The 288358-nt window shown below is 43.5% G+C and overlaps 1 protein-coding gene and 1 long non-coding RNA gene across 4 annotated transcripts; one reads left to right on the top strand and one right to left on the bottom strand.

The window, feature by feature from the left end:
- Window positions 1-131592: 131592 nt before the first annotated feature.
- On the bottom strand, window positions 131593-264024 carry HECTD2 (HECT domain E3 ubiquitin protein ligase 2). Of its 3 annotated transcripts, none has more exons than XM_056530213.1 (21): window positions 263715-264024; window positions 229053-229182; window positions 207707-207845; window positions 182491-182593; window positions 180216-180305; window positions 179172-179236; window positions 178797-178842; window positions 178589-178698; window positions 176027-176175; window positions 174884-175007; window positions 167704-167800; window positions 162498-162605; window positions 156581-156713; window positions 155449-155537; window positions 154978-155136; window positions 153495-153569; window positions 151230-151317; window positions 151036-151142; window positions 149172-149287; window positions 146848-146991; window positions 131593-138295 (listed from the first exon to the last, which is right to left on the bottom strand). In XM_056530213.1, the coding sequence occupies exons 1-21, from the start codon at window positions 263832-263834 to the stop codon at window positions 138175-138177; spliced, it is 2313 nt and encodes a 770-aa protein (XP_056386188.1). In that variant the 5' UTR covers window positions 263835-264024; the 3' UTR covers window positions 131593-138174. The 3 variants fall into 3 exon arrangements, with proteins under 3 accessions (XP_056386188.1, XP_056386190.1, XP_056386189.1); XM_056530215.1 differs by lacking the exon at window positions 263715-264024 and adding an exon at window positions 232697-232758; XM_056530214.1 differs by lacking the exon at window positions 263715-264024 and adding an exon at window positions 231985-232080.
- LOC130282201 (uncharacterized) lies at window positions 170308-178705 on the top strand. The gene is made up of 3 exons (XR_008846275.1): window positions 170308-170490; window positions 176054-176193; window positions 178571-178705. It is a non-coding gene; the product is annotated as an uncharacterized LOC130282201 (long non-coding RNA).
- Window positions 264025-288358: the final 24334 nt, after the last annotated feature.

The raw sequence follows: 288358 nt of genomic DNA, 5'->3' as shown, positions 1-288358 counted from the left end.
GGCCAGTACATCAGGAGATGTGGAGGAGGCCGTAGGAGGGCAACAACCCAGCAGCAGGACTGCTACCTCCATTTTTTTGTGCAAAAATTACCTTCAGCAGGCCACAAATGTGCATGTGTCCACTCAAACGGTCAGAAACAGACTCCACGAGGGTGATATGAGGGCCCGATGTCCACATGTGGGGCTGTGCTTACAGCCATACACCGTGCAACACTGATTGACAATCAATTTCACATGCTGTTGTGCAAATAGAACAGACAACAGGTGGAAATTATAGACAATCAGCAAGACACCCCAATAAAGGAGTGGTTCTGCAGGGGGTGACCACAGACCACTTCTCAGTTCCTATGCTTCCTAGCTGATGTTTTGGTCACTTTTGAATGCTGGTGGTGCTTTCACTCTAGTGGTAGCATGAGACAGAGTCTACAACCCACAAAAGTGGCTCCAGATGGCACATCAATGCGAGCTGTGGCAAGAAGGTTTGCTGTGTCAGCGTAGTGTCCAGAGCATGGAGGCGCTAACAGGAGACAGGCCAGTACATCAGGAGACGTGGAGGAGGCCGTAGGAGGGCAATAACCCAGCAGCAGGACTACTACTTCTGCCTTTGTGAATGGAGGAGCAGGAGGAGCACTGCCAGAGCCCTTCAAAATGACCTCCAGCAGACCACAAATGTGGATGTGTCCACTGAAACGTTCAGAAACAGACTCCATAAGGGTGGTATGAGGCCCTGACTTCCACAGGTTGGGGTGGTGCCTACCTTGCCAGAGGTAGCCTGACTGCCATTAGGTACTGAGATGAGATTCTCTGACCTCTTTTGAGATCATATGCTGGTGCGGTTGGCCCTGGGTTCTTCCTAATGCAAGACAATGCTAGACCTCATGTGGCTGGAATGTGTCAGCAGTTCCTGCAAGAGGAAGGCATTGATGCTATGGACTGTCCCGCCGGTTCCCCAGACCTGAATCCGATTGAGCACATCTGGGACATCATGTCTCGCTCCATCCACCAATGCCACATTGCACCACAGACTGTCCAGGAGTTGGCGGATGCTTTAGTCCAGGTCTGGGAGGACATCCCTTATCAGGCAGAGTATAGGAAAATAAACCTTGTCAGAAGGCGCTGTTCAGAACATCAGAAGAATCAGGTGGAAGCCAGATCCAGATGGAAGTGCTAGGAAGCACTGTGTTTATTTAAATACCAAATAGACGCGTTTCGGAGGATCATACCTCCTTCCTCAGAATGGCAACGATGCCACCTGATTCTTCTGATGTTCTGAACAGCGCCTTCTGACAAGGTTTATTTTCCTATACTCTGCATGCACCTTATGGGAGGAGTTCCCTTCTACCCATTCCTACCTTGGGCCCAGCAGTTCATATTCAGAGGATCTTTCCATACCCCATAGGGGTTATATGCGCACATTCTACGTGGTCAGGTGAGCGGCCATTTATAGGAGCCCCCCTCTGCCCTGAGTCACTCAGGGACCACGGTATCTTGGGTAATACGCGAGGCGCTATCCTCTTTTTTTCTCTTTTTCTTTCCACTAGATCCCTTATCAGGAGCATGCCCAGGCATTGTAGGGAGGTCATACGGGCACGTGGATGCCACACACACTACTGAGCCTCATTTTGATTTGTTTTAAGGACTTTACATCAAAGTTGGATCAGCCTGTAGTGTGGTTTTCCATTTTGATTTTGAGTGTGACTCCATATCCAGACCTCCATGGGTTGATAAATTTGATTTCCATTGATAATTTGTGTGATTTTGTTGTCAGCACATTCAACTATGTAAAGATGAAAGTATTTCATGCAATTTTATTCACTCAGATCTAGGATGTGTTATTTTAGTGTTCCCTTTATTTTTTTGAGCAGTGTAAAGATATATATATATATATATATATATATATATATATATAGAAAAAATCCAAAGAGAACAGCACTCCTGTAGTTCCTTACAAAAATGATGAGGTGCACAGTCACGACAGATCCAGGTCACAGATCTCCATAGACAGCAAACGAAATAGGCGACAGCACTCTCATAAGATGCAATAAGCGGTCTTTATTCACATAAGCGTGATGGCGACGTTTCGGCTAGCTCACCTAGGCTCGATATGGCTAGGTGAGCTAGCCGAAACGTCACCATCACGCTTATGTGAATAAAGACCGCTTATTTGCATCTTATGAGAGTGCTGTCGCCTATTTCGTTTGCTATATATATATATATATATATATATATATACACATACATACAGAAATATAACTAAGTTATAAACAGAATGGCCACTTTTTAGAAACATCTAGTAGAACATTGGACCTTTCAGAATCGCAGCAAATCATCCATTCCACTAGGTGCTGAAATCCTTCTGAATGAATATTGGAATATTGGCCCATGCAGAAAGAATAGCTTCTTGTAGTTGCTACAAATTAGATGGAGAAACTAATGTGTTTTGGAACAGCCTGTTCTACCTCATCCTAGATGCGCTCTTTAGAATTAAAGTTTTATTTTACTGACGTCTTCTTAAAATGTTAGTGCACCAAAGTTCAAAGACACTGACGTGTTTCGGGCATGGTAACGCCCTTAATCCTGGCTCTTTTGTAAATCTAGTAAGGAAGCATGTGTACGTTTAACTCAAATGGCCGGTGTTTAGCATGTCCTATGAATGCTATGAATAAAACAAATACTGGTTTTAGCAACTAAATCAGGTCTGCAGCATGTTCATAAAGGGGTAGAATTTTCTATTCCTGACCATGCTGAAACCTGGAGCCAGGGGTTGGATGAGCACCCACCAGCCAGTGTGGCATTTACATGTTAAAGGAAATCTGTAATCAGTTTAACCTGCACTAACCTATCGCTACAGACAGGTAGTGCAGGTGACACTGATGACAATGATACTTACCTGGTCCTGTTCTGTGCTGTGGTTCTTTCGCAATTTACCTCTATATCTTCTGCTCCAGGCCCGACTCCTCCCATGCTCCAAGTTGGGTCTGGAGCAGAAGATATGGCAGAAGATTGCGGAAGAACCACAGAACAGGGCCAGGTAAGTATCATTGTCATCAGTGTCAGTGGCATCAGATGCCTGATGAAGCCGCGCATGTGCGGCGAAACGCGTTGTATTTTAATAAACCTTTTATACTCACTTGATGTGCCTGTTCCGAGTCAGCGCCACAAAAGACCCACCGCACCTTTGAAGTCCATTTGTCTCTATGTACTTGGTTGGGAGGCTGCAGACCGGGCTCTAACAATCCTTATACGCTGTTAATTGTTGTGTGTGAGTTCACACAACCACCCGGGGTAAGAGGCTTTAAAAATAATCTTTCTACCAATCTATACCCAGTTGGTTTTACGCTATGGAGCGCTCTCTTTTATATTTTAATTTACCTGCAGGTAGGGACAGGTTAGTGCAGGTGACACTGATGACAGATTTCCTTTAAGTCAGGCTTTAAAAACTAAAAGGGGTTTTCTCACCTTGTATTTTCTGCTCGCATTGCTGCTTTCCAGCTCTACTTCTTGGTTTAGGTGGGGGGCAGTCAAATAACACAATCTGTACACAGAGAGTGTTGGAGCATGTAGAGTCCAGCAAAGTTCGCCCCCTGGTGGCTGCCAATTAGTAGGGGGAGGGGGGCAAGGTTGTAGGGTAGGTGAACAGCGCACAGAGGGTAGTAACTAACTGATGAAGGGGCCGAACTGTGTTGGACTCTACCAGCCAAGGGGAACGTCCAGTGGGCTCTTCTTCTGAAAGTGTTTGTCTATAGAGTGAACTAAACTCATAACTTGCAGCTCCTGGGCTCCATTGGAAAAAAAAACATATAGAAGGGTGCTCCATGGGGGAGATTTATCAAAACCTGTGCAGAGGAAGAGTGGTGCAGTTGCCCATAGCAACCAATCAGATTGCTTCTTTCATTTTCCACAAGCCTCTTTAGAGGCCTGCGGAAAATGAAAGAAGCAATCTGATTGGTTGCTATGGGCAACTGCACCACTCTTCCTCTGCACAGGTTTTGATAAATCTCCCCCCATGTGGCTAAATGTACACAGGTATTTAGTAAAGTGTGTTTTATAGCGTTTGTGTATGTGTGCACACATGTTGGGAATTTTCTGTTGAAACATATATGTAGTGAATATGTATGTCTGCTTATATGTAGTAAATGCTTGAACATAGTGAATATAATGTATAGACTACTGTTATTTGTGTGCCAGGGATGATATTTATATCCAGTCCAACCCTGACCAAAATATTATAAACTTCATGTTCTATAGTAACGGCATTGTCCAACATAGCCATATGTAAATTTCTAAAGATCTTAATAATTTTACCTCATGCTCACTTCCTTTTATAATAGGTGACTAAGCTCACTGACATGGCGATCTTACTCATTTTATTCAAACCTGTGGGCATGATGACTTATCACTAAAGAATCCTGGTACACAGCGGCACGTTATATGAATGATACATTACATAATAGATAAGACCTAGTATGTTGTTGTGTTTCTAACACTTCATTGGTTACATAACAGAAAACCGTTTAAAACAATATATTACGAAATATATTGGGAAAAATAAATATTTAAGAAACATAATTTCCAATAATTGCTTAATAAGCCTCCATTACCTGGATAATTAATTTTTAGGGTGTATTCACACGTACAGTATCCTGCGCATATTTGATGTGTAGGATTTGAAGCTGCAGATCTTATATTGCAGAGCTCAATGTAAATTAAATGTCTGAATGCAGCTTCAAATCCTGTGCATCAAATATGCACAGGATACTGTACTTGTGAATAGACCCTAAAAGCAGAAACTGTCTGATGAATGTGGGACAGCAACCTAGGCATGCACAGACTATTACATTAGGGTGTGCACCCAAAAGCCATGCCCCTGCTGTTACACATCGCACATGCACAGCCAACAACATTATTTATGTTGTAGTGTTTCTCCATAGAGAATGAATAGAGTGCTGGTCCACTTCCTACATTTCAGCAAACATTTTACTTACATTCTGGTGATCGGTGGGGGTCCCAGCGATCAGACCTCCACTGATTCCCTAGTTATCCTCAATCCCATGGATATGGGACAATTTTAAATTGTTGAAAAACCTCTTTAAAAGTGACCTGTCATTTGTTTTATGTTGCCTAAACTACAGGTAGCATAAAACTGGTACAGGCATCACCAATCCTGGACACTATGAATAACTCTGATATACTGATATACCATATTTTTCGTCCTATAGGACGCACCGGCGTATAAGACGCACCCAATTTATAGGTGCAAAATCTAAAAAAATAAAGATTTTTAACCCAATAGTGGTCTTCAACCTGCGGACCTCCAGATGTTGCAAAACTACAACTCCCAGCATGCCCGGACAGCCGTTGGCTGTCCGGGCATGCTGGGAGTTGTAGTTTGGCAATGTCTGGAGGTCCGCAGATTTAAGACCACTGCATAGGAGGTAATACTCACGTGTCCCCGCCGCTCCGGACCCGTCACTGCTGCCCTGGATGTCGCTCCATCGCTGTTGCCGTGTCCCCGTCGCTCCGGAACGTCTCTGCTGCTGGCCGGGTATCCTTGCTCTCCATCGCCGCCATCACGTCGTTACGCACGCCGACCGACGCACGTACGCGACGATGTGATGACGAGGAAGGAGAGCGCCGGCCATACAGGGGATCCCTGAACGGAGAAAACACCAAGGAGGCAGGTAAGGTCCCTCCCGGTGTCCTGTAAGAACTAACCCGGCTATTCAGTCGGGCTGTTCGGGACCGCCACGGTGAAATCGCGGCGGTACCGAACAGCCCGACTGAACAGCCAAGTTAGTGTCACTTTCCCTTCAGACGCGGCGGTCAGCTTTGATCGCCGCGTCTGAAGGGTTAATACAGGGCATCACCGCGATCGGTGATGTCCTGTATTAGCCGCGGGTCCCGGCCGTTGATGGCCGCAGGGACCGCCGCGATAGGGGTGTATTCGCCGTATAAGACGCACCGACTTTTTCCCACCAGTTTTGGGGAAGAAAAAGTGCGTCTTATACGGCGAAAAATACGGTACTCAGAGTAATCATAGTTAGAAAATGCTGACGGGACCTGGGTAAATAATCCCCAGGACAGGTCCCTGGTGGCTGCTCCCTGCTCAGCTGGCTTGAGTGATGCGTCTCTACCTGTACACAGATATACTATACACTGTTGGGAGAAACTCATCACTCAAGCCGGTTAGCCAGGGAGCAGCTGCCAGGATCTACCCTGAAGACCAGTTACCCGGGTTCCGGTGGCATTTTTAACCCCTTAACGACCACGGACGTACATGTAAGTCCTGGCTTGGCGTGACTTTGCGTACCAAGACGTACATTTACATCCTGTGTATGACCACGAGCATCAGAACGGTGCTCGCTTCATGAAAGGTAGGTTCCGTCTGCTAGCAGCAGCCAGGGACCCACCGATAATGGCTGACATCTGCGATCACGCGGATGTCCGCCATTAACCCCTCAGATGCCTTGATCAATACAGATCCGATCATCCAGCAAGGCGGCCGGAGGTCCCCTCACCTGGCTCTGGCCATCTCCCGGGGTCTTCTTCTCTGGTCTGAGTTCGAGCAGACCAGAGCAGAAGATCACCAATAATACTGATCGGTTCTATGTCCTATGCATAGCACTGAACAGTATTAGTAATCAAAGGACTGCTATAGATAGTCCCCTATGGGGACATAAAAAGAGTTTAAAAAAAAGTTGAAAAATGTTAAAATAAAAAGTAAAAGTGAAAAATCCCCTTCCCCAATAAAAATTTTAATTGTCAGTTTTTCCCATTTTACCCACAAAAAGCGTAAAAAAATTTAATGTTAATGACCCAGTACGGTGAATGGTGTAAAAGTAAAAAAAAATGTCAAAATGCAGTTTTTTTTTGTCAGATTTTATTTTAAAAAAATTAATAAAAAATTATCAAAAAGTTTTATATATGCAAATGTGGTATCAATAAAAAGTACAGATGACGGTGCAAAAAATGAGCCCTCATACCACCCTATATACAGAAAAATGAAAAAGTTATAGGGCGATTTTAGATTACTGATTTTGTACAAAAAGTTTTCGATTTTTTTTAAGTGGTACAAAAATATAAAAGTATCTAGCCATGGGTATCATTTTAATTGTATTGACCCACAGAATAAAGAACTCATGTAATTTTTACAGTAAAGTGTACAGTGTGAAAACAAAACTCTCCAAAATGTGCAAAATTGTGGTTTTCATTGAAATTTCCTCCTTAAAAATTTTTTGGGGGGGGTTCGCCGTACATTTTATGATAAAATGAGAGGTTTCATTACAAAGTACAATTGGTCACGCAAAAAACAAGCCCTTATATGGGTCGATGGAAGATGGGTATGGGTAGATGGAAATATAAAAGAGTTATGGATTTTAGAAGGCAAGGAGGAAAAAACGAAAACGCAAAAATAAAATTGGCCTGATCCTTAAGGTTAAAATGGGCTTGGTCCTTAAGGGGTTAAACTATGATTACTCTGCAGTGCCCATGCATATCAGAGTAATTCATAATGGCTAGGGCCAACAATGCCTGTACCAGTTTTATGCATAAAACAGATGACAGGTTCCCTTTACAGGGGTACTACCGTGGAAAACTTTTTTTTAAATCAACTGGTGCCAGAAGGTTATACAGATTTGTAAATCACTTCTATTAAAAAATCTTAATCCTTCCAGTACTTTTTAGGGGCTGTATACTAAAGAGAAATCCAAAAAAGAAATGCATTTCCTGTGATGTCCTGACCACAGTGCTGTCTGCTGACCTCTGCTGTCCATTTTAGGAACTGGAGAAAATCCCCATAGCAAACATATGCTTCTCTGGACAGTTCCTAAAATGGACAGCAGAGGTCAGCAAAGAGCACTGTGGTCAGGACATCACAGGAAATGAATTTCTTTTTGGATTTCTCTTTAGTATACAGCCCCTAAAAAGTACTGGAAGGATTAAGATTTTTTAATAGAAGTGATTTACAAATTTGTTTAACTTTCTGGCACCAGTTGATTTAAATAAATAAAAAGTTTTCCACGGTAGTACCCCTTTAACAGCAATAATGTTGTTGGCCTGTAAACTGAGTTTAGGCAAACCTCCTTTACTGAGAACAACCATTATCATTACCACTACAGACCATAAAAGTGATCACAGTGCAGTTATATCCAGTGATGCCCCTACATACTGACTAAATAATACCGCCATACTTTAACCGCTATCATTACCACTACAGAACATATACAGTGGGGCAAAAAAGTATTTAGTCAGCCACCAATTGTGCAAGTTTTCCCAGTTAAAAAGATGAGAGAGGCCTGTAATTTTCATCATAGGTATACCTCAACTATGAGAGACATAATGAGAAAAAAATCCATAAAATCACATTGTCTGATTTTTAAAGAATTTATTTGCAAATTATGGTGGAAAATCAGTATTTGGTCACCTACAAACAAGCAAGATTTCTGGCTCTCACAGACCCGTAACAACTTCTTTAAGAGTCTCCTCTGTCCTCCACTCTTTATCTTTATTAATGGCACCTGTTTGTACTTGTTATCAGTATAAAAGACACCTGTCTACAACCTCAAACAGTCACACTCTAAACTCCACTATGTCCAAGACCAAAGAGCTGTCAAAGGACATCAGAAACAAAATTGTAGACCTGCACCAGGCTGGGAAGACTGAATCTGGAATAGGCAAGCAGCTTGTTGAGAAGAAATCAACTGTAGCAGCAATTATTAGAAAATGGAAGAACACTGATAATCTCCCTCGATCTGGGACTCCACGCAAGATCTCACCCCGTGGTGTCAAAATGATCACAAGAATGATGAGCAAAAATCCCAGAACCACACAGGGGGACCTAGTGAATGGCCTGCAGAGAGCTGTGGCCAAAGTACCTACCATCAGTAACACACTACGCCATCAGGGACTCAAATTATGCAGTGCCAGACGTGTCCCCCTGCTTAAGCCAGTACATGTCCAGGTCTGTATGAAGTTTGCTAGAGAGCATTTGGATGATTCAAAAGAGTATTGGGAGAATGTCATATGGTCAGATGAAACCAAAGTAGAACTTTTTGGTAAAAACTCAACTTGTCGTGTTTGGAGGAGAAAGAATGCTGATTTGCATCCAAAGAACACAATACCTACTGTGAAGCATGGGGGTGGAAACATCATGCTTTGGGCAGTTTTTTCTGCTAAGGGACCAGGACGACTGATCTGTGTAAAGGAAATAGTGAATGGGGCCATGTATTGTGATATTTTGAGTGAAAACCTACTTCCATTAGCAAGGGCATTGAAGATGAAACGTGGCTGGGTCTTTCAGCATGACAATGATCCCAAACACACCGCCTGGGCAACAAAGGAGTGGCTTTGTAAGAAGCATTTCAAGGTCCTGGAGTGGCCTAGCCAGTCTCCAGATCTCAACCCCATAGAAAACCTTTGTAGGGAGTTGAAAGTCTGTGTTGCCCAGCGACAGTCCCAAAACATCACTGCTCTAGAGGAGATCTGCATGGAGGAATGGGCCAAAATACCAGCAACAGTGTGTGAAAACCTTGTGAAAACTTACATTGCCAACTTGTCATTGCCAACAAAGGGTATATAACAAAGTATTGAGATGAACTTTTGTTATTGACTACTTATTTTCCACCATAATTTGCAAATAAATTCTTTAAAAATCAGACAATGTGATTTTATGGATTTTTTTTCCTCATTACGTCTCTCATAGTTGAGGTATACCTATGATGAAAATTACAGGCCTCATCTTTTTAAGTGGGAGAACTTGCACAATTGCTGGCTGACTAAATTCTTTTTTTGCCCCACTGTAAGTGATTATAGTGCAGTTACATTTAGTGACTAACATGTGACATCTGATTGGAGTAGTTCACTTTCCTTTTTCGTCTTCATCTAGCCCAGACCATCATGATGATAGATGCCTTGTCTCTGCACAAACTGCCAGGCAAACATTTTAGGCTATGCACTTTTCCAGCACCTATAGTCCCCCAAACAGTAATACTGCCCCCTCGGTATCCCACACAGTAGACTGGGAAAATAAGTGGTTTGGGGAAGAGTAGGTAGGTTCCCCCATTAGGAAGCTGCCCCTCCGGATATGGGATCACTATCTGATCGCAGGGTCTCTACTCCCCCCCATAATATGATAGTTATCATCATGTGACTGCAATTAATCCAACCTGCATAATCTAGTAAAATTCTAACTTATATAGATACTGTAAACTGTTTGATGGGTCAGTAAAAGCTAATAACATCATGCTTTATAATGTCAAAGGGCAATTTATTCAGAAAGATTGCTTGGAGACGTAGACAACACTTGTACGGGTGGCAGTAAAGAATAAATGTATAGCATGCAAAAGAGGTTAGTGACAGATTAACACATTTTTATTACATCTGTCATCTTTTAAGTTATGGCTCAAGGAAAACCAGAGTTATCTGTATGGTTCATCTTGGGTAAATTGCCCATAGTCCACAGCTAACACAGGACTCCAGAACAAACAACCTTATCAAATGGATGTCTGTTTGAGATGTAACCTACAAATTAGTGTCTGAGAATGTGGACATGTGAAAGATGGGCTGCCATTACGAGAATGTCTACCTGACTCATGTCACATTCCTCATTGGAAAATTACAATGAAAAGAGTACTCACTTTCCCATACTTGGCTTACTGAGATATCAAAATTATAAACCAAACTAAAAATTTTGAAACTCTGTTGAAAACTGCAACACAATAGAAGCACAATTTATCTCAATGACATTATGTCTTACAGTGTAATATGCTTGGGGAAATCATACATGTGTTTAACCCATTAAAGACCATGGGCATATGGGTAAGTCCTGACGCCCTGGTACTTAAGGACAAAGGGTGTACCTGTACACCCATGGGAATTTCGGTCCCCACCGCGCCAGGTGGGGACCGAACTCAGGTGCCTTCTGATCGAAATGCACAGGGGCATCCCGGGTCATACGGGTCTATGGTGACCTGGAAAATAAGGGGGATCGGGGTTGTCCAACACACCCACGATCCCCCTGAAGGAATAGGAGTGAGGTGGCAGGGGTGCCACCCCTCCTATCCCTGCTATTGGTCGTCAAGAAGCGACGACCAATCGCAGATCGGGGGCGGGGGGGTTAACTTTTGGTTCTGTCCACCCACAATAGGCTGGGCAGAACAGGGAAACTGCCTGCTGCTGGCGCCGAAGTCCACTTACCCATCGGTGGAGGCAGCAGGCGGCGATCGGCAGCGGCGATCAGCGGCAGAAGAGGACGGCGATGCGGCTCCCTGGATCCTACGGAAGACAGTGAGTTGCCTAGCAACATCTGGAGGGCTACAGTCTGAGACCACTATACAGTGGTCTCTAAACTGTAGCCCTCCAGATGTTTCAAAACTACAACTCCCAGCATGCACAGACAGCTGTTTGCTGTGCGGGCATGCTGGGATTTGCAGTTTTGCAACAGCTGGAGGGCTACAGTTTAGAGATCATTGTACAGGGGTCTCTAAACTGTAGCCCTCCAGAAAACTGCAAATCCCAGCATGCCCAAACAGCTGTCTCTGCATGCTGGGAGTTGTAGTTGCGTACATCCAGCTGTTGCATAACTACATCTCCCAGCATGCCCTTCGGTAATCAGTACATGCTGGGAGTTGTAGTTTTGCAACAGCTGGAGGCACGCTGGTTGGAAAATACTGAGTTAGGTAACAGAACCTAACTGAAGGTTTTCCAACCAGTGTGCCTCCAGCTGTTGCAAAACTACAACACCCAGCATGTACGGTCTGTCAGTACATGCTGGGAGTTGTAGTTTTGAAACAGCTGGAGGTTTGCCCCCCCCCCCATGTGAATTTACAGGGTACATTCACACGGGCAGGTTTACAGTGAGTTTCCTGCTTCAAGTATGAGCTGCGGCGCAAACTCCTAGTGGGAAAATCACTGTAAACCTCCGCCTGTGTGAATGTACCATAAAAACACTACACTACACTAACACAAAATAAAGGGTAAAACACTACACATACACCCCCTTACACTGTCCTGTCCCCCCCCAATAAAAATTAAAAACGTTTTGTACAGCAGTGTTTCCAAAATGGAGCCTCCAGTTGTTGCAAAACAACAACTCCCAGTATTTCCGGACAGCCACACACTGTCCAGGCATGCTGGGAGTTTAGCAACAGCTGGAGGCACCCTGTTTGGGAATCACTGGCGTAGAATACCCCTATGTTCACCCCTATGCAATCCCTAATTTGTCCTCAAATGCACATGGCGATCTCTCACTTCGGAACCCTGTCTTATTTCAAGGAAACAGTTTAGGGCCACATATGGGGTATTTCCGTACTCGGGAGAAATTGCACTACAAATTTTGTGGGGCTTTTTCTCCTTTTACCCCTTATGAAAAGGAAACATTGGGGGCTATACCAGCCTGTTAGTGTAAAAAAAATGAAAATTTTACTCTAACATGCTGGTGTTGCCCCATACTTTTTATTTTCACAAACGGTAAAAGGAAAAAAAGACCCCCAAAATTTGTAACGCAATTACTCCTGAGTACGGAAATACCCCATATCTGGGCGTAAAATGCTCTGAAGGCGCACACCAAGGCTCAGGAGTGAGAGCACACTATGTACATTTGAGGCCTAAATTGGTGATTTTCACAGGGGTGGCTGATTTTACAGCGGTTCTGACATAAACACAAAAAAAAAAATACCCACATGTGACCCCATTTTTTAAACTACACCCCTCACAGAATGTAACAAGGGGTATAGTGAGCCTTAACACCCAACTGGTGTTTGACAAATTTTCGTTAAAATTGGATGGGAAAATGAAAAAAAAAATGTTTTCACTAAAATGCTGGTGTTATCCTAAATATTTCATTTTCACAAGGGAAAATAGCCTTCCAAAATTTGTAACCCCATTTCTTCTGAGTAAGAACATAACCCATATCTGGATGTAAAGTGCTCTACGGGTGCACTACAATGCTCAGAAGAGAAGGAGCGCCATTGGGCTTTTGAAGAGAAAATGTGTCTGGAATTGAAGGCCACGTGTGTTTACAAAGCCCCCATAGAACAATGGAGCCCCCCACATGACCCCATTTTGGAAATCACACCCCTCACGTTAAGTATTAAGGGGTACAGTGAGCATTTACCTCCCACAGGTATCTGACAGAATTTTGGAAGAGTGGTCCATGAACATGAAAAATTTAATTTTTCATTTGCACAGCCCACTGTTCCAAAGATCTGTCAAACGTCAGTGGGGTGTAAATGCTCACTGCACCCCTTATTACATTCTGTGAGGGGTGAAGTTTCCAAAATGGGGTCACATGTGGGGGTCCACTGTGCTGGCACCACGGTGGGCTTTGTAAACGCACATGGCCACTGACTTCCATTCCAAACAAATTCTCTTTCCAAAAGCTCAATGGCGCTCCTTCTCTTCTGAGCATTGTAGTGCGTCAGCAGAGCACTTGATGTCCACACATGGGGTATTTCCATACTCAGAAGATATGGAGTTACAAATTTTGGGGGTAATTTTCTCCTATTACCCTGTGTAAAAATGTAAAATTTGGGGGAAAAACAGGCCTTTTTGTGAAAATGTTTTTTTGATTTATACATCCAACTTTAACAAAACATCGCCAAACACCTGTGAGGTGTTAAGGCTCACTGTACCCCTTGTTATGTGCCTTGAGGTGTGCAGTTTCCAAAATAGTATGCCATGTTTTTTTTTTTTTTTTGTTGTTCTGGCACCATAGGGGCTTCCTAAATGCGACATGCCCCCCAAAAACCATTTCAGCAAAATTTGCTTTCCAAAAGCCAAATGGCTTAATGTCCTAACAAGTGGTATTTCCATACGCAGAAGAGATGGGGTTACAAATTTTGGGGGGCATTTTCTCCCATTACCCCTTGTAAAAATAGTAAATTTGGGTAAAAAAATCTGCACTTTAGTGAAAAAAAATTTTTCTTCATTTACACATCCGACTTTAACGAAAAGTCATCAAACACGTTTGGAGTGTTAATGCTCACTGAACCCCTTGTTACATGCCTTGAGTGGTGTAGTTTCCAAAATGGTATGCCATGTGGGTTTTTTTCTGCTGTTCTGGCACCATGGGGGTTTCCTAAATGTGAATAATTAACAATAAACGGAGCAGTCCTACTAGGCTAGCTGAAAAAAGGTTATAGAAATCAGAAGAATTGAAATAATAGGAGAGAAAAAAAAAAAAGGTTTGTGTCAAATATTGAACATTTATTTAAAATTACAATGATATTCTTGATGACTTAATGGTGATGTCCTTGGCAGGGCCCTTGCTTTGGACAACACACAATATAATACAAATTATATATAAAATGTAAAATACATAAAAACACAATTGCTAATTAAAATTGCACTAATGAGGTGGCTGGGACACAGGGTCTGTGCTATAGTAAGCACTGTGGGACAGTCTGGAAATTGCAAATGTCCTATTTGTTATAGGTGATGAATGGTGTGAATTGTAGTCTCAGTGAGGGTATTTAGTGCAAATAGCACTGAAAGATTAAATCCACAGTGTTGTCTGTAGTTGCAGCGCTCGACAGCGCTGGAGACTCCCAGTGTTGAGCCCACTCTCCCTGTCTTCGCAGGGCTGTCTGTAGAATAGGCAGATGCGCGTGGTAGCGCTGAAGCTTCACCAAGTTTCACACAGTATCACAAAGTTACTCCTTCTATACCCTGACGGCACGGGGACAAGTTAAAGAAGGTGATAAAGGATAGGCACAATGTGCCTCTTACCAGCTCTTCAAATGCTCGGTGTACTGCGCGTATCTGCGTTGGAATTCCTCCAGGCTTTGCCTTCTATACCCCAGCGGCACGGGGAGGATAAGCAAGAAGGACAGAGGTCCAAGGCTGAATGCCGGTGCTAGCTGCAGCTAGTTAGTAATGCAAGTCTCGGACTCTGCTGGGGTAGCCGAGTGTCAGGCTCTGCTGGGGTAGCGGAGCGTCCCTGTTAAGTCCCAATCTCTGTGCAGCGAAACAGTCTATGACCAGACACCGTTTCAGGGAGCCACGTCGCCTTTTTCAATGGTTAGGGTTAGAAGACTCGGCCAAGACTATGGTTTTAATCTTTCAGCGCTATTTGCGCTAAATAACCTCACTGAGACTACAATTCACAACAATCATCACCTATGACAAATAGGACATTTGCCATTTCCAGACTGTCCCACAGTGTTTACTATAGCACAGACCCTGTGTCCCAGCCACCTCATTAGTGCAATTTTAGCTAGCAATTGTGTTTTTATGTATGTTACATTTTATATATTATGGTAGCCCTTGGGGGGGTGTATGGTAGTTGGGGTGTTGTTTCGGTAGATGAGGGGTTAAGGTTAACCCTATAGTTCGTGACACCAGGCTGAGGGCTAGTATGCTGAGGTAATTTTCCGGCCTATCGCCGCCCTTCCCAGTAACGATAGGTGCATGCATAAAATGACTGAAGGTCCACAAAGTAGTTGAACTTGAACTTGGATAACTTTACCTAAATGCTTGCGGCACATCCAATGCACAATAACAGTCTCATTCAAACAGTCTCTATATAGTTCAGTGACTGACAGTTGTTGCGGACCTTGAATTGTATTATAAGTCTCTGAATTTAGGGTAATTTTGAAGATCCGTCCGGATTTAGGGGATAGATAAGGTCCGGTGATCTTGCAGAGTGCTTAGGGATTGATACACTCACGGTTTAGAAGAGATCAGCCGTCGCCGCAAGGCTAGGGCCTAAATTCACTGATGACAGTAGCGCAGATCCTTCCCTGTCAACAGCCCACGAGGAAAGAGATGCTTACTGCTTGGCTGCACAGGAACAAGAGAGAGATTAATGGCTGCAGCTCCCATTTATGGGCAGGTGCTGAGCCGTTCTGGATTGGTCCAATCAACTGTCACTCACCGTTACAAGGAGCGATGAGACATCAACGTCACAAGGGCCTCCAAAGGTCCTCAAGCACAAAACCATAGAGTTCACCTGGTCACATGACCCGCAGGTCCTGTTACGCTATGCACAGGTAATTAACCATTTATATACACTTGTACGAGCCTATATATATACAAATTCTAAGAATTATTAGATAACTAATACCTAGATGAGAGGTGACTAGGGGCGGGCTAGTTAAGAAGAACCACCGACGTCCATAGGGGCTATGGGGACCTATATACAAAGGTACCGGATAGGATGCAGTACCGGCACACCACAATATAATTTGCATTATATTGTGTGTTGTCCAAAGCAAGGGCCCTGCCAAGGACATCACCATTAAGTCATCAAGCGTATCATTGTTATATATATATATATATATATATATATATATAAAACTCAACATGTGTGTGTGTGTGTGTGTGTGTGTGTGTGTATGTATGTATGTATGTGTGTATGTTCCACAAAAACTTCCAAATGGCTAAAGATATTAACATGAAACTTGGCACACATCTTACTTGTATGTCAACAACAAACATAGGATAGGTGATTTAACCCTTACTTACCCCCATTTGCCAGGGGCAGGGTTTATGTTTAAGTCCTATACAAGTCTATGGGAAATATATGTTACTGCATAACTTCCAAACGGCTTGAGATATTTCGATAATACTTGGTCACATGTTACTTATATGTCCACTTAAAATATAGGATAGTTAATTTAACCCTTAACTACCCCCATTTGTGAGGGTCAGGGTTTTTGTTTAAAGTCCCATGCAAATCAATGGGAAATGTATGTTCCCACATAACTTCCGTTCGGCTGGAGATATTTCAATACCTGGTACACATATTACAGGTCGGAATATGAGGAGGGGATGGGAGGTCGAGATAGGAGGTTAAGATAAGAGGTCAAGATAGGAGGATGGGAGGGTCGGGATAGGAGGTCGAGTTAAGAGGTCGGGATATGAGGACCGGATATGAGGTGGAGATAGGACAGGATAGGAGGTCAAGATAGGAGGTCGGGATAGGAGGTCGGGATAGGAGGTCGGGATAGGAGGTCGAGATAGGAGGTGGAGATAGGAGGACGGGATAGGAGAACGGGATAGGAGGACGGGATAGGAGATCGAGATAGGAGGACTGGATAGGAGGTTGAGATAGGAGGACGGGATAGGAGAACAGGATAGGAGGTCGGGATAGGACGTCGGGATAGGACGTCGGGATAGGACGTCGGGATAGGAGGTCGGGATAGGAGGACGGGATAGGAGGTCAAGATAAGAGGTCGGGATAGGAGGTCGGGATAGGAGGTCAGGATAGGAGGTCGAAATAGGAGGTCGAGATAGGAGGTTGAGATAGGAGGACGGGATAGGAGGACAGGAGGTCGGGATAGGACGTCGGGATAGGAGGTCAGGATAGGAGGACGGGATAGGAGGTTGGGATAAGAGGTCGGGATATGAGGACGAGATGTGAGGATGGGATATGAGGTTGGGATATGATGACGGGATAGGAGGTCAGGATATGAGGACAGGATATGGGGTTGGGATATGACAACAATATATGAGGATGGGATATGAATTCAAAAGATTCCTCCTTTGTTTATTTTCCTCCCCAACAAGGATTAGGAAGGAAAAACCGGGCAACGCCGGGTACTCCGCTAGTTTTAAATAAATGTCCAGTATTTGACACAAACCTTTTTTTTTCTCTCCTATTATTTCAATTCTTCTGATTTCTATAACCTTTTTTCCCCTAGCCTAGTAGGACTGCTCCGTTTATTGTTAATTATTAGTATCATCGGGTGTGTGCAACACAATATCCTTGGCCTGGGTCCTCGTTTAAGTATTTTATGAAGAGATCCCATCTCTGTATCATCCAATTGTTTCCTAAATGTGACATGCCCCCAAAAATAATTTCAGAAAAACTCACTCTCCAAAATCCCACTGTTGCTCCTTCCCTTCTGAGCCCTCTACTGCACCCGCCGAACACTTGACATACACATATGAGGTATTTCCTTACTCGAGAGAAATTGGGTTACAAATTTTTAGAGGATTTTTCTCCTTTTACCCCTTGTAAAATTTCAAAAACTGGATCTACAAGAACATGCGAGTGTAAAAATGAAAAATTGGAATTTTCTCCTTCACTTTGCTGCTATCCTGTGAAACACCTAAAGGGTTAATACACTTACTGAATGTCATTTTGAATACTTTGAGGGGTGCAGTTTTGGGGTCATTTGTAGGGTAATTCTAATATGAAGGCCCTTCAAATCCACTTCAAACCTGAACTGATCCCTGAAAAATTCCGATTTTGAAAAATTTGTGAAAAATTGGAAAATTGCTGCTGAACTTTGAAGCCCTCTGATGTCTTCCAAAAGTAAAAACATGCCAACTTTATGATGCCAACATAAAGTAGACATATTTTAGATGTGAAGCAATATATAATTTATTTGGGATGTCCATTTTCCTTATAAGCAGAGAGCTTCAAAGTAAAAAAAAAAAGTAACATTTTCAAGTTTTTTCATAAAATTTTTGAATTTTTCACCAAGAAATGATGCAAATATTGGTGAAAATTTACAACTAACATAAAGTAGAATATGTAACGGAAAAAAATTCTCGGAATCAGAATGAAAAGTAAAAGCATCCCAGAGTTATTAATGCTGAAAGTAACAGTGGTCAGATGTGCAAAAAATGCTCTGGTCCTACAGTGAAAATTGGCTTGGTCCTTAAAGGGGGTTATCCAGCATAAGGTGATTTTAGTACTTACCTGGCAGACAGTTATGGACATGCTTAGGAAGGATCTGCGCTTGTCTTGAGCTAAATGGCTATGCTGTGAGATTACCATAACACTGTGGCTAGCTTTTTGTGACAGTTCCAGACATGCACAGAGGTGGCAGCAGGGAGCACTGTAGTTAGACTGAAAAGAACTACACAACTGCTATATAAAATAGCAGCTGATAAGTACTGGAAGGCTAAAGAATTTTATATAGGAGTACAGTGATCTCCCGACCTACGATGGCCCCCGACATACGATAATTTCAACATACGATGGCCTCTCAGGGGCCATCGCATGTTGAAGGCAGCATCAACATATGATGCTTTTGTATGTCGGGGCTATTGCATAAACGGCTATCCGGCAGCGCAGACTGCTTCAGCTGCTGCCGGATAGCCGTTTAATGTCCCCTGTGTGGTCCAGTGAGTGTCACTCACCTGTCCCTGACGTTCCTGACCATCCTCTTCGGGCTCTGCTGCATGGCCGTCGCTCTCCTTCGTCGTCATCACGTTGCCGTGCACGCTGTCCTGTCATCCAATAGGAGCGCCGTGCGTAGTGACGTGATGGCATCGATAGAGAGCGACGATCCAGGGCAGTGGTGACGTTCCAGAGTGGTGGGAACAGCCCGGGGACATGATGGCGGTGATGGAGAGCGACGATCCAGGGCAGCGGTGACTGTCCGGAGCGGCGGGGACACCCCGGGGACACAATTGTGGCAATGGAGAGCGACGATCTAGGGCAGCAGTGACGGTCCGGAGCGGCGGGGACAAGTGAGTATAACTTTCTATATTATTATTGCATGGATCCCTCAACATATGATGGATTCATGTAACGATGGTTCATTTAGAACAAATTACAATAGTATGTTGAGAGATCACTGTAATTTACAAATCTGAAAAACTTTTTAAAATCTGATGAACTGATTTAAAAACATTATTTTTTCCCACCAGAGTAACCCTTTAGGAAAAACAATTCAATGAAACCCTTGAGGATGTGGCCATTTTTTTTTCTTCTTTAATTTTTTCCTTCTGACATGATAAGAGACATGGTTTTTGTTTTATTTTACTAAACTTTGTAAACTTAAAGGGGTACTCCACTGCCCCAGTGTTCAGAACATTTTGTTCCAAGTGCTAGGTACCTGCTGCGGGGGTCATGATGTGACAGCCACACCCCTCGTGACGTCACACCCTCCCATAGACTTGCATTAAGGGGGTATGGCATGACATTGGGGGGCATAGCCGTGAAGCGGGGGCAGTGCAGTACCCCTTTAAATTAAACTTTGTATAAAAAAAAAATGCTTTCAATTCCTCTATTCTGGGCCCTATAACTTTTTATTTTAATTTTAATTTTTAGTGTCTATGGAGCTGGGTTAAGGCTTGCTGTTTTGCACTGTGATCTGTACTTTTCATCAACATAATTTTTGATTACTTCATCAGTAATTTTGGGAGTGGGTATTTTTTCATTTACATTCTTTGCCGTGTGGGATCCACAATGTTATAATTGAATAGTTTGGTCGTTTTTGCACATCGTGATAACAAATATGTTTATATATATTATATATAATATGTTGGTTTTTTTTTCTAGAGTTTTGACACTTTTATTTGGAAAACATTGTAAATGGGAGGGATATTTAAAACTATTATTAAGGAAGAATTTTATTTATATATTTAAAAAAAAAATCACTCTTTGTTTTACACTTTTATTTTCCTCTAGGCAACTTTTATGAGCAGTCATTCGATTCGGCTTATACACATCAAGGCAATGCTATGGCATGCATTACAATGCACTACTAAACTGGTGATTAACAACTACCATCAGGCTGTAATAACAGATCTACCAGGGCAGGCACAAAGGCCTTTATAAGGCTTCTGGGTGTCATGGTAACTGATCATCATCCCGTTAACCCCTTATGGACCCAGGACGTAAATGTACGTCCTGGTGCGGTGGTACTTAACGCACCAGGATGTACATTTACGTCCTGTGCATAACCGCGGGCATCGGAGCGATACCCGTGTCATGCGCGGCTGATCCCGGCTGCTGATCGCAGGCAGGGACCCGCCGGCAATGGCCGACGCCCGCGATCTCGCGGGCGTCCGCCATTAATCCCTCAGGTGCCGGGATCAATACAGATCCCGGCATCTGCGGCAGTGCGCGATTTCAATGAATGATCGGATCGCCCGCAGCGCTGCTGCGGGGATCCGATCATTCAGAACGCCGCACGGAGGTCCCCTCACCTTCCTCCTTCCGGCTCCCGGCGTCTTCTGCTCTGGTCTGAGATCGAGCAGACCAGAACAGAAGATGACCGATAACACTGATCTGTTCTATGTCCTATACATAGAACAGATCAGTATTAGCAATCATGGTATTGCTATGAATAGTCCCCTATGGGGACTATTCAAGTGTAAAAAAAAATGTAAAAGTAAAAAAAAAGTGAAAAATCCCCTCTCCCAATAAAAAAGTAAAACGTCCGTTTTTTCCTATTTTACCCCCAAAAAGCGTAAAAAATAAATTTAATAGACATATTTGGTATCGCCGTGTGCGTAAATGTCCGAACTATTAAAATAAAATGTTAATGATCCCGTACGGTGAACGGCGTAAACGTAAAAAAAAAAAGTCCAAAATTGCTACTTTTTTAATACATTTTATTAAAAAAATTCTAAAAAATGTATTAAAAGTTTTTTATATGCAAATGTGGTATCAGAAAAAAGTACAGATCATGGCGCAAAAAATGAGCCCTCATACCGCCGCTTATACGGAAAAATAAAAAAGTTACAGGTCATCAAAATAAAGGGATTATAAACGTACTAATTTGGTTAAAAAGTTTGTGATTTTTTTAAGCGCAACAATAATAGAAAAGTACATTATCATGGGTATCATTTTAATCGTATTGACCCTCAGAATAAAGAACACATGTCATTTTTACCATAAATTGTACGGCGTGAAAATGAAACCTTCCAAAATTAGCAAAATTGCGTTTTTCTTTTTAATTTCCCCACAAAAATTGTGTTTTTTGGTTGCGCCATACATTTTATGATATAATGAGTTATGTCATTACAAAGGGCAACTGGTCGCACAAAAAACAAGCCCCCATACTAGTCTGTGGATGAAAATATAAAAGAGTTATGATTTTTAGAAGGCGAGGAGGAAAAAATGAAAACGTAAAAATTTTATTGTCCTTAAGGCCAAAATGGGCTGAGTCCTTAAGGGGTTAATGCATTGCAGGGTTGCTGATCGTAGGTCTGAATGCATTGTCACCATCCAGACAACCTACTAAATGCTGCAATTACTATTGATAATAGAATTTAGGGGGTTAAATAATATGCATGTCACGGCCCGCTCCGTGTCCCGGTATCCTGCACGGGGCCGTCTGCGCCTCTCCCCTCGCTCCTGTGTGCCCGTGCCCCGGCATTCTTCTCCCCGCCACTTACCTTCTTCCTCCGTCTCTCCAGCTGGGCAGCATCCTCGTCCCGCTCGCACGGGAGCCGCGTCCGTGGGCTTCTCTCGGCGCGTCTCCCGTGCTTCCTCCTGCAGTGCTGGTGCGCGCGCGTCTCTCCCCCAGGGCGCGCGCGCGCCACTCTGTGAGATTTAAAGAGACAGTACCCTTTCTATTTGTCACTTGTTGGTCCCACCTTATTTAAGCACCTCACTTCCCTTGTTCCCTGCCGGATCTTTGTGCTATTGCCCTAGAGAAAGCGTACCACTACTTTGACTACCTGTGCTACCTGACCTTTAGCTACGTCCCCCACTTCGTACCTTGCCGCCTGCCCTTGACCTTCTGTTACGTTCCTGACCACGCACCCAGTCTCCAGCCTCTGACCTTAGCCCTACCTTCAGCCCGACAGCTTGCCCGCTCCCAACCTCCCAGTTACCCCTCTCTGTGCCAAGTACCACCTCGGCCGCCCGCGTGGTCGAGTCGTACCAGCGGAAGCGACCTGGACGTCGCCTGCCGCAGCAAGTCCATCCTGCTTCGCGGCGGGCTCTGGTGAAGACCAGCGGCGTCTTAGATTCCGCTCCCTGGTGCGGCTCTCTACATCTGCCACGCGGTGCTCAGCGGATCCACCTCCAGTCTTCTCCGGTGAGTGTTACAGCAAGATCCGGCCATGGATCCCGCCAAGGTGCCTCTTCCCAGCATCGCGGATCTCTCTACTGTGGTGGCTCAGCAGTCCCAGCAGTTGGCACAGCAGGCTCAACAACTGAACCAATTATCCGCCATGATGGAGCAGCTCCTCACCATGCAGCAGCAGCAGCTTCAGCAGCCGCAGCCACGGCAACCCGTTCCCGAGCCTGCTCCTGGACCTGAGCCTCCAGCTTCTGCTCTCGGTCCCAAGTTGCGACTCTCCCTGCCCAACAAGTTTGAGGGTGACTCCAAGGCGTGCAGGGGTTTTGTGTCCCAATGCTCCATGCATATAGAATTAATGGCAGATCAGTTCCGTTCGGAACGGGCCAAGGTGGCCTTCGTCCTCAGTCTTCTTTCTGGAAGAGCCTTGGCCTGGGCCACCCCTCTTTGGGACAAAGGCGACCCTATTACATCGGACCTGCAAACCTTTCTTACCGAGTTCCGGAGCGCCTCCGAGGAACCTGCCCGAGCCTCTTCCGCCGAGTCTGCCCTCTTGAACCTTTGTCAGGGAGATTCGTCAGTCGGTGATTACGCCATCCAGTTTCGCACCCTAGCGTCTGAACTGGACTGGAATGAACCGGCACTGTGTGCCACCTTCAAGAAGGGCCTGTCTAGTAGGGTCAAGGATGCCCTGGCCACTCGTGACCCCCCCTCTTCTCTTCAGGATTTAATCCATTTGGCTACCCGCATCGATGTCCGTTTTGCGGAGAGGCAAGGGGAACTCCGCCAGGAGCGTCAGCAGCCAAGACCACGTCGCTTCCCTAGGCTGGCTCCGGTATTACAACACCCACCGGAGGCCCCCTCATCTTCTGTTGTTGACGAGCCCATGCAAGTGGACCGGGCCCGTCTTACCCCTCAGGAAAGAACCCGTCGCAGGGAGGAGAATCTTTGCCTTTACTGTGCCAGCCCAGAACACTTCTTGAATCGTTGCCCTCTCCGTCCTCCTCGCCAGGGAAACGCTCACACCTAGGAGACGTAGGAGAGGCGACCCTAGGTGAGAGGAACTCCTCTCCCCGCTTGAATATCCCAGTTCAGATCACTTCTTCGGGTAATACCTTTTCTGTTTCCGCTCTTGTGGACTCTGGTTCTGCCGGCAATTTTCTTTCCGCTCACCTAGTTTCTAAGTACCGCCTTCCTGTCTCTCGGCTCACTAAACCCTTGTACATATCTTCCATCAGTGGGGAGTGCCTTAATACCGCAGTGCTTGAGGTGACTGCTCCACTCGAGATGCAGATTGGGGTCTTTCATAAGGAAAGGATCGTCTTCTACGTTCTACCTCACTGCACTTCTGATGCTCTCCTGGGTCTTCCTTGGTTGCAGCTTCATGCCCCACTCTTGGACTGGCGCTCCGGAGAGGTTACTCGTTGGGGTCCGGATTGCCACAACCGTTGCCTGAAATCGGTTCAACCTAGATTCCCTCCTCCCACTTCTGTCTTACCAGGCCTTCCTGTCCACTATCGTGAATTTGCCGACGTTTTTTCTGAGCAGCAAGCGGAGTGTCTACCTCCTCACCGTCCCTATGACTGCCCTATCGACCTCCTGCCAGGCACCTCTCCTCCTCGGGGTAGGATTTATCCACTGTCCGCGCCCGAGACCAAGGCCATGTCGGATTATATCCGGGAGAACTTACAGAGGGGATTCATCCGAAAATCTTCCTCCCCTGCGGGAGCCGGCTTCTTCTTTGTGGAAAAGAAGGACGGTTCGCTACGCCCCTGTATTGATTATCGAGGGTTGAATAAGATCACTATTAAGAATCGGTATCCTCTTCCACTAATTTCCGAGCTCTTTGATCGCTTACGCGGAGCTAAGATCTTCTCGAAGTTGGATCTTCGAGGTGCCTATAACTTGATTAGGATCAGAAAGGGGGACGAATGGAAGACTGCATTCAATACCCGAGATGGACACTATGAATATCTTGTTATGCCTTTCGGCCTGTGTAACGCACCAGCAGTTTTTCAGGAATTCGTCAACGACATTTTCCGGGATCTCCTGTACTCCTGTGTTGTCGTCTATCTCGACGACATTCTCATCTTCTCCCCCAGTTTAGAGGTTCACCGGACCCAAGTACGCCAAGTTCTTTGTCGCCTGAGAAGCAACCATCTTTATGCCAAACTCGAAAAGTGCCTCTTTGAGAAGACCAGCCTCCCATTTCTTGGTTATGTCATCTCTAGCCAAGGGCTTCGCATGGACCCAAATAAATTGTCCGCTGTTCTGAACTGGCCTCAGCCTTCTGGATTAAAAGCTATTCAGCGCTTTTTGGGCTTTGCCAACTATTATCGGCAGTTCATCTCACATTACTCTACGCTAGTAGCACCCCTTGTGGCTTTGACTAAAAAGGGAGCGGACCCCAAGTCTTGGCCTCCCCCTGCCGTGGAAGCCTTCTCCCAACTCAAGTCTGCCTTTGCTTCTGCTCCGGTCTTGACACGCCCCGACCCAGACAAATCTTTTTCCCTGGAGGTGGACGCCTCCTCCGTGGGAGCTGGAGCAGTCTTAATGCAGCAATCCACCAAGGGCAAAATGTCCACCTGCGCTTTCTTTTCTAAGACCTTTTCTCCAGCAGAAAGAAATTATACCATCGGGGACAAGGAGCTCTTGGCTATTAAATTAGCTCTGGAGGAGTGGCGTCATTGGTTGGAGGGGACAGTCCTCCCTATTGCCATTTATACTGATCACAAGAATCTCCTTTACCTGCAAACCGCGCAACGGCTGAACCCCCGACAGGCCAGGTGGTCTCTGTTCTTCTCTCGTTTTAACTTCCAGATCCACTTCCGTCCAGCCCATAAGAATATCAGAGCTGATGCTCTCTCCAGGGCCTCTGATGTTACGGGACTAGACTCGCAGCCTCAGCACATCATTCCTCCTGACCGCCTCATTCCTTCAGCACCGGCTTCCCTTCTTCAGGTACCTCCTGGGAAGACCTTTGTACCTCCTCACCTGAGAACCAAGATCTTGAACTGGGGCCACTCCTCCTTCCTAGCAGGACATTCGGGGATCCAGAACTCCATCTCCCTCATTTCCCGTCACTACTGGTGGCCCAGCCTACCCCGCGATGTCTCCGATTTTGTTCGTGCTTGTGTCATCTGTGCCCGGAATAAAACTTCTCGCCAGAGACCGGCTGGCTTACTGCAACCACTTCCCATTCCGGAATCTCCTTGGGACCATATTGCCATGGATTTTATCAAGGACTTGCCACCGTCCTCCAATTGCACTGTAATCTGGGTTGTAGTGGACAGATTCTCTAAAATGGCCCACTTTATCCCGCTCCCCAGTCTACCATCCGCAACCCAACTAGCAAGTTTGTTTTTCCGTCACATCTTCCGGCTCCATGGTCTCCCTCTCCATATTGTGTCTGACAGGGGGGTGCAATTTGTCTCAAAGTTCTGGCGTGCTCTGTGTAATCGCCTCAAAGTCAAGCTGGATTTCTCCTCTGCGTACCACCCTCAAACCAATGGTCAAGCAGAAAGAGTGAACCAGACCCTTGGTACCTATCTTCGTCACTTCGTCTCTGCACGACAAGATGATTGGTCCTCTCTTCTACCCTGGGCCGAATTTTCTTATAATCACCATGACTCTGGTTCTTCTGGCAACTCCCCGTTCTTCATTGTCTATGGACACCATCCCCGCCCTCCTCTCCCACTGCCCATCTCCTCCGAGGTCCCTGCGGCTGATTCCCTGGTTCGAGATTTCCAGGCCATTTGGAAAGACACCCAACGTTCATTAACCCATGCTTCCTCCCGTATGAAACTCCAGGCTGACAAGAAGAGAAGACCTCCACCAATTTTCCATCCCGGTGACAAGGTGTGGCTTTCCGCCAAGCATGTTCGCCTTAAACAGCCCAGTTATAAACTAGGACCCCGTTTTCTAGGCCCATTCAAGGTTCTTCGTCAAATTAACCCGGTGGCCTACAAGCTGCTCCTGCCTCGTTCCCTTCGCATCCCTAACACCTTCCATGTCTCCCTCCTCAAACCATTGGTCTTGAATCGATTTTCCACCAAGTCTTGTATTCCATCTCCAATCTCTGGTGCCTCCGACATTTTTGAAGTGCAACAAATTCTTGCCTCCAAACTCTCCAGAGGTAGACGGTTCTTTTTGGTTGACTGGAAGGGATTTGGTCCTGAGGAGAGGTCGTGGGAACCCGAGGAGAATATCCTGGACAAGAACTTAATCCAGAAGTTCCTGCAACTCAAAAGGAAGAGGGGGCCAAAGGGGGGGGGTACTGTCACGGCCCGCTCCGTGTCCCGGTATCCTGCACGGGGCCGTCTGCGCCTCTCCCCTCGCTCCTGTGTGCCCGTGCCCCGGCATTCTTCTCCCCGCCACTTACCTTCTTCCTCCGTCTCTCCAGCTGGGCAGCATCCTCGTCCCGCTCGCACGGGAGCCGCGTCCGTGGGCTTCTCTCGGCGCGTCTCCCGTGCTTCCTCCTGCAGTGCTGGTGCGCGCGCGTCTCTCCCCCAGGGCGCGCGCGCGCCACTCTGTGAGATTTAAAGAGACAGTACCCTTTCTATTTGTCACTTGTTGGTCCCACCTTATTTAAGCACCTCACTTCCCTTGTTCCCTGCCGGATCTTTGTGCTATTGCCCTAGAGAAAGCGTACCACTACTTTGACTACCTGTGCTACCTGACCTTTAGCTACGTCCCCCACTTCGTACCTTGCCGCCTGCCCTTGACCTTCTGTTACGTTCCTGACCACGCACCCAGTCTCCAGCCTCTGACCTTAGCCCTACCTTCAGCCCGACAGCTTGCCCGCTCCCAACCTCCCAGTTACCCCTCTCTGTGCCAAGTACCACCTCGGCCGCCCGCGTGGTCGAGTCGTACCAGCGGAAGCGACCTGGACGTCGCCTGCCGCAGCAAGTCCATCCTGCTTCGCGGCGGGCTCTGGTGAAGACCAGCGGCGTCTTAGATTCCGCTCCCTGGTGCGGCTCTCTACATCTGCCACGCGGTGCTCAGCGGATCCACCTCCAGTCTTCTCCGGTGAGTGTTACAATGCATTAGCATGATAACAAATGTCAGTCATTGAAAGTGAGTATCAGCTGCTGAAAGCAGCTGGCACCGGTTATGTCCGATGCAAGCTTGGCTCCTAAGCTCACTTATACACCCCGAAAGATGTTGCCAAATGTTGGAGTTGTTCCACCACCAACATTTATCAACTATCCACAGGAGATATATCAAGAATGGGGGGTCCCAAGTCTTCTGTCTGAATAGAGCAGCAGTCACTTGTACTCTTTGGTGGTTCATAAACAATGAATGGGGCAGCAGTTCTAATGTAAGACCACTTATCCATTCAGATTGAGATGGAATTTTTCCCCTCTATGTGGTTCTCTGGCATGAAAACTTACCATAGCAATTGTGCAGCGAGGAGTAACAGGGGAACTGGGACCCATGTTCTAATGATCACATGGGGAGCACAGTGAAGCCCTCCCCCCAGCAATCTTACATTTGTTCTCTATTCTGTGGATAAGTAATAAATGTTAGTAATGATATTATTAGTGGAAAGCCTACTGTATACCACAGCCTAACAGTCATGTGAAACAGTCCTCGATTACATGTACAGAAATAAATATTTATATTATTTTACAATTGGTAAATAGTATTAGTGTTGAGCGGCATAGGCGATATTCGAATTTGCGATATTTAGCGAATATATGGACGAATATTCGTCATATATTTGCTAAATTCGCATATTCGTAATATTCACGTTTTATTTTCGCATATGCAAAAATTCGCACGCCAGTCTCACACAGTAGTATTAGAGCCTTCTTTACACCACACAAGCTGGAAGCAGAGAGGGATGATCACTGTGATGTGTACTGTGAAAAAAAATAAAATGAATATTCGTAATTACGAATATATAGTGCTATATTCGCGAAAAAAATTTGCATTGCGAATATTCGCGAGCAACACTAAATAGTATATACACCTTTATTTTGTCTAGGAAGGCAGATGTATGTTGTTCAGCCAGTTGTCACTGCTTGTTACAGAATGCTGCATTTGCCAGTGGGTCATGTATACAAGCGTAAAAAGAATATGATAATCATATAAACACTCTGTTAGCAATGATTTTCTCCTGGGGCATGTCAGAGAATTAGTCATGCTCTACTTCTTTATGAGGACTTTACAGCAGAAATAATACAAGAAAACACTAAATACTGCCTTCTCTATCCAACATTAAGAGCAAGCAGTAACATCCAGAATATTGAACTCTTAAAGGGGTACTCCACTGGAAAACATTTTTTTTTAAATCAACTGGTGCCAGAAAGTAAAGCAGATTTGTAAATTACTTATATATAAAAATCTTAATCCTTCCAGTTCTTATCAGCTGCTATAGCCTCCACAGGAAGTTCTTTTCTTTTTGAATTTCTTTTCTGCCTGTCCACAGTGCTTTCTGCTGATGTCTGTGTCCATTTTAGGAATGGCCCATAGTAGGAGAAAATCCCCATGGCAAGCCTATTCTGCTCCGGACAGTTCCTACAATGGACAGAGATGTCAGCAGAGAGCACTGTGGTCAGACATAAATGAAATTCAAAAAAGAAAAGAACTTCCTGTGGAGCATATTGCAGCTCATAACCGGAAGGATTAAGATTTTTAAATAGAAGTAATTTACAAATCTGTTTAACTTTCTGGTACATGGTGATTTAAATTTTTTTTTTCCTGGAGAGTACCCCTTTAAAGCGTACCTGTCATTTCAAAAGATCTTCAAAAGCCTGTCAGATTTTGTTAGGCTAGCCTTCAGAGTGGTAACAAAGTAATTTTAATGCTCTTATTGTTATTCTAAATCCCCTGAGAGTAACTTCTATGGTGAACAACTATTTTTCTTTTTTTTCCATTTTAGGTGGTGAGACAAGAGTTTAACTGTTTGCCAGTAGAACACACACATGCACTTCCTCCCTTAGTTGCCTAGCCAATCACAGAACACTACAACACTCAATTCTTACTGCTATGCCATGACATATTGCTGGTAAAAGTGCACTGGACAAACTAACTCTGTGCTGGGGCATGATTTACACAGATGGCATGAAGGAGTTGCTGATGCACTGAGTTTGCAAGGTGCTGTGAGAGAAGTTATGCAAGAAACAGCAACAACAATTAAGGAGTTACATTAAATGATGCTGATGAGATGCTAAAGGAAGCGGGAGGGGGAAATAATACTGCAGAACAGTGGACATACAGCAGTAGGTATGTGGTGGCTAAAAGAATGATAACTAGTCCCTGATATATTACGTGGCTATGTGGTGCAACCCATAGTTACTCAATAAACCCCACAATATCCTTTAAAAAAAGAAGCTGTTCCCTTACACAGAGCCCAGGAATTAAACTTCTGATAGCCAGGGTTTTGATGAACAACTGTAACTTAAAGGGGTATAACCAGAATTGCAGTCCCCGCCACTAGCCGGTTGGGGACCGGGATGCCTGCTGATATCATCCAGCAGGCATCCCGGCACATCGCCTAGGGGGGTCCTGAGACCCCCCCATGTCGGCGATCACAGAAAATCGCATGTCAATTCAGACATGCGATTTTCTGCTATTCCGGGCTGATCGGGTCTCTGGTGACCCGATCGCCCGGAAAATAGGGATAATCGGAGCTGTCAGTGACAGCCCCGATCATACTGAGGGATAGGAGCGAGATTGCAGTGCTGCGATCTCCTTCTATCCCCTGCCATTAGTCAGAAATGAATTCTGACCAATGGCAGCGCACGACAGGGGGTTGCCATGTAAACCCCCCGCTCTGCCCTCCCCTGGATGTCGGGCAGAACGGGGGGAGAAGATGGTGGCAGGTACCTAATCAGAAGATACCGTGGGGACCGCCGATCATCGTTGGAGACTGCGGAGATCAGCGGTGCAGGTAGGGAAGCGACCGTGGGGGTGGGGGGGGTTGGAAAGGAAGCGGGCAGTAAAGCGATCTTTACTGCTATCCTTCTAGTTGTTGCCAAACTGCAACTCCCAGCATGCCCAGACAGCCAAACGCTGTCTGGGCATGCTGGGAGATGTAGTTTTGCAACATCTGGAGGGTCACAGTTTGGAGACCACTATTACAGTGGTGCCCAAAATTTTGAATCAGAATGATCGGTAGAAGTATCTTAGAGTTATTAATGCTTAAAGTGACAGTGGTCAGAATTACAAAAAAGTGCTGCATCCTTAAGGTGAAAATGAGCTGTGTCCTTAAGGGATTAAAAGCATAAAAAATTACTGTCATCTCAGGGTTTTCCCAGGTTGCAGTGCGGCCTGAGACATCAGATTACTAGTCAGGTGTTCAGAGGGAGCCTTTCTTTAATTCAATGGGTGGAGCAACTGCTGGGTGGGAGGGAGATCATTCTGTTGTCATTCTACAGCTGGAGACACCCTGGTTAGAAAACACTGGTCTATTGCACTGAAGGCAGCACAGGTGTGTTTCATTGGGTGGGGTGGCTGATGTGTGGGAGGGAGGAAAATTAACTCACACTTACAAACAAGGAATTATTGGACATTTAGTTTAAGGGAGGGAACTCCAACAGGAAATAGCCAGCTCACCAAAACAAGCCACAGTGTTATTGTTGACTCTGAACATAGCCATTTAGCCCCAAGACAAGCACAGATCCTTTCTAAGCCTGTCCAATACTGTGTGGCAGGTATGTACTAAATTTACCTTATGGTGGATATCTCCTGATGCAATAAAACATATATACTTTGGCCATAGTTGGAAAAGTACAGGTTGAGGTAGTGCAGCTTTAGACTCAAGAGAGACTAAAAAGTCCCTGTTCCTATCAACTTTTGCAGACTACGTTTTTAACAAAAATTTGAATTTAGTGCTTTAGAACCAAACTTCAATTGTGAATTGTGACACAGTACACAGTATTCAGAGACGCATATCCAGGTAAAATTTTCCCAACTTAACAGGTGGGAACTGGTCTAACCATAGGTAAGACAAGATCCAGTGTAAAGAAACAATGAAGTCCTTGTACAACTGAACTTTGCAAATTCCCATGAAGATAATGCTGAAGAGCTGAACAATACTTGCAGTGGGACTTAGCCATAGGCTTCAACTTGGTAGTTAACAGGACTAGTGACAATGTGGCGTACTTTTTGGAGATATGCCTAACATTATCTATACCTAGGCCAAGGCTAGACTGTCTCAACAGAAAACAAGTTCCAATTTTTCTCCCAGGCTAGTCGGGACAACTCCTGCAGTAATTGGCTAGCTGTTTTTCTTGTGTCTAATTTCTTGTTTCTATTATACAAAATGCAATGCAATGTCATACACTTTTTGCAAGAAATTACCATTTGCACACTGGAGTGTATGCATGTTATGGCAGAAAAATCTACACAAGGTAAGTAGGAAAATCTACACAAGGTAGGTAGGATCGTGGATAGTGAATACTCTATTATGTATTAATATTCCTTTCATTCTCAATATTTATACAGTAATATTGAGACTGATAGAGATAACTGGGATCATTTTGTAGACTGCTAATGCAATGTATAACATCTGTTACAGCTCTACATTGCGTGCATATTGCCCTTTTAAAATGTAAATAGTCTACCTTCAGTTTGGAATTTCAGACTCAGTTGCCTGCCAATATAGTTCTCTTTATATATTCTTTACATGAACTCATATGAACTTGGCTAGCATCCCTGACACATACAATGATTATCTAGCTGGCAATTGCTTCAAGAGCTGTATAGAAAAGCACAGCTAATTAATAATGGAAAATAGTTCAAGGCTAGGTAGTTATTCAGAAGCTGAAGCTGCAAATGTTTACTTTATTTTTATTTTTTTACTATTTTCTTTGGTAACAAACCGATTAATCCATACATACAAAGAAAACAAATAAACTTAGAAATTAAAGTGCATCTGTTATTAACAAAAAATGTTTTATATAATGTACAATACATTGGTTAAAAATGTGTAGATTACATTTTGTCCCTGCAGCTATTGCCTGTGTCTCTCTGTGTGGAGGCCAAATACAGGAAGTGTGAATGGATAAGCTGGGCTCTGTGCACTGAGGACAAGCAGGGCTCTGTGCACCGAGGGCAAGCAGGGCTCTGTGCACTGAGGACAAGCAAGGCTCTGTGCACTGAGGACAAGCAGGGCTCTGTGCGGTGAGGACAAGCAGGGCTCTGGGCACTGAGGACAAGCAGGGCTCTGTATACTGAGGAGAAGCAAGGATCTGTGCACTGAGGACAAGCAGGGCTCTGTGCGGTGAGGACAAGCAGGGCTCTGTGCGGTGAGGACAAGCAGGGCTCTGTACACTGAGGAGAAGCAAGGATCTGTGCACTGAGGACAAGCAGAGCTCTGTGTGGTGAGGACAAGCAGGGCTCTGTACACTGAGGACAAGCAGGACTCTGTACACTGAGGACAAGCAGGGCTCTGTACACTGAGGACAAGCAGGGCTCTGTACACTGAGGACAAGCAGGGCTCTGTGAACTGAGGACAAGCAGGGCTCTGTGCACTGAGGACAAGCAGGGCTCTGTGCAGTGAGGACAAGCAGGGATCTGTGCAGTGAGGACAATCAGGGCTCTGTAGACTGAGGACAAGCAGGGCTCTGTGTGGGGAGGACAAGAAGGGCTCTGTGCAATGAGGAGAAGCAGGGCTCTGTGCAGTGAGGACAAGCAGGGCTCTGTGCACTGAGGACAAGCAGGGCTCTGTGCAGTGAGGCACTGTGACACACCCCGGTTTACACAGCAGGCTGATTGACAAGCCAGGAAGCTGCACAGAGCCCTTCTTGTCCTGCCCACACTTTCCGTATTTGGTCTTCTCACAGAGACACTCAGGAAATAGCTACAGGGACAGCCTTTTTTCACCAGAAAATATACATGTGTACCAAATTATGTAAAAAGTTTTTTCAAATGACAGGTACACTTTAAGTTATGTGTAATAATGTGAAATTATACAGGGAAAAGTATTGCACACATAAAATAGGCCGGTACAAAAAGACATGGAAAGCCAAGACAATTGCTTAAATCTGGCAGTAATTAAGAAATTATCCAGTCCCTTGTCAGTGCAAATTAATATCATATGCTTCAGTCCCAACTCATGGACTACAAAAAGGTCACCAAATCTCATGATGGGTAAAAGCAAAGAGCTGTTATAAGACCTTCCCAACTGAATCGTTGCACAACAATGGCATTGGTTACAGGTGCATTTCTAAGCTTCTGAATCTTCCAGTGAGCACTGTTGGAGCCATAATACGAGAGTAGAAAGACAATCATTTCACCATAAATTTTCCTTAACTATTTGCTCCTCGCAAAATTTGTGAAACTATTAATCAGAAGAGTTGTCCAAAAGCCAAGGACACTTGTGGAGAGCTTCAAAAAGACCTGGAATTTGCAGGTACTGTTGTCTCAAGGTAAACAGTAAGTAATCCACTATGCCGCTATGGCCTGTAAGGCTCACCACACAAGACTACATTGCTGAATAAAAAGCATTTGGAAAAGCCAGTGAAATACTGGGTGAATATAGTGTGGTCAGATGAGAGCGGAATGGAACTGTTTGGGTGCCATAATACACACCATGTTTCGTGGAGAATTTGCCCTGCACATCACCCTTAAAACACCACAGTTTGGAGGTTGGGACAATATGGTATGGGGCTGATTTTCAGCAAATGGCACTGGACCCTACAATATGTATGTTTTATGGCATTAGATGCATTTCCCTTCATTGAGATCTTGAGACAACATGTTGCCTGCTACATATTAGAGGGAAGAAATCACCTTTTTTCTACTTGTAGTACCTGTAGTTCTGCAGGTATACAGTGGTAAAGCGCCATGCAGTAAAATGAAGCCCTATTCTGGCTTTGTACAAAATGGCCATTTCCAAGAGACCTTGGACATATGCCTAAGCAGTCTATATAGGGAACATATCCTTAAGCAAAATTACCACCTTCTGCCATCGAGATGTCTCTAATAGCTATAATAAGAAATAATGTATAGTAAAAATTTTATAAAACTAGAAAACCCTTTATCATATTAAAGTGGGGTTTCTATGAAAACATTTAATGCTGTTTTGAGCTGTTTTGGTCAACCCTATAGAAATTAAATAGAGAGCCAGTGTGCATGCACCACCATTCCATTCCACTTGTCCTCATTCTCGTGATTCAATGTGGGGACCCCTCTTCTAATGTTTGTTGGGGGTCCCAGCCATGAGCCCCCCAACAACCATACATTTATGATCTATTCTGAGCATGAGATAACATTGTATCATGGTCTAATCCGTTTAAAAAAGAACTTGATACATTTAAAATCCAGTCCAAAGCTTTTATTTCTGTAAATCTCTGCCAACCTTGGCCTAAGGAGTCATGTGGGTGGGCCTATTCAATGATTGACAGCAATCTTTGTATGTGTGTATATGAAGAGATGTCAATACTAGTTAGCCCATAATGAGTAGAGATTTACATATAACATTTTCCCATAAAACGATATACATTAATCTGCTCAGCTCCTCCTGCTCTATAACATGCTGCCCACAGAATATGTGGCAGGTTCCTTTATGTCAGCTCTTCTCTTTATACAAAAGACTATTTTTAGCTTCAATGAATACATAAAAGCTGGCATGAAAATCTGGGCCTGCAAAGTAATTGAAGAGGATCAGTACTGCCCTTGAAGGATAAGCTTAGTTTCTTCTCTGTACATTCTTTCATTTCCTTTAGAATCTCTCTAGACTGGGCAAATTCAGTCTTTCTTGTGGTATTTGAAACACGATACGTGCAGTAAAATTAGAGTTACATAACTTTCTGAGGCTGAACGCCAATGACATGGTTGTTTGGGAGAACAGATATTTTATTTTATAAACATAGCACTGGGAAAATACAGCTGAATTAAAGGGAATTTCTGCTTTTTAAAAAAAAAATATGAAAGTTTCAAGTTAAAGATTTTTATTTATTATAGGAATTTTTTTTAACAATGTTTAAAATTATGCTTAAAACATGATATCAATTTTAATGTATTACCTGCTTAAGCAAAATACTTCCACAATAATGCCCCCAAAATGCAGACAGAAAAAGGGGCAGCCACTTAGGGACTGTCATAAAAAAAAATAGATGTGGCCTAACTTTAGAGTACGTAGACGTTGTAGTTGAAGCAGGGCCCAGGTGCCTAAAGGTGGCCATACATACTACATAAAAGTAGGTTAAACAACCATAGAACAAACGATCATCCGATAAACCATCATTTTGCAGACACAGCCATATACATTTTAGTCCATATTGGCTGTTAAAGTTGTTCAAACTGGCCATATGTGATCATTGACATTGGATAAAGGATGAAATATCTTCCTGGGAATATTTTGGGAACGTCCAAGAATATTTTTTCCTGATAATTTATATTGTGACCAACTTCTTTTCTTATGATAACAATCCTTTATGGTTTAAGTGTACCTGTTATATTCCACACAAAAAAAATTATATATGTTGCTCAATACCTAATCCTGATCGTGTACATATATATGTTATGTATCTAACACCTATATTTCTCTCACAAATACCTTCTACCTGTTGCTCATTTGGTTGGTCATTCTGTGCTTTGAGGGTTTGTCATTCTGTACTCGCTCTGCATGACTCATCTTCCTCGCTGAGTGCTGGGTCTCTTTATCCAATCACTGCAGGCTTCTCTGTAACCCCTTTCTCCCTGCCGCAGTCTAATAGGACAGGAGTGAGCACAGAGGAGTTGCTAGTACCTGCCTATGGACAAAGATGATGCTTCAGCCAGATAGGATTGTGTTCTGGATAGTATGGAACGTTTTTTTATTTTATTTTATTTTTTAATAAGCTATGATCTCTATAAAAAGGAAATAAAATTTTCTTATGAAGTATATTAGAAAGCTTAATGTTTTGCCAAGATGTACAACATATAAATTTTTTTTGAATCTGACAGTGCCCATTTAATTTTCACCTGACAAACAATTTTTGGGGTTAAAAGTGTCTTTGAAATTTTAGTTAAAAAACTGTTACCTAAGATGTTTAGGCATCTTTTGGCAGTCAGGAAAGGTTGGCACAGACAAATATTTTAATGTGTTGTCTATGGAGGTGGGTAAAGCACCACCAGACTCCTCTGGCTCCAGTTTATCCACAGGATAGGGGATAAGTAGCTGATCGCAGGGGGTCCAGCCGCTGGGACCCCCTGTGATCTCCGGAATGGGACCCCGGCTGTCAGTGAAGGAGTGTGTCGTCTACCAGTGGATATGGGATGTTATTTTTGGCTGGAGCTCTCCTTCAAGACTCTCTGCTTGTTCTAGACATGTTTATTATTTTAGTGCAGGGCACAAAATTAATCTGTCCTTAGAGTAGATACACCAAAAACCTCTCGGACATGGGCCAGAAATATGTCAAACATGCACCAGACACTATGTCACAACACAACACACCCCTTTTCAGACAGAAAACTATTTAGAGTGTCTCAAGAAGGCATTCTTTCTGGAACACAATATTCACAAATGTGTCTAAAATGCAATATGCTCCCTTGGACTACTTGCCAATTTTGCCACTGTTACAAATGGAGATTCAAATAGACTGTAATTGACTTCTACCATTTGATCAATACAACAGGCATAGTACTTGAAAGTGCAAAAGGTGAAACAAGCAATAATGAGAAAAAAGTTGACGTGTTGGATATATAAGCAATAGCTCCCCCTTCCTGAGTCAATACTTGGTAGAAACACCTTTTCCTGCAATTACAGCTGCAACACTTTTGGAGTATGTCACTTTGCACAACTAGAGCAACATGTGCAAAGCTGAAAATCAGATTGGATGGAGATCCTCCACGGCCAGCAATTTAGAAGTCTTGACATAGATTCTCAATTGGATTCAGATCTAGGCTTTGACTGGGCCATTTTAGGATCTTAAAGAGATTACCCAATATTAGGATTTCTTCCAAATACAGTGCCACACCTGTCCACAGGTTTCACACCGAGTGCTCCGGGTCCCGCTCCTCCCCCGGAGCGCTCGCGGCGTTCGGCTTCTGCTTGCAGTGCCCCGGTCAGACTCACTGACCGGGAGCGCTACTCACATCCCGTTCCGTTCATCTGCCCCGTCCTCCTGCTTAGTCCCGGCACGTGCGGTCCCGCTCTCTAGGGCGCGCATGCGACGGGTCTCTCAGATTTAAAGGGCCAGTGCACCAATAATTGGTGCCTGGTCCAATCAGTTCACAATCACTCCCTACACATATAAACTCACTTCCCCTTCCTGTCCTTGCCGGATCTTGTTGCCTTTGTGCCAGTGAAAGCGTTCCCATGTGCCTATTGCCTGTGTATCCAGACCTTGCTGTTGCCCATGACTACGAACCGCTGCCGTCTGCCCTGACCTTCTGCTACGTCCAAGCTTGCCTTTGCCTTGTCCTTGTGTCCCGCGCCTGTCTCAACTGTCAGTGAGGTTGAGTCGCTATCGGGTGGAACGACCTGGGGGTTACCTGCTGCAGCAAGTCCATCCCGCTTTGCGGCGAGCTCTGGTGAAAGCCAGTAACCCCTTAGATTCCGTTCCCCTGGTACGGCCCACGCCATCGCCTCACTGACACAGAGGATCCACTACCCCTGTCCACCCCGCATACCAGTCCGGATCCTGACAACAGGTTGTGTGTGGCATTACAGCTCAGTTTTGTTTTAGTGAATGGAGCCAAATTTTAATATCACACACAATCTGAAGATAGACATGGTACTGTTTTTGAAGAAAAAAAAATCTAAGTTGTTTTTTCTTTTTAATATTCCTGGAAAACCCCTTTAACATGCTTTGATCTAAACAAGTCCATTGTAGCTCTAGCTGTATGTTTAGGGTCATTGTCCTGTTAAAAGATGAACCTCTGTCCCAGTGTAAAGTATTTTCTAGACTTTCAAGGATAGCCTGTATTTGGCACTATTCATTTTTTTTTTATCAACCATGACCATTTCCTTGTACTTGCTGAAGAGAAGCATCCCCATAGTATGATGCTACCACCACCATGTCTCACTGTGGGGATGGTGTGCTATTGGGCACACCATCACCTTAGCTGTTGATCATTGCAGCCCCTTCAGAGTTACTGTAGACAGAGAGTAAAGGGGTTCCACAGCAGATTATATGGACCCCAGAAAAGAAGATTTTCTAAACTTCCTGCTAAAAGTGAGCCTGAGAATTGGAAAAACTTTGCAGAAACAGTAATACATGTGTATTACAACAGTAATGCATAGAGGGGAACAAAGTTTAGGAGTATTTTTTAACCTGATAACCCTTTTAACTTTGTAAAATTGTATTCTTTTTGTTCTACGTGAAATTGTATGATGCATTGCGTTAAAAAATGATTCCATTTACTTCCATCGTGTCCATATCTGTGTAATAATTTTATAAGAACAGATTATAAAATTTGAATGTACCCCTATATGTTTATTGAATGGAAAATAAAACAGTTTAATAAATACTCATGACAAACGGGTTTGAAGAAAAAAACTTTTGGACAAACAAGAGAAACCTATACAAATATTTAAGAGAAAAATTGATAAAATTCCAAATAACAGGCAAGGTCTTAAAACTCCTCAACTGACCCAACATCAGACATAGCAATGAGACACAATCTACTTTCATACTAAACCATCAGTAAGGTACCAACTAACTGTAAACTACTTAGACTGTCTTCTCTTGTGTTACGTGTTTACGACTTGGTCTAAACTCTTGATAATGATAGACATGATTTCTTCATAACTTGTAGGTTATATTAAAGGGTATATCAAGTATGAGACCAGTGAAGACATGATCAGAAAAGCAGCAGCCAGAATCGTCAGGTGAGTAACCCCTGATTCTCGGCCAATACAGTCCTGACAGTGCCTGCTTGCCACTTCCTCGCTTCCTGTTTTTGAGTCAACATGCAGAAAGGACTCACTTAGCCAAACACTTACCATAGCAGTGACCTACTCCTTAGTAAAATGCAATAAAATTAGCCAATTTGGCCCTTTATCACATTTAGCTACAAATTTGCGCTCTGTAAACATGGTATCTTGATATTGCAGCAAAACATCTATTTTGTAAACCCATTTCCATTTTCTCCTTGTTTTTTCCACTTCTTCTGACAGAACTTCTCCAAATGCTGATTTATCCAAATACATTTGAAGCCAACTGTTATACAACAAAGTCTTCTAGTCTTTAACAATCCTTGCCATAAACATGAAGTTATATTTAGTTCTATTAAAGCGGACTATGTCTACCAGATATTATGCAATTCGCATAGTTAGGTGATTGGGCAATACACTGCATAGATATTTCTTTCTTATATGCGGAGTGAGACAGGATACACAGCCACTTGCAGTTAAGCTTAGCAAAATCTTCTCGTAGTTACAGTCTTGTCTCTATAAAGTAACTTTTATTTCTCTGCCAGGGCTTGACCCATAATTATGTTTGCTGTAATAGTCCTGACTGAGCCAAGAGACATTGCCAGAATAAACTGCTGCTTCTGTTAAGAAAGAGCCTATATTTGTAAAACTACTCCTCTGTGGATTATTTTTAATACTTTGAGATTTTGGAAGCCTATTCTCGAGATTGCATTATGGATGACTGACCTCTCCACAATCCTCTATGTTATATTCATGATGTAATTTAAGTTCCATATACAGCAAACACACAATGCACAGGTCCCATTGGTTTGTTATAGCTTTCATTTTTATTAAATCTCCACACTGAACATTGGTCAGGAACAGTGATGTAGGAAAAACACAGAACACCGTAGCAAAGAATAAAGTTTTGCCCCCCATGATGTTGCGTGGTTTTACCAACAAGGGCCAATGGCCTGGTGTTTGTTTCCTTTTCTATAATTCTTGGGCCAATTCCTCATTTTCATTTGTGCCAACCAGAGAAAAATCCAGCAAAGACTTTCACCAACCAGTAGCAAAGAAGATCAGACTAACCAAGGGCCCAATGGCAGCATCCTCATGGTCTCCTTCTTTGGCATATGCACCTTTGTTAAGAATTGATTGATGGATTAGTTTGTAGTTATAATTTTTTTTAGTTTATCTGAAATAGATAAACTCACATTTGTAGTGACAATCCATACTTTAAATTACGATAAATTGGCACAAAGTTTTCCTGTGCCAAGACCCTTTACAATTATCTGTAATTCATAGGGAACCCTGGCAGTAGGGGTTTGTTCACCCCTGGACCCAGCAGTGTCTATTGTGCCATTCCGGGTCCGTTTGGCACAAAAAAATAGAGCCGAGTGGACTCCGAATGGGTCCGAGCACAACAGCAGTATGAACTTGGTGTTAAATTTCCATGCAGTGCTACTACATGGGAAATTAAGGATTACATAGTGACAAAATTAGTGTGTTGTCTGTGTAACTCAGGAGAGAGAAGATCCTCCAAAGTAAGACAGACTTTGTAGCCACTTTCCACTCTTGCCCAATGAATGATGATCATGAAAAGGGGACTCTCCTAACACATACAGATCTTTACCTCTGAAATCTCTAGAGAACGGGTATTGTAAACCAAGGACAATGGAGTTATCTTCCATTAGGTAATTACCCCATGTGACAATGTAGCTAATCCATATTTAATATGACTTTGTGTGTTTAGCTGAATAGAAGCTGGTCCCAGGCAATACTTAGCCAGTACATTGCTTTGTCTTGTATATACGTTATATGACAGCTCAATGGAAAAGATGTTTAATATACAAAGACTAAAAATCTCTATATTTAAAATGATAACTCCAAAGATAGAGCTTTTTCTAAATTATCCTTATTTTGAATTGGACGCGTAAACGTCTCAGTTGAGGCACAGCTCTCCTCTGTTTAAAATCTCCAGTACGAGACCCAATGTAATATAATTTAATGGCACTTGGTCTAATGCTGGAGATGGATTTCACACAGCTATGAGCTAAGGGGGATGTCAGGTAGCGTGGAAAACGGCGCCTCTGTACAGACATTAATGCACCAAATGTATAATAAGGATAATTTCTAAAAATTGCAGTGAGTACAAACATCATTTATCATAACATCACTGGAGAAACACTTTAACCTGTTAAGGACCAAGGGCGTAAACTTACGCCCCTAGTCCCGCTCCCGTGATATAACGCGGGGTTACACAGTAACCCTGCATCATATTGCGGCGGGCCCGGCGTCATAGTGAAGCCGGGACCCGCCTCTAATAGCGTGCAGCACTGATCGCGGTGCCGCGCGCTATTAACCCTTTAGCTGCACGCTCAAAGCTGGGCCGCGCAGCTAAAAACGAAAGTAAAAGTGCCCGGCTAGCTCAGGGAGCTGTTCGGGATCGCCGCGGTATAATTGCGGCATCCTGGACAGCTGTAGCACAGGAGGAAGGTCTTCTTACCTTCTCCTGTGCTGTCCGATCGCCGAATGGATGCTTCAAGCCTGAGATCCAGGTTTGAGCATTCAATCTCCGAAAACACTGATTGATCCATTTCTATGGAGATGGATCAATCAGTGTAAAAGATCAGTTAATGCAATGTTGTAGCCCCCTATAGGATCTATAATATTGCGTGTAAAAAAATCATTAACCCTTTCAATGATCCCTTATCCTAATAAAAGTTTGAAGTTTGAATCACCCGACATTTCCAAGAATAAAAAAAAAACAGTGTAAATAAAAATAAAAATAAACATATGTGGTATCGCCGCGTGCGGAAATGTCCGAATTATAAAAATATACTGCTTTTTAAACCGCACGTTCAATGACGTACGCGCAAAAAAATTACAAAGTCCAAAATAGCATATTTTTGGTCACTTTTTATATCATGAAAAGATGAATAAAAAGCGATCAAAAGGTATGATCAATGCAAAAATGGTACCGACAAAAACTTCAGATCACGGTGCAAAAAATTAGCCCTCATAGCCCCCTGAACATGGAAAAATAAAAAAGTTATAGGGCTCAGAAAATGACAATTTTAAACGTATACATTTTCCTGCATGTATTTATGATTTTTTTTCAGTAGTAATACAAAATCAAACCTATATAAGTAGGGTATCATTTTAACCGTATGGACCTATAAAATATAGAAAAGGTATCATTTGTAACGAAAAATGTACTACGTAGAAACGGAAGCCCCCAAAATTTACAAAATGGCATTTTTTTTCAATTTTGTCGCACAATGATTTTGTTTTCCGTTTCGCCGTAGATTTTTGGGTACAATGACTAATGTCATTACAAAGTAGAATTGGTGGTGCAAAAATACGCCATAATACAGATTTTTAGGTGCAAAATTTAAAGAATTATGATTTTTTAAAGGTAAGTAGGAAAAAACGAAAGTGCAAAAAACAAAAAACGCCTGGTCCTTAAGGGGTTAAACATAGTTTAGTGACAATGACAAATACTTCATTATTATCATATTTCATGTAGATTCATTTATGTAATGCACACATTTTTATCTGGGTGGTAACAGTATGCTGCCAAGATGACACTCCACATATATAGAATAGACAATAGGGAATTGGAGAAGGTCCAAAGATAAGCAGAAAGAATGGGATCTGCAGCAAATGGAGCACTGTGACACCTAAACTACAATATCTAAAGCAGTGGCATCCATGTGCATGCAGCTGTCTCTTTTACTACTGTTCAGGGGGTTGTACTTTTATCAGTCCTAAGTATATCATTTCAATGTCTTGAAAAACAGTATCCTGAATAGATCCTAAAGGTTAAGTTCCCATGTGCCGTATTTTGCTTCATATTTGCTGCTGCATATTTTCCTACCCATTGAAGTCAATGGGAAGCAAAATCTGCTGCATATTTTCCTACCCACTGACTTCAATGGGAAAGCAAAATGCGCAGCTGCAAAATACGGCATGTGGGAATTTACCCTTAGGGGACGTTCTCACATACACGATCCTGCGCAGATTTGATGCGCAGGATTTTTTACTGCAGATTTCAATATAAACTAAATGACTTAGCACAACTTCTAAACTGCAGTTACAAATCCTGTCCATCAAATCTGGACAGTCAAGTAAGTCTGTTAATTGCTAAATTCAAGCATGGACTGCATCGGTGGATCTCCGTGCGGCATGACGTAAGGCGCATTGCTCCTGCTCTCCGGGGGCTCCTCCTACCCCCCTTCCCTCTCCCTCCCTGGGTGAACGCTGGTCCCGATGGAGCTGCTGCCGCTGAGACCATCGGGGGACGTGCTTGGACTGGCGCCTCGAAATCTATTGTGGTCAAGGACCCTGTTGTTAAGGGGAGTATGCAGTGGTGAACAGGTGACTTATCTACCCAATGGGATCTATCTAAATTGTCTCCCTTATATACTGCAGCCAGGGTTTATAGTTCAGTCTGAGAGCTGAGGCACAGTGAAGTGAGGACCTGAGGAGTTTGTCTGATGTTCCTGAAGGAGACCTAAAGCCTAGTCCAGCAACCACGCATCTACCGCAAGTTAACCCCTGCACCGTGGGTGAAAGTCAAAGCCTGAAGGTAGGAACTAAAAGTATTGGTCCAGTCCAGTCCAGTCCAAGTAGTCAGTCAAGTCAGTCTGTTAATTGCTTAATTCAAGGGTGGGCTGTTTCAGTCTTTACAACTGCAACCACAAATCCTAGCTAGCTGATAAGCTTTCCTAAGTTCACCCTGCATCTCCTTAGTGCCAATCTGAGCTATATGGACTTTAACACCTTGTTTACCTCAGGAAAGCAAGCCAGTTAACCGTAACCTTGCGTTGGAGTGATTATTTGCCCCCTGCCTGGCACAGGTGAAGCTGGCCTACCTCGGGTGGTGTATAGGTCAACCATGCACTGGCGTCACAAAGAGGTTAATACACCCATTACCCTGTCCGACACAACACCAACTCTGTCCGTGTCAGGAACTGTCCAGAGCATGAGAGGTTTGCTATGTGGATTTGCTCCTACTCTGAAAAGTTCCTGACATGGGCAGAGTTGGCAGCAGAGAGCACTGTAGTCAGAATGGAAAGAACTAAACAACTTCCTCTGTAGTGTACAGCAGCTGATAATTACTGGAAGGATTAAGATTTTAATAGAAGCAATTTACAAATCTGTATAATTGACTGGCATCAGTTCATATAAAAACATTTGTTTTCCACCAGAATACTCCTTTTAGGGGTACATTCACACATGTGTATTTTCTGCTGAAGATTTTCTGCAGCTGATTTTGCTACATATTGACTTCAATGGGTAGCAAAATCAGCTGCATAAAGTCTGCAGCAACATCTGCAGCAAGATGTGAACACACCCTTCAACTCTTAAATATTGCAGATTTAGACTATATATTTCTTATAAACTTTTTTACACTGGAACCTCTCCGCTGCAGATTAAAACAGTGTATTCAATTCCATTGTTCTTCACATGCTTAGTCCATGTGATAGAATAATGCCAATACTGTGGTTTGTTATTCCTATTATGGGGTTAGCTTCTCCTCTGTAGCTCCTCGCCCCTCAAACATGCAGGCTCCATGATCTTCTTATGCGATTTGGGGATTAATCAGTGAATGTGTCATTCTAGCTGATCTCTCTGAGAGGAGATTTAGTGACTGTGTGATGTACAAGAAAGACATAGACTAGAGAAAGTACAATATCCATATAGAAGTCTTATCCAGATAAATCCCCCCACTTAATAGAATCTTATCCAACCAACATTATACATTTCTGTTATGATGTTGGGAATGGAGGGGTTAAGTGATAGGTGGCACGCGCATGATTTCACGTATAATCACATTAACCCCTTGGGGACGGAGCCCATTATGACCCTAAGGACGGGAGCATTTTTTGCAAATCTGACCTCTGTCACTTTAAGCATTAATAACTCTGAGATGCTTTTACTTATAAATTTGATTCCGAGAATGTTTTTTCATGACATTTTCTACTTTATGGTAGTGGTAAATTTTCCTCAATACTTGCATCATTTCTTGGTGAAAAATTCAAACATTTGATGAAAAATTAGAAAATTTTGCATTTTTCTAACTTTGAAGCTCTCTGCTTGTAAGGAATATGGATATTCAAAATAAATTATATATTGATTCACATATACAATATGTCTACTTTATATTTGCATCATAAAGTTGACATGTTTTTACTTTTGGAAGACATCAGAGGGCTTCAAAGTTCAGCAGCAATTTTCCAATTTTTCACAATTTTCACATTTCACAATTTTTTTTCACAATTTTTCACATTTTCAAAATTGGAATTTTTCTGGGACCAGTTCAGTTTTGAAGTGGATTTGAAGGGCCTTCAAATTAGAAATACCCCACAAATGACCCAATTATAAAACGGCACCCCTCAAAGTATCCAAAATTACATTCAGTAAGTTTCACAGGAATAGCAGCAAAGTGAAGGAGAAAATTCAAAATCTTCATTTTTTTACACTAACATGTTCTTGTAGACCCAGTTTTATGAATTTTTACAAGTGGTAAAAGGAGAAAAAGCCTCCAAAATTTGTAACTCAATTTCTATCCAGTAAGGAAATACCTCATATGTGTATGTAAAGAGTTCGGCGGGCGCAGTAGAGGGCTCAGAAGGGAAGGAGCAACAAGGGGATTTTGGAGAGTGAATTTTGCTGAAATGGTTTTTGGGGGGCATGTCACATTTAGGAAGCTCCTATGGTGCCAAAACAGCAGAAAACCCCACATGGCATACCATTTCGGAAACTACACCCCTTAAGGCACGTAACAAGGGGTCCAGTGAGCCTTAACACCCCGCAGGTGTTTGACGACTTTTCGTTAAAATCGGGTGTAAATGAAAAATGATTTTTTCACTAAAGTGAAGTTTTTTCCCCCAAATTTACCATTTTTACAAAGGGTAATGGGAGAAAATGCCCCCAAAAATTTGTAACCCCATCTCTTCTGAGTATGGAAATAACCCATGTTAGGACGTAAAATGCTCTGCGGGCGAACTACAATGCTCAGAAGGGAAGGAGCGCCATTGAGCTTTTGGAAAGAGAATTCGTTTAGAATGGTAGTCAGGGGCCCTGTGCATTTACAAAGCCCCCCCGTGGTGCCAGAACAGTGGACCCTCCCCACATGTGGCCTCATTTTGGAAACTACACCCCTCACAGAATTTAATAAGGGGTTAAGTGAGTATTTACACCCCATTGGCGTTTGACAGATCTTTGTAACAGTGGGCTGTACAAATGAAAGATTACATTTTTCATTTTCACAGACCAATGTTCAAAAAATCTGTCAGACACATTTGAAGCGTAAATGCTCACTGCACCCCTTAATACATTACATGAGGGGTGTAGTTTCCAAAATGGGGTCACATGTGGGGGGGTCCATTGTTCTGGCACTACCGGGGCTTTGTAAACACACATGGCCTTCAATTCCGGACAAATTTTCTCTTCAAAATCCCAATGGCGCTCCTTCTCTTCTGAGCATTGTAGTGCGCCCGCAGAGCACTTTACATCCACATATGGGGTATTTTCTTACACAAATTTTGGGGGGCTTTTTTCCTATTTTCCCTTGTGAAAATGAAAAATTTAGGGTAACACCAGCATCTTGGTGAAAAAAAAAATTTCCCATCAAAATTTAATGAAAATTTGTCAAACACCTGTGGGGTGTTAAGGCTCACTATACCCCTTGTTACATTCTGTGAGGGGTGTAGTTTCCAAAATGGGGTCACATGAGGGTATTTATTTTTTTGCGTTTATGTCAGAACCGCTGTAAAATCAGCCACCCCTGTGCAAATCACCAATTTAGGCCTCAAATGTACATGGTGCGCTCTCACTCCTGAGCCTTGTTGTGCACTCGCAGAGCATTTTGAGCCCACATATGCAGTATTTCCATACTCAGGAGAAATTGTGTTACAAATTTTGGGGGTCTTTTTTTCCTTTTACTGCTTGTGAAAATAAAAAGTATGGGGCAACACCAGCATGTTAGTGTAAAAAAATAAAAAAATTTACACTAACAGGCTAGTGTAGCCCCCAACTTTTCCTTTTCATAAGGGGTAAAAGGAGAAAAAGCTCCCCATAATTTGTAGTGCAATTTCTCCCGAGTACGGAAATAGCCCATATGTGGCCCTAAACGGTTTCCTTGAAATTCGACAGGGCTCCGAAAAGAGAGCGCGCCATGCGCATTTGAGGACTAAATTAGGGATTGCATAGGGGTGGACATAGGGGTATTCTACACTAGTGATTCCCAAACAGGGTGCCTCCAGCTGTTGCTAAACTCCCAGCATGCCTGGACAGTCAGTGACTGTCCAGAAATGCTGGGAGTTGTTGTTTTGCAACAGCTGGAGGCTCCTTTTGAAAACACTGCCGTACAATACGTTTTTCATTTTTATTGGGGGAGGGGACAATGTAACGGGGTGTATATGTAGTGTTTTACCCTTTATTATGTGTTAGTGTAGTGTAGTGTTTTTAGGGTACATTCGCACTGGCGTGTTACGGTCAGTTTCCCGCTAGAAGTTTGCGCTGCAGCGAAAAATTTGACGCAGCCCAAACTTAAAGCAGGAAACTTACTGTAAACCTGCCTGTGTGAATGTACCCTGTACGTTCACATGGGGGGGAAAACCTCCAGCTGTTTCAAAACTACAACTCCCAGCATGTACTGACAGACCGTGCATGCTGGGAGTTGTACTTTTGCAACAGCTGGAGGCACACTGGTTGGAAAACCTTCAGTTAGGTTCTGTTACCTAACTCAGTATTTTCCAACCAGTGTGCCTTCAGCTGTTGCAAAATTACAACTCCCAGCATGTACTGATTGCCGAAGGGCATACTGGGAGATGTAGTTATGCAACAGCTGGAGGTACGCAAATACAACTCCTAGCATGCGGAGACAGCTGTTTGCTGTTTGGGCATGCTGGGATTTGCAGTTTTGCAACATCTGGAGGGCTACAGTTTATAGACCACTGCACAGTGATCTCCAAACTGTGGCCCTCCAGATGTTGCAAAACTACAAATCCCAGCATCCCCAGACAGCAAATAGCTGTTTGGGCATGCTAGGAGTTGTAGTTTTGCAAGATCTGGAGGGATACTGTTTAGAGACCACTGTATAGTGGTCTCAAACTGTAGCCCTCCAGCTGTTGCTAGGCAATTTACCGGCTTCCGTAGGATCCAGGGAACCGTCCTCTTCTGCCGCACGACATCGCCGCCCGCCGATCACCGTCGCCCGCTACCTCCGGATGGGTAAATGGACTTCGGCACCCGGTCCTCTTCGGTTTCCCCTTTCTGCCCCGCCTATTGTGGGTGGGCAGGACGGGGAAAACGAAAGTTAACACCCCCCGCCCCCGATCTGCTATTGGTCATCGCTTCTGACGACCAATAGCAGGGATAGGAGGGGTGGCACCCCTGCCACCTCACTCCTATCCCTTCAGGGGGATCGTAGGTGTCTTAGACAACCGCGATCCCCCTTCTATTCCGGGTCACCATAGATCCCGTATGACCCGGAATCGGTGCAAATCGCAAGTGTGAATTCACTTGCGATTTGCGCCGATCGCTGACATGGGGGGGTCTGATGACCCCCCTGGGCATTTGCGCAGGGTGCCTGCTGATCGATATCAACAGTCACCCCGGTCCCCGCCCGGCGCGCGGCGGGGACCTAAATTCCCACAGGCGTATACCTACACCCTTAGTCCTCAACAGGTTAAGTATGTGGACTGGCTACTAAAGCAGCTTTATAGCTCATTTTGTTAAAGGGGTACTCCCCTGGAAAACATTTTGTTTTAAATCAACTGGTGCCAGAAAGTTAAACAAATTTGTAAATTACGTCTATTAAAAAATCCCAATCCTTCCAGTACTTTTTAGATGATGTATACTACAGAGGAAGTTCTGTTCTTTTTGAATTTCCTTTCTGTCTGACAACATGCCCTCTGCTTACACCTCTGTCCTTGTCAGGAACTGTCCAGAGCAAGAGAGGTTTGCTATGGGGATTTGCTCCTACTCTGGACAATTCCTAAAATGGACAGATGTGTCAGCAGAGAGCACTGTGGTCAGACAGAAAGGAAATGTAAAAAAAATAAAAAAAAAATAAAAGAACTTCCTCTGTAGCATACATCATCTAAAATGTACTGGAAGAATTGGGATTTTTTAATAGAAGTAATTTACAAATCTGTTCAACTTTCTGGCACCAGTTGATTTAAAAGAAAATGTTTTCCAGTGGAGTACCCCTTTAAACACAAGAAACAAACAAGCCCCCCCCCCCCCTCCCCAGCACAAATCCACACCTAGTATATGATACATGATTAGTTTTTCTGGTGTTGAAAAAAAGAATAAAGTAAAAAAAAGCACTATTATACTTGCAGTTCAGCTATAGTGAATTTCTTTCACCATTCTTTTGTCTTCCACATACAGCTAAGGTATCATTCACACTTTGGAGATCATTGCCCTGTTACTTCAAAAGGATAGTCATGTGCTTCAAAAATGTAGACACCACATAGTGCAGACCATCTAGTTCTTAAAAAGCAAATTTACTATTTAAAAAAAAAGGCTACTATGCAAAATGTATGGTAGGCTGAAAATCCATCACTCAAAATATGGTCTGGACAAGGGGATGGTTTCTCAAAGAGGTGGTCTTTAGGAGAGGTTTTTATTGTATTCAGAAGTAAAACAAGTTCAAAAGTGCTTCATATGCATGAAGAATTATGCTAGTTCTACATTTACTTGCTATATGGCTCTGCCATGAATAATCTTCTTTTTCTTTTTTATATGGTCCCCCCAGGACTAGCGTTTCAGTTCAGGTCTTGATGACGTTCGTCTCACAATCCTTTTGCGGCTCGAGGTGGAAGCAGGTGTCAGGGGGCTTTGCAATTTCTTGTATTTCCTCACCAGCCAGCCCCCTGATGACGTTTGAGGTCCATCTGTACGCCCTGACACACCGACGTCCCGTGATCTCGGCACTCTGCAGAATGCGGGAACGCAGGGAACGTTGGCACAACGGGACATACAGATGGACAGCAAACGTTATCAGGGGGCTGGCTTGTGAGGAAATACAAGAAATAGCCAAGCCCCCTGACACCTGCTGCCACCACGAGCCGCAAAGGATTGTGAGACGAACATCATCAAGACCTGAACTGAAACGCTAGACCTGGGGGGGACCATATAATGAAGAAAAAGTAGACGATTCACGGCAGAGCCGTAACTGTAGAACTAGCATAATTCTTCATAATGGGCAGGATAATTAAGCCTGGAATACCCCTTTAAACCGTTAAGGACCACGGATTTTTCCGTTTTTGCAATTTCATTTTCCCCTCATCATCTTCTAAAAATCATAATGCTTTAAATTTTGCACCTACAGACTCATATGAGGGCTTATTTTTTGCGCCACCAATTGTACTTTGTAGTGACATCAATCATTTCACCACAACATTTTTGTGAGAAAAAATAGGAAAAAAGCCATATTGTAACTTTTGGGGGCTTCCGATTCTACGCAGTACACAATAACAATAACACCATATATTTATTCTGTAGGTCCATACGGTTACAATGATACCCAATTTATATAGGTTTTTTTGATGTTTCTACGATATATTATTAAATTAGAACTACATGCACCAAAATTAATACGTTTAAAATTGGCCTCTTCTGACCCCTATAACTTTTTTATATTTCTGTAAACGGGAAGTATGAGGGCTTATTTTTTGCAGCATGATCTGAAGTTTTTATCGGTACCATAATTGTTTTGATCGGACTTGTTGATTTTTAGGCTATATTTAGGCTATATTTAGGCTAAAATATTCCGGTTTTGAATTTGGAATTTTTTTACGTGTACGCCATTAACCACGCGATTTAATTAACATTATATTTTTTATAGTTCGGACATTTACGCTTGCGTCAATACCACATATGTTTATTTTTATTTTTGTTTACATTTTTTTATTGGGAAAAGGGGGGGTGAATCAAATTTTTATTTAGGAAGGGGTTAAATCACATTTATTCACATAAAAAAAAAAAATATTTTGACACTTTTTTTTAGCCCCCTTAGGGGACTATTACTTGCAATCCTTTGATTGCATACACTATTCAATGCTATGCCATATCATAGCATTGATCAGTGTGATCTGCATTCAAATGCTCAAGCCTGGTTCTCAGGCTTGGAGCAATCAAACATCGATTGGACAGTGTGGAGTGGCGTAAGGTGCCTCCCACTGTCCCCTCAACTGTTCCGGACATCGCGATTTTCCCTGTGGTAGTCCCAAACAGCTCCGCTGAGCTAACCAGCAGTGATTTCTCACAGTTTAGATGCCGCAATCAACTTTGATCACTGCGTCTAAAGGGTTAAAGGGATTATCCAGGAAAAAACTTTTATATATATATATATATATATATATATATATATATATATATATATATCAACTGGCTCCAGAAAGTTAAACATATTTGTAAATTACTCCTATTAAAAAATCTTAAACCTTTCAGTACTTATAAGTTCAGTTGTTCTTTTCTTTCTAAGTGCTCTTTGATGACACCTGTCTCAGGAACTGTCCAGAGTAGAAGCAAATCCCCATAGCAAACCTCTTCTACTCTGTGCAGTTCCAGAGACAAGCAGAGATGTCAGCGGAGAGCACTTTTGCCAGACAGAAAAGAACAACTCAACTTCAGCAGCTGATAATTATTGGAAAGATTAACATTTTTTAATAGAAGTAATTTACAAATCTGATACGTAGCACGACAGCTTCTGAGAACGCTTCACATTACGGGAGCTGGCCATGGACATAAATATACGTCCGTGGTCATTAAGGGGTTAAAGGGGTACTCTGCTGGAAAACATTTATTTTTTATTTTTCAAATCAACTGGTCCAAGAAAGTTAAACAGATTTGTAAACTATCTGTATAAAAAAAATCTTAATACTTCCAGTACTTATCAGCTGCTGTATGCTCTACAGGTAGTTGAGTTCTATGTTGTTGTTCTTTTCAGTCTGATCACAGTGCTCTCTGTTAACAACTCTGTCCATCTCAGGAACGGTCCAGAGCAGGAGAGGTTTGCTATGGGTATCTGCTCCTGCTCTGGACAATTCCTGACATGGACAGATGTATCAGCAGAGAACACTGTGATCAGACTGAAAAGAAGAGCAACAAAGAACTCAACTTCCTCTGGAACATGCAGCAGCAGATAAGTACTGGAAGGATTAATATTTTTAATAGAAGTAATTTACAAATCTGTTTAATTTTCTTGAACCAGTTGATTTGAAAAAAATAGTTTTCCACCAGAGTAGACCTTTAAGTTTGCATATGAAGCACTTTTTAACTTGTTTTACTTTCGAATACAATAAGAAACCTCTCCTAAAGACCACCTCTTCGAGAAACCATCCACTTGCTCAGACCATATTTTAAGTGATGGATTTTTAGTCTACCATACATTTTGCATAGTAGCCTTTTTTTTTTTTTTTTTTTAAAGTCCCCCTCCTTCCCCCATGGAAGACCAATTTTTTTTATATATTTTAATAGAAGTCATTTACAAATCTGTTTAACTTTCTGGCACCAGTTTATTTGAAAAGTAAAATTGTTTTCCACTGGAGTGCCCTTTTAAGGCTTGAATGGTACCTTACCTGTATGTAGGAGTCAAAAAGCCGACACAGAAGTGAAAGAAATTTGTTATACCTGAATTGCAAGTATTATGTACAATAGTGCATTTGTGATCTGAACCTTATCATTTTCAGAGACTAAATCTCCTGTTCTCCTAAAAAAAAAATAAAAAAAATAAGAAAGAAAAAAAAATTTACAAAAAAACAGGCGATAGCAGAACCAAAACTTTCTTTTGGATTGGGGACATTTGGATATGGGACCGGACCTTCAGCCTGTGACACACTTCCATCTATGCAAGATGGCGGCGCTGACCCTGCATGGAGCTTCCTGAAGAGAAAGCAAAGAGCGAGACAGCACCAGCCCAGACCCCAGAAGATCTGAAAAGAAAAGACACTATGGTAAATATTTTATAATTTAAAATAATAATACCACCAGGCAGGCTACAGGAACATAGCCCAGAGCCCACATACCTGTCCCACTGTCCAACAGGACAGACAAAACTGCACTGTTGTGTGATGGGGGAAGGGTTTACTTTATAGGGGGCTTATTAACGTAATTGTTTTATTACTTGCTTTTTATATTTGGGTCAAAAAAATTCTGCCTGTCCTAAACAGTTCACAGGGGAGAAATCACCCCACTTGTACTGCTGGTTATGATGTAAGGTTAAAGGTTTATTCAGTAAATTTTATCCAAATAAAAGTCAGTTTAACCATTTTATTGTGGCAGGACTGGCTAACTATCTAATTTACATGGTATGAGAGGTTTTGGGAGTCTGGCAGTGGCTTATTTTCTATTGCCCAATGAAAAAGCAGCAACACCAATCTTGCATAAATCTGATTTAATAGCTGTCAGCCAAACAAAAGCACTTGTATGGGTCATCTTTCTAACATGCTACAGATTTTTAGAAGGACTTGTACGCAGAGCAGAGCTGGGAAAGGAGTATCTGGCTATGCAGCTTGGGAGAGGTTCCCTTGCACACCACATCTAGTATAATGATTTGGCACACACAAGTGCTAAGCAAGGTGTGGTCCGGTACGCACTCAGCAGATCTCAGCGTGTGCCAGTAAGGTTTCATTGTGTCTGTAAGAAAAGGTCCTATTTCGAGTATGCTAAGAGAAGATTTATGTTTAGAAAGGAAGTAGAAGTTACATTTAAGTTCATTTGCACCTTGTCGATTTCCGAATCTGTTATAATATTCATCACTCAAATGTGTGAACTGCAGCTTTATTTTTACAGTGCCTGTATTTAATGTTGACTTTACAAATATTATTCTTCAATATTATGTTTCTGCCATATTCTAATGAACTTTACACACAGTGTATTTTATGCATACAGTTGATGTGTTGTATTTCAGTATATCCATTGCACAGAGCAGACCAGCTTGTAATGCAGAGTTTATTGGTAAAAGCCTCGGCAGGATTGAATATGAAACCATTCCGAACTGCACAAATCATCACGGCCTAAGGGCAGAATTTACAGCTGTTCAAATGAGCTGCTCGGCTGGGTGACTATGATGCGCTGCCAGTATACACAGCGAGGAACAGCCTGGCTGTGTGCAGGACGAGGTACAGTTATCAAGGGAAAGGAGCATATCTTTCCAATGTGGGCATTTGCCAAACTAGAATCTGTATCTTAACAAGTTTGCACAAGGCTGACTTATAAAGAGGCTATTAAAAACTAACACTGGCTCACTCAGAAAACAGACTAAAGAATAGAATCTTTGATTTACATGGTGGCACACCCATATCCAGAAAAATAACAGACAGAAGTCCTTGTAATCTCTCATGTACTGCGTGTGATATGGTGCTACATGTAAAAGGTTAATCGATACCCACTGCTCACTCAACCTTTAAGTCAGTTTGATAATCGACTGAGTATTATACTCTCACATAGTTCATACAGATTCACTGCCAAAGCCTACCTGGTTATAGGCCTGTATCCTATATATAGATACTTAATCATGTCCAGACAATCACAGGTTAACTCTTCATTTTTGAAAACATTTTAAAAGAGTAAGACTGCACTGGTGTGTACTAAAAAAAAAACACCAACCACATGATTTTGCAGGTACTGCTTATGGTCCCCACCTTCTGTTATGACTTGAAGCGGACCTATCAGCAGGTTTCCAGGGTATAAAGTAAGGGTAGAGCTGAATATGGATTTTGAATACATACACACCCTGAGATATCAGGGTTTAAAAAGATATGAAATTAGGTTTGGAGCCCACTGGGTGTTCCCCTCATCTGCTTTATTACAGAGGAGAGGTGGAGATAACAGTACAGCCTAGTGGTTGTCAAACATTAGGTACGGCCAGTGGCGCAGTCCGATTTATATCTCAGATGCCTGTAGCAAAACAAAGAAAGATGTTCAGCCTTCCGGCTCGTAGGTGCGATGCTTGACTTTATTCACAAAATAGCTTCATAAAAACACAGGTAGGGACACAAAGTGACGTGTTTCGGCCCTTGTTCTAGGCCTTACTCATACTACTCATCTTGTAGTATGAGTAAGGCCTAGAACACAGCTCGAAACACGTCCCTTTGTGTCTCTACCTGTGTTTTTATGAAGCTATTTTGTGAATAAAGTCAAGCATCGCACCTACGAGCCGGAAGGCTGAACATCTTTCTTTGTTTTGCTGTTGGTTTCGGTGGGTCTGCCTCTGTGATGGCATCTGGTGTGAGCTGATTTACCTGCTTTGCTTTTCTTCAGATGCCTGTAGGCATAAAAAAAACTGAAGTTGCCCGGATTCTGCAGATCATGTAGCTGCCACCAATGGGAGATTGCGATAGCCAAGTGTGAGACAAAATGGTATACTATTCCAGCTGACTGTCAATCTAGCAGTGATAGAGATTACATCTTAACTGTCTTAATACAGTGAGTGAGAAGCAAAATGTTCTTATATCCAAGCACTAAACTATTCTTTTATGCCTACTCTTAGGCTCATGTGGGATATATTGGAACATTTAAACTACTGCCAGACATGGATCCCTCAGATTCCTTTCGCTGTCTTCTCTGGAACTCAGTTTAGATGTTTACTCAGTTACATGATTTACTAAATAACTATAAAATTTCCTGGGAAATAGCCAGCAAAAAAAAAAAAAAATATGTAAAAGTGTTATGTAACATAACTTTAAGTGCTCTTTTAGCTTGTCCAGTGATTCATAGCAACTGGTGCGGATAAAACGTAACTGAAATGTTTCATAACATCATGTACTATAAATAAAAATTGGCATTTCCAGAAAGTTGAGCCATTCTTTTCTAATATTTATCTTCCAAAAACTGTCAGTCCTACATGTCCTACTGACTCCATAAAATGATTGCAAGGTGTTCAACAGTTTTATACACATATTAAAAGGGAATCGATCATCAGTGTCACTCGCACTAACCCGTGGTCCCATTTTTTTGTTATCTTCCTTATTCCGGTAGCAGGCTTGGTGCATGGCCGAAGCATGCTGAGGTCACCACTGTGAGCAGGCTTGGAGAAGCAGCAGCGGTGACATCTGTGTGCTCCTACTGTTCACCCGGCCTGCCGCCAGAAGAAGAAAGATAACAGACGAACAGTACCACAGATTGGGGGTAGGTATGTTTCGTATTCATCAGTGTCACCCGCACTACAAGCCTGTACCAACTGGTTAGTGCAGGTGAAACTGATGACCGATCTCCTTTAAAGGAGTAGTATAATGGTGGATATTCTCTTTGTAATGAATACCGTATATACTCGAGTATAAGCCGACCCGAATATAAGCAGAGGCCCCTAATTTCCCCCCAAAAACTCAGGAAAAGTTATTGACTCGACTATAAGCCTAGGGTGGGAAATACATTATCCCCCCATGTCATCATCCCCCCTGTCATCATCCAGACCCCCGTCATTAACACCCCCATCATCATCACCCTGTCATCATCACCCTTGTCATCATCCCCCTCCCCTCATCATCACCGCCTGTCAATCCCTTCATCAGCCATCGGCTGTCCGGGAATGCTGGGAGTTATAGTTTTCAAACATCTGGAGGTGCGCAGGTTGAAGACCACTGCGGCCTTCGTCATCATCCAGACCCCCCTTTAGGTTTCTACTCACCTCCCCTCGGTGGGAAGGAAGGGTGAGCTGGTCCGGGGCCATCTATGCTGCAGGGACTGTCCGGTGGGGAGGGTTAGTCATTCCGGGCTGTCCATCTTCACCGGGAAGCACTCAGACGGATCCCTCCAAGGAACAGCCCAGGATAAAGGCAGCGCACAAGACTTCAAAGGTAAAATGGTTTATTTACCCGGCATGCAATGCGTTTCGCTGGATAACCAGCTTCATCAGGCATGGAGTGCTTCACCTATATTACCAGGAGCGGCTGCCGTTCTTCGCCCGTTGAAGGGTTATTCCACGCTTTTACCATAGTTGTACTTGGTCGTAGTACAACTATACTTGGTGAGCAATTCTACTTGCTTGTTCATCTCCTTTTCACATTACGTTATCACACTAGGAGCGCTCTCCTTGTTTGTATCTTCACCGGGAGGCCTTCTTCTCTGTTCCGGGCCGGCCCCGGACTAGTGACATTGCCTTGACGACGACGCACAGGGACGTTCATGCGCAGGGACGTCACAGATGTCTGCTGCGCACGGACGTCCCTGTGCGTAGTCGAGGCAACGTCACTAGTTTGGGGGCCAGCCCGGAGCGGAGAAGAGGGCCTCCCGGTGAAGATGGACAGCCCGCAACAACTAATCATCCCCACCGGATGGTCCCTGCAGCATACATGGCCCAGACCAGCTCACCCTTCCTTCCCACCGAGGGGAGGTGAGTAGAAAACTAAAGGGAGGGGGGGTCTGGATGATGATGAAGGCCGCAGTGGTCTTCAACCTGCGGACCTCCAGTTGTTTCAATACTACAACTCCCAGCATGCCTGGACAGACGATGGCTGTCCGGGCATGCTGAGAGTTGTAGTTTTGCAATATCTGGAGGTCCGCAGGTTGAAGACCACTGAGAAGGGATTGACAGGCGGAGAGTTCACTAGAGTATAAGCCGAGGGGGGCATTTTCAGCACGAAAAATCTTGCTGAAAAACTTGGCTTATACTCGAGTATATACGGTAAGTATATATTTGTATTTAAAATGCCTACTGTATCAATTCATAATTTAGATATCTGCTTGCTGTCATTGGAAATGACCTTCATTGTTTAACAATTGCGGACCGCAGAATGATTTTAAATGCCTGATCGGTTTACAAGTGGCTTTGAAAGAACATTCCTGGACATCCATTATAACAAGGATTGTCCAAAGCAGAGCACCTCTTTAACCACAATAGATAGGTGCTTGGACTCAGCACCTCATTGTTTCTAGCACTCACTTGTTGTATATGATCCACATTGTTACTATGCTTTTGTTTTAGACGTCATCATAAAGAAGCACAGCTTTGTTTTGGATTTATACAACTACTTGTGTTGTTTCTTATCACATAAAGTGATATAACATCATGTATAATTTTCTGTTTCTTCCTCACAAAAGGATAAAGCAGTTCCCTTTCTTCTCATCCAAGAGGAAACAAAATGTCATGAAAATGTATATATCCAATATTGAGTAACCATTACAATATCTCTGTTGCTATGCTACTAATATACTAAAGAGCATTAGAAGCCATTAGTCGTACTCAACTGAAAAGTAAAATGGACATTACTGTCAATAGACATCAATTATGCTCAATGTAGCTTCTGCCTTCCTGACCAATGACAGTTCTGTAGCTTAATATTTGACTACTTCAGGCCCTCTAACGCATCTTCATTGTTTGATGAGACAACTGGGAGTGAGAATATCTCCATTAAAGTGGTGTAGATGGAAGATAACTTTACGCTTCCATGCTTCACACAGCAAGGCTTGTCATGGGACAATAAGAGGAGAAATAAAACACATTTGAAGGAAGGAAATATGTCTTAAACTACTCTAGTGGAGGCCAAGGTCAATAAACGTTTGCCAAGCTACGCAACACTAAGGGCTACATCTGTATGAAAAGCTAACAAGCTATCTGCAGTACTGGGTAGTTTTCATTTTTAGTTTATTTAGTTAACTTATTTATTTAGTTATTAGTTAATGATTGTAGCATTTCCTTTCCTTCATTAATTCTGAGCGTAGTAACTAAGGTTGTGTCATACTGACTATTGAGGCAATACATTCTGATGAATGCTTCTGTCTAAGGCTATAGATGATATGGAACACTGGGTTTTTGCAGACTTCACATTATGGTTTGCCATTAAATCATATACCAGCAAATAGAAAAGGAGGCTAAAAGCCTTTTTTTTATTTTATCATTTATTTTTGGACTTTATTACTATATTGTATGCTACCATTGTTCTTGGTTTGTACTAGTTTTGAATGTTTGAAGTTGATTTGTGTGTTATTACTGTTTTGTGGCAATCCGTTCCTCAAAAATGTAATGGTCATTTAAAGGATTATGGAATTACCTCTCAGCACTCAATAATACAAGTATACAAGGAGGAATATAATCATCAAACATATCATCACAACACTTACTGACCAAATCCTGTATACGGGGAACAATATCACCAATAATACCAGTATACAAGAAGGAATATTATCACCATACATATTACCACCATAATGTTACTGACCAAATCCAGTATACTGAGATCAATATTATCAATAATACCATTATGCAAGGAGGAATATTATCTCCATACATATTACCGTAATACTGTTACTAACCGAATCCTGTATACCAAGACCAATATTATCAATATACAGGGTGGATTATTATCACTATACATGTCACCACTATTCTGTTACTGACCAAAGCTAGTGTACTGAGACCAATTACCAATACCAGTATTAAAAGAAAAATGGTCAGCACCTCCAAACAAAAGAAAAACATGCGGTGCACACTGCTAGTTTTGTGGGTTACCAGTAAGGGAAGAGGGTCAAACAATGCTGCCACACAAGGACCACCACTATATTTTTACTGAATAAAATCCACTATAAAGAAGACCAGTATTCTCTCCATACAGTGCCCATATAGTGATAGAGAAGAGCTGTACACAGGATCTGCATACCTTATAAGTGATTAAATTTCGTGAATCACACATGATGTCTCTGATCACAGTCGTCCTTTTTTCTTTTATGTCCGGCTCGGACTACCATGTTGACTTTTTCCAGCCAAAACTTATCTCTTTAGTATCTGCAGAACAGATGCAGAACCTCAATTCATAGGCCCCCAAACTGTAAAAATGCACCCCCACTTGGTGTTTCGCACAGTAAAAGTGGGTAGGTTAGTAGGTCCCCCATTAGGTAGGTATATCCCCCACAGTAGGCAGGTAGTTCCCCCCCACAGTTCTTAGTTAGCCAGATAGGTAGGTAGTCAGATGGGTAGCTAGCTAGGTAGATAGGTAGCTAACTAGGTAGCCAGGTAGTTAGTTAGTAAGCTAGAGAGTCAGGTAGATCATGTACGTAGCTAGGTAGGTATGTGGTCAGGTAGGTATCTAGCTAGGTAGATAGATAAATAGACAGGTAGACAGGTAAATAGGTAGCTAGCTAGGTACAGAATGTAGTCGGGAAGGTATGTAGCTAGGTAGGTTGGTAGCTAGCTAGCTAGGAAGGTAGCCAGGTAGGTAGATATTTGGTAGATAGCTAGCTAGGTATCCAGGTGGGTAGCTAACTAGGTTGGTAGATAGCTGGGCAGTTAGGTAGTTAGATAGAGAGATAGCACCTTCCCCCCACCCTAGTTTCCAGATATGTCCTCCTTTGTATCAGGTTGAAAATAAAACACATACTCACCTTTGTCACGATCCCGGCTGGCAGGAGGTGGATCCTCTGTGCCAGAGAGGGATTGGCGTGGACCGTGCTAGTGGACCGGTTCTAAGTTACTACTGGTATTCACCAGAGCCCGCCGCAAAGCGGGATGGTCTTGCAGCGGCGGTAGTAACCAGGTCGTATCCACTAGCAACGGCTCAACCTCTCTGACTGCTGAAGATAGGCGCGGTACAAGGGAGTAGACAAGAGCAAGGTCGGACGTAGCAGAAGGTCGGGGCAGGCAGCAAGGATCGTAGTCAGGGGCAACGGCAGGAGGTCTGGAACACAGGCTAGGAACACACAAGGAAACGCTTTCACTGGCACGATGGCAACAAGATCCGGCGAGGGAGTGCAGGGGAAGTGAGGTATACATAGGGAGTGCACAGGTGAACACACTAATTAGAACAACTGCGCCAATCAGTGGCGCAGTGGCCCTTTAAATCGCAGAGACCCGGCGCGCGCGCGCCCTAGGGAGCAGGGCCGCGCGCGCCGGGACAGGACCGACGGAGAGCGAGTCAGGTACGGGAGCCGGGGTGCGCATCGCGAGCGGGGGCCACCCGCATCGCGAATCGCATCCCGGCTGGAGGCGGTATCGCAGCACACCCGGTCAGTGGATCTGACCGGGGCGCTGCAGTAGCGAGGATGTTGCGAGCGCTCCGGGGAGGAGCGGGGACCCGGAGCGCTCGGCGTAACAGTACCCCCCCCCCTTGGGTCTCCCCCTCTTCTTGGAGCCTGAGAACCTGAGGACCAGACTTTTGTCTAGGATGTTGTCCTCAGGTTCCCAGGATCTCTCTTCAGGACCACAGCCCTCCCAATCAACCCAAAAAATTTTTTTTCCTCTGACCGTCTTGGAGGCCAGTATCTCCTTTACGGAGAAGATGTCAGAAGAACCGGAAACAGGAGTGGGAGAAACAAGTTTGGGAGAGAAACGGTTGATGATGAGTGGTTTAAGAAGAGAGACATGAAAGGCATTAGGAATACGAAGAGAAGGGGGAAGAAGAAGTTTGTAAGAGACAGAATTAATTTGGCACAAGATTTTGAAAGGACCAAGATAGCGTGGTCCCAGTTTGTAGCTGGGGACACGGAAGCGGACATGTTTAGCGGAGAGCCATACCTTGTCTCCGGGAGAAAAATGAGGGGAGCTCTTCTTTTCTTATCGGCAAACTTTTTCATGCGAGATGAAGCCTGTAAAAGAGAATTTTGGGTCTCTTTCCATATGGTGGAAAGATCACGAGTCACTTCATCCACAGCGGGCAAACCAGAGGGCAAGGGAGTAGGGAGGGGGGGAAGAGGGTGACGGCCGTACACCACGAAAAATGGGGATTTGGAAGAAGATTCAGAGACTCTGAAGTTGTACGAGAATTCGGCCCATGGTAGAAGATCTGCCCAGTCATCCTGGCGGGAGGAAACAAAATGCCGTAAATAGTCACCCAGGACCTGGTTAATTCTTTCTACTTGCCCATTGGATTGAGGATGATAAGCAGAAGAGAAGTTTAATTTAATCTTGAGTTGTTTACAGAGAGCCCTCCAGAATTTTGACACGAATTGGACGCCTCTATCCGAGACGATCTGCGTGGGCAAACCGTGAAGACGAAAAATGTGTACAAAAAATTGTTTTGCCAACTGAGGCGCTGAAGGAAGACCAGGAAGAGGAATAAAATGTGCCATCTTGGAAAATCGATCAACGACCACCCAAACAACAGTGTTGCCACGGGATGGGGGTAAGTCTGTAATAAAGTCCATACCAATCAGAGACCAAGGCTGTTCGTGGACAGGCAGAGGATGAAGGAGACCAGCAGGCTTCTGGCGAGGAGTCTTATCCCGGGCACAGACAGTACAGGCCCGCACAAAATCAACAACATCCGTCTCCAGAGTCGGCCACCAATAGAAACGAGAGATGAGTTGCAAGGACTTTTTGATGCCCGCATGGCCAGCGAGGTGGGAGGAGTGACCCCATTTGAGAATCCCGAGGCGTTGGCGTGGAGAAACGAAGGTCTTCCCTGGAGGAGTTTGCCTGATGGAGGCTGGAGAAGTGGAGATCAGACAGTCAGGAGGAATGATGTGTTGCGGAGAGAGCTCTACTTCCGAGGCATCCGAGGAACGAGAGAGAGCATCGGCCCTTACGTTCTTGTCGGCAGGGCGAAAATGAATTTCAAAGTTAAAACGGGCAAAGAACAGAGACCACCTGGCCTGGCGAGGATTCAGCCGTTGGGCAGACTGGAGATAGGAGAGATTCTTGTGATCGGTGTAAATGATAACTGGAAATTTTGATCCCTCCAGCAGATGCCTCCATTCCTCAAGTGCCAATTTAATGGCCAGTAGTTCTCGATCCCCGATGGAGTAGTTCCTCTCCGCCGGAGAGAAGGTCCTAGAAAAAAAACCACAAGTAACAGCATGCCCGGAAGAATTTTTTTTTTGTAGAAGGACCGCTCCAGCTCCCACTGAGGAGGCATCAACCTCCAATAGGAAGGGTTTAGATGGGTCAGGTCTGGAGAGCACGGGAGCAGAAGAAAAGGCAGACTTGAGCCGTTTAAATGCGTCTTCCGCTTGAGGAGACCAGGACTTAGGATTGGCATTCTTCTTGGTTAAAGCCACGATAGGAGCCACAATAGTGGAAAAATGTGGAATAAATTGTCTGTAATAATTGGCGAACCCCAAAAAACGTTGGATAGCACGGAGTCTGGAGGGGCGTGGCCAATCTAAGACGGCAGAGAGTTTATCTGGGTCCATTTGTAGTCCCTGGCCAGAGACCAAGTATCCTAGGAAAGGAAGAGACTGACATTCAAACAGACATTTCTCCATTTTGGCATAAAGTTGATTGTCTCGAAGTCTCTGAAGAACCATGCGGACATGCTGGCGGTGTTCTTCTAAGTTGGCAGAAAAAATCAGAATATCGTCCAGATACACAACAACACAGGAATATAAGAGATCACGAAAAATTTCATTAACAAAGTCTTGGAAGACGGCAGGAGCGTTGCACAGGCCAAAGGGCATGACCAGATACTCAAAGTGTCCATCTCTAGTGTTAAATGCAGTTTTCCATTCGTCCCCCTCCCTGATGCGGATGAGATTGTAAGCACCTCTTAAGTCCAGTTTGGTAAAGATGCGGGCACCTTGAAGGCGATCAAAGAGTTCTGAGATAAGAGGTAGGGGGTAGCGGTTCTTTATCGTGATATTATTAAGTCCGCGGTAATCAATGCAAGGACGTAGGGAGCCATCTTTTTTGGACACAAAGAAAAATCTAGCTCCGGCAGGAGAGGAGGATTTGCGGATAAACCCCTTTTTTAAATTTTCCTGGATGTATTCAGACATAGCAAGAGTCTCTGGGGCGGACAGAGGATAAATTCTGCCCCGGGGTGGAGTAGTGCCCGGGAGGAGGTCAATAGGACAGTCATAAGGCCTGTGAGGAGGTAAAGTCTCAGCTTGTTTCTTGCAAAATACGTCAACATAGTCCATATAAGCCTTAGGGAGACCGGTTACAGGGAGAACCACAGGGTCACGGCAGGAAGTACTGGGAACCGGTTTAAGACAGTCCTTGAAACAAGAAGTACCCCAGCTCTTGATCTCTCCTGTGGACCAATCAAGGGTTGGGGAATGGCGTTGAAGCCATGGTAGTCCAAGGAGAATTTCGGAAGTGCAATTGGAGAGGACCAAAAACTCAATTTTTTCGTGATGAGGTCCGATGCACATTAGGAGGGGCTCCGTGCGGTAACGTACGGTACAGTCCAATCTTTCATTGTTAACACAATTGATGTAGAGGGGTCTGGCGAGACTGGTCACCGGGATGTTGAACCTGTTGATGAGAGAGGCCAAAATAAAATTTCCTGCAGATCCGGAATCCAAGAAGGCCATAGTAGAGAAGGAGAAGGTAGAGGCAGATATCCGCACAGGCACAGTAAGGCGTGGAGAAGCAGAGTTGACATCAAGAACTGTCTCACCTTTGTGCGGAGTCAGCGTACGTCTTTCCAGGCGGGGAGGACGGATAGGACAATCCTTCAGGAAGTGTTCGGTACCGGCACAGTACAGGCAAAGATTCTCCATGCGGCGTCGTGTCCTCTCATGAGGTGTCAGGCGAGACCGGTCAACTTGCATAGCCTCCACGGCGGGAGGCACAGGAACGGATTGCAGAGGACCAGAGGAGAGAGGAGCCGGGGAGAAAAAACGCCTCGTGCGAACAAAGTCCATATCCTGGCGGAGTTCCTGACGCCTTTCGGAAAAACGCATGTCAATGCGAGTGGCTAGATGAATGAGTTCATGCAGGTTAGCAGGAATTTCTCGTGCGGCCAGAACATCTTTAATGTTGCTGGATAGGCCTTTTTTAAAGGTCGTGCAGAGGGCCTCATTATTCCAGGATAATTCGGAAGCAAGAGTACGGAATTGTATGGCGTACTCGCCAACGGAAGAATTACCCTGGACCAGGTTCAGCAGGGCAGTCTCAGCAGAAGAGTCTCCTCAAAGACACTTCGAATTTCCGAGAAGAAGGAGTGTACAGAGGCAGTGACGGGGTCATTGCGGTCCCAGAGCGGTGTGGCCCATGACAGAGCTTTCCCAGACAGAAGGCTGACTACGAAAGCCACCTTAGACCTTTCAGTAAGAAACTGGTCCGACATCATCTCCAAGTGCAGGGAACATTGTGAAAGAAAGCCACGGCAAAACTTAGAGTCCCCATCAAATTTCTAGTGTGCGGGGCCGCGCGCGCCGGGACAGGACCGACGGAGAGCGAGTCAGGTACGGGAGCCGGGGTGCGCATCGCGAGCGGGGGCCACCCGCATCGCGAATCGCATCCCGGCTGGAGGCGGTATCGCAGCGCACCCGGTCAGTGGATCTGACCGGGGCGCTGCAGTAGCGAGGATGTTGCGAGCGCTCCGGGGAGGAGCGGGGACCCGGAGCGCTCGGCGTAACAACCTTCTTCCCAACTCCGTGATCTCCCTTGCAGAACAGCCAGGCTGTGACCATCTTTCTCCACAGTGCAGTTGCCAATGAGTGACATCATTACAATTACGATAAAGCAGAGAATTCCTCCGTATGGATGATAGGATTACAACACGCGTCAAGAGAGCTTCCACACTAAAGTGTTAAGAAGCAACAGGTTTATTACCAGTATGCAATGGGTATCATGGCAACAGCTGCATTCTCCTAAATCAGCACTATACCTGTCCACAGATTGTACAATGGCTCAGCTCCATCAAAGTTAAATGGGCCTGAGCTGCTATTCCTCACTCAATCTATAGACAGGTGTGGTGCTGGTTCTGAAAGTAAGCAGGTATGTTTTTCTAAGCCATCAAATGATTCTATATCCCTCTTTTCCCTTCTTTCCTCCAGGCTATACAATACATTCCCAGTAATATTTCTTTGTATCTCACTGTTGTCAGTTTCAACATCTCACTTTTAAGAAAAACTGAAACAGTAATATAAATGTCGCTTTGTATAGCAGTGACCTAAGTCAGATAGTCCTTTTATAGGAAAGGATGGCCTGGATTGTGTTTCAGGCTTTCCGTGTGCATTGGTGCTTGACTTACATCTCAAGTCCTTGCACACATGGGGGTATTCATCAAGAGTGGTGTAGGTGAACGTCTTTTTACCCCATTAATTCATATGGTGGAAACTATGTTCCTGCACCAGATTTATTAAATGGTACAGGGCACATGATAAATCTGGTGCTGATCACATTTTTTACTTCAGTACTCCACTTTCTATCGTGAACCTATTGTGCGATTTTTTTTATCCAGTGCGACAAAATGTGCGACTTTTTAATAATGCTGTTTGCAGTCAGTTTTGGTGTCAGGGCTGGTGTAGATTTGCGCCAAAGTTAGCACAGTTGCGAAAAAAGATGTGACAAAATAAAAAGTCGCACATCATAAATTCCTGACCACTGCGTGAAATCATGACATGGTATGCTCCTTTGGAAAAACCTTCTAAAGCAAAAGTCGCAATGAAAAGTCTCAAATCAGCCTAAGACAAACTGTGCGACAAATGTACACCACAAAACCAGGGAAAAAACAATAATAAATTCCCCCCATAATGACTCCATTTCTAGCTAAAGGTCTATAACCCACAGAAGTTATTTTCCAACTATTATCCATCTGTGGAATAGCTTAGAGTTTATGTCAAGAGCCATGTAATTCCATTATATCCTTAGGAACAATGGCTTTTCAAGGAGGATGAATACTAATTTGGATTACCACTTTCACATTCACATTGGCTAAATCGCCTTACCCGTCTAATGAAAAATGTTAATAAGCAACCTACATAATGCAGTGAGATAAAGCTCACAGTGACCTTTATGTGTAAAAACTTTACATGTAATATCACTGATACAGTGATTTTTTTCGCTTTATCGTAAACTTTTATCAGCCTGCATGGTTTTCGTAGATTAACCCTTCAGAGGTGTGAAAATGTGGTTTAAGTCTTCTTACTGCTGTTATTGAATCCCTGAGAGACCATTCCATGGCACATAGTTATTTGGCTATTTGCCAATAGTACACACAAGGTTTCCTTTCCCTTACTTCTCTGGCCACTCACAGAACAGCACATACTCAACACTTCGCTATGCCATGCCATAGTGCTGGTGAATATGCACTGGACTGAACAGGCTGCACTGTGCAGGGGATGGTTTACACAGTAAACTTCCTTGAAGCTGTTTTATAGGTTCTTATGTGGTGACCCAGTACAGAATCAGGTGTTCTTCTGTACTCCTCCCCATCCTGTCTGGCAGATGCTGCTTCAATGTCCATCTTGGGCCCATTCTCCTTATAATTCTCTATAATCTATAGTATTATGCAATGTTATATAAGGGTTAATGTATTGGTATTTTCTGTTGTCAAGGACCTTGTTGTGAAGGGGAGTATGCAGTGGTGAACATGTGACTTATCTGCCCAATGGGATCTCTCTAAATTTCTCTCATATACAGTGAGGTCAGAGTTCAGTTCTCTCTCGAGATTGTTCTGAGGTACAGTTTGGTGAGGAGTTAAGTTTGTCTGTGAGGTGGATCTGAAAGGAGGCCTGAGGCCTAGTCCAGCAACCACCCATCAACTACAAGTTAACCCCACTACCCAGGTGAAAGTCAAAGTCAAGTTAGTCAAGTCAAAGTCTCTAAAGTATAGCATGGACTGCATACAAGTCAAGTCAATTATATACAGCACAATCAACTATAAGTCCCAGCAAGCCGATAAGCTTCCCTAAATTCACCCTGCATCTCCTTCACGCTAATCTGAGCTGTAATGGATTGTACCATCTTTCCAACCTCAGTAAAGCAAACCAGTTAACTGTAACCTTGCGTCGGAGTGATTATTTGCCACGTGCCTGGCACAGGTGAAGCTGGTCTACCTCAGGTGGTGTATAGGTCAACCAAGCCCTGGCGTCACAATAAGGTTACTTACACATTATCCCGTCTGACACCCCAACTTTTGGCCTCACAGGATACAGGTGTGTGCCTTATGCAAGAACCCCCCTGAACAGCCGCCCCCCTCCCCCCCCCCCCCCCCCCGTCTGAACTGTGCCCATACTGCAGAAAAACTGCATGTCCGTGCGACTAATATTGCGCCAAAATTTACAGGGCTTTTTCGGTGATGCAAAGAGGCGCTTGTGAAATAGAGGGGGAAGAGAAAAGTTTATTGTCTGTTACTGTAAAAGTACCAAGTCTGTGGTTATCACGCTCCATTATATGTGCAAGTAGTGTGTCGGTTCCCGTGATTCCCGTGCTCACCAGCGATTGCAGCTCCGCCCCACCAGTCTCCAGCGGCAACGCCTCTCCAGCACAGTAAGGAGGAACCAAAAAGGATAGCCCTGTGTTGCACAGGGGAAGACTCTTCTGACTGGACCATAGCAGGAAGTTCCATGGGTGCCACCATCTTAAAAGTTTCTGGCTGCTGCAGTCATCCCCTGTGCTGTCCCACAGCATCGCAACACCGGAAAGCATTGATGATCACCAGTTCAGTATTGCACAGAGTGTCCGGTATCCAGGTCTGCCACTATTATCCTTGTGCTGTCCGCAACTTCCATTATCAAGTATTTTGCTACCAGGTGTCTGCAGAAAAGAGGGGGAGTGCAAACTCTTCATCTTTCTTAAAGCGACAGAGCACCCTATTATCTTCAGATGTCTGAACCAAGTACAACCAAGTACAACCTGGTGTTCCAGCAACCCCACCAGTATTCATGGGGAATCCAGTACTCCCTATTTACAGTGGAGACCCCTTCACCCTGAGGGACTTCAAGGAAAAAATTCAGAGCTTGGTTGTCTTTTACTCTTTTCCTCCTAGTCAACAGGTGCAACAGTTAAAGGGACAGTTCCAGGGACCGGCACTAGAGGAAGTCCACACCTGGCCGGCATCCGAGAAGGCGACTGTTGATCAGATTTTTGAAGGATCGTACCAGGTATTTGAATCATATTCCCCATCCGAGGTACATCTCCGACTGTATGAAAGGCGACAAAAGCCAGGTAAAACCCTAAGAGCGTATTCTGTGGCCCTACAGAATGCCCTAGAGACTGTCCAGAAGTTAGATGGTATAACTCCCGAACAGGGCAATAAAGTGTTAATGGACAGATGTATTGATGGGGCTCATATCAAATGGGATAAAGCCCAACTGAGAATGTTAGCAGTACAAAATCCAGACATGTCCTTTCCTGCCTTCAAAAGGCTGGCCATACAAGTAATTGAGTCTGGACGGTCAGGACTTTACTGCCCCATGCAACTGTCCCAGCCCCAGTCCAAACAATCAGTCACCACAGCTTCAGACTTACAGAGTGTTAAACATGACAATGAACAATTGACTAAGGCTATGTAGGATCTCGCCACCCGGTCTACTCCACTCTCCCGTGAGCAATCCTTAACTAGAAAAACCCCTTCCGCTCCTGCCCCATGTAATCCCAGTTACGGTGCTCCTCCACCCGCTAGGTATTCTGGGAGTAACAGACCCTTTTGTACTGTAACAAGCCCGGCCACTGGAAAATGCAGTGCTGGGGTTTAAACGGAATTCACCCTGAGATAGGGGATGAGATGTCTCAGGGCCGGAGTACCCCTTTAAATGATGGAAACCTGAGCAGCTGGATACCCTTTCATCGACTTATGCTTTGGTGACCCCTCTAATAAAAAGATGTTCACTTTTGCACATTCCCTTTAACCCCTTAAGGACACATGACGTACTGGAACGTCATGTGTCCACTCCCGATCTATAACGCGGGGCCACGGCGTGGCCCCGCGTCATAGCGGGTCGGGCCCGGCCTCTAACAACGGCCGGGACCCGTGGCTAATAGCGCGCGGCATTGATCGCTGTGCCGCGCGCTATTAACCCTTTAGACGCGGCGTTCAAAGTTGAACGCCGCGTCTAAAGTGAAACCGAAAGCATGCCGGCTAGCTCAGTGGGCTGTTCGGGATAGCCGCGGTGAAATCGCGGCATCCCGAACAGCTGACAGGACAGCGGGAGGGCCCCTACCTGCCTCCTCGCTGTCCGATCGCCGAATGACTGCTCAGTGCCTGAGATCCAGGCATGAGCAGTCATGCGGCAGAATCATCGATCACTGGTTTCTTATGAGAAACCAGTGATCAATGTAAAAGATCAGTGTGTGCAGTGTTATAGGTCCCTATGGGACCTATAACACTGCAAAAAAAAAGTGCAAAAAAAAAGTGAATAAACATCATTTAACCCCTTCCCTATTAAAAGTTTGAATCACCCCCCTTTTCCCATAAAAGAAAAAACACAGTGTAAATAAAAATAAAAATAAACATAAATGGTATCGCCGCGTGCGGAAATGTCCGAATTATAAAAATATATCGTTAATTAAACCGCACGGTCAATGGCGTGCGCGCAAAAAAATTCCAAAGTCCAAAATAGTGCATTTTTGGTCACTTTTTATATCATGAAAAAATGAATAAAAAGCGATCAATAAGTCCTATCAATGCAAAAATGGTACCGTTAAAAACTTCAGATCACGGCGCAAAAAATGAGCCCTCATACCGCCCCATACACGGAAAAATAAAAAAGTTATAGGGGTCAGAAGATGACAATTTTAAACGTATTAATTTTCCTGCATGTAGTTATGATTTTTTCCAGAAGTCCGACAAAATCAAACCTATATAAGTAGGGTATCATTTTAATTGTATGGACCTACAGAATACATATCAGGTGTCATTTTTACCAAAAAATGTACTACGTAGAAACGGAAGCCCCCAAAAGTTACAAAACAGCGTTTTTTTTTAAATTTTGTCGCACAATGATTTTTTTTCCCGCTTCACCATAGATTTTTGGGCAAAATGACTGACGTCATTACAAAGTAGAATTGGTGGCGCAAAAAATAAGCCATCATATGGATTTTTAGGTGTAAATTTGAAAGAGTTATGATTTTTTAAAGGCAAGGAGCAAAAAACGAAAATGCAAAAACGGAAAAACCTCCGGTCCTTAAGGGGTTAAAGACATATAAGTCAGATATATTCTTATTGTGAAGATGATAAATGTCCAGAAGCTAGGACAATAAAATTAAGAAGAAACAGATGCTTTTAAGAGATGTATGGCCACATCTGCTCTAGATCTTCTATCTACGACGTGACAGATATTTCTGTTGTTGACCAAATTCTACTATATTTATACATTGTGGAAATAGATAACGAACTGTTCCATTAGCCTTTTTATTTTTATTTTTTTTAAGCAAGGGCTGTGTGCTGCTTCCTACATAAAGATAAGATGCCAATTTCACATTAGGAGTTAATAACATTATTTCTAGAATGAAGTTACATTTTGTGCTGTACTCGAATGTGTAAAATAGGGTCAGAGCAGAAATAGGGGCCCATAAGCTGTAATTGTATTCTGTCCAGCATAAATTGCAATTTTTTGGCAATGTTGCTGAAACATATCTACATTGTCTCTGTAGCATTTATACATATAATAGGACTTCATTCAGTGGTGGTCACGGAGCACCTGATTGTTTCATCAGATGATCATCATAGGAAGTATAGAAAAAGATAAACCATATATCTATCAATAACAGCAAATACATAACAACAAAATACATAAACCTCCATTAGAGAGAGGAACCTCTTCTCTGTGTGATCTGTCAGCTAAATTTAGCTAAGCTTGATCTGGTCTGCAGATGTCCCCTTTGTCCTTTGTCCCTCGTCAGGATTAAACGCGCTTTCTATGTGTAGCAGGCAGCTGACCTACTTTATATTCTTGGATATATTTTTGGTTATACAGTACTGTAGCTATAAAACAACTGTAAGCTTGGTTTCATGAGCTTGCAGTCAATAAATCAAACATGCAGAAATGAGATTTTACAAAAAAAAGGATGCTTTATTACAGCATTTATCTCTAACAATACAATGGTTCCTCTGAGCTATCATATGCATAATAGAAAAAACAACAACCGTGGATTGTGAGGAGAGCCCTATATACATTTGCTTCCAAGTGTCAACCATATTGGTATACTCACTCCACAGTAGGGGTTATTTCAACTAAAGTTACATTAGCCCACTTCCTAGTTTGCTCTTAAAGGGGTGCTCCACTGGAAAACTGTTTGTTTGGTTTTTTTTTTTTTTTTTAAATCAACTAATGACAGAAAGTTAAACAGATTTGTAAATTACTTCTATCAAAAATTTGTAATCCTTTTAGTACTTATAAGCTTCTGTATGCTCCACAGGAAGTTCTTTTCTTTTTGAATTTCCTTTCTGTCTGACCACAGTTCTCTCTGCTGACACTTCTGTCCTTATTAGGAACTGTCCAGAGCAGGATAGGTTTGCTATGGGGATTTGTTCCTGCTCTGGACAGTTCCTAAAATGGACAGAAGTGTCAGCAGAGAGCACTGTGGTCATACAGAAAGGAAATTCAAAAAGAAAAAAAAATTCCTGTGGAACACACAGAAGCTTATAAGTACTAGAAGGATTAAGATTTTTTAATAGAAGTAATTTATAAATCTGTTTAACTTTCTGGCACCAGTTGATTTAAAAAAAAAAAATTATAATAATTCCAGTGGAGTATCCCTTTAACCCCTTCCCGTAAAATAAGGTACATGTACGTGATGATTTGGAAGGACTTCCCGCATCATAAACGTACATGTACCTGATGGAGGAAAACTGTCACAGTGCCACCGGGCGCTGCGACAGTTTCGCGATCCCAGCAGAGACACACTGCCTGGCAACGTGTGTCACCATCCAGGGACCAATTGCGCTGGTCCTTGGTCCAGGATCGCTGCTATTGGTCAGTCTGTGTGACAGTTGACGAATAGCAAGCGTTTTCAGCCCCGGGAAGCCTGGTTCCTCCTGCTGGCTGTCTCCGACGCTTAAGTGTGAGGAGAGAAGCGATTAAAGAAGCAGCCTGTGCAGGAGAGCCAGAGAAATACATTAGATTGCCCCCAAAACTGTCAAAAAAGCCCCCATTAACCCCTTCAGAGTAACAGTGAGGGAAGAAGGAGCAGAGAGAGATAATCCTGTCAGCCTTTCACCGATCATCATCATCACTGATCATCCTGTCAGTATCTGTTAACCCCTTCACTGCCAGATCACCCTCATTGACCCTATACATTAACCCCTTCACTGCCAGTGGCAGTAACTGTCAGTGGTCATCCTGTCAGTTGTCATCCTGTCAGTCCATGATCATCCTGTCGGTCCGTGATCATCCTGTCAGTGATCATCCTGTCATCCTGTAACCCCTCTGCTGCCAGATCGCTGCCAGATCACACCCAGTGACCTATACATACACATGGAGTAGTCCAGTCCAGAAAAACGTATCCCCTATCCCCCTATCGGGTCCGACTGCTGGGGCCCCCTGCGATCTCCTGTACGGGGCCCCAGCTCGCTGGCCAGAGAGCGCGTGTTGACCACGGCACAAAGCGGCATCCAACATGCCCCCTCAGTACATCGCTATGGCAGAGCCGGAGATTGCCGAAGGCAGCGCTCCGGCTTTGCCATAGAGTTGTAATGAGGGGGCGTGTCAGACTCTACAGTGGGGTGACTAAAGTTTACACTCCAGCACCCCCCTCCAGGTAGGCGTTCACACAGTCAATCCAGTGGCTTCCAGCTTTTTCATATATAAAAACAGTTGCGGTACGTACAGAAACAGGATTTATTCCACTTATTAAAAAAAATTAAATGCCAATAGCAACACGTTTCTGGGGATGTGGCACAGTCCCCCTTCTTCAGGCTCAGGTACAAATGACAATACAGCATATAAATAGACTTACAAAATATTCTTACTCTGCCCATCTATCAAGCAACATCAAATTCATGGCTTCCGGGGATGCCAGCGCTGGAGTTTCAAAAGTTTCAGCCCTCCAGAATTAGTATAACATCTGGTTCACTGCTGGTGTTACGGATGCCGGCATTGCCGGATGCTTTCACTTCCAGTTCTTATATAAAGATTTCACCATCCTCCAGAAGTCTCAAAACAAGCATAGCAGCAGTAAGTGGGGAGGTTAAAGAAGCACACAAGGCCTCCTGTAGGTTTGCTGCAACGCATCATGTGTTCCAGACCACAACCTCAATGATCTTTCATATAGAAATAATTATTAATAGAACCAAAATAAATAATATAGATAATGCTCGACATATGGGCTGGAATCTAAACTAGATTATAATGATGATAATAATATTAAGAATAAATAAGATTAATTATAGAAATTATAAAAATGACTATATAAGTATAATGATATATAACATAATATAAACCAATACAACATATCATACTATATTATATTATACTACACCATATTACACCATATCACATAATACATTTAGTGTATGTATCAAAATAAAAAAAAATATTAATAAATTGAACAAAAAAAAAATTATAGACACTGATTAAGGCTATGGGGGATCAGGGTGTTTAGTTGGAAGATCCAATACATCTCCCTGTGGCACAACCAAGTATAATTACCCACAGACACTGAATCTAGTGGGAAAGCCCTCAATCCACTAGGGTCTCCATTGTGGTGTATAGAAAATTGTCTAAAGACAATATGGAGCTAATATTTATTCTTAATATTTGATCTGTATTCATTTAGTCTCTGTATCGGTTGGTTTATGGTTCGACCTATATACCTGAGACCACAAGGGCATTCTAATAAATATATAAGATATTTGGACTCGCAATTTAAATATTGGTTTATAGTGTATGGTAGGGTTTGTCCAAAAATCATGATCTGAGTGGTCTTATGGGCTATGTGCTTACAGCACTTACAGCGTATCAAACCGCACTTATAGATCCCTTTCATGTGGATGTGACTCATCGTTTTTACTTTGCTCTTCTTTAGCTCCCGTGGTACTGATGGAGCAACTATATTTTTCAAAGTCCGGGCTCTTCTAAAAATACATTTAGGCCTCTTCTCAATATTTTCCCCAAAATGGGGTCACTCCCTAAAATACTCCAGCTTTTCTCAAGTATCTTCCGGATGTCTGCATGGAAGGCATTATAGTTAGTGAGAAATGCTATACTATAAAGCCCCCGATCTTGAGCCTCACTACTATCTACATTAGGGGGAGGTGTGTTCCTAATGGACTACTCCTACTACCATCAAGAATCCCTCAAAATTTTGGCACATGACAAATACTATAGAAAGCTAGATAAAGATCCTACGGAAGTTTTCAATAAAAATTAAAGAACCTGATAGATGAGGCTTTTAATCAATACTGCCTCCTTAAAAGAGAGAGGCACTACATTTACAACCCCAGCGTATCTTACTTTTATATTTCACCTAAGATCCACAAGGATACCTCCCACCCCCCAGGTCGCACCATTATTGCCAGCATGGGCTCTATAACTGGAAATGTATCTGAATATATTGATCATCAACTCCAAAGATATGTTACACACTTACGTACTTTTCTCAAAGATACAGGGCACCTACTGAGTCTCCTTAGGGGAGTACAGTGGGAAGAAGGGTATCTATGGGCCACTTTGGATGTCACGGCATTGTATGGTAACATCCCTCATAATAGAGGTGTACAGGCCGCGGCATCCTTCTTGGCAGAAGACCCGTTAATGGCCGCTAAGCAACAACAATTTATTTTAGATGCCATACAATTCATGCTTGGACACAATTACTTTTCCTATGACCGGGGCTTCTATGCACAGGTATGCGGCACGGCTATTGGGACTAAATTTGCCCCGAGTTATACAAACCTGTACATAGGAGCCTTCGAGAGGGGTATATGTGATCCCCGTGTTATGTTTTACCGTAGTTTTATCGACATTTTTATTATTTGGAATGGCCCGGAAACCACTTTGTTGGAATTCATAAATAATCTAAACTTGAATGACTGGGGTTTGCATGTATATAGTAGTGAGGCTCAAGATCAGGGGCTTTATAGTATAGCATTCCTCACGAACTATAATGCCTTCCATGCAGACATAAGGAAGATTCTTGAGAAAAGCTGGAGTATTTTAGGGAGTGACCCTATTTTGGGGAAAATATTGACAAGAGGCCTAAATGTATTTTTAGAAGAGCCCAGACTCTAGAAGAGCTTCAGTACCACGGAAGTAAAAGAAGAGCAAAGTAAAAACAATGAGTCACATCTGCATGTAAGGGATCTATAAGTGCGGTTTGATATGTTGTAAGTGCTGTAAGCACATAGCCCATAAGACCACTCAGATCATGATTTTTGGAGAAAACCTACCATATACTATAAACCAATATTTTAATTGCGAGTCCAAATATCTTATATATTTATTAGAATGCCCTTGTGGTCTCAGGTATATAGGTCGAACCATAAACCAACTGAGACAGAGACTAAATAAACACAGATTAAATATTAAGAATAAATATGAGCTCCATATTGTCTTTAGACACTTTTCAATAAACCACAATGGAGACCCTAGTGGATTGAGGGTTTTCCCACTAGATTCAGTGTCTGTGGGTAATTATACTTGGCTGTGCCACAGGGAGATGTACTGGATCTTCCGACTAAACACCCTGATCCCCCATGGCCTTAATGAGTGTCTTGAATAGTTTTTTTTAGATTAATTTATTAATAATTCTTTATTAAATTATATATATATATCTATAATGATTATATATTATACATATACTAAATGTATTATGTGATATGGTGTAATATGGTGTAGTATAATTTAGTATGATATCCTGTATTGGTGCATAATATGTTATATATCGTTATACTTATATGGTCATTTTTATAATTTCTATAATTCATTTTATTTTTTCTTAATATCATTATCATCACTATTATCTAGTTAAGATTCTACCTCATATGGCGAGCATTTGCTTCACCGTATATTTTGTGGTGAAATAAGTGATGTCATTATCTCTTTATCCTTAAGGGAATTAAAACATTTTTGTAATTAATTATGTGACATTTTTAATTCTTCATAAGGGGACTATTATAAGCAATCATTCGATTGCTCGTACTGTTCAGTGCCATAGCATAACACTAATTGATACTATCAGTGCTGTACAGTTAACCTGTAAGAATATTTTCTCAAGATTGGTGTATTTTCTAGAGCTCATATCCTAGCCATTGGGTGATGGCATATTTTAAAGGAAATACCCCTTTAATTTTACCACTGAAATTGCTATGTGTACTAGAATAAGTGTGAAGAAGATTTACCTTTGTTAACAACATTTGTGCTTCCCTAAGACAAATACATGTGTCTGCCATGGACATCCATAAAGTTTAGTGCAGGTGTCTGAATCTTTTCCAATGTACTATCTGCAATCTCAGTAAAGCCTATATTTAGCTGCTCACGACTCCATGCTTCTTCTTTGTCCGGCAGACTGCCCCATTAGTACTAACCTATAAATATATGATCACTCACCTAAATCTGTAACAATAAGCCAGCCTACTGACGTTAATGGATTATTAGGAGAAAATACAGCCAAGATTTCCAAGGTCAAAGCCCCAATTAATCTGACTTTCCTTGACTAAAAGAGCAGATTATCCTGTCAATTTCTTCCTGAATTAATTGACTGCTAAGCTAGCACTCTTTCCACTTGTTTTGCCTCCAAGATTTTAAGAATTACTAGGGAGCCTTAAAAATGGAAACATTTTATTCTATTATTAATACAATAAAGAAATAATATAGGTGATAACAATAATACAGTTTAGAATCTGAATGTGCACAGTTTATATAGTTACAAAAAAGACAAGTCCATCAAATTTAACCTTTCTGAGATCAGTTGTAAAAATTATAATTCATCCATTGTTAAAGAGTACCTCTCATGATCTTGTTAAATGTTATAATCCTCCCAGTTCACTGCCCCCATCATGATAAACCACCCCCTGCCTTTATTATTATTATTATTATTATTATTTTTTTTAGTTTTCTACCTTGATATTGTGCTCTGTATTTTCTGCTCAGACTCATTCAGATTCACAGACTGGGAAGGGGAGTTCCCCAGCAGGCTGTGACATCATCTGAAGCCATACAGGAGAGAACTTCCTCCTTCACTCTGCTACACACAACCCAGAGCAGTTAAGTGTGTGCGATGAGCTATGATTGGATAAGGCTGCACACACTCCCCTCAGCATTTCCTTATTTTGGACTTCTGCTAGACCAGCAGGAGTCCAATGTCTGTACAAGAGATGGGGGAAATGTGCTCTGGACAAGTAGGCTGACACCTAGTGGCAGCTTTTTTAACCCCTTCATGCAGAATGCCGTATATATACGGCGGATGATGCAATACCGTCACGCATACCGCCGTATATATATATGGCGTTCAATAAATGCGCACTCTCACGGTGATGATCGGGTTAATTAGCTAAAGTCCCGGGGTGTCCGGCGGGAGACCACTCCCTCCCGACACCCCGACACCCCATTTGATTAACCTGATCAGCAATCGGGTGTGCAGAGGTGGCGGGTGTGTGACAGGTGCACGGCAGGATCGGCGGGTGCGTGGCAGGATCAATGGGAGCGGCGGTTGTCCGGAGGTCTGGCGGCATCCACGAGTAAGTGCCATCTCCCTTACAAGTTGCAAAACTACAACTCCCAGCATGTCCAGACAGTCTGGGCATGCTGGGAGTTTTAGTTTTGCAACATCTGGAGGACCACATTTTGGAGACCACTGTGTAGTGGTCTCTAAACTGTGGTCCTTCAGATGTTGCAAAACTACAACTCCGAGTATGCCCAGACAGCCATTTGCTGTCTGGGCATGCTGGGATTTGTAGTTTTGCAAGAGCTGGAGGGTCACAGTTTGGAAATCACTGTGCAGCCATCTCTAAACTTTGGCCCTCAAGATCTTGCAAAACTACCAGCATGCCTGGCAACAAGCGGCTGTCAGTACATGCCGGGATTTGTAGTTTTGTAACAGCTGGAGGCACACTGGTGGGTAAACACTGAGTTAGTCTGTTACCTAATTCAGTGTTTTCCCACCAGTGTGCCTCCAGCTGTAGCAAAACTACAACTCCCAGCATGCACAGTCTGTCAGTTCATGTTTAGAATTGTAGTCTTGCAACAGCTGGAGGTTTGCACCCGTGTACAGGGTACATTCACATGGGCGGGGGTTTACAGCTAGTTTTCCAATGCAAGTTTGAGCTGCGTCAAATTTTCCCCCTCAACTCAAACTCCTAGTGGGAAACTCACTGTAAACCCCTGCCCATATGAATGTACCCTAAAAACATTAACTACAATATACTATACTACCATAAAATAAAGTAAAACACTACATATACACCCTTACACAATCCCCCCCCCCTCAAATGAAAATGCGTTTCCAAAACAGCCTCCAGCTGTTGCAAAACAACAACTCCCGGCATTGCTGGACGGCCATTGACTGTCCAGGCATGCTGGGAGTTTTGCATCAGCTGGAGGCACCTTGTTTGGGAAACACTGGCGTAGGGTATTTTTGGCAGCGGAGGAAAGTGTAACGCTTGCATCCGTGTCCGCCCCTATGCACATCCCTAATTTAGGCCTCAAATGTGCATGGCACTCTCTCACTTTGGAGCCCTGTCGTATTTCACGGTAACAGTTTAGGGAAACATATGGGGTAATTCTGTACTCGGGAGAAATTGTGTTACAAATTTTGGGGAGCTTTTCCTCCTTTTACTCCTTATGAAAATGAATAATTGGGGTCTACACCAGCATGTTAGTGTAAAAAATTTTCATTTTTTACACTAACATACTGGTGTTGCCCCATACTTTTTATTTTCAAAAGAGGTAAAAGGAAAAAATTTGTAACACAATTTCTTTTGAGTATGGAAATACCCCATATGTGGATGTAAAGTGATCTGCAGGCGCACAACATGGCTCAGGAGTGAGAGCGCACCATGTACATTTGAGACCTGAATTGGTGATTTGCACAGGGGTGTTTGATCATGTCTGACATAAACACAGAAAAAAATTAAATTTTTTTCACTAAAATGCTGGTGTTACCCAAAAGTTTTCATATTTGCAACCCCATTTCTTAAATACCCCAAATGTGTATTAAAGTGCGGTGCGGGTGAACTATAGGGCTCAGAAGAGAATGAGCGCCATTGGGCTTTTGGAGAGAGAATTTAGTTGGAATTGTAGGCCATGTTCGTTTACAAAGCCCCCCGTGGTGCCAGAACAGTGGAACCCCCCATATGTGACCCCATTTTGGAAACTACACCCCTCATGAAATAAAATTTTTCATTTTCACGTCCAACTTTAATGAAAATTCATGGGGTGTTAAGGCTCACTGTACCCCTTGTTACGTGCCTTGAGGGGTGTAGTTTCCAAAATAGTATGCCATGTTTTATTTTTTTTTGCTGTTCTGGCACCATAGGGGCTTCCTAAATGCGACATCCTCCCCAAAAGCCATTTCAGCAAAATTTGCTTTTCAAAAGCAAAATATTGCTCAATCTCTTCTGAGCATTAGAGTGCATCCGCAGAGTGCTTTACGCCCACACATGGAGTATTTCCATATTCAAAAGAAATGGGGTTACAAATTTTGGGGGGCATTTTCTCCTAGAACCACTTGTAAAAATGGTAAATTTGGGGAAAAACCAGCATTTTAATGGATTTTTTTTTTCTGTTCTGGCACCATGGGGGCTTCCTAAATGCAACATTAAAAAAAAACTGACAAAACAAGTCGGGTTTAGAATAGTAAATGAGGGCCATTATGTATGTGAATCAATATATAATTTATTTGTTATGTCCATTTTCCTTACAAGCAGAGAGCTTCAAGTTAGAAAAATGCTAACTTTTTACCCCGAAACAGCTGTCTGCAGATGGGTCTTCTTCCCTTCTGGGGAGAATTCTGGCTTGGCATAAATCCCAATGAGTTTCTGAGACTTTGTAACTGGAGCCAGAGCTGATCTTAGGGCATGCTACCTGAGAAGGTGGTGTGATGAGCTGCTTTGCAAATTTTTCATGAAATTTTGGAATTTTTCACCAAGAAATGATGCAAGTATCGCCGAAAATTTACCACTAACATAAAGTAGAATATGTCACGAAAAAATTATCTCGGAATCAAGTTAATAAATTAAAGCATTCCAGAGTTTTTAATGCTTAAAGTGACAGGTCAGATTTGCAAAAAACGGCTGTGTCCTTAAGCGGTTAAACACAAATAAAACATAGAAAACGTTTTTGTTTTGTTTTTTAAACTAAGTACATTAGAAAGATTTTTCTTATTTACCATACGGAGTACAATAGCAAAAATGAGTTTTAATGACAGTGCCCATTTAAAGGGATATTGTAATTTTATGCAAATGTCAGGATCAGAGTTGACTGCCATATTATTTTTAACACACTTTTTAGTAAATTCATCCAGTAGGATTTTTGTAGGATTATATGTATTTTTGTTTCTTGCTAAATTTCAGTTATTATAAGCAAAGAGTCCTATTAGGGTCTATTCACAGTATTCACCGATTTGATGCATCCAGGGATTTCAAACTGTACTCAGTCATTCAGTTTACATTGAAATCTTCAGCAGAAAATCCTGCGCATGAAATCTGCACAGAATACTGTACATGTGAATACACCAATAAAGGGGTACTCCCATGGAAAACTTTTTTTTTTTTAAATCAACTGGTTCCAGAAATGTTAACAGATTTGTAAATTACTTCTATTAAAAAATCTTAATCCTTCCAGTACTTATTAGCTGCTGAATACTACAGAGAAAATTATTTTCTTTTTTGAACACAGAGCTCTCTGTTGACATCATGGCCACAGTGCTCTCTGCTGACATCTCTGTCCATTTTAAGAACTGTCCAGTGTAGGAGAAAATCGCCATAGCAAACATATGCTGTTCTGGACACTTCCTAAAATGGACAGAGATGTCAGCAGAGAGCACTGTGGTCATGATGTCAGTAGAGAGCACTGTGTTCCAAAAATAAAGCCATTTCCTCTGTAGTATTCAGCAGCTAATAAGTACTGGAAGGATAAAAAAAAATTTTTAATAGAAGTAATTTACAAATCTGTTTAACTTTCTGGCACCAGTTGATTTAAAAAAAAAGTTTTCCACTTTTTTTTGAGTTGAGTCAGATCCAAGCAGTTTAACCATAGATGCGGCAGTCAATAGCAACCACAGCATGTAAAAGATTTCAATTGATTGTCAGTGAAAATTTCTCGCAAGTCCTTAGCCTATATGTATATGTGTGTGTGTGTGTATATGTGTGTGTATATGTGTGTGTATATGTGTGTGTGTATATGTGTGTGTGTATATGTGTGTGTGTGTGTGTATATGTGTATGTGTGTATATGTGTGTGTGTGTGTATATGTGTGTGTGTGTGTGTGTGTATATGTGTGTGTGTGTGTATATGTGTGTGTGTGTGTGTGTATATGTGTGTGTGTGTGTATATGTGTGTGTGTGTGTATATGTGTGTGTGTGTGTGTGTGTATATGTGTGTGTGTGTATGAAGACCAACCCAAGGCCCAGCACTCCAGCTGACTGTGATTTATTTTCTCATGTGAGCATTACAACGTTTCAACTCCTCCTGGAGCCATTTTCATAGTGATACAGGGAGAAAAGAGGACTTTTATGCCCATATACTTGATTAAGTGCAAATCAATTCCACATTGTGACAATTATCAAAAAAACACATAAAATTACAGATATAGGTTATTATATTCATAAACAAATAGGGTGAATAGATACCAAAAAAGTGATATAGTGCATAAGTGTACAGCGCCAACCCCTCTATGCTGTCCGAGGTCATAAAATAACCACAAAAAACAAACCTAATTTTTTTTGTGGTTATTTCATGTCCTCGGACAGTACAGAGTGGTAGATGTCTCTTCCCTATTAGTCTTTCTAATTATTATATGCTCACATGTGTTTGCATTTTTGTAATTATATGTAATTGATGTAAAAGTATAATTCTCAAGCGATCTTTTAACTTTTATACAATTTTTGTACACTATATCACTTTTTTTGGTATCCATGCACTCTATTTATTTATGAATATAATAACCTATATCTGTAATTTTATGTGTATTTTTTGATAATTGTCACATTGTGGAATTGATTTGCACTTGATGAAGTATATGGGCATACAAGCCCTCTTTTCTCTCTGTATCACTATGAAATTGGCTCCAGGAGGAGTTGAAATGTTGTAATGCTCACATGAGAAAAGAAATCACAGTCAGTCGGAGTGCTGGGCCTTGGTTTGGTCTTTATCTATGGATGGACTTTGATTGGGTCTTATACAGCACTGGTACTTTTTGCATCATGAGTGGATAATATCACTACATCACTGCAATTGTAACAACCCAAGCAATAAAATAAACATGAAAATCATTGCACAATTGCATAATTTCATACCTTTCCCCTAAAAAAACTAAAGCAATTTAATAATTTGTGCATACCAATAACTCATCCTGCAAAAAACTAGCGGCTGTATGGCTACAGTGATAGAAAAATTAAAGGGGTATTCCAGGCAAAAACTTTTTTTTTATATATATATATCAACTGGCTCCAGAAAGTTAAACAGATTTGTAAATTACTTCTATTAAAAAAATCTTAATCCTTCCAATAGTTATTAGCTTCTGAAGTTGAGTTGCTGTTTTCTGTCTAACTGCTTTCTGATGACTCACGTCCCGGGAGCTGTCCAGCTCCTATGGGGATATTCTCCCATCATGCAAGGGATATTCTCCCATCATGCACAGCTCCCATGACGTGACATCATCATTGAGCAGTTAGACAGAAAACTTCAGAAGCTAATAACTATTGGAAGGATTAAGATTTTTTTAATAGAAGTAATTTACAAATCTGTTTAACTTTCCGGAGCCAGTTGATATATAAGTTTTTGCCTGGAATACCCCTTTAAAAACGTTATGACATAAGGAATGCAGTGATGCAAAAATGACATTTCTTCATCACAAAAAATGTAATGTGCAAAAATAATTAAATATCAAAGCCTTTACAGTGTTCCCTAAAGTTACAATATCAACTGGTTCCAGGGCGATTATTGTATGTTGAAACCATTGTATGTTGAGACCATAACTCAATGGAAACATGATAAAAAAAACATTTTTTTTAAAACATCCAAAAGTAGGACGTGAAGGTTAAAGTAAAATAAGTAACTAGATTAAAGAAAAATAAGTACTCAGATAGCTAATAAAGATAAAACAAGTCCTTACATATAACAGTAAGAAAGAGCTGCTGGAAGCTGTAATCACTGTCTATGTAGAGGACAGGAGCTTGTACAGGGAAACTGATCCCTTTTATTTGAATGGGAATCATCCAGTGTCCCAATTTTGATGCCAGATGGTTGGATACGCCAGACAGCACCACTGCAGTGCCCTGTCTGGTGCCAGAATCAATGTATGACGGATGCCAGATGCCATACAACTGATGACAACTGATGCACAATGTCATCAGTTGCGGCATCAGTTGAGATTGAGATTTAGGCTGAGTTCACCTATGCAGGACGCAGGACATATGTGAACCCAGCCTGATAATGGTCCAGAAAAGACCATTGTATGTTAAAAATATTGTATGTTGATGCCATAGTAGGTTGAGGGGCCACTGTACAAATTTAGTATTAAAAGAAAAGAAGAAAGTAATCCTTCAGGTATGCCTGATAGTGATAGTTGTAATGGGGGATAAATAATAATTTATAGATAAATGATAAATAATTAAAGGGGTATTCCAGGAATTTTGTTTATTTGACTATGTTACAGGGGCTGTAAAGTTAGTGTAGTTCGTAATATACTGTCTGTACCTGTGTGTGACGGTTTTCTCACGATTCTTCTGTGATTTTCACCCCAATATTTATTTTTAAAAGCATACAAAATGTTGTCTCTGATTTTTCCCAGCTTGCAGCCGAGACCTGACTCACTAGTCAGCTGATGACAGGAGCCTGTCTGCTTCAATGGGTGGAGGGATCGCTTGGTGGGAGAGAGATCAATCTGCAACTAATACAAAAGCTGTAGGCACCCTGATTGAAAACCACAGGTCTTTTGAATGGATGCTGCTCATTTATGTTTCAAAGGGTGGGGTGGCTGATGTGTGGGAGGGAGGAAAATGGAATTATGGGATTTGTAGTCAAAAAAAGAAAAGTTAAACAGGAAATACCAGTTCACAAAAAGCTAGCCACAGTGTGATGGTAATCTCATAACATAGCCATTTAGCCCCAAGACAAGTGCAGATCCTTCCTAAGCATGTCCATTACTGTCTGCCAGGTACGTACTAAAATCACCTTATGGTGGAGAACCCCTTTAAAATCTCTCATATAGGATAAAATTACTAAGAACTAATGGTTCTTTTTTTAAATGTATGCACTTTTTACTTATTTCTTTCTTTATGTAAACAAACCAAAAGACCAGAATGTAAAGTACAGCTAAAAAATGTTGTTCAGTTACACCACAGGGCACTTGTGGGTAAAGAAAAGACAAATCAATATTGTTCTTGGTTAAATATAACAGTAGAATGGTAAAAAAAAAAAAAAAAAAGTTTTATAAAAAAAATGACCACCTTATGAATATGTTAGTAAACCTTAAGTGAGCAAATTACGCAATATATGTCAGGAGCTACCGACACTGTCCGGATGTCCTTTGTGGGGAGAAAAGTATATATATATATATATATATATATATATATATATATATATATATATATTGGGAATAGATGAGTTCTACCGCTTAGTTGATCCTGGTGTTCCACCGTCTTGTAAAATAAAAATACTGTACATACATATGATGTACACATATGATATACATACACATATGACATATACATTTATTCACACTTACACTGTTAATTATTTTGGACCATTAATATTATATTTTAATAGTTCGGACAATTATGCATGCCCCAATACCAAATATGTTTTTTTATTTTTTTTTATTGACACTTTTTTTTTTTAAACAAAAGTGTAAAAAAACGATCAGTAGATTGCTATTACTATCTTGTGCTATAGCCCAGGCATAGCACTGATCAGTAATATTGGCAATCTACGTAGAAGGAGATCACCAAAGCTGGTCAGGAGGCAGGTGAGAGGACCTCTGGCAGCCATTTTGACTTATCAAACCTCCGCATGTATGCCACAGATGGTCCGATGAGTCTCTCAAGCCCCAATTAGTATTGATTATGGCATCTAAAGGATTAATGGTGGGCATCAGCGTGATCCCTAAAGTCCGCCATTACTGGGTTGTCCCCAGCTGCTGCTAGCAGCCAGACCCACCATGCATGAAGGAACCGCAGCTGCTGTGGTCACTTCATGTACAGGACGTGATGGGTCCTGGTCAGGTGTCAAGTCCTTGGAAAAAAGTGTCGGAACTTACCAAAGATTTTCACTCAAGGGCTGGTCCTGCAATGCCCCTGCTAGTGTGAACAGTGTTCCTGCTGTGGAAGAAGTGCGGGAACTCCACTCCCATGTGCTCCTGCAGGAATTGAGCCCTGTTCCTGGTGCGTTTAGTACCAGGGCATCAGGATGTACTTTTACATCCATTGTCGTTAAAAGGTTAATAATGACTGCTGGAACCTCAAAGTGTCCAAGTCGTATACAAAAACTTTGTCAAGACATGTCAAAAGTTTTGATCGTTCGGGTCTGAGATATCACGAGCAAAAGCATGGTTGCATATTTCTCTCCCCAGCTGGCTGCAATCTCCATTCAGCTGCACAGGATGAGCTCTTTTATAAGTCAATGGAGCTACTGGATAGGAATCAAAACCACCCTGGGAGTGCTGCATACAACCTGGGTTATTTAAAGGGGTACTCTGATGGAAAAAAAAATCAAAACAGGTGCCAGAATGTTATACATATTTGTAAATTACTTCTATTAAAAAATATTAATCCTTCCAGTACTTATTAGCTGCTGTATGCCACAGAGGAAATTGAGTTGTTCTTTTTTGTCTGACCACAGTGCTCTCTGCTGACACGTCTGCCCATGTCAGGAACTGTCCAGAGCAGGAGAGGTTTGTTATTAGAATTTGCTGCTGTTCTGGACAGAGGACTCTGTGAGAGCATTGTATATTATTATAATTATATATATATATATATATATATATATACACACTGACCAACAACAATGAAGCAATGGCCAGTTTGTTAAAACACCTGTGCACTTTGAGTGTCGAGCCTTGGGTACTTCCTGTATGTCTGTTTGGGGGTCTGTGCGGTAGCTATTCTCAGGTGTTCTCATTTGTTGGGGTTTGTGTATGTGATTGTCTGTGTATCTGTTTGTTTGTTAGTACCATCCCATGGATTTATTTATGTATACGCCCGATGTACAAGTGATGGGTGTCTTTCTTTCTTTGTTCACTCAGCCGCTTCAAGTACTGGCCTCTTCTAACCCGAATTATCATAGTGGTTTCGCTTATCTTCTCCTAAGCTAATGGCCTTCTGCCATATTTATGGTTTGGCCTCGGTTGATGGACATGTTATTTTCCTCTCCAAGTTGGGTATCCTGGTGGACACTCCTTTATCTTTCTGGACTTTGCTGTCCCAACAAAATTATAGTTGCAGTTTTTCTAACCACCTCCCTTGACAATTGGACTGCGATCAAGTCAATGTCCAGGTACCCACATGTGGTACCTTCCACGATTGCCCATGTATAACACTGTGGTATTGTTCATTTTCCTGTTTCAGTTGACCATCTTTTGGTTTTATGATTGTACTTTATTGGTGAAATATGCAATAACCGGAACCGGAAAGTCTCATAAACAGAAACAAGCAAATCCAAAATGTAGTATCCTTACCCGAGAGGGGGATAAATACTTCCCATATTTGCCCCCTCCCGCCCCCCTACCCCCTTACAGGTAGTAATGCTATCTTTACCTTACCTTTAGTCCTGCCAATGTTCATTATATTCTGTCTGCGGATTCTTAGAGAGCATGATGGATGTGATTTAACCTCCATAAGAAACAAAATCCTATTAAAGTGACCCATGCAAGACGATTAACTATGAAAGCTGGTAGGAAGTTGAGATTACATAAAAACATATGTGATCTGTATTGTAACGTATTTGACACTAAATTTCACTTAATTCAATGGGAAAATATGCACAACAAGTAAAAGAGAAAGTGGAGAGATATATAGGATTTTTAACTGTTAAGTTACTGTCAGGTGAGCTCATTGACCTTAGTAGACGCTGGTCCAAGGATAGGAGTTTAACCTACTTTTAGACTAGTGATAGAAGTGCAGAGTCATGTCTCTGTGCGTAGACATTGTAAGCCGCTGTCTTTAGTTATAACGGATAATGGGATCCTGGGCAAAAAGCAAGCCCTCATGTTCACTATTCGCATATACCTTGTCTTGTATTCCTAAAGCTGATTACCGTATATTTATATAAAGACACATTTAGACATGAATGTTTATAATTGAAAATTGCATAACAATGCCAAATGATATTCTCATCCACACTTTGTTCAGTTTTTTATTTTTTAAATATAACCTCATCCAACCTAACAATTTAATATAAAACTATATTAGGAAAAGAAAGCCTCAGCACCTCAAGAACATTTCATTTTCAAAGACTCTAATATGTCTGCGGTACCAAAAGTTAGTATGGTAGACTGGCTTTAAACATAGAGGGGGGGGGGTGTAATTTATCAAGGGATTTATACAGGATTTTTGGTGTATATTTGTCACAAATCCGTACAACTTTTAGTGGTACGCCGGGCTGCACGATTTCTCACAATACAGCTGTTTTACACAAGATGTTTTTTACTTAGCTGTAGGAAGGGATTTACTAACTGCGACTTTTCGCACAAAAAGTTGCAAATGGCCTAAAAAGTCTCAAATCTACACCAAAAGTAAGTCCTGCCTGCATCTAACACCCGCCACCCACATCTATCACTGGCTGCCCGCATATACCACCCGCCACCTGCTGTTGTAAGACTGCAACTCCAAGCATGCCTATACAGTGAGGACATGGTGAGAGTTGTAGTCTTGCAGTTGCTAGCTGGCGAATGTTAAATGCAGCTGGGTGGCGGGTGGTATATGGGGGAAGGTGCGTGGTGGTGGCATAATGCGGCAGGTGGGTGTATGCAGGGAGCAGCGGATGATAGATGCAGGCGGGTGGGTGGTGGGGAGTGGAGCCGGCCCGGAACCATGAATATAATACTACAGCATTGTCATTTCATATTCCCCACCCGGAGCTGTGATCTGCCGAGGGGTCTTGGCCAATCACAGCTTCAGGAGGGAAAAATGAAACTGCAATGCCGTAGTTTCATATTAATGGTAGCCGGCCGGGGAGTGGAGCACTTGTCACCTGCGCCGCAAGACTACAACTCCCAGCATGCCCTTACAGCAAGGACATGCTTGAAGTTGTAGTTGTGTGGTGCGGGCAGGTGACAAGTGCTCTTCTCCCCGGCTGGATCACAGGAATATGAAACCACAGCATTGTAATTTCAGATTCCCCGCCTGGAGCTGTGAATGCCTGAGGGCTCTCGGCCAATCACAGCTTCAGGAGGGAAATCTGAAACTACAATGCTGTGGTTTCATATTCCTGTGATCCAGCCGGGGAGAAGAGCACTTGTCACCTGCCCGCACCACACAACTACAACTCCCAGCATGTCCTTGCTGTAAGGGCATGCTGGGAGTTGTAGTCATGCGGCGCAGGCATGTGGGAAATAAGCAGGCTTCCCTGGCTGTTGGTAAACTACAACTCCCATGATGGGAGTTGTAGTTTAGCAACTGCTGGAGGCACCACAAATGTATTAACATATTTTTAGTGTTCTTTTCTTCTCAATTCAGATCTGTGTATGCAGAGGACTTCTTGTGGATTATGTTGATGACCAACGTTGTTTTTTTGTTAATATTAATAAAATGGTTAACAAGGGCTTGTGGTGGAGTGTTTTTTTTTGTTTTTTTTAAACCTGTGTTTTTTTTTTTTAGTTTTCTTAACAGGATTAGTAGTGGAAGCTGTCCAATAGACCAAATCCATTACTAAGCTGGGTGCTCCTGGGCCTAGGCGGTAACAAGCTGGCATTATTTAGGCTGGGGAGGGCCAGTAACAATGGTCCTCGCCCACTCTGGTAACGTCAGGCTGTTGCTGCTTGATTGGTATTGTGCTGAGAATGAAATTACAGGGAACCCTATGTGTTTTATTTTTTAATTATTAAATTTTTTTATGCAAAAAAATGTGTGTGGTTCCTCCTATTTTCATTCTCAGCACGATACCAACCAAGCAGCAACAGCCTGATGTTACCAGGGTGGGCGAGGACCATTGTTACTGGCCCTCCCCAGCCTAAATAATGCCAGCCTGTTACCACCTAGGCCCAGGAGCGCAATTTTTGATGCTCCGGACCTGTTGGTACAGGCTCTTCCCAGCACCCCTGTGGCGGTGGGTACCGGGGTAATTACTAGGGGTTAGCGCTAGCTGTTTTTGTGGCTAACACTAAGCCTGGCTTAGTAATAGATCCGTCTATTAGACAGCTTCCATTGCTAATCCTGTTAAGAAAACTAAAGTAAAAAAAAACTCCCCCACAAGCCCTCGTTAACAATTTTATTAATATAAAAAGAAAATGCTGGTCACTGTAGTCCAGAGTAGTCCTTTACATACACGGAACTGAAATGAAAAAAAAAATGGCTTAGTACATTTAGGGGAAAAAGTGGTAAAAAAAAATGAAATAAATACATATATATTGTACATTTTTGTCACAAATGCGGCTTTAGAGCAGAAAAGTCACAGGGGAGAAGAGGTGGTGTTACAAGTGTTAAGTGTTCTGAAGAAATTTCTTGGTTTTTGCTTATGTATGCTAAATTTATCACCCGCACTGTGATAGTATGATAAATGTGTCACACGTAAGGAACACTTACACCATGGAAAACTGTGTATGTAAGCACAGCTTTATAAATTCCCCCCATAGAGTTTAGGATATAGATTAACCAGAATTCTTCACAGCAGGCACAGATAAGTGGCAAATTCCACCTTGAGTCAATTCCAATTTGGCTCCACTACAAATGTCTTCAATAATCTTTATTAATCTATTAGCAACTAAAATATATTTTTGCACATTGTTTTAAAAACGGAATAATTGTGTCTGGTTTTCTGTTAAGGGTTGATGACTAGTGTTTTCTTTATCTTTACCTGATAGGGTGCACGTGTTTGCTGGGTGGCATCTTGATGCGTTGGCATTGTATCCAGGCACTTATCTAATACATCTTAGAGCAAATATTCACATTACCAGAAATAGTCAAAACTAAACTGCATGCTCTAACATGAGTAAGAAATTAACTCATTGCTTTATAAAACAAGATATTGGCTTTTTTTTTTGTAAAATGCATACATTCTACCATAAATCAATTGTTAAAGGAAAGTTCTTTAGTATTTTTGGCATATCCAAGAGGATATACCATAATTACTTCAAAAGTGTGTGTCCTGCCTATGGAAACCAGTTATCACTGTCTAATAATGCAAGGCCATTCCATTCTCAATACAATTTAAAGGTGTACTCAGCTACTCAGTGTTTGGAACAAACTGTTCCGAATGCTGGAGCCTGCAGCTTGTGATGTCATAGCCCTGCCCCCTCATTGTGTTACACCCCGCCCCCTCAATGCAATTCTATGGGAGGTGGCTTGACAGCCGTCACGACTTGCATTGAGGTGGCGGGTGTGACGTCATTAGGGGGCGGGGCTATGACGTCATGAGCTCCCGGCACCAGCTCCAGCGTTCGGAACAGTTTTTTCCAAGTGCTGGGCAGTGGAGTACTCCTTTAACCCCTTAACGATGAAGGACATAAATGTACGTCCTGGTGAGGTGGTGCTTAACGCACCAGGATGTACATTTATGTCCTAGGCATAACCGCGGGCATCGGAGCGATGCCCGGATCATGCGTGGCAGGTCCCGGCTGTTGATCGCAGCCAGGGACCCGCCGGTAATGGCGGACATCCGCAATCCTGTGGATGTCCGCCATTAACCCCTCAGATGCCGTGATCAATACAGATCATGGCATCTGCAGCATCGCGGTCACTTAAATGGATGATCGGATCGCCCGCAGCGCTGCCGCGGCAATCCGATGATCCAGCACGGCAGCCGGAGGTCCCCTGCCTCTGCTGCCTTCCGGGTGTCTTCTGCTCTGATCTGCCTTCCCGCAGACCAGAGCAGAAGATGACCGATAATGCTGATCAGTGCTTTGTCCTATACATTGCACTGAACAGCATTAGCTAGCAATCGAATGATTGCTATAAATAGTTCCCTATGGGGACTATTAAAGTGTAAAAATAAAAGTTAAAAAAAGTAAAAAAAAATTAAGTAAAAAAAATGTGAAAAGCCCCCTCCCCCAATAAAAATGTAAATTGTCCCATTTTCCCTATTTCACAACCAAAAAGTGTTAAAAAGAAATATTTTACATACATATTTGTTATCGCCGCGTGGGGAAATATCTGAACTATTAAAATAAAATGTTAATGATACGGCGTGAACGTAAAAAAAAAATGTCCAAAATAGCTGCTTTTTTTTTTTATAACATTTTATTCCAAAAAATTTTTATAAAAAATGTATTTAAAGTTTTATATAAGCAAATATGGTATCAATAAAAAGTACAGATCACGGAGCAAAAAATGAGCCCTCATATCGCTGCTTATATGGAAAAATGAAAAAGTTATAGGTCTTCAAAATAGGGGGGTCTTAAACATACTAATTTGGTTAAAAAGTTTGTGATTTTTTTTTAAGCGCAACAGTAATAGAAAAGTATGTTAACATGGGTATAATTTTAATCGTATTAATCCAAAGAATAAATAACACGTCATTTTTACCGTAAATTGTACGGCATGAAAACGAAACCTTAAAAAATTAGCAAAATTGTGGTTTTCTTTTTAATTTCCCCACACAAATAGTATTTTTTGGTTGTGCCATACATTTTATGGTAAAGTGAGTGATGGCATTACAACGGACAACTGGTTGCACAAAAAACAAGCCCTCATAGTAGTCTGTGGATGAAAATATAAAAGAGTTATGATTTTTTGAAGGCGAGGAGGAAAAAACGAAAACTTAAAAATAATATTTTCTGCGTCCTTAAGGCCCAAATGGGCTGTGTCCTTAAGGGGTTAAAGAGGACCTGTGGCAAACTTAAAACATTAGATTCCATTCCATGGTGTATGCCTAACATACACCCTCTATAGAACAAAAAGTCCCAGCACTCACCAAGTTGCAAGCCAATTTGCATTTATTGTACACAGGGAAACAGGACGCGTTTCAGCAAAGCCTTCCTCTGCAGACAGCAGAGGAAGGCTTTACTGAAACGCGTCCTGTTTCCCTGTGTACAATAAATGCAAATTGGCTTGCAACTTGGTGAGTGCTGGGACTTTTTGTTCTACATGCTTGTATTTTCCACGTGCACCACCCACCACAGAAGTGCCGACTCTTTTTCCTATACTAACATACACCCTCTGACTGTATAATCCCACTCATCAGTTCTACTATTTAAATTAGGTTCACGCTCATTTGATTAATTCCCAGGGCAAAGCCTGTATAACAGTGTTTAATGTTGTGTCCCCTCAAAATAATTCAACACTGGGATCTGTGACACACCGTCCGGTACCGCAGCAGCCACCACTGCTCATGGATTTAAAGTGGCTGTGGTGCTGGCTTCCTGATATGTCTAGTGCAGCGCAGAAGACATCACATTCCTAGCCCCTGAGCCTGCCATACCACCAGGGACACAGGAAAGAAATGCAAAGCAGGGGATCAGGGAGGAGTGAATGAATTATGTTGCACAGGGGGTGATGAAGGGAGGGAGAAAATAAAATGGCACAGGATTAAGGTAGAAAACAAAGCACTGGGGGATAAAGGTGAAAGTAAAATGGCACAGTGGGGATAAAGGGAGAAATAAAATGACATAAGGATGATAAAGGGAGAAATAAAATGCAAAGGGGATAGAGGGGGAAATAAAATGCAAAGGGGATAAAGGGGGAAATAAAATGCAAAGTGGAATGAGGGGTGCGGTGTAGAAGCACAGGGAGTGATGAAATGGCATATGGAGGTAGCAACTATATTTGAAATGCTGATACTGGTATCCTGTCATACATAGTATGATGCACAAGTGACACTTGTAGTTGGCAGTACAGCAACGAAAATGTCACCAAACTTTGCACGTCTAAAAAGGGTGTCACCAACATGAAAAGCTCTGATCTAAACCTTGGCAACAAAAGTAAGCACAGCCCATAATGAAAATGTCCCAATTAGGTCCAATTAGCCATTTTCCCTCTACATTGTCCCTCGTTATGTGACTCGTTAATGTTACAAGGTCTCAGGAAGGAATGGGGAGCAGATGTCTTAAATTTGGTGTTATCACTCTCCCACTCTCTAATACTGGCCACTGGAAGTTTAACATGGCACCTCATGGCAAAGAACTTTCTGAGGATCTGAAAAAAGAATTTTTGCTCTACATAAAGATGGTGTAATGTCCCTTTATCTGTATTTTGCACTTTTCTGCTTTGGGTCCTGTTCAGACATTATGTTTATGTCTGAACAGTTTCTGTGTTTCTTCTCCCTGGTTTGGGAAGAGTTAACCTTCCAGCCCTTCAGCAATAGAAGTGTATATAAGGCCTCTGTTAGGGGCAGCACTCCGGCCATTCATTCTGGCCGTGAGCACTCCCCCCTCCTTAACATCCCTGGCTCTGGTACTCGCAGTGCGGAATGCACCCGCACGCGTGTCCTGGGCATTACTATGGGCAAAGCTCCGGCCGTGCTGTCCGGCCGTGAGCGCACCCCTTCTGTTTGACTTGATGGCTCCGGGACTCACTATTCGGGGCGCTCCCGCATGCGAGCCCCAGGCATCTCCTCACCTTCCTCTGTCCCTGGCCCCTCTTCTGTTCCACTTCGCCAGTACGCACATCCCCTTTCCTTAGGGCGCGCGCGCGCCAACGTTGCTAGATTTAAAGGGCCAGTACGCCCATAATTGGTTCCTTGAAGGGCGGACCCTATATTAGTTGGGCACCTTCCTAGTATGGTGTCGGATCTTCGTGCCTTGTGCCTTAGGGAAAGCGTTACCATTGTGTGTGCCCTATAGTGTTCCTGACCGTTCATTTTTGAACTTACCTTGCTCCTTTGTCGCCTGCCTCCTGACCTTGTGCCTAGGACCAGACTATGCTTCTTTGCCGCTTGCCGCCTGACCATTTGCCTGTGACCTGACTTAGTTACTTTTCTGCCTGTCTCCTGACCCGTGCTTTGTCCGACTTTGCCTTCATATGTGCCAAGCTTCATCTGGGCAACCTGTGTGGACGGATCGTGCAAGGGATAGCGACCTGGGTGCTGCCTAACGCAGCAAGTCAATCCCGCTTTGGGGTGGGCTCTGGTGAAAACCAGCTGCACCTTAGACTCCGCTCCCTGATACGGTTCAGTCATAGTTCAAACAGTCCACTACTACTCAGCCGTTATGGTAAGATCTTTACAGCCTCTTTAAGTGCTGCTCTGGGCTAGTCATTACACCTGTTACTCTAACCATGTTTGCATTATATATACTATGTCTGTCTGAGCACATGTATCCTGAGTTTTAACCATGGTTATCTGTCCTGTCTAATATCTAGATTTTAGCTTGCCTTGTTTTAGTACCTTTGTCTGGTTTTAGTATTCTTGTATTGCTCTGCTTTGTGTTGCCTAGTCCGTGTTCACACTGTGCATTATCAGTCCTGTTTTGACCCTTTTTGATCCAGGATCTCCTAGGACAGAATCCTGTTCTGAGCCTTGTGCTAATCTGTCTATTTAGGAGTGAGTTAGCCTTGTGTATGTACCCGTGTTTGCTTGTATTTAGGATTTTTGTTTCCTGCTAGGCTAGTATTCTGTTCACACTGTGGAGTGTGCCCACTATCTAGAAGCCTATTTTGGCTTTAGTATTGATGTCCCTCCATGATTGGAGTGGGATGTCCATGTATTCCTTGTTCTGAATTCCTGACCCGTTTAGTGTTCTGATATTCAGTTAACCTGTTCTTCACCTGCATCCACCAGCTTCATAATGTCATCATGTAGTAGTAGAAGAGGACTCCAGTGGCAACCTGTGAAGCTCTGGTGAACTTCATGTCCAAGAGGCTTAAGGCAGTGCTGGAAAATAATGGGGTCCACACAAAATATTGACATTTTGGGCCCAATTTGGACTTAAAGGGGTACTCCTCCCCATAGACAACTTATCCCCTATCCAAAGGAGAGGGGATTAGATGTCAGATCGCCACGGTCCCGCTGCTGGGGACCCCAGGGATCGCTGCTACAGCACCCCACTATCATTACTGCACAGAGCGAGATCGCTCTGCACAAAATGACGGGCAATACAGGGGCCGGAGCATAGTTACGTCACGGCTCCGCCCCTCGTGACGTCACGGCCCGCCCCTGTCAATACAAGTCTATGGGAGGGGGCGTGGTGGTCGTCACGCCCCCTGCCATAGTCTTGCATTAAGGGGTGATGTCATGAGGGGCGGAGCCATGATGTCACGCTGCTCCGGTCCCTGTATCGTCTGTCATTACACACAGAGCGAACTCGCTCTGTGCAGTAATGATGGCGGGGTCCCCAGCAGCGGGACGGCGGCGATATGACATCTTATCCCCTATCCTTTGGATAGGGGATAAGATGCCAGGGGCGGAGTACCCCTTTAAGGGTGTACTCACTTTTGATTCCAAGGTTTAAACATTAAAGGATGTGTGTTGAGTTATTTTGAGGGGACACAACATTAAACACTATTATACACTCTGTGAACTCACTACTTTACATTGTAGCAGAGTATTATTTCTTCAGTGTTGTCACATGAAAATATTGTACATTGTAACAAAGTATACAGTATTACTCTCTTTGTGGCCCAACAGCCCAGTGGCACCTCAGTAAACTATAGCTGATTTATTGCATGCTGTACTTTTCCTATGTTTTGTCCGAGACATGAAATAAGAGCTTCTCTATTTGCTAAATACAGCACCTGAAATCCTCATGGAATTTCACACTGACTTTCAATGCCAAGTGTGAAACAAGAGGAGGAAGTCTTTATAACAAAAGCCTTACTGTAATGAACAGCGGACGGAGCAAACATCAGCAGGCAAGGAGTTACTGAACTGTGACACCCTACTTCTATGAGTAACATTATATCATTGTCTTACCTGAGAAGAGTCCTGTGAATGTAACTTCATGACTATTAAAGGGGTATTCCAGGCAAAAACTTTTTTATATATATCAACTGGCTCCGGAAAGTTAAACAGATTTGTAAATTACTTCTAATTACTTCCAATAGTTATTAGCTTCTGAAGTTTTCTGTCTAACTGCTCAATGATGATGTCACGTCACGGGAGCTGTGCATGATGGGAGAATATCCCTTGCATGATGGGAGAATATCCCCATAGGAGCTAGACAGCTCCCGGGACGTGAGTCATCAGAAAGCAGTTAGACAGAAAACAGCAACTCAACTTCAGAAGCTAATAACTATTGGAAGGATTAAGATTTATTAATAGAAGTAATTTACAAATCTGTTTAACTTTCCGGAGCCAGTTGATATATAAAAAAAAGTTTTTGCCTGGAATACCCCTTTAACTATTACTAATGTGCAACTAGTATGGTAGACATTGGACAGGAGTAAACAAATTTCCAAAATTGTCTGTAAAAGTTACAGTCTTTACACTTCCCCTGCCTATAACACATTTTTTCTTTATCTGTTCCCAGTAATACATTGAACCCTAATGAAATGTTTTACTTCTACAGTATAACCCCTGGCAAAATTATGTAGTCACTATTCTTAGAAAGTGTTCTCTCAGTTTTTACTTAGTATAGCAAAAATACCAGAGGGAGTGCAGGTGTTATGGCAGGAGAGAATATGTTAGGATGGCTAGGACGTGTAGTCCTGCATTGGTCACGTTTGCTGTCACGCTAGTCACACTGGCATGAGGGCTTCTCTAGGGTTTCCCCACACTCTGTGGGCTGGCACAATGATAAGAGGACTGCACTGCAAATATTGATGTAAGTAGTTCCCCGAAGAACACCCTCTAAGATATCTGACCTAAGGATGTTTGGGGTGCAGAAGGGAGGCCAGACACTTGAGTATTGGGCAGTAGGCACAATTTTCACCTAAATGGGTCCTGTCATTATAACAAAAAGCTTTTGTTTGTTTGCTGAGTTCAATGAGTGTTCAGGTCCAACCAATAACTAGATAGATCTGAAAGAAGTGTGCACTCTTACGTCTCTGTGTCACATGACTGAGATGGTCCAATATAGCAAGTCTACAGGACCACAGGTAAACTTTAAGGCCAAAAAATTATTCCACACGAAGGATGCACAGCCTTTTCAATAGCTTAAGCAGAAGGCTATTGCCAGAGCTAGTGAAATGTTACTATCTTGTGTCTCTCTTTCCTGAGGTGAAGAATAACTGGTTGGCTACCCGTTGGTCTCAATAAGTCTTAATTTACTTCCCTAGCTGCAGTGCCCACTGTGAGACGCAGGTTTCTTAAAATTTTGTAGCTTAGCAACCACTTGATTGTAGGCCCCACCTGATGCCCTTGAAGGTTCTAGGGCATTGCTATAGGGCACACGTACAGTTTAAGCTAACTAAGCTTAACAATTACAGAAACACTAGTGGAACCTGGACATTCATTAGAATTGGTGCATTTTGTTCTTGATCTGCCTAAATTGGTTATCACTTTTACAGGATAACGATTTTAAGGAACAATGGATAGTAGGTTCTAGTTTGCCCCACTTATGCAATTTGTTACATGACCAGGATATGTCTACACAAATGAGTGCACCATTTGGAAACACTACACTGATAACATACTTAGCTTATATGCTGTATGCACCAGTAGACACATAGTGTTATCTCTACTGATTCTTAATCATCAGCACATTGCATCATTGTTACCTCATGAAGGACCTCATGATGAAGCGCTGTTAAGTAACAACACCAGCCATAAAGCACAAAAAGCAAGAATAAGGACTGTGAGTATAAATGGTATTAGAAATGAAAGCAATATTATGCATACCTATGAATAAGAAAGAATGCATACGTAGTTAAAGAGGAAAATTGTCAAAAAACATTAAGTTCATATCGGTCATTCAGACCAAGATTGCCAAGCACTCCAGTCTGAGCAATCCAAGCAGCTTTCCTTTTTTGTAGAGTGGTTATTCTATCAGAGATACTGGTATCAATACGATCAATTTTTAGGGAAGGCACAGTAGAGTGGGTTACTATTGTGTTTTGGGGAGCTCCTAGAGTCATAGAGCACTTTAACAATGCCCACAATGGTGTTGTTATAGTTCCTCAGAATGGCAAGAGCCCAGGTAAGTTCAGGTCATGTCCTCTTTATCTAGTGACTGTTAGTCATACGAGGTAGATGAATGTAAGTGGGACGTGGGGACATGGGCACTTGTCAAGCAGGGGTATACCCTGGGTACTTCTGCTTCATTTTACATATTAAATGTTTCTAACATGGCAATGAAGAGGACTATTGGAATAAAAAAAGGTATGCTTTTGTGCACCTTAGAAGAGCAGCAGGCCAGTGTATGGTGGTAGCAAGATGCATCATCAGTACTCCCATGAATGGATGGTGTGCTGTCACCGGAAGACGACATGTGCTCCTCACTGAGAGAGTCGGGGTCCCAGAGATCGCCACCAACTGCTACTTATCCCCTATATTGTGGATAGGAGAAAACTTAAAGGACAACTGCAGTGGCATTACACTTATCCCCTATCCACAGGATAGGGGATAAGTGTTTGATCGCGGGGGGTCTGACCGCTGGGACCCCCCCCCGATCTCCCTAACGGGGCGCCGCCATAAGCGCTCATGGTGACGTAGCATCGACTTAGAGGTAGATGGTGACGCCCCATCTCCTCCCCGTCCCCATACAGTTCTATGGGGGATGCGGGGAGGCAGCATTCATGTATGGAGGAGGCGTGCTGGCCGTAACATCATGCTGCAGCTGGCACGCCCCCTGCATGGGAGAGCCGCGGCCCCGTACAGGAGATCGCCGGGGGCCCCAGCGTTTGGACCCCCCGTGATCAAACACTTATCCCCTATCTTGAGGATAGGGGATAAGTGTTTGTAACGCTGCAGATGTCCTTTAATTTTGGCTGGAGTTCTCCTTTAAGCAATTTGTGTAACTCCAATTGACGTTAATGGAAGTTGCACAAATGGCGTAGCTTTGCAAACAACTCTGTTTGAGTTACTCCGTTTAAAGTCAATGGGAGTTACGCAAATTGCTTAACTTTCCCATTGGCTTTCCTGACCTCCTCTGGCCATAGCAAACAAGCAGGAGATGGCCAAAAAAAAGCATGATGACGAGTTGCGACAACCTCTGGGCTGGGCTTACACATTGCGGCCACAGGGCAGTGGTGTGTTGCAAGTACATGTGATGCATGTAAAACCATGTACACTGCTCAAAAAAAAATAAAGGGAACACTAAGATAACACATCCTAGATCTGAATGAACTAATCGTATGAAATACTTTCGTCTTTACATAGTTGAATGTGCTGACAACAAAATCACACAAAAATTATCAATGGGAATCAAACTTATCAACCCATGGAGGTCTGATCCAACTTTGATGTAATGTCCTTAAAACAAGTCAAAATGAGTCTCAGTAGTGTGTTGCCTCCACATGCCCATATGACTTCCCTAAAATGCCTGGGCATTCTGCTCATGAGGTGGCGGATGGTCTCCTGAGGGATGTCCTCCCAGACCTGGACTAAAGCATCTGCCAACTCCTGGACAGTCTGTGGTGCAATGTGGCATGTGTGGATGGAGCGAGACATGATGTCCTAGATGTGCCCAATCAGATTCAGGTCCGGGGAATGGGCGGCCAGTCCATAACATCAATGCCTTCCTCTTGCAGGAACTGCTGACACACTCCAGCCACATGAGGCCTAGCATTGTCTTTCGTTAGGAGGAACCCAGGGACAACTGCACCAGCATATGGTCTCACAAGGGGTCTGAGGATCTCATCTTGGTACCTAATGCTGTCAGGCTACCTCTGGCAAGCACATGAAGGGCTGTGTGGCCCCCCAAAGAAATGCCCCCCCCCCCACACACCATTACTGTCCCACCACCAAATCAGTCATGCTGTAGGATGGTGCAGGCAGCAGAACGTTCTCCACGGCATCTACGGACTTGGTCACATCTGTCACATGTGCTCAGTGAGAACCGGCTTTCATTACACCCTCAAGGAGTCTGTTTCTGACCATTTGAGTGGACACATGCACATTTGTGGCCTGCTGGAGGTCATTTTGCATGGCTCTGGCAGTGCTCCTCCTGCTCCTCCTTGGACAAAGGGGGAGGTAGAGGTCCAGCTGCTGGGTTGTTGCCCTTCTACAGCCTCCTCCACGTCTCCTGATGTACTGGCCTGTCTCCTGGTAGCGCCTCCATGCTCTGGACACTACACTGACAGACACAGCAAACCTTCTTGCCACAGCTCGCATTGATGTGCTATCCTGGATGAGCTGCACTACCTGAGTCACTTGTGTGGGTTGTAGACTCCATCTCATGCTACGACTAGAGTGAAAGCATCACCAGCATTCAAAAGTGACCAAAACATCAGCCAGGAAGCATAGGAACCAAGAAGTGATCTGTGGTCACCACCTGCAGAACCAATCCTTTATTGGGGGGTGTCTTGCTAATTGCCTATAATTCCCACCTGTTGTCTGTTCCATTTGCACAACAGCATGGGAAATTGATTATCAATCAGTGTTGCCTCCTGAGTGGACAGTGTGATTTCACAGAAGTGTGATTGACTTGGAGTTCCTTTGTGTTGTTTAAGTGTTCCTTTTATTTTTTTGAGCAGTGTACTTCACCTGTATTTTCTGATAAACCACATGAATTTACAGTAAACTGTGTATGGTTTTTCCACACAGCAAACCACTATCCCCTTGGCTAATACAATGTAAACTCAGCGGCATGGGTAATTATACAACCCCTACGGTATGGGGACTTAATACAACCCCCTCTGAACTCATTATCAGCCTTTCCATGATTTTGTTTTCTTCCTGATCTGTTTGTAAAGGATTTCGGGGTACTAGGACTCGTCTCCTTACCCATCCCAAGTTTGTCTATGCAGAAAACCACTAAAATATACTCCTTATGGACAAATTAAGGATTGTGAGTTTATACTAATGTAAAGGATCCCTAAAGACTATTTAACATATTTATATAGGAAAACAATATACCGTATATATAGAATGCACGCACATTCTAAAAAAAAATTTGATTTTATAAGTAACATTTTTCATTAACTTTGTTTTTCTGAATATTACATAAATGTTGTTTGTAGACTTATTATATGCCGACTGTAAACCTCGTATATTATCTGCTGCTCTGCGATAGACGATCTCTCCTCCAGGATATTTCTGTCTATATCCTCAGATAACCTCAGCAGAAAATGTATATATACAGTAACTAGTCTTAAAATACCCTCATCACATATAAACCTTGACTATTATGTTACTTTCATATTTCATATCCCCCCCCCATGTTTGGAAGGTAAGCTTGATGCCGATAACAAGTTTTCTATAAATAAAAATGTATACCAATTCATGTATCCATGGTATGATCATTCAGTCAACATACCATGTATACATTACAGGCTCAAGGCAAGACAGATTGTAATTTTATAGAAAGTAAAGAACAGGTGCAAATAACAAGCATATATGATATAAACCACATGACATATGTATTGAAGATTATGTAGCCAGACAGGTTACGCAACTGCTTTTTGCAAATGTCATTCCTTGTTCTAGTAGATTCTCTTTGCTATTTTTACTTAGGACGTGAAAACATTATCTTTTCTGAATCGAGGGGATGTTCTGCATGGTTTTTGTCTTAAATCAGGGATAATGGACGTCCTTTTACATCACGGAGAGAAGCGATCATTTATCACCATTTCAGAGAAAAGCTTGTCATAACTGTATATCAAATAAATAGCAGTAAAGCTTAGAAGTTACAAGTGGTTGTTATAGGATGATTACCGTATTTTTCGCCGTATAAGACGCACTTTTTCTTCCCCAAAACTGGGGGGGAAAGTCGGTGCGTCTTATACCGCGAATACACCCCTATCGCGGCGGTCTCTGCAGCCATCAACGTCCGGGACCCGCGGCTAATACATGACATCACCGATCGCGGTGATGCCCTGTATTAACCCTTCAGACGCGGCAATCAAAGCTGACCGCCGCGTCTGGAGGGAAAGTGACACTAACCCGGCTGTTCAGTCGGGCTGTTCGGGACCACCGCGATTTCACCGCGGCGGTCCCGAACAGCCCGACTGAATAGCCGGGTTAGTGCTTACAGGACACCGGGACGGACCTTACCTGCCTCCTCGGTGTCATCTCCATTCAGGGATCCCCTGTATGGCCGGTGCTCTCCTTCCTCGTCATCACGTCATCGCGTACATGCGTCGGCGTGCGTAACGACGTGATGGCAGCAACGGAGAGCGAGGATACCCGGCCGGCAGCAGAGACGTTCCGGAGCGACGGGGACACGACGAAGGCGATGGAGCGACATCCAGGGCAGCGGTGATGGGTCCGGAGCGGCGGGGATACGTGAGTATTACCTACTATGCCGGCCACGTGAGTATTACCTACAGCCGTTGGCTGTCCGGGCATGCTGGGTGTTGTAGTTTTGCAACATCGGGAACTCTGCAGGTTGAAGACCACTATTGGGTTCAAAATCTTTATTTTTTTTGGATTTTGCACCTATAAATTGGGTGCGTCTTATACGCCGGTGCGTCCTATAGGGCGAAATATACGGTAAGTTATAGCAAAGGCAATTCCTGTATATCCTAATACAAGTTAATGTACTGTATTTAGGATTAGTATTCTATAGAAGGCTTAAAACTTACTGGCATGGGTTAAGTTAGCCATAAATGCTTATAATTATTTGTAATGATTTGTATTCTGGTAAATATCTTCTTTTGTATTCCTTTAAATACTGTAGCTTCTTGTTCATGCCCATTTTTCAACAAGCGTCTATTTATAAAAAAAAATAAAAAATAAAATCAGATCACCTAAACAGATCTATATGGTTAACACATAGTTTTGAGTAAAGGTAAACATATTGCCCATATTGGAGTCCTACAGGCAAAAGGCTGACCCCTCTTTAAAGGAAACCTAGTTTCATGCTATCCGAACCATATCCGAACCTGGACAGACTCCCTTTGGTACTGCCTTATTATTACCATGATGTATAATTCATCTTAAAGGGGTACTCTGGCGCTAAGACATCTTATCCCCTATCCACCGCTGGGGACCCCCGTGATTTTGCATGCAGCACCCCGTTACAATCAGTCCCTGTAGCATGTTTGCTCCGGGTCTGATTGCTGGCGATCACGGGGCCGGAGCATTGTAATGTCACGGCTTTGCCCCCTTAATGCAAGCTTATGGGAGGGTGTCACGCCCCCTCTCATAGGTTTGCATTGAGGGGGCGGAGCGTGACGTCACACGGGGCCAGGGCCGTGACGTCACAATGCTCTGGCCCAGTGATCGCCAGTAATCAGACCCGGAGCAAACATGCTGCGGGGACTGATTGTAACGGGGTGCTGCATGCAAGATCACGGGGGTCCCCAGCGGCGGGACCCCCGCGATCAGGCATCTTATCCCCTATCCTTTGGATAGGGGATAAGATGTCTTAGCGCCGGAGTACCTCTTTAAATGCTGCAGTGATGTTGTCACGGAGGAGAAGAAGAGGACTCCAGTGGATACCTGTGAAGCTCTGGGAACTCTATGCCCAAGAGGCTTGAGTGTATATTCACACGGCAGAATTCCCCACAGATTCCGCATCAAATTAAAGCCAAATAGACTTCAATGAGATTCCGCACACCCATTCACACTTTAAAATTTGAGCATACGGATTCCGCACAAGCCAGAAACTGCCCAAATGAATGCGGAGGGAGAATCTCCATGCAGACATTCTGGGGAGTGCATAATTTAGCATAGGGGTTCACAGTAGAAAAAGTAAGGTATCAGCTCACCACTTGTAGTATCACGTGTTCCCGATGTAATCACACAACACACCTCTCCAGCGGGAGCTTCGGACGTATCTCAGGGGCCGAGTCCCCAGGTGAGACAATTGGAGCAAAAGGAAGAGGTAGCCGGCTCCCAGACTGGGTAAAAATTGTAGCTTTATTGTATCACATCTTAAAATCCAGTGCACAGAAGATGAATAAAAACATCAGAGAAGAGCAAGACACAAACGCACCGACGCGTTTCGACTTAACTGTAAGTCTTAGTCATGGCGACCATGTGTCTTGCTCTTCTCTCATGTTTTTATTCATCTTCTGTGCACTGGATTTTAAGATGTGATACAATAAAGCTACAATTTTTACCCAGTCTGGGAGCCGGCAACCTCTTCCTTTTGCACCAATAATTTAGCATAATCTACCGGCACTAGGACCCCACAGGAATTTCATAGACGGCTATGCATTCCGAGCAGTCTCTGTGTTCATTCTTTGTGTGGACACGGAAAATGTAATTGCCACACAAACTATTGACACTGGGCCCAATTTAGACATTTCCATTAAGGGGTGTACTCACTTTTGTTCCAAAGGTTTAGACATTAATGACTGTGTGCTGAGTTATTCTGAGGGGACACAACATTAAACACTGTTATACAGACCGTGCACTCATTACTTTACATTGTAGAGTGTCATTTCAAAAGTGTTGCCACATGAAAAGATAGAATAAAATATTTACAAACCTGTGAGGGGTGTCCTTATGTATAAAAGATACTATAAGGGCAGACTAGGCAGACAAGGTGGTATTGTTCTATCCACAATTTCCTATGTTTCTAACCCATCTGGAACATCGGAATTGCAGATGAAGTCATAATATTACATCCACCTTCGCCATATTTATTAAAACAGAGTTTCTCACAAATCTTCATATTCATCCCAGTTTTTATTCTGTCACTTAAAGGGTACCTCTCATCAAAAAGAACTTTTGATATATTATAGATTAATGTATGCAGAATAACTTTACAATTGCATGTTATTAAAAAATATGCTTCTTTCTATTTAATTTTCCACTTTGAAGAAATGGCCACTAGGGGTCTCCCTACCAGTCCTGGCAGCAAGCATTTCAGACTCATGCTGGAGTCCTAAACACTACGAGCTGCCAGTCTGCTTTGTTCACAAAGGAGAACACTCAGAGCTGCCAGCCTGCTTTGTTCACAGCCTGTTTGGCTGTGAACAAAGCAGGCTGGCAGCTCTGAGTGTTTAGGACTCCAGCATGAGTCAGAAATGCTTGCTGACAGGACTGATCGGAAAAATACAATAGAAAGAAGCAAATTTTTCATTAACATGCTATTGGAAAGTTATTCAACATTCATTAAAATATATCAAAAGTTTAAAGTTTATTTGATGAGAGGTACCCTTTAAGTTCGCTACTATATTTTAAGAATGTGAAATGTCAGGAAAATCCTACAGAAAATGATTTATTTAATCTTTCATTTTTTTTTTTTCACATTCCCAGGGCTTAGAAGTTTAGATACACATGGCTTGTATCTGGTTAAAATTTCCTTTAAATTATCGGACTTCGGTCAGATATGGAAAACCTATTTAAGTCTGAGCTTCTAACCCCTATACATTTTTAGTTTTCCATCTATGGTGCTGTGTTAGGGCTGATTTTTTTTTTACTTATAAAATGGAAAGGTGGTGGTCATTAACATTTTTATTAAGATAGGAGTTCATTTATATTCTTTAAAAAAAATGTAAATATTTTTTTAAATTTTCTTTTTACACTTTTTTTTAGCAATCAACCCCAAAGTTCCACCAGAAAGGGGTGGGGAGAAGCGGAGGGGGCAATTACGGTATTTTTCGCCCTATAGGACGCACCGGCGTATAAGATGCACCCTATTTTTAGGTGCAAAATCTAAAAAATTTAAGATTTTGAACCCAATAGTGGTCTTCAACCTGCGGACCTCCAGATGTTGCAAAACTACAACTCCCAGCATGCCCGGACAGCCGTTGGCTGTCCGGGCATGCCGGGAGTTGTAGTTTTGCAACATCTGGAGGTCCGCAGATTGAAGACCACTGCATAGGAGGTAATACTCACGTGTCCCCGCCGCTCCGGACCCGTCACCGCTGCCCTGGATGTCGCTCCATCGCTATCGCCGTGTCCCCGTCGCTCTGCTGCCAGGCCGGCGGGTATCCTCGCTCTCCGTCGCCGTCATCACGTCGTTACGCACGCCAACGCATGTACGCGACGACGTGATGACGAGGAAGGAGAGCGCCGGCCATACAGGGGATCCCTGAACGGAGAAGACACCGAGGAGGCAGGTAAGGTCCGTCCCGGTGTCCTGTAAGCACTAACCCGGCTATTCAGTCGGGCTGTTCGGGACCGCCGCGGTGAAATTGCGGTGGTCCCGAACAGCCCGACTGAACGGCCGGGTCAGTGTCACTTTCCCTTCAGACGCGGCGGTCAGCTTTGATCGCCGCGTCTGAAGGGTTAATACAGGGCATCACCGCGATCGGTGATGTCCTGTATTAGCTGCGGGTCCCGGCCGTTGATGGCCGCAGGGACCACCGCGATAGGTGTGTATTTGCCGTATAAGACGCACCGACTTTTCCCCCCCAGTTTTGGGGAAGAAAAAGTGCGTCTTATACGGCGATAAATACGGTGTATATATATATATATATAGTCACAAAAAATCCTATTTGGCTTTCAGGGCCACAAACACCCTTTTTCAAAGCCCCCACTGGTAAAACATATCTTTTAATAACGCCAGTAAAAATAATTTCAAACTGGAAGTGAGAAAATAGAACAATGGCACACATGAATATTAAAATCACTGCAACGCACACCTATGTTGCCTATGTACACAGACACAGGAAAGAGCTAAGTATTAAGTGAGTATAAATTAATCCCCACCTATGTGTATGTATCAGAAAGTAGGTAGACAGGTCCTTATAATAAACTGTATATTAGCAACACGTAGATGACTAACAGCTCCTACTAATACTCAAGCATGGTAGCTGCAGTCTACCTAAACCTAAGAGGTGTGTGTGGGCATATTTTAAAACATCAAAACAAATGCCCAGCCTACATGTCTCACTCCATCAGAAGCATCATCAGAGCTCTAAAGCAAATGGTGGTGAGGCGTATAAGCAATCACTAAATTGTTTATACAGATCAGTGCAGTACATACTGCGTTTCTCCGAAAAGAAGACCGGGTCTTATTAATTTTAGTCACAAAAAACACACTAGGGCTTATTTTCAGGGTAGGGCTTATTTATTTACGGTATGTACCTTGAACAACATGGGGGGCTGCTACAACCCCCCCCCCATCCTCCCACAGCCCCCCATCCTCCACACTCCAGCAGCCCCCCATCATCCTTACTCCCACAGCCCCCCATCCTCCACACTCCTGCAGCCCCCCCATCATCCACATTCCTACAGGCTTATATTGCAGCCCACCCTGATAATCCTGCTAGGGCTTACTTTTGGGGTAGGGTTTATTTTCGGGGAAACAGGGTATGTATTGCATTGATCCAATAGATCTGTGCACTAGTACAGGCCTCAGGCTGCTGTGACAACGGAATCTGCTCCTCTTTATTGAATCAAATCACTTTCCACCAATGAAGTTTAGGACAGCTGTTATGATGTGTATATGTTTACTAGCCGGCATCAGAGATCATTTTGTGCTGGCTATTAGTGGTGGCACTTGGCTGATGAAAGCAGCCAGGGCTTGTTGGGTTTGGAGGGGACTTTAGTCCTGGGTTCTCTTCATACACTCTTAATGGCCCCATAACGTAAAAAAAAAAAAGTCATAGGTCCTTAAGAAGTTGTGGGCAACTGCCCACTTATTCTCTGAACATGTTTTGATAAATCTCCCCCACTGATCTCTAGAAGATATAATGTGTCTCTTGAATGTTGCCTGCATGGTCCCATGGTGTATTATCATGTGAACATGAAGCCTTCAGGTGTTGGAAAGTGCTCCCAATGATAAACCAGACTTGTCGAAGGTCACAGTTTATGTTTTCATTTATTTCCTGCCACCCCATGTCAAGAAGAGAGGCACACACGACTTAAAAGTAAGTTCTAAAGTATACATCAAATTATAGTTAAGGTGGCAGAATATCTTTTTAAAACACACGCCAACTTTTGAGCCCATGACTTGCCCTGAGACTATCGCAATCTGGGGAGGTCTTTGCTGAAAGTTTCATGCAAGGTTTTGTAGCTTGCAGCAAAGTCTCCAGATCGTAAACAACTTGGGCCAATTTTCAGGCTCAGAAGTTACAGTGTATTTTAAACAGATACCCTGCTGTCTGAACCATCATTGGATGTATGCTTTAAAATCCAGACATAGATACACCTCCAATAACCTTACAAGATGTCAGTCAGCCTTTCAGAAGCTTTATGGTAGGATGACAAGTGCCGTATTTGCTGCTGCCTATTTTCCTATTCATTGAAATCAATGGGTAACAAAATACACAACTGAATTTGCTACCTATTGACTTCAATGGGCAGAAAAATAGGCAGCAGTAAATGTCTGACCCCTGGAACTTTGATACAGAACATTTTTTAAATCAAATGCTTTATTTATAAATATTTGTTGAAAATATAATGTGTAGTTTGTTGGCATGGAATCCATGGAGGAGAGACATATGAGTTTTAACCCCTTAAGGACCGACCCATTTTTTACCTCTATGACCAGGCTCTTTTTTTTTTTTTTTTTTTTACATGTATCTCTTTAAATGGTAATAACTTTAGAACGCTTTTTCTGAACAGAGAGATTCTGAGATTGTTCATATTGTACTTTATATAACTGGTGCATTTTTGTTGACACATGAAGCATTTTTTGCGAAAAACTTATGAAATATTATGAAAATTTTATGGTGTACACTGTGCGGTAAAAGTGATGTTATATTTATTCTGTGGGTCAGTATGATTATGGTGATACCCATTTTATGTAGCTTTCTATGTTCTTTTTCCTTTTCTGAGCAAACTTCTTTTTCTGCCATTCATTTTCCAACAGCCGTAACTTTTTTATTTTTGTCCGACGCCATTGAAAAAGGGCTTATTTTTTGCGGGATGAGCTGTACTTTTTATTTAGCCAAATTTTGCGCTTTTTTAATGTTTTTTTTTTTACGGCGTTCACTGTGCGGGATAATTTACATTATAGTTTTATAGTACACGTCATTACGGATGTGGCAATGCCTATTATGTATATGATTTGTGTTTTTGATCTTTTTTTGGTGATAATACAGGGCTTCTATTGGGAAAGGGGCATTTTAATTTTTTTATTTTTTTACACTTCATACTTTTATTGAAGAACTTTTTATTTAATTTTTTACACTTTTTACAGGTTATACTATGCTGAAATACATTTGTACTGCAGCACAGTATAACCAAATGAGCTGCAGACACTACAGCCTGTGCAATCCAGCCTCAGGCTGGATCTCACAGGCTTCCGTAGCAGGCATACAGGAGATCATGATCTGACCTCCTGCTGCCATAGCAACCTACAGCGACCCGCGATTGTATCGTGGCGCCGCCGTTGGAGAACAGGGGGAGAGCGCTCCCCCTGTCAACCCCATAGATGCCGTGATCAGGATTGATCACGTCATCTATGGGCTTAATGCTGCCGGGACTGGCACGATCACGGCTCCGGCAGCTGCGGTGGGACTCCGGCTGTGATTGACAGCCGGGTCCCGTCGCCGATCTCCTGCGTTGCCCGCAGCAGTGCCAGAGATCGCTATGACGTATGCATACGTCCAATTGCGCGAACGTGTTGGATGATTGGACGTATGCATACATCTTATAGCGGGAAGGGGTTAATGACTCCAGCATAAGTTTATAAAAACATATGTAACAATAGTAGCAGAGCAAAAAAGATATCCTAGACTCACAGTATCAGTCAACCGGCTCCTCTTTGGGACCTCCGACAGATGGGTAGACAAGGCTGGCGTGGGGTGCTCAGAGGCGACTGACTGCGGTTTTGTGCACCACGCTGTGCAAAACTGCCGGCAGTTGCCTCTGAGGGCTCCACGCCAGCCTTGTCTACCGGTCTGTCAGAGGTCCCGAAGAGGAGCGGGTTGACCGATACTGCTGCGGTGAGTGCAGGATATCTTTTTTGCTCTGCTACTATTGTAACTTATGGATGCTGTCTATTACTGTCCTAGCACCACCGCTGGTCGTTTGCCCCGAGTACCCGCAGTGCCTATCCAAGGTCCATAGGTTTGTACTGCTATTATATACAGGTTGCAGTGCCGCTCTGATATCTACTGTGTGGTCTATAAAAACATATGAGTTGTAAATGGTGGGAAAGCTAAAGAGGAATTGTATATATGTACATAGGAGTTTGTCATGGCTGCAAGTCAAGTGTCCAATATGGATGCATATAGGATCAATAGTGGAATGCAGTTTTTTTTTTGTTTATGTATAAATCATATATACCATGTACATTTAAGATAACAATGCATTATTGAGTTACAGGTTAGAATTATGTTTTTGTTTGGATGCCCAACTATTTGTAAGGAAATAATGGCTGGGGGAGGTTAATCGAAAACTGTGTAGAGGAAAAGTTGATTAATTACTTATAGCAACCAATAAAATAGCTTCTTTCATTTTTGACAAGGCCTTTGAAAGATGAAAGAAGAGATCTGATTGGTTGTTATGGGCAACTGGTCAACTTTTCCTCTACACAGGTTGTGATAAATCTACCCCAGCTGTCCTTACAATGTTTTATACATTGAAAAGGATAAAAGTTCTTTGGAACCTTGTGCTACCAGCCTTATGAGGGATGCCCTGGAGGATGGATGGCTTGCCCCGCAAATAAGATCACACAAACCAAGGGCCCTGAGTTTCAATATGCGCAGAGAAGAACTTTACTTTCCTAAACTATCGGGGAAGGGTAAAATGAATCAATACGGAAATACGAGAAGAATTTCACTAACCACACCTAAACCACATACCATTATCTGCACTTGCCAGGCACACAACCCTTGGGTCTGGTTATACAGTATACATGGTGAGGATGGCGCACATGAATGAATTTCTATTACAGTATCACGTTTACAGACAGACATCTAAGAAACTGCTTGTCAACCCTCATTGTCCCAAGTTCTGATTTTACCAATAATTTTTTCATTAACTGTATGACTCTGTGCCAAAATGAAATACCTTTGTTTAATGAAATTTTACATAAACCATTGTGACAGGTCTGATCTGATCCACAATGACAGCTGAGAAGATATAGCAGGTTTTCACAAGTCACACCTTTCATATTTGACATACCATGTTCATATAGGCTATAGTCAAGCATCCTGGCCAAATGCCAATGCTGGGTTTATGGGTGATAACCTTCTTTAATATCAATGGAGGTATCAATATAAATGTAACCATGAAATGGAGGTATCAATATAAATGTAACCATGAAATGGAGGTATCAATATAAATGTAACCATGAAATGGAGGTATCAATATAAATGTAACCATGAAATGGAGGTATCAATATAAATGTAACCATTTGACCAGAGGAAAATCTAACTTTTCATATACAGTGGTCCCTCAACATATGATGGTAATCCGTTCCAAATGAACCATCGTTTGTTGAAACCATCGAATGTTGAGGGATCCGTCAATGTAAGGTATAGGACAGTGGTCTACAACCTGCGGACCTCCAGATGTTGCAAAACTACAACACCCAGCATGCCCGGACAGCCAACGGCTGGGAGTTGTAGTTTTGCAACATCTGGAAGTCCGCAGGTTGAAGACCACTGGTAGAGGAAGTTGTACTCACCTGTCCCCTCCGCTCTGGACCGTCACCACTGCCCTGGATGTCTCCTTCCATCGCTGTCGCCGTGTCCCCGATGCTCCGGCAAGGCCTCTGCTTCCCCAGCATCTTCGCTCTCCGTCGCCGCCATCACGTTGTTACACACGCCGCTCCTATTGGATGACAGGATGGCGTGCGCAGTGACGACGATGGAGAGCGCCGACGATGCAGGGGATCCCGAAGAGGATGCGCCGGAGCCCCAAGGACAGGTACGTGATCGTCAGCGGACCACATGGGGCACCGTAAACTGCTATCCGGTGGCAGCTGAAGCAGTCTGCGTTGCCGGATAGCCGTTTATGCGATGGCCCCGACATACAAAAGCATCGTATGTTGATGCTGCCTTCAATATGCGATGGCCTTTGAGAGGCCATCGTATGTTGAAATGATCGTATGTCAGGGCCATCGTAGGTCGGGGGGTTACTTTATTAAAGGAAAGGTAATAGGCCATTTTTATCAATGTATTGTATTTGTGTTTTCTGATTTTTTTTTTTGCTAATTTTATATCAGCTGTGCCACATATAAACCATTTTCACCAGAAATTAGAGCCATTGCACCAATGCAAAGTGAGTATGGCTTCCCGGCAGGATTTAGACGTATTTATCGAAAATGCACCTGTGGTCAGCTCAAAAACAATGATATCTTACTGTCGATAAATAGCGTAGGGTGCCCTGGTCACACACCCTATTACAGTCCTTCTGTTCCCTAGATTTGTAGTTTAATAGTTTGTCTGACATTCTGGGAAATAAAAGGACATGAATTTAATTTTAATAATGGGAGTAAATATCAGGTGTTGGGTGAGATTATGCAGTCAGGGGGATATATGCCCCTCAATGTACAATATTTACACTCCTGACTGTATAATCCCACCCATCACCTGATGTACACACCCATTATTAAAATTAAGTTCACGCCCATCTGACTATATGTTCAATTGTCAAATTATAAACCCATATCTCAAGAATGGGAGAGTATATCAAGAAAATGTAAAAATGTGTGGAATTGGGGCACCCTAAGCTACAGTATTTACTAGTGGTAAAATGTAATTGTTTTGGAGTTGGTCACAGTTCCCCTTTAAAGTGGTATACCCTGATTTTTTATATTTGACTATGCTGTAAAGTTAAATAATACAAAAGGTGACGTCATGGTAACAACAATTTGTGTTAAAGAAAATGACAGTGATGTATCGGAAAAAATGTCACAAGCTTGCCTCAATATATTGTTTAAATTGAAAAGGAAGTGAACAGTCCTCAAAAGCTATAAATACCTGACTGTTTTTTACCACAAGGGTAATGAGATTATGGAAATACAAATAGTGTCGCTTAAAATAATATATAGGTTTATTACATATAAACAATAAGGTACAGTAGACAATAAGGTATATATTCGAGTTTTAACCACAGGGCTTTGTGGTCAAAGTTTGATTAAAATATTAAAAATAGATAAAAATAGATATTATCCCCTATGCATGATCAAAAGGTTATAAATAAACATGTATTAGTAGATAGAACACAATGGTAATTATCTGGGGAAGTATTCCCTACAAGAAGGGATTGTTGACTTAACATGAAACAGCACTGTAAATGAAAAATATATCAAACAATTGGCTCTGTCAATGTCCCGTGCTAGTATTAGTTATGGAGCGCTAATAGATATCATGAAGCGCTAAGTATAGAATCTCAGAAGCGCTGTGTTTGTGAGTCCATACAGCGCTGTCTAATATGCACGTATGCAGTGCTTAGACTACGTGTCCTGCAAAAGAAAAAATTCTAAATCCTAGTCCGTGTCCTGTAAAAGAAAATTCAAGTCTGTAGCGCTGGCTGCGCTGTGCCGCTGTCCTGTGGAAGAAATCGAGCTCCTTTGTATCGCTGTGCTGTAGATAATAGAATTGTCACTGCGTAGCATAAACAGTCTCCTGCAGTGATTTCTATGGATAGAAGGGTTGGTACGCAGTACCGCTTACCCCTCCGATGATGGTGGTGCACGGTGTCCGCTCCAGCCCTGGGACCGGTCACTAAGGGCGAGTGGACATCCAGAAGGTGCACGGCTGGGATCCTTGGCGTCCACGTGGGGCTGAGTGTGCCCTCGGGAAGTGATGTGTTTAAGTAGTCCAGATGAGTTGGGAAATCCTAGGTTGGGCTGGGGTTTGAGGTAGAAGGTGGTGTACATTTTTGGGGGTACACAAAGAAAGCAAACCCCTGCATGACCTAGGACTTCACAACTCATCTGGACTACTCTAATAAATCACTTCCCAATCAGAATAGGGCAACTTTAAACTAACATTTCTTGGTCACTCTTCATTGGGGGACACCAATACTGATGAGTATATGCTCTTGCCAATAGGAGGGGCTGACACTAGGAAAAAAGTCGTCTCCTTCCGACAGGATATACCCGCCAACTGAAAGTGAGGTAATCAGTTTTAGCTACTGTCAGTAGGAGGCAAGACACAGGTCTGGGAGCTCCCCTGAACTGGTCTATTATTTTATTATTTTCCAGTTAACCCCCTAAGGTCCAAGCCCATTTTGACCTTAAAGAAGATATCCCATGCAGAAAAGAAAAAAAAATACCTAGCCATTCCATAGTATATTCACCTACCACCTCTCTGACATGTTTGTGATTTTTTTTCCGCCCCCCATTCACCAGCTATTCAGCTCATAAATTCCAGTTACTTCCTGGTTATGGTGGCTATGCCTGTGATCTCAAAGACTACATTTCCCTGCATGCACTGCTCACATTTCCTGCTCTCAGCTGTCTGAGCAGAGAGCTTGTTAACACCCCTAACTTATGTTAGTCACTCCTACAGCTCTGCTAGCTCACTCCCACATAACACTGAGCTCCAATCATAGCCCTATACAGCAGGGTGGCCACATAACACTGAGCTCCAATCATAGCCCTATACAGCAGGGTGGTCACATAACACTGAGCTCCAATCATAGCCCTATACAGCAGGGTGGCCACATAACACTGAGCTCCAATCATAGCCCTATACAGCAGGGTGGTCACATAACACTGAGCTCCAATCATAGCTCTAAACAGAAGGGTGGTCACATAACACTGAGCTCCAATCATAGCTCTAAACAGAAGGGTGGTCACATAACACTGAGCTCCAATCATAGCCCTATGCAGCAGGGTGGTCACATAACACTGAGCTCCAATCATAGCTCTATACAGAAGGGTGGTCACATAACACTGAGCTCCAATCATAGCTCTAAACAGAAGGGTGGTCACATAACACTGAGCTCCAATCATAGCCCTATACAGAAGGGTGGTCACATAACACTGAGCTCCAATCATAGCTCTATACAGAAGGGTGGTCACATAACACTGAGCTCCAATCATAGCCCTATACAGAAGGGTGGTCACATAACACTGAGCTCCAATCATAGCTCTATACAGAAGGGTGGTCACATAACACTGAGCTCCAATCATAGCTCTATACAGAAGGGTGGTCACATAACACTGAGCTCCAATCATAGCCCTATACAGCAGGGTGACCACATAACACTGAGCTCCAATCATAGCCCTATACAGCAGGGTGGCCACATAACACTGAGCTCCAATCATAGCCCTATACAGCAGGGTGGTCACATAACACTGAGCTCCAATCATAGCCCTATACAGCAGGGTGGCCACATAACACTGAGCTCCAATCATAGCCCTATACAGCAGGGTGGCCACATAACACTGAGCTCCAATCATAGCCCTATACAGCAGGGTGGTCACATAACACTGAGCTCCAATCATAGCTCTATACAGAAGGGTGGTCACATAACACTGAGCTCCAATCATAGCCCTATACAGCAGGGTGGTCACATAACACTGAGCTCCAATCATAGCCCTATACAGAAGGGTGGTCACATAACACTGAGCTCCAATCATAGCTCTATACAGAAGGGTGGTCACATAACACTGAGCTCCAATCATAGCCCTATACAGAAGGGTGGTCACATGACACTGAGCTCCAATCATAGCTCTATACAGAAGGGTGGTCACATAACACTGAGCTCCAATCATAGCTCTATACAGAAGGGTGGTCACATAACACTGAGCTCCAATCATAGCCCTATACAGCAGGGTGACCACATAACACTGAGCTCCAATCATAGCCCTATACAGCAGGGTGGCCACATAACACTGAGCTCCAATCATAGCCCTATACAGCAGGGTGGTCACATAACACTGAGCTCCAATCATAGCCCTATACAGCAGGGTGGCCACATAACACTGAGCTCCAATCATAGCCCTATACAGCAGGGTGGCCACATAACACTGAGCTCCAATCATATCCCTATACAGCAGGGTGGTCACATAACACTGAGCTCCAATCATAGCCCTATACAGCAGGGTGGTCACATAACACTGAGCTCCAATCATAGCTCTATACAGAAGGGTGGTCACATAACACTGAGCTCCAATCATAGCCCTATACAGCAGGGTGGCCACGAGGAAACAAAATGTAATCTCAGTGCTCAGAGAGAGGGACCCTGGAGTTGAAGCTGCAGTTTTACACTGTAAAATCACTCCCTCCCCCTCCTGCTTTACAGTGGCACAATCACCTCCCCCCCTTCTCTGCCCTGCACTCCTCTCTCCCCAGTGCTCAGTGTGACAGCTCTACTTTCCCTCCCCTCCATTCTCAGTGTGACAGGTCTACGCTGGCAGCTCCCTCCCCTCCCCCCTCTCCTCCGTTCTCAGTGTATAAACATTAGCAAGGAGAGGGGAGGGAATCAGCCTGTTTGCTGACTCTGCTATGATGTGAATCAGCCGGCATATAGGCAGTGCTGCTCAGCCAATCACTGCAGAACAGAGGGAGGACAGTGTGAATATTCATCAGATGGGAGGGGCTAAGGCCGAGCACAGGGAGCTCTCTGCAGCACAGGGGTTTTCTGGGTAATTGTCACGTCACGGCCCCCGGGATACTGCTGATAACAGCCTGAATAGGGGGTCGAAAGTCATGAAAACCTGGAACAGCTGAATTTCCTGTCAGACAGAAGAATGCAGAAAAAGTTTGTTTCTAAGCAGCACTGGTAATGGAAGTGAATTACATACCTATATAACTTTACCTTCTGCACTAAAAGCTGAACTATTTTTTACTGTGAGACTTGTCCTTTAAGGACTAGAGCATTTTGTGCACATCTGACCACTGTCACTTTAAGCATTAACAACTCTGGGATGCTTTTACTTATTAATTTGATTCCAATATAGATTTTTCATGACATATTCTATTTTATTATATTGGTACATTTCCGTCGATACTTGCATAATTTCTTGGTGAAAAATTCCCAAATTTCATGAAAAAGTTGAAAATTTAGCATTTTTCTAACTTTGAAACTCTCTGCTTGTGAGGAAAATAGACAAACCAAATAAATTATATATTGATTCACATATACAATATGTCTACTTTATGTTTGCATCATAAAGTTGACATGTTTTTACTTTTGGAAGACATCAGAGGGCTTCAAAGTTCAGCAGCATTTTTCCAATTTTTCACAACATTTTCAAAATCAGAATTTTTCAGGGACCAGTTCAGTTTTGAAATGGATTTGAGGGGTCTTCATATTAGAAATACCCCATAAATGACCCCATTATAAAAACTGCTCCCCTCCAAGTATACAAAATGATATTCCGAATTTTTATTAACCCTTTAGTTGTTTCACTGAAATAGCAGCAAAGTGAAGGAGAAAATTCAAAATCTCAATGTTTTACACTAACATGTTCTTGTAGACCCAGTTTTTGAATTTTTACAAGAGGCAAAAGGAGAAAATGCCCCCCAAAATGTGTAACCCAATTTCTCTAGAGTAAGGAAATACCTCATATGTGAACGTAAAGTGCTCTGTGGGTGCACTAGAGGGCTCAGAAGCGAAGGAGCGACAATGGGATTTTGGAGAGTGAATTTTGCTGAAATGGTTTTTGGGGGCATGTCGCATTTAGGAAGCCCCTATGGTTCCATAATAGCAAAAAACAAACAAACATGGCATACTATTTTGGAAACTACACCACTCAAGGCACATAAGAAGGGGTACAGTGAGCCTTAACACCCCACAGGTGTTTGACGACTTTTTGTTAAAGTTGGAGGTGTAAATACATTTTTTTTTCTTTCAGATGCAGTTTTTTTCCCCAAATAATTTTTTTTTACAAGAGGAAATAGGATAAAATTTGTAACCCCATGGAAATACCCCAGGAATGGAGGTCAAGTGCACTGTGGGCGCACTACAATGCTTAGAAGAGAAGGAGCCACATTTGGCTTTTTGAAAGTAAATTTTGCTGAACTGGTTTTTGGGGGGCATGTTGCATTTAGGAAGCCCCTGTGGTGCCATAACAGCAAAAAAAAAATAAATAAAAAAAATAAAAATAAAAACACATGGCATACTATTTTGGAAACAACACCCCTCAATGCACGTAACAAGGGGCACAGTAAACCTTAACACCCCACAGGTATTTGATGACTTTTTGTTAAAGTTGGAATGCTCAGAAGAGAAGGAGCTTTTGGAGAGAGAATTTGTTTGGAATGGAAGGCCATGTGCGTCTACAAAGCCCCCCCGTGGTGCCAGAACAGTGGACCCCCCACATGACCCCATTTTGGAAACTACACCCCTCACAGAATATAATAAGGCGTGCAGTCAGCATTTACACCCCACCGGCATTTGACAGACTTTTGGAATAGTGGGCTGTGCAAGTGAAAAATTTAATTTCTCATTTTCATGGACCACTGTTCCAAAAAACTGTCAGACACCAGTGGGGTGTAAATGCTCACTGCACCCCTTGTTACATTCTGTGAGGGGTGTAGTTTCCAAAATGGGGTCACGTGTGTGTATGTGTGTGTGTGTAGGGGGGGTTCCACCGTTCTGGCGGCATGGGGGCTTTGAACATGCACATGGCCTTCAATTCCAGCCAAATTCTATTTCCAATGGCGCTCCTTCTCTTCTGAACCCTGTAGTTCACCAGCAGAGCTCTTTACATGCACATATGGGGTATTTCCTTACTCAGGAGAAATGTGGATACAAATTTTGGGGGTCTTTTTTCCTATTACCCCTTGTGAAAATGAAAAATTTGGGATAACACCATCATTTTAGTGAAAATAATTTTTTTCATTTTCACGTCCAAATTTAACAAAAATTCTTCAAACACCTGTGGGTAGTTTAGGCTCACTATACCACTTATTACGTTCCTTAAGGGGTGTAGTTTCCAAAAAGGGGTCACATGTTTTTTTGTTTTTATGTCAGAACAGCTGATATAATTTACATGACGCTCTCACTCCTGAGCCCTGTTGTGCGCCCACAGAGTATTTTACATCCACATATGGGGTATTTCCGTACTCAGGAGAAATTGCGTTACAAATTTTGGGTCTTTTTTTCCTTTTGCCTCTGGTGAAAATGAAAGATATGGGGCAACACCAGCAAGTTAGTGTAAAACATTTAATTTTTTTACAATAACATGCTAGAGTAGACCCCAACTTTACCTTTTCATAAAGGGTAAAAGGAGAAAAAGCCCCCCAAAATGTGTTAGGCAATTGCTCCCGAGTACGGAAATACTCCATTTGTGGCCCTAAACTGTTGCCTTGAAATACGACAGGTCTACGAAGTGAGAGCGCACCATGCGTATTTGAGGCCTAAATTAGGGATTTTCATAGGGGTGGACATAGGGGTATTCTACACCAGTGATTCCCAAACAGGGTGCCTCCAGCTGTTGCAAAACTCACAGCATGCCTGGACAGTCAATGGCTGTCCGGCAATATTAGGAGTTGTTGTTTTGCAACAGCTAGAGGCTCCGTTCTGGAAACACTGCCGTACCAGATGTTTTTCATTTTTGTTGGGCAGGGAGGGGACAGTGTAGGGGGGTGTATATGTTGTGTTTTACTCTTTATTTTGTGTAGGTGTAGTGTAGTGTTTTTAGGGTACAATCATACGGGCGGGGGTTCACAGCGAGTTTCCCGCTGGGAGTTTGAGTTGCAGCAGAAAATTTGCTGCATCTCAAACTTGCAGTGAGAAACTCGCTGTAACACCCCGCCCGTGTGAATGTACCCTGTACTCCTCCAGCTGTAATCCTCCAGCTGTTGCAAAAATACAACTCTCAGCATGCAGTGACAGAAGAAGGGCATGCTGGGACTTGTAGTTATGCAACAGCTGGAGGCATACTACTACAACTTCCAGCACGCCCTTTGGCTGTCAGTGCATGCTGGGGGTTGTAGTCATGTAACAGCTGGAGGCATACTGGTTGCAAAACACTGAGTATGTTACTCAACTCAGTGTTTCATAACCAGTATGCCTCCAGATGTTGCAAAACTACAACTCCCAGCATTCCCAGACAGCCGAAGGGCATGCTGGGAGTTGTAGATTCGCAACAACTGGAGGAGAACAGTTTGGAGACCACTGTGTAGTGGTGTCCTAATTGTAGCCCTCCAGATGTTGCAAAACTTCAACTCCAAGCATGCCCAGGCATAATGGGAGTTGTAGTTCGACAACATCTAAAGGGCCAGACGTTACAGAACTACAACTCCCAGAATGCCTGGACTGTCTGGGCATGCTGAGAGTTGTAGTTTTGAAACATCTGGAAGAGTATAGATTGTGCAGTGGTCTCCAAACTGTGGCCCTCCAGATTTTGCAAAACTACAACTCTTAGCATACCCGAACAGTCCAAGGCTGTCTGGGCATGCTGGGAGTTGTAGTTTTGAAACTCCTAGAAGCAGCAGTGAAGATCACTTTACAGCAATCTTCACTGCTGCTTCTGATGCAGACGCCACCGCTGCCTCCTCCACTTGCATATTGCCGGGCCCAGCTGTCTGCGCCGGTCCCCCCCGCAGCTCTCGGCGTCATCTTTCCCCGCTCTGCCCGGTCTTCTAGGGGCAGACAGAAGTACCCCCCCATCAGCTGAAACACTGTGATTGGTCCACAGGGACCAATCACAGTGATCGCTGACAGGACCATTCACAGATGGTCCTGAGGTGGCTTGCAGAAGTTGTCTCCCACTGGTAACCGCGGGACTTCTGCCTGTTAACCTGTGCAATGCCGTGCATCGCCGGGTTAACTGAATGTCTCATATAAACGTCAGGATGCACTAACTACCTGCATAACCTGACGTTTATATAAGTCATTCTGCGGGAAGGGGTTAAGCATGTCTTTGTATCTTTGCCCAGCACCAGTGTCCAGGATTCGGATCCCTCTGGGCACACACATTGGCTCCTCCATACCTCGATATGTTGTCACAAAGTTCTTAGGTGCTACGTCCACCCAATACTTTGTCCCATTGCTGTAGGGTGGCATTTCCCTGCTCCTACAGTGCCTGGCACACTTTGACAATCCCCCTTCCACAGGGGGTACAGGGATTAGGGAGCTTGCCATGATCAGTGCCTGAGTTTCATCTCAACCTCCCCTTGTTTTCCCCTCTGCTAGGGGGAATATTTTGCTGTGAGCTTTCTACCGCCAATATGGAGCCATCTCTCTCTTCCCACTATATAGGTGGGGTATCTGACTGGGCCCTTAGTGCTGGTTGAGGTCTAGGGCATGTATAGCGATCCTGCCCAGACTTCTCCGTGATCCAATTTGTGGAGCGGTCTGTCTGTACCGTACTTCTTCTTGTCTCAACGTGGAAGTTTGTCACATGGAGCATTTTACGGACATTGGGTTTACTTACCCTTCAGGTGTAAGTCATCCAGGAGTGTCAGAAACCTCCACTTCCCATGTTGGCTTCTCCGGTGTTCCGGGATGCTCCTTTTCAGGGTCTTCCGCTCCTTTCTTGGACGTTTATTCTTTGTGTACATCTTCCAGGTGACTCAGGAACTTCTAGTTCCCATGTCTGTTGCTCCGGTGTTCCGGAATGCCCCTTTTCAGGGCTTCCGCTCCTTTTTTGGCAGTTATTACCTTCCGTCTCCTCCTTTGGTTCCATGTACTCCCAAAATGGAGGCCGTTTCGGTCATCTGGAGTACACCACTCAAGCTAATTTGGTCTCCCGGGTGCTCACAGCGGGCCCCTGGGACAGGGGTTTTCGGTCTGCAGATGTTCAGGTTACTGATCTTATGCACCAAGCCTTGTTTCCATCTTTATTTTTTCCAATGGTTTTCTGGTCTCCACCTTCTGTGCTCACCTTCTGCTCAGACGTGCACTGCACTCCCTGCCATTTTTCCACCATGTTCTCCTGAGTCGGTTGACTCTGTATGGGGTTCTCTTGTTCTCTTCCATTTTTGTTTTCCTGCCGGGCTAGCCCTCTGTCTGTTTCTGTGTTCCTTGGAGTTGATTTCCTATCGGGATGGTTTCCAGCCCATCTTCCTAGTCGACCTTTACTTGGCTCTCTATATGGACCGTAGGTTTAGAGTCTCTGCAATGGACGGTCCCTTTCTTTGGTGTCCAAGTCCATCTTCATGGACGGGGGATCTTCCGGGAGCTCAATTTCTGGGCCTCTGATGTCTCTCAACTGGGGTCTCGTCCGCAGGACTTACGGACGAGTGGGTTCGGTCTCGGGACTGATTCCCTTTCTCTGGTGGTTGTAATTCTCACCTTAGGGGACTGCTTTTGTACATCCCATCAGTATTGGTGTCCCCCAATGAAGAGCGACCGAGAAAACACCTACCCATTTCTTTATTTTTTGTCCGGATACTCTTTTCCGGTTATTGTTTTTTTTTTATTTTTTTTTTTATCCAGGATTCTTTTCTGACTTATTTCTTTTTTGGCTTCTCCTACTGCTTTGTGACAAAACTGATTACCTCACTTCCAGTGGGCGGGTATATCCTGCCAGGGTGGAGCTGACTTTTTTTCCCCTTGCGTCAGCGCCTCCTAGTGGCAAGAGCATATACCCATCAGTATTGGTGTCCCCCAATGAAGGCTATGAGAAAGATTTTACGGTGAGTAATAAAAATCTCCTTTTTTTTTAAAGTTGCCTTATTTATAAAAGCAGTAAGCAGTACAATAATAGAAAAGTATGTAAACATGGGTATTGGTTTAATCGTATTGACCCATAGAATTGACCATATAAGTACTGTGTAAAAACTAAAAACCCTGAAGGGTTGTTTTTATACAAATTGCCCACAAAATAATATTTCTCTGTCTGTAAAATTAGTGTCATGGGTCCTATATGGATGGGTCTGTGGTTTTTAGGTTAACCACTACAGGACCCATGACGTAACGTTACGTCATGACACCCTGGGTCTTAAGGACTCATGACATACATGTACATGTCATGGGCAATTCCGGTCCCCGCCGCACGCCGGGATTGGACCGGAATGCCTGCTGAAATCATTCAGCAGGCATCCCGTGCAAATGTCCAGGGGGGTCATCAGACCCCCTCCTCCCCATGTCGGCGATTGTGGCAAATCGCAGGTAAATTCACACCTGCGATTTGCACAATTCTGGGTCATACGGGTCTATGGTGACCCGGAAAATAAGGGGGATCTGGGTTGTCCAAGACACCCCTGGTCCCCCTGAAGGGATGGGAGTGAGGTGGTAGGGGTGCCACCCCTTCTATCCCTGCTATTGGTTGTGTAGAGGCGACGACCAATAGCAGATTGGGGGCGGGGGTTAACTTTTGGTTTCCCCGTTTTGCCCACCCACTGTAGGCGGGGCAGAGCGGCGAAACCAACGGGGACCGGCGCCGAAGTCCACTTACCCATCCGTGGCAGCGGAGTGACGATCGGTGACGGAGATCAGCGGCAGAAGAAGACGGCGATGCAGCTCCCTGGATTCTATAGAAGCCAGTGAGTTGCCTAGCAACATCTGGAGGGCTACAGTTTGAGACCACTATACAGTGGTCTCTAAACTGTAGCCCTCCAGATGTTGCAAAACTACAACTCCCAGCATACCCAGACAGCTGTTTGGGCATGCTGGGATTAGCAGTTTTGCAACAGCTGGAGGGCTACAGTTTGAGACCACTGTATAGTGTTTTGCAACAGCTGGAGGCACACTGGTTGGAAAATACTGAGTTAGGTAACAGAACCTAACTGAAGGTTTTCCAACCAGTGTGCCTCCAGCTGTTGCAAAAGTACAACTCCCAGCATGCACGGCCTCTCAGTACATGCTGAGAGTTGTAGTTTTGAAACAGCTGGAGGTTTGCCCCCCGCCCCCATGTGAATGTAAAGGGTAAATTCACACTGGCGGATTCACAGCAAGTTTCTTGAAGTTTGAGTTGCGGCAAATAAACTCACCGTAACCCGCCAGTGTGAATGTACCCTAAAAACACGACACTACACTAACACATAATAAAGGGTAAAACACTACATAAACACCCCCTTACACTGTCCCCCCAATGAAAAACGCATTGAACAGCAGTGTTTCCAAAACGAAGCCTCCAGCTGTTGCAAAACAACAACTCCCAGCATTTCTGGACAGCCACTGACTGTCCAGGCATGCTGGGAGTTTAGCAACAGCTGGATGCACCCGGTTTGGGATTCATTGGCGTAGAATCACCCCTATGCAATCCCTAATTTAGTCCTCAAATGTGCATGGCGCTCTCTCACTTCGGAGACCTGTCGTATTTCAAGGAAACAGTTTAGGGCCACATATGGGGTATCTCCGTACTCAGGAGAAATTGCACTACAAATTTTGGGGGGCTTTTTCTCCTTTTACCCGTTAAAAAAAGGAAAAGTTGGGGGCTACACCAGCCTGTTAGTGTAAATTTTATTTTATTTTTTTAAACAGACATGCTGGTGTTGCCCCATACTTTTTATTTTCACAAGCGGTAAATGGAAAAAAAGACCCCCAAAATTTGTAACACAATTTCTCCTGAGTACAGAAATACCCCATATGTAGGCGTAAAATGCTCTGTGGGCGCACAACAAGGCTCAGGAGTGAGAGCGCACTATGTACATTTGAGGCCTAAATTGGTGATTTGCACAGGGGTGGCTGATTTTACAGCGGTTCTGACATAAATGCAAAAAAATAAATACCCACATGTGACCGCATTTTGGAAACTACACCCCTCATGGAATGTAACAAGGGGTATAGTGAGCCTTAACACCCCACAGGTGTTTGACAAATTTTCGATAAAGTTGGATGGGAAAATGAAAAAAAGGTTTAAGCTGCCAATCTTCAAACATTTAACTAGTGGTAGAAAATAATAGCGGTACAGTAACAAAAGACCCTGCTATGCTAATGCGTACATATTTCATCAACAAGTGACAACATGCCCAGATTGGTGGAGCTGTAAACAATGACTTAACACAGATTCCCAAAAGGATTTAACTTTTTCATATATTTAGACTATTTTTAAATCATTAAAACCATTTACATAAAACATAGGTCAAATAGTATAAGAGTCAATCAATGGCTAGACTGGCTCACCAACGTTTCAGAGGATACTACAGGGAAATATTTCCCTTGCAATATATTGTGTAATGGAAAAAATGTACATTTTTTTTTGTCTCCACAGAAATGGTATTAATACAACAGTAATGACCTGCTTTATAATATGCCACAATGTACATAAAGGGGTATTCCCGTGTCCCAGCGTTCTGAACATTTGATGTCATGGCCACGCCCCCTCCATTCATGTATGGGAGGGGCGTCTCAGCCGCCACACCCCCTCCCACATGCATGAATGGAGGGGGGGTGTTGTGATGTCACGAGGGGCATGGCTGTGACGTTACGACCACTGCCGCCAGATCCAGGCATTTGTTTAGAGTGCTGCAGGAGATCGTGGGGGCCCCCGCAATCAAACATCTTATTATATATAATTTTATTTATTTATTTTTTAACAACTGTTTTGAGCTGTCAGGGTTTTCAGAGCTCAAATCTACCACATTTTACGTAGGAACAGTAGTAAATTTGTTGGGATTTTTCTAAACTGTCAGGAACATGCCCCTTTTGTCCTTACCATGCTTCTTTTTCAGTAAAATATAGAGTTGGTCGGGTTTTTGGAATTTTTTGGATGCAAAATTTGGCGCACGAGACACAATTTGGCTGCAAAACCAGAGGGAGAAAAGAAAAAAAAAAAAGTCAAAAACACAGTAGTAAATGACCCCTAATGTTTACCCTATGGAAACAACAAATTAATTGTAAATTCTTTGTTATATGGTTTATATTATCCACACAAAATCTTGGTTTGACTGTAAATATGGCACATTTTACATGAATGATTTGGCTACAAATCATTAAAACAACTGGCTTACTAGGGTTCCAAAATAACAAAACACATCATATTCACGCACTTTATGCGGAGTCCAGCTGCAGTCCTCACTGGTGCCTGTTTACTTTTCTTGATATGCTGATGAAGGTCTAGATTGTCAAATGGGAGGCCACCACTGCTCAGATCTCAACAGGGAGAGCACTAAGGTTTTTGCCTTGTTGACAGCTGAGCAGTGATGACCGCCCCATTGACAGTTAATAGACTTACTGTATTGACCTGTCAAATCTGCTCAGTTATCAACAGGATGTTGACATTGAATGCTTTCTATGTTGACATTCCACATCCTCATTGGCATATCAATAACTTACGTCATCAGTTGCTGAGGAATAGGGCAATAAAGAGGGAATTGGTTAGGAAAAAATAATGTAGTGGACCTAGATGTCATCTGAAGACCCCCTAGAATGCTGCACCCACCTGTGAGCACTGCAGGAAGCGCTGGAGGCTCCAAGTCTTATGCCTCCTGACCACAGGGACAGAGTATTGTGATGTCATGACTCCGCCCCATGTGACATCACGCCCCACCCCCTCAATGCAAGTCTATGGAAGGGGGCGTTAAAGTTGGATGTGTAAATAAAAAAAATTTCCCACTAAAATGCTGGTTTTCCCCCAAATTTTACATTCTAAGGGTACATTCCCACACAGCGTATTTGCTGCTGCGTATTCTATTTTCTCTGTTGAAGTCAATGGGTAGGAAAATACGCAGCACCAAATACGCAGCAAAATACGCCACGTGGGAATGCACCCTTACAAGGGGTAATAGGAGAAAATACCCCCCAAAATTTGTAACCCATCTCTTCTGAGTATGGAAATACCCCAATTGTGGACATCAAGTGCACTGCGGGCGCACTAAAATGCTCAGAAGAGAAGGAGTCACATTTGGCTTTTGGATAGAAAATTTTGCTGAAATGGTTTTTGGGGGGCATGTCGCATTTAGGAAGCCATTTATTTACACTAAAATGCTGGGGTTACCCCAAATTTTTCATTTTCACAAGTCATAATAGGAGAAAATGTAACCATACATTTGTAAATACATTTCTTTGGAGTGAGGACATACCTCATATCTTCAAGTAAACTGCTCTGCAGGTGCACATAAGGTCTCGGAAGAGCGGGAGGGCAGTCAGGGGCCTTGAGCAATTACTGAGCTTCTGTGGAGCCAGAACAGTGGAACAAACCCTCATGGGGTACACTAATTTAGTAAAGTGGGGTACAATGGGTTGTAAAATGACAAAATAGGTTATGTTCCCAGAATAATGACCCAGAGCATAGCCAAAACTAAAAAATATGCCCACCCCAAACCCTATGCTCTGAATCATCATTCTGGGAATGTGATCTGTGTGGCCGTCCCTAACCTGTTGCCTCAAATGCGTGCACCGCTCAGGTGGAGAGAGAGCGCTGCGCATTTGAGGCAACATAAAAAGTCCCTGATAATAGTGACTCGGTGACCTAATTTTTTTATAAAAGAGTTTTTGGGGCATTTTAGTGGTTTATGGGGTTAAAATTTGGAATGTACTCTGGACTTGGTACATTGGGGTCAAATTATGGGAAATTAAAATGAAAAGGGAAAATTTAGTACTCCATGGAAGTGAGATACTCCCTGAAGCAGTTTTTAATGCAGAGGCCCAGATGATCGGGGCAAGTGTCACATTAAGTGGTGGTATCCTTCCGTATCCCCCTCTTGTGACACACTCTGCATTTTTTCTGGGATTGTCCCTTCTTTCCAGTGTGGGGGACCTCACCTGGAAAGTATTGGCCCGGGACGATCTTGGCACCTATATTTCCAGTTCCTTGGGAACTCCGGCCTACACTTTCCTGGTCACCAAACATCAGGGCCCTTAGGACTTCTTCTTGGAACTGGAGGAATATCCCTGTGTTGCCAGCGTACTGGGATAGTACAAAAGAGTTGTACATGGCAACCTGTACCAAGTAGACCGCAACTTTTTTTTGTACCATACCCATGTTTTCCACATGGCGATGTATGGCTTGAGGACTTGATCAGAGAAATCAAGCCCCCCCCCATATACGGATTGTAGTCCAGGGAAGTGTGTAGTGTATGTGCTTTGTGCATACTATATATAACGGTGAGAAACCCTCATAAAGCCCGGGTCACACTGCAAAATCTGCGGTGGACCCTTGAGGACCTATTAGGGGGTCAGAAATACTTATTTTTTTACGACACTCCTACCTTTCCCTAACCAAAAAAAACTCACCCTGACTACAGGTGGCAGGATGCCACTTCTTCTGCCCTGAGGGGCACAGATCTTGACAGAGCGGGGGGTCCCTGGCTTCTTCTCTCAGCTCTGCCTGCTGACTGAGCTCGGTGGACAAGCAGAGCTGAGAGAAGGGGACATTAATCCCTCCTCTGCCAGCTGCTATTGGTCGGACCAATAGCAGTGCTCCTGGGGGGAGGGGGTGTTGAGGGGATCGCCGGTGTGAATTCAGGGGTCTCAGGACCCCCCCACAGCGTTGTCACGGGATGCCTGCTGAATAATTTCAGCAGGCATCCTGGTACAGCTACGCCCTTGGTCCTTAAGTACCAGGGCATCAGGGCGTACCCATATGTCCGTGGTGCTTAAGGGGTTAAATAGATAAAGGGCCTTCTTTAAACTTTGGAGAGGATGACTGGTATCTTCTTTAAAAAAAAAAAAGAAAAAAAAACACAACTAACAAAACATCCTGAACAATATGTTCCCCTATGGTTATAACCTTGTTGCACACATTCCCAGTTCTGAAAGCCTTCAGAAATATTTTCATATTTACTTGTAAATGTCATTTAATTTTAATATTCGTTGAATTCTTCCTTTAACATCACTTTTAAATTACAATGTAAGGTATTCTCTGGTTTGGGCAAGTGCAGTCTGACAAGCTGAATCAGGAACGGGGGTCTTGTTGCTAGGCGCCCCCGATAGACTGGAGACAGTAATCATTAAAGCATAGGTTTACCATTGATGAACAAAGTGAGTCAATGCTTACATAATAGGAATCTCGATACACCACAAACCTGTCATATAATAATAATATTTTGGATGCTACCTAAATCGATTTGGGAAGCAGGTGGGAAATGAAATGCGTTGTCCATGCAGACTGTTTTGGTCTGTATCATGCTTGTTGTATTTACAAGATGAAACATGCTGAAAATAATATTTAAATTTGTACTTTCTACATAGAAAATGGCGGCACATAGATAGGATATGCCATCACTTTGTGAGTTACGATGAGTTATGGTGGCCTGACCGCGATCCTGAATAAAAGTAGATTTCCACTTTGGTCTGTGCAATTTCCCTGCACAGAAGCACTGACATTCAGGTGAATGGGGCCTTATTGTATTACCCTGCATAGTGTGTGGACAAGCATGCTGCTGTTTCAGTAAGGAACAGAGTGGTCCTTCATTCAGAAGAGTGGTCTTGGGACATCACTAATATGGTTGGGGCCCAAGTACCAATACCTCTGAACAATGGAAAACTCATCTCATTGTTTAGTTCAGTGTTTCTCAAGCGCAGTCCTCAAGTCCCCCCAACAGGTCATGTTTTTTGGATTTCCTTAGTCTTTCACGGGTGATATAATTATGGTCAGTGAATCAGGCATCACCAGTTACCGTATTTTTTGCCATATAAGACGCACTTTTTCTTCCTCAGAACAGTGGGGGAAAAGTTGGTGCGTCTTATAAGGTGAATACACACCTATGGCAACGGTCCCTGCGGCCATCAACGACCGGGACCCGCGGCTAATACAGGACATCACCGATCGCGGTGATGCCCTGTATTAACCCTTCAGACACGGCGATCAAAGCTGACCGCCGCGTCTGAAGCAAAAATAACACTAACCCGGCTGTTCAGTCGGGCTGTTCGGGACCGCCGCGGTGAAATGGCGGCGTCCCGAACAGCTTACAGGACTCCGGGAGGGACCTTACCTGCCTCCGTGTCTGCTCCGTGCCGGGATCCCCTGCATGGCCGGCGCTCTCCGTCGTCATCACGTCGTCGCGCACGCCGTCCCGTCATCCAATAGGAGCGGCGTGCGTAGCGACATCATGGCGGCGACGGAGAGCGAGGATACCGGGCAGCAGAGACATTCCGGAACGACAGGGACGTGGAGACAGCGATGGAGGGCGACATCCAGGGCAGCGGTGACGAGCAGTGACGGGTCCGGAGCGGCGGGGACACGTGAGTACTACCTCCTATACTAGTGGTCTTCAACCTGCGGACCTCCAGATGTTGCAAAACTACAACTCCCAGCATGCCCGGACAGCCAACGGCTGTCCGGGCATGCTGGGAGTTGTAGTTTTGCAACATCTGAAGGTCCGCAGGTTGAAGATCACTGTCCTATACTTTACATTGTATTTGGTTCAGAATCTTTATTTTCTAGATTTTTATCCTATAAAATTAGGTGCGTCTTATATGCCGGAGCGCCTTATATGATGAAAAATACGGTATATCACCTGTGAAAGACTAAGGAAATCCTGAAAACTTGACCTGTTGGGGGGACTTGAGGACCGCGCTTGAGAAACACTGGTTTAGTTCTTAAAGGAATCCTGCCACCAAACTGATCATTGTTTATTTTTATCCTCTACTGGGGGATTTAAAAGGTATTAAAAAAAACTGATATAAAAATAAATGACACAACAGGCAAGTACAAAGTGCAGACAGATTTATTACTTTTGTACAAAGTATAAAATGTGTCCCTAACATTTCTATTGTACTTATAATTTATGCAAACAGCAGGCTTTTCTGAGGTATTACTTTTACAGTAAACACAACATCTCTTCAATAAATAAAAGTATCCTAAGGCAATGATTACGTCTCTAAACAATGTCAACAATAAAGCTTTTCTTCTCAGGATTACAGTCAACAACAGTTGTCTGCCTTGTCGTGAACATTAGCTTCAAATATACATAAATAGTTCTGTCGCTCCAAATGAGTCAATCGGTGAGCAAATTAAAAAAGCAAACATGAAATTATAGTATAAAAAAGTTTTTATTTCCTACATCACTTTCACTACAGTTACCAGCTGGTGCCTTCATTATATCTTAACATTTGGCGTCCTAAATGGGGGGGCTGGGTTATAATAGCCAAGTACAGTGTCAGTCACTACTGAGACCCCTAGAGATCAGCTGTTGAATCTGCTAGAAGATCTTGGAGTCCTCCAAATTAAGTGGCACTCTCCTAATATCTCAGAATGCTCAATAGGGGTGTTTAAAAATGAAGTGTTAAAGTTTGAAAACCCATTTAAAATAAATGTATGACCAAAATAAAGTAAAGTCAAATGCCACTAAAGGCCTATGAAATCAGATATGACTGCAGTTAACACCAATACCAACTCACAGGGGGTCTAGTGAGCTGGATAGAGTAGAGTTGCTTTATCTGTCCCCATTCGTACAATTATAACATGGAGGAAATAAGGCAGCCACTGGTACATGCTCAATGTTTAACCCTTCGTGGAATACCAGCATTGCAGTGATAATATGCAGTGTGGGTTTCTCTAAAGGCTCATGCCTGTACAACCTCCAAGTTCGATCCTGTACAAATAGGTCAAGAGATAAAAATGGTGACATGATTTATCAGATTCTGTATGTAAAGAGATATACTTTTCTAGGTGCATAAGCTTTTGGGAAGAATATTAATGTATATACAGCAACAAGCCAGGGCCATATGCTTTCAGTACAGCCTCCATGCACAGGGCTCTGTGGTGTGCATTAGCTGTCTCCACAGTTGTAGTTTGGGAAGCCTAATTGGGAACTTAAAGGGTTACTCCGGTGGAAAACAAATTTTTTTTAATCAACTGGTGCCAGAAAGTTAAACAGATTTGTAAATTACTTCTATTTAAAAAATCTTAATCCTTCCAGTACTTATCAGCTGATGTACATTACAGAGGAAGTTCTTTTCTTTTTGAATTTCTTTTCTGTCTGACCACAGTGCTCTCTGCTGACACCTCTGTCTGTATCAGGAACTGTCCACAGTAGGAAAAAAATCCCCAAAGCAAACTTAACCTGCTCTGAACAGTTCCTGACACGGTCAGCAGAGAGCAATGTGGTCAGACAGAAAAGACCTTCCTCTGAAAATAAGCCCTACCCCGAAAGTAAGCCCTAGCAGGATTATCAGGGTGGGCTGCAATATAAGCCCTACCATGAAAATAAGACCTAGACCAGGGGTAATCAACTGGCGGACCGCGGTCCTGCCCCCGGCTGCTAAGCAACAGAAGGAGGTCCCGCCACCGCCAAGAGCTGCAGCTTCCGTACGGTATGAAGGTGGGGAAGTGCTGGTCTCCGCTGGGGATGAAATGTGTAAGGTACTGTAGTTTATTATGGCAGAGGGGTGGGAGGCACTGTAGGAGTGGGGAGGACATTGGGGGAAGGGGAGGATGGGGGGCTGTAGCAGTGTGGAAGATTGGGGGGGGCGGCATCCTCCACACTGCTACAGCCCCCCATCAATAAATAAGCCCTACCCTGAAAATAAGCCCTAGTGTGTTTTTTTGGGACTAAAATTAATATAAGACCCGGTCTTATTTTCGGAGAAACACGGTATACATAATATACAGAAAAGACATTTTAAAAGAAAATAACTTCCTTTGGAGCATACAGCAGCTGATAAGTACCGGAAGGATTAAGATTTTCAAATAGAAGCAATTTACAAATCTGTTTAACTTTCTGGCACCAGTTCATTTAAAAAAAAGTGTTCGCCACCGGGGTACCCCTTTAAAGGATTTAAAATCAACTGAAAGTTATAAAGATTTATAAATTACTTCTATTTAAAAATCTTAAGCCTTTAAGTACTTATCAGCTGCTGTATGCTCCAGAGGAAGTTATGTAGTTCTTTCCAGTCTGGCCACAGTGCTCCCTGCTGCCACTTCTGTCAGTGTCAGCAACTGTCCAGAGCAAGAGCAAACATTTCCTGCTCCAGACAGTTCCTGACATGGGACATTTTCTGGTACCAGCTGATTTGAAAACAATTTGGTTTTCACTGGAGTACCCAGGAGTAATGGGAAACAATATATATAAGCCAATCTCTAAATATGTATTTTAATACTAATCTAGATGTCCTGTAGGACTATGCAGAAAAGCAATAAGGCTGTAATGTTTGGTTCATTTTGGTGGCTTACTGATGCAGTAGACTGGAAACATGACGGTTTACATGAATTTACATCAGACGGGACAAAACACAGAGCTGAAGAGATGACGTAAATCTCTGATAATCTATTTAAATCAGATTCAGAGGAGAATTTGGCAGCATTGTCCGTCTGTGACCCCTGGGGAGGAGGGGTGGTAAAACAGCCTGAATTAAACAGTATGGAGAGGCATTAAACAGTGACATTTAAGAGTAACAGGGTAGGGTTAATCCGTTACTTGGCACAAAGTACTTTGGGAAAGTGATAAGGTTTTATGGGTCTATAATAAACACATCATATAGGACTCATCTCTTAATAAACTAAACTGTAAACACTGGGAAGCACTCTCTGCTATGGCGTTCCCTTATTATTGCAGATATATCCTGTGGAAGCTGCCCAGGATACAGCATTGCTATGAGAGCACAAGTGATGCCAGGGGTTATGAATCTCTTATTCATGTCAGCCAGGCTCAATTCTGGGCAGTTTCCCATGAATGCTGCTATGGTGTATGTCACAAGATGGCAAAACAGCCAAGAGTAAGCACCGACTCTGGTAAAAAATGAGAAAAAAGTGTTCTATGGGAAAAAACATACAATACATTGATCATACTGCAAAGAGCATGGCAGAATGGTCATATATACCTGGTACTGCAACCATGGAAATAAGAAATCCAGCCTAAATTTGTATGTGAGGCTCATAGTCTTATTTAAAAAGAAAAAAAAAAAAGAAGTTGTATAATGAAATGTGAATAGTTTTAAAGGGGTATTACGGCTTTATACATCTTATCCCCTATCTATCTAAGGGTATGTTCACACTACGGAATTCGAGTGGAATTCCGCGGTGTGAACTTAACATTAGTGTGAATGGGTCTCTGCGAGCGGAGATTCCGTTCACACACCATAGTGTGAACATACCTAAAGGATAAGATGTATGATTGAAGGGGTCCCACCGCCAGGCCCTGCCTCCAAGACGGAGTCGTGACATCACGGCCACACCCCCTAGTGATGTCACACCACGCTCCCTCCTTTCATGTCTATGGGAGGGGGCGTGACGGACGTCACGCCCCCTCCCATAGACATGAATGGAGGGGGCGTCGCCGTGACGGCACATCCAGGCATGGACTATAAGTTCACTGGTGTCTACATGGTAAAGTCCATCCTTGAACACAATTTTTTTTCTTTAAACTCAATGGGGGACATGTATCAAAGATTTTACCCCTGTTTTGTGTGTATTTTTTTGTGCAAAATTTTGCGCAAGCCCTTTTTTTTTGCGCATTATTTTGCGCACATTTTGGTAGATCATGTCCTCCAGATGTGGCCTAATCAGGGTACCTTGGAGTGACATCTATAGTACGCATGGATTTATTTACTGCGTACTTTTCCTTTACACCAACGATTTTGCCGCAAGAGCTGTTTTTTTTGCGCAAATATAAGCCATTTTGGACTTAACATAGCAAGATGCTCTAAATCATCGATTCTATTTTCCAAAGAGTGGATTGAGGAGATTACTATATTTACCCGCTATTTATGAAGCGCATTGCGCTTGATTGATAAATTTAGCGCTTCTGCACATAATTTTGAATTCGGGAAAAGGGGTAAAATGCTTCTACCATACACAAATAATGATACATGTCCCCCAATAGGACTAAAGTTCTGGGGGTAATTCATTTCTTATATCTTTTCTTATATACAAATAACCAAATAGGTAGAAAAAACATGAAATTATAGGTTTGTATTGTACACAACAATGCATAAAAAATGAAAGAAAAAGTTGCACCGGAGTTTAAAAAGACAGAAAAAAATTAAAAATAAATAAACATAGATTGGGCAGAAGCATAGGCTTCCTGGTAACATTTGCTAAAATAGGCACAATACACAGTATTACAAGTGGAGATAATATATATCAAACAGACAGCAAGACAACACTGTGTTCTTGCTTTTGTCAAATACAAACCTACATGAATCGATGCCATAAACACACAAACGCCATTTGATGACCAGGAATGTAATGTATTTCCTAGTCGCTAAAATGTTGTCTTCATCATTACTGTAAATCGTCTTTATCCAGCATGACTTTCCATGCAGCACAATAGTAATTCTAACTGAATAGTTAAATATTTTACTGAAGTCTCCCTACAACTCCAGATGTCTTCAGTGATCAGTATTACCCAGTAGAAATAAAAAAACAAAATAAAAAATCTTCAATATAGATAGTTTTCCTTTTCCACACATAATATATACAAACAAAAACAAAAAACACAATGGCCATCTCATCTAGATAACCTCCATTTTACTATTACTGACACTGCATTTTACTATGCGTATTACCTGTCTCCCTTTTCTTTATTGTAGTCTTGCTGTTGTTGGACAACATACTAACATAATCTAAATTATTTAAAAAAAAAGAATAATGCGCTAACACAGGACTGTAGAACTTCCAGTTTCTTACTTTTCAAAAAATAAAAAAATAAAATAACCTTGACACTCGCGACTAGATAACCTACTGCAATTCTGATGCAGCGGTAGGATGAGATTGACACAATCAGTAATATTCCTAAACATAATTGTATTATCAGACTTAATCCTATAGCGATTGGGAAAGTCCAGTGCTCTAGTGTTGCACTTGTATCTAAGGGATTCTCTGATTTCTGCGAGCCTGGTATGGCAGAACATAATCCATAAATGTAGAATAAGATAAAAGTGTTCAGCCATGCAAAGTACTAAAATACTTACGTAATTGGTTGGACTTTTCAGGTTAGCAATTCGCGTAAACATTATACAGTAATACGAAACTAAAGGGTTTCCTAAAACTGGCATGTAGTTTTTGTCTTGAAGCATTTGCAACAATGCTATACATAAACCATATGGAAATCCTGATATCCCTTAAAGGGGTACTCCGCCCTTCGACATCTTATCCCCTAGCCAAAGGATAAGAGGTCTGATCGTCGGGGTCCCTCTTCTGGGGACACCTGCGATCTCTCTGCTGCACCCGGTGTTCGTTTAGAGAATTGTGTGCAGCGCCGGAGGCTCGTGACGTCTCGGTCGCGCCTCACGCCCCCTCAATGCAAGTCTATGGGAGGGGGCGTGACAGGAGTCACGCCCCCTCCCATAGACTTGCATCGAGGGGGCATGGCCATGATGTCACACAAGGGCGTGACTGTGAAGTCAAGAGCCTCCGCCCCGTATCGCTAGTCATCCAGCACAGAGCAAACTTCGGATGTGTGGGTCGCCGCAGCGGCGATCAGACATCTTATCCCCTATACATTGGACAGGGGATAACATGTCTAGGGGCGGAGTACCCCTTTAAACTCGTAGTATTCTTCACATAACCATTATTTTCTTGGGGAAAAAAAAGTTACACATTTAATAAAATATTAAAATTTTTGTTGGCAAGCTCTGTTTTTTGCCCTAAATAAATCTTGCCTCACTAGATGGGTACTTATGATTTACCTGCCAAAAAAGTCCCATCCAAATGGCATTCAATGAAGGCAACAAAGTTCATAAATACCTATACATAAACTTGCAGGTGCAGCATTAAAAAAGTCAGAAACCCCAAATAACCCTTTATGTGAAAACCTTGACATTTCCCCAATCATTGATGGTTCTACAAAAGTGGAGGTTGAGTTAATCTAAATGACGAATGAGATCCCTAAATATACATAACAGATCGTAATAAAGCTGACAACATCTGCTGTACGCCTTCATTTCCTACAAGTAGAAAATTGTAAAATTGTATCTACACAACTCATTTACATCTCCTTATAAACATGTCTCTACAATAATAAAGCATTGTAAATAACTGGCAGAATTATTAAGCCGTTTTGCTGTCCTGCATGAAGTTTTGTTACTAAGTAACTAGAAATTGCTACTCAATCTAAACTAATTCCTAAGTCTGTTGTTAAAAAATGAAAACTGGCTGATTAACAACAGGATTCATTCTTGCATCTCGTCCACAGCTTTCTCAATGGGGCGCTCTCTCTCCCTCTTGTAGGTCTGACGTTGGCACCAGCTGTGTGAAGTACAATGGCGGAGAAGTCAGCACTGCGCCTTCCTACCAACACCGGTGGTCTCAATGGACAAAGGATAGAAAGCAAGACCAGAAAGACTTCTATGTTCATTGTAGACCAAAGCCTTCAGAGTTAGAAATTGCAATGGTCAGCTTTTGCTTTAGCTCCTTCTTTGTTTTGTAGGGAGGTAAGCACAGTTGGTTGAAGCAGGTGTGTGCTGTTGGTAACCTGGAACAAACACATTTATTTTAAGATTCTTTTTGTCCAAGAAACTGATTTATAGCAAAAAGTCAAAGGGGTTTAGAAATGTCAAGGCTTAGTATGTGCCTCCCCCTGCATTAAAACAATAAAAGGAGATTTTTTACACTTACCGTCAAATCTTTTTCTCAGAAGCTCCATTGGGGGACACAGGAACCGTGGGTATATCTTGCTGCCACTAGGAGGCTGACACTAGGCATACAAAAAAAGAAGTCAGCCCCTCCCAGCAGGGTATACCCCACCTCCTGCCTTAGATACACTCAGTTTTAGTCCCAAAGCAATAGGAGGAAGCGAAAAAAATACAAAGACTAGAGGGCGCCCAGTCAAAATAACGAAACAACCAACCGACAGGCGACCAACTCTCAGATCACAACTAACAAACACAGGGTGGGAGCTGTGTCCCCCGATGGAGCTTCTGAGAAAAAGATTTTACGGTAAGTGTAAAAAAATCTCCTTTTCTCATTCAGGAGCATTGGGGGACACAGGAACCGTGGGACATACCAAAGCAGTCCCCGGGGGTGGGAAACCATGTAACCCAGAATCAAGCAGACGGCAGAGCCACCGCCGCCTGCAAAACCTTACGCCCGAAAGAGGCGTTGGCGTATGCAGAAGTGTGCACTTGGTAAAACTTGGTGAATGTGTGCACCGAAGACCAAGTAGCCGCCTAACACACCTGTAGGGCCGAAACCCTGTTAAAGACTGCCCAAGAGGCCCCCACAGAGCGAGTGGAGTGAGCTGTAACCCAGAAGGGAGGATCCTTCCCCTTGGATCGGTAAGCTTCAGAAATGGCGGACCGGATCCATCTGGAGATGGTGGCCTTAGAAGCCGGCAAACCCTTGCGTCGGCCCTCCGGAAGGACAAACAGCGACTCCGACCGTCGGAAAGAAAAGGTGTCCTTGAGGTAAACTCGTAAAGCCCGTACCACATCCAGGTTGTGAAGAGAACGCTCTTTAGGATGAGATGGAGCAGGGGAAGGAAGAACGATATCCTCATTCAGATGAAAGGACGAAACCACCTTCGGTTGAAATGAAGGAAACGGCTGAAGTACTGCCTTGTCCTGATCAAGAATCAGGAAGGGAGGTTGACAAGAAAGAGCTGCCAACTCCGACAACCGACGGATCGAGGTCACAACAACCAAAAAGGCGACCTTCCAGGAATGGAAACTGAGAGAAATATCTCAGATAGTGTTACGCCGAGCGCTCCGGGTCCCCGCTCCTCCCCGGAGCGCTCGCTTCACTCTCCCCGCGGCAGCGCTCCGGTCACGTCCTCTGACCCGGGGCGCTGCGATTCCGCTGCCAGCCGGGATGCGATCCGCGATGCGGGTAGCGCCCGCTCGCGATGCGCACCCCGGCTCCCCTACCTGACTCGCTCTCCGTCTGTTCTGTCCCGGCGCGCGCGGCCCCGCTCCCTAGGGCGCGCGCGCGCCGGGTCTCTGCGATTTAAAGGGCCACTGCGCCGCTGATTGGCGCAGTGGTCCCAATTAGTATGTTCACCTGTGCACTTCCCTATATCACCTCACTTCCCCTGCACTCCCTTGCCGGATCTTGTTGCCTTAGTGCCAGTGAAAGCGTTCCTTGTGTGTTCCTTGCCTGTGTTTCCAGACCTTCTGCCGTTGCCCCTGACTACGATCCTTGCTGCCTGCCCCGACCTTCTGCTACGTCCGACCTTGCTTCTGTCTACTCCCTTGTACCGCGCCTATCTTCAGCAGCCAGAGAGGTGAGCCGTTGCTAGTGGATACGACCTGGTCACTACCGCCGCAGCAAGACCATCCCGCTTTGCGGCGGGCTCTGGTGAAAACCAGTAGTGGCTTAGAACCGGTCCACTAGCACGGTCCACGCCAATCCCTCTCTGGCACAGAGGATCCACTACCTGCCAGCCGGCATCGTGACAGATAGGCTCGAACGGAACGGATTGCAAGGCACTCAGGACCAAATTTAAGTCCCAAGGGGGAGTAGGAGACCTATAGGGAGGAATCTCATGAGCTACTCCTTGGAGGAAGGTGCGAACCGATGAATCAGAAGCCAGAGGCCGGTGAAAAAGAATAGACAGCGCCGACACTTGACCCTTGAGGGAACCAAGAGCCAGGCGCGTCTCAAGACCCGACTGCAGAAACGCCAGAAGGTTCGGTAGAGAAAACTGAACTGGGGAAAGAGAGCGGGCCTCACACCACCGAAAATAAGCCCGCCAGGTCCTATGGTAGACCCTAGCCGAGGATGGCTTACGCGCCTTGAGCATAGTGCGAATAACCCTAGATGAGAAACCGCGAGCCTTCTATATCGCAGTTTCAACCACCACGCCATCAAACGCAGCGGCTGTGAATTGGGGTGGCAAAGAGGACCCTGAGACAGAAGATCGAGGCGATCTGGCAGGCGGAAGGGAACGTCCGCCACGAGCCGAACCATGTCGGCGTACCAAGATCGGCAGGGCCAATCCGGGGCCACTAGGATGGCCGGTACGCCTTCTGCCTTGAGTTTCCTGAGCACTCGGGGAAGGAGGGGAATTGGCGGAAACAGGTACGGGAGAGTGAACCGAGACCAGGGAATGACTAGGGCGTCCGCGGCCAGCGCCAGAGGATCTCTGGACTTTGCTACAAAGTTTGGAACCTGGCTGTTTAGGCGGGACACAAAGAGGTCCACGTCCGGAGTCCCCCAGCGGTGGCAGATGGACTTGAACACCTCCGGGTGAAAGGGACCACTCCCCGGTATCGGGGGAGGAGCGACTTAGAAAGTCCGCCTCCCAATTCTCCACCCCCTGAATGTGGATCGCTGATATGGAGGGAACCTTGTGTTCTGCCCAATTCAAAATCTTGGACACCTCGGTCATGGCAGCACTGCTGCGAGTGCCCCCTCGGCGGTTGAGATACCCCACAGCCGTGGCGTTGTCTGACTGAATGCGAACCGGGCGACCCCGAAGAAGAGACTCCCAGTGTCGGAGACAAAGGAATATCGCCCGGATCTCCAGGACATTGATAGGAAGCCTGGCTTCCCGAGGCGACCACCGGCCCTGGACCATCCGGTCCAGGAGGACACCCCCCCCAACCGAGGAGGCTCGCATCCGTCGTAAGAACCAGCCAATTCAATGGTAGAAACGAGCGGCCGCTCTGAAGGAGGGGAGAGCGGAGCCACCAAAGAAGAGACTGGCGAGCTTCGGTGGGCAGACTGATTTGATGATCCAAGGACAGGGGGGATCCGTCCCACAGAGACAGAATAGCCCACTGAAGCGGACGGCAACGGAACTGTGCAAACGGAACTGCCGTTATGGCCGCCACCATTCTGCCCAGCACTGCCATGCATGCATGAATTGAGACTGGATGCGGGCGTCTCAAATGACGAACTTCTAACAGCAGAGCACTCCGCTTGTCCGGAGGGAGGAAGATGTGCGCGCTCGCGGTATCGAACCTGAGTTCCAGAAAGACCAGAGACCGGGAGGGAGAAAGGTTGGATTTCTCCTCGTTGATCAGCCACCCGAAGCTGGTTAGGGTCAGCAGGGTGATGTGGAGACTCTCCTCGTTGTGGACCCGGGACGGGGCCTTGTTAAGCAGGTCAGCCAGGTAAGGGAGGACAGACACCCCCGGGACCTGAGAATGGCCATGACAGCCGCCAGGACCTTGGTAAAAACCGGGGGGGCAGTGGCCAGGCCGAAGGGCAGAGCCACAAATTGAAAGTGACCCTGCGGAACGGCAAAGCGTAGAAAACGTTGATGAGGAGGAAAAATCGGGATGTGAAGATACGCATCCCGAATGTCCACTGAAGACAGGAATTCACCCTGATCCATGGATGCTACGATCGACCGTAGTGACTCCATACGGAAGTGGCAAAGGCGAAGATGCCGGTTGAGGAGTTTCAGGTCCAAAATCGGACGGACTGAATCCTCCTTTTTGGGCACCACGAAGAGGTTGGAATAGAAACCCCTGAAACGGTCTTGAGGTGGAACGGGCACAATAACACCCTGCTGCAGCAGAGTGAAAATAGCAGAATGAAAACCTGCGGCCAGAGCAGGTGAACGAGGAGGCCGTGATCGAAAAAAATGATCCCGGGGAAAAGAAGTGAACTCGATTCGGTAACCATCGGAGATGACGTCCTGAACCCAAGAGTCCTGGACTTGTGCCAACCAGACGTCCCGAAAAAGAAGTAAGCGACCACCCACCCGAGACGGAGTCCCAGGTGGGGGCGCCCCTTCAGGTCGAGGCAGGTTTACGGGTTCCTGATTTAGCGGGAAATCGGTTGGAGCGATTATCCTGCTTCCAGGAGGAGCGAAGTTTGAAGGACGGGCCCTGCCTACCCTGCGAAGGGCTCGATTTTTCCTGGCGCCCCTGACCCAAGGGGCAAAAGGACCGAAAGGAGGTCGACTTACGAAAAAACCCACGAGCCGCAGTGCGGCGAGCCTTGTTCTGGGGAAGCAAAGAACTTTTACCATCTGTAGCCTCAGAGATGATGTCGTCTAGCCGCTTTCCAAAAAGGAGACCGGCTTTCCAAAAAGGAGACCAGATTTTTTGGAAGCCGAATCGGCGTTCCAAGCTTTGAGCCACATGGAGCGACGAATGGCGACCAGGTTGCCAGATGTGACAGCCGCACAGCAAGCAGACTCCAACGAAACCTGGCATAAATATTCGCCTGCGTCTGACACCTGACGAGCAATTTCAGCCAGAGCGTCCGTGGGGGCCACAGACAACAGACCTTGATGGAGCTGAGAAGCCCACACCACTAAGGCCTTCGCCACCCAAGTTGAAGAAAATGCCGGAAGCAGGGAGGATCAAATTGCTTCAAAGGCGTATTTGGCCAAATTCTCAACCCGCTTGTCCGCGGGATCCTTAAAGGAAGCGGCATCCACCAACGGTAGAGTGGTGGATTTGGACAAACGGGAGACTGGGGGGTCCACAGATGGTGGAACAGTCCATTTAGAAATAAGGTCCTGAGGGAATGGACACAGAGTCTTTAACCTTTTAGGGCCTTGGAAGCGCTTCTCCGGAAGCTTCCAGGCGGTCTCCAGAATCACATCCAACTCCTTATGAGGATGGAAAGACTTAGGAGAACGAGGAGTGCGGGCAAAGGGCACCTCAGGAGCAGGGTCCGAGGGTCCAGGGTCCTGTAGATGGAAAGTGTCCCTGACTGCAGACACCAGGCCATCCACCACACAGAGGACAGCTCTTCAGAATTCGAATGAGGTTCTGAGTCCGCCAATTCGCCCGGAGATCGGGAACGGTTAGTGGAGGCTCCTGATCTGGGTGACCGGGATCTAGAATGGCGGTTTGGGGAACGACCCCTAGGAGAGCGGTCGCGTGACCGGGAATGCCGCCTAGGAGCGGGCGATCTGGAGCGCGAGCGGCGCCTGCTATCAGGAGATGAGTTTGGAAAAGCAACCCATGGACGTCCATGGGAACGTCGACGGTCCGAAGACGCCGAACGAGCTTCCCGAGGGGGACGAAGGGAAGACTGCCTTAAGGCTGTAGCCACCTCCTTGGAAGCCTGCGTCAGGTCTGAAATAGTCTGGGAGAGGGAAGACACCCAAACCGGGGTCGGTTCAGGGGCCACAGACCCTGAAGGAGCATCTAGGGCAGGAGTAGAAGGGCGTGAGGAAGAGCAGGCAGGACAAGTGGGTACAGCCGAACCCCCCGAAAATTTAGCCTTACACCTGGTACAAGCATAGTACGTGATTAAAGCAGGGGCCGCCTGTCTGAGGGAAGGTTCAAAGCTGGGGGTAGACATTGCCAAGCGCAGCCAATTAGTAACAGAAGAATGGAATTATCTCACCCAGGTTCCTGGATGACGTCCCTACACCTTCTGAACACAGGACAGCTGGCTGGAACAGGGATGTAAGACCCACAGGACCAGCGTGCAGCAGCGTTTGAAGAACGGTGCTGGAACAGGAAGATACTGGGCTTCCTGAGTCACGTGACTTGAGGGGAGGAGTACAGTTCGCGCGCTAGCATGGGAGAGGCTGAGGCAGCCTGGGGAGCCCGCGCTGCCACCTGATAGGCCGTACCAGCCTTTCCAGTGCCGGCGCCGAACTGATTGGGCGCTCAGAGAGCGCGAAGTGGGCGGAGCTACACTGGGTCGGGACCAGGCCAAAGCCGCTGCCTAAAGTGGTGGCCTGGTTCCCGGTTGAAAACCGCCCTGATAACTGTAAGCCGGCAGCCATCTCCCTTAGCGGAGACGGCTGTCAGGGATAATGTGCGATACCGCCCGCTGGGCGGAGCTACACGCGGCCAGGACCAGGCTAGCAGTGAAGAAGCGCCTGGCTCCCAGCTGAATACCACCCAGACAGGGAAGTTCACAGCAGTCTCCCCCCCGTTGGGACGGCTGCCTAAACAGACTGCAAAGGCTACCCATGGCGGAACGGCCCTCGGCCGGGACCAGAGCGCGCCGCCCTAAACTAGGAGCCGGCAGCCGACTCCAGTGCAGGGACGGCTGCCGGATAATTAAACAGACTGCAGCAGAGGTTGTCCGGAGGGCTGGCAGCTGCCCCACTATGTGTGGGGGCTGCAGCCCACAGTAAAGGTTGCAGCCAGTGTCCCCAAATTCCAGGTCCCCCTTCCAAACTGATTAAAGTCACCCCCTTGTAACCCTTGAGGGAGTCCTAGTAAGGGGGGGAGGGGGGGAAAGGGTGTAGGGAACTCACCTGAATATGGCGGTATACTTACCTCCAAGAAGTTCTGTCCGCTCTTCACCTGACAAAGCCTGCTGCATCATGCCAGGCTTCAGTAAGCGGGGCGAGCAGAGGCAATAGGTGACCCGGACCCAAGGTACAGACCTGGTGCTGGCCGGTGGCGAGGAAGGGTTAACGGACCATACTCCATGGAACCGTGCCCTTCAGTCGCATGCGGGGAAACAGGCAGCGCCATGTTCCTATCGCCCCTACCTAGAAAAATAAAAAAGACGAAAAATTCTAAACACTATCACTAGAAAATAATAAAAGACCAGACCTGGAGCAATCCAGGCCTGTGTTGCCTATTATGACACTAAGCTAAAAATGAGTGTCTCTAAGGCAGGAGGTGGGGTATACCCTGCCGGGAGGGGCCGACTTCTTTTTTTTGTATGCCTAGTGTCAGCCTCCTAGTGGCAGCAAGATATACCCACGGTTCCTGTGTCCCCCAATGGAGCTGAATGAGAAAAGACTACATCCCTCGCTCCTCTTGTGCTGCAGCTGTCAGGTCTTCCGAGCTGTGCTCCTGTGATGTTCTTATGCCTTTTCTTGACGCACCGGATAAGGCAGTATTTACAGCTTGTGCTTGGATCAATTATACTTTTGAAGGTAGGGTCACAAGTAGCGCATCCGCAGCGAATTTGACTATGCAGATGCGCTATTGACCATCCCTAGAGTGTGCCTCCTGCTGTGCCCATGCATTCTGCTTTGTCTGCTCGTAGCCGCAATCTGCGAGCAGACACACAGAAATCTGCTAGTCGCCGTGCGCATGCGCAGTGTACTCACAGACATCCTGGTCGTTCCCCCTGCTCCCTGAGTTAGGCAGAGAGCGGCCGCAATGTCTGCGTCAAATACGCTGCAGATGCGCTACATGTGACCATACCCTGAAGCATCAACATTTTTTCATGCAGATCTGTCACAGATATGCAAAAAAAAAACGCATGTGTTACCTGTGGATTTTGTTGCAAATTCATTGTGGATCTCATTCCTATACACAGAATGTGGTGAAATCTATCACAAATAATAGTAAAATTTGCAGCATGTGGATTTATCCAAAAGGGAAATATGTATATGGCAGTGGCAACTACATGAAAGTATTTATAATTTTTTTTTTTACTCGCTGTCTCAGCCAGTAAATGAGGGGCACTCTGATGTATTGGGCCCAGCACTAGTGGAGCATGGCAGACAAAAGAACATCAATACCGGAGGCTATGGAGAAGCCTTAGCATATATATATATATAAACGGGATGAGTATTTAACTCAGGGAGAGTTCACCACTCCTGGTGTGACTGACTGCGGAGTGCTTAGTGGCCCTTGAATGCTCCGTCACACCAGGAGTGGTGAACTCTCCCTGAGTTAAATACTCATCCCGTTTAGTTGGTCTAAGGCCCCTTATCTCAGCCAAGCCAGATTACCCTGCTCTGTACTGACGAGGGGCAAGTACCCCGAAACAGCTGTCTGCAGATGGGTGCTCTTTCCTTCTGGAGAGAGAGAGTTCTGGCTTGGCATTAATCCCGATTAGCTTTTTATATTCCGTAACTGGAGCTAAGCTGATACCAGGGAACATCGCCTGAAAAGGTGATGTAATGAGCTGATTTGCATATTCATATATATATATATATATATATATTATTATTTTTTTTTTTATTATGGCAGCCTAAAAAAAAAACAAAAAAACCTTTCCCTTTAAGAAATGTTCTGACGAGGCCTGGATGACTTTACAGTACTACAGAACAGTACTGTAAAGGGATTGTTTGTGAAAAATAAAGAAATAAAGAAAATAACTAATAATTGTACAAAAAACAAATGGGATTTGGATGACAAAATGGTGTTACTATGAAAGAAAACACTGATGCAGATGAGTAGGTTCCATTCTTACCAATTAGTTGAGGTTTCATTCTTTGATATCTTGAAATTCAAATCCCCCATCCCGCCAACCGGCACTCTATCACTTCCTGTAGCAAAATGCAGAAACTTCTTTTGAAAGTCAAGAGGGAAACTGAGAACAACATCCCACAAATACCTGCAAAATAAATTATTATAAAATGAATTCAGTTTTACCTTAGTGTTAAGTTACATATTAGTAGTTATGATTCCCAAGGTATATTAGAAATGTATAAACTCCGCACAGCACTTAAATAACAGAAAGCTGTTAGTCCTCTAGGATGATGTCAGTCTTCTCTCTATTAATTTAAGACTGCTCCATCACTCAGCCTGTTGAGTACAAGTACAGTCAGTAACCATGGATCCAGTTTTTACGGAGTGATCTACACTAATTTTCTTATTTCAGATATTTATTATCAGCACAACCACTTTTGACAAATGGAATATGATTAGGAAGTGTGAATGAGAAGAGCCTACAAGTGGATAAACTGTCCCCTCCTCCAAAATGACAAAATCCATGAGTTTTTTTTGTCATGCACTGTCACTGTCAAAAACCTGCTCTTATTGATTTCTATGGGATGTGGGGAACCATGCAAAAAAATAAGTGACATCTCACCTCTTCTCTGCTCAGTTTATGCTCTGAAGCTCCCATTGAAGTCAACGGGGGCTTCAGGGGTAGCACCCCCAAGGCTGCCTAAAGTCCTGAAGTTTAGAGAAGGCATCAGTGTAGGGTTTTGCTCATGTGAACCCACCCTTCCAACAAAATGTGTTACTGAAGCTTGGACTCTTACCACTAAAACTAACAAGTGAAGCTGACTCCCTTTATTTTTTATAGTGAGTATTTACCAAACAGGAGTAGATATTTTGGCAAAATCAATGCTTTGCTCTACAACCTAATCCAAATACAGGGTGTGTAGATCTTGCACATGATACATATACGGCCTTATGATAAGGTAGAAAAAACAAAGTACTATCAGCAGCTAAATTATAAGGTCTAACATTTTTACAGGCCTCTTTATAAATAAATAAGGTAGATCAGTTCTCCAGCCACTTTGGATATCATTGAATGTAGGGCTGGGCGGTATACCGGTTCATATCGGATACCGACATTTTTGTGCTGCACGATATGAATTTTAACCCATACCGCAATACCAGTTTGGTCCCTCCTCCTCGGGAATGAATGAATCAGCCCAGCATTGTGCTGTCCTCACATCGGGGAACCAATCATATGTGACCCGCGAGCGCTGTTCTGCTTCCCCAATTAATTATTAGCCCAGCGCTGTCCCCATCAGGGTACTACTCACATGTCACCCACATGCGCTGCCCTCCTCATCCTGTTTATTGCAGCCGCCGGTGCTGAAACTCTATACCAGTGGTCTCCAACCTGCGTACCTCCAGATGTTGCAAAACTATAACTCCCAGCATGCCCGGACAGCCAACGGCTGTCCGGGCATGCCGGGAGTTGTAGTTTTGCAACATCTGGAGGTACGCAGGTTGGAGACCACTGCTCTATACTGTGCGGTATCCCTATGCCCGGGCTGCAAAAAATAAACAAAATAAACTTTAACTCACCTCCCGTTGGTACCAGCCTAACTTGTTTCCTGGGGCCGGCTTCTTACGTGACAGTGGGCTCAGCCTATCACCGGCCGAGGCGGAACATCGCTGCGGCCGGTGATAGGCTGACCGCTCTCCGACGTTCCCGTCCCCAGCGTAAGGCCAATGTAGGTGCGTTAAAGTTTCTTTTGTTTACCTTTTGCAGCCCGGGCATAGGGATACCGTACAGTATAGAGAGAGTGCCAGCGCCGGCGGCCGCAACAATCAGGACGACGAGGGCAGCGCTTGCGGGTGATATGTGAGTATTTACCCCGATGGGGATGTGGGCTGATAATTAATATTGGGGAGGGGTAGGAAATACCGTTATATACCGTGGAACCGCCAAAAGTTTAAAAAATACTGTGATACACACATTTGGTCATACCGCCCAGCCCTAATTGAATGTCACTGAAGAAGTCATGTCTTGTTTTTCAGAGAAATGTTTCACAATGAGCAAGAAATGAGAATAAGTAGAGAATTCCGCAGATTTCAGCTCTCATTTGCCCATCGAAAATTAAATTAGTAACAAGATCGGTTGCTCCATTTTCGGGGCTCACAATCTATATTCTAAATGGACTTTTCAGTATAGTATGGTGTGTGGGAGGTAACTGGATTGCGTGACGGACACCCAGAAAACACGGGGAGAACACCTTGATGACCCACCCAGCAAACACTATTGGTGCATTCATTTATACCACTAATTGTTAACAAATTTCCTCCTCTTACCTGATAGTAAGATCAGTCTTTTGGTAGCCGTCGTAATGTGTGTTTTTCTGGAGGGCGTGCATGTCTAATTCAGGACTACCACAGACAAGAATCTCTACTTCTTCTGGGCGAAGTAACTTGAACAACGGTAAGAAAAAAAGCCCTTGTCAACTGAAATAAGATCTAAGTTTCTACATAAATCCACAGATATGCATTCAAATCAGCAATGAATGTAGCCTAGAAATTGATTTATGGTACAGTTGTGATTCTTTTTACTACAGTAATAGTCTGTAACAGATTACTTGTCTAATACATACATTTGTTTAGAAGAGACCATGAGGGACATTTATCAAAACTGGTGCAACACAAAGAAGGAGTTACTCCTAGTAAACAAACTCCACCTTTCATTTTTCAGAGGTCCTACAGAAAATGAATGCTGCAACTTGATAGGTTGTCATGGGCAACTCCTCCACTTTTCCTTTCTACAAGTTTTTTAAATCTCCCCAAAGGATATTCAGGAACAACCCCTTATGTTTTTTTTTTTGCATATGTGGTACTCTTGACTAGGGATCGACCGATATTGATTTTTTAGAGCCAATACCGATAATATGTGAACTTTGAGGCCGATAGCCGATAACTTATACCGATATTACGGTATAAATTATCGGCTATTTCCCCTCCCCCAACCCCTCCGGCCCCGCAGAAGCCACTGCAGATCAATGATTTAAAGCGGGCACTTTAAATCTATGAACTGAAGCGGCTTTTGTGGGGCCAGAGACCGCCGCCGCCGCCACCCACTTCTCTAATTGCAGATACCGATAATGTAAAAAACCGTGAATATCGTCCGAAGATATCGGCCAAACTGATAATCGGTCGGTCCCTACTTTTGACTATATTCAGTTATGCACAGAGAATGAAATGGGTTGTGTCTCATGAAGACAATCGCTCCCCTAATGTCACCCAGGTGATCATTTGATTGGTGCTCATAAAACCCCCTTTATACAGCTAAACTATCATCCCAACATACATCTGCAGCAGTTTAAAGGGGTACTCTGCCCCTAGACATCTTATTCCCTATCCAAAGGATAGGGGATAAGATGTCTGATACCGGGGGGTCCCGCCGCTGGGGACCCCCATGATCTCCCTGCTGCACCCAGTGTTCATTTAGAGCGTTGTTGCAGTGCCAGAGGCTCATGGTGTCACGACCATGCCCCCTCAATGCAAGTCTATGGGTGGGGGCATGATGGCCGTCACGCCCCCTCCCATAGACTTGCATTGAGGGGGCATGGCCGTGACATCACGAGGGGACGTGACCGTGAAGTCACGAGTCTCCGCCCCGCATCACCAGTCATCTGGCACGGAGTGAAATTCTCTCTGTGCGCTGGATGTCTGGGGTGCTGCAGCCGAGATCGCGGGGGTCCGGACGCTCCTTTGTATAGGGTATAAGATGTCATGGGGCAGATTACCCCTTTCATGGATTCACATAAATATCCAATAAATGTAAAAAAGTGCCAGGCCTGGATCACCAGAGTTGTCACCGCTCTCTGCTCTGGCTCATAGAAAGGGAACAAGACCCCTTGCAATCTACATACCGTATGTCCTCATAGGTGTGGTATTGGGTAATTGAACTATTGCATTATACACGGCTGTGGATCCTGTGTCCAGTTATTCTAAGTCTGGTTTCATGCACAATAATTTGATCAGTATTTCTAGCCAGAACCAGGAGTGGAAAAAACACAGAGAAAATTATAAAGGCAAAAGATTTACACCTTTTTTGGACCCACTCCTGGTTTTGGCTAAAAATACTAACCAAAATATCTATCTGTTAACACAGTTTCAATATTGTATTTGGAGAAAATAATACCATAAAGAACATTAGTCTTACCATCAGTGCATTAGATGAGCAGACACTGTGAAACCCATAGTAGAACGCTGAGAACTGCTTGTAAATAGATTTATTAAGAAGGAAGTCTACATACAGTTGGACATATTCTGAAAGGAGAAACACATCCGTTATTATAAATATGAATGTTCTAAAGGATCCTTACAGATCAGAGTCTTATATTTTACATAAGTTACCTTTCCTGTTCTGATTGGTGACTGGGATTTTATCACCACCAGGTTTTAGATTATATGATTTAATGACACCAAATTCCTCTTGAAACACCTGAAAATTCGAAATCATATATAAGTTACATAGTTTATCAAGTTCAGCCTACAACCCACTCTGTTGATTTAAAGGAAGGCAAACAATCCTCATGAGAATACACAGTGCACCTAAATTTATGTATTATTCTATATGTTAAACATTCACACCTTTCATCTGGTGTAGGATGTCATTGTGGCACTTGTGGTCGCCTGCAGGCATCCCCCATTGTATGCATTTAGATGCTGGGGATCGCCCTTAGCAATGGACCACAAGCTCAGGATCTGTTCCCCCAGTATAAATGTACAGCTGCATTTGGGGTTGAGACCACTTTTTTTCTTTTTCTTGTTTAAATCCTATATTTAGAGGTATATAAACTCCACATTTAATGCGCCTTGATCACTTTCTAGGCAGCATTAAAGCGCACCTGTGATGGAAATTATACCCCCCAAACTAATACCATGATAGTATAGATGATGATATGTGTAATGCAGCTGTACTTTTGGCTGCTGTTTATCACTCTTTATCAGCAGGAAAATAGTTTTATCGTGCGGTCAGCAACAGTCGGATAGGCGTGGCTGGGGATCGCAATGCCCCACCTCCGCCATGCCTATCCCCTGTAAGTGTGCACTGGGACCACTGTATGATTGACACACAGGTCCCCACCCCCGATGTCCATGATGTGTGGGCCGGCGGGACTCCACTGAGCCTATACATATAATGTGCACCTTTATGATATATGATATACAGTGCCCGTACTCCTTTCTTCTCATGGTGCTGGAGACGCGCTGCTTCTGCTTTCACTAGAGGTAAAGAGCTCGCTCCCTGCCTCTAGCACTGCACAGGCGCACTGAGCTGGTGGCAGACAACGGGAGCGAGCTCACTGCCTGTAGTGAAAGCAGAAGCAGCGCGTCTCCGGCACCATGAGAAGAAAGAAGAGGAGTACGGGCACTGTATTTCATATAACATAAAGGTGCACGTTATATGTATAGGCTCAGTGGAGTCCCGCCGGCCCGCACATCGGGGGATGGGGACCTGTGTGTCACTCAAACAGTGGTCCTGTGCTCACTTACAGGGGATAGGCGTGGCAGAGGTGGGGCATTGCGATCCCCAGCCACGCCTATCCGACTGTTGCTGACCGCTCAATAAAACTATTTTCCTGCTGATAAAGAGTGATAAACAGCAGCCAAAAGTACAGCTGCATTACACATATCATCATCTATACTATCATGGTATTAGTCTGGGGGGTATAATTTCTTTAATTTAATGTCAGTTGCGCTTTAAGGTCCACTTGTGAGGCCGGCAACACATTAGCCAACTTGGGTGGGGCTTATAGTCTGCTTCCCTCCTCCCATTGTATGTGTGCCCAGCCACACTGGAGGTAACTGGGAGGAGGCTGGGCTGTGAGTTGGACCTAATGCTGCCATAATTGCCCACTGGCCTCTGGTTTTGCCCATACGGCACAGGTAGGTTTAGTGGTAGGTCCCGTGCCACTTGAGAAACCTTGGCATTGGTGTGTGGGCTCAGGTATGTCCTTCATATAAGGATACACTGGCTAATGTCTCAATTTTAACATCAGTTTGATGGTTAGCCAATGTCATTGTGTACATCTACCACAGTAGTGCACCTATATTTATGTATTACTCTATATGTTACACATCCACACCTTTCATCTGGTGTAGGATACCATTGTGGCACTTGTAGTCTCCTGCAGGCATCCTCCATTGTATGCATTTTGTGCTGGCGATTGCTCTTATCAACAGACCACAAGCGCAGGATCTGCTCCCCCAGTATAAATGCACTACCGCATTTGGGGTTGAGCACCTCCTGCTTTTTGAGACCAGGTTTTTTTCTTCTTGTTGTTTTAACAATCCTCGTGAGGAAGAATGGCAATTTCTCCATACTAGGGCAAAAATTATGCTTTGCATTCCTAAATCCAAACATGGCAACCAGAATATATCCCTCTATTCCCATACGCTTTTTGTGTAAACAAGTCCTGACTGTTTATTTTCTTGAATTACTTATTGCTTGTAAAACATAAAATAATAATACTACAGCCAAAAGGCTCAATAGAAGCGGGTGACATTATACATATGTTACTCGTTCTTTTGTGAACTGATTAACTGCATTATACTGTATGAAGAATACAGTCAGATATAGGAATTTTCAAATGAAACCGGAACATCCTTGACACAGACCTGGAATGTTGAATAGAAATCCTCTTCCACATTGCCTTCATATGTTAGTAGTTCATTCAATCCATGTGCTAGTTCCTAAACACAGTAATTAAAAATTCAATGTTGATGTAACTGATATTTCACAAGTTAGTTATAAATGAACATGATGACCATAAAAATTAGAAATCATAGAAGCCATAATGTGCATTAATAGGCCTCCAGGAGTAACATGGACATCTACGTTGCACTACATTCTTATGTATGGATAGATGAGGCTTACCATGGTGATTTACAACCAATTGCCGGTCGATCTTTATGACATACTGTATTACCTTTACATATCCCTACCCACCCCTTAAATCACACTTTAAATCCACAACCCTGAAATCCAAGATACTCTCTTCGTTCTCTCAGTGTCACCAAAAAAGCTTAAAGGGGTACTCCGCCCCTAGACATCTTATCCCCTATCCAAAGGATAGGGGAAAAGATGTCTGATTGCGGGGGTCCCGCAACTGGGACCCCCGCCAACTCTGTGCAGCACCCTGCATTCTTTTAGAATGCTGGGTGCGGGCTGCGGGGGTTGTGACATCATGGCCACACCCCTCGTGATGTCACGCCACACCCCCTGAATGCAAGTCTATGGGAGGGGGCGTGTTGACACCCCCTCCCATAGACTTGCATTGAGGGGGCGTGATGTGACATCAGAGGGGCGTTGGCGTGACATCACAACCCCCGCCCCAAGCGTTCGGAACAAAATGTTCCAATGCCGGGGCAGCGGAGTACCCCTTTAAAGGGACTGTGTCTTCAAAAATTCAACTATTGTTAACATTAAACTTTGTTAAACATAATTTGGGTGATGTTTATTTCTAATTTTTCCATCTATTTAATAAAATACATTTTTGTTTTCATTCTGGGCACTTGGCCTAATAATAAGCTGAGACTTCCTGTTCTGTACAGATCATTTCCCAATATTGTCCTCCTTATCACAAACAGGATTACAGTGAAAGATGACACCAATAGATAAGATGTGATCCAGCCATCCACAATGGGTGATGGCCATCACAGCTCACCTCTCCTCCTCCTCCTCCTTGCACAATAACCTCTACACAGGTTACAATGCATACCTCGAAAACTCTCTCATACAAGTTAATAGGTTCCCTACTGTTTCTAAGTCCATTTGGCTTTCTGTAAAGAATCTCTCAAAATGCTGTTAAAAACATCTCAGGCAATATGGCAGCCTTATAATAAGTTCTTCACCCTTCAGAGCCACATATTTGTTATCTGAAGAGGACACTTGCATGTGACCACATTGTTTCCTCCATATAAAATCATTAGGCAAAGGATTAGCTAAAGCAGCCCTTCAGTGCAAGGTCCCTACACACAGAAGCACAGATCTTTGCTTCCTGGACTCTGAGTTTGAAAAGGTTTTGAGTATGGCTTTGCAATATTAATAAGGAGTACATAAAACATTTAATAGCATACAAGAAATCCAAATTGTACTTACTGGCATGATCTGATACAGGTCATCCAGCGTGATGGAGGCAATGCCAACAGGTATGTTCTGGTCACAAGGTACTATCGGAGGACTTAATAGCTTCTTGTAGCAGCAAGGTGGAAAGCGGATATCTAGAGTGATGCTGTTATAGACCGCCAGCCCCATCAACTTTATATGTTAAGTATAAACACAAGTTATATAGATCTTAACACTGTTTTATGTATGTATAAGATGAAAACCCCTTTGAAAAGATCATCCCCAGTACCCTGTTAGAAAATATAGTTATCATAATGTAAGAGGTTCTTAAGCAGCCATAACAGCAAATCAACAGAACTGCATCCAAAATTTTATTTAAATATGACTTTTCTTTGTCTGGTATCGAAAACAAAAATCTTTATATGTCCTATGGAAAATGCATTAGTTTGCCCATACTGGGTATAGATAGACCATATACCGTAATTTTTTCCAACGCAAGGATACAGTTCCAACCAGACGAAATTCTGAATAGTTGTCACACTTAAAAGTGCTAAACCAGTGAAAGTTCGAGTCTTTATGATATGTAAACATACCTGGAAAAATACATATTCATGATAAATACATAGAGACAATACATCGGTCTGAAAACACTAAATATAACAAGATCAAAAATAAAAAATTAATACCTCAAAAGTAGCAAACTAGCTTTTCTAGAATTCACTAAGCAATGACTGTTGAAGAAGGGATGCAATGTTTTGTGTGAGATGTATTCCCATAAAAGTGCCCATACTGTATTACAGAGCCTGTACACCATTGCTCTTTGAAACAACAGCTGATGAGGAATTGACCCAAAAACAACTATTTTTAAGGCTAATACAACACGAGAATGGGCTCCTAAAACCCAATTACTCAATGTCTATAATCCCAGATTTATTAAACTCTGGGAATAAAAAATTCTTATGTTAAGTGGCAAATAAAGGTAAGAACAGACTGGGCTATGAAAAAAAATGAAAAAAATGAAAAACTGTACTTTCTTATCCCTCCCTGTGAGATTTGCCTCTTGAGCCAGACATCCTTTTAGACCAATGTATTCATGGGATTGAGCAGCTGCTGGAATTTGATGTACGGACGGTTGATATTAAAAAGTAACCAGGGGAGTGAAAGGTAAGGGATCAAAATTTGTGGGTCTCCTGGTACTTCCTTTCCACTTTAGGTAAGTGGTATTGGTGTATTTGGTGGAGGGCACTCTCCATATTTCTTTACTGCATCTGTAGCGTTTTCTAACACTGGTTCTTCTGTTTGTCTTCGGACCACTACGGTTGTACTTATGTGTCAAAAGATAGATACAAGTATATCTTACTATATGATCCTGGATAAACAAGTCCACTACTCACTCTTTAGTACTTAAAGGGGTACTCTGCTGCTCATCGTTTGGAACAAACTGTTCCAAACGCTGGAGCCGGGAGCTCGTGACGATATAGCCCCAACCCCTCATGACATCACACCCCACCCCCTCAATGCAAGTCTATGGGAGGGGGCTCCCGGCGCTGGCTCCAGTGTTCGGAACAGTTTGATCCAAAGGCTAAGCAGCGGAGTACCCCTCTTAAGGTTTTGTGTAGTACTCGAGCAGGCTTACCATAGTCAGGATGAAAAATTTGTCTGATGAGTAGAAGAAACCACTCTTTTGTCAGACCACCCAAGTCAAGGCCAGCTTCACCAACAAAAGTAACCTTTAACTTTTTCTTCAGGTCTGCCCGCTTTCGTGAAAGCTGTAGAAATAGAAGATTTAATGGAGTTTACACGTTCATAGGAAGTTTAATGAAAACAAAGGGTATTTCATCAGGATAAAATGACTGCCAAAATGTAGCTAGAGTAAGAGAGATAAAAATGTCCTGCTCAATGAAACTCTGACTTTGACCCAAAGGTGCATGTCTGTCTAATAAGATAAACCGTACATGTTGATATTGAGAGCTGGCACACTATCAATCAGAGTTTGTTTAAACTATCTCCTGCTAGTAATTCAATATTACTTCAGGGACTACCAAACTTTCAAAAGACTACAAGAGTATGGCTCAAATAATGTTACAACTGCAGGCTTTTTGCCCTTAACCAAGCAGATCAGCAATCTAGTGCTCAACTGAGACTAGAAAGACATTTAACACACATTGAAAGGAATCTGCCAGCTCTGTGTCATGCTCAGAGCTCAAGTGTCAAGAGGGCGTTGCCGAATCTCAGCATGCACATCTCCTCCCTTCTCCATCCCTACCTGCTTTGACTGACTGAGGTACAGGGCTGAGTACTGGAAGCCAAGACCTGTAGACTAATAATGCAGAGCGGGGAAGGAGGACAGAGAAAGCGTGCATGCTGAGGCTCAGCAACGTCTCCTTGACACTTGAGCATGACACAAAGCTGACAGATTCCCTTTAAAAGAGTATTTGGATCCATTGGACAGGCCATAATTGTCTGAAATGTTAGAGGCCCATCTCTAGTACTTAGTTTTTGTTCTATCCTGCATATACTATAATAAAAGAGAAGTCCATATAGCAGAACTAGCTCTCCTCTGCTTCTTCTCCTAACTGGCTCCTAACGTAACACAGTGTTACACATACCTATGAATGGAATTCACTTTAATTTATTTTAAAATTATTTATTTCGTCAGCACTTTTTGTAAGGCTTAATTTTATCCGCTCTAAATGCCCTTTAATGGAGTTTCTGAAAATGTTTTAACCACAGTACATTATATAAGTGCTCAAATGAACTTTATTATGGCTTCCGTGAGGTTTCTGAGATACCGTTGTCAATCACTAGCGCCAGAAGTGTAGTTCTGCAAAAATAGATTCCATCACATCACTGCTGCCTCCCCACATTCCCCTATTTTGGGACATGGCGTAGCTGTGTTTCATCAAAGCAGCAGGCCTGGCTTAGGTCTATGTCAACATCCAAGCAAGCCCACTACATTGCAGCCTCACTCTCGTGCACAGTATGAGTTCTGGAAATCCTGTCCCCCTGATGTGACATCACAGAGGAACGGGCACAACAGGCTGCTTGGGATGGGTTTCAACCCCTGAAATTTTTTTTTGTCGGGCTCTTGGTTCAGATAATCCCTTTAAATCTGTAGACATTGAAGGGGTTTTCCCATGACCGCTGATGACCCGTCAAAGGATAGGCAAAAAGTCAGGATAAACAGAGAGGTGTCCAGCTCCCAAATAAAAAAAGGTTAACAGTCCAAACTTATTATCCATTTTAAAAACACTCAAAGAAAAACACCCAGTGTGAGTAAATACCCCTTACGCCGATGCGTTTCGGACCATTAGGTCCTTAATCATGGCAAAGGAGGAAAATAAGTAAAGACCTTTACTTTGCCAGAAACCTCCTACAAACCACCTGGAAGTTGGAGTCTGTCCTCCTGGAAGGGATTGCAGCAGCTAGGTAAGTTAACCCATTCTTGTCAAAAAACATAATATCATCTTTTACCGCATGTTACTGCATAGAAAACTGTGTGGCATGAACAAATTCAAGACAAATACCAGAAAAAATAGTAATAATGATAATACACTATGGAAAGATAGCGTAGTTGAGCAAAAATAAACCAACACAATAATATTCAAAGATATATTCCAAAAAAGTTCTTGGCAACAATAAAACAAATCAACGATCAGTAAAAATAATACAAATCATTACGGAAATTCAAGCCTTGTGGGTAACGTGAGTCCAGTCTTAAAGGGGTACTCCGGTGAAAACCTTTTTTCTTTTAAATCAACTGGTGGCAGAAAGTTAAACATATTTGTAAATTACTTCTATTAATAGATCTTAATCCTTCCTGTACTTATTAGTTGCTGAATACTACAGAGGAAATTCTTTTCTTTTTGGAATGCTCTCTGATGACATCACAACCACAGTTCTCTCTGCTGACGTTATTATAATAATAATAACAACGCTTTATTTATTGTTGTCCTTAGTGGGATTTGAACCCCAGCACTGCAAGACAGCAGTGCTAACCACTGAGCCACCATGCTGCCCTTAGCATACACCTGCTATGCATGGTTGCTAAAATGGACAGAGATGTCAGCAGAGAGCACTGTGTTCGTGATGTCATCAGAGAGCATTCCAAAAAGAAAGGAATTTCCTCTGTAGCATTCAGCAGCTAATAAGTACTGTAAGGATTAAGATTTTTTAATAGAAGTAATTTACAAATATGTTTAACTTTCTGCCACCAGTTGATTTAAAAGAAAAAAGGTTTTCACTGGAGTACCCCTTTAATATCCAGAATGCCTCCCTTTTGAATACCGCATGAGGCTAATCACCTCCTCTTTGGGGACAAGGGACATGTTCTATTATTGTGACCTGGATATATTGTGGGTTCCCTGCATGCACCTACAGTATATGTCTGCTCAAACCTGAGAGTGCACGAGAACCACCATTTTCCCCTTCCTGCACATGGAAATGTGCATAGAAACGCTTTTTCAATTTTCTGAAAGTGCAGCCTATGTATTGCACATTACACCTTGTACACACTGCTGAATAAACCACGTGTGTGGTCTCAAAGTTTATAAAAGATTTTATACTGTAAATCTTGCCATTTGCAGGTGTTTCAAGTTACTTACCATTACATGTTACATTTGAGGAACAGAAGGTGATGCTGGATTTGATTGATCTACAATGTTCAGGCCAACCAATATTGATGGAAAATAAAATCAAGGACACTAAAAACATATTCCTCACGTCTAACCCTGGCTTTTATCCGGTTAACTCTCGTACTAGCTCAATGGACATCTTCCAAAGCAGGGTAGAGAAAGATCTGAAAAACCCGGAATCAAAACCTGTTACAGTTAGTACGAACAATCTATCCAAAAAAGAAAGATCTGCCTTGAAAGAGCTGGAAAACAATAAGGGGATCATAATACGGGAGGCCGACAAAGGGGGGGCTGTAGTTGTTCTCGATAGGTCATTGTACAGGAAACTGGTTATTGAAAAGCTTGGTGATCTATCAGTGTATAGAAGTATTACTGGTGATCCAGTTGACATAAAAAGGAAAATTGATGTATTGCTTGTGGAAGACTTCAGTCTGGGTATTATTTCTAAGCAGCAGCAGGAATTTTTTTCCAGTGTGCCCAGTTTTCAATGCACTGCCCAAAATACATTAAAGTGTTTTTCCACCTCCGCTACGACCTATCGTAGCAGGCATAGGGGCAGTGCTGGAAAGACTGGGCTCATGGATTGATGCCCTACTTCAACCTCTGGCTGTTCGAACAATAGGCTATATTAAAGATACGAAATCCCTGCTGAGTCCTATGAGGGATATGGAATGGAGAGATGATTATGCTTGGATATCTTGCGACGTGGTATCATTGCACTCTTGTATTCCGCACGTAGAAGCGCTTATAGCAGTGGACTACCACATCAGGAAATATAGCAGATATGATGAATCTCTATGCCAATATATTCTGGAAGTATTATTTTTTTTTACTAAAACACAATTCTTTTTGTTTTGATAATTATTTTTACATCCAGGTCTCAGGTTGCCCAATGTGCGTGAAGTCCTCGCCTACACTGGCTAATTTGTTCATAGCATACTGGGAGGAGGGTCATATGTATTCTGCCATTAAACTGTTTGCATCTAATATAGGATATATGGATGACCTCCTCCTAGTTTGGTCTGGTGGCTGAGTGGGGAATACATACATTTTTTTTAGATGTTACATTGCATGGAGACAAAAAAAGAAGGTTGTATTCATACAAAATTATACAGAAAGCCAACATCAGTCAATAGCATACTGTCTGCCACCAGTTGCCATCCGAAACATGTCATATGCAATCTCCCGGTAGGAGAACTTGTCAGAGCCAAGAGGGCCTCGTCTGATGACGCTGCGTATGAGAATCATGCCATGACATAAAAAAAGAGGTTAAGGCAAAGAGGTTACATTGTGAATACCCTAAACAGAGCAAAAGGCATTGTAGATTGTAAAAATTGTGATCTCTACCTCGGCTCAGATGCAGATAGGGCACGAAAAATTATTGAAAAAAATTGCAACATACAAGGGTCAAACCATCCTGTGACCTTCTCTACTCCTTATAGTACACATTTCACCCAGAAAAAGGATATTATACAAAAACACTTACCTGTATTATAGGATAATGATGACATCTGCAAGATTCTGGGTAATGCTGTTAGAATTGTGGCTAAAAAAGGTAAATCCCTACAAGGGAGATTGTCCAATAGCAATTTCAAAAATGATAATCGCAATGCATGCTGGCTGAGAACAGTGGGTAACTAGATGTTTACGACCGAGATACAACCTCTGCAAGTACATGATACACAATAAGAAGTTTTTCTCACCTGCAAATGGCAAGATTTACAGTATAAAATATTTTATAAACTGTGAGACCACACACTTGGTTTATTCAGCAGTCAGTGTGTACAAGGTGTAATGTGCAATACATAGGGGGACCCACAATATATCCAGGTCACAGGAATAGAACGTGTCCCTCGTCCCCAAAGAGGAGGTGATTGGCCTCATGCGGTATTCAAAAGGGAAGCATTCTGGATATTAAGACTGGACTCACGTTACCCACAAGGCTTGAATTCCTGTAAGCATTTGTCTTATTTTTACTGATCTTTGATTGTTTTCTTGTTGCCAAGAACTTTTTTGGAACATAGCTTTGAATATTATTGTGTTGGTTTACTTTTGCTGAACGATGCTATCTTTCCATATTGTATTATCTTTATATGGAGTATATAGGGTCTGTACTTATTTTCCTCCTTTGCCATGATTAAGGACCTAATGGTCCGAAACGCGTCGGTGTAAGGTTTTTTTTATTCACACTGGGTGTTTTTCTTTGAGCGTTTTTAAAATGGATTATTAAAGTTTGGACTTTTAACCTTTTTTCATTTGGGAGCTGGACCCCTCTCTGTTTATCCTAGCTTATCATATACCGAGGAGACGGCTCTGCTTCATCCTTGCTTCCAACTCAAACAACGGGCGCTCAGAGACTGAACTGCTACAAGCGATGAGCTGGTTAAACCTTCTCTTTCTTTGACTTTATAGGAAAAAAAGTGTCTGGTGGCAGGCTAACCACTGGAAGCCACACCAATAATTGTTTCCTAATTTGAATGAAGTGGCAGTCGAGTATTGCTACTTAAAAGTCTATGGAACTGCCAAAAAATAGCCAAATAGAGGACAGTCAAAAAAAGACACTAGTACTTGACACCCTCATTCTCTTAATGGGTGGGATGGGGGGGAGGGGGCTAATTCAATATTTATCAGCTGAAACATTGTCAGTATGGGGAAAAACCAGCAGAAATCAGAGACATTGGCAGGTTCTGCTGACTTAAATGGGCTGTCTGTGTAATGAGTGGACACGCCAGCAGTGTGATGCTCTTTGTTACTGCTCTCCCCTTGGTGCCCCCTTTATTAACTCAGTTCTTGGAATCTATATGACAGAGGGGCAGATCATGAGAATACTAGTAGTGAAGCCTCTGGTTCCAGTGAGCAACATCACTACACTAGAGCCTTTCACAAATTTCAGGTAGATCACTTGAACCACTTTATTACCTCGTCCAGTGAATCGCTGACCAGTTGCAGCCTCCTGACTTTGATATTAAGAAACAACATGTTCATATCAGGTTTCTGCCTCCGAGAAACTTTATCCACAAGACTTTGCTGAAAGAGTTCAAGAACAATTTAGAATGAACACAGATTTCAGATAAAAAAAAAAAAAAATATTTAGTTTGTAATGTTTGAATTGAATCAATGTTTGAACAAGTTATCTAAACCATCTTTGACCCAACCAGGGCTTACATTGACATTACTGATGAAACTCTGTTTTAAATAGAGTCAACCTACATATGTACAGGTGAAATTTTTAATGTGTGCACTGGAATTGATCGCCAGCCTTGTGCAAGCCTCCACATCTTACATCATATTTGTCTTGTGAGGCCCAAGACAGGTTCAGGGGATGGAATTTTTCAGTTACAACAAACTAAAGTTTTTTTTTTCTTCTGTAATTTCCTCTCTATATAGTTTGGGCTCAAGTCAAGGGTGCCTAAGACAAAACAAAAACGTCTAAAAAAAACAAACAGCATTGCATTATTAACAAAGAGGAGGAGAAGACATAAATTCTGTTCACAGCGTTTCCTCCGCCAGGCTTCTGAATTTGGTACTGGCAGATTTGCAGCAATGCCCTTATTTGAATGAATAGGGAGGGCGCTGCTCTGCCAAGATTTTGCTAGTTTCGACTCTTTGTTCAGCATGGACTAAAACTAGATGCATTTAGGATGTATTCACACATTTACGTTTTGAACTGCAGTTATTGAATAAAAAGCCAGAAATAGATCATAGATGGAGGACATACATAAAGGAAGCAAATCCATTCCGGACTTTGGTTCAATCATTGTAATTAAAAAACAGAACCTTTGAACGTCTGAATATCCCTTAATCCCTTAGTATCACGATAAAAACAAGCAATCCCCAGGTAGCAGAGCGGGATCAATGGAAGCGCTGAGACCAGATAAGAAGTTAAAAGGATTTATTTCCCATAATGCAACACGTTTCACGGTCACCCGCTTCCTCAGGCATGCCTGAGGAAGCGGGTGACCGTGAAACGCGTTGCATTATGGGAAATAAATCCTTTTAACTTCTTATCTGGTCTCAGCGCTTCCATTGATCCCGCTCTGCTACCTGGAGATTGCTTGTTTTTATCGTGATTCTATTTCAGCGGGACGAAGCGGCAGAGACCCTTTGATGATACGCCCGGTTCCATTGCTGTACTTGGTTGGAGTACAACTTCATGTGGTAAGCGCAATTCACACTTAGCGTTACCAACTCACCTTTGGTGTTACACTACGGAGCGCATCCGTTTGTGCTCTTTTATTTCAGTTAATCCCTTAGTGACTTGCACGACTATTGGTGCACTTTTTCATGTAAAATCAGCATCTCACACTCTGGTCTAAATCTTTTTGTGAAAAGTGGGTGCCTGTGCAAAAGTTATACAACTTTTGTGCAGTTTACATCAGGCTGAGGCATAATATTTTTATGGGGCTGATAGGGTATACATTTTTCTTCAATGGCGTCACAGGGTATGTTCTGGTGACATTATACATTAATCTGACCCTATACTTGTTAATAGAGAACTTTGAACTATGGCTATATATTATTATGATGCAATTCTTCATGGCCTGTTGCATGTACAAGTATCGGGTGAAGAGCCAAGAATAAACAGCGATATCTCTAATGATCTTAGCACATGTAAACTATCACATGGTCCTAGGGTTTTAATAACTTTAGATTAATTTAGTCATGGAGTTGATAAAGTCATGACAGCTCTGTAATATAAAGTCTTTGATTATCTTCAGAGGTCAGAGACTGTAGCTACACAATCACATATATGATCTTATAGTAATCCCTATGGATGTATGCCATGAATAGCTACAGACAAAGCAGGCCCACAGAGAACCAAATCCTGCACATATACTGCAAAGAGAAGGCATTTTTAAGGGTATGTCCAGCCAAAAACTCTGTTGAGTTAGAAAATAAGCAGCAGAAGGGGCACGTGTACCATGTCAGTTTAAAGGGGTATTCTGGATTTATACATCTTATCCCCTATCCAAAGGACAGGGGATAAGATGTATGATCGCAGGGGTCCCGCCGCTCGGTGCATCCTCTGAGGCGCTGCCTCCAAGACGTGACATCACAGGCACGCAACGCCCCTCCATTCATGTCTATGGGAGGGGGCATGATGGCCGTCACACCCCCTCCCACAGACATGAATGAAGGGGGCGTGGCCATGACGTTATGGCTCGGTCTCGGAGGCAGCGCCCGGCACAGAATGCACCAAGATCGTGGGGGTCCCAGCAACGGGACCCCTGCGATTATAAATCTTATCCCCTGTCCTTTGGATAGGGGATAATATGTATAAAGCCGGAATACCCCTTTAAATGTGGAATTCACATTGTAAAGTCCGAATGTCACATTGTAAAGTCTGCTTATTCAGAAACATGGCAACCACTCTGTTCTGGTGAGAAATAAAAACAGATGTTTAAGGATCATGACTATCAGGAATCCATTATAATACATGAATGACTAAAATCAGGGGTCAAGTCCTGGAAAAAAAAGTGTGGGAACTCACCCAAGATTTCTAATACAACCCCCCCAACCCCCGTCGCGACGTCACATTCTGCCCCCTCAATACAAGTCTATGGGAGAAGGCGTGGCAGCCGTCACGCCCCCTCCCATAGACTTGCATTAAGGGGACGGGCTGTGACATCACAAGGAACGATGCCATGAAGTCACGATACTCCGGCCCATGTATCGCCAGTCATTACGCACAGAGCGAGTTTGCTCTGTATAGTGATGACCGCGGGGTGCCACAGACACGATTGCGGGGGTCCCCAGCGGCCGGACCCCCGCTATCAGACATCTTATCCCATATCCTTTGGATAGAGAATAAGATGCCTAGGGGAGGAGTACCCCTTTAAGTACCAGGGCACCAAGATGTATATTTACATCCAATGGGGGGAGATTTATTAAAACCTGTGCAGAGGATACGTTGACCAGTTGCCCATAGGAACCGATCAGATCGCTTCTATTTTTTTTAAAAGGCCTCTGAAAATTAAAGCAGCGATCTGATTGGTTGCTATGGGCAACTGCTACACTTTTGCTCTGCACAGATCTTTATATATCTCCCCCAATGTTCTTAAGGGGTTATCATTCTGATAACACACTGTAACAAAAACCTCCTTATGTCCCTAACATCATGATAGCACACTGTAAGAAACCTCCTCATATAATCTCCTTACTACTGGGGTGACACACTGTAACAAACCTCCTCCTCATATAATCTCCTTACTACTGGGGTGACACACTGTAACAAACCTCCTCATCATGTAATCTCCTTTCTACTGGGGTGACACACTGTAACAAACCTCCTCATCATGTAATCTCTTTACTACTGGGGTGACACACTGTAACAAACCTCCTCCTCATGTAATCTCCTTACTACTGGGGTGACACACTGTAACAAACCTCCTCCTCATGGAATCTCCTTACTACTGGGGTGACACACTGTAACAAACCTCCTCCTCATGTAATCTCCTTACTACTGGTGTGACACACTGTAACAAACCTACTCCTCATATAATCTCCTTACTACTGGGGTGACTCACTGTAACAAACCTCCTCCTCATGTAATCTCATTACTACTGGGGTGACACACTGTAACAAACCTCCTCCTCATATAATCTCCTTACTACTGGGGTGACACACTGTAACAAACCTCCTCCTCATATAATCTCACTACTGGGGTGACACACTAACAAACCTCCTCCTCATGTATTCTCCTCACTACTGGGGTGACACACTGTAACAAACCTCCTCCTCATGTATTCTCCTTACTACTGGGGTGACACACTGTAACAAATCTCCTTCCTTGTAATTACCTTACTGGGGTGACATGTGACCTCTCTTACAGCTCAGCCCCGCCTCCTCCACAGCATCACACAGGTCCTTCAGCCATGATCTCTCATTTCCTCCACAGCTAAGCTCCGCCCCAACATGTGATGGTGACATCATCACAGGTCCTACATCTCCAGCATCTAGCAGTCCGGGCCAGGGGAGGAGACGGAGGGAGGGTAAGAACAGAGGTCGGTCCTGCAGGACTAATGTAACAGGGACGGCGTTCCTCCTGTGGAAAAAGCAAAGGGACACCGTTCCTGTGCGTTCCTGCAGGACTCGAGCCCTGACTAAAATACAATCTCTCAATAATCCAGTGAAATGGGAAAAAAATAATAATAATAAAAAAATAAAATAAGAAATCATCAAACACAAAGGCAGAGGATAATCAGATAATGGATCAGAGATTAACTAGGCCTAAAAAAAAAAAAAAAAATTGTTTATGTCCATTTAACACGATATCCAGATTTCACAATAGTGTGCAAGAGAGTGCCAGAGAGGTCAGTGCTCCTCCTGCTTCTTTAGCAATATCTGACACCCTGTAGTGTACCTCCTGTCTGATTTATATTGCAGCAGCACTAACTTCATCACAGTCATACTCTACTTTTTACCATAAGTTACTCCCCCCCGCCCCCCCCCCCCCCTTTTACCTGCTACAATCTCTGTCCAGTTGTAGGACAACAACTCTATTATAAGTCTATGGAGCCTGTCTCCTGCAACCGGACAAAGATCGTACCGAGGCGGCAAGTAAGGTGCCCATCTCCAGGCTCATTCTAATGGCCCCAGCCAATCAAAACCAATGTACCAGAGACGTGTCAAAAGTTTTGTTAAATGACAGGGACACTTCAAAGATGGCAACACAGGGTCTGTTTATAGGGTGCAATACAATGACCTTGTGAACATTTCAGTAGATGGCCCTATCAGGTGATTCCAACAAACAAACGTACATGATATACAGATTTTCATTATGTTGGAAGTAGAAAAGAAGAGATGGGGATCTGGAATCAAGAATGTGCCTATTAGACACCCCACTGTATATGTCCATAACAAGAATGGCTTGGCAGAAATACAGCAGACTAAAGTTTTACCATCAGAATCCCCCCGTATTCATTACATGGAGGCGAAGAAGGAAAATTTGACCCTTACAGAGGCGCTGCTAGTTCCAGAGTAATGTAGATGCCAACCAGAGGTATTGGTAAAAAACACCAGAGTGGTTTATTAGAGCATAAGAGGACAATGAAGTACACAGATTACGCGTTTCGGGAGAGCCACCCCCTTCCTCAGATCAGTATTCATTACATTACGTTCATACCCGTGCAATGCTGATCATCTGTTGCTCCGAGTCCCTCTGAATGATGACTTTTTTTGCTGCAATGGATATGACAAATGGAAACTGACAGAAGGAAAACCTAAAAAGAAGGAATAAATGTGATCACTGTTGAAACCTTGAAAAACCAAGAACAAACAAGAATTCATTTTAGTGCAATATTAGTTTTGAATTACACATATTCCACATAAGATTTTGTATTTCTGTATGGTGTGCGGCAAAATTTCCCATGTCAGTTAGTATTGCTAGGATGATTCCAATGGCTGGCATCAGTGTGTAGCAGTGAAGAAAAATAGCGGGAAAATACTATTGACATTTTTCATACCCTTTCCCTTTTTTCACATTTTGTTGCAGCATTGTGCTAAAATAAAATTACCTATTTTATCCCCCATTATTCTGCACTTGATACCCCATATTGGTATACTACATAATTTATAAAATAATTAATAATTCATTATAAATTATTAAACTAATATGTCACATCCACAAGTATTCAAACCCTTTGATATAATACTTGAAAGTTAGTCCTGAAGTCCTCCCATCTCCGAGATGTTTCTACACCTTGAGTGGAGTCACCTGTGGTAAATTCAGGTGATTGGACAGGATTTGGAAAGACATAGGGGGAGATTTATCAAAACCTGTGCAGAGGAAAACTTGCCCAGTTGCCCATAGCAACCAATCAGATCGCTTCTTTCATTTTTAACAAGGCCTCTGCAAAATGAAAGAAGCGATCTGATTGGTTGCTATGGGCAACTGGGCAACTTTTCCTTTGCACAGGTTTTGATAAATCTCCCCCTATGTCTTTCCAAATCCTGTCCAGAGGAAAACTTGCCCAGTTGCCCATAGCAACCAATCAGATCACTTCTTTCATTTTTAACAAGGCCTCTGCAAAATGAAAGAAGCAATCTGATTGGTTGCTATGGGCAACTGGGCAACTTTTCCTTTGCACAGGTTTTGATAAATCTCCCCCAAGTTACCGTATTTTTTGCCCTATAGGACGCACCGGCGTATAAGACGCACCCAATTTATAGGTGCCAAATCTAAAAAAATAAAGATTCTGAACCCAACAGTGGTCTTCAACCTGCGGACCTCCAGATGTTGCAAAACTACAACTCCCAGCATGCCCGGACAGCCGTTGGCTGTCCGGGCATGCTGGGAGTTGTAGTTTTTCAACATCTGGAGGTCCGCAGGTTGAAGACCACTGGTATAGGAGGTAATACTCACGTGTCCACGCCGCTCCGGACCGTCACTGCTGCCCTGGATGTCGCTCCATCGCTGTCGCCACGTCCCTGACGCTCCGGACTTCTTCTTCCCCGGGATCCACGCTCTCCGTCGCCGTCATCATGCCGCTCCGATTGGATGACAGCGTGCGCGACGACGTGATGATGTTGAAGGAGAGCGCAGGGGATCCCGGCACGGAGAAGACACCGAGGAGGCAGGTAAGGTCCCTCCCGGTGTCCTGTAAGCTGTTCGGGACGCCGCGATTTCACCGCGGCGGTCCCGAACAGCCCGACTGAGCAGCCGGGTTAGTGTTATTTTCGCTTCAGACGCGGCGGTCAGCTTTGATCGCCGCGTCTGAAGGGTTAATACAGGGCATCACCGCGATCAGTGATGTCCTGTATTAGCGGCGGGTCCCGGCCATCGATGGCCACAGGTATTCACCGTATAAGACGCACCAACTTTCCCCCCCCCCAGTTTTGGGGAAGAAAAAGTGCGTCTTATACGGCAAAAAATACGGTATGTTTTATAACAAGCACATAGTATAATGAGGTTTAGTTAACCCCGGTGGGGTTAAATTGTTGTGTGGTTTTGGTACCTCTATATGTGTTTTTGAGGCTGGTTTTTAGTAGGTTAAACCTTGTGGTTTAATACCCAAGAAGACTGGAGGCTGTAATCGCTGCCAAAGGCGCTTCCACTAAGAACAGTGGTCCCTCAACATACCATGGTAATTGGTTCTAGGCGGACCATCGCTTGTTGAAACCATCACATGTTTAGGGATTCGTACCACTGATCATACTCACGTCCCCATCGTTCCGGTCCGTCAGTTTGCCGCTCTTCTGCTGCCGTATCACTAGGTCGCCACTGCCCTGCGCCATCTCTCTCCGTCGCAGTCATCACGTCACTGCTCACGCCGCCCCTATTGGACAACTGGGCGGCAAGAGCGTCAACGTGGTGATGACGGCGGCAGAAAGAGACACCGCAGGGTAGCGACAGCAGTGGAGTGGCGAAATGACGGGCCGGAGCGGCAGGGTCATGCAAGTATCATTCAGCGGGGCACATTAAATGGCTATCCGGCAGGAGCTGAAGCAGTCAGTGCTGCAGGATAGCAGTTTTTGCAATGTCCCCGACACACAGAAGCATCATATGCTAATGCTGCATTTTGAGAGGCCATTGTATGTTGAAACGACCGTATGTCGGGGAACCACTGTACTGAATAAAGGGTATGAATACGTATGTCAATGCAATATTTTAGTTTTTTTTTCTCTTTAATACATTTTCAAAGATTTGCAACATTCTGTTTTTACTTTGTCATAATGGGGTATTGAGAGCGTTTTTTTAATTTTATTTTATCCCAAGGCCACAACATACCAAAAAGTGAAAAGTGAAAGTGTTCTGAATACTTTCTGAATGCATTGTATAACCGAAAGCTTGTTTAGGTGATGATGTGGGGGCACCAGAAAGACCGTGCCAAAGCTCTATAAACTGCGGAGCTTTCAACAGAGAATATAGGGGCACAGAACTACCAGCAAACTTGCAAAAGCTTTCATAAAGGTAAACTACAAACATTAATCAAGTAGTCTCCTCTTAAAGGGGTACTCCGCCCCAAGACATCTTATCCCCTATCCAAAGGATAGGGGATAAGATGTCTGATCGTGGGGGTCCCGCTGCTGGGACCCCCTGCGATCTTTGCTGCGGCACCGCAGTCATCCGGTGCATGGAGCGGACTTTGCCCCGTGCCTGATGACTAGGAATGTGGGGCTGACGTTACTGCCATGCTCCCCTCATGATGTCACTCCCTCTCAATGAAAGTGTATGGGAGGGGGCATGATGGCCGTCACGCACCCTCCCATAGACTTGCATTGAGGGGGTCTGGCCGTGACATCACAAGCCTCTGGTGCTGGAGATGCATTCTAAACGAACGCCGGGTGCTGCAGGGAAATCGTTCCGTGCACTAGATGTCTGGGGTGCCGCAGCGAGGGACCCCTGCGATCAGACATCTTATCCCCTATGCTTTGGATAGGGGATAAGATGTCTAGGGGCGGAGTACCCCTTTAAAGGAACATACAACCTTAGGATATATGTAATGGGAACACTCCTAGAAAAGGTAATGCACTAAGTTATGGATAGAGCAGGGCTTTGGTGGGGCAAGTCTCATAACTACATAAAATACAGAAGTCAAATTGGTAAAACATAGCCTATCAGTGTTTTCCGGGGTGATCCTTCACAATAAGTCTACTTGGCTGAACTGTATATATTTTTTGTTAATTTTTCAATACAGTCTTTGTGTAAGTATACACTTTTTTGATTATGCAGATGAGCGGCCAAAATCACAAACTCCAAGATATGCTAATTCCATAAACGGAGAATAACAAACATTTTTTTATTTGCTAACTAGAGCCTAGGAAATTGTGACTGTGATACATGATACATTTATTTCTTCTCTTAATTATCTGCTTTATTTTCTTGAAGACAACACAACATGTAGCAGTAAAGACACAGTTAGATGTTAGGGGACATGCATATCCCCTTTTTGTGTACATCGGGGTATCGCTAGAATGCCATAAAGAAGCCATACAACCTGCCCGTGGTGTGGCCATAGACTTTACTAGACCAAACAATCTGTTATGAGGATTCCCCCTTACATATAACTACGTCTTTACTGCCACATGTTGTGTTGTCTTTAAGGAAATAACAGATGATCAAGAGATGGCAAAACTGTAATAAGTGATATAATGAACAATTTTCTTCATTCTGGTCAGCACATTATGAACAACTGTTGTTCTCCGTATAAGGAATTAGCATATTTCAGAGTTTGTGACTTGGCAGCTCATCTGTATGATCAAATGTCAGCATGATGGGCAGAATAGACTGAGCCATTATTGCCAGTTACATCACAGAATACTTGTCCTGATTTGCGTAAAAAGGGACATAAAATAGTTAATAGAAAAAACCCTACAGAAAAACATCAAATTGAGAAAGTTTAGAAAAATACGCCAAACCCTAATAATAAGTACTATGAGCTTGGTTAGTAGAAAAAGCTTCTTTTTTATTTTTTTTACCAACTACTACGTTATTAGTAGCTTTTTTACTCAAAGTAGTCACGATCAGTAACATGTGAGCTGAATGCATATTAGTCTATAAATGAGTTTAAAGAAGTTCTATCAGCTGCAAATCACGTCCCAAACTGTTGACACTGTTAGGACGAGGAGACACATAGTACCTTTTTTTGTTTTCTATATATCTGGCTGTGCTCCTGTTCCATAGAAAAATGCATTTATTCTCTGCTGTCAAATGTGACAAAGGTATTCCCAAGCACCGGTAGTGCTGAGGGCTGGAACGCCTTTCAGTCTTCCCCTCCCATCCATGTCCCTGCTTGATTGACTGTCAGCTGGAAGCCGAGCCCTGTTTGCAAATCTTGTTCCAAATTATGCTCATGTGCAAGATTCAGAAAGAAGCCCCCCTTGCAGCTGACTGTCAGCCAATTGACTTTTAAATATTAATGTTACCCTTTCATAATTCTCCCCTTTAATAATGCCGATATATAAAATGATGACTGGTGACATTTATTTGCACAATATGTTAACTGTTGTGCTAGTTTCGGCAGTCCCCACTGTATCCTCAAGGGCTGTAAAACAACAAATAAATCTCAGAATGTATGCATAGAAAGTAATATGTCAATGTATACAACTAGAGATGAGCGAACTTACAGTAAATTCGATTCGTCACGAACTTCTCGGCTCGGCAGTTGATGACTTATCCTGCGTAAATTAGTTCAGCTTTCAGGTGCTCCGGTGGGCTGGAAAAGGTGGATACATTCCTAGGAAAGAGTCTCCTAGGACTGTATCCACCTTTTCCAGCCCACGGGAGCACCTGAAAGCTGAACTAATTTATGCAGGAAAAGCCATCAACTGCCGAGCCGAGAAGTTCGTGACGAATCGAATTTACTGTAAGTTCGCTCATCTCTATATACAACCTATGTGCAATACACCTTCCCTAGGCCCACATGGAAAAAGAAACACATTATATGTTTTAATGGCGATGGCTACTTTAGAAGAATATGCAACCAGCTCAACTTACCTATCTAGCAAACACACCAAATATATTTCAGATTAATTGGAGGATCGATATAGATAGATAGATAGACTATATATATATATATATATATATATATATATATATATATATATATATATATATATATATATATGTATTATATATATATATATATATATATATAAATATCTCAAAAATCAAGTACCAGTACACTACTTAACCCCCAATTGTAAAAATTCTATTTGATCTCCCAAATTACATAAATACTTAAGAAAAAAACTGGAGTAATTTACAAAGGATTTAATTTCATATAATAATCTTTATTTAGACACATAGGTTAAATATAGGAAGGATTCCACCCGGTGGTAAAGAAGACACTAGGTGTCACTCAGGTAGCCATTGAATGTCTATACAAGAAATTCCTACCAACACAGTATATTGCTAAGTGTACGTTAAAGCTTAGTCCCAATGTAAAACCGCATCATGTATTAGATCATCGGTATGAAACATAAGACACTATACATTACCGCAAAGTAACAAGACAGGCACCAGAGTGACACCACCCCTGGTGGTGTCGCTCCGGTGCCAGTCTTGTTACTTTGCAGTAATGTATAGTGTTTTATGTTTCATACCGATGATCTAGTGCATGATGCGGTTTTACATTGTGACTAAGCTTTAAAGGGGTACGCCGCCCCTAGACATCTTATCCCCTATCCAGGGGATAAGATGTCAGATCGCGGGGGTCCCACCGCTGGGGAGACCCCCGGGATCTCGGCTGCAGCACCCACCTGTTGCGGCTTTCGGCAGCACTGGAGGCTCTCATCCTAACGGCTCCCGACCCCTCAATGCAAGTCTATGGGAGGGGGCATGACGGCTGTCACGCCCCCTCCCATAGACTTGCATTGAGGGGCGGGGCATGACATCACACGGGGCGGAGTCGTGACTTCACGATCTCACGTCACCGTGGTAGGGAGCCGTTAGGATGAGAGCCTCCAGTGCTGCCGAAAGGGGATACACTTAGCAATATACTGTGTTGGTAGGAATTTCTTGTATAGACATTCAATGGCTACCTGAGTGACACCTAGTGTCTTCTTCCCATGGGAGGAATCCTTCCTATTTTTAACCTATGTGTCTAAATAAAGATTATTATATGAAATAATATCCTTTGTAAATGACTCCAGTTTTTTTCTTAACTATTTAGTAAACAAAAAAAAATATGCTAACATATACCAGCACAACAGAGACCTAAAGTACATGCTGTTGGAGTATGTTGTGGGGAAAAGGGGCCTAGAGATACATCAGATGTATGCATTGGGAGCTTTTAGTAAACTCTATAAGTTATTAGACGCATATGGGAGTATACTATAAAGTGGTCAGTTTTATAGAAAACCCCGTTCCCACTACTTAATATCAAGCTATTGGGGGGTGACCAACTAGGGGCTGATCTGTCTTTTTCATTACACATATTACTCTATGTGCTTCACTTATATTTGAACTAAAGAGCTTTCTTCTGTATATACAATAGTAACTATCTTCAAGTTCAACCTACCCAGATCGCATTTTATGCTGCGTATACTAACAGTACATCATTTGTCCCACTCTGCCATCATGTGGCCAGTGTTGTGCAGTACAGATTTATAACAAAATTGTAGAACTCGTCTTGGATTACAGCTAAGTCCTAGGCTTGTGCCATACACATTCTTTTCCAAAAATACTGAAAAAGAACTACTTGCCAGGAAACAAACAACAAACCTTTGTGTGTCTGCCACCATTTACATCTAACTAGAATCAAGAATCAGAAGGGCCAGTAGACATTCTAGGCAATAGCCCAAAAATTAGCATTAGCATTCATACCCCCCCCCCCTTATGTCAAGAAATCATTAATACTGACCTGTGGGTGCTTCCATAGAATTGCCAGGTTTGATAGTCTTCCATGAGATCAATATGATCCAATGTGGAATTATAGAAATCAGTGTAAGGAATTAATGGCGGGTTACAAAGCATATTCGCAGCATCTGCAGGGGGATTCAGTAAAGCATTAAGAAAAATGAATGACCGGATGAGCAAACAAAACGAGTGGATAAAAAACAGTATTATATAACAGTAAGTGTATACTTAAGGGTCTTATGCACACGTACAGTATCCTGCGCATATTTGATGCTGCACATTTGAAACTTCAGTTCAGTCATTTAGTCTGCAGCTTCAAAGTCTGTGCATCAAATACCGTTTGTGTGAATACACCCTAATACATGGCTTCCGTCTTCATCTTATCTATTTCTGGTACTGTCCATAAACTGGCATCTAGTCCTATAACATGACAATATTCACTTTACCAAACTTTACACCCATCACTTTAGCATATTTTCATGTGCGGTCTAAAAAGATACCTTAAGAATATATTCGCAGGTAGCAGCCTGACAACTTATAACTCGTAATGGCAATGAGTCTTAGAACTGAGACCCAATGCGATCTAAACTTTTGTCTGGATGACATGTCAAAAGTTTTTTTTTAAATGACAGTAATGCTATAACATAAAACTCTACTTTAAAAGGGGTACTCCGCCCCTAGACATCTTATCCCCTATCCAAAGGATAAGGGATAAGATGTCTGATCGCAGGGGTCCCACCGCTGCAGCACCCCAGAAATCCGGTGCACGGAGCAAACTTCGACTGGCTATGCAGGCCGGAGGCTCGTGACGCCGCAGTCACGCCCCGCTCGTGACGTTGCAGCCATGCCCCCTCAATGCAAGTCCCATAGACTTGCATTGAGGGGACGTGGCTGTGATGTGACGTAATGAGCCTCCGGTGCTCTGGCGAGGCACCCGACACTCTAAACGAACGCCGGGTGCAGCAGTGAGATCACGGGGGTCCCCAGCGGCGGGACCCCCACGATCAGACATCTTATCCCCTATCTAGGGGACGAGTACCCCTATAACAATAGGTCATTTTCTGATGGAACATTCCCTTTAAGGTCTATAGGTATTTATTCTTATTTTATAAAAAATAAAAATACATTTTGTTGTTTGTAAACTTACTAAGTAATGCTATCACTTTGGTTGCAGATGGAATCCACCATGTACATTTGGCAATAGGTGGAAACTCTTCAGGCTTTGAAGGAAAGAGGCGCAAGGAGATAAACTGCAGCAGTCGGTCCACTAGTTGCTTGAATCGCTTCTGTGACATCCTGATCAATAAAAAACAAGTAAAAGTTAGATTTTTATTTAACTAGCAGCGTAAAAAGTGAATGTTGCAGTATGCATATAACATATACAGTGGTCCCTCAAGTTACAATATTAATTGGTTCCAGGATGACCATTGTATGATGAGACCATAACTCTATGGAAACCTGGTAATTGGTTCTGAAGCCACCAAAATGTCATCCAAAAATAGGAAAAAGTGAGGATGAAAGAAAAATATGTAAATAACTAATATAGATAAAGCAAATCCTTACATATAAAAGTAAGAAAGATCTGCTGGGAGCTGTATATCACTGTCTGTCAGTGTTTCCCAACTAGGGTGTCTCCAGCTGTTGCAAAACTATAACTCCCAGCATGCCCGGACAGCCTTCGGCTGTCCGGCCATGCTGGGAGTTGTAGTTTTGCAACAGCTGGAGGCGCCCTGGTTGGGAAATGCGTGTCTATGTAGAAGACAGGAGCTTCTTCAGGGTTTTGTACAGAATACACAATGTCCTAAAAAGTAACATGGAGCCGCCCTCACCTGGTGTCCAAAGGGGCAGCTAACCCTGGTACAGGTAAAGAGTAGTACAGAACATGTAGTACCTCCCTGTACTGTAGGGGGCGCCACCAGCCAGTCAGTGCATGCACTTCAGTAATACAGGGGTTTTACCAGTAAAATGTCCATTCTGATTGGGCAGTTCTTACGGCCATTGACACATTTCACAGATGTGGACTGTCTGTAGCATTGTATGTTGAGTCTGGTTTCAAGTTACAATGGTCCAGAAAAGACCATTATATGTTGAAACTATTGTATGTTGAGGCCATTGTAAGTTGAGGGATCACTGTATTATACAACAGCATGTGACATCACAAATAAATTTACCTAGAGCCAGGCTGTGTTTCCGTAGTTTTTTGGAATTCTGCCACTGCAGTTTTTGAGCCAAAGAAGTGGATCCATGAGGAAGCAGAAGTAGAAGTCCTTCCTTTATATTTCCCATTCCATTTGAATACACTTCTGGCTTTGGCTCAAACACTGCAAAGGCAATATTCCAAAAAAACACCAAGTGGAAACACAGCCCGAACGAATGTAAAAATAGTCACCATAATTGCTGCATGGAAAAGGAAGCAACGCATGATGCCCGCTGAAAACAATGACTCGTGACAGTCAGCTCACACCTCTGCAGGGTAAACACAGCCTGGCAAAGCATGTACTTCGAATAATGTCACCAGCAGTGAGAGAAAAGCGTGTCAGCAGGAGAAAGATATACAACCACAGGGGTGGACCGAAGCGCTGATGGTGGCAAGGTAAGTATGCAGTTTTTTTTATTTTACAACAGGCTGTAGTGTATTTTTTAATACAGTGATCCCTCAACTTACAATGGCTTCAACATACAATAGTTTCAACATACAATGGTCTTTTCTGGACCATTGTAAGTTGAAACCATACTCAACATACAATGCTACGGACAGTCCAGATCTGTGAAACATGTCAATGAACTGACCAATCAGAATGGGCATTCACTGGTAAAACTCCTGTATTACTGAAGCGTATGCACTGCCTGGTGCCTGGTAGCGCCCCCTACAGTACAGGGAGGTATTACATGTTCTGTACTCTTTACCTGTACCAGGGTTAGCTGCTCTTTTGGACACCAGGTGAGGGCGACTCCATGTTACTTTTTTAGGACACTGGGTGTACTGTACAGGACCCCGAAGAAGCTCCTGTCCTCTACATAGACCAGTGCTTCCCAAGCAGGGCACCCCCAGCTGTCGCAAAACTACAACTTTTATGAATCTTCAGAGAAAAAACCCACCCTCACATAGGGGAGTGAATTTATATGTATTTAATGTAAATTTATATATTTATATGTAAAGAGTAGGGTGAAAACCATTGGTACACATCATGAGATAAATCCAGCACAAATGCAGAAATAAGCATTTTCTACAGTCAGCAAATACAGATTATTTATTGTATAATTCATGATCTATTCTGGTTATATGAAGAATACCCAGGTGCACAGCTTCAGGGCTCTGTCTTTTAGCAAGCTGAGCACATTAGTGTCTGATATTTTTGGAAATTAATAGATAAGGTTCCTGCAAGCAGCGATCTGGAAAACCATGATAATGCAGAAAGTATATTAGAAAATTACAAAGAATAACCTTTATTTCCTAAGATTATAATGTTCTTTTAATAAAGATAATAACTAGAATTAAATCAAACAAACTCATTTACTCATCCGTCATGGAAGAAACTAAAATCTGCATAGAAACGTCACAGCCTTTATTACGGAAGGGAAAAGCTGAAAGGTAGAAAATGCCAATTTCATGGTGAATAACTGACTGGTCTTCTTACTCTACTCCTTTTAGTAATTTATTAGAGATAATGCTTCCTATGTTTTCTTGCAGATAATTAGAAGAACTTACTTTTTGAACCAGTGAATTAATAAACTGTGGTCGGCATCGGACAGAGTAGCCATTTGTCGTAGCAGATGAGCGTAGATGACATAAGTGGAGGTACTGCCGAATTGTGGATTCTGAAGGATGGAACATACAGTCACGAATCAGGAGATTTTGGTTTCAAGATGACAAACAATCGTACGACATTAAAACTAAAGTGCTTGGGGGGTATTACCTGTGTCAGGATAAAGTAGGCTCTGAGGTCATCTTTAGTTCTGGGCCTGAGAAAACAAAACATTTCAGCTAAAACATTATACCAGATATTAGACAGACTACATATGCCTTCATGCTAAAAATGGCGGCCCCAAATACATTAGTCATACCAAATAATTGGCCAGTTATAGGGGATTGTCTTGTGACAAAAACCTCTTGTGCAATCAAAGCCTGTCCCCGTGATTAGACAATGTTTGGACGCTCCATAGACAATGAGATGGAGAAACACCTTTAAAACTGGACCTTTGCTTTAAACAGCAGTACAAATAAATTCTTCAGCATAAAATAGGTATAGTTTAACAACAGTGTATATACTATTTATAAGAACAGATCTTACCCTTTCCATTCCCTTAAGAGACTGTTGATTATTCCTTTCAGTACTGTTTTCTGGATATCTTGAGTCTGAAAATTATACAGCACCAATGATGGCTTAATGTAGGGAATAATGCCTCCTACACAACAAAGTTATTATTGCTCCTTTATAACCCCTCCCCCATCAATATTAGCTCCCGCCCCCCAATTACTGGTTTGGTAGATGCCCTTGGGCCACCTGCATGGGGCTCCTCACTAATAGTGGCTATAGATAACATTGTGCACCAATGGGACTTTGGTTAAAGGGAACCTGTTATGAGATTTTACCATATACAACGCGCAGCAACACGTTACATATAGTAAAATCTTCTTCCATACTATCCCTGGCGGAGGTTACTGCCGCAGGGATGGTGCAGATATCAAGTTAGAAAGTCTACCACGCCGTCCCCGTAAGTAGTCCTCTGGGCGGAAAGCTATACTCATCTAGTCCTGTCTTCTCTGGCTGTAATCACTTAGTAATCTCTGAGCAGACTGAGCTGAGCGATGACATGGGCCGGGCTGTCAATCACGATGAGGGGGCGTGATTACAACCGTAGCAGACGGGACTAGGTAAGTATAGCTCCCTACCCAGGGGACTACTTACAGGGCCGGTAGGGAAGATTTTCTAACATCATATCCTCACCATCCCTGTGGGCATAAATGTGATATATATGGTAAAATCTCATGACAGGTTCGTTTAAGACTACATATAGGAATTCAGCCGCAAAACCAGGACAATTTCTCCCAAATGACAGAAGGGTGTGGATGCAGTCCCCAGACTTCTAAAGTACAGGTAAAATATTTTGTATCTCCATGTAAGAGATAACTTCAAACACAGCATGACTGTTATATAGTCAGGCTAAAAGGATGTCCAGTGAAGTATTCCTATATCAAGATCAGAGATCACTGGAGTAGGCTCCCACTTTTCCTAGCGTTTCACCGCTACCCACTATACAGATCCATATGTTAGATTATTACAGTGTTGCTTATCTACCTTGACCATATAGGGGGTTGGGAAATTGATACTTACAGTAGTTATTAAGGCATCATAGACAGCATTCAGAAACTTTGTATTGATTCTAGAATCTTCAAGAGTGTTAAGAGAGGTGCTTGCATCTCTCTGCAGATAAAACATAATATTGAGACATAAAAAACATATTCTATTGCAAAATCTTGCATTTTGGTGCAACTAGTTTTTCCTAGACTTGGTCTGTATTTGCATTGTGGCGTCTGTCTGTGAATACCAGTGGCAGCTTACAGACCCTATAGATTTAGAATGGGGTCCTTTATGTTGTCCTTCACTTTAACAGAAAGAACACAGATAAATGTAGCAATATTCTTCCTGTCAAATCTGATTAACTTGGCAATGCCTTCTCTGACCTGCATGTAAGAACTGTCTTAGACATAGTGGCCCATATTAACTATGACTGTCTAATTCTCAGACCAGTGCCTCCAGCTGTTTGGCTATCTGGGCATGTTGGGCGTTGTAGTTTTGCAACAGCTGGAGGCACCATAGTTGGGAAACACAGTCTTAGATAGTGTAAACTTAAATTACAGATTTGGAAGGAAAACTCCAGCCAAATAAAATGACCTTTTGATAGCTACACATATTAAAGTTATATAACTTTGTAATGCACAAGTGCAATATATGCTAAGCACATCCCTTCCTTCTCTTAGCTTTTCCTCTAGGCATGAAGTCAAGTAGTTCATGATGACTGTCATCTCGACAGATAACTATGCATTGTCATCCCACTCCCTTTTCCTCAGCTCTCTTCAGTGTGCAGTGTGTGATTGTCCCTGATTGTATGAGGCGTACACACCTCACTCATCTATATTCACTGCTTCCCTAACCATGTGACCTGCTCAGCTCTCCAAAGGCAGCCTCTTCCTCACATAGGAAACAAGCACAGGGGCTGATGGTGTGAGTAGTTTTCTGCAGCTCTCAGCTCCCTGCACAAACCAAGAAGTATCTGGATTTTAAAAGGCTGTTTATGGGGGCTAAGTGGTCAAATTTTGAAACAAATCAGCTTGGAAACCTATTTACCACTTTTGGGTAAATATCTCCTTTAGGGCTCAGTTCCCATATTGTAAAATCACAAGAAAACACTACAGTGAAATAGGAATAAAAAAGGGCAGTTTGTTCAATAATTTGCTCTACGAACATCTATGGAAAAGCATGCGACAGTGCACATGCAAATTGTATATTAAAATGTTACTGTAATCTCCATGAAGTAGGATTGCTGCGCTGTTTTTTTTTTTTTTTCTTTCCATAAATTGGTTTGTAGAACCAACCTATGAAACCCAAACCATTGAAACAGGTCTATAATATTTAGGTATATGATCAATTAAGCTTCTACTGGATGGAACCTAAAGGACTGTTTATCCTGGTCCTCCAGGTTCATGAACAGAACAGCAATAAGTCTATAAAGACTTATAACAAGACATGGTAGTGAAAAAGGAGGAGCATGGATATTGTAGCAAGTCTTATGACAGACATAGGGGCTTTGTAATGGCAGCTATTAGTGATTGACACTCAATGAAATCAGAAGCACGTATAGGAGACTAGCTGAACTGAGTATTAAAGGACTACACATGAGGACAATTTAGAGACTTATATTTCCAGGTATTTTACTTTAAAAGAATGCTCTTTAAAGGAATACTGTCACATGTTTGCTCCCGCCTAACCATAGGTACTGATAGTGCGGGAGACGCGGATTCCTATGATCCCTACCTTGGCTGGATCCGCCCATCCGTTCGCCCGTAATCTTAGTTTTATTGAAAATCTGTCTGTAACTGGCACGGGCGGGGTTTCTGTAGCTTAACTGGCACGGACATCAGCGCCACCCGTCCGCAGTGCCGCACACTTATGAATATTCATCCCCCCTCCCTCCAGCTCTCCCTCTCTTCGCCGCTCCTAACTGGAGGGATGAATATTCATAAGCGGGCGGCACTGTGGCCGGCCGGCGCTGATGTCAGTGCCAGTTAAGCTACAGAAACCCCGCCTGTGCCAGTTACAGCCAGATTTCCAGGTATAATAAAACTAAGATTACGGGCGAACGGCCGGGCGGATCCGGCCAAGGTAGGGATCATAGGAATCAGCGTCTCCCACACTATCCATCAGTACCTGTGGTTAATGCGGGAGCAAACATGTGACAGTTTTCCTTTAAATTACTTAAAGCAAAGTATTTTCTGTGTTCCTGTATTCTTTATCACACTGGAGACCCTTTACATCCCAGTCTAGAATAATCTGTATAAACTCTTACTCACCATGCTCATAAAGGCTTGTACAGAAGGTTATAGATTACCTTGAATGCAGCATTTAACTCCACGAATGAATCAAAGGTGGTTAAATAGAAATCATGCACAGCTTTCCATTCTCCTGTGGATTTTGCTTTATCCAAGTCTGTCCTGTAAAAACACAATAGTCACAAGAATAAGTGTGGGGGTTATTATAAATTACTTATAACAACTATTTAATTCTCTATTGTTCAGACAAAAAATAAAACAGCTCCTTCAGTTATTAGACAAAAGGGATCAAGATTCCTAGAGGAATATTTCATACAATGCACTGGTAATTCAAGAGAGGTATTAAAAGAAATTCCCTAAAAACACCAAAACTGTACCTACAGAGCACAGCTGTAGATATGCCAGAGACAATGTTGTTTGATAATATTAAAATGATATATTATTTTTTTTATTTTTGTTTAGGTGAAACATACGGTACTTCTTTCTCCACATATCAGGTTCCTTTTCTCCACTCTCTCAACAATTTTTTTTCTCTCTCCCCAGTGTTTCATTTACATCCCAGTATATACATGGTTAATATCCATTAGTCTGCATTTTCCTTTGTATTCAGCAGGTGGGTTTGCTCTAATCGGGATCGGTCACTATTGCATTTAAAGGGGTACTCCGCTGCTCAGCATTTGGAACAAACTGTTCCGAATGCTGGAGCCGGGCGCTGGGAGTTTGTGACATCATAACCCTGCCCCCCTGATGACATCACATCCCGCCCCCTCAATGCAGGTCTATCGGAGGGGACGTGGTGGCCCTCCCGTAGACTTGAATTGAGGGGGCGGGGCATGACATTATGGGGGTGGGGTGGGCAGGTGGTCTATGATGTCACGAGCTCCCGGCGCCAGCTCCAGCATTTGGAACAATTTGTCCCAAATGCTGATTCATTGTAGGTCCATTTGAATTTAGACTATGACTAAGAGCACATAGGTACTGGAAACCCATCAGTCTGTGTGGTGACATGTTAATTTTGTTTAATGTTTTTTAATATCTTCTAAATAAAGAAACTAGTTTGTTTTTTTAGATGAACTTGCCAAGGATCTTTTTTGTTGTTCCTTTGAGGTAATAATTAATCTCTCCAGGTCCTTTATCAGACATACAACCCATATTATAAATGAATGAGGAAATGTGAAGGTTTTCTTTAGGTGTTATCCTTATATGTTTAATCAGAACAGAACAAGAAGAAAAATCTTATTATCCCTTTATATCACCTTCATCCAATCCGCCACATTCCACGATTCTTCTTTTTAGCCCACTGTAACCTTGTTTTCATCTGTGTCTTTATCAATGTTATGTTTCATTGTATTTTTCATATGTAAATCCCATTTTATTGAGCTGATTTCTTAGGTTCTAAAAGGCACATTTGCCTTATGTTTTCTATCCCTAGATTTAATTTTCTTTTTAGGACTCTCCTGTTTGGCCACATACTGTGTTGAGTGTGAGTTTGATGCAGAACCTGAATGGGGATATTTCAGATAAATTAAACAGTCGATGGCAGCCACGGAGACCTTTAGTAGCGCCTGGCTGCCGTGACAACCAATTGTTAGCAACTAGCAAATTGTTGGCATAAGGGGAGTTAAATGGTAAGACCGAGCTCTGATGCGGTCCACGGATGATGGGTTTCAGCTTTGGTTAGCAGCTAGCACCTGCCAGTTATGCAGCAGACTCCGCTACTGAGCCACTTCATAGTCCCCCCCCCCCCACCTGACACATTTTGTACATGTATGTTATATGTTCAGAAGGGGTTAGAATAAATATTTTATATTTTATATTTGTGATATGTATATATGTTATAAAGTAGTAAAGCTGACCATCATATAAGTGTGTGGTTTCTGGCAAAAGAGTTTGCTTCTAAGCATGTCAACAATTTGTCCCCAGCACGGTCCCAGCATGTTCTATTTGTTTCTGAACTGGCACAAGGCAAACTAAATGTCTTAATTTCTTTAGAAAGATAAAAGCAGCCACACAATTACTGTTATTTTCACCAGCCTTTTCTCCAACATTCACATTCTTTCACAGCCACTGACCTCTCATTTCACCTAATTCTATTTTTAACTTGTTTGTTCATTGTCCTTTTTGATTTGTTAATAGCTTAGCTATTAGGACATTGCCTGATACTTTGAACTAATTGTAAAGGCAGATGGGAACCTCCCGATGCTGATCCTATTGGCCAAGGCATGCAGACACCCTTAGACCACCGACCACAGGTTAACATGATCAAATATTCCAGTTGTCTGTTAGGCATAAATATTGAGCAATATACAATATGAATACATCAATATTTACTTTTTTTTATTTGTTTAGGGTTTTATTTATTTTAAAACTGCAAAAGGGAGTTGAATGTATGAAGCTATGGATTCTGCACTATAGGAATGGGTATTCAAAATCCTATCCACGTGTTCCAGACAGAGGACTTCGCCAAGGAAATCAAAAGAATGCTTAAAGGGGTACTACTGTGGAAAACTTTTTTTTTTTTCTAAATCAACTGGTGCCAGAAAGTTTAACAGATTTGTAAATCACTTCTATTAAAAAATCTTAATCCTTCCAGTACTTTTTAGGGGCTGTATACTAAAGAGAAATCCAAAAAGAAATTCATTTCCTGTGATGTCCTGACCACAGTGCTCTCTGCTGACCTCTGCTGTCCATTTTAGGAACTGTCCAGAGAAGCATATGTTTGCTATTGGGATTTTCTCCAGTTCCTAAAATGGACAGCAGAGGTCAGCAGAGAGCACTGTGGTCAGGACATCACAGGAAATGCATTTCTTTTTTTGGATTTCTCTAGTATACAGACCCTAAAAAGTACTGGAAGGATTAAGATTTTTTAATAGAAGTGATTTACAAATCTGTTTAACTTTCTGGCACCAGTTGATTTAAAAAAATAAATAAATAAAAAAAATTAAGTTTTCCACGGTAGTACCCCTTTAATATGATCATAGCTAGAGCGTAATCACTGTTGTGGAATGCCATAGATTTTAACATCAGATTTCATCCTTTGCAACACATTAGGTAAAATCCACGGAAAACCTGCAAGTAAGGCTAGGTTCACACTGAGGAATTTCTGGACAGAATTTCTGCTGGAGATCAAGCCGGCGGCACTAGGACCGCGCGGACTACCTTTCAGTCCCCATAGATGTCAATGAATTTCTGAGCAGACATCCCAAAATATCCGCCCAGAAATGCATTGCAGTCTATGGAGGAAGCAATGCAGTCTGCTCGGTCCTAGCGCTGCCGGCTCGATCTCCGGCAGAAATTCTGCCCAGAAATTCTGCAGTGTGAACCCAGCCTAAATGTGCCCCGCAAACAGATGAGGATGTGTTGAAGAGGTGTCTGACTGCAGGTTCCACCACCCCTTCTTATAGACAACACATGAATGTTCAGCAATGTATGAGGAGGTCAGGAGAGATAACTATTGGCCGAAAATCAGGCACTGCTCCTCACTTACAGTGAAACATGGTGGTGGCGGCATCATGCTGTGAGGTTTTTCAGCGGCTGAGACAGGAAGACTGGTCAGGGTTGAAGGAAAGCTGAATTAAGCAATACTCCTGAGTGGCCTAGCCAAAACTTTCATATGCTCATTATGGGTTTTTAAGAGCAGAATGGTGGGGGAAAACTAGAATTTTGCTAATTTTAGTACAAGGCCGCAACATCACATGCAACAAACTGTGTCTGTAGATGATTGAAATCCCCATAACTGTATCAAGTAATAAGCTGTTACCATGGGGAATGAGCATAACTACACAGTCATTTCTTTTCTGTTAAGGTCAATTGACATTTCAGAAAACTGGCCCACAGAGTGTGAAATTATATCATCCAGGAGCAACAATTCTGAAAGATAGTAGGGCTTAACAGAGTTATGTACATTTCTTTACTTAATAATAATGTACCATATGCGATTTTGTGGACATACAGTATAGATATTGGCAAGTAGTAAAAGGTTCCTGCATAAAACAGCTTAGAATATCCTGTTATGTAATCCTGTTAATAGACCTTTAAAAGGGTACTGAACATGAATTATCGGGAAGCTGTCGGCTGGGACTAAGGACTATAATTTGCTCCAATATAAAGAAGCCGGTTGGATGTAGACTGGTTGCTTTAAATGCAGACGTAGAACCACTTACTATAACTTGAAATAAATGGCCTGAAGATTAAACATTATGTAACAATATACAGTATGTGACCAAATGGTTTGTATGATCTAGCAGAAGTTACAGCTGCTTGTCTGCTTATATGTGACTTTCTTTAAAGGGGTACTCCACCCCTAGACATCTTATCAGATCTCCCTGCTGCATTCAACGTTCGTTTAGGGCGTAGGGCGCAGCGTCGGAGGCTTGTAATGTCACGGCCAAGCCCCCCTCAATGCAAGTCTATGGGAGGGGGCGTGACATCCGTCACGCCCCCTCCCATAGACTTGCATTGAGGGGGCGTGGCAGTGACATCACGAGTAGGGCGTGACCGTGATGTCACAGGCCTCCGCCCCGCATCGGCAGTCATCAGGCATGGAGCAAACTTCGCTCTGTGCATCGGATGTCTGGGGTGCCGCAGCCAAGATCGTGGGGTTCACCAGCAGTGGGACCCCCGCAATCAGACATCTTATCTCCAATACTTTGGATAGGGGATAAGATGTCTCGAGGTGGAGTAGCCCTTTAAAAGCAGGAAAGTGTAGACAGAAGTTATGGTGTTCTAATTCTTTGTAGGGGATGTGGCTGCTAGGATAGGGATACCAGTAATGATATACCAGCCACTGTGCAAACACAAAATATTACTGATAACAATACATTTTATTAATAGTTCGTAACAAAACACTAGGTTCCAATACCAGTAAACCACTTCCAAACCTGTAGCCATCCAAAAGAGGAGCACATCTCCTCAAGATCGATCTGAGAGTCTGGAAAAGCCAAAAGAAAGCCCAATTCATCTGCTTCTCAATCTGCAGCCATCTATACGAGCCCGAGAACAGGCCTGTACAGGGTAGACGTCAGCAAGACAGGAAATCTAGGCAGATTGAGTGTCTCCATTCTTAAATCTCTATGTATAATTAAGACCCTCAGTCCTGCACCATATGCATGGAGGACTGTGAGATCAGACAGCAAGCCAATGTATTCTGCCCACATAGTCCATCTGCCTTGCATTGCACACTGGACCCGGACAAATCCATGCTGTGCCCTGTGCCACTTTCATTGCTTTCAAATAAAAAGAAGGTGTAAGACTACTCTTAGCAATGAAGGAATACAAAAATACAGGTATTATCACTGTCACCCATACTCCATATGTTAATGGGCGTGAAAATACAGTGTGATCTGCTATTATTTTGCTATATTAGTTTATACCACATTAGGTATCAGAAGCCTTAAAGGGGTACTCCGGTGGAAAACTTTTCTTTTTTTTTAAATGAACTGGTGCCAGAAAGTTAAACAGATTTGTAAATTACTTCTATTAAAAAATCTTAATCCTTTCAGTACTTATTAGTCGCTGATTGCTACAGAGAAAAATCTTTATATTTATTTTTTTGTCTTGTCCACAGTGCTCCCTGCTGACACCTGATGCCCGTATCAGGAACTGTCCAGAGCAGGAGAAAATCTCCATAGCAAACTTATGCTGCCCTGGACAGTTCCTGACACAGACAGAGGTGTCAGCAGAGAGTATTGTGGACAAGACAAAAAAGAAATTAAAAAAGAAAATAATTTTCTCTGTAGCATACAGCGGCTAAAAAGAAATGGAAGGGTAAAGATTTTTTAATAGAAGTAATTTACAAATCTGTTTAACTTTCTGGCATCAGTTAATTAAAGAGTACCCCTTTAATCTTTCCAGTATTTATCAGCTGCTGTATGTTCCACAGGAAGTGCTTTTCTTTTTGAATTTCTTTCCTGTTTGACCACAGTGCTCTCTGCTGACACCTCTGTCCATTTCAGGAACTGTCCAGAGCAGGATAGGTTTGCTATGGGGATTTGCTTCTACTCTGAACAGTTCCTAAAATGGACAGAGGTGTCAGCAGAGAGCACTGTGGTCATACAGAAAGGGAATTCAAAAAGAAAATAACTTCCTGTGGAACATACAGCAGCTGATAAGTACTGGAAGGATTAAACTTTTTAAATAAAAGTCATTTACAAATCTGTTTAACTTTCTGGCACCAGTTGATAAAAAAAAAAGTTTTCCACTGGAATACCCCTTTAAAACAATATGTAGTAATCATAAAACAATATGAATATAAAAATAAATAATTCTACTTTTCTGCCACTCTGGATGTCAACTAGATAATCCAATCCCTGCTGAGACCTTGTATAAGGGAAATTGATGGCAGAGTAGTCCATACTAACCTTCCGGTACTGGGTTATAGTGTGGGTGACCCTGATCTTTTGCCTATGTTGCACTATGTTCGGTAGTGTACCTCTTGGTTAGAAATACCTCTACAACACACTTTGCCCAGTTAACAGACTGGATGGTTGTTTTGATGAATTGCCTGCCATCTAGGACATTCTGACCAAGCTGTTAGGTGGCGTTGGGAGCAATGGTTAAGTGAGGGCATGCAGACACAGCATACCGGCTCGGGATGGCCCACACAGACACTAACGTAGTAGAGAAGATTGTTTGATTGACTGACTGACAAAAACAAACAGCTCCCAGAGTTTCCTTGTCCAACATCCAGACACAGGAGACACAATGACTACACATCCTTGTCTCTTCACTGACCATTAGCAGGAACTTAGGTGGGGGAGATTTCTCAAAACTTGTCCAGAGGAAAAGTTGACCAGTTGCCCATAGATCAACCAATCAGCCCATAAAGCAACCAGATTGCTTCTTTCATTTTTCAGAGGCCTTTTCAAAAATGAAAGAAGCGATCTGATTGGTTGCTATGAATAAGTCAGCAATTTCCTGCGGACAGGTTTTGATAAATCTCCCCCACTTAACCCATTACATGTGCTCCATTTATAGTCAGCCATCATCGTCTTTGTTTGCAGTGTACAACGGTAGGATTCGAGTATGAAGGCCTTGTGGGGAGCGCTGCCTTTGTTATGGAGTGACATACTGCCTCTACTGCTGGGGTGATGCATTGGGGAATCATCATATACAACAGTCTGTCACCCATAACAGTGAGAAAAGCCACATGCGTTGCGGTTCATGGCTTCCAGCTGGCATTCCTCCTCCACACACACACACACAGCAAGGGTTTCCCAGGAATGTCTCCACCAGATTGCAACACATCCATGGCCTGCCTGGTAACCAGATTTATTGTCAATCAAACATTAAAGAGGTACTTTGCTGCTCAGCATTTGGACGAACTGTTCTGGACCCTGGAGCTGGGAACTTGTGACGTCATAGCCCCGCCCCCTCAAGACGTCCCACCCTGCCCTCTCAATGCAAGTCTATGGGAGGGGGCGTGACGGCCGTCACGCCCCCTCCCATAGACTTGCATTGAGGGGGTGGGGCATGACATCATGAGGGGGCGGGTTACCCAATAAACGTTTTTTTTTACTTTAACATACGAATCACATATTTCACCATTACATTCACATATATAGGGGGAGATTTATCATTGCTTTTAGAGCATTTTTTTTTGTCTATGTTTAGGCGCAGTTCAGGAGCAAGCAGCATATTTTGAGACTTTTACGCGCCTTTTGATATAGACAGTTTCACTCTTTTTGCCTACCCGTAGAACTTTTTCTATTTGACCATGCAGTAGTCACGTATTTATCATTTGTGACTTTTGTCAAAAGTCACTATTTTGTGCGCAAATAGTACTTTTATAGGCGCAAAGCTACACCACCTACCAGTAGGCGTGAGAATCACTTCTACCTTCCACAATTCATCCTTTAACCTCTTTTGGACGACAGCGTCCCACCCCCCTTCTATAACACATGCTCTGGAGCTGAGCGCGGGTCATAGTTGGGCAATCCTGGCAGCTATCTGCCACCAGGACCCATCTCTAATGCCAGACATCACCAATCACGGTGATGCCTGGCTTTAACCCCTTAGACACCACAATCAAATTTGATTGTAGCGTCTAAAATGCAAGTAAAAATGTCCCGGCAGCTCTGTGAAAGTAAATAAAAACACCTAACCTGTCAAATTCAGGACCCGGGAAAGTGTCTACTTCCCTCCCTCACAAGTGTCTAGAAAAAATGTATGTGGTAGAGCTCTTCCCACCGCAGCAGAGCTGCGCAAAAATCATAATCCTGCTGCACCTTCTTGATAAATAAGATGCACGCTAGTCAAACCCACCACCCAAATAAACATGGGAAAATAGACATTCTTTGATAAATCTGGGCCATAAAGTTTTATTCAATATCAATAACTCCCTCTTGGTGAATCACTAACCGATAACCCAGAAATATCGGGATTCATCTGGGAACTATAGCCTAAACTTAATAGATAGCAATATATATATATATATATATATATATATATATATATATATATATATATATGCTATCAGCTACAATACAACAGCGCTGGATATGCTGATCACAAATGACATAAAAGTTTACAATGCACTTAACTATAGCTCTTTGCATATATTTTCCTTTGTAACTAATCATATAACTATCCCTTGCATCCATTTTTCCAAGGATCCTTGATATCTTGTTCTTTAAATGGGCAGATCAGAGGGGGCCCTGACTCATAACATTTCTCCATTACCCAAAGCAGAGATAACAATTCTGTACTCATCAACATGATCAGTACTATAAGGGAAATGAGGGTTGCTCTAATAGTAGTATGTCTGCCCCCTGGTAGATTAGAAAGGCAACATTTTTTTTAATGAATACAACAATAAAAGACTAAAATGGAGCACAAGCTAATCTGCATTTTTCTCTGTAGTAAAGTTATCCTGTTCTATTTCCTGACAAGGGAATGTACATACACTTTACTATCTCTAGGTGGCACCAGAGTAGTGTTTTTACATCTAAATAAAATGGGGACATTCTGGAGGGTTCATTTGAGAATATTTTGCCTTATATCCCCTAAAATGTTGGGTAAAGCTATATGTCTATAGTTTATTAAAAACTTTAATTCCATATCTGACCCTTTTTCTAGGTAGATACTTTTGAAATCCCTTCAACAACAACAGAGATTTGTCAACTGCAAGATTTTTTTCTGTGGTATACGGGCTCACCAGAAGCGGAATAAAATTGTGTCACCCCATACTTAACAACCCCCCGCCCCCATAAAAAAAAAAAAAAGTTTTTGGCCAGTTGTGACAGATGAAAAATTCCAGTATAATAATCAAATATACCAACTGCCACAGAATGGGAAGCACTAAAGAAGTTTTCACCATTTAAAACTACAGCTCCCAGAATTACTTAAAGGGGTACTCCACTGGATAATATTTTCTTTTAAATAGTCTGGTGGCAGAAAGTTTAACAGATTTGTAAATTACTTCTATTTGAAAATCTTAATCCTTCCAGTACTTATCAGCTGCTGTATGCTCCACAGGAAGTTATTTTCTTTTTGAATTTCCTTTCTATTCTGACCAAAGTGCTCTCTGATGACATGACACCTGTGTTCATGTCAGGAACTGTCTGGAGCAGGATAGATTTGCTATGGGGATTTGCTCCTACTATGGACAGCTCCCAAAATGGACAGAGGTGTCAGCAGAGAGCACTGTGGTCAAGCAGAAAATAAATTAAAAAAGAAAAGAACTTCCTGTGGAGCATATAGCAGCTGATAAGTGGTGGGAGGATTAAGATTTTTAAATAGAAGTAATATACAAATCTGTAACTTTCTGGCAACAGTTGATTAAAAAATAAATGTTTTCCAACGGAGTACCCCTTTAAGCAGTGGTAAGGTTATGCTGGGTGTTGTAGTTTCACTCATCATAACTGCAGAACTTTCAAGTGACTACAGCTCTGATAGGATATACTGAGGAGAATACACAATAAGGGGTGCTGAGCGGTATGGTGCCACCCGGAGCGGCCTGCACCCCCCGCACCCCGGTCGCTGCACCACTGCTTATATAAGGGCAGCATCTCAGACACCAGTCCTGTCTCCATTTTAGCTAAAATTACAATATTTAAAATGAACCAGACTTTAGCTTTGTAAAGCAATAGTGCGTGGTGCAGATTGTGTTTAAAAGGGTACTCCAGCGCCAAACATCTTATCCCCTTATCAATAGGGGATAAGATGTTAGATCGCTAGGATCCCACCTCTGGGGACAGTCGTGATGAGTGTCATGTTTTTTTTCCCGTACTCTTCTTTTCTGCTCTGTGGCTGATGATGGGCAGTGCAGGGGACGGAGTATCGTGACGTCATGGCTCCGCCCCCTTGTACGTTACGCCCCGCGACCTCAATGCAAGTCTATGGGAGGGGGCGTGGCGGCCGTCACGCCCCCTCCCATTGACTTGCATTGAGGGGGCGGGGCATGGCATCACAAGGGGCCAAGCCATGATGCCACAATACTCCGTCCCCTGCACCGCTCGTCATCAGACACAGAGCTATCCTCGCTCTGTGCAGCTGAAAAACGGGGGTGCTGCAGGAGAGATCATGGAGGTCCCCAGAGGCGGGATTCCTGGAATCGAACATCTTATCCCCTATCCTTTTGATAGGGGGATGAGATGTTTAGCGCCGGAGTACCCCTTTAAGCCTTTTGTCAGTGGCAGACATCAGGATTATTTCCCAACATATATGTCTAACATATGCCAGTGTAAGTATGCAGTTGCATACATCATCCAGAGGGTCTGGTGGTAGTTGTAGTAGCCAGCGGAGAACAGGCAGTGGTGGACTGGGGGAGGTTGTACAAGCCAGCGGACAACAGGGGTGGTGGACTGATCACAGATGTAGCCAGCGGACAGCAGACATTGGTGGACTAATGATAGTTGTAATCAGTACAATAAAAAAATTATTAAAAAAAAAGAGTAAGTGGGCACGGCAGTCAATCACAAAGTTCAAGTGTGCACTGTATTGCCACTACTGGGCCAGATATGGTCAGCTCAAACAGCAGCGGTGCTCCATGTTAATGTAGTATGTAGCATCAATCAATTTCAACAAGAAGAGTACGGTAAAGAAACATGGCACTCACCACAACTGTAATCTTGCATTGGATGTTCGTTTGCCGCAATAAACATCCAACGCAAGATTACAGTCGTGGTGGGTGCCATGATTCTTTTCCATGCTCTTCTTCTTGAAATACTTGTAATCAGGCCTTGTGTTTCTGCTCCATTTGCTTATGTAGAGCCGTAGTTCCTAGACTCGGACCTTGCTAGAGCTGGGCGGTATGACCAAAAATGTGTATCACTGTATTTTTGTAAGTTATGGGGGTTCCATGGTATTTAACATTTTCCACCATCCCCATCATGTGACCTGTGGGCGCTGCTTCTCTAAACCCGCCCCCCCTCCTCCCCTTTTATGAGCCCAGCGCTGCGCTTTCCCCCATATCGGGGAACTAATCATATGTCACCTGCAAGCGCTGCTCTCTCGGTCCTCCTGTGAGTTGCGGGCTGCCGGCGCTGGAAATCTGTGCTGTACTACATATTCTTTGTGCCTGGGCTGCAAAAATAAACAAAATAAACTTTCTCATCTTCTTACGTTCCCCCGGTAATGGCCTCATGCTGGGGATGGGAAGGTCACAGAGCAGTCAACCTATCACCAGCCGCAGCGATATCCCGCCTCGGTCGGTGATAGGCTGAGCGCACTGTCATGTAAGGAGCAGGCCAGCTTCTTACATGACAGTGCACTCAGCCTATCACCGACCGAGGCGGGATATCGATGTGGTCGGTGATAGGCTGGCGGCTCTGTGACATTTCCATCCCCAGCGTGAGGCCGTTACCGGAGGAACGTAGGAAGGTGAGAAAGTTTTTTTTGTTTATTTTTGCAGCCCAGGCACAAGGAATATGTAGTACAGCACAGATTTCCAGCGCTGGCGGCCCGCAACTCACAGGAGGACAGAGAGAGCAGCGCTTGCAGGTGACTTATGATAAGTTCCCTGATGTGGGGGACAGCGCAGCGCTGGGCTGATAATTCATTGGCCGGGGGGGGGGGGGGGGGGCGCAGAACAGCCCCCGGGGGTCACATATGATTAGTTCCCGTGCTGCGGTTGATAATTCATTCATGGGAGGGGGAGCGGCCCAACCGGTATTGTGGTATGGGAAAAATTCATATTGTGCAGGAAAAAAAATAAATCGGTATTCGGTATGAACCGCTATACCGCCCAGCATTAACCTTGGCTACGCCTATGCCTTACTTTCTGTTTGCAGAGACCGCACTATGCCATATTTTCTGCTTCTGGAATGAATGGCAGACAGACACACCATCACCTGACTGTGCCCCTCCTCTGGAATTTTTTTTTCTTTTTTTCTAAAGCCTAAAAATGCAGCAGTGTCGTCTTTACCTGCTCATGAGCTGATCATACCAGCAGGCCTAGGTCTGGTACAATTGACAGATGTTCTAGACCTACCTCAGATCATCTCTGACAGTACCCGCTTCCCACGTCATCTGCTTCACATGTCCTGTCCAAAACTAGATCATAATGATCAAACGCCTCCTCCTTGTCGCCACCACCCCTCTCAGTATTGGACAGGACTTGGAAAGCAGGTGACGAGGAGATGACGTGATCATGGGCTCCTTGAACGAGGAGATGAGGTGTGTAATAATGGTCTCCTTGAACGAGGAGATGAGGTGTGTGATCATGGGCTCCTTGAACGAGGAGATGAGGTGTGTGATCATGGATAACATTTGCTTGCTGATGCTGCTGTTACTACTAACATCAGGCACCAGGCTGCTTCTACCTGTACTGGGCCTGTGCAAATGGGTGGTGCTCACAGTGCTGGCACTGCCACCAACATGCTTACTGGAAGAGGACATGGCAGGGGAAGCCTTTCCTCTACCCCATCTTCGCCCAATCATTCCTTTACAAGACTTAATTTTTTTTGTCACTCACCAACCTGTCAAGTGGTGTGTCAACCACCAGTGAACTTTTACTCTCACCGCTAGAAATGAAGTTTTTTTTTGTTTAACCCAGTTAGCAATGCTCTATATTTGGTTAAACCCAGAAAATACAGGTAATACACAGGTCAGTCCACTGCACAATGCTTTGCTCCGATTGCTTTGTGTTGTAGTGTTATAGCTTTATGTGGGCTTCTTGTGCAGTCGTACTGCTGGCATTTGTAGTGCAGCAGAATCACTGCACACAATAATGCAGGCATGCCTACTACACAACGCTTTTTTATAAATTGCTTTGTAGCAGTATGAAAGCAAAGCTTTCTATGGACTTGTACAGTCCCACTGTTGGGATTTGTAGTGCAGCAACTGGACACTATTGCACAATTCTTTGCTAAAATTGATTTGTATTTTAGTGTTAAAACATTATGGGATCAGTAGTTCGACAGAGTTGTTCTGTGCATTGCTCAGCTTTCTCCCCCAAGATGGTGTCCACAAGGCAGCAAATGGGGTTTTATCAGTCTCTTAAAACCAACCATTTGCTGTCTCCTGATTGGCCTGTATTGAGCTGTATACAACATAATGCAAGCAATGATTGGCTAGCCTGTGGTCATGTGATCTTGTTGCAAGCTGCAAAGTATTCTGAGTTACCTTAAAGTCATCTCAGTGCTCATACTTCCTCACCCTATGCTGAATTGGCATCAAAACGCTATGTGTTCCTCATTTGTTCTCCTACAATAGCGCCATTACCATGCGAGCTCGTCAAAGTTCTAATGTTCGCCAAACCTCATTTTAGGCAATCTTCTGAGTGAGACTGGATATTACGTCTTTGCTCGCTCATCTCTAGTTAAAACCATCTTGGCCTCTTTTCTGTTAATCTCTAAGCATTATGGTAGATGTGCTGGCTATCATTAAAGCAAATACCACCGAGAATTTAATATTCCCTTCAGGCACGGCTCTATTCTTATAATATATATCAACACAGTGAAAAATATACATTAGTTGTTCTATCACAGTCGAGTCGTGTGTGTCCTGCAAACTGACCGTAATTATCTGAAATCTGTGTCTGCGAAAGAAAATGGCTTTTCTAAGAGTAAAGAAATAGAAAAAAAATCAGCCCTATGGGTAAATGCTTGTGTCGTGACTTTCTACTTTCGATCATAAAATGTGATGAGACCTTTGAGCCACCACACCGCAGATCTGTCATTTTCCCCTAGTGAGACTTTTTATTTTTTATTTTAACACTAACTGTGAAAAAAAGACATTAAGGTTTATTTTTAACTATCCTCTACAGTCATAAAAAGCTACTACCAAGAGTGTTTCACAATAGGCTCTTTACTATATAAGCATTTTTTTTTTTTTAGCATATTCCTATACCTTATACCAAATTCTAAACTAGTATACTAGCATGACAACACCTGATCTGTATGTAAGGGGGTATAATGTTTTTTTTTTCTTTTTCATATTTTAAGATGATCGAATAAATTTGGGACTTTTAGCATTTATTTTCTATTGGGAGCTGGATGTTATTTACACTATTTTTTGGTATATGTTGTAGTCCCCCTTAATAAAGGAAACTTGTCATCAGGTTCATGCTGCCTGAGGACCTGGTGGCTTCTCCCTGTCGCAGAGGTGACATACATCACACTGCTGCTCAGTCTATCGCTGGCCGATAATAATAATGGCTTAAGATTTTTCTCCACGAGATATCTCCTTTAATACATAGAGCTCTCTCTATACAAACATGGATAGATTGGAGGGAGAGGATGAAGTAATAGGGATCAGCATGATGACCCCTAGTTCAGGCAGCAGTGGCTGAGCGTGTTTCACTGTGCTGGCAGTATGGTGTCCCAAATTTTTCTGTCTTTTACAGAAGGGCAAAAATGAAAATAAATGATGTGGCGCTCACAAACAAAACAACACGAGGTTAAGGCTACATTCATATCTCGTTTTGTACATATGGGTGCCGGATGCGGCTGGGGGAGGGGAAAACCGGGCGCTTCCGTACCGCAGCAGGATCAGCCCGTAACTCCATTTACTTTAATGAGCTGACCGGAGTCAAACGGTGACTCTGGTCAACTCAGTTTTGACCCGTATGCAGTTTCCTGACCGGACCTCAAACCGTAGTATACTACGGTTTTAGGTCCGGTCCAAAAGCGGATACGGGTCAAAACTGAGCCGACCGAAGTCACCGTTTGACTCCGGTCAGCTCATTAAAGTAAATGGAGTTACGGGCTGATCCGGCTGGGGTATGGGAGCACCCGGTTTTCCCCTCCCCCAGCCGGATCCAGCGCCCGTATGTACAAAACGAGATGTGATACAGCCCAACTGTGGCCCTCTCACCCAGCAAGGAGGGAAAAGGAAATAAACATATATTAAATAGTCACAGTCCTCAGTGTTTCACCTACAAGAGGTGTATGATGGAAATTGATACCAACCAAATAGTGGTGAAAGATATATTTATTATTCACCTATTTTACACAAAATAATATCACATCAAAATGACACATAAAAACGGTCCGCAGGGCCCTTGCGGTATTAAAAATGGCTAATCTATAAAATATAGAATATTAAGAAAAAACCCAGTATAGCATCAATGGTGTTGCATGAATTAGGATAAATGCGAAAAGTGGTGTCCACCTGTGACAAAAATAAAAATTAAAAAATGTCCACCTGTAAAAAATGGGAATGTCCACCTTGCAATAGAGGATGAAAAAGTCCACCTAAGTGAAAAGGATATATCCACCTATGGAGTGAATTCCACCTGGATAGGCAACAAGGTAAACAGTCCTGTATAGATCACAAGATACAGTGCCGAACACACAAGCGAGCAATCTCCACAATAGCTGCTAGACGTTGCAATGTCTGCAATTCCACTTGCCAATAGATGACACAGTACACAAGTCTGTGAAAGAAAACGATCTGTCCGGCACTATGTGCCACTCACCGCTCCACGACGGGACTGCGGTCCATCTCCGGAGCTCTAGCCGGCGGCAGATGGTAGCCACGAGCATCCGAGCACCTGCCGGCGTCTGTGTTGTTTCTCGCGGCTGCACGCTAGCGAGTAGAGATGAGCGAACTTACAGTAAATTCGATTCGTCACGAACTTCTCGGCTCGGCGGTTGCTGACTTTTCCTGCATAAATTAGTTCAACTTTCCGGTGCTCCGGTGGGCTGGAAAAGGTGGATACAGTCCTAGGAAAGAGTCTCCTAGGACTGTATCCACCTTTTCCAGCCCACCGGAGCACCGGAAAGCTGAACTAATTTATGCAGGAAAAGTCATCAACTGCCGAGCCGAGAAGTTCGTGACTAGAGATGAGCGAACTTACAGTAAATTCGATTTGTCACGAACTTCTCGGCTCGGCAGTTGATGACTTTTCCTGCATAAATTAGTTCAGCTTTCAGGTGCTCCGGTGGGCTGGAAAAGGTGGATACAGTCCTAGGAGACTCTTTCCTAGGACTGTATCCACCTTTTCCAGCCCACCGGAGCACCTGAAGGCTGAACTAATTTACGCAGGATAAGGATCAACTGCCGAGCCGAGAAGTTCGTGACGAATCGAATTTACTGTAAGTTTGCTCATCTCTACTAGCGAGCTTCCGGTCTCGGCGGTCAGCTGATTGCAGGTCAGCTATCCCGGGACTTGTCGTTTCATCAGATGGTCGCGCTCGTGGATGGCAGTAGTAGCTTTCAGATGTATTTTGATTGTGGGGAGTGCTTGTGTCGACCCAGATGGCACTGGTGGTAAGGTTCACACCACAGTAGCTGCAGCAGTCCTTCACCAAACTCGTTTCGTGGTATGTAAGATTAAAGGGGTATTACAGGAAAAAACTGTCTACGTAATCTCTGATGACACGAGTCTCGGGAAACGCCCAGTTTAGAAGCAAATTCCCATAGCAAACCTCTTCTAAACTGGGCGGTTCCCGAGACACGTGTCATCAGAAAAGAACAACCTAAACTTCAGAAGCTCATAAGTAATGAAAGGATTAAGATTTTTTAATAGAAGTAATTTACAAATCTGTTTAACTTTCTGGAGCCAGTTGATATATAAAAAAAAGTTTTTTTCCTGGATAACCCCTTTAAATCTGAACCCCTTCCTCAGTGGTGTATCTTTTACAGAAGGGCACCAACAATTTTGTGCACGTCTGTAAGGTCCCATATCACCTGTGACCAACTGGCCAAACATTAAACTATGCCGAAACCTGCACCTAGAAGGTTCTATCCAGAAAGCTACTGGGGCACCAAAGTGATTTGGGTTTAATAAGCCTGAAGTTGACATATGATCCTCTCCAGCATAAAATTCCTTATATAGTCAACCTGCATGCAACCACTTGCTGCGACTTGCACTCTGTTCTGCCACAACCACAAATGTGGTTATTGACCATTGCGTTCTGCCCCCAGAGGTACAAATTGTACCTGGCTGCTCAGTACATGGCAGAATTACAAAACAACGTCAAAAAGAATTACACGCCATTTTTCGTACTTCCAGAATCATCCTTCATTTTTGAACACTAGTGTAGACATATCAAATAGTACTTTATGATTGTAAGTAAATGTCCCATTGTCTGTTAGCTCTTGGCCACTTTAGTATGAACGTTACAGAGAGCTATTCCCATTTACTATAATAGCACTGGATGTGCATGCTGCCAACAAAATTACGAAAGCTTTAACTTTGAAAAAGTCCCATTACATTACACCAAGGTTGAGATTCAGTTTAACCTTTTTGCTGCAATTACTTTTAAAGCCATTTCTGTTCACATTAACAATGAAGCAGCAGCTCAAATACGCTTGAACTACTGCTTACCAACAAACACCACATCTGGTAGCTGGCCCTACGTGGTCATATGTAGCTTAAGTATTGTTACCTGCCGGGAGATGATGGACTTCAACACTTTCAATCCAAAATAATGAATGTATCTTCAATAAATGCACTGAAGCGTTAGAAGAGAATACGGCACTCACTCACCAAGTACGGTTAAAATCTTCTTTATTTCGGAGCTTTACACAAACGGTGACAGACTTCAATGTAAGCGGGGAGCACAAGAGACGCCGCTCTCAATGCAGGGGGCGTACACCAGACGACTCGTTTCGCGCCACTGGCGGACGCTTCTTCCGGTCAGCAGGCTGACCGGAAGAAGCGTCCGCCAGTGACGCGAAACTAGTTGTTTGGTGTACGCCCCCTGCATTGAACGCCGTCTCTCGTGCTCCCCGCTTACATTGAAGTCTGTCACCGTTTGTGTAAAGCTCCGAAATAAAGAAGATTTTAACCGTACTTGGCGAGTGAGTGCCGCATTCTCTTCTAACGCTTCAGTGCATTTATTGAAGATACATTTGGATACTACTGTCTTTTTCATTGAACGCTAGCACCCACACCTTCAGCGGACTTGTTCGCCCTTCGCATGAGATACAATGTTTCACAGCACACAGAGTGGGAGATTGATACAATTAAGTAACTGATCCGATATTTTGTACTGCAGTGCCTACTTCACACTAGTTTATAGACTGCCAAAATAATGAATAGAGAAGAGTTTTTTTTCTTCAGAGTTTATTCTCTTACATCAATAAGAGCCTTCATTAACCCCTTAAGGACGCAGCCAATTTTATTTTTCCCCTAGCCTTCTAAGGGCCATAACTCCATATTTCCATCCACACCCATTGTGTTTTTTGCCCAATTGTACTTTTTAATGACTCATTTTGCCATATACTGTATTGCAAAAACAAACAAATATTTGTGTGGGGAAAAAAAAAAGAAATTCTGCCAACTTTGGAGGGTTTCGTTTCCACGCTGTAAACTTTACGGTAAAAATGACATGTTTTCATTATTCTGTGGGTCAATATGATTAAAATGATACTCATGTTTAGATACTGTTCTATTAGTGTAAAAAAAAACACACTATTTTTTATTTTACAAAATAAGTATAGTATTTAAAGTTGCCCTGTTTTGACCTCCTATAACTTTCTAATTTTTTCGCATACAGGGCTGTTTAAAGGCTCATATTTTGCGCCATAATCTGTATTTTTTGGGTACCATCATGTTTTATTCATTTATTTATTTATTTTTGGAATGTGATGTGACAGAAAAGCAGCATTGTTTGACTTTTTTCTTTTTTTACGTTCGCACTTAACATTATATGATATCGGTTTGTGGAAGCGCAAGAGCTGCGCGAAACAGTGCTTCCCTGAGACCTCTGCTCCTTACATCCTGCCCGCCGAAGTGATGAATTAGCACAGTTTACTTCAATATAGTTGCCTGGATGGTGAGTGCTGGATACTGTCAATTTCTCATTCTTTGCTTTACACTTAACATTACATTTTGATAGTTTGGGCATTAACGCACATGGCGATATCAAATATTTGTATTAATTCCTTGTGCTCGCTTCATGTACAGGACATAAATGTAATTCCTGGTGCATCAAGTACCAGAGTACTAGGACGTACATTTACGCCATATGTCCTTAAGGGGTGTAAAGGCTTTGTCAGGGATCTTAGACTGGTGACTAGAATTTGGCGAATGTACAGTATGGTTCGACAAACCCAAATCTAATGAATTAGCTGCCGATTCATTTAGTCTTATAAAAGTTGTTCCATTTCCAGAAAATCTGGACTGCTTTATTTCAAAAATCTTCAGATAATAGAAACATTTAAAAAAAAACTGTACGACTATGACTTTTAAAAGACTGATTTATTCGACAGTCGAATCAATAGATTAGGGTTCAGTGAATCTTCCTGTATATTGGCTTAACTCTACTGATAACCTTTGCTTAGGATAGACGATTATTTGAACACCATCAATGTAGTTTCCTGTAAAGACCTGGTTACGTAATAATACGAACATATTTATATATAGAGTCATAATAAAAACATGAGATTTTACTCATTAGCATCAAAGCTTTGATATTACCAAGGATAGAATTATGATACCATTACTGCCAATCAAACAACAATTTAATAATAACTGTACTGTGTGCGCCAAATTCCACTGACAGGGTAAATACAGAGCTAGGGGTTTGATCACATTGCCGTTGGGCTGTGGTAAATGGAACTCCATCAGCTTGTCTATTGGAATGATGTGAGTTGAGAAAAAAAAAAAAGAGCATGTCCTATTTTTTTCTCCACTTCACTCCGACAAAATACCGAATCCCCGATGGACTATACTCAAGTCAAAGGGATCCATCCGGACCTGGTGTATTGTAGTAATTGTAGTACAGTTGTGCTCCAACCCATTTGGGTCCGCTTGGAGCAAAAAAATAAAAAAGGCGGATGGGCTGAGAAGGCCTGAGCACAACGGCAATGTGAACTTAGCCTTATTTATGCTTCTGAAATGTAAGTGGAAATTGTTGCGTTATGCATCATCTGCATGTATCCAACTTCAGCAGAAAGAAAAGCTATAATCCAGAGAGTGACTGACTCTAAAGACAATCACATGGTTGGATAAAGCCTGTATTTTCAGGATGTAAACCTTAATGAAAGGCTAGGGACAGAGCCTTATACCTAATTTCCTGCTTAACAGATTGCCGTCATGCTGCCATTTCATATCACGCTTCAGCCATATTCCGATATGGAGCTTGGCATACAGAGCAAAGGCTAATAAGATTGGACATGTTTTTATGACACAACACTGTCACACTTGCTGAGTGACGCATTGGACATGACAAAGAGCTTAATTTGAGCCATTTTATTAACCACTTTAGGACTGGGTAAATTTTTTGTTTTAGTGTTTTAGTTCTATCCTTCTCTCCTTTTAATAGCAATAATTTATTTTTTCATCTACAGACCCCTATGAGGGCTTGTTTTTTGCGGAACCAATGGTACTATTGTGGTGATATCCTTCATTTTTCTATAAAGTATGCTGTGAAACGAAAAAAAATAATAATTGTGAGGTGAAAATGAAAAAATAAAAATGTGTGTGCAGTGTGTGTGTGTGTGTTTGGTTATTTTTTAACATCCATCATGCTCTCAAACTGACAAAGGACAGCATACTTGTCCTGTGTCATCGACGTCAAGTGGTTAAAAGCACAGGAAGCATAATAGAGACCTTCTGAATACTAATGTGCATGCCCTATTTCAGTTTTTCTTTTTAATAAACTAACAAGAATTGTAACATTCTGTTGTCATTTTGTTATCATGGGGCATGGAGTCCAGAATGATGGGGGGAAACTGGATTATTTTAGCACTAGTCCACAATTTCCATTGTGTGTGTGTGTATTGGGGGGCAGTTGGTTACGGGGGCTGGGGTTTTATTAACGCCCTTCATGCCCTCAAATCGACAAAGGACAAATATATTTGTCCTGTGTCATCCAGTGGTTAAAAGCACAGGAAGCATAAAAGAGACCTTATAAATCAGGGGTTTCAAACTCCCGGCCTGCTAAACAAAATTTTGCAGCCGCACCAGGGATCTGGAATTTGTATCACCCGATGCCCAGGACATGCAGTTCCGGGCACCAGGCAGGTGATTTCTTCAGGCATTTAGCCCTGCTTTGGGCAAGCAGGGCTAAATGCGGGAAGACTTCACACACTTCGCCAAACACTGCTACATGGGACCCGGTGCACATATGACGGGGCAACAAGTCTTGCCCTGTTACTAAACTGCTACTTACACCTGCCTGCGGGGACTTCCTGGTGGAGGTGCGCGTGGTGAGTGACATCGCAAGTGTCGCACAGGGACGCCGACGTCCTGGGCAGCGCGTGCAATGACATCACTTATAGCGCGCACCTCGGCCAGGAAGTCCCCGCAGGCAGATGTAAGTAGCGCTGTCCAGGTGGGGAATCTGTGCTACGGCTACCTAATGTGGGGAATCTGACCTAAGGCTACCTAATGTGGGGAAACTGTGCTACCTAATGTGTGAGAACTGTGCTACGGCTACCTAATGTGGGGAATCTATGCTAAGGCTACCTAATGTGGGGAAACTGTGCTAAGGCTACCTAATGTGGGGAATCTATGCTAAGAAGAGGATGCGCCGCCAAGTCCCTTCCGGTCCCAGGCTCCACTTGGGGCAGTTCTTGTCCTAGATGGCCACACAAACAGGCTGCGCATTGTTTGCACATGCGCAGGTGAGTTACTCACAGACGATCAGCTGTGAGTGCACGCGATCACTTATGGGATTGCCATGCAGCCGCAAATGCAGCGTTTACAAACACTGGGACGGAGCGTGGACCCACTGCGATCGCTACATCCACGGTGAGCTTTCATATATCAGACACCAGCATCACTGCTATGGAGTCCCCCCTACTGTAATACCCCAATTGGACAGGACCTATCACTTTGTAATAAGGAGATAGATTGTATATTTATATGTTTGACCGTTGTCAGATCACATGGTCACAGCTCCAGCCTATGAAATGTAGAGGGCTGGCTTAATGATGATTACTGCATTGTTTACACTTGTGTTTCCGCCTATCACGTATCTTTGTTACCTTTTTAAGATTGAAGTTTGTATCCTTGTACATGCTTGAAAAAGGCTTGTTAGCCGAAACGTCGCACTTTATGCTCTGATACAATAAAGACCTTTCAGCCTGCATTCTGCTGGACCTCGAGACTGGTGCTGTTTCCTTGAGGGGAGAGTTGTACATGTTGTGGTTTCCGTTATGAACAGAAGCTACGAAGCTTTGCCAGATCCATCAAACAATTTCCAAAGCAGTGCAATGGAACTAACCGACTTAGGCTACATTCACATCCCGATTTTGCCATACTGTTTTGCCTCAAAAACCTGCCTTAAAAACTGCCCAAACTGTATGCAAACGTGTGCTATGAATTTAAACTGCACACAGCTTTGAACCATATGTCCTGTCATTTTAGATGTCCAGTTGCATCAGTTTTTGATAAGAAAAATTAATTAAAAAAATAAAATTGTATATGTTTTTTGGGTTAACACTTTCTTGCAATAGTTCTGTTTTCTTAAAATTCAAGAAAAAAAAATGTATCCCAAAAACCCTATGCCACCCATCCGTTTTTTATTGACTTCATTTAAATAAAATTAAAAAAATAATTAAAAAAGGTACACGGTTTGTATATGGTGTTTAAACAGGACACAAACCTGTAGTAGATTGGAAAAAAAAAAAAACGCACAAAGCCGTATATGACCAAAAACGGGAGGTCAATGTATATGGTTTTCTATACGGTTGTAAATGTTTTTCCTATACAAAACCGTATACCGGAACCATATAGCAAAATTGTGATGTGAATGCAGCCGTATTATGGGTTCTACTATCACATATGTCGGTAAAAATAGCCATGATAGAATAGCCAGAAAACTCTGAGGGACCCCATGATAAAGTTAATAGGGTCCGTTGTGTGCCTTTGGTATTTCCGTTTTGACAGAGATAGTGTTGTGGCCTCCATTACAGGCATAATACCTTCTAGCCAATGTGGAGGCTGCAGCTTTAGAATGTCTCAGAACGGCATAGCTTGACTACTGCCAAGCAGCTTTCTTCTCTCATTCCTCAGCACAGTGCCAATTCACTCTGAGCGGTACAGCACAGTCGTGTGGTTGCTACAGATACGCTGCCTAACAAACAGTATATTCAATGGGGCTGTCAGGCACTATGTCACTAGCAACAAGTATGTCTCATATCACTCCTCAACTCAATGTAAAACTGCCGTATAACTGGGGGAAGGTAAAGGGGCCTAGGGGGCTTGAAACCATGCTTTTATCTTACTGCCATATTAACTGTATTAAGCATAAATGTACATGGAGACACTGCATGCCATTGCCACATTGCTATACTTAAGAACCTAGACAGTTCATATTAACAATTGTGTGAGAATAGAGTGCTGACGTATCCATTTATGGAAAAGCACAGGTCCCATTACTTTAAAGTGTACCTGTCGTCAACAAAAACATTTTTATATAATGTAGATAATACCATCATATGTATATTTGTAATATACATTGGTTAAAAAATGTGTATATTTTTGTCCCTGCAGCTATTACCTGTGTGTCTCTATGAGGAGTCCAAATACAGGAAGTGAGGGTGGACAAGCAGGGCTCCGTGCACCGAGGACAAGCAGGGCTCCGTGCACCGAGGACAAGCAGGGCTCCGTGCACCGAGGACAAGCAGGGCTCCGTGCACCGAGGACAAGCAGGGCTCCGTGCACCGAGGACAAGCAGGGCTCCGTGCACCGAGGACAAGCAGGGCTCCGTGCACCGAGGACAAGCAGGGCTCCGTGCACCGAGGACAAGCAGGGCTCCGTGCACCGAGGACAAGCAGGGCTCCGTGCACCGAGGACAAGCAGGGCTCCGTGCACCGAGGACAAGCAGGGCTCCGTGCACCGAGGACAAGCAGGGCTCCGTGCACCGAGGACAAGCAGGGCTCCGTGCACCGAGGACAAGCAGGGCTCCGTGCACCGAGGACAAGCAGGGCTCCGTGCACCGAGGACAAGCAGGGCTCCGTGCACCGAGGACAAGCAGCGCTCCGTGCACAGAGGACAAGCAGGGCTCCGTGCACCGAGGACAAGCAGGGCTCCGTGCACCGAGGACAAGCAGGGCTCCGTGCACCGAGGACAAGCAGGGCTCCGTGCACCGAGGACAAGCAGGGCTCCGTGCACCGAGGACAAGCAGGGCTCCGTGCACCGAGGACAAGCAGGGCTCTGCGCACCGAGGACAAGCAGGGCTCTGTGCACCGAGGACAAGCAGGGCTCTGCACTGAGGACAAGAAGGGCTCTGTACACTGAGGACAAGCAGGGCTCTGCACTGAGGACAAGAAGGGCTCTGTACACTGAGGACAAGCAGGGCTCTGTGCACCGAGGACAAGCAGGGCTCTGCACTGAGGACAAGAAGGGCTCTGTACACTGAGGACAAGCAGGGCTCTGTACACTGAGGACAAGCAGGGCTCTGTACACTGAGGACAAGCAGGGCTCTGTACACTGAGGACAAGCAGGGCTCTGCACTGAGGATCTATGACACGCTCTGGACTCAAATCAGGATGATTGACAAGCCAGGAGTCTGCACAGAGCCCGGCTTGTCCTGTCCTCACTTCCTGTATTTGGATACTCACAGAGACACACATGTAATAGCTACAGGGACAGCATTTTTTCACCCAAAAATATACACAGTTTTTAATCAATGTATAATACAAATATACATGTAATGGTATTATCTACATTACATAAAAAGTTTTTGTTGACGACTGGTACACTTTAAATAGCTGAAACTCAGTCAGCTGGTGACCAAACTGTTTGGGTCATTTAAAAATTTTTATTTTTGTGTATACGTGTTTTGTCTTAGACTGTAGCACACCACATTTTTGAGTCTGAGCACACATAATAATGTTGGATAGTGTTTCCTAGCCTGGTTAGGCATTCTCTAAAACACAACAAAACTATTTGCCAACATAAAAATGATCTTTTTTCAAACACTTTGAACTCACTGGAAATCCTTTAGAGTCTTGTTCCGCACTGGAATGGGAGGTTCGGGCAAGATAGGCGCTTTCATCTCTGCAGGTAGTGTATCAATGGAGATACGCTGCTTTTGTCGAACATCAAGGCATATTGGTGGAAGGTCCCTTACTGAAAAAAAGGAGAATGTTCCATTAGACACCTAGAGAGTAGAGGTTGTTGTATATATTCATCTTGTATTTTTGAAAATACAGACAAGCATCTATGTATAAACCAGAGCTGGACAATGCCAATGCACAAACAATCTGCTGTTGCCGCCTTAGGCTAAGGCCACATTGACACTTTTTGTGGCCCTCCTGATTGATTTTAATCATCGAGTTACTTCTGCAGTACAAAGAAATACATCGAGTATGCAATCCTGTAAACTGCAGCTGTCACCTAATAGTTAAAACAATCAACAGTGCTATAAAAAAAGTCTTTGAGGTACAGTTTAGCCCTAGTTTTACTTTTTGCATGCTTTCCATAGATGTCTTTGGTAGTTCTAGTCTGCTTACACTGTTAGGGTTTGTTCTTGCTACGGAACCATAGATTGCAATCAGGAATTCCGCTTAGAGATTACATCTGGCGGACCTGCGCCGTCACCACTGACAGCAATGCAGTCCGCGTGTAATTCCACTGAAAGGATAAACATGTTCATTCTTTCAGAGGAATTCTCAGCAACTGAAATTCTGCAGTGTGACTGGGTCTGTGGAAGGCCCATTAACACCAACGTTAAAGGAATAATGTAGTGGAAAATAACTTATCCCGAAGAATAGGGGATAAGTTATAGATTGCTGGGGGTCCGACAGCTGGGACCCCCCGCGATCTCCTGTACGCGGCAACAGCAGTCCGCAAGAAGGGATCGTTCCGTTCCCGCATGGCGCGGCGGCTTACACGCCCCCTCTATGTAGTTCTATGGGTTACATGGGCGGCATGTCGCAGTCAGCAAGTGACTACGATCAGGTCATTTTCTCAGTGCATCAGATTTTTGACATGGACTAAAAATGGGGGGCTACCACTATTTTCAGTCCGTGTCAAAAATTGGATGTCCTGAGAAAATGACCCGATCGTAGTCACTAGCGGACTACGATCAGGTCTGCAGCCCCATAGAAGTTAATGGGTCCGTACCTGTCCGTGCACAGATACGATTTCAGCCTATTTGAGCTTCCGAAATCGTATCTGTGCAGCGGAGGTTTAAATCGTGATGTGAACCCAGCCTTAGGCATAATTTTAGTTTTACTAATGGCTATTTATGTATTTTAATTTTTTTTATTTTTATTTGTCCTTCCCAAAGATCAGGAAAGATCTTCTGTGTTCATTAAGCCCAGGACTGTGGGGGAGATTTATCAAAATCTGTCCAGAGGAAAAGTTGCTGGGTTGCCCATAATTTTTTAGAGGACTTTAAAAAAATTAAAGAAGTGTTCTGATGGGCAACTCAGCAACTTTTTCTCTAGAAAGGTTTTGTTGAATCTCCTCCACTGTGTGAAATACTGTCCTTGAAAAAAGTACATACGTTGTGTCTGAACGGTTATCTGGCTTATTCCTCCCTGCCATCATAGCAACATCGCCTTTTGCCCAATACTGCCATCCGGCATACATTTTAATTTATATTTTCCAAAAATTAGCAGTAAAACAATATGGAATTCATTGCATACAAAGAGATGAATTTATTATTAAATGTGCTTTTATAAACAGCCCAGCCTGAACCCCATACCGTTTCCATTATGAACTCAACCACAAATCGATTTTTCGTGAAAATGTGGCTTTAATTAAAGACAATGCAACACTTTATTTCTTAAATTGGATTGAAATTAACCAGCACAGTTCTATCTGGATAGATTTAAATGTGCAAAAACTGAAAAGGATGACACCGTGGCATCACATAAAAAGGATCCTAGAACTGCCGACAGGGCACGTCATTTCTGTTTTTTATATAGTGGCCCTATGATCCACAGCAAAGTACAAAGAACTATTTTTCTAACTATGGCTATTGTGTGCAACAAACCTCTACATACGTCCAGCACTCCCTCCAGTGTCCTGTTCCAGTCCCCTGCAGCGATCACCTTCCAGTAGCTGCAGCGTGACTGCCATCTACAGAAGCAGCCAGGCCCAATGTTTCATAATGCAACTCATCGAATCACTGGCCGAGACGGGACACCTCCGTGGCCAGCGATTCATTAAGCTGCAGTATTACACACTGGACTCTGATGCTTCCGCAGAGGAGAGTCACATTGCAGCTCAGAAAGAGGGTCATTGCGGGGCACCAGAGAAGGACACAGGAGGCACCGCGGGTGCGCTGGAGATACCTAGATATTTTTTTATTTGTTTATAGCCAACACAAGGTCATAGTCAGAAAGAGTTCTCTGCCGAAGTTCTTCTATAATCACCTATCAAGTTGCCTGCCTATCTCCTGCTCTGTGTGACATTCCATGTGGAGAGATGCAGTGTGCATGCTAAGCAACAGTTGTCAACACTTAAAAAGTTTTGTATAGGTCCCTTTTTTTATTTCCATTCTGGTTGGATGATATGGTTTGTAAGGCAACCATATAATGTCTGGAACATTTCAGGCAATGGTACTCCAGTCAACCCAAGACCCAGGCTTGAGACTCTCCAAGCATTGTGTGGCTGGAAATTTTGGTAACTGTACTACCCAGAGTGAATTTGGTTTAACATCAGGTCAAAGAATTGAATTGAAGGAACACTTTAATGCTTTATTTACATGAACAGTATTTAAAGGGGTATTCCAGGAATTTTTTTTATTTGACTATGCTACAGAGGCTGTAAAGTTAGTGTAGTTCATAATATAGTGTCTGTACCTGTGTGTGACGGTTTTCTCACAATTCTTTTGTGATTTTCACCCCAATATTTATTTTTAACAGCATACAAAATGACTGTTGTCTCAGATTTTTTCCCAGCTTGCAATGCAGCCGAGACCTGACTCACTAGTCAGCTGATGACAGGAAGCCTGTCTGCTTCAATGGGTGGAGGGATCGCTTGGTGGGAGAGAGATCAATCTGCAACAAACGCAACAGCTGTAGGTGCCCTGATTGAAAACCACAGGTCTTTTGAATGGATGCAGCTCATTTATGTTTCAATGGGTGGAGTGGATGATGTGTGGGAGGGAGGAAAATGGGATTTGTAGGTAAAGAAGAAAACTTAAACAGGAAATATCAGTTCACAAAAAGCTAGGCACACAGTGTTATGGTAATCTCACAACATAGCCATTTAGCACCAAGACAAGCACAGATCCTTCCTAAGCATGTCCATTACTGTCTGGCAGGTATGTACTAAAATCACCTTATGGTGGATAACCCCTTTCAAGGGGCACTCCGCTGCTCAGCGTTTGGAGCAAACTGTTCCGAATGCTGGAGCCGGCGCCGGGAGCTCATGAAATCATAGCCCCACATTGTGGGGGCGGGGTGTGTTTATTCCAAACGCTGAGCAGCTGAGTACCCCTTTAAGTTTTTTCCTCTTCCCTTTTTAAAAATCATAACACTTTACATTTTCCACCTACAGACCCATTAGAGGGCTTGTAGTTTGCATCAACAATTGTATTTTGTAATGACATCAATCATTTCATTACAAAATCCACAGTGAAACAAATAAAAATAAAAAATTGGGGGAAATCATTTGGGAAAAATATTTGTGCAAAATTAAAGAAAAAAAAACGAAACAACATTTTGCAACTTTTGGGGGCTTTTGTTTTTACGCAGTGCACTCTTCGGTAAAATGGCACATTATATTTATTTTGTAGGTCCGTACGAATAATATTATACCCAATTGATATAGGTCTTGTTATATTTTACTACTTTTAATTTTTTTTTACTTTTTGTACAAAAATAAGTATGCTTAAAAATTGTCCTCTTCTGACCCCTATAACTTTAATTTTCTGTATACGGGGCTATATGAGGGGTCATCTCTATGCGCGGTGATCTGTAGTTTTTTTTTACGTGTACGCCATTGACAGTTCGGTGTAATTAACATTGTATTTTAATAGTTCGAACAATAACGCATGCGGCGACACCACATTTGTTTATATTTATTTTTGTTTACAATATTTTATTTAAAGAATAGTAAAAGGGGAGTGATTCACATTACCATTTTTTCCTCTTTTGTTTCAATGCTGTGCCATCAAATAGCATTGATCAGTGTTATCGGCTCTCCATTGCTCCAGTCTGCCATGGATGACTGGCACCTTGGAGTGCAGATCAGATGGCAGTGAGCCAGGTAAGGGATCTCCCGCCACCCTCTCAGCTAGCTAGCCGGGATGAGTTTTAGACACCGCAATCAACTTTGGTCACGGCATCTAAACGGTTCAAGGAAAACTGTCAGCCTGTTTACCCACACTAAACCCAATACACTGGGGAACAGGAGTCCATCGAGGGGTGACTTAATTTAACCCCTTAACGACGCATAACGTATATTTACGACCGATATGTGAAGCCACCAGGACCCGTGGCTAATACCGGACATCGCCGATCGGGCTGATGTTTGGTATTAACCCCTTAGATGCCGCAATCAAATTTGACCACAGCGTCTAAAACTGGAGAAAACTGCTGCCGGTTAGCTCAATGGGCTGTCCAGGACCACCACAGTGAAATCACGGCATCCCGAACAGCTGATAGGACAGCAGGAGGCTTCTTACTGGAGCTGGAGCAGTAGAGCTGCTGATTAATACACTGATTAATGCTCTGCTATGGCATAGCATTGAACAGTGTATGCAATCAAAGGATTGCATGTAATAGTCCCCTATGGGGAGTAAAAAAATAAAAAATAAATAAATAAAAGTTAAAAAATTTGATTTAACCCCTTCAGTAATAAGTTTGAATCACCCCCCTTTTCCCATTTAAAAAAAAAAAAACTAAAAATAAAATGTAAATAAAAATAAATATGTGTTATCTCCATGTGCGTAAATGTCCGAGCTATAAAAATATAATGTTAATTAAACTGCACGATCAATGGCGTACACGTAAAAAAAAATTCCAAAATTGTGTATTTTTGAATACCCTAAAAATTTTTTGTAAAAAGGGATCAAAAAGTACCATCAAAACAGAAATGGTACAGATAAAAATTTCAGATCACAGCGCAAAAAATGAGCCCTCATACATCCCTGCATATGGAAAAATAATAAAGTTATTGGGCTCAGGAGACAATTTTACACACACTAATTTTGGTAAATGTAGTTATTTTTTTAAGTAGCAAAATAAAATAAAACCTATATAAATTAAGTATCCTTGTAACCGTATGGACCTACAAAATAAAGATATGGTATAATTTTCATCATAAAGTACACTGCATAGAATCGGAACACCCCCAAAAGTCACAAAAACACTTTTTTTTTCCAATTTTGCCCCACAAATATATTTTTTTCTGGTTTTGCTGTAAATTTTGTGGTGAAATGATTGATGTCATTATAAAGTACAATTGGTGGCACAAAAAATAATCCCTCATATGGGTCTGTAGGTGCAAAATTGAAAGAGTTATGATTTTTAGAAGGTGATAAGGAAAAAACGAAAATGCAAAAACGGAAAAACCCTGCATCCTTAAGGGGTTAAATATGTCCAGTAGGTCCTGAGATATGTCCCCCAGAAGATACTCTGCTGAATTCAGTGAATCGGTGAAGAGGGCGGGGCTTCACAGCGGCGAGGGCTTCGTGACTCCACTTCACTAGGATATGGAGTCACAGACAATGAATATGTAAATTGAGCCAGCGAAGCCCCGCCCCCTGTGGGCCATTCACTGAATTTGGCAGAGAAACATAGAATGTGTCGGCAGATGAGAACCATTTGGCCCATCTAGTCTGCCCAATAATCTGAATACTATGAATAGTTCCGGGCCCTATCTTATATGAAGGATAGCCTTATGCTTATCCCATGCATGTTTAACCCCTTAAGGACCGGGGTTTTTTCCGTTTTTGCATTTTCGTTTTTTGCTCCTTGCCTTTAAAAAATCATAACTCTTTCAATTATGCACCTAAAAATCCATATGATGGCTTATTTTTTGCACCACCAATTCTACTTTGTAATGACGTCAGTCATTTTGCCCAAAAATCTACGGTGAAACGGGAAAAAAAATCATTGTGCGACAAAATTGAAAAAAAAAAACGCTGTTTTGTAACTTTTGGGGGCTTCCGTTTCTACGTAGTACATTTTTCGGTAAAAATGACACCTGATATTTATTCTGTAGGTCCATACGATTAAAATGATACCCTACTTATATAGGTTTGATTTTGTCTGACTTCTGGAAAAAATCATAACTACATGCAGGAAAATTAATACGTTTAAAATTGTCATCTTCTGACCCCTATAACTTTTTTATTTTTCCGTGTATGGGGCGGTATGAGGGCTAATTTTTTGCGCCGTGATCTGAAGTTTTTAACGGTACCATTTTTGCATTGATAGGACTTATTGATCGCTTTTTATTCATTTTTAAATGATATAAAAAGTGACCAAAAATGCACTATTTTGGACTTTGGAATTTTTTTGCGCGCACGCCATTGACCGAGCGGTTTAATTAATGATATATTTTTATAATTCTGACATTTCCGCACGCGGTGATACCATATGTGTTTATTTTTATTTACACTGTGTTTTTTTTTATTGGAAAAGGGGGGTGATTCAAACTTTTAATAGGGGAGGAGTTAAATTATCTTTATTCACTTTTTTTTTCCACTTTTTTTTTGCAGTGCTATAGGTCCTATAGGGACCTATAACACTGCACACACTGATCTCCTATGTTGATCACTGGTTTCTCATAAGAAACCAGTGATCAACAATTCTGCCGCATGACTGCTCAGGCCTGGATCTCAGGCACTGAGCAGTCATTCGGCGATCGGACAGCGAGGAGGCAGGTAGGGGCCCTCCCGCTGTCCTGTCAGCTGTTCGGGATGCCGCGATTAGCCGCGGCTATCCCAAACAGCCCGACTGAGCTAGCCGGGAACTTTCACTTTCACTTTTAGCTGCGCGGCTCAGCTCTGAGCGCACGGCTAAAGGGATCGGCGCTGCACGCTATTAGAGGCAAGTCCCGGCTTCACTATGACGCCGGGCCCGCCGTGATATGACGCGGGGTTACTGTGTAACCCCGCGTTATATCAGAAGAGCAGGACCAAGGACGTACCGATACGTCCTTGGTCCTTAAGGGGTTAAACTCCTTCACTGTATTTGCAGCGACCACTTCTGCAGGAAGGGTATTCCATGCATTCACTACTCTCTCAGTAAAATAATACTTCCGGATATTAGTTTTAAATTAGAGGGCAAAAATTTTAAAGTATGTCCTCTTGTGGTAGTTTTTCTTCTTTTAAATATGCTCTCCTCCTTTAGGGTATGTTCACACTGAGGGTTTGGAGAGGAATTTTCGCAAGTAATTCTGCTCGCTTATTCCTCTCCAAATCATTCAGCAGTGAAAAACCCCATAGCATGTAATGAAAACTCTGCTCCTCAGTTCACACTGAGGAATTTCCGCTAGCTGAGTTCCGTCACTGAATTACGTTCCGCATGAAGAATGAACATGTTCTTTCTTCATGCAGAATTTGCATGGTAACTCCATAGAAGTCAATGTAAAAAAAAAATTCAGGCCACCACACTTTCACGCGGAAATTGCACTGTATTCTCGCGCAAAAAAAATAATGACAATGTCATCTATGCTGCGCTGAACTCCACACTGATTTCTGTGCGGAATCCGCGTGGGAAAAAACTCTCATTTCTGAGCGGATTTGTTCAGCGCAAATTCCGCTCAGATATTTGTCAGTGTGAACGTACCCTTACCGTGTTGATTCCCTTTATGTACGGTATTTAAAAGTCTCTATCATATCCCCTCTTTCTCTTCTTTCTTCCAAGCTATACATGTTAAGGTCGTTTCCTGGTAAGTTTTATCCTGCAATCCATGTACTAGTTTAGTAGCTCTTCTTTGAACTCTCTCTAGAGTATCTATATCCTTTTGGAGATACGGCCTCCAGTACTGCGCACAATACTCCAAGTGAGGCCTTACCAGTGTTCTGTACAGCGGCATGAGCACTTCTCTCTTTCTACTGCTTATACCTCTCCCTATACACCCAAGCATTCTGCCAGCATTTCCTGCTGATCTATTACATTGTCTTTCTACCTTTAAGTCTTCTGAAATAATTACTCCTAAATCCCTTTCCTCGGATACTGAGGTCAGGACTGTGTCAAATATTCTATATTCTGCCCAAGGGTTTTTACGCCCCAGGTGCACTTATCCACATAAAATTTCAGTTGCCAGAGTTCTGACCATTCTTGTAGTTTTCCTAAATCCTTTTACATTTGGCAGAGGATATTCTGGGGGACATATCTCAGGACCTACTGGACATATTTAAGTAAGCAACCCCTTGTTGGACTTCTGTTCACCAAAACTATAACCCACTATATTGGGTTTAGTGTGGGTGAACAGGATGACAGTTTTCCTTTAATACTTGACATCAGCCCAATCGTCCAGCATTAGCCGTGGGTCCTGGTTGCGGATAGCAACCCGGACCTGCGAGGTATGACGCGTGCTCAGCTCCTGACGCGTGCTCAGCTCCTGAGCACGCTTCATATAACGGGAGCAGGAAACGGATGTAAATGTATGTTCATTGTCCTTAAAGGGGTACTCCGATGGAAAACATTTTTTTTTTAAATAAACTGGTGCCAGAAAGTTAAACAGATTTGTAAATTAAAAATCTTTATCCTTCCAGTACTTTTTAGCTAGTAAGTTCTTTACTTCTTGGATTTCTTTTTTTTTTTCTTCTGTCCATGGTGCTCTCTGCTGACACCTCTGTCTGTATCAGGAACTGTCCAGAGTAGCATATGTTTGCTATGGGGATTTGCTCCTGTTCTGGACAGAGAGCACCATGTCCAGACAGAGGTGTCAGCAGAGAGCACCGTGGACAGAAAAAAAAAAAAAAAAAGAAATCCAAAAAGAAAAGATCTTACTAGCTAAAAAGTACTGGAAGGATAAAGATTTTTTAATAGAAGTAATTTACAAATCTGTTTAACTTTCTGGCACCAGTTGATTTAAAAATAAATAAATAATAATAATAATATGTTTTCCACTGGAGTATCCCTTTAAAGCGCAACTGTCATGAAATCTTGGTGCAATAACCTGCACACAGCCTTTGTACTGTGTGCAGGTGGTGTGTATAGCAATGTTTTTACCTGATATTTGCAGGCTTTCATGACGCCAAAAAATACTTTTAATCAAAGCCACTGACTGTCGGATAAGTGTGACGCAAGGTACGCGATGCCCCGCCGCCACCTCGCCTGCCTAGTATTTCAGCGCTGGGACCACTGTGTGATTGACACACAGGTCCCAGCGCATGTGTCCTTCAGCTATTCTTATGTGCGCGCCGCTGTGTGTCATCCAGCAAGCGCTCGCTCCCCCGCCACCGTCTTCCTCCTTAATGCACCTGCTCAGTGCTAGGTGCAGAGAGCGCGCTTCCTCTCTGCACCTAGTATCGAGAACTAACCTGATTGGCGCAGTGAGGAGGAAGACTGTGGCGGGAGCGCTCGCTAGGGGAGCAAGCGCTTGCTGGATGACACACAGGGGCATGCACGTTAAATTAGCTGAAGGGCACATGCACTGGGACCTGTGTGTCAATAACACAGCTGTCCCAGTGCTGACACGGGGTAGGCATTGGCGTGGCATCGCGTACCTCAGACATTCGGTGGCATTGATTAAAAGCATTTTTTGGCGTCATGAAAGCCTGCAAATATCAGGTAAAAACATTGCTATACACACCACCTGCACACAGTACATAGGCTGTGTGCAGGTTATTGCACCAAGATTTCATGACAGTTGCGCTTTAAGGGGTTAAAGCTGCTGATTTTATGCTGCAGAAATTAAAGGGGTACTCCGGTGGAAAACTTTTTTTTTTTTTTTTTAATCAACTGGTGCCAGAAAGTTAAACAGATTTGTAAATTACTTCTGTTAAAAAATCTTAATCCTTCCAGTACTTATTCGCTGCTGAATACTACAGAGGAAATTATTTTCTTTTTGGAACACAGTGCTCTCTGCTGACATCTCTGTCCATTTTAGGAACTGTCCAGAACAGCATATGTTTGCTATGGGGATTTTCTCCTACCCTGGACAGTTCTTAAAATGGACAGAGATGTCAGCAGAGCTGTGCTCGTGATGTCAGCAGAGTGTGTTCAAAAAAGAAAAAAATTTCCTCTGTAGTATTCAGCAGCTAAGTAGTACTGGAAGGATTAAGATTTTTTTAACAGAAGTATTTTACAAATCTGTTTAAATGGGCACTCTCATTAAAACAAATTTTTGCTATTCACTCTTTATGGTAAATAAAAAATATTTCTAATATACTTTGTTTAAAAAAAATGAAGTTTTCTATGTTTTATTTGTGCTTAACCCCTTCAGGACCAAGCCCATTTTGGCCTTAAGGACCGGAGCGTTTTTTGCACATCTGACCACTGTCACTTTAAACATTAATAACTCTGGGATGCTTTTAGTTATCATTCTGATTCCGAGAATGTTTTTCGTGACATATTCTACTTTAACATAGTGGTAAATTTTTGTCGATACTTGCATGCTTTCTTGGTGAAAAATCCGTAAATTTGATGAAAAATTTGAAATTTTTGCATTTTTCTAACTTTGAAGCTTTCTGCTTGTAAGGAAAATGGATATTACGAATAAAAAAATTTTGGGTTCACATATACAATATGTCTACTTTACGTTTGCATCATAAAATTGATGAGTTTTTACTTTTGGAAGACACCAGAGGGCTTCAACGGTCAGCAGCAATTTTCCGATTTTTCACAAAATTTTCAAACTCGATATTTTTCAGGGACCAGTTCAGGTTTGAAGTGGATTTGAAGGGTCTTCATATTAGAAATACCCCACAAATGACGCCATTATAAAAACTACACCCCCGAAAGTATTCAAAATGACATTCAGTAAGTGTATTAACCCTTAAGGTGTTTCACAGGAATAGCAGCAAAGTGAAGGAGAAAATTCACAATCTTCATTTTTTACACTCACATGTTCTTGTAGACCCAATTTTTGAATTTTTACAAGGGGTAAAAGGAGAAAATGTATACATCTATTTGTAGCCCAATTTTTCTCGAGTAAGCATATACCTCATATGTCTATGTCAAGTGTTCGGCGGGCGCAGTAGAGGGCTCAGAAGCAAAGGAGCGACAAGGGGATTTTGGAGAGTACGTTTTTCTGAAATGGTTTTTGGGGGGCATGTTGCATTTAGGAAGCCCTTATGGTGCCAGAACAGCAAAAAAAAAAAAAAAACACATGGCATACCATTTTGGAAACTAGACCCCTCGGGGAATGTAACATGTGATAAAGTGAGCCTTTATACCCCACAGGTGTTTCACGACTTTTGCAAATGTAAAAAAAAAAAAAAAAAAGTTACCTAAAATGCTTGTTTTCCCAAAAATTTTACATTTTTAAAAAGGGTAATAGAAGAGAACACCCCTTAAAATTTGAAGCCCAATTTCTCCCGATTCAGAAAACACCCCATATGGGGGTGAAAATTGCTCTGATGGCGCACTACAGGTCTCAGAAGAGAAGGAGTCACATTTGGCTTTTTGAAAGCAAATTTTGCTCTGGGGGCATGCCGCATTTAGGAAGCCCCTATGGTGCCAGAACAGCAAAAAAAAAAACCACATGGCATACTATTTTGGAAACTAGACCCCTCGGGGAACGTAACAAGGGGTTAAGTGAACCTTTATACCCCACAGGTGTTTCACGACTTTTGCATATGTAAAAATAAAAAATTTTTTTTTACCTAAAATGCTTGTTTTCCCAAAAATTTTACATTTTTAAAAAGGGTAAAAGCAGAAAATACCCCCCAAAATTTGTAACACAATTTCTCCCGAGTACGGCGATACCCCATATGTGACCCTTAACTGTTGCCTTGAAATACGACAGGCTCCAAAGTGAGAGCGCCATGCGCATTTGAGGCCTAAATTAGGGACTTGCATAGGGGAATTCTACGCCAGTGATTCCCAAACAGGGTGCCTCCAGCTGTTGCAAAACTCCCAGCATGCCTGGACAGTCAACGGCTGTCCGACAATACTGGGAGTTGTTGTTTTGCAACAGCTGGAGGCTCCGTTTTGGAAACAGTGGCGTACCAGACGCTTTCATTTTTATTGGGGAGGGGGGCTGTGTAGGGGTATGTGTATATGTAGTGTTTTTTACTTTTTATTTTATTTTTTGTTAGTGTAGTGTAGTGTTTTTAGGGTACAGTCGCACGGGTGGGGGTTCACAGTAGTTTCTCATTGGCAGTTTGAGCTGCGGCAGAAAATTTGCCGCAGCTCAAACTTGCAGCCAGATACTTGCTGTAAACCTCCGCCCATGTGAGTGTACCCTGTACATTCACATTGGGGGGGTAACATCCAGCTGTTGCAAAACTACAACTCCCAGCATGCGCTGACAGACTGTACATGCTGAGAGTTTTAGCTTTGCAACAGCTGTAGGCACACTGGTTATGTATCACTGAGTTTGTGACCTAACTCAGTGTTTCACAACCAGTGTGCCTCCAGCTGTTGCAAAACTACAACTCCCAGCATGTACGGTGCATGGTGTACATTGACTGCTGAGAGTTGGAGTTTGCAAAAGCTGGAGGCACACTGGTTATGTATCACTGAGTTTGTGACCTAACTCAGTGTTTCACAACCAGTGTGCCTTCAGCTGTTGCAAAACTACAACTCTCAGCAGTCACCGACAGCCAACGGGCATGCTGGGAGTTGTCGTTATGCAACCAGCAGATGCACCACTACAACTCCCAGCATGCACTTTAGCTGTTTGTGCAAGCTGGGAGTTGTAGTTATACAACAGCTGAAGGTACAGTTTTCCATAGAAAAAATGTGCCTCCAGCTGTTGCAAAACCATAAGTTCCAGCATGCCCATAAGGGAATGCTGGGAGTTGTGGTGGTCTGCCTCCTGCTGTTGCATAACTACAGCTCCCAGCATGCCCTTTTTGCATGCTGGGAGCTGTTGCTAAGCAACAGCAGGAGGCTGTCACTCACCTCCTGCTGCTGCCGGCACACAGGTCAGTCCCTCGTCGTCGCCGCCGCTGCTCCTGGGGCCCCGATCCCAACATTGATGCCGGGGATCGGTGTCCCCAGCACCCGGGGTGCACGTCCCTGAACGATTTCAGCAGGCATCCGGCTCCGGTCCCCAACCGGCTAGCGGTGGGGACCGGAATTCCCATGGGCGTATGGATACGCCCTCGGTCCTTAAGGACTCGGAATGCAGGGCGTATCCACACGCCCTATGTCCTGAAGAGGTTAAAAAAGCTCAAGAGCACATTTTCCCCATATCATACACAGACTTTGGACCAAAGCCCAAACACAGGAAGTGCAGCCTTGAGTGCTGAGGGGGGGTCCAACCAACAGCATATGGCAGTTGAGTGTGAGAGAAGCTATGATTGGATGAAGCTGGCCTCACCCCCCTCAGCACTCCAGGCTGCACTTTTTGTGTTTGGACTTCGGTCCAAAGTCTGTTTATAAGATGGGGGGAAATTAGCTCTTGAGCTTTTTTAAACACAAATAAAACATAGAAAACTTTTTTTTTTAAACAAAGTATATAAGAAATATTTTTTATTTATCATAAGGAGTGCAATAGCTAAAATTAGTTACCCTTTAACTTTCTGGCACCAGTTGATTTACAAAAAGTTTTCCATCGGAGTAACCCTTTAATGTAAACTAAATGACTGAACACAGCTTCAAATTGTGCTCATCAAATATGTGCAGGATACTGTAAATGTGAGTACGCCCTAAATCGTTTTTAAACTATTTTCTCTACACACTAATATCTGGCAAATGCCCACAGCCAACTCATCAGTTTATTAGCGTGCTTTTCGATTTGGGAGGAAACCAGAGCACCCACATGTACTAACAGTATGCAGATGTTGCTTGGTCAGATTCCCACCCAGGACTCCAATTCTGCAAGCCAGCAGGGCTAACCAATGAGCTAGTGTACATTTTTCATTACTTTTCCGCCCTGTTAGGCATTCATTCAAACTTTTTCATTTAAAAAAAATGCTAAACAGTGTATGAACCTTGACTTAAAGAAGAGACGAGTTTTAATACACACATTTATACCCATTTGTTTTCATTCAATGCCCTGTGGCTGTTGCCGGAACAGATGGCTCCAGGTTTGTTTGGTTTTTACGCACTAAGCTGTGATGCGGAGTGGGAGATCATGATGGTGTATGTAGACTATTCGGATTTTGTGAATGAGAGCAGTATTCCAGATGGGAGGCAGTCAGCCCCTGAGTATAGAACATGAATCACACAATCCCACACACTAGCAGTCATCAGCGCCATTGATTCTACAGAAAGCTTCCCCTCTGTTTTCACAGCTAGAAATTGGAAAAACATCACAGTGACTTGGATTAAGCGAAAAGTTAAAAAAAGACTTTGGAGTAAACACAGGTTTTTTTTTTGTATCTTAAACCACTTGTCCCTTTTGTAATGAGGCTAATGCAGGGGAGATAATGGCAAATATACACATGGCAAAGCCACACTTAGAATACATACGTACATATGTTTATTAAAAGTCTTGTCCTTTCTACTTGATATTTTAGGACTACCTAAATTTCCACACCATTGGGTAGATGCCCCCAGTAGGCAGATAATTCCCCCTCATTAGGTAAAATCCCCCAGTTGGTAGTTAATCCCCCCATTAGGTAGATGTCCCAGTAGCAATAGCCCCCCCCCCCCCCCCCAATTAGGTAGATGTCCTAGCAGGTGGATAATTCTTTCCTCTTTAGTTAAATGCTCCCAAGTAGGTAGAACCCCCCACATTAGGTAGATGCCCCAGTAGGAAGCTAATCCCCCCCCCCCCTTACGTAGATGTCTTCAGTAGATATAGGTAGGTAATTTCTCTCCCCTCCTCAGGATGCCCATAATAGGAGTTAGACAGCTAACCACCAAAATAACGCTCCCCTTTCCTCCGCTCTTGTGCTAAGGCCTGACCCTCTTCCCCCACCCCTCTGTGCTTCATCACCTGGAGTGGTGCATGACCTTCTCCTGCGGACTTCACCCAATTAAATGGTATTCTCATCACATGCAGACCACGATTGTACAGTACAGAAGCAGGGAGTTTACAATACTGAGTGGCAATGCCTACTTTGTAAGCATTACTTCTTGCTTTACATTCTTAGGAGCACAACATTTTGGCCCCAAGATAATTGTCCCCCCCCCCTCCACACTACGCCACTGCTTCTGCCTCCCATGTCTACAAACAGATCAGCCCCTCTTTACATAAGGGCTGCTGTGGTTACAGTCTGTTTACACTGGAAAGTTATGAGTATTATTCATCTGTATACAAATGACAGCAATACAGTCAGAATTTATCATCATTTTTCTTTGTGCAGCGTGCCGGATTGGCAAATGGAAAGGTCAGCTGACGGAAAGAGTACTCATCCATACTAATGGGCGCATGTGTCAGCGCCTCCTGTAGTTCACAAAATGATGCATAAATGCCTTGTAATAAATCTGTCAATGCGTCTTTAGAGCCATCTCAGTGGTGCAGGCTGGCAGAGATGGCATGGAGCTTATTAGCTTATGTTGCACACTTTATTCTGCCACCTCAATGACTCTTTTTGCTACATCTCAGGAGAATATGTTGTCTAGCACTGAATGTCTAATGACCAACATTAGAGATGAGCGAACTTACAGTAAATTCGATTCGTCACAAACTTCTCGGCTCGGCAGTTGCTGACTTTTCCTGCATAAATTAGTTCAGCTTTCAGGTGCTCCGGTGGGCTGGAGACTCTTTCCTAGGACTGTATCCACCTTTTCCAGGCCGCCGGAGCACCGGAAAGCTGAACTAATTTATGCAGGAAAAGTCAGCAACCGCCGAGCCGAGAAGTTCGTGACGAATCGAATTTACTGTAAGTTCGCTCATCTCTAACCAACATACTGAATAAACAAGTCTACAGACCAGTGACGGGACATCTTAGGAAACACAAGACAATGGTATATTTATGTGTAATTGTGTGTACAGTGGTCCCTCAAGTTACAATATTAATTGGTCCCAGGACGACCATTGTATGTTTAAACTATTGTATGTTGAGACCAGAACTCTATGGAAACGTGGTAATTGGTTCTAATGCCCCAAAATGTCATCCAAAAATAGGAAAAAGTGATCTTTAAAGGGGTACTCCGGTGAAAAACTTTTTTTTAAAAGCAACTGGTGCCAGAAAGTTAAACAGATTTGTAAATTACTTCTATTAAAAAATCTTAATCCTTCCTGTACTTATTAGCTGCTGAATACTACAGTGGAAATTCTTTTCCGTTTGGAACACAGAGCTGTCTGCTGACATCATGAGCACAGTGCTCTCTGCTGACATCTCTGTCCATTTTAGGAACTGTCCAGAGTAAAAGGAAATCCCCACAGCAAACATATGCTGCTCTGGACAGTTCCTAAAATGGACAGAGATGTCAGCAGAGAGCACTGTGCTCATGATGTCAGCAGACCGCTCTGTGTTTCAAAAAGAAAAGAATTTCTGCTGTAGTATTCAGCAGCCTTATAAGTACAGGAAGGATTAAGATTTTTTTAATAGAAGTAATTTACAAATCTGTTTAACTTTCTGGCACCAGTTGATTTAAAAAAAAAAAAAAAAAAAAAAAAAATAGTTTTTCACCGGAGTACCGCTTTAACATAAAAAATAAGTAGATAACTAATATAGATAAAGCAAATCCTTACACATAAAGGTAAGAAAGATCTGCTGGGAGCTGTAATCACTGTCTATGTCAGTGTTTTCCAAGCAGGGAGCCTCCAGCTGTTGCAAAACTACAACTCCCAGCATGCCCGGACAGCCTTTGGCTGTCAAGGGCATGCTGGGAGTTGTAGTTTTGCAACAGCTGGGGGCACCCTGCTTGGGAAACACTGGTCTATGTAGAGGACAGGAGCTTCTTCGGGGTCCTGTACAGTACATGCACTGTCCTAAAAAAGTAACATGGAGTCGCCCTTACCTGGTGTCCAAAGGAGCAGGTAACCCTGGCACAGGTAAAGTGTACAGAACATGTAGTACCACCCTGCACTGTAGGGGGCGCTACCAGACACCAGTCAGTGCATACGCTTCAGGAATACAGGGTGTTTTACCAGTAAATTGCCCATTCTGATTGGTCGGTTCTTCCGGCCATTGACAAGTTTCACAGATCTGGACTGTCTGCACATTGTATGTTGAGTCTGGTTTCAAGTTACAATGGTCCAGAAAAGACCATTGTAGGTTGAAACTATTGTATGTTGAGGCCATTGTAAGTTGAGGGATCACTGCATGTTATGTTGAGTGTATAGATATACAAGTATGTGTGCAATATTAAAATCAGAATGATGGGGGCACATCCAGACACAGTGCAGCATGGCTGCCTAAACTCTTTGCTTCTGCATGTCTACATTTTCTACAGCCTGCCCACCCTACCTTTGCACTTTTGCTGGGGCCAACCCAGAAGTACTCTCGGGGGTGCGCTGACTGTGTGCCACTACACAACCACATATTACTCTTCTGAATTTACATGCCATCCTTGATAATCCTGGTAAAGTGGCAGGATAGAAAATATAGTCTCAACACTTAGAAAGGGATGACCGGCACCACTCAGCGGGATATACCGGAGGGTTATACAATACATGCAGGCAGACCTCCCCTTAAAAGGGTACTCCGCTGCTCTGCGTTTGGAACAAACTGTTCCAAACGCTAGAGACGGGAGCTTGTGACGTCATGGCCCCACCCCCTAGTGATGTCATACCCCGCCCCCTCGATGCAAGTCTATGGGAGGGGTGTGGCCGTTGCCACGCCCCCTCCCATAGACTTGCATTGAGGGGGCGGAGCGTGACATCATGATGGGGCGGGGCTATGGAGTCACGAGCTCCCGGCGTCGGTTCCAGCGTTCGGAACAGTTTGTTCCAAATGCTGAGCAGCAGAGTACCCCTTTAATGTACACTGTGCTGCTGGGTCCACAGTAAGAATAACTTACCGTATTTATCGTCCTATAGGACGCACCGACGTATAAGACGCACCCAATTTATAGGTGCAAAATCTAAAAAATAAAGATTTCAAACCCAATAGTGGTCTTCAACCTACGGACCTCCAGATGTTGCAAACCTACAACTCCCAGCATGCCCGGACAGCCGTTGGCTGTCCGGGCATGCTGGGAGTTGTAGTTTTGCAACATTTGGAGGTCTGCAGATTGAAGACCACTGCATAGGAGGTAATACTCACGTGTCCCCGCCGCTCCGGACCCGTCACCGCTGCCCTGGATGTCGCTCCATCGCTGTCGCCGTCGCTCCGGAACGTCTCTGCTGCCGGCCGGGTATCCTCACTCTCCGTCGCCGCCATCACGTCGTTACGCACGCCGACGCACGTACGCGACGATGTGATGACGAGGAAGGAGAGCGCCGAGGAGGCAGGTAAGGTCCCTCCCGGTGTCCTGTAAGCACTAACCTGGCTATTCAGTCGGGCTGTTCGGGACCGCCGCAGTGAAATCGCGGCGGTCCCGAACAGCCCGACTGAACAGCCGGGTTAGTGTCACTTTCCCTTCAGATGCGGCGGTCAGCTTTGATCGCCGTGTCTGTAGGGTTAATACAGGGCATCACCGCGATTGGTGATGTCCTGTATTAGCCGTGGGTCCTGGCCGTTGATGGCCTAAGGGACCACAGCGATAGGGGTGTATTCGCCGTATAAGATACACCAATATAAGTTAGTATTCTTTTGGTACCATATCCCAGTCTTTCTCCACAGTCTGAACCCTAATATATCTCATACATATTCAAGACTTGCAGGGTTTTAAACCGGAAAAAAAAAAAAAAACATACAAAATTTCATCTTAATGCGTCAAAACTGTGTGTGTGAAATTCACACTAGAGAATGGGAAGCCAACGTCTAGCACAGCGTGTCCTTACAGGATTCATAGCAAGAGGAGACTTCTAAAGCTGGTGGGATTCAACGGCGCTGACCAATAGCAGACACATCAGGTAGGTAGGAAGGTAGCTTTATTAAAACAATGCAACGCGTTTCACCGCAGGTGCGGCTTCATCATGAAGCCGCACCTGCGGTGAAACGCGTTTCATTGTTTTAATAAAGCTACCTTCCTACCTACCTGACGTGTCTGCTTCTGGTCAGCGCCGTTGAATGCCACCATCTTTAGAAGTCTCCTCTTGCTATTGTCTTGCTTGGATGGGAAGGCTGCAGACTGGATCTACCTCTCACTCACTCTGACCACTGTTGAGTGTGAGCTTACACAACCGCACTTGGTATTTTCCATTACACTTGTGGACCCTAAACCTGCGGTATTACGCTATGGAGCGCTCTTTTTCTTTCTTACAGGATTCAGTCATTTTAATGGGATGAACAGTCTAAAAGTGACTACATTTAGCATATTTGTGATGTATAGTGTTTTTTTTTTTTTTTTTTTTGCAGGAATAAAAAGTGCTGCATACAACGCTTTTAAATTCCATAAAAAAAAATAAAAAATGCATAGGCAATAGCAGTCACTTACCCAAGGTGTATGTTCACATTAAATGACATGTCAGATGGTTTCTACTTATCACAGCACCAAAAAGGGGTCAAATGTACCTTCACTGCTTACCCTTGAAAACTTCTGCTTGTGACCCTAACAATTTACAAACACACGTGCGCAATATATATTAATATACACACACACACACATATATGCAGATGAGCTACATGTGCCCACAGGCCAGGGTCCATTACTGTAAGTACCCAACATTTTTATCTCCTATCACTGCTTACCCTCTTTTCTTTGATTGGCGGCGCTGTGGGGGATGGAAATCATGGACATTTGATTTGAAGTGACAGTCCACACCCTGAGGGCACTTGCTGCTAATATGCATTTTTAATATAAAATATATAATATTATAATATTATAATATTATATATAATATATATATATATATATATATATATATATATTTTATATATATATATAAATATATATATATATATATATATATTTATTATAGTTCAGCTCACAAACAGAATTTTGCTAATCTAAAACAATACCTATAAATAGGTCATTACCCAGGGCTGTGGTTACCTACCCTATGTAAAACCAACTGACTGAATGTTAAGACTTTAAAGGGTTACTATGGTGGGGGAAAAAAAAATTCTAATCAACTGGTACTGGAAAGTCAAAGACATTTGTAAATTACTTCTATTTAAAAATCTTAATCTTCCAGTACTTCTCAGCATCTGTATGCTCTAGAGGAAATTGTATAGTTCTTTCCAGTCTGACCACCGTGCTCTCTGCTGACACCTCTGTCCGTGTCAGGAACTGTCCAGAGCAGGAGTGGTTTTCTATGGGGATTTGCTCCAACTCTGGACAGTTCCTGACACGGACAAAGGTGTCAGCAGAGAGCACGGTGGTAAGACAGAAAAGAACTATGCAACTTACTCTAGGGCAGTGTTTCTCAAGCAGGGTCCTCAAGTCCCCCCCAATAGGTCATGTTTTCTGGATTTCCTCAGTCTTTCTCAGGTGATATAATTATAGTCAGGCATCATCACAGTTAAATCATCAGCGAAAAACAAAGGAAATCCTGAAAACATGACCAGTAGGGGGGTCTTGAGGACCGGGCTTGACAAAACAATGCTCTAGAGCAGTGGTCTTCAACCTGCGGACCTCCAGATGTTGCAAAACAACAACTCCCAGCATGCCCGGACAGCCAACGGCTTGTAGTTTTGCAACATCTGGAGGTCTGCAGGTTGAAGACCACTGCTCTAGAGCATACAGCAGCTGATAAGTACTGGTAGAGTTAAGATTATTAAATAGAAGTAATTTACAAATCTGTTTAACTTTCTGGCACCAGTTGATTTATTTATTTTATTTTATTTTATTTTTTTTTACAATGTAATCCCCAACATGTTTGTTTAAATGGTTCTAACTAGAGATGAGCGAATTTACAGTAAATCCGATTTGTCACAAACTTCTCGGCTCAGCAGTTGATGACTTATCCTGCATAAATTAGTTCAGCTTTCAGGTGCTCCCGTGGGCTGGAAAAGGTGGATACAGTCCTAGGAGACTCTTAGAGGACTATATCCACCTTTCCCAGCCCACCAGAGCACCTGAAAGCTGAACTAATTTATGCAGGATAAGGCATCAACTGCCGAGCCGAGAAGTTCGTGATGAATTGAATTTACTGTAAATTCGCTCATCTCTAGTTCTAACTGTAGAGATTCACTATCACAATGGGCTTAACCAAGAGGGAAAAAAATCAACTTAATGCCAGAAAAAAAAACGCAGTTTGTATATTGACTTTATCACAGCTTTATTCATGCAGCACAGTTCTCCCCACCATGGTGTATGCTGTTGTTTTTACGGGAACAGCTGCGCACATTTTACTTTTATTTACCATTTTTGTTGTTGGGTATAACAAGCTGCGTAGGTGAGCATCTGTTCCCAGCGGCTTCTTTCTTTTGGTTGATAGTTGAAATGAAACTGCTGAAGGTTGAGAACTGGCCCTTCGCTGCTCGTTCCATCCCCTGTAATTAAAGGAAGCAATTACTACAGAATTCTCAGCAAACGTCCCCCCATGAATTGTACTGTGCTGCTACTAGAACAAATGGGAACACAGAGTATCATAACAAGGAAATTGACAATTTTACACAGTCATTTGGAATCATTTTATGCAATATTCAGGGGGGTAATACTGTACGAATGTGCACAAAAGGCACTGTAATGCTGGGAATACACTAGCATTGCCGTGGGCACCTCGGCTGCATTCACACCACGTTTTGTACATACGGGTGCCGGATTCGGCGGGGGGGGGAGGGGCAAACCGGGCGCTCCTGTACCCCAGCCGGATCAGCTCGTGACTCCATTTACTTTAATGATCTGACCGGAGTCAAATTGTGACTCCGGTCGGCTCAGTTTTGACCCGTATGTGGTTTCCTGACCGGACCTAAAAACCGTAGTATACTACGGTTTTTAGGTCCGTCAGGAAACCGCATACGGGTCAAAACTGAGCCGACCGGAGTCACCGTTTGACTCCGGTCAGATCATTAAAGTAAATGGAGTCACGGGCTGATCCGGCCGGGGTACGGGAGCGCCCGGTTTGCCCCTCCCCCCGCTGGATCCGGCACTCGTATGTACAAAACGTGGTGTGAATGCAGCCTTACAGAGGGGTTCCTGAAACTTTAGCTGCTACAATAGTGATCAGGTTTGGTTGATGTCAGTCGTGGCTGGGAAAGAACAAGATGTAAGAATTTTTTTTATTAAAGTTTACCTGTCATCTGAAAAAAACTTTTTACATAATGGGGGGTATTTATCATTGCATATACACGTCTTTTATTGCGTACTATTGTCGCATTTCCACTGAGACATTGCGATTTGCGACTTTTCATTGCGCCTTTGTCATTACGTCGTTTTCAGGTTCTGACTGCAAATCAACTTTTGACAGCTTCTTTTTTGGAGTGGTCGGGAATTTACTATTAGCGTTTTTTATACTTTGTCGCAAAAACGGTTACTAATACCGCAATTTTGTCGCAATTCAAAGTCATTTTTAAACTGACATAAAGTGCCATACCATCAGTTTTGGCTAGTAAACCCCAATAAAAGCCACAGTTACGATATAGCGTGCGACAAATGATAAATTTGGCGCAAGTCCGTCGAAAGCCTCGCAAAAAATAAAAATATATAGGGTAAAAAACCACATAGAACAACCAGTTTTGATAAGTACCCCCCAATGTGTTATAATAATGACATTATAGGGGAGATTTATCAAAACCTGTCCAGAGAAAATGTTGCTGAGTTGCCCATAGCAACCAATCACATTTTTAACAAGGCCTCTGAAAAATGAAAGAAGTGATCTGATTGGTTGCTATGGACAACTCAGCAACTTTTCCTCTGGACAGGTTTTGATAAATCTCCCCCATATGTGTATATTTGTAATATCATTGGTTTAAAAATGTGTATATTTTTGGGTGAAAAAATAATGCTGTCTTATTTCTTCAGCTATTGTCTGCGTTTTACTGTGTGGAGGCAAAATACAGGAAGGGTGGGCAGGACAAGCAGGCCTCTGAACTGTCAATCATCCTGCTTGTCCCGTCCACACTTCCTGTATTTTGTCTCTGCACAAAGACACATAGGTGATAGATGCGGTAATAAGACAGCATTTTTCCACCCAAAAATATACATTTTTAAACAATGTATATTAGAAATATACATTTGTTTTATCTACATTAAATAAAAATTTTTTTGCAATTCACAGGTAAACTTTAATTAAATATGTATCAAACAACTGAAGGAACTTTTGTAGATAAGTGAATCATCTGTCCATATTATAGGTTTAGATGTCCGTTAAAATTAGGGATCGGCCGATTATCGGTTTGGCCGATAATCACAATTTTGGACATTATCGATATCGGCAATTACCTTGCAGATATGCCGATTATGCCCGCTGCCCGCCCCCAGCCCAGAGACTACCGTCGCCACCGCTGCCCCACTGCCTCCCCATCCTCTGGCCACATACCGCCGCCGCTGCCCCATTGCCTCCCCATCCTCTGGCCACATACCGCTACCGCTGCCCCATTGCCTCCCCCCATCCTCTGCCCACATACCGCCACCGCCCCATCGCCTCCCCCCATCCCCAGTTTTATAATTACCTGTTCCCGGGGTCCGCGATACTTCTGGCTCCTGCGCTGTTGCTGTGCGCTGCGTAATGATGAGTGACGTCCCCAATGCGACGTCACCGTCAGTGCGCACAGTGACAGCGAAGGACGCCGATGGAGCCAGAAGTATTGCGGACCCCAGGAACAGGTAATTATAACACCGGGGATGGGGGCAGGCGATGGGGAAGCGGCGGTATGTGGGCTGAGGATGGGGGGGGCGGCGGCGGTATGTGGGCAGAGGATGGGGGGGCGGCGGCGGTATGTGGGCAGAGGATGGGGGGGCGGCGGTGGTATGTGGGCAGAGGATGGGGGGGGTGGGGGGGAGATGCGATGGGGCAACTGTGGTGGTTAGACTCAGGACCCCAGGACAGGTAGGGGGAGAGAAGCAGGCGTCGGCGGTGGTCTCTGGCCCGGCAAAAGCTGCTGCAGTTCATTGATTTAAAGCGCTTGCTTTAAATCATTGATCTGCAACGTCTTCTGCCCTGCCGGGAATATCAGTATAAGTTATCGGCCCGAAAGTTGACAGATTATCCGTATCGGCCCTAAAAAAAAACGATATCGGTCGATTCCTAGTCAAAATAACAAGAATAATGCAAAAGTTTGCACAAACATAGCATTTCCAGGTTGCTCTAAGACCTAGAAAACTGGCCCTGGTGAATGGGTTTTGCACTGTACCCTGCCAAAGACCCAGGCCTCCATGCCAGTATTGGATGGAAGAGAGAAGGTTGGGGATGCCCTGCTATTGGGGAGGAGTCACTGTTTTGGCTATCAAGCAGGCTTTACTGAAGATACTCAAGTGACATATATGACCCTGCTCTCTGCTTTAAAAAAAAAAAAATTCCTCCTTCCAGCACTGTGGACACCACAAATAAAGGAGTATCTTTGCTGGTGGCTTTGGAGGGGAGATTTGTCAAGGCCTCATTTAAAGAAGCACTCTAGTTTTTTTACCAACATGGTGTACACTCACTACCATTATTTCTACAGGTCTATCTGTTTCATCCTAGCTTAACTAGTTTAATATATGTGGTTTGATCATGTGACCATAACACAGTCCACAAGAAAATTACATTGATGTCAGGGGAAGTGGCAAGCCCGGGTTCATCTGACTTTCTGCCAACGACATGATGACATCATTATCAATCAGACCCCTCCTGGCAGCTCCCAAACCCCTCCCCAAATCTTTATCTGTAAGACTCTTTATTTATATAATGTTGGGAACAGGACATAGATAGATGAACTATATGCTTTTAGCTGTTAAAGTCTAAGAGCAGCCCACCTAGCTGGACTCTAGGTGAACTGCGGAGACTTAAAGGAGTACTCCGGCGCGCACTTTTTTCCTTTTATCCTGTCCAGGCTGCAAAATAAAAGAAAACACACTTTCTCTTACCAGCCAACGAGCCCCCGGAGCTCCGGTACAGGTGTTCGGTCCCCGGGCTGTATACTTCTTACTTCCTGTTAGCCCGCCACGTCACACGGAGCTTCAGCCTATCACTGGCCGAGGCGGGACATCACTGCGGCCGGTGATAGGCTGAAGCTCCATGTGACGTGTCGGACTAACCGGAAGTAAGAAGAATACAGCCCGGGGACCGAACACCTGTACCGGAGTGTACCGGAGCTCCGGGGGCTCGTTGGCAGGTAAGAGAAAGCGTGTTTTCTTTTATTTTGCAGCCCGGACGGCATAAAAGGAAAAAAGTGCGCGCCGGAGTACTCCTTTAAGTGGGTTGGTATCAGTTAACATTATATACTGTTTTTTTATTTATTTATTTATTTTTTGCTTTTTAAATATTGGCATGAGGAGAAAGTGATTTGACCTATAATGATAATTGAGGTGTTTTATAAAAAGGAGAAGCCTTAGGAACATTATACACTCCAGGCGTTTTGCATTGTTGTGTTTTGGCACAACTTCAAACAACTTTTAGAAGAGATCAGTAGAGATCAGTACATTGTATGTGTAAGAGCTATACTAACAAGGAGGAAAAAAAAGACAGGATGAAGCTGTATCACATAAAGCATAATACTCTATAATCAATTCCTGCACTATGCTGCATATTAGCAAACAAAAACACTGGAGTGCTTCTTTAATATAACTTTGCTTGTCATGCAGCACTACCCCAATGGTCGCAAAAATGTGGTCATTTTTACAAAGCAATAGATGTTACATACATGAAAGTGACCATGCTAATGAGTCCAGCATAGCCTGTAGAGAGAAGCATGTGACAATACAACTGCAGGATTAAAGCCAAGAACATCAAAGATTTATTATTCTTTATGAAGAGATCAATTGTAACATAAGAGACCGGACCATGGGAAATAAACCTCAAGTAACTAATGTTAATGGAGAAAGCAATGTTTAGCTCTCCAGTGTTCACTGCTATGTGGGAAAAAGAAGAAAAAAAAGAAATAAATAATGTGCAAATCACTTCCTCCCCTTCACGTCTATGAAATGTACCGCCTGTAACGTGACAGTTTACTACAGGCTCTGGAGAAGAGTATGCAGCAATCTGGACTAGGGCTGGGCGGTATGACCAAATATGTGTATCACGGTATTTTTTTAAGTTACGGCGGTTCCACGGTATATAACGGTATTTTCTCACCCCCCCCCCAAATCATGTGACCCGCCAGCGCTGTTCTGTCCCCCCCAACCCCCCCAATCATGTGACCCACGCGCGGTGTTCAGCTCCCCCCCCCCAAAAAAAATCATCTGACCCCCCCCCAGCACTGTTCTGCTCCCTCTAATTAATGATCAGACCAGCGGGGTACCGCCGGCGATGGAACTCACTGTACGCCAGTGGTCTCCAACCTGCAGACCTCCAGTTGTTGCAAAACTACAACTCCCAGCAAGCCCGGACAGCCAACGGCTGTCCGGGCATGCTGGGAGTTGTAGTTTTGCAACAGCTGGAGGTCCGCAGGTTGGAGACCACTGCTGTACGCTGTATACCTATGCCCGGGCTGCAAAAGATACAGAAAATAAACTTTTAACTCACCCACCTCGTTCGCACGCTGGGGACGGGGGAGGACAGCCGTCAGCCTATCACTGGCCGGAGCCATGTCCCGCCCCTGCCAGTGATAGGCTGAGCCCACTGTCATGTAAGAAGCCAGCTTCTTACATGACAGTGGGCTCAGCCTATCACTGGCCGGGGCGGGGCATCGCTCCGGCCGGTGATAGGCTGACGGCTGTCCGGCGTTCCAGAGCCGACGTAGGCAAGTTAAAAGTTTATTTTCTTTATCTTTTGCAGCCGGCATAGGGATACAGCGTACAGCAGTGGTCTCCAACCTGCGGACCTCCAGGTGTTGCAAAACTACAGCTGGAGGTTGGCTGTCCGGGCATGCTGGGAATTGTAGTTTTGCAACATCTGGAGGTCCGCAGGTTGGAGACCACTGGCGTACAGTATAGAGTTCCAGTGCCCGGTGTCGGCCCGCACCAAAGAGGAGGAGGGCAGTACTTGACATCTGTGAGTAGTACCCCGCTGGGCTGATAATTAATTGGGGGGGGGGGAGCAGAATAGCGCAGACGGTGATAATACATTCCCAAGGGGGAGGGGCCCAACCGGTATTGCGGTATGGGCTAAAATTCATATCGTGCAGCCCAAAAATTTCGGTATTCGGTATGAACCGGTATACCGCCCAGCCCTAATCTGGACACACAAAAAAAAAACTTTGAGAAATGATAGCATAAAAACACACATAAAAATAACTCAGTTCTCTATATAACAGAATTGGGCTTCTGAAAAAGAAAATAAAGGCAAGAGAGAAAATCAATTGACTTTCCATTTATTTTCAGTGCTCTAAGGCCATCGTCGCACTGCCGTAAATGTGCAGAATATCTGCCCGAAAATACGGAGGGACATTCTACACATTTGCCCGATTTAGCGGCACTATAGCAGCTCAGAAATGCATTGCCGTCTATGTGCAATGTCTCTGCGGACAACGGAGTCAGGATTTCTGAATTCTGCCGTGTGCACAGTGGAGTAGAATCCTATTCTGCAGCGGAATATTATTTAGGAAATTCCACTGTTTGAACATGGCCTTAGGCCCCTTTCACATATATCTGCCAGCAATTCCTTCTGACGCAGTAGAAAAAGTGCTTGAGGGGAAAGGATTATAAAACTGATCTTATTAATTTGAAAAGGACCATTCACATTCATCCGGTGTCTCAATTTGGACACCAAATGGTCGAACACACCGCATGGGAAATGCATCTTGCCGAGTTTCCTTGTCTAGAACAACTCACCTGATGCCAAATGATGCACTTTGCCATTGTAAGCCATACACTGGATATATGTAAACCCAACCTAAGTATATTTTAAACCTGCAAATGACACTGAAAATATCACACAAATTCCAAAAGATACATAGCCTTAAAAATGGGTTATCCACCATAAGGTGATTTAGTACGTACCTGGCAGAGAGTAATGGACAAGCTAAGGAAGGATCTGCACTTGTATTGGGGCTAAATGGCTATGTCGTGAGATTACCATAACACTGTGACTAGCTTTTTGTGAACTGGTATTTCCTGTTAGAGTTTCCTTCTTTGCCTACAAATCCCATAATTCCATTTTCCTCCCTCCCACACATCAGCCACCCCACCCATTGAAACATAAATGAGCTGCATCAATTCAAAAGACCTGTGTTTTTCAATCAGGGTGCCTACAGCTGTTGCAAAAATAAAATTAGTTGCAGATTGATCGCTCCACCTATTGAAGCAGACAGGCTCCCTGTCATCAGCTGACTAGTGATGTCAAGTCTCGGCCACATTGCAACCTGGGAAACCTGACAACAGTCATTTTGTATTCTGTTAAAAATAAATATTGAGGTGAAAATCACATAAGAATTGTGAGAGCAGCGTCACACACAGGTACAGACACTATATTATTGTGGTGAGCCACGGTGAATGGCGGGACCACAGGGTGTAGTGGTGTAGGTGGATGGGGTGGATGGTATTAACCCCAGGGGCAATATGTTATTAACCCCTAATGTTTGTGATGCCAGAGTGGTTTTTGGGTATCGGGAACCACCCAAACAATATCTCCACAATCCCAATGGCTAGGCAGTGAAATGACAGTCCACAACCAGGTTATGGTTTAACGGAGGCTTTACTGAGTTCAGACAGTTGTTATAGTCTCTACAGCTCGGCCAGAATCCCAGAGAGCCGACAGGTAACACGGTGACAACATCATGTTAACACATCATGTGACCTCCACAGGTCCTTAAAGGAGTACTCTGGTGCAGAGTATTCCTGCTCCGTCCTGCCCGAGCTGCAAAAAAAATGAAACATCTCTCACCTTCCTGGGTTCCCGCGGAGCGCCACTACAGCTGATCGGTCATCCGGTCCACCCTCTTCATACTTCCGTGTGTAACGAAGTGTCACATGGCGCTCAGCCTATCGCTGGCCGCCGCAATGTTCTGCCTCGGCCGGCGATAGGCTGAGCGCCATGTGACGCTTCGTTACACACGGAAGTATGAAGAGGATGGACCGGAGGACCGATCAGCTGTAGTGGCGCTCCGCGGGAACCCAGGAAGGTAAGAGATGGTTCATTTACATTTTTTTGCAGCCCAGGCAGGACGGAGCAGGACTACTCTGCACCAGAGTACTCCTTTAACAACCTTATACATAAAATACATAACTTTATACTGACTATACATATAGTATACTGACTATAGTTATAGCACAATAAATAACATTAAAGTAAAAGCAGGGGAGACACTGCAGGAGAGCCCCCAGGTCACTGAGGTACTCAACCAGACAGGGCCTAAGTGTAGTGCAGGACCATGTCCTGTACTGGGACATTACACTATGAACTACACTAACTTTACAGCCCTTGTTGCATAGTCAAAAAAAAAAAAAATCCTGGACTACCCCTTTAATATATTGCATTTGATATAAGTTTTATACAGTATATAGGCACCTATGATTGTTGAGTAGCAAAAAAAGGAACTTTATTGGAAATGGATGGGGCTTGACTGCAACTTCATGCAACATACAATGCTGCCAAATTGGTATATAGTAAGAAAACTATAGGTGGTCTGAACTTACACCAGACAGTTTAAAGATTTGCCAAGTTTATCAAACCGCATAAGCCACAGTGAAAAATCTGGCAAATTTTTTGTCTGTCTTTTCTATGTTTGCATGGTCTTGTTACATAGCATTAGTTAATCCACCCCAATAGGTCTTTAACCCCTTAACGGCATAGGATGTAAATGTACGTCCTGGTCCTTAACGCACCAGGACATACATTTACGTCCTGTATGTGATGCAAGCACCGGAGCGTTGCTTGCATCATGCACGGCAGATCCAAGCTGCTGTCAGCAGCCAGGGACCCACTGGTAATACGCGACATCACTGAACACGCTTATGTCCGCCATTAAGCCATTAATGTTGTGATCAATACAGAAGGGGGGCATTTGATTGGATGATCAGATTGTGCACGGCATGGCCACGGCGATCTGATCATCAATATGCCTATGCATGACACTGTTCAGCATCTGCAATCTAAGGGTTGCCGTAAATAGTCCCCTATAGAGCCTCAAAAAAAAAAAACTATCAAAATATGTTAATTATCCCATACAATGAATGACATAAGCATAAAAAAAAGTCCAAAACTGCTGCTTTTTTGTCACATCACATTCCATAAAAAAATGTACAAAAAGCTATTAAAAAGTTACATATACTCAAAAGTGGTAAAAGAAATCATGTTATTTGAAAGTGTACAGTGTGAAGACAAAACCTTCCAAAATTTGCTACATTGTGGTTTTCTTTTCAATTTCCCCACACAAATAATATTCTTTTGGTTGCACCATACATTTTATGGTAAAATGAGTGATAGTATTACAAAGGACAATTGGTCGTGCAAAAAACAAGCCCTCATATGGGTCTGTGGATGGAAATATAAAAGTTATGGATTTTAGAAGGGTGAGAGGCAAAAACGAAAACTCAAAAATAAAATTGGCTGTGTCCTTAAGGGGTTAAGCTTAGTATTAAATGATATTGAATTAAATGATACGACCAGTTAAATAGTAATAATGAGGAGTAAAAGGATTAAGGATATAAACAAAACTTTCCATTTCTTGACAAATGTTGCAACTAAAGTCAAAATGATAAACAAAAGAATCCCTTTTTAGTATCTCTAGAAACATCGCCCAATTTTCTTAATGACAACAACAATGTATTACAACCTTCCCTTCTGCTTCCTCACTATTGCTTCTGGCGTGTTGGCACAAGAATTCACCAGTATTTGGCAACATATGTTCCTAGTAAGCAATGATAAAAGAACCGTCCAAGATATCCTTGGCATTAGATAATGTTGGCATATTTTAGCAGGTCACTCAAATAGATGCAGACAGGATGATGCAAGGTGTATAGATCCTAGGTATATCGAAAGTTTAGTTTCAACAAAGGGAGAAAAGGTTGTTGTGATACTCACTCCTCCCTGCTCCAACCATACCCTGTCAGTCCAGGCCTAGTGGTTCCTTGTCTTCTGCTGCCAGCTGTGTCAGGTTGCAAGGGTAACTGGCGCTCCTTCCTTAAAGGAGTACTCTGGTGCAGAGTACTCCTGCTCCGTCCTGCCTGGGCTGCAAAAAAAATTAAAAATTAAAATAAACCATCACTCACATTCCTGGGTTCCCACGGAAAGCACCACTACAGCTGATCGGTCCTCCGGTCCATCTTCTTCATACTTCCGTGTGAACGAAGTGTCACATGGCCCTCAGCCTATCGCCAGCTGCCGCAATGTTCTGCCTCGGCCCATAATAGGCTGAGCACCATGTGACGCTTCGTTCACACGGAAGTATGAAGAAGATGGACCGGAGGACCGATCAGCTGTAGTGGCGCTCCTCGGGAACCCAGGAAGGTGAGTGATTGTTTATTTTCATTTTTTTTGCAGCCCGGGCAGGACGGAGCAGGAGTACTCTGCACCAGAGTACTCCTTTAAATCAGTTCAGGCAGGCTATTTAACCCCTTAAGGACCCAGGACGTACTAGAACGTCCTGGCACCCTGGGCTTTAAGGACCCAGGACGTACTAGTACGTCCTGGTGTTTCTCCGGTCTCTGCCGCGCCCCGGGCAGAGATCGGAAGCGGATGCCTGCTGAGATGCTTCAGCAGGCATCCAGGGAAAACGCAGAGGGGGGCCATGTAGGCCCCCATGTCGGCGATCGCCGCAAATCGCAAGGGAAATCTCCCTTGCGATCTGCGGCGATACCGGGCTGATCGGGTCTCTGGGACCCGACCGCCCGGTAATTTTGCATGATCCCGGCTTTCACAGACAGCCAGGGCCATGCTGGAGCCTAGGAGCGAGGTGGCAAGCCTGCCACCTCTTCTGATCCCCTGCGATCCGTCGGTTAGTTAACCGACCAATCGCAGGGGGGGGGGGGGGGAGGCGGTTACTTCCTCCCGCCCTGCCCGGCCCCTTGAAGTCCGGAGAGGACGGGAGGAAGACCGGAGGACGCGGCGGGGGGGGGACGGGGGAGTGCTGGGGCCCGGCCCCGGTACTTACCTCGTCCCTGAAGACCCGGATCCCAGCGGCAAAGACGGCGGCAGCGGAGACAGGTGAGTTCCTCTTCAGCAGCGGTTGGGCCATTTACAGCAATGCACGTCGCCGTAAAGCAACATGCATTGCTGTAATGGGACCCTGTAAACTACAACTCCCAGCATGCCCAGACAGCCCTTGGCGTCTGGGCATGCTGGGAGTTGCAGTTTTGCAACATCTGGAGGTCCACAGTTTGGAGACCACTGTGCCCTTCCAGATGTTGCAAAACTGCACATCCTCAGCATGCTGGGAGTTGTAGTTCTGTAACATCTGGCCCTTCAGATGTTGCAGAACTACAACTCCCAGCATGCCTGGACAGTTTTGGCATACTGGGAGTTGTAGTTTTGCAACATCTGGAGGGCTGCGGCTTGGAAACCACTACACAGTGGTCCCCAAACTGTTCTCCTCCAGCTGTTGCGTAACCACTACTCCCAATATGCCCTACGGCTGCCTGGGCATGCTGGGAGTTGTGGTTTTGCAACAACTGGAGGCACACTGGTTGGGAAACATTGTCTGTTTCCTAACTCAGTGTTTCCCAACCCGTGTGCCTCCAGCTGTTGCAAAACTATAACTACCAGCATGCACTGATAGACTGTGCATGCTGGGAGTTGTAGTTTTGCAACAGCTGGAGGTTTCCCCAACCCCTCCCCCCCCCCCCCTGTGAATGTACAGGGTACATTCACATGGGCAGGGGCTTACAGTGAGTATCAGGCTGCAAGTTTGCGATGCAGCAAATTTTGCGAGGTAGCTCAAACTCGCAGCGGGAAACTCGCTGTAATCCCCCGCCCGTGTGACTGTACCCTAAAAACACTACACTACACTAACACAAAATAAAAAGTAAAAAACACTACATATACACATACCCTTACACAGCCCTCCTCCCCTCCCCAATAAAAATGAAAAACGTCTGGTACGCCACTGTTTCCAAAATGGAGCCTCCAGCTGTTGCAAAACAACAACTCCCAGTATTGCCGGACAGCCGTTGACTGTCCAAGCATGCTGGGAGTTGTGCAACAGCTGGAGGCACCCTGTTTGGGAATCGCTGGCGTAGAATACCCCTATGTCCACCCCTATGCAAATCCCTAATTCAGGCCTCAAATGCGCATGGCGCTCTCACTTCAGAGCCCTGTCATATTTCAAGGCAACAGTTTAGGGACACATTTGGGGTATCTCCGTACTCGGGAGAAATTGCCTAACAAATTTTGGGGAGCTTTTTCTCCTTTCACCCCTTATGAAAAGGGGAAGTTGGGGTCTACACCAGCATGTTGGTGTAAAAAAAAAAAAAAAATTTTTACACTAACTGCTGGTGTTGCCCTATACTTTTCATTTTGACAAGAGGTAAAAGGGAAAAAAGCCCCCCAAAATTTGTAATGCAGTTTCTCCTGACTACAGAGATACCCCATATGTGGGCGCAAAGTGCTCTGGGGTCGCACAACAAGGCCCAGAAGGGAGAGTGCACCATGTACATTTGAGGTGATTTGCACAGGGGTGGCTGATTGTTACAGCGGTTTTGACAAACGCAAAAAAAACAAAACCCCACATGTGACCCCATTTCGGAAACTACACCCCTCATGGAATGTAATGAGGGGTGCAGTGAGAATTTACACCCCACTGGTGTCTGACAGATCTTTGGAACAATGGGCTGTGCAAATAAAAAAAATTTGTACAGCCCACTGTTCCAAAGATCTGACAGACACCAGTGGGGGGTAAATGCTCACTGTACCCCTTGTTACGTTCCTCAAGGGGTCTAGTTTCCAAAATGGTATGCCATGTGGGGGTTATTTTGCTGTCCTGGCACCATAGGGGCTTCCTAAATGTGACATGCCCCCGAGCAAAATTTGCTCTCAAAAAGCCAAATATGACTCCTTCTCTTCTGAGCATTGTAGTTCGCCCGTAGTGCACTTCAGGTCAACTTATGGGGTACCTCCATACTCAGAAGAGATGGGGTTACAAATTTTGGGGGGTATTTTCTGCTATTAACCCTTGCAAAAATGTGAAATTTGGGGGGAAACACACATTTTAGTGAAAATTTTTTATTTTTTTTTACATATGCAAAAGTCGTGAAACACCTGTGGGGTATTAAGGCTCACTTAATTCCTTGTTATGTTCCTCAAGGGGTCTAGTTTTCAAAATGGTATGGCATGTGTATTTTTTTTGCTGTTCTGGCACCATAAGGGCTTCCTAAATGCAACATGCCCCCCAAAAACCATTTCTGAAAAACGTACTCTCCAAAATCCCCTTGTCACTCCTTCGCTTCTGAGCCCTCTACTGCGCCCGCCGAACACTTTACATAGACATATGAGGTATGTCCTTACTCGAGAGAAATTGGGCTACAAATACAAGTATAAATTTTCTCCTTTTACCCCTTGTAAAAATTGAAAAAGTGGGTCTACAAGAAAATGCGAGTGTAAAAAATGAAGATTGTGAATTTTCTCCTTCACTTTGCTGCTATTCCTGTGAAACACCTAAAGGGTTAAAACGCTGACTGAATGTCATTTTGAATACTTTGGGGGGTGCAGTTTTTATAATGGGGTCATTTGTGGGGTATTTCTAATATGAAGACCCTTCAAATCCACTTCAAACCTGAACTGGTCCCTGATAAATAGTGAGTTTGAAAATTTTGTGAAAAATTGGAAAATTGCTGCTGAACTTTGAAGCCCTCTGATGTCTTCCAAAAGTAAAAACTCCTCAATTTTATGATGCAAACATAAAGTGGACATATTGTATATGTGAATAAAATAAAATAAATATTTGGAATATCCATTTTCCTTACAAGCAGAAAGCTTCAAAGTTAGAAAAATGCTAAATTTTCAAATTTTTCATCAAATTTTGGGATTTTTCACCAAGAAAGGATGCAAGTTACCACAACATTTTACCACTATGTTAAAGTAGAATATGTCACGAAAAAACAATCTCGGAATCAGAATGATAACTAAAAGCATTCCAGAGTTATTAATGTTTAAAATGACAGTGGTCAGATGTGCAAAAAATGGCCGGGTCCTAAGGTGTAAAATGGCTGGGTCCTTAAGGGGTTAATGAGGACCCTGGCCTTACTAACATGTACATTACAGTACACCCTTATATGGCTTCTGTTCTAGTGCTGTAAAAAAGTATTTATCACTTTCAAGATTTTTGCTAATTTGTCACATCTAAAGCGAACATCCAGAGTTTCAGGCCCACATGATCTTCAGCTCCAAATTATGGAGATGCAGGCCACATTGGGTGGTATATTCGCCAAAGCAATTGTACAACGCTCAGCGAGTTCCCGGCACAAAGCTTTTTATTAATATGGCTCATGAACGGAACTCTGGGCGACCATACCGCAGCATGGCCTGCATATTTGTACATTTAAAAAATTTTAGATTATTCAGCAAATTTTACCACGAGTTCCTCTGTATACTTACCCTGCTGACACACTGTCCTGGTTTTCCTGATTATGTTCTGAACCCACTGTAGCCAATCAATTAAAGTGACTGAGATCGAAGCTGCAGTAACCCAACATGACAACTACATAATGTACATCGCTGCTTGCTTCTGGCTTTGCTTCTAGTATATGTAGGTCCGGTGGCATTGGCAAACATAATATATGGCATAACACTGGAACCCCACAAATGAGATATTGAGAGGCCATCTATTAAAAAATACTGGAAAACCCTTTTAGAGAGTCCATTGTATTTAACCTAAGACCCAGAGGAAGGCAAAACGCCCCCCCCCCCCCCCCCCCCACGAGGCTGATACCAATTGTTGATGAAAGGGAAAAATTCCTTCCTGACTCCCTGGATCAACATTCTATCCACATAAGTCCATAACCTGTAATATAATATTTTTCTAGAAAAACATCCAGGCCCCCCTTGAACTTGCTTATAGATTCGGACATTGCAACATCATGTTGCACAGAGTTCCATAGTCTCACTGCTCTTACAGTAAAGAATCTCTGTGTGTTTCATTACTATGTTGTTTTTTTGTTTTAAGATCTTTGGACAATAATGGCACCCTGCATAGTGTACCTACTACGTCCAAGAATATGAGGTCCTTCAGCCAATTGCTTTTATTTATTTATTTTTGAGGGGGCTCTTTCTTTTGCAGAGGGATATCTTTTTTAGACCATAACTTCAGTGAAAGCAAGACTTACACATGCACTCTATACAACAAAATTATATAGCAATACTCAAATACCGTAGTTGCTTCAGTTATTAAAGGGGTACTCCACCCTAGACATCTTATCCCCTAAGATAAGATGTCTGATGGCAGGGATCACGCTGCTGGGGACCCCCGGGATCTTGGCTGCAGTACCCCGCTGTCATTACTGCACAGAGCAAACAAGGAATAACTAAATTAAAAACAAAGGAAGGAAGGTATGTAGAAGAGAATAAGGGGCTAGCCGACTGCCTTAATGAATACTTCTGTTCAGTTTTTACAGAAGAAAAAGAAGGAAAAGGACCTCCATTAGGGAGGAAGACTAATTAATCATTTAATGCATGTGTCTTTACAGAGGAAGAGGTTCTACGTTTGCTGTCTAAAGTGAAGACAAATAAGTCACAGGGGCCTGATGGGATACACCCAAAATTATTAAGAGAGCTTAGTGGTGAGCTAGAAAAACCATTAGCAGATGTATTTAACCAATCGCTGGTAACAGGAGTCGTCCCGGAAGATTGGAAATTAGCAAATGTTGTGCCTATTCACAAGAAAGGTAGTAAAGAGGAATCAAGCAACTATAGGCCAGTAAGTCTGACATCAATAGTGGGGAAATGAATGGAAACCATACTAAACAAAAGGATTGTGGAACATCTAAAATACCATGGATTGAAAAATGAAAAACAACAGGGGTTTACTTCAGGGAGATCATGTCAAACAAATCTTATTGGCGGAGGGGCAGTAGATGGCGGAGGGGCAGTAGACATCACATATCTAGATTTTAGTAAGACTTTTGACACTGTCCCACATAGAAGACTTATCAATATAACTACAGTCTTTGAGCTTGGACTCTCATATTGTTGAGTGGATTAGGCAGTGACTGAATGACAGAAAATAGAGGGTTGTAGTCAATGGAGAATATTCAGAGCAAGGTCTTGTTACCAGTGAGGACCTCAGGGATCTGTACTGGGACCAATTTTGTTTAATATCTTTAATAGTGATATTGCAAAAGGTCTCGATGGTAAGGTGTTTCTTTTTGCTGATGACACAAAGATATGTAACAGGGGTGATGTTCCTGGAGGGATCCGCCAAATGGAAAAGGATTTAGGCAAACTAGAAGAATGGTTAGAACTCTGGCAACTGAATTTTAATGTGGATAAGTGCAAGATAATGCACCTGGGGAGTAAAAACCCTCAAGCAGAATATAAAATTTTTGACACAGTCCTGACCTCAGTATCTGAGGAAAGGGATTTAGGAGTAATAGTTTCAGAAGACTTAAAGGTAGGAAGACAAAGTAATAGAGAAGCAGGTAACGTTAGCTGAATGCTTTGAAGTATAGGGAGAGGTATAAGCAGTAGAAAGAGAGAAGTGCTCATGCCTCTGTACAGAACACTGGTGAGACCTCAATTGGAGTATTGTGTGCAGTACTGGAGGCCGCATCTCCAGAAGGATATAGATACTCTAGAGAAAGTTCAGAGAAGAGCTACTAAACAAGTACATGGATTGCAGGTAAAACTTACCAGAAAGGTTAAAGGACCTTAAAGGGGTACTCCAGCACTTGGACATCTTATCCCCTAGCCAAAGGATAGGGGATAAGATGCCTGATCGCGGGGGTGCCGCCGCTGGTCCCGCCCCATTTATAATCAGTCCCCGAAGCGTGTTCGCTCCAGGTCTGATTACTGTCGATCACGGGGCCCCTGATCACGCCCCCTCCCATAGGCTTGCACTGAGGGGCAGAGCGTGACGTCACACGCCGCTGGCCCTGTGGTCGTCGGTAATCAGACCCGGAGCGAACACACCCCAGGGACTGATTATAAACTGGGTGCAGCGTGCAAGATCATGGGGGTACCCAGTGGCGGGACCCCCGCGATCAGGCATCTTATCCCCTATCCTTTGGATAGGGGATAAGATGTCTAAGCGCTGGAGTACTCCTTTAACATGTATAGCTTGGAAAAAAGAAGAGACAGAGGGAATATGATAGAGACTTTTAAATACATAAAGGGAATCAACACGGTAAAGGAGGAGAGCATATTTAAAAGAAGAAAAACTACCACAAGAGGACACAGTTTTAAATTAGAGGGGCAAAGGTTTCTGCAGTAATATCAGGATGTATTACTTTACTGAGAGAGTAGTGGATGCATGGAAAAGCCTTCCTGCAGAAGTGGCTGCTGCAAATACAGTGAAGGAGTTTAAGCATGCATGGGATAAGCATAAGGCTATCCTTCATATAAGATGGGGCCAGGGACTATTGATAGGATTCAGATTATTGGGCAGACTAGATGGGCCAAATGGTTCTTATCTGCCGACACATGCTATGTTTCTAATGACGGGCGAAACAGGGGCCAGAGCATCGTGATGTCACGGCCCGCTTCCTTAATGAAAGTCTATGGGAGGGGGTGTGATGGCCACCACGCCCCCTCCCATAGACTTGTATTGAGGGGGTGGACCGTGATGTCACGAGGGACAGAGCCGTGACGTCACAATGCTCCGGCCCCTGTATTTCCCATCATTACGCACAGAGCGAGTTTGCTCTGTGCAGTAATGACAGCGGAGTTCTGCAGCCGAGATCGCTGGGGTCCTTAGCTGTGGGACCCCTGCAATTGCGCATATTATCCCCTATCCTTTGGATAGGGGATAAGATGTCTAGGGGTGGAGTACCCCTTTAAGTAGAAGTGGTCCTCTCCCAGTTTGTGTATACAACTATTTAGCAATGACATGTTATCCCAATACATAACCACAGCAGTCAGCTAACAATGAAAACAAACACCACAGGTGGCGTGAGATTTCAAGTATCACTCATTATTTCTCACCTTAAAGGTGTACTCCAGTGGGAGGGAAAAAATTCATATCAACTGCCTCCAGAAAATTCAACAGATTCATAAATTACTTTCATTAAAAAATCTTAAACTTCCTCTGTAGCATACAGCAGCTAAATACAGGAAGGATTAAGTGCTGTCTGACTACAGTACTTTATGCTGACACTTCTGTCTGTGTCAGGAACTGTCTGGAGCAGGAGTGGTTTCATATGGGGATTTGTTTCTGCTCTAGACAGTTCCTGACATGGACAGAGGTGTCAGCATAGAGAACCGTGGTCAGACAGAAAAGAACAACTCAACTTACTCTGTAGTATACAGCAGCTGATAAATACTGGAAGAATTAAGATTTTTTTAATAGAAGTAATTAACAAATCAGTTTAACTTTCTGGAGCCAGTTGATATGAAATTTATTTTTTCACCGGAGTACCCCTTTAAGGCATATCCACGATATCTGAAACTTTATTTTTTAATAAATTTTTTTTATATAAAACATGCACAAAAAAGTAGATCTCCTGCCCTATAATCTTAGTGTCCCTCTTTGACCAGCCAAAAGGTTGAGAAGTATAGTAATACACACAAAGATCTAGCTGTTGGAAGGTTTCCTTAGGGTGCGTTCACACTACGGAATTCCATGAGCGGCGGGCGAGAACTTAACATTAGTGTGAATGGGTGTCCGCGAGACCCATTCACACTGCGGAATTGTTCCGCGCAAAGAAAGAACATGTTCATTCTTTGCGCGGATTCCGCGAGCACTGCATAGCCGTCAATGGTGACGGCTCAGTGCCCTGCAGCCCTAGACCCGAATCGTCATTGTCGGCGGCTGCCGGGCATAATCTCCGCTCGTGGAATTCAGCGAGCGGAGATTCCGCAGTGTCAACGCACCCTTATATAAAATCAATTCTTTACCGAAAAAAGTGAAAGATAAAAACACTCCAAAAACCAGCAGTCTCTTCATCACATCTTTGGTACAATTCTCTGCTAAAACCCATGAAATGGTCCGTTCATCTGGATATTTCAAGTTTTATTGACAGCCCATGTTTCTATGTCCTTGTAAGAGTCAAATATGAAATAAAGTAGCTTAGTCACATTAAATCCCAACTCCTATTGCGAGAAATCGATTTTCTCTTGAATACCGCCGTTTCCAGCATGCCTAAAGAACAATAACAGAGCAGGCCTTTTATTTGCCAGAGTTTCTCTAGTTGTATGGTATATTGTGGTGAAGATTGTGTGTTCTGCTGCCTGCAGAGCGGTGAAGAACTGCGAGGAACACAAAAGCTTCTGGTTGAACACGTTACAGATGAAGAAAACGAATCATGTAGGAATTACAGGAACAAGTCTACCTTTCAGAACACTTAACAGGAGGCTCTGAAATACACACTGTGCAAATCTGCACCACAAGAAAGTTCAGATTGTGATGTGTGAATGAATGGAAACACAGGGCTCTTCACTTCAGCCCAGCAGGTGACACTGTGCTCATATAATGCAGCGCCACCTGGTAACGAAACAAGAGGAAATCTATATCTGAGGATACTCAATAGACATTCACAAGGGACATCCTTGGCTTGAAGACAGACACCAGTAATATCTAGAACTTGCCATGTGATCATTTGTTACTTAAAGGGGTATTCCGGGCAAAAACATTTTATCCCCTATCCAAAGGATAGGGGATCAGATGTCTGATTGCGGGGGCCTCCCACGATCTCCCTGCAGCACCAACATTCTATGCGGGTGCTGAGTCTCCAGTTTCGTAAACCTCCGGGTTTCCGGGACTGGGGACGTGACGTCACACCATGCCCCCTCCATTCATGTCTATGGGAGGGGGCTTGACGGCCGTCACGCCCCCTCCCATAGACATGAATGGAGGGGATGTGGCGTGACATCACGTCCCCAGTCCCGGAAACCCGGAGGTTTCCGAAACTGGAGACTCAGCACCCGAATAGAATGTGCAATATGTTTCTTGGTAAAGAGATCACATATCTTGTAAGCTTGTAACTAAAGATGAGCGAACTTACAGTAAATTTGATTCGTCACAAACTTCTCGGCTCGGCAGTTGAAGACTTATCCTGCGTAAATTAGTTCAGCTTTCAGGTGCTCCAGTGGGCTGGAAAAGGTGGATACAGTCCTAGGAAAGAGTCTCCTAGGACTGCATCCACCTTTTCCAGCCCACGGGAGCACCTGAAAGCTGAACTAATTTATGCAGGAAAAGCCATCAACTGCCGAGCCGAGAAGTTCGTGACGAATCGAATTTACTGTAAGTTTGCTCATCTCTACTTGTAACAAAAAGCATTTTATCATATAAAATGGTGAGATCACGTACTTGGTTTAACCCCTCCACTGAACCTTGCAACAAGAGACACTGCATGGTTTGTAAATGCTTTTCCATTTCAATACAGTAAAATCTCCCTCAGCAGACACCTCCCATTAGCGGACAGATTTTTATTCCCCGCCAGCATCCCATAAGACTTAATGTATTTGCACCCTCCAAATAGGGGACATTCTCAAAAAAGGACACACCCAAGAGGGGAAAAAAACACACCCAATAGGGGACAAAACACTGTCAATAGGGGACAACCAGGCTGATGTGCCGGCTCTTCCTTGTACACAGGGCTGCTGTCAGGGGGGGTACAGCAAATACCCTAGTAAGAGGCCAAGGCTCTCCAGCACAGAAGCAGAAAACCGCTGTTTAAAGGGGTATTCGGGGAATTTTTTTTTATTTGACTATGCTACAGGGGCTGGAAAGTTAGAGTAGTTCGTAATATAGTGTCTGTACCTGTGTGTGATGGTTTTCTCACAATTCTTCTGTGATTTTCACCCCACTATTTATTTTTAACAGCTTACAAAATGACTGTTGTCTCAGATTTTTCCCAGTTTGCAATGCGGCCGAGACCTGACTCACTAGTCAGCTGATGACAGGGAGCCTGTCTGCTTCAATGGGTGGGGCGATCACTTGGTGGGAGAGGGATCAATCTACAACTTATGCAACAGCTGTAGGCACCCTCATTGAAAACCACAGGTCTTTTGTTTCAATGGGTGGGGTGGCTGATGTGTGGGAGGGAGGAAAATGGAATTGTGGGATTTGTAGTCAAACAAAGAAAAGTCAAACAGGAAATACAAGTTCACATAAAGCTGGCCACAGTGTTATGGTAATCTCACAACATAGCCATTTAGCCCCAAGACAAGCGCAAATCCTTCCTAAGCATGTCCATTACTGTCTGCCAGGTACGTAACCCCTTTAAACAGTAGTCTCCTGCTTCTGTTCGTCCGCCAGGCACATCACTTGCTCACCCATGCCAAATCATCCCCCCCTTTATAACCCCCTATGCCACATAATTTCCCCTTGATCCCCCCTCTACTATTTCATTTACCCTTTATTACCCTCTGTGCAAATTTATCACCCCCTTTTTACCAGCCCCTGTGCCATTTCTTCCCCCCCCCCCCTTTATTCCAGCTGTGCCATTTCATTCCCCTTGATCCCAGTGTCCTGTGCCAAATCACTACCCCCTCACCCCTTGTGCCACATCCCTTTTCCCCTTCCCTCCTCCCCCTGTTCTTTTACCTGGCCAGCAGGCTCAGGTGCAGGGTCTCTCAGCAGGTTTGACATTCCTCTGACATCCTTTGCGCTTCACTCACTGAGAGGCTGTGAGCAGCAGCGGCTGCGGGCACTGACGAGTGATGTCACTCGTCAGTGCCCGCAGCCGCCGCTGCTGCTCTCAGTGAGTGCAGCGGATGTCAGGAGAATGTCAAACCTGCTGAGAGCCCCTGCACCTAAGCCTGCTGACCAGGTAAGAAGAACAACAGGGGGACGAGAGAAGGGGAAAAGTGATGTGGCACAAGGGGTAAGGGGGGATGATTTGGCAGAGGGGGGAATAAAGTGGCACAGGGGAAGGTAAATAAAGGCTGATGAATTTGCACAGAGTAATAAAGGGGAAATTAAATGGCACAGGGGGGGGGTTCAAGGGGAAATTATGTGGCACAGAAGGTAAGGGGGATGACTTGGCACAGGAGGAATAAAGTGGCACAGGGTATAGAGGGGAAATGAAATGGCACAGAATTATTCAAAGGGGGGAAGAATGAAGTGGCATTGGAGGGATCAAAAAAAAATGATATGGTGGTGATAAGAAGTGATTAAACGATACTGGGATATTCCACTGTAATATTGCTTTTTATCATTTTCATAGGTAATTACACTCTGGAGTATAAGACAGTATTCGGTCATTTAGAAAGATTTTTGCGCCTTTTTTCCCCAATAGGGTACATCTCTCAATAGCGGGCACTTTTTTCCCCCCTGTGAGTGTCCCCTATTGGGAGATTCCACTTGAACCAGGACTAAGCTACCAATCCAGTCTGTAGGTGCTCAGACATTCCACCACCCCAGTTACCAGTATAATGTAAAGTTAGGGTGTAAACTCCCACCCACTGCCACCATAGCCTACTTAGTTCCTTTACCGCCAAACTCATGTATTGGTATTCACTATGGTCCTTGCACAAAATCCCGGATGACCATTTCAATAATTCCTGTGTTAACCTACTATTGCCACTATCTTCTGGGCCGCTTTATATTTCTTGTGGCTACTGCCAGTCACCATCCCCCATAAAGAAAAGCTCTTAACAAACCAGCATCAATGGTTGGCATCGAGCTGCATTAAGATGTTACTTCCCTTCCCCATATTCCCTGCAAGAATGGTGACTAGAATGTGGCACATGTACCTGGCTAGGCACCAGTATTTTGTGGGGGGTTAGAATTGAATAAGAATGATAGAATTTTTAGAATTTTAAATGGCACCTAAAAAACTTCTATGGGGCCCTACTGTTCCTCCATATGCCACCAATAACATACTTTATATGAATCTAAAACAAAAATAAGTAGTGGTATACTGTATTTGTACATGGAGGGGGGGGGGGGAGGGGTTATCCAGCTGCCTTAGCTACAGCTCTGCCATGTAATTGAGGATTGTAATACAATACCCAATTATATTGCTCCATATATTTAATCTGTATAAAAGATTCAATAAATATATGAAAATGGCATTCTGCATGTTTTCATTACCGAGGGATAACACAGGTTCATAATGGCGTTCTTATGGGTACCTCTGCTAATATTACTTTTTTTGGATAGTATGTCCAGCTTTGCAGTTCCACAATTTAATGTTTGGGTGAGGAGCTAACACTATTTATGATGGCAGGAGAATTCCATCACTGCTTCCCATAGCAACCCGCCATAGTGTTCCTACGACACATAGTAAGCACAAGGAAAACAAGGGGGACATTTTAACTTCATCTTATGTATAATACCATTGATAAACGCATGAGAAAGCCACTATCTACATGATATCTGGGCAATATAAGGCTTCAAAAAGTTTTCTATATCAGTGTGTTAAAGGGGTACTCTGCTGGAAAACATTTTTTTTATTAAAGGGGTACTCCGGCGCTAAGACAACTTATCCCCTATCCAAAGGATAGGGGATAAGATTCCTGATAGCAGGGGTCCCATCGCTGGGGACCCCCGCAATTTTCATGCAGCACCCCGCTATCATCAGCCTCCGGAGCGAACATCACTCCGGGTCTGATGACTCACGATCACGCCCCCTCCCATAGGCTTACATTGAGGAGGCGGAGCATGATGTCACACGGGGATGGAGCCGCGACATCGCGATACTCCAGCCCCGTGATCATGAGTCTTCAGACCCGGAGCAATGTTCGCTCCGGAGGCTGATGGTAGCGGGGTGCTGCATGAAAGATTGCGGGGGGTCCCCAGCGATCAGGCATCTTATCCCCTATCCTTTGGATAGGGGGATAAGATGTCTTAGCGCCGGAGTACCCATTTAAATCAATTGGTGACAGAAAGTTAAAAGAAAATAAAAAAAATGTTAAAAAACTTAATCCTTCCTGTACTTATTGGCTGCTGTATGCTCCGCAGGAAGTTCATTTCTTTTTGAATTTCTTTTCTGTCTGACACCTCTGTCCATGTCAGGAACGGTCCACAGCAGGAGAGGTTTGCTGTGGAGATTTGCATCTACTCTGGACAGTTCCTGGCATTGTCAGCAGAGAGCACTGTGGTCAGACAGAAAAGACTGATCTTCCAGTGGAGCATACAGCAGTTAATAAGTACTGGAAGGATTAAGATTTTTAAATAGAAGTAATTTACAAATCTGTTTCATTTTCCGGCATCAGTTGATATAAAAAAAAAAAGCTTTTTCTGCTTTAGTCAAGTAAACAGCGATACATCAAACAGCCAGGGAGGGAAGTGCACGTTGCCGAGCACTTCAGCCGCCTATTACTCACGATCATGGTGGATCTAAGGACTGAGACCCACTGTGATCTAAACTTCAGACATATCAAAAGTTTTACAAATGACACCAACGTTGTAACGTACAAGAAAATCTTGGGTTGTTTAAAAGGGGTACTACACTGGAAAACATTATTATAATTTTTTTTAAACAACTGATGCCAGAAAGTTAAACAGATTTGTAAATTACTTCTATTTAAAAATCTTAATCCTTCTAGTGCTTATCAGCTGCTGTATGCTCTACAGGAAGTTTTTTTTTTTTTTTAGAATTTCCTTTCTGTCTGACCACAGTGCTCTCTGCCGACACCTCTGTTCATGTCAGAAACTGTCCAGAGCAGGAGAGGTTTTCTATAGGGATTTACCAGAGGCGTAGCATGGGGGGGTGCAGGGGGGGGGGGGCGCGGCCGCACCGGGCGCAACACCTGGGGGAGCGCGCTCACCGGGATAGGAATACTTCTTTTTATGTGCCCGGGTCGGCTCCCGTGTGTGGCTGCAGGCGGGGGCCGGCCAGAGCATATAAAAACTAATACTGTATACTAAAAACCAGGGGGCCCCCAGCTGTTGTGAAACTACAACTCCCAGCATGCCCGGACCGGCAAATGATGTCCGGGCATGCTGGGAGTTGTAGTTTCACAACAGCTGGAGGCCCCCTGGTTTTTAGTATACAGTATTAGGTTTTATATGCTCTGGTCGGCACCCGCCTGCAGCCACACACGGGAGCCGGCCCGGGCACATAAAAAAAAAGTATTCCTAATCCTATCCCGGACATCCTTGTGTCCCGAAAAATCTTTTCGGAACATAAGGATGTTCGCCGGTCACTCACCATTCCCTGGCCAGCGCGTGTCCTCCTTCGGTCCTTCGCTTCTCCGCCTCTATGGTTGTACGCATGGGACATCCCTGACGTCCCGTGCGTACAACCATAGAGATGCAGGAGGACCGCAGGATCGTCGCAGGAGGACGCGCGCTGGCCGGGGCCTGGTAAGTGACCGTGTCATCTTCTTCAGTGTTCCGGTCACCGCTCCTCCGGTCCTGGCACCTACTGCTATGGTCCATAGGCTATAGCAGTAGATGTGACCCCGGGCTGGAGGAGCGGTGACCGGATCACTGTGGGGGCAGCAGTACAGACATACAGCCTCCAGCCATACACTGTATATGGCTGGAAGCTGTATGTCTGTGGGGTGGGGAACTGACTACAAATGTGGGGAGAGCTGCCTAATATTGTGGGGGAACTGCCTACTATTGTGGGGGAAATGCTGACCTAATGTGGGGTAGCTGCCGACTATTGTGGGGGAACTACTGCTATTGTGGGGAAGCTGCCTATTAATGTGGGGGAGCTGCCTACTATTGTGGGGGAGCTGCCTACTATTGTGGGGGAGCTGCCTACTATTGTGGGGGAGCTGCCTACTATTGTGGGGGAGCTGCCTACTATTGTGGGGGAGCTGCTGCTATTGTGGGGGAGCTGCCTATTAATGTGGGGGAGCTGCCTATTAATGTGGGGGAGCTGCATACTATTGTGGGGGAGCTGCCTACTATTGTGGGGGAGCTGCCTACTATTGTGGGGGAGCTGCCTACTATTGTGGGGGAGCTGCCTATTAATGTGGGGGAGCTGCCTACTATTGTGGGGGAGCTGCCTACTATTGTGGGGGAGCTGCCTACTATTGTGGGGGAGCTGCCTACTATTGTGGGGGAGCTGCCTATTAATGTGGGGGAGCTGCCTATTAATGTGGGGGAGCTGCCTACTATTGTGGGCTAAAATCCACGGGTTAGGGGGTGCAAATTGCCTTGCCCTGGGTGCTGACAACCCACGCTACGCCACTGGGATTTACTCCTACTCTGGACAGTTCCTGACATGGACAGAGGTGTCAGCAGAGAGCACTGTGGTCAGACAGAAGGGAAATTCAAAAAGAAAAGAACTTCCTATGGAAGGATTAAGATTTTTTAAATAGAAGTTATAAATCTGTTTAACTTTCTGGCACCAGTTGATTAAAAAAATGTTTTCCAGCGGAGTACCCCTTTAGAGAGTGTTTCAGCTGGATTTGGTATAGGCAATCCTCAGAGATTTATCAAAACCTGTCCAGAGGATAAGTTGCCCAGTTGCCCATAGCAACCAATCAGATTGCTTCTTTCATTTTTAGGAAGGCCTGTGAAAAAGGAAAGAAGCAATCTGATTGGTTGCTATGGGCAACTTTTCCTCTGCACTGGTTTTGATAAATCTTCCAGATTGTCCTCAAACATACTGAATCCTGATACAGGCAACCAGAACATTTTCTGTGAGTTCTGATATGACGCCCAATGTTTCTGCAACAGCCATAGGGACCGGCCTTCCTCCTGATGTGAATGGAGAAGCTCATTTGGAGGCCCCTTATTCTCCCCGTCAGTAATAGAATATCCATCTAGTAGATTTTTTTGGCATATTCTCTGTAATACCTCTTTAGGTGACTTACTTTGTATTATTGTGTCCTGATAATCTGTATTATTTTTTATTTCACTAGATTTTCTGGACAAATACAGTCAGAGTCTGGAATAATATCTGCGTGATGAGATTTCCCAGGGGACATCACTAATACAGTATATAAGCCGCTTTGTTATTTCAAGGATCATGCCATTCGTTACTTGGCAAAGCTAACAAGGGAAAGCACTTATACCCAATCTATAGGCTAAGACATTACAGGAAAATCAGAGATTTTCTATGATTAGGTCACCACACACCAGACCAGCAGCACATCTCTCCTACAGTCAGTAGGGATCACCTGAGCATTGTTCCTTTATATGCAGAATACAGGCTGTGATATCGGCAGCCTACAAATTCAGATAAAAGACGACTGGTAAGGGCTTCGAATGGAAAACTGGCATCCACGTAACCCAACAAGCTGTTTTCATTTGTTACCAGAGGGATTCAAAGAGAATAGATTTTTTCCAGTACGTAAACACAAGCATACCTAAGCTAATTCAACACTTAAAAGGGGTACTCCGGTGCTCCAGCGTTCTTAACCATTTTGTTCAGGACCCTCGGAGCCGGAGGCCGTGATCGTGACGTCCCAAACACAGGGGTTTGATGGGTTAAAATGGCGGAGGAGGACCCCTCCCCTGCTGCAGATCGCAAAGTCACTGATGCAACCCTTTTAAAGGGGTACTCCGCTGCTAGACATCCTATCCCCTATCCTTTGGATGCCTGATCGCTGCTGGGGCCCCCCCACGATCTCCGGCAGCATCGGCGTTCTAAACAACTGCTGGGTTTCTGCGGCAGTGGTCGTTGCGTCACGGCTATGCCCATCGTGACATCACACCACGCCACCTTCATTCATGTCTATGGGAGGGGGCGTGTCGGCCGACACAGCGATCAGACATCCAAAGGATAGGGGATAGGATGTCTAGCAGCGGAGTACCCCTTTAAAAGGGTTGCATCAGTGACTTCGCGATCGGCAGCAGGGGAGGGGGTCCTCCTCTGCCATTTTAGCCCCTGCGCTCATGTTGCAGCGGTCCAATGAGCTCCACTCAGCATGCCAACTTTTAGTTTTACTTTAGATGCTATGACCGGCATTGATCAAGGTGTCTAAAAGGTTGCCAGGCTGAGTCAGGATGGCCGCTACCTGTCACTACTATTACCTAATGCAACAGGGTATACACGTATGCCCTGGTGGTTTAAGGCCCAGGTGGCAAGGGCGCACCTGTATGCCTGATGTCCCCAATGGGTTAAAGGTGTTGTCCAGTGAATGCACTGCTATTCCGATGAAGCCAGGTCCCATTTTCTGTTCTCAGTCTTGATACAAAAAAGTGCCTGATCTGCCAATCAGTGCCCACAGCTGCAAGCTTCCCCAACCCCCAAGTGATTACATACTTTTATAAATGGGGGGGGGGGGAAACGCTGAAGTTAAAATCAATATGGAATTTTTTATATTGTTATTTTCCTTATTTCCCATAGACTTCTTTTTTGTCCAAACAAACACCATAGTCTCAACACGATGCGATTTTGAAAAAATGCCACTGAGTCCAAAACGTCAGAAAAAACCTTAAGTGTGTCTGGCAATTCATAAATCTCTATTGACTTTCAGCTAAAATCTGGCCACGCAGGAAAGTTAACATTCAGTGCTGAAACTCTAATGGCTCTAGGCCCGCTCACACAGCTATAATGTATCAGGCATCGGTAGGAACCATCAGCCTCAAGCCAGTGATAATGCGGCATTTAACCCACAGGATAATATAAACTAGTGCACTTTGTCAGCTTTGCTTTCTTACCAGGACTAAAGCTTTTTTCACATCTGTATCGTAGGCTCTCCTTGGGCCTCCGTCGCAGGTTTTGGTTAAGTAATAAAAAATATATAATACTGCATGTGTTTTTTGTCCTTTTAGAATGCTGCAAATGATGGAAACTCATGGACCCCATTAAAGGCAATGCTCTCTGTTGGGATCCATTGTTGTCCATCATGCAGCTCAACGTCTGGCTCTGTACACTCTTCCTGAACGGAGTCTCTGATGCAGATGTGAACTTGGCCTTACCCAATGAAGGAGTACTTTAGTATTGGAAAACGTTCTCCCTATCCTAAGGATCGGGAAAAAGTTTCAGATCACCACCCTACGCAATCTCCTCTAGAGTTTTATTGAGGGGGTGTATCAACCTCCACTACCCCCCCCCCCCCCCCCGATCTGAAACTTATCCCCTATCCTTAAATAAAACGAATCCCCTATTGTTAAAAAAATGAAATCTTTGAGCCCAGGTCGGGGAGAAAAAAAAAAGTTATACTCACCTGCCCCCATGCCAACGCTTCTACCTTAGCAGATCTTCTTGATTTCATTAAACAGGCAGGAAGTACCTTCTCAGCCTCTCATTGGACACAGTGGCCAAAGATTGGCTGCGCAGGCACTTCCTGCATATCTAAGCAATAACAGAAAGCACTGCACAGCTAGGCCCAGGCACTGTCAGGACATACGCAGCAGGGGAAGAGAGCAGAATACTTTTTTCCCAGTCTAAAGCCAAGGAACTACGATTTTATTAGCTTGGTGCACCATTTTTTAAGTAAACACTGTTTTCTTTCACTCAGAGCAAGCAGATCTTTTGAATATAATATGGTACATTAGAATGCTGTACAACCTTTCCTTATACAATGATCAAATGGAAGGTCCAACTTTTCAATCTTTTTTAGTATACTCATAGATTGTAAGGTCTCAGAAGCAGGGCCCTCTCGCCTCTTGTTTGGATAGTTACATTTTAAAGGGGTCTCCGGTGCTTAGACATCTTATCCCCTATCCAAAGGATAGGGGATAAGATGCCTGATCGCGGGAGTCCCGCCGCTGGGAACCCCCGGGATCTTGCACACGGCACCCCGTTTGTAATCAGTCCCCGGAGCGTGTTCGCTCCGGGTCTGTTTACCGGCAACCACAGGGGCCTGCAGCGTGTGATGTCACGCCTCCGCCCCCCGTGTGATGTCACGCTCCGCTCCTCAATGCAAGCCTACGGGAGGGGGCGTGACAGCTATCACGCCCCCTCCCGTAGGCTTGTATTGAGGGGTGGAGCGTGACATCACACGCCGCCCTGCCGTGTGGTCGCCGGTAATCAGACCCGGAGCGAACATGCTCCGGGGACTGATTACAAACGGGGTGCCGCGAGCAAGATCCCGGGGGTCCCCAGTGGCGGGACTCCCGCGATCAGGCATCTTATCCCCTATCCTTTGGATAGGGGATAAGATGTCTAAGCACCGGAGAACCTCTTTAATGTCTATGCAGAATTGTTAGCGCTATAAAAATAATAATAAATTATTATTACAAAGCATAAAAAATGAAGAAAATATTTTCTATTAAAATCAACCAATTAGACCTATTTTGTGTCTACATCCACTGTACAGAGCTGTTTCCATGGCAACAGACCACAAACAAACCCTTTGTAGAATGTCAGACTCTTTCTAGCCCACCAAATGTTAGTAAGAATCAGGGGACCGGTGGTAGAGAGTAAGACTGCAGATTAGAGTTTGTAGTCTGTAAGCATAGACACAAATATAACCTGTAGACACAATATTATTATTATTATTTTTTTTTTTTTTTTTAAAGCATTGGAGCAATAGACAAGTTTGTTGTGAAGCTAGACCTTCTCTTTACAATTTATTTACATAAGACAAGACATCCCTTAAAGGGGTACTCCGCCCTAGACATCTTATCCCCTATCCAAAGGATAGAGGGTAAGATGTCAGATAGCCGGGGTCCCGCTGCTGGGGACCCCTGCAATATAGCAAGCAGCACCCACCTGTAACTGCTTCCGGAAGCGCTGGAGGTTCTCTGGCTAATTCCTCCCGACCATGGAGACGGAAGATCGTGACGTCACGACTCCGCCCCGTGTGACGTCACGCCCCCCCCTCAATGCAAGTCTATGGGAGGGGGCGTGGCGGCCATCACGCCCCCTCCCATAGACTTGAATTGAGGGGGCGGGGCGTGACGTCACACTATCTGACATCTTATCCCCCCCTCCGGCCCCGCAGATCAATGATTTAAAGCAGGCGCTTTAAATCAATGAACTGCAGTGGCTTTTGCAGGACCAGAGACCGCCGTCGCTGCCCGCTTCTCTCCCCCTGCCTGTACTTGGGTCCTCCCTAGTCCAACCGCCACCGCTGCCCCACTGCCTCCCCCATCCCCGGTTTTATAATTACCTGTTCCCGGGACTGGGGGTCCGCGCTACGTCTGGCCCCGGCGTTGTCCTGAGCTGTCACTGTGCGCACTGACGGTGACGCCACCTTGAGGACGTCACTCATTGCGCAGCGCACAGGACGTCGCAGGAGCCAGAAGTAGCGCAGCCCCCGGGAACAGGTAATTATAAAACCGGGGATGGGGGAGGCAATGGGGCAGCGGCGGCGGTGGTGGTCTCTGGCCGGGGAGGCTGGGCATTATCGGCATGGTAATTGCCAATACTGATAATGTCCAAAATCGTGATTATCGGCCGATAATATCGGCCAAACCGATAATCAGTCAATCCCTAGTAGTTACTGCCCACAGCAGCCCCGTGCCCGCGCTTTCCCTTTTCTGTCCTACTCCGCTCCTCGGTGCAGTGACATCAGCCTACCATTTCTTTTAAAGTGGTCCAGACCAGTAACCAGTGGCTGTGGCTGCCATTATTGATTTTGTTTTCAAGTAACCCCCGGAAGAACTGTTAAGTACCCCTGGGGGGACTTGTACCCCAGGTTGAGAACCACTGCTCTAGGGGGTTACGTTTTTATATGCCAACCATAGACACTAAACCAACTATATCAACAATGAAAAGATGCCACTTAGTTAGGGTGTGTTTACTTCTATTAGTAGTAGCGGTGCCCATGTTCTAGGACTAAATCTCAGTCTTATAACTTTTTACAGCGGCAAAAGTCATTGTGGTACCTGGATGAGTAAGGGTACATTCACACCACGTTTTGTACACACGGGGGCTGGATCCGGCGGGGGGAGGGGCAAACCGGACGCTCCCGTACCCCGGCTGGATCAGCCCATGACTCAATTTACTTTAATGATCCGACCGGAGTCAAACTACGGTTTTGGGTGCGGTCCAAAACCGCATACGGGTCAAAACTGAGCCAAAACTGATCATTAAAGTAAATGGAGTCACGGGCTGATCCGTCCGGGGTACGGGAGCGCCCGATTTGCCCCTCCCCCCCCCCCCCCCCCCCGCCGGATCCGGCACTCGTATGTACAAAACGTGGTGTGGATGTACCCTTACTCATCCAGGTACCACAATGACTTTTGCCGCTCTAAAAAGTTATAAGATCCGGCACCCGTATGTACAAAATGTGGTGTGAATGCAGCCTAAGATGTGTTTATACCATTGTAGAAACAGAACTCCCTGCCATTATCTACAACAGGACCACTATTATAAAGACTGGGGGCCAGGTCACGCAACTTCTGCTGTACGGGCTCCTATCGTCTATTTAACACAGTCAAATGTGACCCACTTTATCTTTGGGACCACAGATTACATGACTGTGTTCCAGCAAAATTGAGACATCAAGAAACTTATCTTCTGAATTGGATGATGTAACTAGGTAGATCTGAACTCACTGCTACTTACTGCTATGTTCTATTTTATAAAAGTATATGTAACACATATATACATACTATACACACACACACATGTATAAGTCTTCTGAGGGTATGAGAGCTGGAGAGTGGCTGATAACAGGGAGCAACAGACTGCATTATAGTGTACGGGAACATAGAAAACAGGTTTATTGAAACAATAAAGGGGTCTTCCCATCTTAAGAAGTTATCCCCTATTCACACAGGGGGATAATAAAATGATTGGTAGGGGGCTCCCCACTAAAACTACACTGACCACAAGAAAATAGATGAAATGCTGGAGCTCCATTTATTCTCTATGGGACTTCTGTGCATTGTGCTCTTTCATTTCAGAGGGAATTTCACCTCTTTTCTTTGAATAAGTGGGGAACCCTGCATTCAGACCCCACTGATCAGCTTGTTACCCCCTGTCCTGTGGATAGGGAATCCTTTTCTTCAGGGGGGGGGGGGGAATATACCCTTTAACTGTCCAGTCACTAGAAGAAATATCCCCTCATTTGACCTTTCCCAGACTCCTAGATAGCACATTTTCCTAGTCCTACAAGAACACAGGGGGTATGTATCAACAGTTTTATGTGTATTTTACAGCGTATGTTTGGCGCATTTTTTGGCGCCAAAGTTTGGCGCATTCTCTACACTGTCATTTTGTAAACTTTCTAGGATTTTGATGGTCCCGTGTATGATTTTTGCAGTAGTCAGTAATTTATCATTTGCGCCAATTGTATTTTGGCGCTACTTTGCCTGTTTTTGACAAATGTTTGATGCAAATCACCGCCAACAATATTCTGACATGGAAAACACACACACCAAAGGAAGAATATGGTATGCGCCAAAGTTACTAAAGGACATGATAAATTTGGCGCAGGTCCGTAAAAACCAAAGTAAAAAAAAAAAAAAAGGTGATAAAAAGAAACTGACAACAGGTAAAAATTATAATTAACCCCCCCAATCCCTCATCCTATGTCAGTATAACTATCTGCCATGCTGGAGTCTAGGAAAGCTGGGTGGAAAGCTGGGTAGCAACCCCTATGGGAATCTGGTCCTGTCGATAGGAGCCTATAAATCTGTTTGGAGGCTAAGGCAATGTTCACATCAGCGTTGCGTTACAACCGAGGTCGTGACAGCGGGCATCAACGAAACCAGACAGGTCCTAATTACTTTGAATGGAGTCTGTTGGGGGGGGGGGGGGGGGTTCGTTAGATGCCCGTTATTTACCATGACTTAAGCAGGGGGAAAAAGGCAGGGTTTCTTTCTCCGCTAAAGTCACGTCATAACAGAATCAGCGAACGGAGCCTGAAACCTGCCTTAAAGGGGTACTCCGGTGAAAACCTTTTTTTCTTTTAAATCAACTGGTGGCACAAAGTTAAACATATTTGTAAATTACTTCTATTAAAAATCTTAATCCTTCCAGTACTTATTAGCTGCTGAATGCTACAGAGGAAATTCCTTTCTTTTTGGAACACTGATGACATCACGAGCACAGTGCTCTCTGCTGACATCTCTGTCCATTTTAGCAACCATGCATAGCAGATGCATGCTAAGACTTGGGTTCAAATCCCACTAAGGACAACAATAAATAAAGTGTTATTATAATAACGTCAGCAGAGAGAACTGTGCTCGTGATGTCATCAGAGATCATTCAAAAAAAGAAAAGAATTTCCTCTGTAGTATTCAGCAGCTAATAAGTACAGGAAGGATTAAGATTGTTTAATAGAAGTAATATACAAATATGTTTAACTTTCTGCCACCGGTTGATTTAAAAGAAAAAAGGTTTTCACCGGAGTACCCCTTTAAAAGGATAAATCAACTGGTGCCAGTTAAACAGATTTGTAAATTACTTCAATTAAAAAAAAAATCTTAATCCTTTCAGTACTTATTAGCTGCTGTATACTACAAAGGAACTTGACTGCTGACACCTCTGTCTGTCTCAGGAACTGTCCAGAGCAAGATAGGTTTGCTATGGGGATTTGCTGCTGCTCTGGACAGTTCCTGACAGACTGAGGTGTCATCAGAGAGAACTGTAGTCAGACAGAAATGAAATCAAAAAAGAAAACAGCAGCTGATAAGTACTGGAAGGATTAAGATTATTATTTTTTTTTTTTTATAGAAGTCATTTACAAATCTGTTTAACTTTCGGGAGACAGTTGATATGGAAAAAAAAATTGGTTTCCACCAGAGTATCCCTTTAACTTTATTAGAAGACAACATGTTTCGGGGGATACATTTGTCCCTTCCTCAGGTCCTCATATAGAAGTACATACTGGCATAAATAGACTCTTTATATTGTTGTATCAATGAGAAAGTGATATTACAGTAAACAAAAGAACTAAGCAAAATAGTACAATTTGTACAAAGTATCTAAACAAAAAAAAAAAGATAAAACTTCTTAGGTCAGTGTTTTCCAACCATAGTGCAAAACTACAACTCCCAGCATGCCCGGACAGCCGAAGGCTGTCCGGGCATGCTGGGAGTTGTAGTTTTGCAACCGCTGGTTTGGAAACACTGATAAATCAAAGCCCTTGAACTTGTTCCAGGATGCTTCACCTATGAGTTGTCACAGATTTAAGGGGGACCCCTATGCCATGCAGTAGGGTAGTACTTACCCCAGTAGGGGCAGCACTGGCAGCACACAGGATGGGGGGCAGCTTGTCCCTTTGCTTCTCCTCCAGCTGCTCCTCTTCCGCAGATCCAGCAGACAGTGCGCTCTGCAGAGACATCCTCATCACAGCAGAGGAGACCCCCGAGTAGTGTCCAGTCCTCCAGCAGACATGTCACCAGCAGCCGGGGACCGCCAGCTCCCCCATGGGGCACATCCAGCACTCTCACCCTCTTGCTCTGAGTTGCCCATGAAAGGAACTATGCTCCCACTACAGATGCTACATCCCAGCCAGCTAACGGAGCGCCCCGCCCCGCCGTGACGTCATGGTCACTTGATCAGTCACATGACCGTCTGGGCGGAGTAAAGCTTGGCTGCGCTGGCGTCTAATGTATATAATCTCCCATAGCGTGAGAGACCGCGGCAACCAACTTGTCTTCTTATCTGTGCAGCTCTCAGGACATGCTGGGACTTGTAGTTTCGCAACAGCTGGAGAGGATATGAATGCGGATTACTAAGGCTGCCGAGCATGCTGGGAGTTATAGTCACACAACGTCTGGACCGCTGCCTATGCTCATTGTGAGGCTGGAAGTAGTAGTATAACAAAGCCTGGAGGGCAGGATAGATCAGTGCCTCCAGCTGTTGCCAAACTACAACTCTTAGCATACCTTCAGCTGTCCAGACATGCTAGGAGTTGTAGTCTAGATGTTATAGCAGTGTTTTCCAAACGGTGTGCCTCCAGACTACAACTCCTAGCATGCCTGGACAGCTGAAGGTATGCTAGGAGTTGTAGTTTTGCAACAGCTGGAGGCACACCGTTTAAAAAACACTGCTATAACATCTAGACTACAACTCCTAGCATACCTTCGACTGTCCAAGCATGCTAGGAGTTGTAGTCTAGATGTTATAGCAGTGTTTTCCAAACTGCCTCCAGCTGTTGCAAAACTACAACTCCCAGCAGGAGTTGTTAGTTTTGCAACAGCTGGAGGCACACTGGTTGGGAACACTGTATTATAGCATTATCACTTGTGGTTTTGAATTGAACGCTGAGCTTTAGGTTTCTCACAATTGTTCATTGTTTGTCAACCTGTGACTCCCTAGTAGTGATGAGCGGCATTGCCCATATTCGAATTCACGATATTTCGCGAATATATAGACGAATATTCGTCCTACATTCGCAAATTTTGTGTATTCGTTATATTCGCATATGTGAATAGTCGCGTATTCGAGGAAGAAAACAGTGAGGGGGTGGGCAACTTTACTATTGGTTGCTAGGGATGTTGTTGATAACCTCTGACAAGTGTATTTGTATCATTTTAAAGGGGTATTCCAGGCAAAAACAATTTTTTATATATCAACTGGTGCCGGAAAGTTAAACAGATTTGTAAATTACTTCTATTAAAAAATCTTAATCCTCCCAATAGTTATTAGCTTCTGAAGTTTTCTGTCTAACTGCTCAATGATGATGTCACGTCCCGGGAGCTGTGCATGATGGGAAAATATCCCCATAGGAGCTGGACAGCTCCCGGGATGTGAGTCATCAGAAAGTAGTTAGACAGAAAATAGCAACTCAACTTCAGAAGCTAATAACTATTGGAAGGATTAAGATTTTTTAATAGAAGTAATTTACAAATCTGTTTAACTTTCCGGAGCCAGTTGATATATAAAAAAAAAGTTTTTGCCTGGAATACCCCTTTAATTTGTATCATTTTAATTGGCCCACAAGTGAAAAGAAGGAATATGCAAATATTCACATATGTGCATATGCGGGGAAAAAAGGGAATATTCGCAATTCCGAATATATAGGGAATAAATTTGCAATATTCGCAAATTTGCGATATTCACAATAAAATTTGAAATGCGAATATTTGTGCCCAACACTACTCCCTAGTTGTTGTAAAACTACAACTCCCAACATGCTGGGAGTTGTAGTTCTGTAACAGCTGGGTGAACCACAGAGATTATTGAGCTAAGGTACTTTCACACTATAAAATGTATCCGTTATAAAGATCCGTTCAATGTTCAGTAAAAAAAAAAAAAAAAAATGAAAATCGTCCGTTACAAAATCCTATTATAGTCTATGGGGTTTTTACATTATCCGTTTTAACCCGTTATTTTGTGACGGGAGAATGAACGGAAGAAATAATGCATGCACTATCTCTCCCGTTACTATCTTCCGTCACAAAATAACATCCGTTATTAACAACGGGTTAAAATGGATAATGTAAAAATCCCATATACTATAATGGGATTTTGTAACGGACGATTTTCAGGGTTTTTATAACGGAACATTGAACGGATCTTTAAAATTTAAAAATGTTATAGTGTGAAAGCAGCCTAAGCCAGTGGTTCTTAACCTTGTTGGAGATACTGAACCCCACCAGTCTCATATGCACATTCACCGAACCCCTCTTAATTGGAAAAATAAAATATGATTTTTTCAAATTTAAAACATAGGAGGTATATATTTAACCTGTTGGGGACGAAGGGCGTATGCATACGCCCTTGCGTCCTGGTACTTAAGGACGAAGGGCGTATCCATACGCCCGTGGGAATTTCGGCCCCCGCCGCGCGCCGGGCGGGGACCGGGCCGGGGTGACTGCTGATATCTATCAGCAGGCACCCCGTGCAAATGCCCAGGGGGGTCATTAGACCCCCCCATGTCGGCGATCGGCGCAAATCGCAAGTGAATTCACACTTGCGATTTGCGCCGATTCCGGGTCATTACGGGTCTATGGTGACCCGGTGACCCGGAATAGAAGGGGGATCGCGGGTGTCCTAGACACCCACGATCCCCCTGTAGCGATAGGAGTGAGGTGGCAGAGTTGCCACCCCTCCTATCTCTGCTATTGGTGGTCTAGATGCGACCACCAATAGCAGATCTGGGGCGGAGGGGTTTACTTTCGTTTTCCCCGTCCTGCCCTCCCACAATAGGCGGGTCAGAACGGGGAAAACGAAGAGGAGCGGGCGCCGACGTCCACTTACCCCTCCGGAGGCAGCGGAGCGTCGGGGATCGGCGACGGAGATCTGCGGCGGCGTGCGGCAGAAGAGGATGGCTCCCGGATGCGACGGAAGCCGGTGAGTAGTTGCATAGCAACATCTAGAGGGCTACAGTCTGAGACCACTATAGTGGTCTCTAGACTGTAGCCCTCCAGATGTTGCAAAACTACAACTCCCAGCATGCCCAGACAGCTGTTTGCTGTGTGGGCATGCTGGAATTTGTAGTTTTGCAACAGCTGGAGGTCTGCAGTTTAGAGATCACTGCACAGTGATCTCTATACTGCCCTCTAGATCTTGCAAAACTACAACTCCCAGCATGCCCACACAGCTGTTTGCTGTCTGGGCATGCTGGGAGTTGTAGTTTTGCAACATCTGGAGGTCCACAGTTTGGAGATCACTGTTCAGTGGTCTCTAAATTGTAGCACTCCAGATGTTGCAAAACTACAAATTCCAGCATGCCCACACAGCAAACAGCTGTCTTGGCATGCTGGGAGTTGTAGTTGCGTACCTCCAGCTGTTGCATAACTACATCTCCCAGCATGCCCTTCTGTGATCAGACATGCTGGGAATTGTAGTTTTGCAACAGCTGGAGGCACACTGGTTGGAAAATACTGAGTTAGGTAACAGAACCCAACTCAGTATTTTCCAACCAGTGTGCCTCCAGCTGTTTCAAAACTACAACTCCCAGCATGTACTGACAGACCGTGCATGCTGGGAGTTGTAGTTTTGCAACAGCTGGAGGCTCACTGGTTGGAAAATACTGAGTTAGGTAACAGAACCTAACTGAAGGTTTTCCAACCAGTGTGCCTCCAGCTGTTGCAAAACTACAACTCCCAGCATGCATGGTCTGTCAGTACATGCTGGGAGTTGTAGTTTTGCAACAGCTGGAGGCTCACTGGTTGGAAAATACTGAGTTAGGTAACTGAAACTAACTGAAGGTTTTCCAACCAGTGTGCCTCCAGCTGTTGCAAAACTACAACTCCCAGCATGTACTGACAGACCGTGCATGCTGGGAGTTGTAGTTTTGAAACAGCTGGAGGTTCCCCCCCCCCCCCATGTGAACGTACAGGGTACATTCACACGGGCGGGTTTACAGCAAGTTTCCTGCTTCAAGTATGAGCTGCGGCAAATTATTTGCCGCAGCGCAAATTCCTAGCGGGAAACTTACCGTAACCCGCCAGTGTGAATGTACCCTAAAAACACTACACTACCACCTAATAAAGAGTAAAACACAATATATACACCCCCTTACACTGTCCCCCCCAATAAAAATAAAAAACGTATTGTACAGCAGTGTTTCCAAAACGGAGCCTCCAGCTGTTGCAAAACAACAACTCCCAGCATTTCCGGACAGCCACTGATTGTCCAGGCATGCTGGGAGTTTAGCAACAGCTGGAGGCACCCTGTTTGGGAATCACTGGCGTAAAATACCCCTATGTACACCCCTGTGCAATCCCTAATTTAGTCCTCAAATGCGCATGGCGCTCTCACTTTGGAGCCCTGTCGTATTTCAAGGAAACAGTTTAGGGTCACATATGGGGAATTTCCGTACTCGGGAGAAATTGCACTACAAATTTTGGGGGGCTTTTTCTCCTTTTACCCCTTATGAAAAGGAAAAGTTGGGGTCTACACCAGCCTGTTAGTGTAAAAAAAAAATAATGTTTACACTAACATGCTGATGTTGCCCTTTACTTTTTATTTTCACAAGAGGTAAAAGGAAAAAAATAAAAATAAATTTGTAACGCAATTTCTCCTGAGTACGGAGATACCCCATATGTGGGCGTAAAATGCTCTGCGGGCGCATAACAAGGCTCAGGAGTGAGAGTGCACTATGTACATTTGAGGCCGAAATTGGTGATTTGCACAGGGGTGGCTGATTTTACAGCGGTTCTGACATAAATGCAAAATAATAAATACCCACATGTGACCCCATTTTGGAAACTACACCCCTCACGGAATGTAATAAGGGGTGCAGTGAGCATTTACACCCCACTGGTGTCTGACAGATTTTTGAAACAGTGGTCTGTGAAAATGAAAAATTTAATTTTTTTGTTTGCACAGCCCACTGTTCCAAAGATCTGTCAAACGCCAGTGGGGTGTAAATGCTCACTGCACCCCTTATTACATTCCGTGAGGGGTGTAGTTTCCAAAATGGGGTCACATGTGGGGGGGTCCACTGTTCTGGCACCACGGGGGGCTTTGTAAATGCACATGGCCCCCGACTTCCATTCCAAACAAATTCTCTCTAAAAGCTCAATGGCGCTCCTTCTCTTCTGAGCATTGTAGTTCGCTCGCAGTGCACTTGACGTCCACATATGGGGTATTTCCATACTCAGAAGAAATGGGGTTACAAATTTTGGGGGGCATTTTCTCCTATTACCCTTTGTAAAAAAGTAACATTTGGGGAAAAGCCAGCATTTTAGTGGAAAAATATTTTTTTTTCATTTACACATCCTACTTTAACAAAAAGTTGTCAAACACCTGTGGGGTGTTAAGGCTCACCGTACCCCTTGTTACGTTCCTTGAGGGGTGTTGTTTCCATAATAGTGTGCGATGTGTTTTTTTTTTGCTGTCCTGGCACCATAGGGGCTTCCTAAATGGGACATGCCCCCCAAAAACCATTTCAGAAAAACTCACTCTCCTAAATCCCATTGTTGCTCCTTCGCTTCTGAGCCCTCTAGTGCACCCGCCGAACACTTGACATACACATATGAGGTATTTCCTTACTCGAGAGAAATTGGGTTACAAATTTTGAGAGGATTATTTTCCTTTTACCCTTTGTAAAAATTCAAAAACTGGGTCTACAAGAACATGCCAGTGTAAAAAATAAAGATTTTGAATTTTCTCCTTCACTTTGCTGCTATTCCTGTGAAACACCTAAAGGGTTAACACACTTACTGATTGTCATTTTGAATACTTTGAGGGGTGCAGTTTTTATAATGGGGTCATTTATCGGGTATTTCTAACCAGAAGACCCTTCAAATCCACTTCAAACCTGAACTGGTCCCTGAAAAATTCCAATTTTGAAAATTTTGCGAAAAATTGGAAAATTGCTGCTGAACTTTGAAGCCCCCTGATGTCTTCCAAAAGTAAAAACTCGTCAATTTTATGATGCAAACATAAAGTAGACAAATTGTATATGTGAATCAATACATAATTTATTTGGAATATCCATATTCCTTATAAGTAGAGAGCTTCAAAGTTAGAAAAATGCAAAATTTTCAAATTTTTCATGAAATTTTAGCATTTTTCACCTAGAAAGGATACAAGTATCGCCGAAAATTTACCACTAACATAAAGTAGAATATGTCATGAAAAAACAATCTCGGAATCAAATTTATAAGTAAAAGCATTCCAGAGTTATTAATGCTTAAAGTGACAGTGGTCAGATTTGCAAAAAATGCTCCCGTCCTTAGGGTCATAATGGGCTCCGTCCCCAAGGGGTTAAAGGGGTATTCCAGGAAAAAACTTTTTTATACATATCAACTGGCTTCAGAAAGTTGAACAGATTTGTAAATTACTTCTATTAAAAAATCTTAATCCTTTCAGTACTTATGAGCTTCTGAAGTTAAGGTTGTTCTTTTCTGTCTAAGTTCTCTCTGATGACACCTGTCTCAGGAAACGCCCAGTTTAGAAGAGGTTTGCTATGGGGATTTGCTTCTAAACTGGGCGGTTCCTGAGACACGTGTCATCAGAGAGCACTTAGTCAGAAAAGAACAACCTTAACTTCAGAAGCTCATAAGTACTGAAAGGATTAAGATTTTTTAATAGAAGTAATTTACAAATCTGTTTAACTTTCTGGAGCCAGTGATATGATATATATAAAAAAAGTTTTTTCCTGGAATACCCCTTTAAGTATATATTTCTACATCGGTGCACAAAATGAACAAAACCATTAAGAACAAAGAACAAAACCATAAAACATGATTTTCACACAAAAACATAATGAATATTTACAGCAAATCAGTGTGACTTCTGCTGTTGTCTTTCAGAGACCAGTTCAGAAATGCGCGGCTTTACCTTGGCAAGTGTCACACTCATGTCATTTTCACAGCAATGGCAGTGTTCCCCCACATTAGGCAGGCAGAGTTCCCCCACATTAGGCAGGCAGAGTTCCCCCACATTAGGCAGGCAGAGTTCCCCCACATTAGGCAGGCAGAGTTCCCCCACATTAGGCAGGCAGAGTTCCCCCATGTTATTGTGTTACACTGTGGTTTATTTATCAAGACTCAAAGGCACACTGTGGCATGAAGATACCTATGTGTGCACATTGCCACATATATTATTATATTGGATACTTGTGGCATATGCCCTTGGTGCACATAGTCCACGTGTGTATGAATATGCGATAATTATTATTATCCTTATAGATTTATGAGGACAGAGTATGGTTCCACATATGGTTTAATTTTGGACCAAATGTTGTGTACACACCTAACAGAGTATTCACACCATGCGCTTTATGGATGCGGTTTTTGTTTTAATTGATGTTCCATATAAGACCTCTCTACATATGTACAACCGGTTGGCAACCTAAACAGGTTTGAATAATTATGCCTATATATGGGCCATGTTATGCTGCCGGTGTCAGTACTTATGAATTAGATATGGCCTCCACACACATAGTGTTAAATATCATGCACTCACCTAGCACATGACCACCCATTCAGTCCAGGTCTTATAGATGTTCTTACCATTGACCAACGTCATCACCCTTCCGGAATCCGGGCCTCCGGGTTTCCGTTCGGGGTCATTTGGAGTTACACTATATAAGGGGGCACTTGCCCGTTATATTATGTGCCACGACTAAGAGCCAGTACAGGCTCGAAACGCGTCGGTTTCCCTTCCTTCTTTTTATTTCCACCATGGATATCCTTTGTTTTTAACATGCTATATTAAAGGTGAAGTTTTAACTTTCTAATTGGACTTTCTGGAGCAGCTGGAGGCCCCCCCCTGCACGTGTGCTTTCTTCTTCCATGCCTGTGTACTGCCCCACTTCAGTGCTCTGACCACCACTCCTCGGCCATAGCAGGACCGGAGGATCACTGGTCGGAACACCGAAGCTGACTCACCGCTGGTAAACACTTACCTACTACCAGCGCGCGTCCTTCTTGCTTCTTCTCGCTCCTCCGCGCTCCGTTGCCATGGACGCACGCATGGGAAGTGAGTGACGTCCCTGTGTGCGCTAGTTCCCGGCGGTCCCCACATGTTTAACCCCTTAAGGACGCAGGGTTTTTCAGTTTTTGCATTTTCGTTTTTTTCCTCCTTACCTTTTAAAAATCATAACCCTTTCAATTTTCCACCTAAAAATACATATTATGGCTTATTTTTTGCGTCACCAATTCTACTTTGCAGGGACATCAGTCATTTTACCTAAACATTCACGGCAAAACGGGAAAAAAAAATCATTGTGCGACAAAATCAAAGAAAAAACGCCATTTTGTAACTTTTGGGGGCTTCCGTTTCTACGCAGTGCATATTTCGGTAAAAATTACACCTTATCATTATTCTGTAGGTCCATACGGATAAAATGATACCCTACTTATATAGGTTTGATTTTGTCGTACTTCTGGGAAAAATCATAACTACATGCAGGAAAATGTATACGTTTAAAAATGTCATCTTCTGACCCCTATAACTTTTTTATTTTTCCACGTACAGGTCGGTATGAGGGCTCATTTTTTTGCGCCATGATCTGAAGTTTTTATCGGTACCATTTTTGTTTTGATCGGACTTTTTGATCACTTTTTATTCATTTTTTAATGGTATAAAAAGTGACCAAAAATACGCTTTTTTGGACTTTGGAATTTTTTTGCGCGTACGCCATTGACCGTACGGTTTAATTAATGATATATTTTTATAGTTCGGACATTTACGCACGCGGCGATACCACATATGTTTATTTTTATTTACACTGTTTTATTTTTTTTTATGGGAAAAGGGGGGTGATTCAAACTTTTATTAAGGAAGGGGTTAAATGACATTTATTAACACTTTTTTTTTGCAGTGTTATAGGTCCCATAGGGACCTATAACACTGCACACACTGATCTCTCATGCTGATCACTGGCGTGTATTAACACGCCTGTCATCAGTGTTATCGGCGCTTGACTGTTCCTGCCTGGATCTCAGGCACGGAGCAGCCATTCGTCGATCGGACACCGAGGAGGCAGGTAAGGGCCCTCCCAGTGTCCTGTAAGTTGTTCGGGACGCCGCGATTTCACCGCGGCGGTCCCGAACAGCCCGACTGAGCAGCCGGGTTACTTTTACTTTCACTTCAGAAGCGGTGGTCAGCTTTGATCGCCGCGTCTGAAGGGTTAATACAGGGCATCACCGCGATCGGTGATGTCCTGTATTAGCCGCAGGTCCCGGCCGTTGATAGCTGCTGGGACTGACCCGATATGCAGCGGGGACACCGCGTGACCCCGTGGCATATCGCGGGAGCCGGCGGAGGACGTACATAGAGTCCTTCGTCGTTAAGGGATTAAAGTAAGCGCGGGGCCGCAGGGTTCTTAACAGAGGCGTCCCTGTGTTCCGAAAGCATCTTTCGGAACACAGGGATGTGCTGGGGCAAAAACACACGCCCCCCCCCCCCCCCCCCCCGCCAAACCCCCGAGACTGACCCCTGGGGTTCGATCGAACCCAGGTTAAGAACCAGTGGCCTAAGCAATGCCAGGCTGAGAGTTGTAGTTTTACAACATCTGAAAGACCAAGGCATCATTTCCACATAGTGATTGATTATCAAGAGCATGCTGGGGGTTGTAGTGTTACACAGGCTTGATGCTGGTTGTAATTATTGCATCCTTTACTGTATAGGGTACTGTCATGGATGTGGACTGTTTTGTTATATTAGAAGTGTATCGGATTATGTGGTTATTAAATGTTAAAATAATTTAGGAAATCAAGAGGTAAACTGCGTATGGCAAAGCTATGCAAATAGGTGTAGGAGGGCAGAGTGAGTGTATGTACGGGTGCGTTCACACTGCAGAATCCCCGCTCGCTGAATTCCGCCAATTTGAGATTCCGCCTGGCGGCCGACGCCGGAGGTACTTTAGGTGACCACACCCCCTTTTGCCAACGGGCACGCCCCTTTTTCGGGTTCTCTTAGCAAAATGGAGCGTTAGTGGGGATTTTTTTAATTCTGGCGCAGACTGCTGCACTGAAATTTCTGAGCGGAAGTTCAGTGGTGTGAACCCGGCCTGACAGTGATGGTAAACTCAGACAATAATATGGGTTACTATGCAAGTCACTCAGAACATTTGCTTCTTTTGTTGTGGTGGTGAGAAAATGGCGGCCTGTGAGCCTGTTTGGTACTCTTCATGAATTCTCTTCTGCCCCTGCATACCAACAGGCAAAGTCAAGAGCAATAAAGGTGATTTCATTAGATCACTTATATTTCTTTATGACTTGTCAAAAGTTTGTTTAATACTGTAGCTAGGGACATTTTAAAGGGGTATTCCCAAGCTATATTCAGGCCCCCGCTATGGGACCCCCTACCTATTGCAAGATCAAGAGCTTCCTGGACCAGAGAGTTATGTAAACTGTTTGCGGGACTACACTGTTTCACAATTCATGTTAATGTCAACAGGAATTAGGCAAAATGCCCAACTTACCCTTCTTACAGAGTTTTTTTTTGGCTTCCCCACCAGCTCCGGGGGGCCCAAAAAGGCCAAAGGAGCCAGGAGCTATCTTTATAGGCTACGAAGTAGATTTGGCTGATGCCCAGTGGCAAACCAGGCAGGGTTCACATATCTCTAGAAATCTGGAGCCATTTAGTATGAAAATGTTCGCTGCAACAAGCTGAAACTTTTTCATCCCATCTATTGGCCCATAGGCTAAAATAGTGTGTGGTGCCAGATCTATGGACCATGTGGCATAGTTGCTCTCCAGTGTCGATTCGGCAAATCCAAATATTGAATGCAGCATTTTTCTTTTAACTGAGGCGCTAAATGGCTTCAATGCCGGATTGCCAGATAAACAGAAATGAACCATTATAAATTTTAATACATACTGCAGTAAGTCAAATGTCAAATTGTTCCCTGCTGCATTAAAGGGGTACTCTGCTGTAAAACATATATATATTTTTTTTAAATCAACTGGTGCCAGAAAGTTAAACGGATTTGTAAATGACTTCTATTTAAAAATCTTAATCCTTCCTGAACTTATCAGCTGCCATATGCTCCACAGGAAGTTCTTTTCTTTTTGAATTGCTTTTCTGTCTATCCACAATGCTCTCTGCTGACACCTCTGTCCATTTTAGGAACTGCGCAGAGTAGGAGCAAGTCCCCATAACAAACCTATCATGTTCAGGACAGTTCCTGACATGGACAGAGGTGTCTGCAGAGAGCACTGTGGACAGACAGAAGAGAACTTCCTGTAATTTACAAATCTGTTTAACTTTCTGCCACCAGTTGATTAAAAAAAAAAATGTTTTCCAGTGGCGTACCTCTTTAATAAACTCAGTTCTATTACAGCAATGTGTATACATACATATGGCGCTAAAGGGGTTGCACAGTAAAAAAAAAAATTATGGATAGAGGATCCACTTCCTGTAAGTGTCTGATCACAGAGGTCTAACTGCTGAGAGAGAGATCACAGAGACAGATCACAGAGAGCGAGACGTCACAGAGAGAGAGCGTGCTATAGACAGCAGCTGCTCCATTCATTTCTATGGGAGCTCCGGAGTGCTGTGTATCTTTGGTGCTGCCATAAAATTAATAGAGCATGTGTCGTTTATTTTGTAGATAGGACATAAGTCAGTGTTTCCCAACCAGAGCGCCTCCAGCTGTTGCAAAACTACAATTCCCAGCATGCCCGGACAGCCGAAGGCTGTCGGGCATGATGGGAGTTGTAGTTTTGCAACAGCTGGAGGCACCCTTGTTGGGAAACGCTGTGATAAGTTGTTTTTCACTGGACAACTCCATTAACCCCTTAACAACGAAGGACGTAAATGTACGTCCTGGTGATGCGGTACTTAAAGCACCAGGACGTACATTTACGTCCTAAGCATAACCGCGGGCATCGGAGCGATGCCCGGATCATGCGCGGCAGGTCCCGGCTGTTGATCACAGCCAGGGACCCGCCGGTAATGGCGGACACCCGCGATCCCGCGAATGTCCGCCATTTACCCCTCAGATGCCGTGATCAATACCGATCACGGCATCTGCAGCATCGCGGTCACTTAATTGGATGATCGGATCGTCCGCAGCGCTGCCGCAGCGATCCGATCATCCAGCACGGCAGCCGGAGGTCCCCTCACCTGCCTCCGCTGCCTTCCTGGCGTCTTCTGCTCTGATCTGCCTTCCCCCTGACCAGAGCAGAAGATCACCGATAACCCTGATGTCCTATACATAGCACTGAACAGGATTAGAAATCGAATGATTGCTATAAATAGTCCCCTATGGGGACTATTAAAGTGTAAAAATAGAAGTAAAAAAATAAAGCAAAAAATGAGCCCTCATACCGCCGCTTATACGGAAAAATGAAAAAAAGTTATAGGTCTTCAAAATAGGGGGATCTTAAACGTACTAATTTGTTTAAAAAGTTTATGATTTTTTTTAAGCGCAACAGTAATAGAAAAGTATGTTATCACAGGTATCATTTTAATCGTATTGAGCCAAAGAATAAAGAACACATGTCATTTTTACTGTACATTGTACGGCGTGAAAACGAAACCTTCCAAAATTAGCAAAATTGCGGTTTTCTTTTTAATTTTCCCACACAAATAGTGTTTTTTTGGTTGCGCCATACATTTTATGGTAAAGTGAGTGATGCCATTACAACGTACAACTGGTCGCGCAAAAAACAAGCCCTCATACTAGTCTGTGGATGAAAATATAAAAGAGTTATGATTTTTTGAAGGCAAGGAGGAAAAAATTTAAACGTTAAAATAAAAGGGTTTTTCTTTTTTTGCATTTTCATTTTTTCCTCATCACCTACTAAATCATAACGCTTTCAATTTTGCACATAAAATTCCATATTATGGCTTATTTTTTGCGACACCAATTCTACTTTGCAGTGACATTAGTCATTTTACCCAAAAATCCACAGCAAAACGAAAAAAAAATTCATTGTGCGACAAAATTGAAGAAAAAATTTCATTTTGTAACTTTTGGGGGCTTCTGTTTCTACGCAGTGCATATTTCGGTACAAATAACACCTTCTCTTTATTCTGTATGTCCATACGGTTAAAATGATACCCAACTTAGGTTGGATTTTGTCGTACTTCGGAAAAAAATCATAACTACATGCAGGAAAATTTATATGTTAAAAATTCTCATCTTCTGACCCCTATAACTTTTTATTTTACTGCATATGGGGCAGTATGAGGGCTCATTTTTTGCGCCGTGTTCTGAAGTTTTTATCGGTACCACTTTTGTATTGATCGGACTTTTTGATCGCTTTTTATTAATTTTTTCATGATATAAAAAGTGACCAAAAATACGCTATTTTGGACTTTGGAATTTTTTTGCGCGCACGCCATTGACCGTGCGGTTTAATTAATGATATATTTTTATAGTTCGGACATTTTCGCTCGCGGCGATACCACATGTTTATTTTTATTTACACCGTTTTTTTTTTTTTTTTTTTATGGGAAAAGGGGGGGTGATTATAACTTTTATTAGGGAAGGGGTTAAATGACCTTTGTTAACTTTTTTTTCCCACTTTTTTTTTGCAGTGCTATAGCTCCCATAGGGACCTATAACACTGCACACACTGATCTCCTATGCTGATCCCTGCAAAGCCATAGCTTGATTGCTCAAGCTTGTAGCTCAGGCTTGGAGCAATCAATTGACGATCGGACGCTGCGGAGACAGGTAAGGAGACCTCCGCCTGCGTCCCAGCTGATCGGAACATCGCGATTTCATTGCGATGTACCCATCAGCCCGACTGAGCTGCCGGAAAGCGTTTACTTTCGTTTTCAGACCCGGCGGTCAACTTTGATCGCCGTGTCTGAAGCGTTAATAGCGCGGCACAATGATCGATGCCGCGCGCTGTTAGCCCAGGGTCCCGGCTATGATTAGCAGCCGGGACCGACCCGGTTTTTAACACTGGGACCGGGCGTAGGGTGTACAGGTACGCCCTACGTCCTTAAGAGGTTAAAAGCCAGGTTCCATTTGTCCACTAGGATGTGACATTCACACGGCCGTCTGTCCCCGTTTTTTTATCCCCCTTTCGGTTCCGTTCTTGCAGGCTGTAAACGGATTAAAAACCTTTTTTTTTTAAATCTCATTCATGTCAATAGGATTTTTTTTACAATCCGTTTACATCCATTTGTACCCGTCTGCACTCATTTAAAAAAAAAAACCGCACATGCAGTATTTTTTCTTCTGTTGAAAAAACGGATACAGTTAATTTAACATTGAAGTCTATGGAAAACGGGTGAGCCTTTAATGTAATCCGTTTGCATCTGTTTTTTCAATACATTTTTCAATCTGTATTTGCTTCTGAGCATGCTCAGAGAAAAAAAAATGTTTTTTGTTTATTAACCCCTTAAGGACCAAGCCCATTTTAACCTTAAGGACCAGGCCAATTATATTTTTGCATTTTCGTTTTTTACTCCTCGCCTTCTAAAATTCATAACTCCTTTATATTTCCATCTACAGACCCATATAAGGGCTTGTTTTTTTGCGTGACCAATTGTACTTTGTAATGAAAACTCTTATTTTACCATAAAATGTACATCGAACCCAAAAAAAAATTTTTTTTAGGGAGGAAATTTAAATGAAAACCACAATTTTGCACATTTTTGAGGGTTTCGTTTTCACACTGTACACTTTACAGTAAAAATGATGTGTTCTATATTCTGTGAGTCAATACGATCAAAATGATACCCATGGCTAGATACTTTTATATTTTTGTACCGTTTAAAAAAATCAAAAATTTTTGCACAAAATCAGTAATCTAAAATTGACCTTTTTTGACCACGTATAACTTTTTAATTTTTCTGTATATAGGGAGGTATTAGCGCTCATTTTTTGCACCGTGATCTGTACTTTTTATCGATACCACAATTGCTTATATAAAACTTTTAGATAATTTTTTATAGATTTTTTGGGGAATAAAATGCGACAAAAAAAGTAACATTTTTGGACTTTTTTTTTATTTTTTACGTTTACGCCATTCACTGTAGGGGATTATTAACATTATATTTTGATAGTTCGGACATTTCTGCACGCGGCGATACCAAATATGTTTATTAAAAAAAAATGTTACGAGGGGATTTTTCACTTTTTTTTTTACTTTTTATTTTTACATTTTTCAACTTATTTTTTTTATTTATTTTTTTCAACTTTTTATGTCCCCATAGGGGACTATCTATAGCAAACATTTGATTGCTAATACTGTTCAGTGCTATGCATAGGACATAGCACCGATCAGTATTATCGGTGATCTTCTGCTCTGGTCTGCTCAATCTCAGACCAGAGCAAGAGACGCCGGGAGACGGACTGAGGCAGGTGAGGGGACCTCCGGCCGCCATTGCAGATGATCGGATCGCTGCGGGCGATCCGATCATCTATTTTAACATGCACATTGCCTCAGATGCCGTGATCTGTACTGATCACGGCATCTGAGGGGTTAATGGCGGACATCCGCGCAATCGCGGATGTCGGCCATTACCGGCGGGTCCCTGGCTGCTAGCAGCCGGAACCTGCCGTGTATGATGCGAGCACTGTTCCGATGCTCGCGGTCCTACACAGGACGTAAATGTACATCCTGGTGCGCAAAGTACCGCCAAACCAGGACGTACATTTACGTCTGTGGTCGTTAAGGGGTTAACTGAACAATAACGGGTCCAAACAGATAACATTATTGTCCATTTTTATTTTTGATAGGAGAAGAATGGAACGGGTGTAGACGGCCGTGTGAACGCAGCCTTACAGAAACTTAGATCCATGCTCGCAGCCCCCATTATATGTGTATTTTAGGCCATTTCCCTTGTAATTTACTGTCTGTACTCATTGCGTAGTGAATAGGAATAAAGCTTAACGTAAGCTGGAGGCTGCTGTGTAAATCCCTCCCTGCAGATGTGGCTGTCAGCCTGCTCCTCCTGGGTACAAGCCAGCAGTGCTCACCCTTTCCATACCACGTCTCTAAATTGTATATTCTCTCCAGTAGGGTATATCACACCAGTCGTCAGGAGCTTATCCCTTGCAAAAATCGAGGGGCTGTAGATTGGCACAGGGGGAGAGATGACATAGTTTCAGCCTGTGCTCATATCCTGACCAGCCAAAGGCAACAGAACCACTTAGTCTCCGCAGTAGTGGGAGACATCAAGTCATCCTGTGTGACTAAGACTTTATTTATAACCAGCGCTCCTACTGAGGGTGTGTGGGACCCATGTTTGTTTTGTAAACAAATTGTATATACTATATATATAAATACACTAAGTATAAGTGTGGGACGTATAGAAGAATAATATTTACCCTGGCATGTAAACTTCAGGGCAGGTATTCCAGTAGTTTAGTATCTGGAAAGCTTTGTCACCACAAGTGGAAACTGGATTTTCATATCCACTTGCAAGCAGTGTATGAATAGAAATGAGTATAGTTGTATTTTCCCTATGGAAAGTGTTATTCAGATGTCCTACTGTGCAGATGGAAGTAAAAAAAATAAAAATAAAATTCCACTCCCTTCTTTTTTTAACTTGGGCCACTTTACAGAAGCGTCACATTTTAAGATGAATTTATCCTGGCACAAAAAGACAAACGTGAGATCATTGCCTTGGAAGGTGTCCTGATTTCTTTTTTTGTTATTGTATCTGCAGACACATAAAGGGCCAGCTGCGCTAGTCTAGCAAATATGTGCAAGCTTATTGATTGATGAATCTTTAGAGAGGCAATTTACTTTCCATGTTTAGAACAGGACAATAGAAACAGAAAGACAGGGGGGCGGAATGTTATTTTCAAACCAATCCAGTTGCCAGAATGATGTATTGTTTTAGTTATTGCTAAGGATAAACAGTTGTATAATGCCGAGTTCTTCTGTTTGAGTAAATACTTGGATTCCCCTTGAAATAAATATTGTGGAACAGCTTTTCTTACATGGAAATGTATAAATAAATTGAGAACTGGGTGGTACTACTCCTCTTGTAAATAGGGTGTTTCGCTAAACGTAAGGTGCTTGTTCACGTAGGAGGTTTTGCCGCCATTGGGAGGAGTTTGACACATGCCGTGAGGGTGCCAGCTGCCAGGCCTGATGCAGTCACCGCCGCTTTAACAATAGGTGTATATTGTGCAATTGTAGCCAGCCCACTAGCAGCAGCAACACCTTTAACTTTATATTCGGTCCTTAAGATTTAGATAAAGTTGAAAACTGAAGTGGTCTGCCTATTTACTCAGTGGGGTGGGGGGGGGGGGGTCTCTAATGGAGAAGGGTTTGCCTATCTATCTGATGGGAGGTGTCTGCCTGTACCAACTGGGTGGTCTGTCTACCTAATGGGGAGTAGTGAGCCTACCTCTCTATTAGGTGGGTACCTTTCTAGCAACTGGTTGGTCTGGTTGATCTTCTGTAAGGAGTATGGTTTGTCTATCTACCTTAAGGGTACGTTCACACGTACGCAGATTTGATGCGCAGGATTTTCTGCTGCAGATTTCAGTGTAAACTAAATGACTGAGCACAACTTCTGAACGTACCCTAATGGGGGCAGTCTACTGACATTATGGGATGAGATTTTGGAGGAAAGTGGGCCAAATTAGGGGGATCTACCTACCTAATGTGGTGGAAAATAGTGCAAAGGTGGCACTGTTAAAGTAGTACTACCGTGCTGACAACTTATCCCCTATCTAAAGGATAGGGGATAAGTTGCCTGATCGTGCGGGGTCCTGCCGCTGGGGACCCCAGCGATCTTGCACGCAGCACCCCGCTCTTATCAGGCCCCGGGGGAGCAAACATCCTCTCCAGGTCTGATGACGGGGCTGGTGATCGTGACGTCACAGCTCCGCCCCCGTGTGACGTCACGCTCCACCCCTCAATGCAAGTCTATGGCAGGGGGCGAGACAGCTGTCTCGCCCCTTGCCATAGACTTACATTGAGGGGCAGAGCGTGATGTCACATGGGGGTGGAGCCGTGACGTCACGATACTCTGGCCCCGTGATCGGCAGTCATCAGACCTGGAGCAGATGTTCGCTCCGGGGCCTGATGAGAGCGGGGTGCTGCGTGCGAGATCGCGGGGGTCCCCAGCGGCGGGACCCCACGCGATCAGTAGTGTTGAGCGGCATAGGCCATATTCGAATTTGCGAATATATGGACGAATATTCGTCATATTCGCGAATATTCGTAATATTCTTGTTTTATTTTCGCATATGCGAATATTCGCGTGTGCGAAAATTACCATATGCGAAAATTTGCATATACAAAAATTTACATAAGCGGAAATTCGCATATACGCAAATTAGCATATGTACATTTTCGCATATGCGAAAATTCGCACACCAGTCTCACACAGTAGTATTAGAGCTTTCTTACACCACATAAGCTGGAAGCAGAGAGGGATGATCACTGTGATGTGTACTGTGAAAAAAAAATAAAAAAAAAACGAATATTCGTAATTACGAATATATAGCGCTATATTCGCGAATTCGCGAATATGCGATATTCGCAAATAAAATTCGAATTGCGAATATTCGCGAGCAACACTAGCGATCAGGCAACTTATCCCCTATCCTTTAGATAGGGGATAAGTTGTCAGCATGGTAGTACCCCTTTATGGGGTAAGAAAGTTCTACCTAATATGATGCATAGGGGCCAAAGACTGTGGTTTTACCTACCTGCCTATTGAATAGGAAGTCTACAGTGCTTACCTACCATAAGGGGGGCCATTTTCCTACCTATTATAAAAATACTATATTGGAGGGTCAACTTAGTGCTGGGCGGTATGACCAAAAATGTATATCATGGTATTTTTCTTAGAATTTAACAATATTTTTTTTTTTATGCACGACTGGGGGTTAACCTAATTTTCTAATAATTTAGACAGTAATTACTGCAGTGAATTGCCTTACAATGACCTATTTTACTGTCATGAGTACTGAATATTGTAGAAAAACATTTGTTCACACTAGTATTAATACAGGTTTAAAATAGTTACTACCTGCTACAAGACGTGGTTAGTGCATCTTTTTCTATTTGGACATATTCACATTACGTTATGTGCACTACGAATAGCACCACCCCAGGTTTAGCTGTATATTGGTTTGAGTGCAGCTCTGTGGCACGTGACAATGTTGCCACCAGTACTGAATACTCTCTCAGATGGAGCACTGGTGGCAGGTATGCATAAATACCGTCGAGCTAGTTTTGCAGCATGGAGGAAATTTGCCTCATGGGATCTCCACCAATCCAAAGGGTCTGTATCAATGTCAACCGCTCTGGTCTGCAAGTAGGCTCTCAGCTCCAATCAACACATAACCGAGTTATAACAGTTACTTCTGTGTGTGAACACGGCCCATACAACAGAGCTCCAGTATCTCTGTTCAACAGTACTTGATTAGACACAGGTGTATAGGGCACATAAACAGCGGTCACGCCGGCAACTAGAGCTTAGGTGAGTGTGCACATAAATGATAGTGACTCACGGTTTTGCAGAAAGACTTTCTTTAGCGCATGACTAAGGGGGCGTTGGGCCAGACTGAAAGGAGCACGGAGCATGTTATCATCTATGCTGCTATGAATTATCGCTGCTAACCTGATGTCCTGCGAGACAACGTACCTGGAACAACTTGAATAAACTTGAAAGAAAGTCTTTCTGCAAAACCGTGAGTCACTATCATTTATGTGCACACTCACCTAAGCTCTAGTTTCCGGCGTGACCCCTGTTTATGTGCCCTATACACCTGTGTCTAATCAAGTAGGCTCTCAGCTCCATCATGTTGGTTTCCTCCTCTGAGAGAGTTTCACTGGTGTCACCCATGCTGCTTGTGCTGTGCTTTTTGAAATAGCTGGACAAGATCTTTTTCCTTTTTTCCTCAGGTGGAGCAACAGGCCCTGCCGCTGGGGCACCAGGAGGCCCTGAGGGAGGGCTTGCTATTGATCCTTTAGTGACTTGATCTCTTCGACTGCTCTGGAAATTACATGATCGACCTTTACTTTCTTTGTATAGGTGGTTCTGTATCGTGGATCAAGGAAAGATGTGATATGGAGCAGGTCATCTGTGTCTGGATCTGAGTATTTCTCGTTCAAGTAGGTTAGAATGTTTCTCTTCACATCCTTGGTTTGTTCAGTATTGTTGTCTTCCTCAGCAAGAATGTTGGTGTTTAACAGGTGAAGTGCCGGCTTGACGTAGGACACACTGACATACTGCTCTCCAGACAAGGCATCTGTGAAGTCCTGAAGTGGGCTCAACACCTGACAGCAGAGAGAAAGAGAGAGACAGGGATTATTATTTCCATAACAAAAAAATATATAGGCCTGCTGTACCAGGTGTACCTCATTTGAAAGCTTATATTCTCCGCAATCCAGTCGCTAACATCATTTTACAGACAGAGCAGTCATGTAAGCATATCATTCTTGAATCTCCAGCCCCACACCACAGCTTTTATTTTTACACTTTCATAGTCCCCATAGGGGACTATTTATACTGTTCAGTGCTCTGGTCTGCTCAATCTCAGACCTGAGCAGAAGACCCATGGAAGGTGGCGGAGGGGACCTCCGTGCGCCGTTCTGGATGATCGGATCCCCGCGGCAGCGCTGCGAGCAATCCGATCATCCATATTTCTGACCTCACTCCTGCAGATGCCGTGATCTGTATTGATCATGGCATCTGAGGGGTTAACGGCAGACATCCGCGCAATCGCGGATGTGGGCCATTACCAGCGGGTCCCTGGCTGCGATCAGCAGCCGGGACCAGCTACGCATGACCCAAGCATCGCTCCGATGCTCGTGGAAAGGATGTAAAAGTACCACCGCATCAGGACTTATATTTATGTCCTTGGTTGTTAAAAGGTTAAGACCAAGTGCACACATTTTTGGCAAATGTAAGACTTTTTAAGGCCTTAAATTTACAAAATTGCTTTTAAGACTTTTTAAGAACCCGCAGAAACCCTGACACACCTTGTTGACAGCCTCCCTGACATCCATATCTTGCCAACTGAGGACCAAATGTCTTGATCATTTGTCAGCTTTCAGAACCTGACTAATTGCTCTCTCCTGCTCAATTATTCTTTATATCATTATCTGAAGTGGTCCCCACCTGGTGGGTGTCTCAGTTGTGAGCATGTGCTTTGGAAGACCCAGTTCATCCTGAGCCATGGCCAGGTCCCTCCTCTTCTTCCAAGAGTATGAAAAAGATGCCACAACTGTACGTTGTATGCGGTCATCTTTCAGATCTCTCTCTGAAAAAATGACAAGAAACAATAGTTTAGTTTGATAATGTTAAATTAGACCACGGTTTTAGGTCCGGTGACGTCATGATGTGAGATTTTTCAACTTACCATGTGTGGCTTTATTGGAATCATTTGTGTTTGTGTGTCACAAATGATTCCAATAAACCCACACATGGTAAGTTGAAAAATCTCACCTCATGACAAATCACCGGACCTAAAACCGTGGTCTACCACAGTTTTAGGTCCAGTGGGAAAACCGCATACGGGGCAAAAATGAGCCGACCAGAGTCAGCGTTTCACTCCATATACGGATTAAAATTTGTACACACGAGGGATCTGTTTTTTTTAAATCAAAATCCTGATACGATAACTGTTGTAAAAATGTGGTGTGAACCCAGTTACATTTTTCATATAATCTCCACATTTTGTTTGTCAAATTTACTCAGGTATGAATCAATAAACTTTTTTTTGTGGTTTAATGAGTTTTTTGTCATGTATTGTCATTATCTTTAACCCCTTAAGGACTCAGGGTTTTTCCGTTTTTGCACTTTCGTTTTTTCCTCCTTACCTTTTAAAAATCATAACCCTTTCAATTTTCCACCTAAAAATCCATATTATGGCTTATTTTTTGCGTCGCCAATTCTACTTTGCAGTGACATTAGTCATTTTACCCAAAAATGCACGGCGAAACGGAAAAAAAAATCATTGTGCGACAAAATCGAAAAAAAAACGCCATTTTGTAACTTTTGGGGGCTTCCGTTTCTACGCAGTGCATATTTCGGTAAAAATTACCCCTTATCATTATTCTGTACGTCCATACGGTTAAAATGATACCCTACTTATATAGGTTTGATTTTGTCACACTTCTGGAAAAAATCATAACTACATGCAGGAAAATTTATACGTTTAAAAATGTCATCTTCTGACCCCTATAACTTTTTTATTTTTCCACGTACGGGGTGGTATGAGGACTCATTTTTTGCGCCGTGATCTGAAGTTTTTATTGGTATGATTTTTGTTTTGATCTGAATTTTTGATCACTTTTTATTCATTTTTTAATGTTATAAAAAGTTACCAAAATACGCTTTTTTGGACTTTGGAATTTTTTTGCGCGTACGCCATTGACCGTACGGCTTAATTAATTATATATTTTTATAGTTCGGACATTTATGCACGCGGCGATACCACATATGTTTATTTATTTATTTTTTTTACACTGTTTTATTTTTTTTATGGGAAAAGAGGGGTGATTCAAACTTTTATTAGGGAAGGGGTTAAATGACCTTTATTAACACTTTTTTTTTTACTTTTTTTTTGCAGTGTTATAGGTCCCATAGGGACCTATAACACTGCACACACTGATCTCTCATCCTGATCACAGGTGTGTATTAACACGCCTGTGATCAGCATTATCGGCGCTTGACTGCTCCTGCCTGGATCTCAGGCACGGAGCAGTCATTCGTCGATCGGACACCGAGGAGGCAGGTAAGAGCCCTCCCGGTGTCCGATCAGCTGTTCGGGACGCCGAGATTTCACCGCGGCGGTCCCGAACAGCCCGACTGAGCAGCCCGGATACTTTCAGTTTCACTTTAGAAGCGGCGGTCAGCTTTGACCGCCGCTTCTAAAGGGTTAATACCGCACATCGCCGCGATCGGCGATATGTGGTAATAGCCGCGGGTCCCGGCCGTTGATTAGCGCCGGGACCCACGCGATATGATGCGGGATCGCGGCGCGATCCCGCTTCATATCGCGGGAGCGGGCGCAGGATGTAAATATACGTCCTGCGTCGTTAAGGGGTTAATCTACAGGGTGGGCCATTTATATGGATACAACTTAATAAAATGGGAATGGTTGGTGATATTAACTTCCTGTTTGTGGCACATTAGTATATGTGAGGGGGGGGGAAACTTTTCAAGATGGGTGGTGACCATGGCGGCCATTTTGAAGTCGGCCATTTTTTCAATAGGAAGAGGGTCATGTGACACATCAAACTTATCGGGAATTTCACAAGAAAAACAATGATGTGCTTGGTTTTAATGTAACTTTATTCTTTTGACACCCATAACCTGGTGGTGCACCATCTTGCTTGAAAAACTCAGGGAACGTGGCAGGTCCGAGCATTCCTAGATGAACAGTTTCCTGGAAAGTGGCTTGGTCATCGTGGGCCAGTTGAATGGCCCCCAAGGTCTCCCGATCTGACCCCCTTAGACTTTTATCTTTGGGGTCATCTGAAGGCAATTGTCTATGCTGTGAAGATACGAGATGTGCAGCACCTGAAACTATGGATACTGGAAGCCTGTGCTAGCATTTCTCCTGCAGTGTTGCTATCAGTGTGTGAAGAGTGGGAGAAGAGGGTTGCATTGACAATCCAACACAATGGGCAGCACATTGGACACATTTTATAAGTGGTCAGAAACATGAAAGAATACAGTTACGTTAAAACCAAGTACAACATTGTTTTCTTGTGAAATTCCCAATAAGTTTGATGTGTCACATGACCCTCTTCCTATTGAAAAAACAAAAGTGGGATTCAAAATGGCCAATGTCAAAATGGCCGCCATGGTCACCACCCATCTTGAAAAGTTTCCCCCCTCACATATACTAATGTGCCACAAACAGGAAGTTAATATCACCAACCATTCCCATTTTATTAAGGTGTATCCATAATTAACCCACCCTGTACATTACTATCCTGTCTTTTGAACTGGGGTCGAATATTTCTGATTGCAACTGTAATAAATAGTTAGTAATAACTATTTACCAGTGGCTAGGTGGAGCCTGTGACCAAAGCATTGGAGTCTTGTCCAATTATTCAGCTGGATAGGCTTAATGATGTTTGCTCCACTGTTAGTTGTGATGGGCACTAGTCTCTGCTCCGAAAGTCCCCAGGAATCAAGTGCCAGTAACTCGCCAGTGTGGTCATCTGGGAAAAAGCTTGTTTGCAGACAAGGACTATGCAACACCCAGTCATCACTTATAAAGTGAACAGTCAGGCTTAGGTATGGCTCATGCTGCAACTAGACCATAAATCGCTACTGAAGAAGGGGTCACCCCAAAACACGTTTAGCTGATGTTTACACCTCATTAACACAGACCACCTCAAAGAAAAGACCTGTATTCACCTTTGCAACAGCTGGAATCCCCCAGTTTAGGGACCACTGTTCAGGCACGCGCATTCTGCTGCTGGATCCACGAGGACACCACCTGTCTGCATTTCCACTCACAGCTTCCCCACCGCATCCCACAAGATCCATCTGCCGGCCGGACGCAAGTTTGTGCCACCCCGGGAAGATACCGTGACACACGTCACGCAGACACCATCTCCGGGC

The sequence above is a fragment of the Hyla sarda genome, chromosome 7 (genome assembly GCF_029499605.1).
Source record: "Hyla sarda isolate aHylSar1 chromosome 7, aHylSar1.hap1, whole genome shotgun sequence".
NCBI classification, from domain to species: domain Eukaryota; kingdom Metazoa; phylum Chordata; class Amphibia; order Anura; family Hylidae; genus Hyla; species Hyla sarda.
The sequence above is the reverse complement of the archived record's forward strand: the minus strand, read 5'-3'. Positions and strand labels throughout refer to the sequence as shown.

What these genes read in the sequence shown, in the direction of transcription:
- HECTD2 (XM_056530213.1), bottom strand. Translation starts at nt 263,834, where the DNA reads ATGAGGATGTCTCTGCAGAGCGCACTGTCTGCTGGATCTGCGGAAGAG. An exon ending in TATACCCAACAACAAAAATG is followed by an intron (nt 207,846 to 229,052) that starts GTAAATAAAAGT and finishes CCTTTTTTTCAG; the next exon opens with TAAGGGACCTTCCACCAATA. An exon ending in ATGATGCCTTAATAACTACT is followed by an intron (nt 179,237 to 180,215) that starts GTAAGTATCAAT and finishes TATAATTTTCAG; the next exon opens with ACTCAAGATATCCAGAAAAC.